This window comes from Pelobates fuscus, chromosome 13 (assembly GCF_036172605.1).
Source record: "Pelobates fuscus isolate aPelFus1 chromosome 13, aPelFus1.pri, whole genome shotgun sequence".
Classification (NCBI taxonomy): domain Eukaryota; kingdom Metazoa; phylum Chordata; class Amphibia; order Anura; family Pelobatidae; genus Pelobates; species Pelobates fuscus.
Genome location: NC_086329.1, coordinates 101,575,797 through 101,864,154, shown reverse-complemented (window position 1 = coordinate 101,864,154; position 288,358 = coordinate 101,575,797). Strand labels below are relative to the sequence as shown.

At 43.2% G+C, this 288,358-nt stretch overlaps 2 protein-coding genes across 2 annotated transcripts; one reads left to right on the top strand and one right to left on the bottom strand.

Annotated features, from left to right (window-relative positions):
* Positions 1-1,652: 1,652 nt before the first annotated feature.
* Positions 1,653-7,068, bottom strand: LOC134583157 (uncharacterized). Its single transcript, XM_063439981.1, has 4 exons — positions 6,759-7,068; positions 6,326-6,635; positions 3,402-3,646; positions 1,653-1,796 (listed from the first exon to the last, which is right to left on the bottom strand). The coding sequence occupies exons 1-4, from the start codon at positions 6,954-6,956 to the stop codon at positions 1,653-1,655; spliced, it is 897 nt and encodes a 298-aa protein (XP_063296051.1). The 5' UTR covers positions 6,957-7,068.
* Positions 7,069-69,430: 62,362 nt separating this feature from the next.
* Positions 69,431-258,024, top strand: KIRREL1 (kirre like nephrin family adhesion molecule 1). Its single transcript, XM_063439460.1, has 15 exons — positions 69,431-69,696; positions 214,166-214,315; positions 222,019-222,168; positions 230,504-230,661; positions 232,194-232,344; positions 234,810-234,915; positions 235,778-235,926; positions 236,726-236,853; positions 239,577-239,703; positions 245,550-245,650; positions 252,844-253,042; positions 253,884-253,991; positions 254,421-254,560; positions 255,285-255,359; positions 256,683-258,024. The coding sequence occupies exons 1-15, from the start codon at positions 69,645-69,647 to the stop codon at positions 257,151-257,153; spliced, it is 2,265 nt and encodes a 754-aa protein (XP_063295530.1). The 5' UTR covers positions 69,431-69,644; the 3' UTR covers positions 257,154-258,024.
* The last annotated feature ends 30,334 nt before the right edge of the window (positions 258,025-288,358 follow it).

The window sequence follows — 288,358 nt, the reverse complement described above, 5'->3', positions numbered from 1 at the left end:
CAATGAGAGCCTGAATCTACTTTTGGCTCCCACTGCCACTCTAAGAGTGCACTTGTGACACGAGCCGCGCTCCTAGTGCCGGGCGGACAGCGTGACCGTTCATTGTGGTCATTGCACGCGGCCCGCTCAGAAGGGAAGAAGAGCTGAGGTCCCCGACCGGCCCCTAGATAAGGTAAGTACCATCACATTTAGAAGGGGAGGGCTTGTAATGGCTGCAGACAAGACATCTGTAGCCTTGCAAGCTATTTTTTAATTCATGCAGATTTTCATTAGGATTGAGGTATATCTACTAAATAGTATTTTTGTGTATTTGGGCTGTAGGGTGTCCCTTTAATACCTTATATATCGGTCTTTTTATGCCTTCCCAGACAGAGTTCATAACTTGGGGACTTGCACTATTAAAATAAAAGCGACCTAAAATAAATGTATATGTAGTTAAGATGACCACCAATACACCTATAGGTTCTCCCTAATCCCCTCCTGATATGTTGTGGGTGGGAGTTTGCCAATTAAACAGTTAAGTAAGGGTGGACAAATTCCTCCCAGTAATTACGGGTTATCTTGGCCACCATATTCTTTTAGTTAATGGCGGTAACTAGTGGTAGTTGGCTGGCCGCCCGCCCGCCCACCACATTGTTGGCCCTCACTACATTGCCATTGCTGTGCTCTTCATCAAACTGATCCACCTGTTACAATGATCTACCTTTAATTTCGCATCATGCGATAGACCTTATTGTCGACAACCGGATAGACCAATTTATTCAATTTCTTATGGGATTCCATGGGGAAATTTAGATCACTTGATGCGATGAAGTGCAGATGGTAATTATTTAACGAATGCAATAAACCAGTACTGCAATAGGAGTACAATAATAAACCAGATTAAATATGATCATATTGGCTGCTTTCTCACATATCTCACCCAACAGAATGAGGCCCAAAGTTACCTACGCTGTAGAAAAAAAAATAGAACTGGCTAGACTTTTGTCAACAGAGAGATAATTCCACAAACCTATGAATATATTGATTCTAAACCAGGTCCTCTAAGTGACAGTATGAAGCAGCTGTTGTAGGCTTTATTTTCCAAGATGTACCGGCAGACTGACAGGAGCATTGAAGAGTTGTGATCACAAAGTGTGCATGGAAAGCTGAAACAGCAAATTCCGTTAAAAAAAAAAAATGCAATTAACCTGTGCAGCTCCTTTAAAGTGTGTTTTCATTAAGCCATCCCCCACACACACAAACGCACAAACAAACACACACACACACACACTTACTTTTGGAGAGAAAGCAAGAAGCCCGTTGCTAGCACAGAACACAGTAGTAGCTACTCCGAAACAAAACGAGGAAAAAAAAGGAATATTTAAACACTGTTGCCAAAGAGAATTAAAGAGGATGAAAGAATGGAGGGTGTATTTGCTCTCTTAAAAATATAGCAGGTGCAGAGACAGGCTTCACACCACATGGAGCAGGGGAGGAATTGGAAGTGCATGCGGAGACGGACTGTGAATTAGGCAGGTTAGCAGAGAAATGTGTCAGATTTCATACTGAGATGATAATCGGAAAAAGTTGAGCTGTTTATAAAAAATAATAAAATAAATCTGATTCTTTAGCAATGCTGCAACATTACACATATAGATTTTAAAGCCCTTTTAATGTAGGAACCTTGATTGTATAATTAGATTGTACGCTCCAGTGGCAAGACTAATCATGACATCTAGTGGCTCCCTTCTTGCAGGTGGAATTAGGGCTGTTTTACTCGAAATGGGAAGAGCCATCACATTTTGCTTTACACGCTAAAGAACGAAAAGACATAGCACACAAAGTCAGAGAAAAGGCAGTGTTTACATTGCCCCCTAGGGACACCTTCAAGTGGCCACTCCTCATATGGCCACTGGAGGTGCTTCCTGGCTCAGGGCTGCACAGTAGGCAGCCCTGCTGTTCAGCGTCCCCACGCTCTGCAGGAACGCGTGGGAACGGCGTTCGTGCACTTTTTTTACAGCAGGAACGCCGTTCCCGCTGTTCCTGCAGGCACTCAGAGGGGGGCAAAAAATGCTGCCCCCCAAATGCCCCCTGTGTTCCCCCTGTCAAGGGGGGAGACCACCTGATGGACCCCCCAGGTGGGCGCCTGTCTCCATATCAAATGCAGCGAGGGAGTTGTGTTCTTTCTGCTCTGCTCCCTCGCGCGCCGTTTGCTGATTCTGGGAGCCGGAATATGACATCATATTCCGGCTCCCAGCATCAGTAGACTGCCCGCGCAGTGAGAGGGAGCAGAGAGAACACAGCTCCCTCACCGCGTCTGATATGGACACAGGCGCCCGCCCCACTGGACCCCAAGGACAGTGAATAAACGGTATACCTAATCTTGTAAAATTTCATACAAGTACTTGAAATATTAGCACAGAAGCTGAAATACAATTTTTGTCAGATAGAGTTGACTCTACCTACAGGTTTTTAGAATGAACTTGATGGAATTTTCGAAAATCCTGTTTCCTAAAAATGTAAACAGAATGTTATACTAATGCCTGTGTGGGTTTTTGGGATACTTTTTAGGTTATGTCCTACAATGTCCTATATAGAACAAATACTAATGTTACAGGGCTTTGAAGGAGGAAGCCTATATTGTATCTCAGTCGCGTGCTCATGAGGATGAAAGTCTTTAGTCCCTCCTGCTCATGACATGTGCACGGTCGCCTTGTCGGCATATGCATAAACCCCACCAATACCCATTTCAAAAAAGAAAAACTGACACCATGTTTTTTTGTCAAAATTGATATCACAGCTTTATTGATTCTTAACATAAAATATAAAGGTCATTGTCAACAGCAGGCCAACGTTGGCCTGCACAATTACCATCCTGCATTTTACAATTTAAACCCCATGACAATGACCCACTCCCACAAAACATAATGCCCAAACATTGTAACATTTAACTTAACATTGAAACATGACCATTGCCACCAAAGGGCACCACAAGTGTAGGGGCATACCGAGACGCCCCTACATACCTCGGTTCGGAGCTACCTACGAGCTTGAACCTACCAAACCAGTCCAAAGGCCTACCTATTAGCCCTGAACTCCAAACTTTTTCCCCATCTCACTTTTTTCTCCCCCCCCAACTTTACTCTCCATCCCCCGCCACAGCTCAGAGCTTGACTCCTCGAGCTCCTGAGCGGCACTCCCCCCTCCTCCCCCCCAGGGAAAATATTGCCCTCTGGAGGCCCTCCTGAAAACCCAACAATAGAAAATCCAAGCCCACTTCAGAGAGATGGACCCCATCGCGCCTATAATAACTTGGATGTCTTCCAACTCCCTGAAACCATCTCTGACCATACCACCATAACCCCCGGCACTAACTCTGTCAGCTTATCCACATCCCTCTTCATACACTCAATCAATACCTTTTGAGGTAACAACCCTACATCATTGCCCCCTGCGTGAAGCACCACTATGTCCGGAACCTGTCCCAACAGAATTTTGTGAAACATTTCAACACAAATTGCATTCCAACCCCAACCCCGGTAACCAAACCACCGAAGCTGAACCACGGAACTTGGAAAGCCCAGCTGTAGACCACAATGTCGAACTGCAGTTCTCCGATGCACCCAGTAAATGTATGAGTGGCCAACCACCCATGCCATCCGACCTGTAAGACATAAAGCAAACATAGGCAACCACGAAACAAACCGCGAAACCAAAATTCCCCATCAACCACCCTTAGGATTTATACCAACTTGTCTGGCCTGACATAAGATCTGAACCTCATCGACTCCCACCTGCCAATCTTCTTCACCCGATCATCTCCCAAGCCCAGTCTTGCCGCTTCAGTAGCTGCGCCAATCCTAAAGGAATGAGTCCCGAATTGGCCCGGGTCCACTCCCAACCTTGCCAACGCCTTCCGAAAAACCCTGAGGAACTGGAACTTCGATAGCGAAGAGCCGTACTTATGCTTAAGATATGAACCCCCGGCCTTCGCCTGTTCCTCCTGGATGGCCGCTGCGCACCTAACCGGACACGTTTTCCCACCCGGGAGCTCCCACAACGTAACCAACGTCCCTTTTCCCAGTACATCCGTTTTGGATCGCCTCAGGTTGATCACTACCCTGTTACTCCACACTTCCACATCCACCGCCTGAAGCCCCCCGGCCCCTTGGCGATTGCTGCTGACCAGCTCTGACGCAAAATGCCCCGAAAAAAGCTAAACTAAAAACCATGGAGAACAGTGTAACTTCGTACCCCGAAAAACACACCTCGGGCTGCACCTGGACAACCCGCTGAAGAAACTCGAACGACACCGGCCTCTTGGAATCCACTGACACCTTACCCCGCCTGAAACCTTTCAATGCCTGCCAAACGAGAAAATGTTTTGTGACATCCTCCCATCCATTAAACAAAAGGCTAACGCTGCTAGCTTACGCCCTACTACCGCTGCCAAGGCCCCTGAGGTGAACAACCTACACAAGAGCCACAACATCGCATCCAACCGGGCCTCCTTTGAGAGCTGACCCCACCGTATGCTGCACCAGCTCATCCAATTCCCCCCACACCTTACTGTACGCCGTCCAGGTAGCAGGTGCCAGGGAGTCCCTGATCAGTCTGCCAAGTATGATGTCCCGAGCCGCCACATCTCATCCGGGCAAGACATCCCTTCCGCCCGCCTGCCAGGTGCCACCTGCCGGAACCTCTCCCACTGCGAACGAGATAACACATCAGCAATAACATTCAACAGTCCAGGCAAGTGGCGTGCCAGAAAAACAATATTAAAATGCATACAGAACAAGACAAAATTCTGAAGAAGCCGCACCACCGGGATAGAGGACGCTGAAAGCCCATTTACTGCATCTACCACCGCCATATTGTCCGAAAAGAATACAACCTTCTTATCCCTCAACTATGGACCCCATAGTGACAGTGCTACGACTAACAGAAACAACTCCAAGAATGCCAAGTTGCGGATCAGCGGGCTGGCCTTCCACACTGCTGGCCAAGTTCCCGCGCACCATTGACCCGAGAAGTAAGCCCCAAAAAACGATACTCCCCGATGCATCCGTAAACAGGTCCAGATCCGGGGAAGACGCCACCAGCTCCCAAAAGAACACCTTCCCATTAAAATCCCGTAAGAATCCCCCCAGACGTCCAGATCTGCCTTCATAGCCGCTGAGTCCCGAATAAGGAGGAGCAGGAACACCACCCCCCCTCCCGTCGCCTTAGCTAGGAACCTGTTAAAGACCCTCCCGACCAGAATCACCCGACAGGCGAAGTTTAGCCGACTTTCTTAGCTCCCCACACCTCTGCCTCTGCCAAAAACGTGTCCTGTGGCAGCCTACACTCCCCTTTGATCGAGTCAATCTCTAAGCTCAAGAAACTCAAGCATGTCGTAGGCCCCACCGTTTTGTACTTCGTCAAGGGGACTCCAAAAACGTGCGCCACCCATTCCAATGTCCTCAGTCCCATGCGGCATTCCTCCGATACGGGAGGCCCGACACATAGGAAATCATCCAGGTAATGAACCACCATCTTAGTGCCCGCTTCCACTTTCACCACCCATTCCAGAAACGTGCTAAATTTTTCGAAGTACGCGCATGATATAGAGCACCCCATGGGCAAACATAAATCCATGTATACTCACCGTCAAAGTGACATCCTAGCAAGTGATGGCACTTCGGGTGAATTGGCAAAAGGCGAAAAGCCGCCTCCACGTCCGCCTTTGCCAACAATGCCCCACGGCCCGCTCATTGCACCAGATTCACCACCTGGTCGAAAGAAGCGTACGACACTGAACAAAGGGCCTTGTCAATGTCGTCGTAGGGGTAGGACAGGTGATGTATCAGGCGGTACTTACCCGGCTCCTTCTTGGGTACCACCCCCAGCGGTGATACCCTCAAGTTAGGTAGAAGGGGCTCCCACTAGCCGTCCGTCCCTGAGGGCCGTGAGCCTGCGCAGCTGCACGAATCCTCTCTGGGGAACTCCCGCCCATAGAACTGTCTTCCCGCTGCCTCCAGCCACACGTCCTGACAGGGGGCACCCTACGCCGCCCCTGGATGGGATCAACCCCGGAGGGGTCCCTGTCGTCTACGTCAGTCACCCTCCGATGGCTGCTACGTGACCGGTGCATCCTTGCGCCCCGTGCGCTCTTTGCTGGAGCCCTGCGCGCAATCCACCTGGAGGGTGCAGACCTACTGCGCTGTCCCTCGCTGGCACTCCCTTCCGATCCTTCCCTGATGATTTGACCTGCCTGTTGTCGTCCCCGGCCCGGTCGTATGGGAGACCCCTGCACTCCCGCACGCTGACTGGGGAGACTCTGGGGTGTTGTGTATCGTTATACCCTTCTGGTCCGCTCCATGCCCGAGCAGTCCCCCGCCTGCCCCCTGCCACCCTGCCGTCACCAACCACGCTAACACGGGGACGCACCACCGGGGTAACCTGTGGCCCAGCAACTGGAGGGGCAATGGCGTCAGAGGTCGACTCATTCGGGCGACGTGCCACAGCTGTCCCCACTTCACCAACAGCACTTCCAGTGTTCCCAGGACCTGCTGCCAAGCCTGCCGTAGCGCTACTCCTTTTTCTGCTGGACCCTGCCTGTAATGGCTGCTTTCTGGAACTCTTGTCACCAGCAGACACTTTTCCTTCATTTCCTGTAATAGAGGACACAAAAACCGAACGTTCAACAGTTTTTCTGCCTCCCTGTTCGGCAGCCGAACGGCTGGCAGTATGGCTACCTCCCCGTTTAACTCCCAAACGTTCGGCAGTTTTCTTACCTCCCCGTTCGGGAAACGAACGGTCGGCAGTATCAGTAGCTCCACGTTTGTCTCCCAAACATTCGGTAGTTTCAGCCCTTTCGCCAGTTCTCCTACCTCCACGTTCACTCCCGGAACGTTAGGCAGTTTCAGATTCGGTTCCCGAACCAGCAGCCTGCAACTCCAGCCTTGCCTGACGACGTGTTCGTGCGGCTGCATTGAGACGCCCCGCAACCTCCTCCACTTGCGGCCTTCCCGTCGGTAGTCTCACCGCCGCCATCGGGACTTCCAGAAGGGCTCCTTGGACGCCGGGAACCCGTAACCGCGCTGGGGCTCAGCCTTGGCGGGGGCCTTGTCCTCCTGACCGGCCTCTGACCCAGGGAGCTTCCTGATCCAGACGGCAAAGCATCTCCAAGGCGATCCCTCAGCCACTCGACACCCCTCTCCTGCACTGCTGCCCGGACTCCTTCCAGACAATCTTCCATCTTGCTGACAACCTGCAGAGGAGACAAAAGAAAAAGCTACACAAATCCTGCCACAACAACAGGTAAGTGCAACTTAGAGTAAAGTGATCCCTAGATCTAAAATGGCCACTACTTATACTCCCCTTATAACTCCACCCCACTCCATTTCCTTAAACCAATCCCTAACCACTGACCCTTAGATGCCTGTCTCCTGGCAATGTCAAGGCCCACTCCCCTTAGCTACGCTGCTCCATGGGCTACAAATGCATCCATGGAATTTGACCTACAAAGGTTGCATATTGTGACAATGAGGGTGTGCAATATTTACGGTATTTTACAGAAGAACTGAATGCTGGACTAACAGAGAAATTTATTTCTCTGTAGCGTGAAAATCAATGCTGTAGAAAGAGAAGTAGGACAATATGGGCTAAATTTAAAATTGTATTGCTTTGAGGAAAAAGATTTAGAGATGGTTTATAGCAACAAACCACATAAACCATTGAATGAAGAGCTGTACACAAAAAAAAAAAAGTTAAGAATAATAATAAATGCTCATTCATCAGCACAATTGGTTGTTCAGGCGCTTCCGTCTCAAATGGATACAGAAATTCTGCCTCTAAATAAAGATGATTTGGCTCATCCCCAGACCCTCCTAGTTTCCTCTCAATCACGAATTTGCTGAGCAGCAATTGAGAGTTTGGTGATGCAGCTTCTGCGCAGAGCATATTATTAAAGCCCTTGAGGTCTGTGATTATAGTACAATCTTAGCTGTGATGAATGTCATCTATTTTCTGATCGCGTTGAATCAAAGAAGGGCTGGCAGGGAGAGAGAGAGGGGGAATGGGACTAGATTAGAAAATAGGTATTTTTTTGTCATGTTCATTATAATGGCCTGTGCAAAAATAATAAGAAAAAAAGTAACAGAGATGCCTTAAAACAACCTATTCTTATACCAGATTTAGCAAGTTGGCGCAGGAATTATTTTTTGATCCCTGTATGATTACATAACTGGTAGATTACAAAATAAAGGGTTAAATGCACACTTTTTTGTTTTACGTAGGATTTAGCCAAAGGAATAGGTGTCCTATGATCACATCTCCAAATGTCAGGAGGTACAAACATTTAAAAGGTTACTCCGAGCATCACAACCACTTCAGTGATTTGGAGTAGTCATGGTGTCGCTGCAAATACAGAGTCAGAAGTGTGACTCCAACTCCAGCAGTGTTATGGGGCATCATCAGCCAGTCCAGAACAAGAGTTTTGAGGCTGGGTAATGTCAGTGTGAAGGAATGCCCCATCACTCACACTATTCCCTTTTTGAACGCTATCATTCCCTTTATATACTCCCTGTTTTAGTAACCAAACGAGGACCACCCCCATAGCTTACTAGAAAGTTAGAACCTTCCGTTAACAAGTGCGAAACCACAAGGGAAACATCTACTGAATGTTCTCCTGGGAAAGCAGGCAGCGGTACCTGGTAATCAATTGCATTGAACTGATTTCAGATAGGCACTCTCGCGAACACCGGAGAAGACAGAACTGCTGCCTGTTCAAGTTCCCGACCACCCATACGAACAGCGTTCGGGAGATACAAACTACCGAATGGGTAGTGACACTTTGAAATCTATAGTCTATTATGTGTGGTTTTCGTATGGAAGTCCGCGAAAGGAGACCGGCCGTAGCCACGATTCCTCTGGAACTATTTTGGGCTTCTACCTCGTGGACAGCCAGTCAAAAGTTTACCTTGATGACAATCCCAAACCACCGAACCGATCTGAGTGATTTTTGGATAAAATGGTCACTCAGATCAGGACTATTCAGGGATGTGACTCTTGGGGATACATTTGGGGTGTTTAAATTTTTTTATACTTTTCTGTACCTGGGAGATAATTGAGTTTGTACAGTTCCTGACTCAATTATTTCTCAGGCACATGGGAGGAGTTTACTGTGTGTATACATTGCTTGCCTGCATTAAACATATCTACTCCAAGCATTCAGTCTCGACTAATGTGTGGGGGGAATGCTATACTGGTTGGAGCTATTTCACTCTGGGAAAGGAAACCCGTGGCAGCAATATACTGGCGGTAGGTCTGCCACACTCAGTTCTCTGTAAATTTCAGTGCACTGACACTGTTTAACTGGTTAAGAGCAATCACCTGACATGCTTAGCCAATAAGCATGAGCATCAGGATTGACATCCAGCTTCTGCAGATGTCGTAAACCTGTCTACAGAGGAGACACGTCCCCGGCATGACCAGGTAAGAGGGCAAACCATTGTAAAATGGTTTGCGCCAATACTGGGGGAAAGCGCCAGGGTCTTCCTACCACCATAACCACTACAGAGTGCTGTAGAGGTTATGATGGTTACAGTAACCTTTAAATGCCTTTATAACATATATTGCAAAGAAGTTGGCCCCCTTCTTCTAATGCTTTATCTGCATATATCACATCTATGTACTGATAAAGTGCCTCCCTGCAGTATGTAGCATTTATATTCTGCAGGAATGTAACAATTCAGTAATCAAGTAAGAATCTAAAATGATTAATACATTTATTTCACCCCTGCATCACATGGGTGCTACCATACATCTCAACCAGCAGCATGACAAAGTGATGTATATCCAGAAAAACATGATTAATTTGGCAATTTTAATGTGTGGTTTCGCACATATAAGGCCTTTTAAGGTCAATATAAATAATAGTAGATTGAAAGCTCTTGAACAGATTCGTACTGAATGGACAGTCCTTCACATGCTTTTGTCTGTGCACACTGTATTGGATGTTATTGCAGGTAACATAGGCTCCCAACACTGGAAAGCATGAATTCAGGGGGGTGTGAGGCGGCCAGTGTCACTGATTACGCCAGAGGGGCGAGTTATCTGTAAAATGGAGGCCTCCTCCCTCTCCATATGGCAGATATGACAAATATGGTAATTATAAAATTCTCACAGTAAGAAAAAAAAATGATATCAATTATTTCTACCTAGCAAGGTATTATATCCCGTCAGCCACGGCGCGTCATCCGCCATGATGATGCTAATATAGACATGGCAATCATAATGTAAATAAATATGTAAAAATGAACACAGGTGTATGAATATCCATAAATGGCTTTCTATACTCTGCCTCCTGCAATGATAAAATACCAGTCTGATGCATTTTAAGACCTTCAAACCTTCTGCCTTCTCTTCCATGATATCCCATTAACAGGAAGCAGCCTATCTCGTGTAATATCTCGCCATTTCTCATTCTGACACTCATGACACTGACATATAGCATAGTGATGTGCACATTAGCCCTTAAAGGACCAGGGCTCTGCAAATTTATTGTTCTCGTCACATCTTGACATGTCACAGATCGTAGAGAGGTATATTCCCCCCTCACGACATTCTTTCTCAGGTGGTGCAGACACATTCTTCCTGCCCCACAGAGCTCACAATCTTGCATTGATGCCACATCGTCAGAGGAAAAGAAAATAGTGGCTAGTTTTTTTGATTGACTTTCAATCTGCAAATAATCTTTACCAAGTCAGATGTATTTGTGTTTCCTTCTTAATGTGTGGCGTGGTCTATGGTGACGCTGACGTGACGATTTAATCCATAACTCCCCCCAACCCCCTTTTTTTTCCTCAATCTTAAATCAGTCTGGCGATTATATAATGAAATGTCTGAAGTCACTCGCAAAGTTGACAAAGGAAAATAAAATGCAAGCGGCTGTAAATCTAAGAATCACCCTCTCTCTCTTTCAGCGTCCAGCATTTAGAGATTTATTCCTCTCCTTAGACCAGCTTCTCTCTACCGGCTGTTCTCACAGAGTAATAAACTGGCTGGATAAATTTACTGGGAGCTGCCATCAGGCATTTAAAAAACTATAGTTCACCTAACTTAAAGGGATACTAAAGCTCCCTGTAGTGGTTATGGTGCTTTGGGTATCTGGGCGCCATCACTTGTTTTTCATTCAAACTGTTTTATTGCAGTTTGACCAAAACCCAGCACCCATAACCTGCCCCTTTCAAGCCATATTGATAATAAGGAAATTTCTACAGGACCCAGTGGGAGTCCATCCAGCTTGGACGCAAAAGAGTGCGACACTAACCAGCCCGCAGGGCACTCAGCCTATCATTGCCATCCAAAATGGTTTGTCAACAAACCAGCACATGGCACCCAAAGCCTTACAGTGTAATAACTGCTATAGGCTGAAGTGGTTATGGTGCTTAGAGTACAGCGATAAACTCAGAAGCAACTCCATTCTGATACATTTATGCTGACCTTTGCTCCTCTACTATTTATTGCTGATCAAACATATAAATTTTTTTCTATTTCTGGCCAACTTTATCGTAATCTCGATATGTGTGTTTTAGGGGTATTAGTGCGAGCAGGGCAGAGATGTAATGGGAAAGTGTCATCACATACATCTTGAATGGATGAGTTGCAAGTCTTCCAGCCATTGCTGACCATTTGAAGAGCACATGCCCTCTGCTATGCACAGAAATGCCGAGCCATAGCCTGGCACAGTCAAAGATGTATATAATGATGTACTTACTTCCTGTACTTTACAGGAAGTTTTATTTTATGCCACTAGAAGGGCAACAAAAAAAAGGACTGGATTGGGACTGCTCTAGAGGAACCAGGACAATATGATAAGATGAAGAAGAGGTTAGTTTATCACATTGTCCATCTTTTCAATATCTCACTATTATTAATACTCTTCATCACTAGTCTACATACAAGACATCACGGGTCCAAGCCAGACCATGTCCGTGATGTGGGCTCTTTACAGTTTGGCGCTGAATGCTCATAAAGATTGTCCCCTTAATTACATTGTGAGCAGATGCGATACCTATGCACTGACCCACAACGATCCTACAACTCCCTCACACAAGCCTTAGAAAGTGGGCAAATATTCATGTACACTAGAATTGTGAACAGCAAAAAAAAAATAAAAAATTCTACTGAATCAGTTTGTCCAAAAAAAAAGTTGTTCAGTTGATCAGAAAGTCGTCCATGTGGCATTCAGTTTGGACAAAGTTCATCCATGCAATAATTTCGAGAAAAATGATTCAGACGAACCAAAGGGGCTGGAAAATGGGCCAATCAGTATACTGGAGAATATATACATAATATAAATGGATGTATTCATTTTGTACACTTTTGGCACATTTCCACACCATTTTGGTTCAGAGAGGAAGTAACCTGTAGATATTGTTCATCCATATTTTGTGATATGTCCATGTAGCAATTCAGAGTTATGGAGTTCGGACAACTCACAGATCAACCAAAATTTGGATGAATCGCACGGTTTGAAATTAATTCACAAGTCTACTGTCATGCCCCTCGGCTCGCGGCCGCACGTGCGACCACACTAAGGAATTACCTGTGCAGCAGCGAGCCAGGAGCCGGACCATTGGGGTGTCCATCCCCTTCACATGCGGAATCCAAAATGGCGCCGACTGCAAAGTCACGTCTATTTGAAGCCCTGCCTCCAAAAATGATGCGACCGTGCGTGTGACGTCACGACGTCAACGCATACGCACGTTCTGGAGTCAGAGGCCTTGCTCTGACCAATCACAGCCCAAGGAGGGTTATTTAAACCCCAAAATACCTTAGTTCATTCCACTGTCGTGGTTTCCATTCCTGGTATCTGAGAGTGCGTTTTCCTGATTTTATTGATATTCCTGTTTTTTTACTTCAGCTATTCCTGACTATTCTAATTTCTGGTCTCCCTGACTTGGCTTTCTTATCGATCTTGTGTATTTTCGGCTCCCTTGACCTCGGCTTTCCCTCAACTATTCCCTATTCAACGTATTAACCCGTCCATTCTAAGGACCGGTTTACGTTCTGTCTGCTTTTCTATTCTATGTAGATGTTACATAGTTCTGCATGTTGGATCATACAGTTGTTGTGACAACTGCACACCAGTGCCGTTGGCCATGGAACTCTCCGTACGTGATCCATTCTCACGATTTTTCTTTCCGCATGGCGACTATGCAAAGACGAGGATTTTCTTGCTTTTTAAATTTCTGGGCATTGAAAATCCACAATCAGGGGCCCAATCAGAAAGCGGATCAATGTTCTCTCTGCTTAAAGACTGTCACCCACGTACTTTTACAAGTTCCAATTGTTAATCTACTTTAACTCAACACGATTTGATCCTTCAACTGGTTATTACACACAATACAAATACCCAATACACAGTAACGGCAAAATATTCTGTATGATAAAAACAAAACACAACATATAGGCATTTTTTCCATAAATTTCTTTTACATTAAATTGTATTTCTGTATAACTTCCCATTAAAGTGAAAATTACACGATGACATCCATCTGCAAGACGCAAAGCCATGCCAGGCCGATGATATGTTACTAGAGAGAACTGCTGCTCCATGCCCGGAACAGGCTCCACGCTGGTTTAACCACGCAGGGGGCAATGTATCACCCTCTATCTCCTGTCACACAGTTCCGCTCTAAATGAGTCTATACACAGACCCCAGGTTATTCTTGCCTCGCTGAATAATATATATATATATATTTTCAACAGTCACGCAAAAGCTCATCATCTTTCTCTGCTCCTGAACATCCTCCAGCGATCCCTGCTCCAGGACTTACAAGACCAGCTCTAGGCAAGCAGTTAATTAGCTCAGAATGGAGGTCATCCCTGCGAGGTTCAGGAGCCTGACGAGGAGGGGCCGGCATGTCTGTGTTTGGTGGAAGACATGCTGCATGCCAGGGGAAAGAATAGAACACCTGTGATGCAGGATTTAGAGTAGAAAAGATCTAAAAGGCTCTGGATACAATTATCGTTCACAGCAGGCCAAGCAGACATTCAAATATCTGGGGCCACCGGGAGAAAACAAACATACCATCAGCCGCTCCAGGTTTCAACAAAACAAATTTATGAGAAATAAAAAATGTATACAAAAGAAATAAAATGACAATCCAAAAAATAAAAATGGGATTCCCATTGAAATTGGTACAGTTTCAGGATAAGCAATGCCGGGGTACGGAATAGATTACGTGGTTTTATTTTCCTCTCGACAAACAAATAGAAATATTTGCCTGTGAATTATTAGGGTCACATCCCAGGATCTCTGATATTTTGTTGGCTTACGCACCATAATTAACAAATATTTATTTTGTGAGGTGTATAGAAAAAAAGGATTTAATAATAAAATGATAAAGCGCTCTACTGGAATAGATTGGCTTCATCTTGTCCCCTCTATCCCCCATCAAACACTGGTATAAGAATAACATAACAAAAATGATTGTTTATAAGTTATTTTCAATATTTTATGCTAATGATTTATGGTGTAAACTTCAGAGAAGCGACTGTTCCCTTTCAAAGGCTTTAAGACATGGATGTAAAATAACATTTATATATTTTGAACACATTTAGTCATACATGAGAGTAATTTGCAATCCCTCCCCTTCTAACTCCGCCCATTCTTTCTGTTGCTGTCCAATCACAGGCTTCCCAATGCAGCTCAATGAGAAGTCTTTGCAAGGCAGGTGCTCTGGGCAGTTGCTGCCTGTTGAGTTTAACTCCACTGAGATAACCAAACCAGGAAGTAATAAGTAATAGGTCTGATTGACAGCCGGGAGTTGTAATAAGGTTAAAATGGGGCAATTTTTTATTGGAAACCCAAATTTTTTTTGTAATATAGAAAAAAAAAAAAAAAGAGTAGTCACTCTTTATATGTAAAGCACTTAGGGATACTAAAGTTATTTAGGTGTTTGGAGTGTCCCTTTAAAAATTTAGAGCCAAAGAAAACGATACACATAGTAAATACCCCATGAATAGTCCAGAATTTACTTGTGTAGTCTTATTTAATGAAGAAGGCTTGTATGGTACATCTCGGACAATCTAGTTATCTGGTTGTGGATTCAAAGGCATTTGATTCAGATGGACCGCCCAAAACTAATTTTTGCACAAATCAAAGGGACACTGTAGGCACTGTATCTGCTTCATTTCATTTCATTAAACTGATTACAGTGTCCAGAGTTCCCAAGTTCCATAATTTCATTTAGCATTAAACAGTTTTTCATATTTGTATGTTTCAATGCTAAATTAGATTCCCCAGCAGCCCCTCCCCTCTGTGCTGCTTCAGCGAATGAGGAAGTACTAGCATGAGCAGCAAAGGGCAGCTATGATTGGCTGAGGGTGTCAGCTGTCTGGTTTTAGCCTATCAGAGCTCCAACTAACGGTATGAAGGCTATGACTTCAAGGAAGTGTGTAATCTCTGCCTTGGGCACACCTCCAGAAGAGGCCGGACTGTGGGTGGCCTTGATCCCTTATTCCATTTTAAACTTCTCTAAAATGGTTTAACATTGTATGGAGAGAAAGTGCCAGGAGATTCCAGACATCATAACCAATTCAAAGAGATGAAATTATTATAGTGAGTACAGTGTCCCTTTAACATCTTCAACATCTGCTTATGTTGGTATTTTCGGTGAAGGGAAGTATGACTTACCCCAATACCGAACAGATTTTTAAAACAGCCAATCGATAGAAAAGGGAGGGGGGGAAACAAATGTTTTTTTTCCCATTAATAAAAAAAATGTCAGTTTAGAACAATAGAGGAAATTACCTCTGTTCTCCTGTGAAATTGCCACATTTGCTATGTGAAAAATATCACATTTTTTCCATTAAAATATTACAGACCTGCTTATTGCCTTCATAGACATCTGCAATAACTCATATCTCACACGATGGCAACGACTTGCCTTGCAAAGCCCTGAAGGCACAGAAGCGCATTAACAAGAATCCAGCTATGGCTGTTTTATTAACCATTTCATGCCGGCAATATGACCCCTCTTTCATTTCTATACTGACTTCACTTCTAAGGATGCTCGGCTGAACCCACAGTGAGCATAGGTTACATGAAATGAACCGGAATGCAGGCCTGCAGGCTCACACAGGGGACCATTGGTGGAGAAAGGGATTTGCTTGGACTACGGAGCTGGGCATGATAAGAGGTAAGATCTAGATCCAGAGTGGATATTAGATCCAGATGGAGAAATTGGTAATTTGTCTGGAAGTGCTGGATCCAATTAGGTAAATGGACTTAGGGTAATCTATCGAAGGGTTTCATGCTGAGGGAAAAAAATAATTTTTGCCCTAAATTTAAGGCTAGTTACTTATCATTGAGTTGTTATTATCTCGAGAGCACCAACATATGGTGCAGTGTTGTACAATGGGATTCTGGGAAAGGCATGCAGCAGGGAAACCGACATTCCAAGGCTCCATCTCAGGGGAGCAGAGGGGGATCAATATATACAAATATATCTATATCGATACCCCAATATATATATATATCGATACCCCAATATATATTATATATATATCGATACCCCAATATATATATATATCGATACCTAAATATATATATATATATATATATATATATCGATACCCCAATATATATTTATATATATATATATATATATATATATATATATATATATATATCGATACCCCAATATATATACTGTCGAATCACAGATATCCATAATAAAACTTAATGCATAGTGTCTGAGTGTATCACAAAGCTCCACCGCAATAAAACTCACAGAAATGTGCAGTGCAGGAGTACATCACAGAGCTCCACCGCAATAAAACTCACAGAAATGTGCAGTGCAGGAGTACATCACAGAGCTCCACCGCAATAAAACTCACAAAAATGTGCAATGCAGGAGTACATCACAGAGCTCCACCGCAATAAAACTCACAGCAATGTGCAGTGTATGAGTACATCACAGAGCTCCACCGCAATAAAACTCACAGAAATGTTCAGTGTGTCTGAGTGTATGACAGAGCTCCACTGCAATAAAACTCACATCTATGTGCAGTGTATGAGTACATCATAGAGCTCCACAGCTATAAAACTCACAGCAATGTGCAGTGTATGAGTACATCACAGAGCTCCACCGCAATAAAACTCACAGAAATGTTCAGTGTGTCTGAGTGTATGACAGAGCTCCATTGCAATAAAACTCACAGCTATGTGCAGTGTATGAATACATCACAGAGCTCCACAGCTATAAAACTCACAGCAATGTGCAGTGTATGAGTACATCACAGAGCTCCACAGCTGTAAAACTCACAGCAATGTACCGTGTGTATGAGTGTATTACAGAGCTCCACAGTGATACAAATCATGCAATGTGCAGTGAGCATGAGTGTATCACAGAGCTCCGTAGCAATAAAACTCGCAATAATGTTCGGTGTTCAAACTATAGTACATGTGTTAATAAACTAGAGTAATTGAAATAAGTCGGCCTTATACTAAATGACTTAAATAGAAAATAAAAATGATTCCTCACATCCACAGCAAAACCACATAAAACCAACCCGTGTCCCATTTTTGCTGCTAGACATGATGCATGAGCTGAAAAATACACCTCTTATTAGTAGCAATGTAATAAAACAAACTGTGTGGTATTTGGAGCTCAAACACGGATATTTAGTATTGGCTATGTAGGAATTCTTCTGCATGAGTTAATAAATATAAAATAAACACCATGCATGCCATTAGTGAGATGATTGAGGTTCCCAGAGCAGCCTTGTTTGCAAATAATGTTTGATAATGTCTGTTTTTCTGTACCAGAAGAACGGGGACAGGGGGGCCATCTATAAGGAGACTGTGAAATGCCATCATGCTGTGTCAGCTGATGGAAGATAGTCAGATACCCACATCTCTCCCCCTTAGGGTAATTAACCAGCTTCTCTGGCTTCCATCTGTTTGTATTTCATCTCATAACAGGAGACCCAGCTGTGATGCAGATTCGTTGGGTTATTGTGACACTTTAAATCACTTCTTGTACATATCAAGGGACGATAAAACACGCCAACCGTTCCAAGGTAGCTAGTCAAGTGCCACTTTCGAGAGTACTATCGCAAACAGAAGGAGACTTGAGATCCTGGTGGACATCCCCACCGGCCCATGATATGACTAATAGAACACTGGTTGAGTTTCGAAAATTCCCTTTCAATGCTGTACACCGAAGCTATATAGATACAAAACACAACCTGATGAAGCAGCCATTTTCTACTTTGCATTTTGTCTAAGTGGACAATATGTCTAGCCAGCCATATAGGTCATTACATGAGTTAAAATAATCTGTGCCATGATGGACTATATAAAAAAGTAGACCTTTGGCATGTTTATGGTAAGTTTAGCCAACACTGATGGGTACTGACCACCAAGTTCCGCCATAGTTCAATCTATAGCTAACACCTAAACACAGACCAGTTGAATCCATAACTAGATCTCATTATAAGTCTGATGGAGAATGATTTACCACATTTGGTTCCATTTTCGAAGACTACACAGTCACAATTTTCCGCTAATGGAATGTGCACTTTTTTCAACTTTGGCTAAGATTTGGCTGAATAATTCCTCTAAAGGATTGCCGGCTTCTTTATTGGGTCTGGATCAGACTCCTGCTCTTCAGCAATCTTGCAAGTTTATAGAAAACACTCAAACTCCATGGCCTACATTAATTCCGACTTTATGTTTGTATCCAATTAAACACTTCCATAATTGTCAGAGATAAATAGGAATAGAATAGACTCAAAATGTTATTGATGTGTCTGTAATGGCCCTTCCTTCCTAACTATAGTAGTAGGAAGAAGTAAAATCCACATCAGATGCCATGTTTCATTTCTTCTCTTTCCTAAACCAGTTCAAGTGAACAAGGGAGAAAATGACGGCTGGTGGTGCTTTTACTGTATGCTGTATATAAAAAATTCTAATCTCTATAAAGAGACACCACAGCATAATAGTATGATATAAAGCAAGCAATAACAAATTGATAGGAAACAAAATTAATGGCTATTCATGAAGCCGTAACCAAAGGCATGCTGGGAAATACGCCAAATGTGAAAATAGCTGGTAGAACAGCTCAGCTGGGGAAAGTTAATATTTTGGCTTTTTTGTCCACCGTTTGTCCAAATTCCACCGTGTCCAGTGAAACTACCACAAAACAGTTTTCTAAGCGCTTTCAAGCAACGTAAAGGATTTCTGGGTTAAAGGGACATTCATACATTTACATTTAAATATTTATGTCACGAGTATTTACTAAAACATGAATTCTCTTTAATTCATCCAGGAAGTGCATGTTTTACAAAAAAATATTCAAAGTGGAAAAATTCTACAACTCGTCTAGGTTTATTTCCAGTTTATTTGCCTTAAATGTGCAATATTGTGATGGATTCCTGCCAAAACATGGTTTATTGAATAACTCTGTTAGACAGGGACTTTATCCATTTGCACGTCAGTAAGCGGTCCATATGGACTCCCGTTATACGCTACCCTGCAGCGCTAGTTAACCCAATTGCGCAGATGCAGCAAGCCAAGTGATTCTCTAAAAACTCTGACGTAACGCACTTTATAAACGATTTAGCCAACTGGGAAGCGACCTGTGGGTAAACAGTGTGAAAGGAAACTAATTATCTCTCTTACTGGAAGAGTAGTAATAAAACAAATAGTAAGAGGGTTTTTTTCAAATCGTATAATTATGCAGTGACTCCGAATGCACCAAATATGCTACATTTATTCATTTTACATCAGTTTTCCCTTAATGTCTGTCAGGACATCTTAAAAACCCAGCATTTTATCCTCTCATAATATTATCCTTTTACAGTTAATGCACTGGATTTTATTACAGCCACAAACAATTACCAGCTCTACACAACGTGGGAGGGACATCAATATACCGAGCAATTATACAATAATGAAATTGCTTCTGTGAGAGATGTTTGTTTTTAATTTTGCTCAGAAACCTGAAGACATACAAATGTTCTGTCTATCGCAATCAGCGGGAGAGATCGGCCGTCCATGTTAAATTGGCCCATTGTTTTGAAAGAAAAAAAAAACTTAAAAAAAAAATCTTAAAGGAAACATGACTAGTTATTATGAACACCCCCATAAAATGTTCTAGTCAGTGAGATGGCCCCATTACTCAAAAACACTGAAGACATGTACTTCCCAACAACAACAAGAATACAATGAGACACACATAAAGCTGATTAGGGTTTGAACAGGGGTGACGAGAAATTCATAATCGGGGTTATTCATTAAAAAAGTAACGCTCTAGTGCAGGGATAGGCAACCTTCGGCTCTCCAGATGTTATGGACTACATCCCCCATAATGCTCTTACACACATAATGCTGGCAAAGCATCACGGGAGGTGTAGTCCAAAACATCTGCAGAGCCGAAGGTTGCCTATGCCTTCTCTAGTGCTTAGGTCTCTGTGTTAAAGCAGCCTAGAGCGCTATTTCATCTGCAGCAGAAGGACCAGGTTTTAGGAGGTGGAGGAACCTTGTGTTTTTTGTCAAACTACTTAAACAATGTGACGTAGACCCGGATTGGGGGGGCAACAGCTGTAACCACTACAAAGAGTAGTGTAGTTTTGTATTGAATGTTAAAAAAAACTCTATAAACTGAACCAAAAACTGGTCCGCTGCTCGAAAAATAGTGTCCGATAAATGTGCTTCAAAAGCCCATTTATTGACCTTATTAAACGACTAACCTGTTATTCATTAAGCAAAGAAATTAAATAAAAACATATTAGTACATGAGAGGTGATAAAACGCCAACCCCATGCCCCCGGTCGCAAGTGGGGGCATGTCCGCTAAACAGTGACAAGCCAGTGGCTTGCTCATTGTAATAAAAGCAAGGGGGGCACTATAGGGTACTATAGTGCTAGGAATACAATTTAGTATTCCTAGCATATATATTTTCAGTTTAACAGCGGTAACAATTGATTTCAACTGATAAAAGGCATATTGGGAGCCAATAAACTGATGATGAACTTTATTGCCACAAATATAATGGAGGCCAAAGTAAACAAACTCTTAAAACACAAGCCAGTCAAATGGCTCGTGGATAAATCGGGATCTAATCACTCACGCAAAATGAAAACTAACCTGTAAATTTAGAGACTTAATTGCAAATTGCTGATTTTATTTTTTTCTTTATTTTGACCTAAATTTGGTATGCTGGTTTTTAATTCACCACAAGACGCCAGATATCGAACCCAAAGCTTCGACGGATGCAGCCATTTTATAGCGTTACTGGTCAAACAGCGATCTATAAATTATGCAATACTGTTAAAAATGTATATACAAACATACAAACACTCACACGTACCCTGCAGCTCAAAAATAACTAGGAAATAGCAGCCGATTATTTGAACGCGAAAAGATTAAAGCACAAACAATTTGTAATCACCAGCTTCTGAGGCTATTTTCTTTATACACTCTGAGGCCAACACATTTTCTGTTTGAAACAAGTTCCAAACAAACAAAATTTTCCTTCCAAATACAGCTAGCTCCAAGCCGCATCTGTACTCTTTGTGGGGTTTTTTTTTCTCGTAGAGATGAATGATCATTTCAGGAGATTTTTTTTTTCTTGTTCCTCCTCAGCCCACTCAGAATAATAATTCTCCTTTCTGTTTGCATTCTGTCTTGGTTCTAAGCACAGCGATGCAATCCGCCTATGAATGCCCGCCTGTAATGAGCTAAAAAAATGTAGATGCTTCACACAAGCTTTCTGTTGGATGCGACAAGACATTAAACCCCTTGAATAAATATCATTATGGTTTCTTTTATTATTCTGATAGGTAAAGATGGATCTTCATAAAACATTGCGCACTGCGGGAATCCCCGAGGAGCCTCGAGTAAAAAAATACAAAATAAAAATGAACCTTCAGAATCTGTCTGAGTAGATCTGGGGGGATAATTTTATCTGAACTCAAGAAAACGGATCTTTAATTTTACCGTGCCACCCAGAGCACGGTGCCCTGGGGAAACCACTTGGTGCGAGAACCAGTTGTTTCTTGAAATCTCTTTTCAGCTTAGTTGAATAACACTCTATCTTGTCTCGAATTCCGTGCTAAATATGCAAAAGCATTTTCGTACCCTATTTTGTCAAATTGGCAGCTTCCCGTGGCAAAATTTATGGTTGTGTACCAAACACACTGAATTAATATAGTGTAACACATCTATTATTTAATATGCTGTCTTTTTTAAAGTCGGCGTTAAAATGTAACAGATTTGTTACTTCAGTAGATTAATCTCGGGTTCTTATGGTTTTAATGGACCAATGAGAAGATTTGTTTAACATGCAACAGCACTGTACGGGTAATAAGCAGGCAGTTGTGATATTTTGAAAGCTAATATTCCATCACAATGTTTCCAAACACAGCCTCTCCGAAATATTTTTGGTTTTTTTTTCACGACGGAAATAGCTCTCTGTGATACAAGCCTTTCGAGAAATTGATGCACACAGCGAGAAGCGATCGTGAGAAAGCATCCGGGATCGAGATGAATGCGAGTTTGCAAATTTATATGAATTTAGCTATGATGGGATCTGAAACTAGAATTCTAAAGTGGTAGTTCAGTTCTGGAATTAACTTACATTACATTGACCAAAAGGATGTGGACATCTGCCCGTTGAATATTCCATTCCAAAACCATGAGCATTGACATAGAGCTGCCTACCACCAAGTGTTATACTACTTCTTGGAACAATGCTGTGGGGAATTACTGCCATTAAAGGAACACTTCTGGCACCATAACAACTTCAGTAGTTGTTATGATGACAGAATTTTCCTGACATGGCCTTACTTTCAGAGGTTAAACCATTAACCACAAGACTGGCTTAACCACAAAGTTTTCAGTCTGGCAAGAGTCAGCTCAGCCCCTTCTACATCTGGCTTGAAATAGGAAGCATTGGACTGGGCTCAGTAACCTCCCATTCATAAATGGCTTAAGAAACTTTCAATGAAGTTGTTATGGTGCTCTTTAAGTGTTCCTTTAAGTTATAAAACCATAGATGATGTCACGCTTTGATGTTGGCCAATATGGCCTACCTATAAATCAGACGTATCAATTCATCCAAAACATGTTTTGTGGTGTTAAGGTTTGACTCTATTTCTGGACTGTCTAGTTGTGTAATATGGCTATCAACAAGTTTGTTCTCACGGAGCTAACTTTGAGCACAGAAGAACTGTCATATATAAAGTATTGCCACAAAGATGGCAAATAATATTTATCAAACCATGGCAAATACTAACACAATTTAATAGATGTGTCCAATTTTTTGGGATTACTCCAAAAAACACCAACATCCTGGTGAATTATACAGAAATATAAAAGAGAATTTTTTTGTAATAGTTTTTTTAAATCTTTTTCCTACAGAAAAGTGAAATGGAAAATTCTGTAAAAACTGGCAGAATTTACTATACAGAAAATGTTTATTTTTTAAGGCACTAAATATATATTTAAATAATAAATGAGGATTTAACTGACACTTTTCGGAACACTTTGAAAAGTATCCTGCACAGAATCTAGATTCTAGAACAATGATGATAACAGTGTCTTGAAACTAGATTGACCAATCGTCTGCCGACGTGAAGTGTGTCTGAAAGGCCCTAGAACGGATTTTGTTCACCCATACGATAGTCTATTGATTTATTTGTCAGTCTTTTTACTTGAGTGTCCTTTTCTCCCCATCTGTTTTTCTCCTGACTACATTTCTTTATATTTAATTACCAACCATGTACACTTCTTGTACTCCTTGTATAAAGCACTCCGTTTTATATCAACATAGCTTGGAGGAAAGACGAGACAGGGGGGATATGATAGAAACATTTAAATACATAAAGGGAATCAACACAGTAAATGAGGAGACTATATTTAAAAGAAGAAAAACTACCACAACAAGAGGACATAGTCTTAAATTAGAGGGGCAAAGGTTTAAAAATAATATCCGGAAGTATTACTTTACTGAGAGAGTAGTGGATGCATGGAATAGCCTTCCAGCTGAAGCAGGGCCGGATTAACATAGGGGCTGATGGAGCTGCAGCTCCAGGCCCAGGCCCATGGAATAGGCCCATTGGTTTAAAAAAAAAAAAAAATTTTTTTTTTTTTTACATTTTTTTTTTTTTTTTTTTTACACACTACTCTTAGGGTTGCCAGGTATTTCTCATGTATTTCTTAGGGTTGCCAGGTATTTCTCAGAAGTATTTCTCAGGTATTTGAGGCTGCCTAGCCGGTGCCGGTATTGCAGTAATACCGGCAATACAAATGTCTGTCTCAGTATAAACATAGTTTATTCTGCAATACCAGCGCCGGCCAGTAGGGGTCGCTGTTTGTGTGGAGAGAGGCAGTGATAAGAAGTTACGGCATCTCCCTCCCTGCCTCTCTCTACTCACTGATCCGCGGGGACCAGTTCTGCACAGAGAGTCCAGACAGCAGCTCCGAGACATGGGGACGCTGAGACATTGGGACACTGGGTAACATGGGGACCCTGAGCATGGACGTCCGCAGGAATTTTTCCCGGGGGGGAGGGGGGACATAATTGTAATGACATCCATGCTTGGCCCCTTTTTGACAGTGTCATGAAAGGGAAGGAGCATAGTCATTTTCACATAAAGCCAGGGTGAATAGCGTTTTCACAACTATGGTGTCAGGAATATATGTTTGTATTCCTTACACTATAGTGTTCCTTTCATCAAATTACAGGAACATTCTGGTCACCATAACAACTTTATCTAAATGAAAATGATGTGATGCAAGGAGGCCCCTGGTCGCTCTTTCTTTGAAGGGGTTAAACCGCTCTCAAATGGTTTACCCCCAAAGGCTTCCTTCACCTCCAGATCTCCAGGTCGCTCAGTGGTATTCAACTTCTGAAACAGAGTGTCAGGAAGTGCAGATTGACGTCAGGCATGGGTGCTGCAGATTGGCTAGAGTGGTCAGCTGACCCTCTAAGCCAATCGCTAGTTCCCGATTCATAAAAATGTTTTACGTTTTTATGAATGGGGAGCTACTGATTGGCTTAGAGTGCTAGCTGACCCATCTAGCCAATCAGCGGCACCCCTACCCAGCGGCCCTCTGTGTTTCCTGACTAAATAAAAGTGAACACATTAACACTGATATTGTTTGTTTTTACCTGGGGAGATGAGAAGATCCAAAGTTTCCCTGCCAGGCCCAGGTACCAATGCCTAATGATGTGGTGTCCAGAATGAAGTGCTCCAATCTCATTTTCTTCTCCTTCATTTGACACAGTCTTCTTTGCCTTCTGAGGCTCCTTCTGCTCCTTTACCTTTCTGCTACTTTCTGCTTATTTTGCGCCCTTCTGCTCTCTTTCTGATCCCTTTCTGCTCCTTGATGGCCCTTCCTGCTTCTTGATGGCCCTTCCTGCTTCTTGCATACCCTTCCTGCTTCTTACTGCCCTTCCTGCTTCTTTCTGCCCCTTCCAGCTTCTTGCAGCCCCTTGCTGATCCTTTCTGTTCCTTCTGATTCTTCCTGCCCCTTCCTGCTCCTTGCTGCCCCTTCCTGCTCCTTGCAGACCCTCCCTGCTCCCTCTTCCTACTCCTTGCTGCCTCTTCCTACTCCTTGCTGCCCCTTCCTGCTCCTTGCTGCCCCTTCCTGCTCCTTGCTGCCCCTTCCTGCTCCTTGCTGTCCCTTCCTGCTCCTTGCTGCCCCTTCCTGCTCCTTGCTGCCTCTTCCTACTCCTTGCTGCCTCTTCCTACTCCTTGCTGACCCCTCTTGCTCCTTGCAGACCCTTCCTACTCCTTGCAGACCGTCCCTACCCCTTCCTGCTGCCCCTTCCTATTCCTTGCTGACCCCTCCTGCCTCTTGCAGACCCTTTCTGCTCCTTGCTGACCCCTCCTGCTCCTTGCTGCTCCTTCTACTTTACCCTCCTGCTCCTTGAAAACCTTTCGACCCCTTCCTGCTTCTTGCTGCCCCTTTCTATTCCTTGCTGGCCCCTCCTGCCCCTTGCAGAACCTTTCTGCTCCTTCTACTTTACCTTCCTCTATGCGGTCTCCCCCACCCCCCATCCCTCACTTACCTGCTCTGTAGGCTGCCTCTGTGCTGCTCCCCTGCGGTTTCAGTCATGATAGAGAGGCAGGGATAAGCTGTAGCTTCCTGCCTTTCTCCATTCACAGCGCCACCTACTGGCCAGCGCTGGTATTGCACTGTATTCTCACACTAAAACGAAAAATAGCAGCACAAGCTGAAAAATCCGGGGGGGCCAAGTACCCCCTTTACCCCCCCATTCGGATGCCCATGACCCTGAGACACTAGGGACACAGTGGCCCCATGTCTCCCAGTGGCCCCTAGTCTGTGTCCCCATGTGTCCCAGCCACTGTCCCCAGTGTCTCAGTGTCCCCATGTCTCCCAGTGTCCCCATGTCTCTAAGTGTCCCCTAGTGTCCTAGTGACATCAGGACACATGGAGACATGAGGACACAGACTCTAAGGGACACTGGGAGACATGGGGATACAAACACTAGGGGACACTGGGCGACATGGGGACACTGAGAGGCATGGAGACACAGGGAGACATGGGGACACTGGGCGACTGAGACATAGGAGACATGGCAGTGTTCCCATGTCTCCCAGCCAGTGTCCCTAGTATCTCAGTATCGCCATGTGTCCCTGGTGTCTCTCTGTGTCTGTAGTGTGCCAGTGTCCCTAGTGTCTCAGTGTTCCCTAGACTCCCAAAGTCCCCTAGTCTCCCAATGTCTCTGTGTCCCCATGTCTCCTAGTGTCTCAGTGTCCCCTAGTATAAAAGAAAAAATCTCAGGCACTCAATGTGATAGATTTAGGCAGGTTTATTGGACACCGCAACGTTTCGACCTGTACCCAGGTCTTTATCAAGTCTCCAATGTCCCCTATGTATCAGTGTCCCCTATGTATCAGTGTCTCAGTGCCCATAGTGTCTCTGTGCCCGTAGTGTCTCTGTGCCCGTAGTGTCTCTGTGCCCGTAGTGTCTCTGTGCCCGTAGTGTCTCAGTGTCCCCTAGTATAAAAGAAAAAAATCTCAGGCACTCACTGTGATAGCTTTAAGCAGGTTTATTGAACACCACAACATTTTGACCTGTACCCAGGTTTTTATCAAGTCTCCAGTGTCCCCTATATATCACAGTATCTCAGTGCCCCATGTCTCCCTGTGTCCCCTCGTGTCTGTCACCCAGTGTCCCCAAGAGTCTCAGATTTCCCAGGTCTCCCAGTGTTCCCTAGTATCTGTGTCCCCATGTCTCCCAGTGTCCCAATGTCTCTCAATGTCCCCTAGTGACATGGGGACACTGGGAGACATGAGGACACAAACACTAAGGGACTGGGAGACATAGGGACACAGACATTCCCCCTTTTTGTGTATGTTCGCCCTTTCGGACGTTCTGGTTATGTGATTTGTGTCAGTAGCCCACCCTTTTACCGCATCCATAGACTTCCTGCTTTACTGGACACTGCTGTTAGGGGGTATGGGTTTACTTGAAAGATGAGAGCATGAGATTAGCAAAGGGTATGTGTTTTCTCATAGTTGCATCCTATGAGTTTCCCTACAGCATCATCTCCATCAGATACATGACGCTTAGGAGGTAGGACTGTTTTAGTGTTTTTGGTCAATAAGATTTTGTAATTAGGCCCATCATAATTATCAGCACCAGGCCCACTGGGCTCTTAATCCGGCCCTGAGCTGAAGTGGTAGAGGTTAACACAGTAAAGGAGTTTAAGCATGCGTGGGATAGGCATAAGGCTATCCTAACTATAAGATAAGGCCAGGGACTAATGAAAGTATTTAGAAAATTGGGCAGACTAGATGGGCTGAATGGTTCTTATCTGCCGTCACAGTCTATGTTTCTATGTTAACACAATTTCACCATTTTTCAGTTTCCCTTATCTATTCGAGCTCACTTCACTTTTTTTTATTTCCATTTAACTTTTCTTTCTCGGTCTATTCCCCCATCTGATTTTGCTTCACTAATGTTATCCCTCTTTAATAACATCAAAGAAGACATTGAAATTACTCAAATATTAGGTGTTTATGCAAGCAAGGTTAGAATTCATTATGTGGTTATTTCTTTTTTTATCAATCCTCTTGTGTTTCCCTTTTTCTCCCAAACTATGCTGCACAGAACGTTACAACAGAAATGTTACAATTGAACTGCAACTCCCAATAATGTGTGTATTGTGTGTATAATTCACACTCATATCTCAGAGTTCCTTCATTGGATCTAGGAAGCCTGTAAAAAAACTATGACAATGTACCAGAATTGGCACTAGGCAATCGCACGGGCAGAATGAAGCTCAAAGGAGTCAGAATAGACCAGAGGGAGCCTTGACAGGGGACTGAGTAGGGCAAGGCTAGAAGGCAAAAAGCGTGAGGGGAGGAGTTAGGGGGTTATACACAGTGGCGCTCCCCCTCCCAGTGTACTGTGCGTGTGGTTCCCTTATGGAGCCGCACGTTGCCTGAGGGCGAAGGAGACGTAGGCCGAGGCGTGAGCAAAAATTACTTGTCAGTCTGGCTGGGCCACGGGCCGCAATGAACGGGCCTCCAGTTTGACATCCTTGCTGTAGAGTGGTGGAAAGATTGGCCATTTTATGTACATTAGTTTTGCTTCAGCATAAAATAGGTGGTTTTCAAATTGAACTGTATGACAAAATTGAAATTCTAAGAATCAGATGTGGTGGCTGTATGTCCATCGTTCATCTGAAATCTTGTCCTCCTTTTTATCGTTATGATTAAAATATCAGACTTGGCACCGACATCCGTTACGTCGTAAAAAAACATCATAACATGAATAAGGAAATTGATTAAAATTATGGCAGACGGGAACCTGGTCATGGGTGTGATGATAAAGAGAACAGGTGAACTTGAACAAGTATTTTAAGATCTGGCCAGGCGTGGAAAAAGTCATCAGAACTTCATGGTGACCACCAAAATACAACCCTGTTTTAACAGACTCAGCAAAACGTGTCAAGGCCGGGGCTGACACAACCAAACAGTCACATGGTTCTTGCTGATGCGTTGGGCATCAATAACCAAAATGGAATTCCACTTGTGAATTGCAATATTTAACATACGTTCGAAATGCCACAAACTGGTCGAGCCCTCATTCAATCTTCTGCATAAACAAGTTCTGACACATTTTCCCGGGAGCCATACAGCCTTCGCTATCGGAGCGTGACTTTGTCTTTTTCACTCTTCCCTCTCGTCGAAACACACTTTCCCTTTGCTTTGTTGAATTGCGCAAGCATTTGAAATTCTCCCACAAATACCCTAGGTGAAACAACAGAAAGGTTTTCCAAGCCATTTACAAAATCAATATAATTTCATGTACTTCTGTTCTTCTCTTGTAAAATAATAAAGTAATCATCAACTCTTTGTGTCCATTTGTCAATGGGAATTAGTGATTTTACTGTATATTTCAATTTCCCGAGGTTTATACACTTGTACAAGCGCACGGAAGACATGCACACTCCTAAATTATTAATTAGGATCCTGAGAGAGGCAGTACAGGAAGAATACAGATGGATCAGATTACAAAGCGTCGGATCAATCAAAATTAAGGGACTTATAATAGGAGCTGATATATCTGTTTTAAATCATTGCTCATAACACTTTGTAAAAAAAAAAAAAAAAATCATGCTCTCTACTGTACGAATTCCACCGCAGTGCAAGGACAATAGGAAAAGGAATCAAAGCAAACCTCAAACCATTATCTTAATGACACCATCCATATATAACCCATTAGCTGTCTGTTAATTCCAAATACACATTTTTTTGTGTCAGTTATAATGATGGGAAACCCATGGGATTAGCTTACTAAAATGAGAATTGTACTTCACACGTCAAAAGAATTGGAACTTGTAGGCAAAAGAAGAACAATATCTGAGTTGGAAGACTTCTTCAAATTTAGCTATTTTTGGCCAACAACAAATTACAATTCCCTTGCCAAGTGTCCACAATTAATGATTTAGCAAGCAATCTTCAATTACCTTGAAACCACACACAGGCGTAATCAATAAATAGTAGAATGCTGGGGATGTAAAGGGAATTCAGAGTGAATTTCAAATTGGTGGCTGAAATAGATCAGACTCAGCTACGTTTTAAATTTTGTGTTTTTGGCCTAAAAATAAATTAAATTTAAATTCGCTTTACATTTCGGACAATTTACGCTTTAGTGAGTAACCTTCTCAATCCTCTATTTCTTTATCTATCTAAAAGACTTGACATGTGCACAGTCGTTATTCGGCATGTGCTAAACCCGTATTAAAATGACACCTGGACACAAATTTCTGTTGGAGTATAAAGTCCACAGCTTTATTAAATTAAATATATAAATTAAACAATTTAACAATTTAGGGTCATTGTCCCAAGTATTAAATTACGTCCGACCTTCTTGCCCAATACCCCCGACAATGACCCTACCAAATAACAATAATAAACATTCCAAATAACATAACATTTTAACACATGGCCTACCAACGAGGCCCCTTAACCATATGTTTAACTGTAGGGGTGTACCCAGACACCCCTACACCCCCAGGTTCGTAGCCACCAACGAGCTTGAACCTACCAACCATTTTCCACTCCGGCATACACCAGCCTAGACCTTGGCCTGCCCACTTCCAATTCTCCCTAAATCCTCTTTTAGCCCACGCCCTATTCCCGCCGCTGTGACCAAACGGGAACAGCCTAAAACAACAAAAAGGGAGGGCGGGAGGGACAAGAAACAAGTAAGTGAGATTTAGGTTAAAGAGGGGGAAATCATAAAATGGCCGGTATTTAAACCCTAACTCTCCTCCCCCCTATGTCAATATTAATTTGAACCCACCCCCTGACCTTAACTTCACCTGCCAACTCTCTGGCCCTGTCAAGGCCCACTCCCCGCCTGCGTTGTTCCATGGGCTTCATGACATGTGCACAGTCGTTATTCCGCATGTGCTAAACCCGTAATAAAATGACACCTGGACACAAATTTCTGTTGGAGTATAAAGTCCACAGCTTTATTAAATTAAATATATAAATTAAACAATTTAACAATTTAGGGTCATTGTCCCAAGTATTAAATTACGTCCGACCTTCTTGCCCAATACCCCCGACAATGACCCTACCAAATAACAATAATAAACATTCCAAATAACATAACATTTTAACACATGGCCTACCAACGAGGCCCCTTAACCATATGTTTAACTGTAGGGGTGTACCCAGACACCCCTACACCCCCAGGTTCGTAGCCACCAACGAGCTTGAACCTACCAACCATTTTCCACTCCGGCATACACCAGCCTAGACCTTGGCCTGCCCACTTCCAATTCTCCCTAAATCCTCTTTTAGCCCACACCCTATTCCGCCACAGCACATGACTTGATCCCCTTAACCCCTTAAGGACACATGACGTGTGTGACATGTCATGATTCCCTTTTATTCCAGAAGTTTGGTCCTTAAGGGGTTAAGGACATGTGCGACCCCCACCACACATAAACAGGGCCTGGGCAATACCGTCTTGGAAACCCAAATTAAGCAAGTCCGAACCCACATCGGATAGATGTACCCCGTCCTTCCTGAAATAACCAGGCAGCATGCCCTCCAACTCCCTGTGACGCACAACCACGCCACCCATCCTTCTCACAAATACCGCCATGGTCTTGTTGACCTTCCCTCTACTTCGTGCTACCGCTGCAGGATCCCTAGCATGTCTCCACACAAAACGAGGCACCATCTCCGACCAGACCACTACAACGTCAGGAACCAGCTCCCGCAACTTGTCTAAGTCCCTTTTCATCCTCCTCAACAATTCCCGCTGGGGGAACAAACCCAGATCGTTCCCCCCACCGTGAATCAATATGACGTCTGGGGGAGATCCCCACCGCAACTTATTAAACAATACCGTACTGATGCTCTGCCAGCTGAAACCCCTGAACCCCATCCATATTAAAACAGTCGTCTCCTTTGGGAAGCCCAGTTGTGCACCATTGCATCTCATCACGGCCCTCTTCTGCGCCCAATACACGAATGTCCAATCAGTACGAATGTCCAATCAGCCATACCAATCGACCTAAAATAGACAGAACAATGAACAGCAGAGCAACATAACAAGAAAAACGCCATCAACCCTCCCCATTATACCAACCTGTCGGGTCTAATGTACGAGCGGAATCGAATAGATTCCCACCTCCCTATCCACTTGATCCACTCGTCGCCCAACCCTAAACGGGCTGCTTCCGTCGCAGCCCCAATTCTGAAAGAATGCGTCCCAAACTGCATGGGGTCCAGGCCCAACTCACCCAGCCCAGCCCTGAAAACCCGAACAAACTGAAAACGGGACAACGCCTTCCCGTCCGCATGGACGAAGAAACAGCCTTCCTTTTCGGGGCGGACTGCCAAGAACTCGGCACCGCAAGCAACAGAGCAAACCTTGGACCCTGGCAACTTAAACAGCGTCACCGCGCATCCCTTACCGAAAACATCCGTCTTTGAACGGCGCAACTTAATCTGCACCTTATCATTACTGACTTCCACGTCTCCCCGTTGAAGTCCACCCACCCCGGCTCTGTTGCTGCTCAAAAGTTCCCCAATCCGAAATGCCCCGAAGAAAGCCCAGACAAATGCGCCAGAAAACAGTACTACTTCATAATCCGAGTAACATAAAGTTGGAAGAGCCCCCACTAAACCTTGCAGCACCGCAAAAGACACCGGCCTCCTCGCATCCACCGATTTCTTACCCTTCCGAAAGCCTCTTATGGCTTGCCTAACCAGGAAATGCTTTGTTAAATCCTCCCATCCGTTAAACTTAAACAAGAAGGCCAGCGCAGACATGTGCCTGTCCACCATGGCCGTAGATGCTTTCCTGGCGAATAATCAACATAGTACCCACAACAACATGTCTAGCCGCTGCTCCGCTGAATGGTCCCCTCCTACCTGTGCCACTGTCTCCTCCCAGTCATACCAAACCTTTACATATGCCGCCCAGGTACCCGGCGCCAGGGAACTCCTTATGAACTCCCCAAGCACGACATCCCGAGCTGCCACATTTCCGCTGGACATACCTGTCCATCCACTCGTGCCTCCGGAGCTGCTTCCCGGAAACGGTCCCACTGTGAACGAGACAGTGCGTCAGCTACCACATTCAAGAAACCCGGAACATGTCTCGCTCTAAACACTATGTTGCTGGCCATACACAAAAATACCAAATGCCTTAACAACCGTATAACCGCCGGCGATGATGCAGACAACCCATTGATAGCCTGGACCACCGCCATGTTATCCGAATAGAAAACCACCTTCTTGTTCGCCATCTGTTCACCCCATAACGCTACCGCCACTACCACCGGAAAAAATTCCAGGAATGCTAGATTCCTTATCAGCGGGCTCGCCCTCCATTCCGCCGGCCACTCCTCAGCGCACCATTGACCCTCTAAGTACGCCCCAAACCCCACGCTCCCGGAAGCGTCAGTGAATAACCCATATCCCTGGAGGATACCCTCGGTTCCCGAAAAATTAGCTTACCGTTAAAGTCCCTTAGGAATCTTTCCCAAACCCCCAGATCTGCTCTCATATCCGCCGTAACCTTGATATAGTGATTCGGCCTCCTCACCCCGCTCGTCGCCTGAGCCAACTGTCTACAAAAAACCCTGCCCATGGGAATCACTCGACATGCGAAATTCAGGCTCCCTACAGTGACTGTAACCCCCGCAAGGTCACCTTTCTCGCCTGCCTCACGAAGTCCACCAGCTGACAAAGCTTAAGTAGCTTATCCGCGGGCAATCTACACTCGCCTTTTACCGAGTCAATCTCCAACCCTAAGAAATTGAGGCAAGAGGTGGGGCCAACCGTCTTGTCCCCCGCCAAGGGAATCCCAAACGAGTGTGCAACCCACTGAAACACCTTCAGTATCTGGCCACATCGCTCGGAGTCCGCCGGCCCCACACACAAGAAGTCGTCGAGGTAATGTACTATCGACCCCCCGGCTAATTCATGCCTCACTACCCATTCCAAAAAGGTGCTAAACTTTTCAAAATAGGAACACGTGATAGAACAGCCCATCGGTAGACATAAGTCCATGAAGAAACTCCCTTCGAAGAAACACCCCAGTAGGTGGTGGCATTCCGGATGGATGGGGAGCAGCCGAAATGCTGCTTCTACATCCACTTTCGCCATCAGTGCGCCGTGTCCCGCTCTCCGAACCAACTCGACCGCATGATCGAATGACGCATAGGATACGGAACACAGTGCTGCATCGATATCATCATTTACCGAAGTCCCGTGTGGGTGCGATAAGTGATGTATCAAGCGAAATTTACCCTCCTCTTTTTTGGGGACCACCCCCAGCGGGGACACCCTCAAATCAGCCAGCGGCGGGGACGGAAACGGCCCCGCCATCCTCCCTAATTGAACTTCTTTTGACAACTTTTCCCGTACTATCCCCGGATGTTCGCGAACCGACTTGAGATTTGCGCACATGGTTCCCGGACCCTTAACCCTAAATGGAATAACAAAACCCTCCGTAAACCCCCGCCATAGGAATGTCGCATCGGCTTGATTACCGTATTGCCTTAACCAGGGAAGCATCGCGCCTACCTTCACCGGCGACGTTCCCAGGTGCAACAGCTGTGGCAGTTGACCCTGTCGTATGTTCGTATGTGTCGTATGTTGACCCTGTCGTATGTTCTTTTTAAAACATCTGTTGACTCCATGATTGCCCCCGCAGCCGGAGCATTCATGCTTGAACCTACACGATGCCCCCCACTTGCATTGACCCTCATTGTAGAGCCAGCAAAACCCCTTTTTCTGTCCGGCCGACACGGTGCCACCTGTGACCGTACCGGCCGTCCCTTGAAAGGGGGCATTTTTTTGCGCCATCATTATTTTCATCCATAAAGGCAGGTCCATCTGATCCCACCTCATGTTGGGATTTGCTGCCAAGCGCTGGCGGAACTGTTCGTCATACCGCCACCAAGCTAAGCCCCCATACGTCCTGTAAGCGTCCCCTATCCCGTCCAAATAACAGAAAAGCTGCGAGCATCGCTCGGGGTGTTTCTCCCCGACTACACTCGCCAAAATACAAAAGGCCCTGAGCCAATTCCCAAAAGTCTTCGGTATCTTACGATACCGACGCTTTTTCTCTTCCTCCTCCTTTTTGGCATCTTTTTTATCCTCCTCTTTCAAATCGAGGAATTCCTCGAGTGGAAGCAAGGAGAAGATTTCCACAAATTCCCTGTTTCCGATCTTTTCCTTTACCTCCGCTTTTAGGTGACACCCCAGCGGCCCTGCGAAGGAGACGTGGACGTTTTGTCGTGCCGCGTCTGCTATCTCACCACCCCCGACTACCCGTTGTCCTGACCCATCCGCCTTGTCAGATGCCGACTCCTTGTCACCTGTATCGTTGCTGCCTGACCTACGTGTCAACGTCACCTCGCCCCTCTGCTCCCTATTTTCCCCGCCCTCTGGCGACCATACCCTGTCGAACCGTGGAGGTGACCCCTCCCTCCCCTCCCATGAATCCAAGAAAGATTTTAAACAACCCAGTAAGGTCCCCGTGTGTGGTGCAATTCGTGACTCACCACCGGCGCCCCCAACCGTGGCCGGCCGCGGGGTTGCCGTCCTTCCGTCCGCCTTCCGAGGCTCCGGAGACTCCTGTTGTCGCCGACTCCGGTCCGCCTGGCCCCTCCTCGGAACCGTAGGTGACACGCTCCTCGACCTGCAGGGAGAGTACAACCTGGGTAGTCTGTCCGCACGACATTCCACCCGCCCAGCGTCCCTGCGTATCCTCGCCCCGTCCTTGCCACTGCTCTGTCTCTCCGCCTGACCCTCCCGGCCGTATAACCTCCTCCGTCTACCTGTCGCACTCCTGTCTGATGAACTGGAAGCACTGCTCCTATACCCTGTCCTCCGCTCCCTGGTACTGGACCGCTGTCTGCTTCGCTGGCTCCTAGACCGGCTCCTGTCCTGGCTTCCCTCCCGCTCTGCCGACCTCCCCTGGATGCTGCTCCTGTCCCTGTCACAGCGCTGGTCGCTAGCCTCGCCTGGCATCCTGTCCCGGTTCCTATCCAGCCGAACCTGGGAGCGACCCTTAAGTGGCCCCCGCCCGTCCCTGTCTGCGCTGCCTTGCTCCTTTCTCCTTGGACCCTGCGCCTCACCCACACTCCGGGACCTATCCTTTGACATCCTGCTTTGTCCCCTTCTGCCATCCTGACCGCTTCCTGAGGGCTGGGGCAATCCCCCCCCCCCGCGCTTCCACTATGCCTGGGGCTGCTGTCGCTTTCCCTGCTGCGTGACCTGGGTCCCATCCCAGTAAGGGTTAAACCCGTTGCTGACCTGCCATCTGCTACACCCCCTGTCACCTGAGGGGGCGCTGGCGCCGAGCTGTCCCTTATTAACCTTCCCCCCTGCCCCTCAGTAGTGCCACCAGGGGCAGACTCACCGGGACGGTGCAACTCCGGTCCGGATTCTCCATGCTGCCCGGCTGCCTCCAGATTTGGGCTGGATCCAGCCGCATTCCGCGGCCTCCCTCCCGCGGACGTGCGGAGGGGCGCACTCCGACCGCAAGGCCTCTGCGCCCGGTTACTTCCCGACCTGCGCACGCCAACCCCCGCGGCCTGTCCATCCGCCTGGGCCGCAGGTCCAGCTCTTTGCGGTCCCGAACTCCGCCGTCTCCTCACCGCCGGTGCGGCCCCTGGGCTCAACCGTTGGGGCGGACGTGCCCTCCTCACCGACCTCCTTCCGATCACTGCGGCGGGGGGAGCAGACGTGCTCGGAACCCCCAACTGGTCCTGCAGCCACGACTTCCTTTTCTCCTCCACCAGTCTTCTAACACCATCCAGGATTTCTTCAGCAGAAGCCATACCTGCAGCAAAGAGAAAAACAAAACCACACAGACTTGCAAGAAACAAGTAAGTGAGATTTAGGTTAAAGAGGGGGAAATCATAAAATGGCCGGTATTTAAACCCTAACTCTCCTCCCCCCTATGTCAATATTAATTTGAACCCACCCCCTGACCTTAACTTCACCTGCCAACTCTCTGGCCCTGTCAAGGCCCACTCCCCGCCTGCGTTGTTCCATGGGCTTCAAAGGTACTGGTGGTGCAATATCAACCAGAGTATGAGTGAAAAGTATTTGCCATCACTAGTCAAGTAGCAATCCTGCAGAGATTAACCATTTTTAATATTCTAATCCAGAAAATAGGAAATTGATGTAGGTCTTAAAAATGTTCTTCTAGATTTGACGTACTAGGGAGCCATCAAGATCCCCTGTGCCAATGTGCTAACACAAGTTGTCATGCCACCACTCTGCCTCATGTCACTTCTGTGGACTGTTGATAATGTATGGTAGTGGTGATAATTGGGATGGAGATCTCCTGACAAGGACAGAACATCGAGGTCTACCTCCAGCTACTATCCTGGACTGCACAGACAAATAAGACCCTTGCATTCACAGACTGGAATAGTTCCTTACAGTTTGGTGCTGTAACAAACTTACCTGTTCTAGGCACCCCCTAAATAAGAATGAGGGGGGGACCTACTGTCCTCCCCCCCTGCCCCCACCCCTGTGCGGCGGGTGGGGGCCCTAAATATCAATGAGGGGGGACCTACTGTCCGGGTGGGGGCCCTTAATAACAATGAGAGGGGCCTACTGTTCTCCCCCCCCCGGTCCCCACCCCTGCGCGGCGGTTGGGGGCCCTAAATAAGAATGGGGGGACCTACTGTCCTCCCCCCGGCCCCCACCCCTGTGGGAGCCCTAAATAACATTGAGGGGGGACCTACTGTCCTCCCCCCTGGCCCCCACCCCTGAGCGGTGGGTGGGGGCCCTAAATTTAGAATAATACTAATACTTAGTATTAGTAAATGTGGCTGAAAGACCAATTTAGGTCTTTCAGCCTTTTGGTAGATAGCTTCCTAATACCGTGGGAATTAGGGAGTTATCTACTAAGCGGCTGCTTATATTATGCTATTTTAAGTGATTTCCCTATCCACATTTGTTTGCAGGGCACTTGTCCTACTCTTACCCCCATTTTACTTCCTTTCACAGCCCTCTAGCCCTTTCCAGGACTTTTTTTAGAGGCATTTTAGTGCCCAAAAGTTCAGGTCCCCATTGACCATTGGGTTCAGGGTCAAGTTCAGGTCAAGTTCGAGCCTGAACTCGAACTTTTTGACGAAGTTCGGCCGAACTTGGCGAACCCGAACATCCAGGTGTCCGCTCAACTCTAATGTCAACGCATCATGGAAGCTGTAGTTTTAAAACATTGGGGGATCTACCTTCCCGGGCCCCCTGTACAAGAGAAACAGCCTCGGGAAGCTAGGTGTGAACCACGTAGAGGATATCAAAGTAAGCTTGTGGTCTAGACCCAAGCCTAAAAAAATACTCTCTCATATATTGTCTGGGGCCATAGCTCCAGCACCCATCAGTGTGACATGTTAGGACCTCTTGAGACTCCAAGAGAATAATTTAGGATAGCTCCTGTTGTGACCTCGCTGTCACCCGTAAAACCCCATCACATACACTATATTTAAAAAAAAAAAAAATGTTTCTCAATTTCAACACATAACTGGGAATACAGCTATCTTAGCAACGCGACAAGAGAACACATAAAAAAAATCCTCTGACAGTGGAACATGGCGTCTATGGTATTTAAGCTAAGAAATATTTTCTCTTTTTTATACAAGTCATTTGCTTTCCTCCAGTAATTTGACATCCCTTTGTGCGTTTTATATTGCGAGGAGAACCCATTAAGTTAAAGGCAGCATAACTCTTTCTGAAGGTGATATGTGCAAAGGGGAAAAAAAATCCTTTCTGGTCCAGCAAACACAAACGGGAGGATGAAAATACTCTGAAATATCCCAGGAGTGGGTTATTGAGGGATGCATAGAAATCCTCGGTATGCTGCTACATCTCGGCTGACCCTTTCAGTATTAAAAAGAGCATAGTAGTCATGCCTAAATTAATTTTTGAATTCACTCAAGGCTTTAAGAAGTCTCAGAATGCTTCCAAAGAGCATGAATACCCAACCTTTGACACTACTCTATTGCTTTCTACAATGTCCATTATACCCGTCCACACAAAAGCTGTCCAACTACAATCATGTTAAAAGCCATGGGCTGGATAGGCATGACTGGGATTCGAGGCAAGAGGCAGCAGAACACTTACTTACACTGTCAATTACTAAACTGAGAATTCTAAGTGCAGTTTCAAATTTAAGGACAGAGTAGCCGATCGGAAAGCATAGTTGACTTAGAGAATGTTATCAGTTCGGCTATTTTGCTCTATCATTCACAAGGTATTCTATTAAACATAACCTGTCAAGCCTATAACACTCACAAAAACACAGGCCTGGGTTAGCTCATTGTGATACAATAGAATAATGCAAGGCTTAAAATGTCAAGTCCTAAGACAATAGCCAGAACTTAAAGGTTATTCGCCAGGGGTGAATGTTATCCTCTAAGGCTAAATTTCCACTCACCAATGGAAAACCATGAATGGAAATTCGGAGCCCTGCAATAATGTATATTTTGGTTAGACTGCACCGAAGACATTTTAAGGGACATCCTGCTTCCCTGTCATAGAGGCTGGCAGCACCCTGGGTGCCCTGGAGGCCAGTCTGCTGCTTAGCACCCCTTCTTTCCTACATGGAGCCTGCAACGGTCGCGCCATGGGTATGTGCCATGAAAACTCTGAAATGAACCATTTCCAGTCTAGATTATATGCCAATTTTCATTTATCCCTCAACAGAAAAGTTTGGTTCACGGATAATTACATTATGCCAACCTCTGTGTCCTACAAAGCCTGAAGAAACACACAGCATGTTTACTATGCTAGAGACTGGTACTTGACATACATTGGTTCAGATAATGACAATTTACCAGAGCATGTTGGGATTCTAATACACAGCTCGTAGGATAAGTACTCCGTTCAAAGATTGACCCTGTTAACAAAGGGACACTGGGTCATCTTATAAATATTTAATATGTTCTGTGTTCAGAGTCGGATTAAGGTTGCCCAGGGCTCTATGCAGGGTGTCAGATTGGGGCCTAGTCCGAGAGCAATGGGCTCTGTTTCAATGAGTGTTTTGTGTGAGTGTTGGCTGAGTGTTGTATGTGTGTGGAGGAGGCTGAGAGCTGTATGTGAGGGCAAGGGTGCCTGTGTGGGTGGCTGAGTGTTCTGTGTGTCTAGTGTCTGTGTATTTGCTCCCTCCTGCTTAGCTCTACCTTGTGGACCAGTGGAGAGCCTTCTTTGGTGGTCCAGTGGAGAAGTGTTTTGGTCTACACTCTTCCCCAATACTGGTCCCAAACTATTTTAACAGTTCCCTAGGGGGCCAGCGCTCGGTAAATGATTGCTGGCTATGGCACTTGGAGTCATTGAGAAGCGCTGGAGGACCATGAGTGATGGAGCTCTTCAACTAATCTGCACCCAATATTGGAGCTAAACAAAACACTCCTTCGGGGAGGTGAGGAGATCTTTTTTATTTCCAGGGCCATAGCTACAGGCCCAGACAGTGCCGTCCAGCTCTATGCGGCTGCTTATGCCACTTTATGGGTAATAAAAAGTCAGTGTTAAAAAGACCCTACAGAGTTAGTCCCCCTTTTTTATTGCATTACACAGAGAATGTATAAAAAGGGTAAAAATTATATTTAAAAAAATAAAAGGTGTTTTCAATAGGAGTGCAGAGCCCACCACATAAACCCCCACGCCACAGGTAGATGCAATACAAGTACTCGGAAGTCATATCTGAGAGAGGGAAAACCTTATAACAGTAGCAATCTTTTTTGCAAATTCCTACAGTTCTAACCACAGACAGAAGTAAGACAGGCCACCAAATCTATGCGGAGCGTTGGACATTTTACAAGTTCCGTACAAACATTTAGCACTATTGGCAAGCAGCAAGCAGCATTCTCGAAGGGTTTTCTCTTTTTAATAATGTTAAAGGTATGCAACGTAACGTTACTGCTTTTGCTTTCTAAGTCTCAGAGTATTTAAAGACGTTACTGAGCCTGAAACACCCGGACAATGTCTGCATCAATTCTGCAAATCCTCTTTGTTAACATGAGAACTACAAAGAGATTTATGTAGCGCCGGATGAGCCAGTAACGCACATCTCGAGATGGTTTGGTGGCTTCAGATAAGATAGTTATGTCCCCTGAGCCGGTTCTTTAACCAGATGCAATTTGTGCGTTCACAGCATCTGCTTACCGAAGGGACGGGAGGGTTGTGACTTCTTAAAACACACACATACACACATTGGCTGTAGGGTTTATTTTTCTTCCATGGCAATCTGGGCAGGATGTCATTCCTAACTAAAATAAGGTCCAATGTGATGGAAAAGACTTTCTGCTCCGGTGAACCATAGTAGAATGATTTTAACTGTAGCCCCAGGAAGTGCTAGCCTGCTTAAATTATAAAGGATGAGAGCTGAGGCTTGAGTTGGAGCAGTGGAAAGCCAATGAATCGGAAAGAAGCCATGGGAGAAGATCATGAACTCCACGAAAAGCAAAAGTAGGAAAAACTGCACTCCATTAACCCCTATCATGCCAGAGGCACCAGACACATTAAGGAGCGAATTCCTTCTTTTTGTGTATTTTTTCCGCTCACTCTCTCTCTTTCTCTACTGAACGCCGCTGATCTACAATGCATGGCAAATTAATAACCTGATTATCTGATTAATTAGATGAGCCACAAAAGTAATCTCTGGAGGCTCGAGACCTTGAGATTATTAATTAAACCGCTGCAGAAGTTAAAAACCATACAATAAAGCCATTTTATGTTTGCTTGTAAAGAAAAAAATGATTTGAAAATAAGAGGGCTGGTTTGGATCTTTGGCACGCTCTTTGTGTCTGCGGCGTTCCCGTACGCCAAACCGCCCTCCGGATACTCCCTCGGGATTCCCTGTGATGTCATAACATTTACTGGGAGCAGCCACCTTTCTTTTCTCGCTGACCTGCTTACAGTCAGTTCTGCGACAACATTGCTCGAACAGTGCTAAACTGCGAGATCACTTTGCGGCCCATTTAAAAGCAATGCTAGCGAATGAAATTGTGTGTATGCCCTCAGAAACCGTATTTAACAGGGTTTTTAATCAGCATATCACATGACCATTTAGGAAAATAAGGCAAATGTAGTAGTTATGGTGCCAGGATTGCAATGGCACCCTCCCAGGGTAAGTAGTCAAATGTTTTTGACTACTTACCATCAAGGAGCTGCTGTTCACTCAACTGAGCTGACTTGTAGAGCCTGCTCACTGGCTGAGAGCATTAGTTGAGCAATCTTAGCCAACCAGCTAACACATAATGTAGTGGTTATGGTGCTTGACATGTTCCTTTAAATGAGCCACTCTAAGCTTAGTTATTTATACTGTAGTCCATGCTACCCCAAAATTATGAAACAAAGAATATTTTTTTCAGCTATTTTTATTTTTTTTGTGGATATCCTTAGGAAAAGGGAAATTGATAAATCAGCACAAAAACCGAACAATGAGATGGAACTTGTACACGGGATGTGGACGGGTGTTTGTAGTTGTACAACAGTCCTATCAGGATTTTAGAAGTTGTAGTTAAACCCACAGAGATAAGCAGGAATGTGGCTGGTAATGGTGGGATTTTAAGTTTAAACAGCAGCTGCAGTGTCTGATAAGTTATCACCTTGTTTAGCCTGGACACAATATTGAAACAGTGTTCCTTTAATTCCCCAGTAAAGGTGGGTTTGTGAGATAAGCGTGTGCGTAAATATCATGCAATACGGTTTGCAGTCTGATCGGGGAATTGAAACGCTGTGCGTTTAACCTTCTCAAAGAGCACGAGCAAAGAAAATATTTCATTCCTACACAGTTGTTGGTTATTCAACAAATTAAGAGGAATATGGAATTTTGACAGAAATAAGCAATTATGAAAAATTCTCCATCTTAGCATTTTTATATATTTTTTTCTATTATAGCCTAAAACAAGCCATTCTTGCCAGTTCTCCACAACTCCTGTTTTACTGAATAGTTACAAGGGTGAATTCCGAACACCCCATTTCTCCATTCAGGAGCTAGGCAAACTGACTTACGTACATACACTTACGTTTTAAATGCTGCTTGTGACATAAATGGGTTACTCTAGCCACCATCACCACTTCTGCTTTTAGAAGTGCTCACAGTGGTAGGAATCTGTATGTGCAGCATTTCTGCGTGAAAACATACAGAGATATTTACACCCTCGGCTTACGTTACTTTGGCTTGAAAAGGGTAATTTTTTTTCCAACTGACTGGCTGAGAGTGTCTGCCAACTGCTCGCAACCGATCAGCAGCGACCCCAGCTCTGCGGCACTCCGCGCTTCCTAAATCTCAAAATTCAGAAGCCGCCAGGAGAACAGTTTAACCCCTTGAGGCAAGAGTGCCTCCTGGCACCAAAACAACTTCATTTAGATTAGTTTTTTTTTTTGGTGCCTGGAGTGTCCCTTTAAAGAGGAAAGCTGAATTTGTGAATTCCCAACTAAATCTTCAGGTTTCAGGATAAAGTAGCTTAAATGTCAACTTTACATTGATTCTGACTGTGCTCAGTTTAGTAAACAGATTAACCCTGCATAACATGAGGCTGGTAATTGGCTGCTGGTTCCCAGCTGTATGCAGGACTCACACCCTGCAGCTTGATATCTCCCCAGGAACACAGAGTAGTATAGGCTAGCAGGAAGCACTTTTCATGCAACATCCAATATATATTAATCTACAACTCTCCACTAAAGAAGGGCCAAGCAGTGCATATTGTTAACCCTTTAATTGCTAGGTAAAATAATAAACCGGCTTTATCAATTAAACCAGGAAGGTTTGACCAAATGGAGAAACTCCCAGATAAGTTCCTGCTCTGCCTGGTAAAATGTGAAATCCCCCTCCAAGTGTAATGAATACACACAGCTGGGATAATTAAACCATGGCAGGCCTAGCTCTCAGCCATGGGAGATCCTTCACTCACCCCTGGAAGCACAGAGTGAGGAGGGGGAAAGGAGCAAGATGGAAGGAGAAGTGAGCGAGAGGGGTAAGGGCAGAGTGGAGGACTGGCTGACAGTAACCGGGTACTGACTGGCAGGGTGTGACCAGGCAGTGAGAGTGAGTATGACCAGGTAGTGAGTGAGTGTGTGACCAGGTACTGCGTGAGTGTGACTGGCAGGGTGTGACCAGGTACTGGGTGAGTGTGACTGGCAGGGTGTGACCAGGTACTGAGTGAGTGTGACTGGCAGGGTGTGACCAGGTACTGAGTGAGTGTGACTGGCAGGGTGTGACCAGGTACTGGGTGAGTGTGACTGGCAGGGTGTGACCAGGTACTGGGTGAGTGTGACTGGCAGGGTGTGACCAGGTACTGGGTGAGTGTGACTGGCAGGGTGTGACCAGGTACTGAGTGAGTGTGACTGGCAGGGTGTGACCAGGTACTGGGTGAGTGTGACTGGCAGGGTGTGCCCAGGTACTGGGTGAGTGTGACTGGCAGGGTGTGACCAGGTACTGAGTGAGTGTGACTGGCAGGGTGTGACCAGGTACTGGGTGAGTGTGACTGGCAGGGTGTGACCAGGTACTGGGTGAGTGTGACTGGCAGGGTGTGACCAGGTACTGGGTGAGTGTGACTGGCAGGGTGTGACCAGGTACTGGGTGAGTGTGACTGGCAGGGTGTGACCAGGTACTGAGTGAGTGTGACTGGCAGGGTGTGACCAGGTACTGGGTGGGTGTGACCAGGTACTGGGTGGGTGTGACCAGGTACTGGGTGGGTGTGACCAGGTACTGGGTGGGTGTGACCAGGTACTGGGTGAGTGTGACCAGGTACTGGGTGAGTGTGACCAGGTACTGGGTGAGTGTGACCAGGTACTGGGTGAGTGTGACCAGGTACTGGGTGAGTGTGACTGGCAGGGTGTGACCAGGTACTGGGTGAGTGTGACCAGGTACTGGGTGAGTGTGACTGGCAGGGTGTGACCAGGTACTGGGTGAGTGTGACTGGCAGGGTGTGGCCAGGTACTGGGTGAGTGTGACTGGCAGGGTGTGACCAGGTACTGGGTGAGTGTGACTGGCAGGGTGTGACCAGGTACTGGGTGAGTGTGACTGGCAGGGTGTGACCAGGTACTGGGTGAGTGTGACTGGCAGGGTGTGACCAGGTACTGAGTGAGTGTGACTGGCAGGGTGTGACCAGGTACTGGGTGAGTGTGACTGGCAGGGTGTGACCAGGTACTGGGTGAGTGTGACTGGCAGGGTGTGCCCAGGTACTGGGTGAGTGTGACTGGCAGGGTGTGACCAGGTACTGAGTGAGTGTGACTGGCAGGGTGTGACCAGGTACTGAGTGAGTGTGACTGGCAGGGTGTGACCAGGTACTGAGTGAGTGTGGCCAGGTACTCGGTGAGTGTGACCAGGTACTCGGTGAGTGTGACCAGGTACTGAGTGAGTGTGACTGGCAGGGTGTGGCCAGGTACTGGGTGAGTGTGACTGGCATGGTGTGACCAGGTACTGGGTGAGTGTGACTGGCAGGGTGTGGCCAGGTACTGGGTGAGTGTGACTGGCAGGGTGTGGCCAGGTACTGGGTGAGTGTGACTGGCAGGGTGTGACCAGGTACTGGGTGAGTGTGACTGGCAGGGTGTGACCAGGTACTGGGTGAGTGTGACTGGCAGGGTGTGCCCAGGTACTGGGTGAGTGTGACTGGCAGGGTGTGACCAGGTACTGAGTGAGTGTGACTGGCAGGGTGTGCCCAGGTACTGGGTGAGTGTGACCAGGTACTGGGTGAGTGTGACCAGGTACTGGGTGAGTGTGACCAGGTACTGGGTGAGTGGGACCAGGTACTGGGTGAGTGTGACCAGGTACTGGGTGAGTGTGACTGGCATGGTGTGACCAGGTACTGGGTGAGTGTGACTGGCAGGGTGTGGCCAGGTACTGGGTGAGTGTGACTGGCAGGGTGTGACCAGGTACTGAGTGAGGTTGACTGGCAGGGTGTGACCAGGTACTGAGTGAGGTTGACTGGCAGGGTGGGACCAGGTACTGGGTGAGTGTGACTGGCAGGGTGTGACCAGGTACTGGGTGAGTGTGACTGGCAGGGTGTGACCAGGTACTGAGTGAGTGTGACTGGGTGAGTTTGACCATGTACTGGGTGAGTGTGACCATGTACTGGGTGAGTGTGACCATGTACTGGGTGAGTGTGACCATGTACTGGGTGAGTGTGACTGGCAGGGTGTGACCAGGTACTGGGTGAGTGTGACTGGCATGGTGTGACCAGGTACTGGGTGAGTGTGACTGGCAGGGTGTGACCAGGTACTGGGTGAGTGTGACTGGCAGGGTGTGACCAGGTACTGGGTGAGTGTGACTGGCAGGGTGTGACCAGGTACTGGGTGAGTGTGACTGGCAGGGTGTGACCAGGTACTGGGTGAGTGTGACTGGCAGGGTGTGACTAGGTACTGGGTGAGTGTGACTAGCAGGGTGTGACCAGGTAGTGAGTGTGTGACTTGCAGGGTGTCACCAGGTACTGAGTGAGTGTGTGTGTTTGTGACTTGCAGGGTGTGACCAGGTACTGGGTGAGTGTGACTGGCAGGGTGTGACCAGGTGCCGAGTGAGTGAGTGTGACTGACAGGGTGTGAGTAGGACAGAAACAGTATGCCCTGCACTCGCGTTTTGCATGAATGCCCCGCCCTTCCACCAAGGAGGCGCTCCATGTAGGGGCTGGACAGCGCTAAATCCACCAATGTAATATCAAAAGAAAAGGAACACAGGCAGCCCTCGAGGATAACGAAGGTAAGATTATTTGTGGGATCACGACCTCACCAAAAAATAAGTGCGACATTTCGGCTCAGCAGAGCCTAATTATGCATAAGGGATACAGTGTTTTAAAGGGTTTGAGTAGGATGCAGGTGAGATGGCGTGACCAGGTGGGGGACACCAAGAAGGAATTAAGGAGCTGGCAAAGTGTGACCCTGGGAGATGTTTGACAGATAGAATTGACCGACCGCGAATTTCCGCAAATGTTCGCGAACCGGGCGAACCGCCATAGACTTCAATAGGCAGGCGAATTTTAAAACCCACAGGGACTCTTTCTGGCCACAATAGTGATGGAAAAGTTGTTTCAAGGGGACTAACACCTGGACTGTGGCATGCCGGAGGGGGATCCATGACAAAACTCCCATGGAAAATTACATAGTTGATGCAGAGTCTGGTTTTAATCCATAAAGGGCATAAATCACCTAACATTCCTAAATTGTTTGGAATAACGTGCTTTAAAACATCAGGTATGATGTTGTATCGATCAGGTAGTGTAAGGGTTACGCCCGCTTCACAGTGGCAGACCAAACTCCCCGTTTAACGCACCGCAAACAACCACAAACAGTCCATTTGCACAACCGCAAACTCCCCATTTGCACAAGGTTGGATACCAAGCTAGCCATGTCCCGTTCCTTGTCCTCACTGATGTCATTGAAGGTCTCTTCCTCCACCCAGCCACGTACAACACCAAGGGTCCCCGAAAGGTGACAACAAGCCCCCTGGGACGCCTGCTGTGTTTGGTCTTCCACCTCCTCAAAGTCACCTTCCTCCTCTGACTCCTCTTCTTCAGACTCCTCTCTCTGCGTTGCCTCTCTCTGCGTTATTATAAGGTGTGTTAAGTAGTACTATTCCTATCAGGGGACGTGTATATGGCATCGATTTTACGAACCGGGAGATGGAAAAAGATGCTTGGTCGGTCCTCCTACTTCAAATTTGTGGCACTGCGCGTGCAATCTAATGTGCCACCAGATAGGAGTGGTGTGTTAAGTAGTACTATTCTTATCAGTTTAATTCCTGTTACGGCCCCCTCAACAGGCCTTTTTTAGTCAAATGTATCGCCCACTGTCAGTCCCTTCGGGATCCATCCCTCATTCATCTTCATAAAGGTGAGGTAATCTAGACTTTTTTGACCTAGGCGACTTCTCTTCTCAGTGACAATACCTCCTGCTGCACTGAAGGTCCTTTCTGACAGGACACTTGAAGCGGGGCAGACCAGAAGTTCTATCGCAAATTGGGATAGCTCAGGCCACAGGTCAAACCTGCACACCCAGTAGTGAAGGGGTTCATCGCTCCTCAGAGTGTCGATATCTGCAGTTAAGGCGAGGTAGTCTGCTACCTATCGGTCGAGTCGTTCTCTGAGGGTGGCCCCAGAAGGGCTTTGGCGATGCGTAGGACTTAAAAAGCTCTGCATGTCCTCCATCAACAACACGTCTGTAAAGCGTCCTGTTCTTGCCGGCGTGGTCGTGGGAGGAAGAGGATTACTTTCACCTCTTCCCCTGTTAGATTCCCGTTGTGCTGTGACTAGTGATGTCGCGAACCTGACATTTTCAGTTCGCGAACGGCGAACGCGAACTTCCGCAAATGTTCGCGAACGGGCGAACCCAGCGAACCGCCATAGATTTCAATAGGCAGGCGAATTTTAAAACCCACAGGGACTCTTTCTGGCCACAATAGTGATGGGCCCCCACCCACCTGTGCGGTGGGTGGGGGCCCTAAACAAGAATAAGGGGGGACACCTAATGTTCTCCCCCCTGGCCCCCACCCCTGAGCAGTGGGTGGGGGCCCTAAATACAAATTGGGGGGGGGGAGGAGACCTAATGTCCGCTCAGGGGTGGGGCCCTAAACAAAAGTAAGGGGGGTAAGTGGGGCAGGACCTACTGTCCTTCCCCATGGCCCCCACCCCGACCCTAAATACCAATAGGGGGGGGGGGACCTATTGTTTTCCACCTATTGTTTTCCTGCCGCTCAGGGGTGAGGGCCATAAAAAAAATGTCGTCCCCAAACCCCTAGTCACCCCCCCCCCCCCAAAAAAAAATTGATCCCCCTACCTACCCCCCTCACCCTAAAAATAATGAGGGGGGGACATTTAACTAAGAACCTGTAACAAAAAAATAATAACTTACCATTCGATGTTTTCTTTCTTCTAAAATCTTCTTTTTCAGCCCCCAAAAAGGCCAAATAAATATCCATAATAACCAACGCAATAAAAAAAAAAAAAAACGAGAGCAAAAGAAAATAATCCATCCTAACCCGGCGAGGGCTCCGCGCAGACTGAGCTCTGCAGGGCGGGGCAAGGCTTATAAAGCCTTGCCCCGCCCTGCAATTAGGCTCAGAGCACTCTCTACATTTCTTTACACAGTCTCTACATTTACCTGTCACAGCACTTTGTTTGGTTGGTTTGAAATCCACCAATCAGAGTGCTCTGTGTCATTTTACACAGCGTGGGAAAGTTCTGTGGAATTTTCCCACGCTGTGTAATTTGACTCTTAACACTCTGATTGGTGGATTAAGTAACCAATCAGAGAGTTATGAGTCAAATTGGTGGATTTCAAAGCAACCAATCAGAGTGCTGTGACAGGTAAATGTAGAGACTTATCTGTCAGTCTCTTCATTTACCTGTCAGAGCACTACGATTGGATGGCTTAAACCCACCAATCAGAGTGCTCTGAGCCTAATTGCAGGGCAGGGCAAGGCTTTATAAGCCTTCCCCCGCCCTGCAGAGCTCAGTCTGCGCTGAGCCCTCCATGGGTGAAGATGGATTCTTTTTTTTTTTTTTTTTTTTTTATTGCGTCGGTTATTATGGTTTTTTATTTGACCTTTTTTGGGGCTGAAAAAAGAAGATTTTAGAAGAAAGAAAACATGTTTTTTTTCTTTTTCTTTCCAGGTTTTTAGGGTGAGGGAGGTACATAGGGGATACTTTTTTTTTTTGGGGGGGGGGGGGGGTGACTAGGGGTTTGGGGACCCCTAGTCACCTCGGGGGGGACATTTTTTTAGGGCCCCCACCCGCCGCTCAGGGGTGGGGGCCGGGGCGGAGGACAATAGGTCCCCCCCACTGGTATTTAGGGCCCCCACCCGCCGCTCAGGGGTGGGGGCCAGGGGGAAGGACATTAGGTCCCCCCACCAATTTGTGTTTAGGGCCCCCACCAACCGCTCAGGGGTGGGGGCCAGGGGGGAGGACATTAGGTCCTCCCCCCCCCCCCCCTTACTTTTGTTTAGGGCCCCCACCCACCGCTCAGCAAACTATTCGGGACATCTCTAGTGACCATCTATAAAAGTGCTGATTTCTATAATATTGGGGTAGAGCCCTGGAGGGGTTTCTTCAGCATCCTTTAGCTCCACAGATTTAGCGGCAGCCATGCACAGGAGAGCCGCGATCGCATTAATGAGAACTCTGATTGGTGTATTAACCGGGACAGATTGGAGGTCTGTCGGGAAGTGAGGGAATGACGCACAAAGGCTGCAGCATGCGAGCTGGTTTGGTTTTGATATAACATATACCTACAAAGAAAACCTGCAGAAACAATACATGCATGTGTCCTATAGGGGTATATCTGCTAAACTGGTAGAAAATAAAAAGCTACGTTTCGAGCCGAGTGTTCCTTTAAACCAGGCTTCCCCAAACTCCGGCCCTCCAGATGTTGCTGAACTTCAACTCCCGTGATTCTCAGCCTATGTATTTCATTCATAGAATCATGGGAGTTGTAGTTTAGCAACATCTGGAGGGCCGGAGTTTGGGGAAGCCTGCTTGAAACCAACTTCACTGTAACATAATGGAGTTATGGTAAAATCCATTTCCTCTAATATAACATTTGAAGAGAAATCCATATTTTTTTTTAAAAAAAAACTGTATTTCTCTATTATTAATAAATAAAGTGTAAAATATGCAGTGCCTGCAATAAGTCAGGCCCAAAATACTTAGGAATTAGGAACTCAGAAATGAAGCTAATTAAATTTCCAGTATAATTTCCATTAATTTTTTTTTCATTTCTGGTAGAGATGTTCATTCACTGAGAATATGGAGCTAGCTGGGCTGAGTTATGAAATAATTGAATTTTTAGTCATTTCAGGGACGATTCTTAATAGAAAAATGAAGTAATGCCTATAGCCGTGAGACCTGGAGAAAGAGATGGAAATGGAGATTTTCTTTATCAAAGACCATTCAGACTGTCCTACTTTTACATATCAGGACCAAATAAGTTGATTTTTGATGGTGTTTATGCAATGAACGCCTATTTGTACAGAACTCAAAATGGAATTGCAAACATTACTACAAAAATTTTGACCGCCTTGGCCATGTAACTTTCACATGGTTGTCACCCCAAGGGTTAATATTGTATCTCTCGAATTACCAGTAGCTATTCCCAGGGGAGAGCGCAATTGCCCCTCGGCTAGGGGTTGAGGGCTGAAGTCTCACAAAACCTTACTTCTGATTTAAAGAAACTGGTAATATGGACTCCAGAGGCAGGGTATGTAGGAGTGAGGCAGTAGGCATCTGCCTGAGATATTTCTTAAAAATCGGCATTTGTGAGCAAAAGAAGGGCCATATAGTTGTACTTGTCCCGCTTCCCCCAGGCCACAGCTTGCCAGCCCTCCCGTGGATGTACCTTCAAACCTTCTAACCTAAGTGATTCTGGCGTCTATCAGTCCCAAAATAGCCTAAGACTTAGTGTTTTAATGTAGCTACACACTAATTCAAATTAAATATGGTTCTAGTGCCAGGAGGCTCACCCACAGAAATCACCTGTTACAAGGTTAAAATCTGTCTTCACGCACCTTTTAAAGTCTTTACTGCTAATAAACATCCACTTGATACAGTTCGCTGTGTATGCCCCTACGTAAATAATAATGGCGAGGAATATGCAGAGGGATTGTAATCACATTGATTTTTTTTTTTTTTTACACATTCGATCGCTGTTTTCAGGTGTAGTATGTCTCTAATATTTAATTACAAAACGTGTTATTGTTTCTTATAGATTTTGTCAACTGTATATTTAATTATATTTTTTATGCCGATCAATATTGGTTATTTTTAAACTTCTATTTTTATTAAACTGTGGCCCAGGAATATCACATACATTTTAACATGTGAACTAAATATTACAGTGGAGATCTCTACCAGTACCGTAATTCTAAATAAAACCCACATGTATAAAAATATATCCTATGGCATACGCTATAAAGCCAGTAACTCTTTCACCCTAACTAAATTATAATGTCAGAAAGGAAGTGTAATAAGATGTTCGGGTAATGGACTTGCACAAGTTTGGCTTGTGTGTTTCCATGGAAATCTTAAAATACCAGCATTTTATAGTAAATATCCTGTTATTGGGACCCTTTTTTTGTCTTTCAGTTCCAGCATGCACCACTCCACACTTTGGGGTAAATGCCTTCCTCCTCCTCCGCACTCCAGATCACACAGACTGCCTGGACACCACAATGAACTCTCAGACCCAGTTTGGGGTGAGTTTGAAATTCCAAATTCTTGTTGATGTGTACTATAATTAAATTTTATTCTAATAATAAAAACACAACAGGCAAATGGATACTGTAACGTACACCGAACACCACATACTACCTACAGAACAAGCCATGCATCTTAAAGGAACACTCCAAACACTATAATTACCACCGCTCGCTGTAGTGGTTGTGGTGCAAGGAGTATCCTACGCCTGTCTCCATGTACTCTGTCAACCTGATGCAAAATAACACACATTGACTGAGAGCACTCTGCTTACACTCACAGCCAGTCAGCATGACCCTGCCTAACTCCCGGGATCTAACTGGATTATCCTGCAGTAGTTGTAGTTGCAGGCTCCCAACAAAACCCAGGTAAGTTGTCAAACCACCCGGAAATGGTTTGACAAATTAAACCAGGATGGTGCCAGAACACTCCTGGCACCATAACCACTTCAGTGCATGTAGTGGTTATGGTGCTTGGACAGATCGTTAAAAAAAACCTATCTCTGGTAAGAGCAGTAACTCACATTTTATGGTCATATATTACTTCACTTGCCAAATTATCCTAGTTTTGGCAGGTCCTAACCCTTTTTATTGGCCTCATGTGACAGATTAAGCCTTTGCCCTCAGTCCTTAATTCATTAAATACTGGGGTACATTAGCCCAATGGAAGGCTAATATCTGGCTAAATCCCAACAGATTTCTATAGTGTGTGTGTGTGATATCTCTATGGGCTGTATTTATCAAGGTTCAACTATAACCGTTTATTGGAAAAGCATGTCATTTCGAGCAATCACCGTAGAAGACAACCTATCTCTCCAGCTGATTGCTTTGATTGTAGCACTTTGCCAATGTTCCATTTTTTCTTGGAAGCTATGGCTGAGTCGTCTTCCTGTTTATAGTCCTGAATTAGGTTTTTATAGCCGAGGTTACAGTGTCAGTCCTGTATATTGTTTCTGGCCACGATATCAGGCCATCTGGTTTTTAGCTGGTTAATTGTAATGAATAAAGCGTATTAGACACAGGAACAAGGCTAGCTGGTAACGCCTCAGATGTAATAATGCATAATAAATATTACATTTCTTTAATATTGCCTTTTTTCAAGATTTCTAACTTAAAATACAATTACAACTTGGTCAGCGTGAGACCTCATATGTATAATATATACATCTCTATTGATTATACCACTGAATTCACAGGATATCATTGAAAAATGCATTGATTCCCTTTGACATTTAATTTGAGACCCTCAAAAATTTGAAAAAGGAAGGGGTTTATGAGTCAAATGGAAGCGTAACGCTGCTTAATTTTTACGTTTTGATATACCGGTATGTAAAAATGTATTAAATGTAACAAAAGTTCAATTTTCGTTTACAATGTCTATTTTTTAATCATACGTAAGTTATCAAATCTTATATTTTTATTCTTATAGGTAAATAACTTATTATTGATTAATCTTTTTCCCACATAATTAATTGAAGTTGGCTTCTCCATCTGTGTTGCCGACTGAATAAGCATCTGCCCACCACCGTAATGTAAACTCTATCCTTATATCAAACATTAATGGCAAGTGTGCTTTTGTATCTGACAGATATTTAGATTGTAGATTGCTGCCTCAGCGTTTCAGATCTTCGTAAGATCCACCAAAACGAAACGGAATGATTTCAATCCTGCATGAATCGCTGTGTTCAGCAGAATCTGTAAGACACCTATTTAGCTTTGATGTTCCATCCCACCCTGTCCAGCCACAGATTTGTGCCTAGGGGCGTAATGTAAATAAACTAGTGTTTAAACCTTAAACGTACTGCTGATTCCAGGAAAACAAGTCATGCGTGTATTATTCCACCAGGGTCTTCACTAAGCAATGACTGGCTGTGGATTGGTTACATTTAGATCAAAACAGCAGGATTGTAAAACGTTCCAATTTGGTCAAATAGGAATCTGCTTCCTTCACTAACCGGTAAAGGGAAACTCTCAATTCCCATGACTTTTAATATTATGTTTACTTAGTCATTGCACTTAACAAATATAGGTTTTTAAGTCCTGAAAATTGTAATTAAATGTAGAAATCCACCCGCTCTATCTACCTCTATCCCAGGTATATGCACCTGGATGCTGTCTTAACCCTGCAATATAAACATTGCAGTTTTTCTGAAACTTTGCTATTTTACATTGCCTGGTTAAGGGGACCCAGACCACTTCAATGAGATGAAGTGGTCTGGGTGCCTATAGTGTCCCTTTAACCCCTTAAGGACCAAACTTCTGGAATAAAAGGGAATCATGACATGTCACACATGGCATGTGTCCTTAAGGGGTTAAACTTACGTCAGTTTTCACCTCACTATAGTGAATATATCCCGAAATGTCCATGCTCCGTCATGTCGTTGAGTGAAAAGGATCAGCGTGCGCAAGCAGAAGTGGACAGTGGGGGATGCCTTGTCTCTAAAAGGGACACTAAAATGTTTCTATGTAAGATATCCTCCTGGGTCCTCAGTCATCTGGTACAAGCAAGCTGGAGGATAGACTTGTTCTGCTAACGCAGGAGCCCGAGGCTCGATTTGGAGAGCTGATTATAGCTCTGTGACCTAAATTACTCGCCTCCAGGTGCAAGTTTGCCTTTTACTAGAAGACAAGGACCAAGTATCTATAAGAGCAGGCCTCTTGGTCTCTAATTACACTATTTGTAGAAATATACTGCCTGAGGCCGGAGCAGTCCAGTTTTAATGTTGACATGAGCTCTCCTCCTGCCTTTGGGGTACTTAGTTCAATGTTTGGATGTGGGCATTAGGTAGGACAATGCATGGGTCACTGTTGACAATTGCTGTGCCAGACCAAAAATGCTCCTGTTTGGTGATGATGTTGCGCATGTTAAATGTGGGTAACAGGGGACAAGTGCCTCTGTCCCTTGTCTTGCTCAGAGTTTGATGCCTGTATATCTGCTTACTAATTAAATACTTACCAATAATTGTAGATTATGCTAGCTTTAGTGTACCTATAATCTTAATTTTATTAATGACAGGAGGCGAGTATTTGCTTAAGTCTCTCTTTACTAGAACTCCACAGCAGCACAGAAAAACAACCAATCAGAAAAAAGTTAGTTATTATAAAACTCCCCTCCCCATGCATCATTTCCTCTTTCAAGCTGCGACAAAACAGAATAAAAGGCAGAAAACATAATGGGGAAGAAACAAAGTCCTAGATACGATGAATACAACGATGTCCACCCTCCGAGAGTAACTGTCGAACCAGATAGCGATGAAGGACTGTAAACTGAAACGAGAGAAAAAACAGAATCGAAAGGGTTGGTTAGCCAATGAAATGTACTTTGAACAAAACATGTAGGTACCCAATGTAGCAACCAAAATCACCTTAATATGTAGATATCCCAACCCCACATATGAAGAACAGACATAAGAACAAATGACAGGTAGCAGAGACAACAAGCAGAGTTCCAACCAGAGTTCAAACCAGCCGTATCCTAAGTGATTCCAATAAAGCAAATGAACTGTGTAATCCTCGTCTGCAGTAGAGAAAAGACTCCAAAAGGACGTCCATTCAGGGTTCTGAAGTTAACTTGTGTGGATGAACTGTGGTCGACTAGACTGGAAATAGAGAATCCCAGAAATATTCAAAGGCATGGGAAGCGTAAACCGGAGTGGAGATTTCCATCCAGATATGTCATCGTCTAAGAGTGACAGATGTACGGATCCAATGGTGATTGGGACCTGGAAACCATGAAGAGTCCTCACGTGCTGTAGTGAGAGTGAAATAATCCGATTACCCGTAGCACGATCCTGTTCCATGCCCGACCTGTCAAAATATGTGTAGGGGTTCCTGGTATAAACGCCACCTACAAGATGGGTTATAATATAGCGAGACCCTTGGGTCCCTGTACCCCTGACTGTCCAGGCACGTAACTCCCAGAGTAGACCCTAGGACAAGGGACCCAGGAATGTGAGTTTGATAATTGAAGTCAAAGTCTCCCTATAGAGGGGTACCTCCCTTCTTATCTTGGAGTCCCACGAACACATAGCGTTCTCCAATGCGCAGGCAAGGCGTAAAGTCCCCTCGCTCATGACAGGCGACTCCAGAGAGCAGATACAGTAAAAAAGAAGGGTCCAGCTTCAGCCTGTCCGAAACATGTGATGTCCTGTTAGAGAATATCGGCAGCCCTGTCTGAGTCTGCCACCATCCTGAGCCGTACCCCAGCAGTAGGATGTGACCCGACTTTGGGGTCTGTGTAGGAGTCGGGGCACACCAGGGACCTCCATAGAGACTCGTAGGTCTCCTTGGCGGTAGTTGAAAAAGTGGGTTAGTGCGAAACCAAAACAAAACGGCTCCCTTGAGGGATATATAGAGTATAGATGGAAGGCCCACCATCTCCGAAACCTGGTCACCAGGTATGTGCTCCGAGGAGATGGGGCAGTACCGCCATCTTATCCCAAGATCGTAATGACCGGGGAACTCAAGACAACTGGGGTTTCCAGTCTTACCATGCAATCCATGCACACGGTTTACCTTCAGACCGGGTAGTAGGCCTTCTCTAGTCTTGTTACCTGAGCAAGACAGAACCCGTCTGCTCCATGAAGGTCTCTGTATCTCCTGTCATCTTGATATGGGAGAAACTGTCCGCGCAGCATGTGCGCAATGGTCTGGATATCCAAACTGAAAGCAATTCCCCGATTTATATGATGCAGAATATACCAAAACCTGTACTCTCGTACTACCCGAGGCTCATCCGTTAGCCCTACCATCTCCAGGAGTGTGTGTAAATAAGTGGGAGTCACCCCCTGTATACCTCTGAGGGTATTTCTCGCGTGTCGTACAGTGGTCCGGGGTCCAGTCGATCCATTACCGGAGATAAAATAGAGGGATCCAGTCTAAGTATGTATACCTTGCATGACCAGGCAGTCCTCCATAAACGGGATCAGTAGCACGGACAACAGATCTAATAGAATGCCGGAGGGGCGCCCCTCTATGCAGTCATCAATGTCTTGTACAGGTACAAGCCTGAGTGATGAACAAAAAGGACGGCACAGTAGCGCGTCGAGCGTATGAGAGAGCCGCGCCCTCTAATAATGTGATAGCGTCCGGTTGATAGCCTTAACGGGCCGCACCCGTGAATAACCACACAGGAGAGTCTACATCCGTGACCGGTTCTCTCTATGGGAAAGTGTCACCCCAAACATGTCCTCTGTATCCAGCTCAGTATCCGACTGAGGTTGAGGGAGGGCTGCGCCCTCTAATAGTAAATCAGTGGCCGGGTCTGTATATGAGAGGGGTTCGCTCTCCGTTCCTGAAAATAAAATATCCTCGGATCGAGGTGATGGAGGGCAGCACCCTCTTGTGATCCAAACTAGGGTCCCTAGAGACTCGGGGTGACCAACTGCAGGGTACACCAATTCTAATATCAGCAAGAGTGAGGGCAACCTACGGAAACAAAGATGGAAAAAACTACCAACTGACAGTCCGGATCCCGTGCGTGCGCGCGGGGTCCAGGATGACCGTTGGTAGCCTGAGGAAAGCTGGAGACGTTCTCCGCAATCCACGAGCGCCTGGGAGGTCGGAGGAGGTCAAGTCAGGCCTCTCGACGACCCGAGCGAAAAGAAAAGGAAGTCACGAAAACAAAAAGACTAAAATAAATGTAGATAAGGGTAAATACGAAAATTCTATCTCAGGTAGAAGGCAAATATCAGGCCGGAAGGCAAAACAAGTAAGCCCCACTGAACAGGGCCTGGAGCCAACCTTAGGCAGGAATAACTTCCGATACCTATATGGATACCCGGAGACAGATATAGAGTTAGTTGGTAGAGACAAGGAAACACTGCGGTTCCCTGTAGTCATCTGAGTACCGGTCCTTGTCTGTGCGAAGTTCTCCTTGGAGACGTGCCGTCGCCGGTCTGGTGTAAACCATGTACGTGTGCCCGGGGTCATCCTAAGAAACCTTGCCCTTCAGACATGAGGTTTAGGGCCTTCACCCTTCCCACCACACTCAGATGGACGTATACTGGTGTCCTCTTGGACAGTATGGCAATGGTGTGTGCCTGGACACCTGCCTATCTCCATGACACTGGTGGATACTGTGCTTTCCTCAGTGATATTCCCAGAAGGGCACAGGCCCAGCAGGCCAAACGAATGGACACAGAACAGTTGGCCAAGCAAATAGGCACAGACATAGCAGGCCGTATAATCGGGCACAGACATAGCAGGCCGTATAATCGGGCACAGACATAGCAGGCCGTATAATCGGGCACAGACATAGCAGGCCGTATAATCAGGCACAGACATAGCAGGCCGTATAATCGGGCACAGACATAGCAGGCCGTATAATCGGGCACAGACATAGCAGGCCGTATAATCGGGCACAGACATAGCAGGCCGTATAATCGGGCACAGACATAGCAGGCCGTATAATCGGGCACAGACATAGCAGGCCGTATAATCGGGCACAGACATAGCAGGCCGTATAATCGGGCACAGACATAGCAGGCCGTATAATCGGGCACAGACATAGCAGGCCGTATAATCGGGCACAGACATAGCAGGCCGTATAATCGGGCACAGACATAGCAGGCCGTATAATCGGGCACAGACATAGCAGGCCGTATAATCGGGCACAGACATACCAATCCTGGTTGTGTATTATCTAGTATTATTAATATGGTATTTATATATAGCGCAATCCAATTCCGCAGCGCTTTACAATGGGTATTGAATGAGTAATGGGGACCTCTGAGTTGGGTAGAGTTCCCAACAAATCGTAGATCCTCAGAGCATCCTGTGACATAGGGTCCCCAGACTCCAGCCCTTTTAGACAGCATAATACTGTGTTAATAACATATAACTGGGACTAGTAGTCCCTAAATGCCCAGCAGGCAATAGCGGTATCCCAATTGTAATAGGTATAAACTGAAAATGTTCCAGTGAAAACTGCGTCCATAGAAACGTGACGTAGTGAGCAATACATAACTGAGAATAGGGTATGCACATGGGCATGCAGACCAGTCAGATTTCTTCATCCATAGTATGCATCATCAGCATGCTGTTAGAAGGTTATATTACCCATGGTATAACATCAGGAATAGGGCAAAAATAAGAGTCAACTCAATGCATTGTCTTATTGAGCTTGGAAGGGACCACAAATCACAGAATTTGATGGAATTGAATCAGTGTCAGCATAGACTGGTCTCCCATACCAGTTTGAGCCATAGCCAGGTCTGCTTAGCTTTGTAGATTTGCCATGTACAGAGCATAGCATGCTAGAGCAGTCTCCTCTCTGACTCCAGAGATGGATTAGGCACTTATCTACTGACTATAAGCGTATTCACCAAATAACACTTGTTACTTGGCAATAAGCATGTATCCCCTATTTGTTTTAAAAACAAAAAACCAACTGGTAGCAGAAAACTAATTCTGCTTATCCCTGAGCTCACTGGCAGACTGGCTCTGCATGCATAATGTTACAGAGCCAGAATGCCAGCGAGGAGAACACTGCGGTCCGACCACCGCGGCTGGAGGGGGGGCTGTGAGTAGGTGCACCCTCCTCTCGCCGGTCGGCTGCACGTGGCTCCAAAGAAGCCGGCCGCGGCAAGGCGGCCACGTGTGTGAGCTGACCCGGCCGCCGGGTACTCGCATCTGACCGCGACCCCGGGCGCCGGCATGCTCACACTGGAGCTCGGGGAGACAGAGAAGGCAGCCAAACGGCTAGTCTCCTGCCTCCCCGGGCAGAGCGCCCATAGCCCGCGGGGGGCTGATAGGAGGGCGCTAGGGAGTGGGGGGGGGGGGTGGGGGGGAAAGGGAAGAGGGGCAAAACCAAAAGGATCCACAGTAAACTCCCCTAAAACCACATGAAGGAAACATCCCCAATAACAGGGGGAGCAATGAGGAAAAAACGGGCAGCAAGCCCAAAGCTACTATAAAACGAACTAAAATATATAAATAATAAATATAAAAATTAAATACAGTATATACATATATAAACAAAAAATATTGACTAAATATAATAAACATTAAATATAAAAAAGGAAAAGAATTATAAAAATATATAAGAAATAACTAAATACAGAAATAAACATTAAATATATAAAAAGAAAATAATATAATCTATAACTAAATACAGTATATACATATATAATATATAAAAATAAATACACAATATGGTAACTGAATAATATAAATATAAATCATAAATAAGTCAAAAATAAATCACAAAGCCACCCACTATAAGCAGGAGGCAGTGGTACTCTGACCTGTACTGTCTGCAGAGCAGCAAAGAAAGAGGAAATGATGCATGGGGAGGGGAGTTTTATAATAACTAACTTTTTTCTGATTGGTTGTTTTTCTGTGCTGCTGTGGAGTTCTAGTAAAGAGAGACTTAAGCAAATACGAAGCCTCCTGTCATGTTATAAAATTGTACAGCACCATTTTTAGTCCTTGTATAGTGCTTTTTCCATGCTATAACACATTGCGCTGTTTCTGTACTGAGCAGGTACGCACCACTTCTTGTAATGAGAAGTGTTTATCATTTTGTTTTTGTCTGGTGCTGACAAATGCATTTGACTGCTGAACCTATTTTGGGGATCTTACCTAATACCATCCATACCTGTGCCGAGAAGGCCCCTGTTTCTTTATTCTCTGGCAGAGGATGTTATGCTTCTGTTCTATGCAACACCATATGTTCTGCAGTTTTACCCATATCTTCATTCTCTGTAAAATAAGGAGCACAATTACAATACAGATTACACTTCTAATACCTTTCAAAATATAACACTCCACACGGAGATACTGGGCAGCCGTCTCGCGGAAATCGTGTTAAAGCTGCCATCATCTATGCGCACACCATCTGCTAGGAACCTGTTATCCTGTTGTTGGCATCCGCTCCTTATACAGAGAGGCACCTGCGTCGTTTAACCCAGTGTTTGCCCCGAATATGTCCACCCTCTAAATTCACGTCCTCCTTCCTAGTTCTCTTTATCTTCTTTCAGTTAAAAAAAAATCTCCTGTATTTTATCTGATTCGGGATTATATTTCCACTATGTCATTCCTTGTCTTCTTCCAATGGAACCAACCAATATTTATTATAGTAGATTCCAAAACTAATGCTGCTCCCACCTATCTATCCTCCCTAATACACAAGTATGTCCCGTCTAGGCCCTTACGATCTGCTGAAGACTTACGTCTATCTTCTGTCCGTACTCCCACCTCTGATGCTCGTCTTCAAGATTTCTCGAGGGCTGCACCGTTCCTGTGGAACTCGCTTCCCTCCTCCGTTAGATGCTCACCCAGTCTCCACTCCTTCAAAAAATTGTTAAAAACCCACTTCTTCATAAAAGCGTATCAATTAAACTGTTAATAGCTCCTGACTGATTCATCTTCTGCAACTGTCACTAATCCTTACCTTTTTGTGTCATTTTACCCCACTCCCTCTAGCATGTAAGATAATTGAGCTCATTGAGCAGGGCCCTCAACCCCTCTGTTTCTGTGTGTCCAACTTGTCTGGTTGCAACTACATATCTATTCGTCCACCCATTGTAAAGCGCTGCGGAATTTAACGGCGCTCTATAAATATTATAATAATAACTACATAGTTACCGGGTGACCCTGTAACAACCTTACCTCTAACTCCAAAGCACACATAAGAGCTGGAGTAGACAACCCTTGACATTCCAGATTCTGTGCACTACATCTCCCATAATGCTCGTAAAGCATCAGGTTAGATCTAGCCCTCAACATCTGGATTGATGAATGTTGCCTACCCCTGCACTAGAGGATCTGGAATGCCAGGTCAAACAGTAGAACTCAGTAACCCGGATTAATCTGGATTCAACCCTTTTCTAATTACCGGCCAGATCCAGATATAACTTGGATTGCCCGGTTCTCAAATTAACAATAATTAGCAGACCATGTTTTCTGAATGTGCTGATTATCAGATCCTGTCATACACAGACATCATAGGTTTTATGCCATTCTTTCCATACTACGTACCTGTCTGATTTTATTGTTCGATTTGTATTAGTATATTTTTCTAATCATTGTACAATGTTATAGACGTGTATGTATTCTACAACACAGGACTATTTCAGATGCCCTGCTTTTCCACTAGTGGTCTGTAGAGGGCAGTGTGGTACAAACATTCCAACTATTTATAGGTCGATAATGTTAACATGTCTGGACTCGAAATTAAGGTAGTCAAACTCCAAACAAGGCCAAAAATATGTACAACAAGTAGCCATTGTCTTGCATCTCCCCCCTCCCACCCCCACCCCCCCCCCCCACCCCCCCAAAAAAAATAATGTAAAGAAAGCCATTTTGTCTATTTATCATTTTTTTTGATTCACGTTGCTTTTAATTCCTGGCTGCACACCTTTAAAAGAATCCTGCACTAGCACAAGCGCACATTTTACATATCATTAACCAGAATGCATTGCTGCTGCGCTGGCATAGACAGAGATTAACAGAAAAAAAAAAGCGCAAATAGAAAAAATTGGCAAAGTTCTACAAATGGTGCAATCACCGTGGAAACCAGGGGAAGCTCCTGCTGATTTGATTGGTTTTCATGTTGATTGCATACCCTTTAGAACTTTCCCATTATACTTATTATTTTATTTTTTTTCACCCCAATCATTTTAAAAGCTTGCTCCATTCCTGCTTGATAAGGGGGATTTACAACAAAGGTAAACAAAAATGTTGTTTATATTTTTTGCACCAGATTTGATTTCTCCTAACTATTTTGTCAGCTCGCCAGAGTAGGGACGATTTTATAAAGTGTCACAGCAATCACCATGGAAACCGCTCATGTTTCATTGATCCCCCATAGTGATTGCTCCAAATCCCACCATGCAGCGAGCTTTCATTAACGGCCACCTGTACAATGCAGAGAAACCTGCTTTATACAGCTATGTGTATCTCGGTACTATCAAAATCATTTGTGTGCTTTGATCCAGTAAGTATTAGCAACAGGATGACCGTTCTCATGCTGTCAAAGTGTTAATTCTACATACACACTGCATTTTGTCGTTTTTTTTTTTTTTTTTTTGTTTGTGGGTTTGTTTTTTGTTCTTTTTCACACCTGGATGAATCCAGCCTGTGGAAAATATTTGTGTTTTGTGTGAGAAGCTTTATTCTGGTGTTTATACCTAATTTTATTTTATTTTATTTTTAAATTATTTTATTTTTGTTCCTGCATCCTGACCCTCTCAGAGCATCTAAGCGTCTGTCAGGGACTCTGCAGACTCTGAAAGGTTGGCTTGTAATTGGCGTCACTTTGAGAAAGCTCTATTTTTTTCTTTTCCTTTACTGTAGGTGCGCCTGAAAGTGGCCAATTACCCAGCTGTGTGGAGACCCTGCTGAGAGGCAGAAAACAGTTACCACTGTAAATGGCTGCAAAAGAAAAAAAGAATAGAACTGTATCGAGGCTGCAGACTGTTACCATATTTAACTAACAGGGAAAATTTGGAATGGTTCGGTAGGGCACCTGCTGATGAGGCTCTTTGGAAGCATTTGTTGATTAGGGGTAAAGGAGGTCAGTACGGTTCAGGTGATTTGAATACAGAATTATCTCCATTCTAAGGGGACTGGCCATAAATCAACATTTTACCACACCTAGTGCCCTGCATATTATTATCTTTTTATAAAGTGCCAACAGAGCCCACAGGTCACTACAACAGGAACATTTCTTTTTAGATAGTGCATGTCTTTAGAGTTGGCCAAAGCGTACAGCCATGCCACGGCTCTTGTAGAGCGACTGCCCCCATGATGCTTCATCAACTTAAAAGCTGGGCGTCTACTTCATGGCCAGACCTGCTTAAAGCTGCTCTGCTTACAGTCTGGAGTATTCCACAATTTACAAAGAACCCTGGTGGTTAGTTCAGTGCTAGGTGTCCAGTGGCCTGGGGGGGGGGGGGGGGGGCAGGGCAGGGCAGGGAAAGGTGAGATTTACTTATCTAAAGCTTTCCGTCACGAGTGTGGCCATCTTGATCTGCTGCATGCTCTTTAGCAACCAGAAGCCGACACGTGCTCTGTAATTTCAGTGGAATTCCAACTCCGTCAATGTGAGTATTTCAAGACTCCGTATTTAATAAATCCTAATTTTTGAGGCAGAAGATGACAGAGCGGCTTTAACTACCTTTTCACAGAAATTTCTTCTGCCACCCTCTAGAGTCTAGAACAGGGGTCCTCAAACTCTGGCCCCCCAGATGTTGCTGAACTACAACTCCCATGATTCTTTGAATTACATAGATAGCCAGAGAATCATGGGAGTTGTAGTTCAGCAACATCTGGGGGGGGGGGGTCGGAGTTTGAGGACCCCTGGTCTAGAGCATGGTTGACCATCCTCCTCCTCTGGCTCTGAATAAAGTGTGTGATTTTTAGAACCATTCTTTGCAAATTCCCGCTAATGGCTACCATAACTTAAAGGAACACTTGAAAGACTGCTCGGATGTGGCGCAAGGACCATCCTGTCTCTATCTGCCTTCACCACATTTATTATAGATGCAGCAATTTGCCAAACATTTACTTTGTGATGTTTTGTGTAGATCACCAAAGCATCATATATGGCATATGATCCCTGGTATTGGCTTTCTTGTTTCTTTAGGCTTGTGACAAAACAGGTCATGTCGCAACCTCCAATGTATCTTGAGAAAAACATTAACAAATCAACTCAGCAACATCAATGCATTTTATGAATGAAACTACTCACAGTTTCTGCAGTAAACACGTATAAAAAACAGTTCTCCACAAATAATAAAGGGACTGGCTTAGACACTCCTGCAGAATATGACCCGTCATAGAAAATTGTGGACACCTAAAAGTTGAGTATCTTCTTGCTCCCTCTTTGCGCTATGTTAGAATCTGTTGCGTAGATTGTTCATATTTCAAAGCATATTATAACTAAATTTTACTTCTGCTGAAAGCTCTAGAGCAACGGTTAGGAAAGTAGGGGATCCCCCACTGTCTTACAAAAAAAATAAAAAATTTTACAAGACAAACAAAACTTTGAAAGTCTCTCTGGACACAGTATCTCCAAAATGCTGAGAACCTTGTTCCTATTGGCAGAGAAATTGCCTTTTTGTGAGGATGGGAAAGAATCAAATTCACGTTCGTACTTGCTCAACCAAAACATAAAAATATTGGGTTTGGCAGCAACTGTCAGTATGTCTAACTGATGGGAATCTGGTCCACTTTACAAATACCTCTTCGAACCTCGAGCTCCATGCAACCACAAACTCAACCCAAGCTTCAACCCTAGGCTAAGTGGGGTTTTTTTTTTTGTTTTTTTGTTTTTTTTTTGTGTATGTGCGTGCGCATGCATAGATGAATCTCTTGAGCTATATACATCTTGTGTGCAGCCCAAGATTTAAGGGAGTCATTTCCGTGGGCAGCAGCTACTATTTGCTGGGTGTGAAGCTCGGGAGACAGAGACACCATGTCCCCATTTTCCCAGCACCTCAACCAGCATGTCAAATTGGGCAGAAGGACCAAATTAATGACTCTGTCTGCAAACTGGAGGCTGCTGCGTGGGAGTATATGTGTTTGTGTCGATTATCATAGCAGCTGGAATTATAGGGAACAATCTCTAGCATTCTAGCAGTTGTGGAACAAAATTAAATGGTGTTCTTCTCCCCATATTCGACTTTAACAATGTATGTGTGAGGATATCTTGTATGTCTCTCTCTCTCTCTCATATACATTTGTGTATTTCCATTGTTTGCACATTTTTCCTTGCTTGAACGAGGCTCCTATCTGCATCGCTGTTTTCTAAATCGGAGGTTGGCCTGATGGCAGCTTCCTGCACTGAGAGATGGTAGATGACTGATCGAGAACTGCTCACACTTTCAAAGTTACCCTGCCTGTCCCCTCTTACTGTCACTCAGTGAGGGGACAAAAGCTCGGAAATGCTGAGAATCCCAGAATGGCTTTTATTCATGCTTCAGAGCGTGGCGGTATTGTGAAGAGAGAATGCCTGAGTGCTTAAAAATGCAAAATTAGTATAAACCTAAGAATGGGCTGATTTGAAAGCAGCTGTTTTTGAAAACTTAAGTATCGCAGAGGGAGTTTGGGCACTAAACTTCATAGAATGGTCAAGGGAACTACACACATTAGACCAGGATAGCTGCATTAAGTAGATTCAACTTTTTCCAGCTCATAGATTTGACGTAAAATTTGTAGTTACATTTGGAGGGGTGGGGGGAGACTTTACAGATGTTTAAATAGATGTCCACATAATAAATAAATTGAAAAAAAACAAACAAACTACCAAAGTGTCTTCTATCAGGTTAATATCGGAGTTGGAACTTTGTTTAGAATTCTCTGTTAATGACGCAACTCGGCTAACCACAGACTGGCTGTATATTCTTAAAACAGATGGGCTATAATTTGAATTTAGATGCAGGGATTAGAGGGCTCAGATAAGAAAATACAAAAATTACAGTATGATGAGGGTTCCAAATCAGGACTGCGTTGATGGTCAATGGGCTTTGTGAAAACTTGACTTAGGACTACAAACTGGATTGGGTTGAGGTTCACAGGGGGTAAATTCACATTTGTGTGGTCATGAAGGGAAATTACATTCTGATGAACTGAACTTTGCAAGAGTGAGAATATTTATTGGGTTACACCAACCATAAAACTCTGATTTTGGTTAGTGTAGCCCTTTCTGAGGTGGTCAAAAGTCTAATAAAATGGAATAAAACGCTAAAACTTACCTCTGTTCTATCCCAGAGTCCAAGTTCTCACCTCAGCTTGATCCTCCTTGCCTGACATCACTACCATTTGTTGGAGGGAGAAACCAGGAGGGCAGAGAATGGACTGAGGTGAGGATAGGGGCGGCACAGATGGCGGTGTTTGCCATCATTGGTGGTCTGGGGGGAAGAAGGGTGGGCATGCTGTCATTGGTGGTGTAGGACAGAAGGGTGGACATGCCGTCATTGGCGGTCTGGTGGTGCAGCACAGAAGGCTGGGCATGCCGTCTTTGGCGGTCTGGTGGTGCAGCACAGAAGGGTGGGCATGCTGTCATTGGCCTTCTGGTGGTGCAGCACAGAAGGGTGGGCATGCTGTCATTGGTGGTGTAGGACAGAAGGGTGGGCATGCCGTAATTGGCGGTCTGGTGGTGCAGCACACAAGGGTGGGCATGCTGTCATTGGCGGTCTGGTGGGACAGCATAGAAGGGTGGGCATGCGGTCATTGGTGGTCTGATGGTGAAGCACAAAAGGGTGGGCATGCCTTCATCGGCGGTCTGGTGGTGCAGCACAGAAGGGTGGGCATGCTGTCGTTGGGGGTCTGGTGGGACAGCACAGAAGGGTGGGCATGCTGTCATTGGTGATGTAGGACAGAAGGGTGGGCATGCCGTCATTGGCGGTCTGGTGGTGCAGCACACAAGGCTGGGCATACCGTCATTGGCGGTCTGGTGGTGCAGCACACAAGGCTGGGCATGCCGTCTTTGGCGGTCTGGTGGTGCAGCACATAAGGCTGGGCATGCCGTCTTTGGCGGTCTGGTGGTGCAGCACAGAAGGGTGGGCACGCTTTCATTGGTGGTCTGGTTTGGTAGCACAGAACAGGGGGCATGCCGTCATTGGCTGTCTGGTGCCTGCATACCTTGTGTGCTGGTGTCAGCCACCAGGTTTGCACAGAATTGACATTAGCCAGCTTCCTAATGATGCGACCTGAGATGGTTACACTGTTAGCAGCTAAGGGGTTATTCTCTGTATGTGCTGAGTTTCATAATGAAATGCTGCACATATAGACTCCAGGCACCATCACGACTTCAAATCAGTAAAGCGGCCATGGTGTTTGAGTAACCCTTAAACCTAGCTACCACAGCACCCTGAAAAAAATAAGTTATAGGGTGATTTGGAGTCACTTAGCTTACATTATAAAGTAGGCAGAAATATCCACTGTTACATTGTGTTTCTTGGTGTTTTTGAAATGTATTAACAGATTTTGTTTAATTTGCTTTGATCAAGGCTAATTTGGCTGTCCCCATTATATTATTATTGGTATTTATATAACGCCAGCTTATTCCGCAGCGCTTTACAATAAAAGAGGAATTTGCCACATTAGACAATAACAAAATATAACAGGAACAATAGGTAGTTGAGGACCTTGCTCAAACGAGCTTACAGTCTAGAGGAGGTGGGGTATCCTAATTGGCAAAAATGACCCATTTTTGTCACGACTTGCTGCTGTTGGCCAGTCAATTCCGACATTCAGCATGATAAAATCACTACTATGGCAGTGTATAAACACCCATGGGTATTGATATATCCTATCTCCCATTATCTAACTGCTCGATGTATGGATTAATGGTACTACACGTGTCAGTCCATGAACATGAAATTACTCAGTAACATAAGATGACCGAAAAACGTGCAGACAAAAATATAGAGTGCTTTTTAACTATTGTAGAATTTTAAATGCAAACACAAGCAATGCTATCCACAGACATAAGCAGGACATTTTTTATATCTTTAACCTTTGGGTGTCATGCTGTACAAAGATATCATAAAGTTGTCAAATAACCTGGTGGAGTTCTCACCCAGCCTGACTCCCAAGAGCTTACAGTCTGTAATTTAGGCAGCATGGATAAGGCCCCCTGTTGTGTAGTGCTTCATCAACATAATGTGTTAACTTGCACACATTGAACCCTGTATTCCCAGGCTTGCACACAAACAAAAACCGTGTAATTATGCCAAACCACTGTCCCCAAGAGCTAGCAGTCTATCTGTAAACCCACGCAGCAACGGGTTGCAGAGCTTAAGATTTCTCTTTTGTTTTAAATCTTTCTTCAGACAAGATATGGAATGTTAAAGGGGGAGGGCTGGCAATGTCACAGCATGACACAGAGTGAGGGATGGGGGAGGGAGGAGGGGGGGACCTGAGTTTTAAAGAAAAAACTCCAAACAGCAGAAAAAATAAAATTCCCAAATTCCTTCTTGGTTTTTTTTTTTCTTGACATCAGCAAATCGTTCTCTAAACTCCCTACTGCCTGCTTCCCCCTTCCTTACTGTCCTTCTTTCACTTAATTAAATCCAACTTTTTTTTTTTTTTTTTTTTTTTAAGGATTTTGTTGTTCTTCTGATGTGGAGGGAGAGAGGGAAAAAAATGTGCTAGTGAAATAGAGTTTAGAAAGTATTCTCCACCTCCCCCTTCTGCCTGTGGAATGGTTCCTTCCCCTTAGCTGGATTCATCATTCTTTCTCATTCCAAGAGTTTTTTTGTGTGCGAGAGAGGGAGAGAGCCAGTGAGAGAACGAGAGGGAGAAAGGGAGAAGGAAACGGGATCTTTTTATATGGGAACAAATTTCACCAATAGCCAAGCGCAGATATCTACTCTTTGTGTTTTTTAATATGGTTTGCACAGGACAGTGACGGAGACTCGGGAACGAAGACTTTATAGAGGAAACCACTCGACCATTTAACTCCGGGGCTTGGAAAGACCAAGCTGTGAGCATGCTTTTTATCCTCCTCTGGATGTACACTCTGCCCAGTACTCTTGCTCAAGGTAAGATACCCGAATTGGTCATTCGCTTTAGCTCGTTCGTGGTGGGGTGTCTTTCTCTCTTTTGTTTTTTTGGTATGGTGATGACCTGTTCTATAGCCAGTGGGGGGGGGGGGGGAGGAGGGGAGAAATAGATGTTAGAAAAAAAAGAGATGGTAGACTAAAAATTCCAGCCAACTTTATGTACAATGTAAGGTTCTCTTGTTTTAAGATGGTTTAGTGGAAAGCAAGGGAAAAAAAGACCTAGGACCTGCACGTAATTGGACTTTTTATTGACTGGTGGACGAAATAGATGCTTGACTAGATAGACGGCTGCAGCAAGAGAATTGGTAGAGTTTGGATGTACTAACGTGAAGTGGATGGATGGACAGACAGACATGGAAGAATGGATGGAGTTTTGAAGGGGATTGATGGATGAACTGGATGGTTCGGACCGGAGAAGGCATGGACGTTTTAGGGTTATTTATGAGTCTGTATAGACAGGCAGAGCGGGTAGGTTAGACAGAGGTGTTTATGGATTATAGTAATGGGATTGACTGATGGATTTGGAATATGAGGATGGTGTGTGAAATGGACATATAGACGGACGGCTAGTGTAGAATGGGGTGGACTTTTAATGAGACAGGGGAATAGAGGAAAGATTGATCAAACTGACTTTTGTTTCTTTTCTGAGCTCAGTGTGACTTGTCTATGTCAGCGATCAGTTGCCTCCGAGGTTTTTGGAGGCAGCCTAGAGGGGCTGCAACTTTTAGCAGATCGACACACGAGGGGCTTTGATGTGGACAGCTATTGTCTTGATCCCATTGACTTGCACGCCTCCTGGGTTTGGACGTTTTCAATGGTACAACGCTGAGCACACTCCTAGACACACATTAATGTCACATCACACAAAGCCAGCTATAACTCAGGCAGGGGCATGCAGCTAACGGCAAGGGTTTAACTCCTTCACTGACCATCTCGAACATTGCAATGTGTTCATATTTATGTTTGAGATAAGAGTAGAATAATAGCCTACAGGTGGGGTTTCTAAGGATGACTAAATGGAGAAGTAGGGATGGGGGGTTTAGGCCATCAATCAGCTCTGAAGCTGCAGCCAATCCCAACTCCTATCACTCTTGGCTAGCGAAAGGGTGGCTGAGCCTGATGGGTGTTGCAGTCTGCTGCAGCTGGAAAAGCTGGGGTTAATTATCTCCGAGCCACATAGTGCATCCATTTATTGGTCCAAGCTGAACTAAATGCCAATAATTCCCTGATCTTTGCATGCTGATGTGTTCAAATCTTACGTAGCCAATAAACAATACCATACTACATAGCATTATAGAAACACGGATTGTGAAAGCTAATTAGCATTGCCCATTCCTATGTAGAGGCTCAGACTGCATTCCTATATTGTTTCCTGCAAAGGTCAGCATTGGGCCTGGTGTAGGGTTTCTTCAGCTCTACCTCCTCTGCTGAAAGGCTGTTCTATGCAATTGTAACTCTTTTTTTAGTAAAAATTAGTAAAAAGATTTTTTGTATTTTTTTTTTTTTTGTTAAAGGGTTTTTTGGCAGTAACCTTATTAAGCGGATCTCTTTATATCACGACATGCTTAGTCATTTTGTCCTTTGGTCCGATTTATATAAACTTAAAATGAAATACTTTGTGAGAATATTTTGGCTGCTGTGGATCCTCCTGGTAAATATGATTCATGTGAATTCTTGTGGTATCATAAGAATTTCAGTGTTCGCTGTTAATTCAGTGCGCGGACCCTGCGGGACCAACCAAAATACTCTCTGCATTGTTCTTGTTCTGCGATTATCTTGCCAGAGTGCGAATGTAAACTTCCTGGCCTTTGAGCGCTTAGTGCATGCCTTTAGCCTCTCCAGTTTCCGGACTTGCCTTTGCCACATGTGGCACAAATGGAGTTAATGCTAAATGAAAGTGAAGGAAGCAAATAACGGGGGAGTAGTTGGTGAAAGAAAAGCGATTTCCTTCCTAAATTTAGCAGGAAGAGGAAGGGAAGTATCGTGGTCGTGTGCGCCCCCTTCCCGCAGATGTGCCTCTGTTCAGTGTAGAAAGCTGCGCTCCATCTATAGACAATCATTGCATCCACTTATCCTCTGTTCTCAGTGACAAATTACCCCCCCCCCCCTTACAAACAGCTGGCTGCAAAGTCAGCATCTCCCAACAGCGGTCCAGACAAGCAGAGTATTAGCCAGGGAACGCGTGTGACAAGAAATATTGTTTTATGCTACGTCTCAGACGTCTCTGTTCTTTAAACCAAAACCCAAGTCTTGCATTGGCAAAAGCTGCCAGTATGTGACTTAAACAGCCCACTGTCGACTGAGGCCAAATTGCATTGTGCTGTACCCCCTATGCCAGGGACAATGGCCAACCGGGCATGATTCTTTAATTTGTTCATGGAGCGTACTGCCATCCAGGGCTGTTGACCCGTATGGTGTCCCCTCAACTGGGATAGCCAATAGGCTGACACAGAGTGTGCGTTATGCACAGCACTACACACACTGTCACACCTTATTGTTTAACCTTTTTATTTAATTTCTTAATTTTAATTTTGAATCTTTTATGAACTGTATGCACAGCGCTTTATTTGTTATGATATTAAAGCGCCAACAAATTGTGCAGCGCTGTACAGTAGGTGGATTTACAAACAAGTAGTTGCAAAAAAGACAATTTGGACGTACCGGAACAGGAGGTGCTGAGGGGCCTGCTTACATTCTAAGGGGAGTGGGGTAAAATCACGTGTATATATTTTTTTGTTTTGTTTTTTAGTTGCTTAGAATTGCCAGTAAACCTGTAATTGAGCGAGGGGGCAGTCTGGTAGCTGGATGCACATTGTGTCTTTTGTCACCAAACTTGAAGATCATTGGAGCTGTTTGTGTTGGAAGCTTATAGGGACAAACTGAATGAATGACAACCACTAGTGAACCTCTAGGGACAAACTGAATGACAACCACTAGTGAGCTTCTAGGGGATCACTGAATGACAACCACTAGTGAGCTTCTAGGGGAAAAACTGAATGACAACCACTAGTGAGCTTCTAAGGAACCACTGAATGACAACCACTAGTGAGCTTCTAGGGACAAACTGAATGACAACCACTAGTGAGCTTCTAGGGGAAAAACTGAATGACAACCACTAGTGAGCTTCTAGGGGATCACTGAATGACAACCACTAGTGAGCTTCTATGGAATCACTGAATGACAACCACTAGTGAGCTTCTAGGGTATCACTGAATGACCACCACTAGTGAGCTTCTAGGGAATCACTGAATGACAACCAATAGTGAGCTTCTATGGGATCACTGAATGACAACCACTAGTGAGCTTCTAGGGAATCACTGAATGACAACCACTAGTGAGCATCTAGGGAATCACTGAATGACAACCACTAGTGAGATTCTGTGGGAATCACTGAATGACAACCACTAGTAAGCTTCTAGGATATCACTGAATGACCACCACTAGTGAACCTCTAGGGTATCACTGAATGACAACCACTAGTGAGCATCTAGGGAATCACTGAATGACAACCACTAGTGAGCTTCTATGGGATCACTGAATGACAACCACTAGTGAGCTTCTAGGGGATCACTGAATGACAACCACTAGTGAGCTTCTAGGGAATCACTGAATGACAACCACTAGTGAGCTTCTATGGGATCACTGAATGACAACCACTAGTGAGCTTCTATGGGATCACTGAATGACAACCACTAGTGAGCTTCTATGGGAATCACTGAATGACCAGCACTAGTGAGCTTCTAGGGGATCACTGAATGACAACCACTAGTGAGCTTTTATGGGAATCACTGAATGACAAGCACTAGTGAGCTTCTAGGGTATCACTGAATGACCAGCACTAGTGAGCTTCCAGGGAATCACTGAATGACAACCACTAGTGAGCTTCTATGGGATCACTGAATGACAACCACTAGTGAGCTTTTATGGGAATCACTGAATGACAAGCACTAGTGAGCTTCTAGGGTATCACTGAATGACCAGCACTAGTGAGCTTCCAGGGAATCACTGAATGACAACCACTAGTGAGCTTCTAGGGGATCACTGAATGACCACCACTAGTGAACCTCTAGGGAATCACTGAATGACAACCACTAGTAAGCTTCTAGGGTATCACTGAATGACAACCACTAGTGAGCATCTAGGGAATCACTGAATGACCAGCACTAGTGAGCATCTAGGGAATCACTGAATGACCAGCACTAGTGAGCATCTAGGGAATCACTGAATGACCACCACTAGTGAGCTTCCAGGGAATCACTGAATGACAAGCACTAGTGAGCTTCTAGGGTATCACTGAATGACCAGCACTAGTGAGCTTCCAGGGAATCACTGAATGACAACCACTAGTGAACCTCTAGGGAATCACTGAATGACAACCACTAGTGAGCTTCTAGGGAATCACTGAATGACAACCACTAGTGAGCATCTAGGGAATCACTGAATGACCACCACTAGTGAGCATCTAGGGAATCACTGAATGACCACCACTAGTGAGCTTCTATGGGATCACTGAATGACAACCACTAGTGAGCATCTAGGGAACCACTGAATGACAACCACTAGTGAGCTTCTATGGGATCACTGAATGACAACCACTAGTGAGCTTCTATGGGATCACTGAATGACAACCACTAGTGAGCTTCTAGGGAACCACTGAATGACAACCACTAGTGAGCATCTAGGGAATCACTGAATGACAACCACCAGTGAGCTTCTAGGGAACCACTGAATGACAACCACCAGTGAGCTTCTAGGGAACCACTGAATGACAACCACTAGTGAGCATCTAGGGAATCACTGAATGACAACCACTAGTGAGCTTCTATGGGATCACTGAATGACAACCACTAGTGAGCATCTAGGGCAGGCATAGGCAACCTTTAGCACTCCAGATGTTTTGGACTACACCTCCCATGATACTTTGCCAGCATTATGGGGGATGTAGTCCACAACATTTGGAGTGCCGAAGGTTGCCTATCTCTGATCTAGGGAATCACTGAATGACCACGACTTTAGGCAACTTACTAGTAACAATTTATGCAACTAAAATGTAATTTGGAACAATAACAATGTATCTTATTTACACAGACTGCTTTCTAATCACAGTTATTGTAGTTTAATGAAAATACATTTAAAAAAGAAGAAAAAAAACTAATTTCTCTGCTCTCTCATAGTAACTCCTCTCCTAACCAGGAAGTGACTCCTCCAGTCAAGTGCACTTACCTCGATAGCACTGCTGAGCTCATCCTATGTATAGCCCTATACAGAACCAGCACATGTTACTGGGAGTTTTCATTCCATTGTCAAACGTTACAGCTGAACTACAACTCCCAAAATCCAGAAAGTCATGATATCAAGTAAACAAGTATAGGGTAATGCTGCCGATTGGGAGGGAGAGGTAGAGCAAGTGAGCTTATGGAACACAATTTATTATATATATATATTAAAAAAAAAAAAACCTAAGGAAGGTAAAAATAAAAGGAACATTCACTCTGAATTACTGTAACATACACAGTACAGCTAATATGTGTGGTTACCTGAAGGACCTCTTTAACCATCCACTCTACCCCATAGAGCTTGCAATCTAGTGTCACAAAAACGAAACTTAAGCATCTGCTAAGCTTTTTAAAGAAATTGTACTTTACTGAAGGGGTTGTGGTTTCATGGAATAGGCTCCCAACAGAGGTGTCTTTTTTTTATTTTTTATTTTTACTATTGCTACAAATAGTTTAACCATTTGAGTGCCAGCGGTGAAATACATATTTTGTTTGGCACTTGAAGATACACTATTAATACTATCCTGTATTGTTAACGCTTTAGCGTACCTATCTCTAGTTACATAGGTGTATCCCCTCCCGTGTGTGTGATTGAAAAATTAATCAAAATGACTTGCTTACTTTTTTCCAGCATCAAGGGTCCCGTGGCGATGCTGGCCTCTCCCACTAGTCATGGCGGAGGCATGGTCTTCTCCATAGTTGGGCCAATCCAATGATCCTTATAGAGGAGCATTGGGGACCTGATACACCTCCAACTGCATCCAAGCTCCCCAGTTAGGGAATCATCGAATCAATCCTTTCCTATGAGTGGTTTCGCATTTCGTGACTAAGTTTTACATTGCAGTTTCTAAAAAATTTTTTTTTGAAAAAGCAATGTTTTACAATGCAGGGATAAATGGAAACGACTACTGCACACAGAGCATTTCATTGAGAGGCCGTGGCCCGGGTGGTCCTTTAAATGGATAAATATGGTTCAATTTTAAATTGCTATAATGGCAATAACTACGAGCCGCTTTTTTAAAATTGTATAATTCTTTAGTTTACAGCCAGACGATTTGGGGCAATAGCTGACAAATAATCAATTTAGCCGCCTCGATTCAATGGATGATTCGCCCTTTTAGATTGATTATCCAGCAAAACAGCAGATTATCAGTCTCATAACGCAGATCATCTGCCATTGAAAACTGATTTTCTGCTAAATAGCAGATTACGCCATCGTCCCTCAAATAATGCTACCGCGTGGATTGTTGATTGTTAACACAGCTGGTTGTCTGTTTATCTGACAGAGGATAATGTTCACTGACCATTGCTCCAAAAAAAAGGAAAGCCTTCTAAATGTTCATCCCACAAGGGCTTATTCATTAAATCGGTGATTTGGGGCACAATTAACAAGGTATTGTAATGTAAATTAGCCAAACTGGAAAAAATTGCTTAATTGGCTAATTCCCCTGTTGATTTTCCAAAGTACTCCATTTAATTAATTGATACTGCTGTTTCAGAGTCCTATGAGTGAGAAAACACACCCTGTTTCCTTCCGAATACTAATCTACGTCTGTTAAATGAAAAACGCGCTGAGACTTACTTTGGGAACGTCTCTGTCAATGTAAGTCCATTTCGCCTGAGTTGAGCTTGTGGCCAAGACTACTTTGATATCACAGAGGATTCCATTCTGACAATGTCTAAGCGATTTTACGCATTAAACTGTAAATATTGGAGAATCAGTTAGGGTATTCTAGATTTTAGACCAAAATATTCCATTTGGGGAAAAAAAAATCTCTAGCTCCTCTATCTTGTTAGCTCAATTAAATTGCCTTACATTTCCCATGATTCTTTGTTTAGAGAATAAACTCTATGAAATGCTTTTTGAATTGTGAATTGGGTGAGCAATATACTTCCTGAACCCTGCTTGTTCTGACGCATTTAGCTCATCTACAATTCACCGATTAGTAATAACCCATAGTAATTAGCAGTATTTGGATGGAGGATAATAAAGCATCCTCGCAGAATTGATAGTCCACATTTAAATATCATTCACGGTTCATATGTAAATGGAGGAAATTATAAATTGCGTCGGTCATTACTGAATGGGTCACGGCTCTCTGAATATAAATATCTATCACGGCAGATTGAACTGGCTGCGTTTAATAAGGAACAATCTACATGTCTTTAAACCCACAGAACTGATTTGCTGGAATAATTTCTTAAAGTGAGAGACTAGAGTTACTGATTTAAGCCTCTGTCTTTAGGAGGGCAGAATATATACCATTCCTTCAGTAGATAGAGAATTATTGTCAGACCTTGCTACCTTGCTTCCATACTTGCTCACATGGGGCAGCCTTTTTGATTGGAGCTGATTAGGATTTTAAATTAGAGAATTCTCTTTCGTGTTAATGACCATTCATTCTTGGCTTAAATTTGAATGGTTTAGAAACCGTTGTTCAGCTTTTACATGCCTAAACTTCTAGATTTATCTAGATATCCATCATGCCTGTAAGGTTACTTGAACACTGGGTTATATCTGTATACTGCCTATATAACTATGGCTCCATTAATACTGCCTGTATCGTTGTGGTTCCATTAATACTGCCTGTATCGCTGTGGTTCCGTTAATACTGCCTGTATCGCTGTGGTTCCGTTAATACTGCCTGTATCGCTGTGGTTCCATTAATACTGCCTATATCGCTGTGGTTCCGTTAATACTGCCTATATCGCTGTGGTTCCGTTAATACTGCCTATATCGATGTGGTTCCGTTAATACTGCCTATATCGCTGTGGTTCCGTTAATACTGCCTGTATCGCTGTGGTTCCGTTAATACTGCCTATATCGCTGTGGTTCTGTTAATACTGCCTATATCGCTGTGGTTCTGTTAATACTGCCTATATCGCTGTGGTTCTGTTAATACTGCCTATATCGCTGTGGTTCTGTTAATACTGCCTATATCGCTGTGGTTCTGTTAATACTGCTTGTATCGTTGTGGTTCCATTAATACTGCCTGTATCGCTGTGGTTCCGTTAATACTGCCTGTATCGCTGTGGTTCCGTTAATACTGCCTGTATCGCTGTGGTTCCATTAATACTGCCTATATCGCTGTGGTTCCATTAATACTGCCTGTATCGCTGTGGTTCTGTTAATACTGCCTATATCGCTGTGGTTCTGTTAATACTGCTTATATCGCTGTGGTTCCGTTAATACTGTTTGTATCATTACGGTTCCATTAATACTCTGTGTCTGTATAGTTCCATGAATTCTGGCCTGTATCACTACGGTTCCATTAATACTCTCTGTGTCTGTATAGTTCCATGAATTCTGGCCTGTATCACTACGCTTCCATTAATACTCTCTGCGTCTGTATAGTTCCATGAATTCTGGCCTGTATCACTACGGTTCCATTAATACTCTCTGCGTCTGTATAGTTCCATGAATTCTGGCCTGTATCGCTGTGGTTCCATTAATACTGCCTATATCGCTGTGGCTCCGTTAATACTGCCTATATCGCTGTGGTTCCATTAATACTGCCTATATCGCTGTGGCTCCGTTAATACTGCCTATATCGCTGTGGTTCCATTAATACTGCCTATATCGCTGTGGCTCCATTAATACTGCCTATATCGCTGTGGTTCCGTTAATACTGCCTATATCGCTGTGGTTCCGTTAATACTGCCTATATCGCTGTGGTTCCGTTAATACTGCCTATATCGCTGTGGTTCCGTTAATACTGCCTATATCGCTGTGGTTCCGTTAATACTGCCTATATCGCTGTGGTTCCGTTAATACTGCCTATATCGCTGTGGTTCCGTTAATACTGCCTGTATCGCTGTGGTTCCGTTAATACTGCCTATATCGCTGTGGTTCTGTTAATACTGCCTATATCGCTGTGGTTCTGTTAATACTGCCTATATCGCTGTGGTTCTGTTAATACTGCATATATCGCTGTGGTTCTGTTAATACTGCTTGTATCGCTGTGGTTCCATTAATACTGCCTGTATCGCTGTGGTTCCATTAATACTGCCTGTATCGCTGTGGTTCCATTAATACTGCCTGTATCGCTGTGGTTCCGTTAATACTGCCTGTATCGCTGTGGTTCCATTAATACTGCCTGTATCGCTGTGGTTCCATTAATACTGCCTGTATCGCTGTGGTTCCGTTAATACTGCTTATATCGCTGTGATTCCGTTAATACTGCCTATATCGCTGTGGTTCTGTTAATACTGCTTATATCGCTGTGGTTCCGTTAATACTGTTTGTATCATTACGGTTCCATTAATACTCTCTGCGTCTGTATAGTTCCATGAATTCTGGCCTGTATCACTACGCTTCCATTAATACTCTCTGCGTCTGTATAGTTCCATGAATTCTGGCCTGTATCACTACGGTTCCATTAATACTCTCTGCGTCTGTATAGTTCCATGAATTCTGGCCTGTCTCACTACGGTTCCATTAATACTCTCTGCGTCTGTATAGTTCCATGAATTCTGGCCTGTATCACTACGGTTCCATTAATACTCTCTGTGTCTGTATAGTTCCATGAATTCTGGCCTGTATCACTACGCTTCCATTAATACTCTCTGCGTCTGTATAGTTCCATGAATTCTGGCCTGTATCACTACGGTTCCATTAATACTCTCTGTGTCTGTATAGTTCCATGAATTCTGGCCTGTATCACTACGGTTCCATTAATACTCTCTGCGTCTGTATAGTTCCATGAATTCTGGCCTGTATCACTACGGTTCCATTAATACTCTCTGCGTCTGTATAGTTCCATGAATTCTGGCCTGTCTCACTACGCTTCCATTAATACTCTCTGTGTCTGTATAGTTCCATGAATTCTGGCCTGTCTCACTACGGTTCCATTAATACTCTCTCCGTCTGTATAGTTCCATGAATTCTGGCCTGTATCACTACGGTTCCATTAATACTCTCTGCGTCTGTATAGTTCCATGAATTCTGGCCTGTATCACTACGGTTCCATTAATACTCTCTGCGTCTGTATAGTTCCATGAATTCTGGCCTGTATCACTACGGTTCCATTAATACTCTGTGTCTGTATAGTTCCATGAATTCTGGCCTGTATCACTACGGTTCCATTAATACTCTCTGCGTCTGTATAGTTCCATGAATTCTGGCCTGTATCACTACGGTTCCATTAATACTCTCTGCGTCTGTATAGTTCCATGAATTCTGGCCTGTATCACTACGGTTCCATTAATACTCTCTGCGTCTGTATAGTTCCATGAATTCTGGCCTGTATCACTACGCTTCCATTAATACTCTCTGCGTCTGTATAGTTCCATGAATTCTGGCCTGTATCACTACGGTTCCATTAATACTCTCTGCGTCTGTATAGTTCCATGAATTCTGGCCTGTATCACTACGGTTCCATTAATACTCTCTGCGTCTGTATAGTTCCATGAATTCTGGCCTGTCTCATGGTTATTTAGAGACTGAATGTTCCCCAAGGATTGTGTGTCAATTTCTGTTTTCTGAACATTGCCACAATCCTGCCCTCACCCCAACTTGCGTGAGTCTCCAACCCAAGAAATCAACTTGGCTATATCTTGTGCAAGTTAAACATGTAAGCTCAGTTCACTTAGCACTGGATTTGCACACTGCAGGCTGGTTGGCACAGCTTTGTCACCCCTGGAATGCTTCGAGCACTGTCCCGGATGCGAACGAGTTACCTAAACGAAGCAAAAAAGAAAAGGCATCAGGAACATGTGGATTTAATTGTAGAGTGAAACAGGCAGGAAAAGCAGATTTTTTTTTTTGATTTTTTTTTTTTGGAAGCAGTGTATATAAGACACTTGTGAAACAGATCCTGGGAGAATTGAATTCCTCAGGGCTGGGGGCAGGGAATCCGCTCGGCATCGAATTCCGAGGTTTTCTACTGCAAGTTCTATTATCTGAGGTTTCCACTCACACTTTGTGATAGGCCCACTCAACTGCCCAGCATACAACAAGAGGGGGAGAGAGCGAGACAGAGAGAGGGAGAGATGGAATTACTTTCTAGGGCTACAGATACAATAATGAACAAAGCGTTGTGCCTCTCCAGACTTATTTGGAGTTCTGTTATCTCAAATTTTCTCTTTGTTGCAGTCTCCTATTTCCCAGATAGTTCTCCCACGTTTTAAGGTTGCCATGATCCAGCCATTGCTACTGAGCATTGTAACCAACACATTACTCTTTTCCTGATAACTAGACAAAGTAGAATTACGTTTTCTAGGCATCATCTCTGGCTTAAAAACAACGGAAGATCTAATAAGGTGTGAAAATGTTTGGTGTTATGTTACCTTGAAATTTTCAAAAAGCAAGTCAAACCCTTAGTAAGCATTATTCATCACAGACCTATTAACCAAGATATACCTGAAAATGATACTAAGCTTCTGAGACATGTATCTCTTAATTGAGCTTTTGTCAAATTCCAAAACCGTCATAAAGATTCTATCTTCACGAAACACTAATTTTAAATAGGGGGGGGGGGGGGGGGAGTGGGGTGACAATGCCGCTTTAATAACAAAAGTTATTATTTACCTCTGGAACTCTTGCAAAGTCTACTTTCATGGTCTCTTGCAAATTGTATGCGATCATGGGTAGCAAAATGTTGGTTATCTCTGTAAACATTTAGCTAGTTTTCTGATGCTTACTCTCCCCATTTCTAAAAAGAATTACGAAAAATCAGTACAGTAAAAGCGTTATTTAGTATATTTGTGATTTTTCACTGTGTGTAGGAAAGCCAATACTGAAATGTTTATTCTGTTGGTTTGATATAATAGAAAAAACTCTGTAGATGATAGGGATCTGGGGGAAGACTGGAAGAAAACCAACATCTACTAACCTCGGCCATGTTTCATTGAGCCACATAGCCCAGTGGCAGGAGGAGGGGTCCAGCTATGAAACTACACAGATAGGTTGTGTGTATAATAACACTATTGTCAACAATGGAAAGGAATTTTAAAGGGACACTGACACGGTATTTGGATTTTACTATAGAGAATATACATAAAGTGAGAATTGTGTGTAAATCAACATTTTTTTTTTTATTATTGGCATTTATAAAGCGCCAACATGTCCCGCAGCGTTGTACAATTTGGAAAACACAATATAAACCGATACAAAAGCTAAATGGACCTGCCCCATGGGCTTCCGATCTAAAAGTTAATTACAAATTTAAGGAGAATTTATCCAGTTCAGCTAATTTGACCTACAATTTGAAATTCACTTTGATTTTACTTTGAATTGGGACAATTCCCACTTGTATAGCAATAAGTAATGTTTGTTTGAGATCTAGTTGTACTGCCCCCTATGTGCCCATTGATATACTGCAGACGATGGACTGTGTTAGTGGGTAAGTATGAGATCTTGTTGTAATGTTACTAGATCCCCTGGGAAACGTTTTTGGTAGTTTTCTTCCCACACAACCCATTATTTTATGACACCAGTCACTTATTAATAATGAGACTCACGTTTAGGTGATTTTATCTGTAAAAAAAAAAAAAAAGATTAACAGAAATAATGAAATAGTCTGTTATCTTGGCTAATGATTAGTCCGTAACATAGCTGCTGATCTGCAGTGTTTACTTTAGTGTCCTGGATAAACACATCATGACACATTGTCTGACATCTGTGTCACATTCTTGTTTAATTAAAGGGACAGGAAATGGTCAAACGGAGTGTTCAGAGAGCAGAGTAAGTCCTGATGGTGGAGAGATACCGTAACTGGCTCCAGACTGGTTTATTGAGATCTTGTGAGCGAAGAACTCTGTTCAAATTGTGATGTAATTCCAGTAAAATACAAGTTTAGCAGGCTAAGATTGCCACAAGGCATATGTATGTATATGTGTTTGTAGTATCAGTTGGTTAATTACACGTAGCTAAGATACTGTCATCACTGTACTGACCAGGTGCAGGAATGTAAGAACTGGAATTACGCGTCCCTCTCCTTTGTATCAGATGAGCCACGTGGTTAGACCGGATGGATGAGTTTAGACTCTATTCATTAAATAGGTTAAGGGTATGTGTGGGTGTAGTTAATTGTGGGAGGAGCTACAGTGCTATATAAGGAATGTACTCTATGTATTCAGTACTCAGACTTTGCTGTATTTTGGTGACGCTAGTCCCTCTGAGTCCCGATCGGTGATCCAATAAAGAATCTCTTCCTTCCTGAAGAAACCTGTGTCCATCTCTCTGTGCTTGGCTTCCGTCAGTTTCTCCGGTATCATTTGGTGCATTGGCCGGGAAGCTCATCGTTCAACGGTAGCTGAGAGGCAGAGGCGTGAGACGGTCTATCTTTGCCCACGTTCTCTACGGCTGCACCCCTGAACTTCTGCGTGGACCTCCCTTCGTCTCGGCGCCACTGGTCTGTTGTCCAGGAGATCATCGGCCTCTACGTGAGAAGTGCTGGGGTGTCCCCGTCGATGAGTGTGAACTCAGGTTCAGGAACGAGGAGGTAAGATAACTGCTGTTTTAGACGGCAGGACCCGCTAGGGGTATACCGATTGTGCGGTAGGCCCAAAGGGGTTTTTGAATCTGTATCTGCCCCCTCTGTCGGAGGGAAGGAGCGAAGGCGCACCGCTCGATCGAACGCTCTTTAGTCAGACCGTTTGATTTGGTTAGTCAGGCGGGGTCCTGGTGTAAATAGCCCTAGCCGGACACCGGTGTCTTGTCTAGACTAGCGTTCTAGGGTGTATATTACGTTCGCTAGGTCGGAGGGACCGGGAGACTAAGCGGCGCCTGTGTAAATTCGGTTCGCTAGTTCTCATCCTATCTGGGCTAAGTGGGAAGGCGTGTAAATTTGGAACCCACTAGACTTTTGATAGTACGACTAAGAGGCGCCTGTGTAAATTCGGATCTCTAGCTCGTTGTATAGTGCGACTAAGAGGCGCCTGTGTAAATTCGGATCTCTAGCTCGCTATGTATATGTGGTGATTGGGCAGTGTGGCTAACCAAAACGGGTGTATATAGTTTTAGGTAGTCCATTCAAGGTACTGGCCAATAGTTTAGTTGGGAATTGTAAATGTGTTAACGATTGTTTTAGTAAAGTGTATATCTTGTTAGATAGCGCGAGCTCAGCCGTCTAGCGAGAGTGTTAATAGTGTGTTGCTGTATTATAGTGCACGGTACCATAACCCTGTATATTTACTGACATTATATAATAAGTACTAATCATTGTCGTCCATTGCATGTTTAACACCATAACCACTAATAATTGTATTGTGACCTTAACTTGTGCTTTGACCTATGCTAACCGTACTGTAACCGCTATTTGTAAAAGACGATGTTACTGGGTGTGTTATAGACGGGTAATTCGTATATAGAGAATTATAGCGTGGGTGACTGTGTAGTTACGCCAAAGGGCATAATATTGATTATATAGTGACTGGTGTAGCAGCTGTGTGTGTACGGGAATTCCCTGAGTGTTTATTGTTATGGTGTACGTTTCACTTGATAACCGTACCACGTGGTGCTGTTGCCAGAGGAAACGGGTGTGACTGTTGAATAGTACGCGTGTATAGTAATCGTTGTCGACGACGTTCCACTGTTAAATATGGGTGCGTCGCAGTCAACGATTCCGGATCCCTTAGGATGTATGGTTAAGAATTTTAAAAAGGGATTCAAAGTTTGTGATTTTGGGGTAAAGATGTCTCCTGTACGTTTGGTCACTTTGTGCACTAGGGAGTGGCCTACTTTGGTTGCGGCATGGCCGCCACGTGGCAGTTTGGATCCAACTCTGGTACAGCGCTTACACGTGGCTGTATCAGGTAGGCCTGAACTTTACGGCCAGTTTCCTTATATTGATTGTTGGAGACAGGCCGTAAATGACTCGCCAAAATGGCTCCGGACATGCCACGAGGAGCAGTGTTGCCTCATGGTAGCTAGGACTTGTTCGTCCACTAGGACTGGTGTTAGGCCCATTTTGGACACGCCCCCTGAGTCCGAGATCCCTTTGCCGCCCCCTTACTTTCCGGTAAGAGGAAGTGACGCAAATGCAGGAAGTCCTGTAACCCTTCCCTCACTACCCCCATCCACTTCCGCTTCCTCCTCCAGTGCAGGATCCACCCCCCCTCGTACTAAATCCCCCCTTCCGGAACCAGATAGACCAACCTCCATTAAAAATGAATATCCTGATTTGGCGCCACTTCAGACTTCCGGTCAAGCTTCATCTAGCTCGGCCCGAAGTGTTCTATTTACCACCTTTTCCCAAAACCAACCTCCCACATCCCCATACCCTATCTCTCCCCGACCGGAACCCATGACTGACGCCCCTCCACGTAGCCCCATACAGACCCGACAGTTGACCGGTGCCCAACAATTGAGACACTATCAGATGCCTCTTCGTCTGAATCCCGGGTCAGCCTATATTAATGCCGCAGGTCAAATGGCACAAGCTGACCCTGTCTTCGTATATGTTCCCTTCACTACAACCGATCTTTTAAACTGGAAGACCCACAATTCCTCGTATACTGAGAAACCACAAGCCATGACTGATCTGTTCACCTCAATAGTACAGACGCATAATCCGACATGGGCTGATTGCCAGCAGTTACTAATGACTTTATTTAACAATGAGGAAAGGACAAGAATAAATCAAGCAGCCATTAAAGCATTAGAGGATAGAGCCTGTGCTTTGAACCAAGCTAACCCAGCAGCATGGGCCGCAACACATTATCCCAACACTGATCCCGATTGGAACGTAAATGGTGCTGATATGGTTCAACTCAGAGCCTATAGAGACGCTATAATTGCTGGCATGAAAGCCGGAGGAAAGAAAGCCATTAACATGTCGAAGACAGTTGAGGTGATCCAGAAAAGCGATGAAGCGCCCAGTGTCTTTTATGACCGATTATTGGAGGCGTACCGCTTGTACACCCCCTTTAATCCGGAAGACGCAGACAATTCCCGAATGGTTAACTCCGCCTTTGTCAGCCAAGCTTACGGAGATATTAAGCGCAAGCTACAAAAGCTAGAAGGGTTTGCAGGTATGTCAATCTCCCAACTAATGGAGGTAGCTAATAAGGTCTATATGAATAGGGAAACAGAAAGCAAGAAAGAGGAGGAGCGCAAGATGCGTAAAAAGGCTGATATGCTAGCGGTAGCGATCGCAGGCGTAGATAAACGGGGCCCAGATAGAGGCAATAATAGATGGAGTAGGGAGCCTTTGAGTAGGGATCAGTGCGCGTATTGCAAGGAAGAAGGGCATTGGAGGAACGAATGTCCGCAAAGAGAGCAGTACGAGAGGGTCCTACCCAGGGCAGGCTACGGAAACTTTAGAGGCAGAGCGAGAGGTAGAGGAGGCCCCGGAGGGAGTAATGGTTATAGAGGGAGTAATGGGAACAGAGGAAGTGTTAGGGAAGATAGGTATATTCCAGCAGCGCAAAGGTCCCGCGATAGAGAAGGTAGGGACTTCGTAGGATTGGCTGACACGGTCATGGAGGACTATTGATACCGACCGGGCTCCATCCCCCTTGGTCGAGCGGAGCCTATGGTCGATGTATCAATAGGGGGGAAAAGGAGTGCGTTCATGATCGACACTGGTGCTGAACATTCAGTGGTGACTAATCTAGTTGCTCCTCCATCTGGAAGGACTATTACTGTGATAGGAGCAACTGGAAGAAGTGCTGAAAAACCGGTTCTTAAAAGTCGACTCTGTACATTGGGAGGCCACGTAGTAAAACACCAATTCCTTTATATGCCTGAATGTCCAGTCCAATTGCTGGGACGTGATATGCTATCCAAATTACAAGCGCAGATTACGTTCCTACCAGATGGAACAACATCTTTAAAGTTTAATGGACCTTCAGGTATTATGACTTTATCCGTACCAAAGGAAGAAGAGTGGCGACTTTATACAGTGTTGACTAGCCAAAACCCTAGGAGTGATGAGACATTATTTCCGTGGATACATCACTCCAGGGTTAAACCAGCAGCAGTCGATTCTTGGCAAGTTACAGCAGATCCAGAGAATCCCTGCAAGATCCGGTTAAAACGTACTACTCAGTCGGAGTAACGAGGAATTATTGTGGATTACAAATTTTATTGTTACAGGTGTGAGTGAGAAGGCCATAATAAAGCCTGTCCGCTTACCATCACATAGTGTATAAGCCAGGAAAGTCTCGAAGGGACACCTGTGAAGACGAGCAGAACTCCATTCCCTGCAGCCCCTCACATCCTGGAAGCTGAGGCGCCATCGCACGGACGAAGACTGAGGATGACGGCGAAAGATGTGCTTTTGATTGTGTTTATTTACATGTGTTTTTATATTCAGGAAGGTAGAGGTACCGACACTCCTAGCTGTGAGGTATGCATTAAGACTACGAGAACAGGTAACCATATTTCCCAAACCCTAATTTGGCATTCACAATACGAGTGTAAAGGAGATGTATCGAGATGTAGATACTTAAATATAGATTATAGTGTGTGCCATTTAGGAGTAGGAGAACCTAAGTGCTTCAGTCCGGAGTATCAACCTCGTACAATTTGGTTGACTCTCAGGAATGGAGATCCTCAGGGGACCCTAATTAATAAAACGGTGTTAGAATCCGTACATTCTTCGGGTGTTCTGCTATTTGATGCGTGTAAAGCGATATCGAGTGGTAGAAAGCCGTGGAATGTATGTGGGGATCTTAGATGGGAGAGGACGTATGGGTCTAACGATAAATATATTTGTCCCAGTAGCAAAAATAAATATGTAAGTCCTAGATGCCCAAATAGAGATTATAACTTTTGCCCATATTGGTCTTGTGTGGGGTGGGCAACTTGGGGACAGACAGTAGACAAAGACATGATAGTGACTAAGTTGCCGACTAGCCCTTATTGTAAGTCTATGGAATGCAACCCAGTCCATATACTCATTAATAACCCCAACAAGTTCTTAGATAAGTATGGAAATTTATTTGGGTTTCAAATATACGGGACGGGTTTAGATCCTGGGACATTATTGTTTATAGGAATAGAGACTGATACGGTATCCTCCCAGACTCATCAAGTATACCATTCCTTTTACGAAGAGATGAGTATAGATAATAAGATCCCCCATAATGCTAAAAACCTGTTCATTGATCTAGCTGAAAGTATTGCCGGTAGTCTTAATGTTACCAACTGCTATGTGTGTGGAGGTACTAACATGGGAGACCAATGGCCTTAGGAAGCAAAGGAGGTAATGTCCGGTTCTGAGGCAGTTCAACAATTAATATCTTCACAAGCCGATTATCAGATGAGTGTTAGAGGTAAATCTGAGTGGAGATTAAAGACCTCCATCATAGGTTATGTTTGCATAGCAAGGAAAGGAATGATGTATAATACTTCTGTAGGAGAATTAACTTGTCTAGGGCAAAAAGCTTATGATGATGATACAAAGAATACAACTTGGTGGTCGGCTTCAAATGTCTCAGAACCATCTAACCCGTTTGCTAGATATGCCAATTTAAAGGATGTGTGGTTTGATCTATCCATCACATCTACTTGGAGAGCCCCAGCAAATTTGTACTGGATCTGTGGTAAGAAAGCCTATTCGGAGCTGCCACAGGACTGGGAAGGGGCATGTGTGTTGGGTATGCTCAAACCATCCTTCTTCTTGTTACCGATTGAAACAGGTGAGACTTTAGGTGTTAAAGTGTATGATGTGAATCATAGGAAGAAAAGGGGACCCATAGAGATAGGCGCCTGGGAAGATGATGAATGGCCTCCCCAGCGTATTATAGATTACTATGGGCCAGCCACGTGGGCTGAGGATGGTACCTTTGGTTATAGAACCCCTATTTATATGCTCAACCGTATTATAAGATTACAGGCGGTGGTTGAGATTATCACAAATGAGACATCACAAGCGCTCAATCTTCTAGCGAAGCATAACACCAGGATGAGGACAGCAGTATACCAAAATAGATTAGCCTTGGATTACCTTTTGGCAGTAGAGGGAGGTGTATGTGGGAAGTTTAACCTAAGTAATTGCTGTCTTCAAATAGATGACGAAGGGCAAGCAATAGCTGAGCTTACTAGCCATATGGTTAAACTAGCGCATGTGCCTACTCAGGTATGGAAAGGGTATAATCCAAGTAGTTGGTTTGGTAGCTGGTATGAGTGGTTTGGAGGGCTTAAGGCAGTGGTAGGTGGAGTCCTACTGATTTTACTGTTGTGTCTACTCCTACCGTGTCTTATACCCTTAGTAGTTAGGTCTGTGCAAAGCCTGATAGGAAGTATAGCAGAGAGGAAGGCTGCTGCACAGATAATGGCGATATATAAGTATAAGGCTCTAGATCAGGGAGAACCAATGCAAGAAGATGAATGTTGAAGATTCACATCATAAGATAAGTCTGGTCTGGTTCATGGTAACCTGAGGTATATGCAAACCAAGGTTAAGTGATGCCTCAAGTAATTGTGAAATATCAGAGGCATCAAAGGGGGGAATGTGATGTAATTCCAGTAAAATACAAGTTTAGCAGGCTAAGATTGCCACAAGGCATATGTATGTATATGTGTTTGTAGTATCAGTTGGTTAATTACACGTAGCTAAGATACTGTCATCACTGTACTGACCAGGTGCAGGAATGTAAGAACTGGAATTACGCGTCCCTCTCCTTTGTATCAGATGAGCCACGTGGTTAGACCGGATGGATGAGTTTAGACTCTATTCATTAAATAGGTTAAGGGTATGTGTGGGTGTAGTTAATTGTGGGAGGAGCTACAGTGCTATATAAGGAATGTACTCTATGTATTCAGTACTCAGACTTTGCTGTATTTTGGTGACGCTAGTCCCTCTGAGTCCCGATCGGTGATCCAATAAAGAATCTCTTCCTTCCTGAAGAAACCTGTGTCCATCTCTCTGTGCTTGGCTTCCGTCAGTTTCTCCGGTATCAAAATAACTATACTTGTGCCATCTTTCATATGTCCCCCACAGTGCGCAATTTTCTTTTCCCACCATTTACCTGTACAGAAAACCTCTAAAACAAAGGGAACTAAACCTTACCTTAAAGCTAACAAAGGAAATACCCAAACTCTGTACTTTACGAGCCTGCGAGGGTGGAACGCGTATGCGTGTTTTTCCCGAGTTACACAGAAGCATGGTAGTTTGTACTATGAATGTATTAGATTTACATCATTGCATAGCACAGAGTGTGTTCCGAACTGTTTGTGCATCAGCGCTATAAATTGATAATTAATACCGGGGTTTTTATGCTTGCTTACGGCACTTGACTACAACGAGTGCTCACCCAGCACAAATGGGCATTCTTATTTCTTTTTTTAGATATAGATATATATTTTTTGGTCATTGCATTTTTTTTTAATCTGTGGAGGGATGGGGTAAGAGATTTGCTTCTCTCTTTCTTATGTGACCTCTGATGCATGGAGCAAACAACAAAGAAATTTATTTTCTGTGCAGAAGCGGCTTCTGAGAATTTTTCGCACACAGGCACTTGAGATGTCCATGTGACTCTAGGCCTGACAGTAAAGTTCCCCCATTTTGGAGGTCATCGATGGCGAATTAAAGGAACAACCATAGTGAGAGACAAATGGGCAGCTTTTAATTTCACTTTGAAACTTCACCTCCATAATCTATTTTGGATCAAACATTACGCTTGGCTTCACAATCTTAAAGGTACAGTTCCCTATTGATCCCAATTTCATCTGTCTACACTCTCTTCTACTGGGGCAGAATATTAAACTAAAACCACTTTTATGTACAGCAGAAAACATTAAAAGTGTTTTAAATCTTCTTAAAGGAACACTGTACCATTAGGAATACAAGATTGAGGGTCTCTCTAAAATAATCGTTTTTTTTGTTTTTGTTTTTAAAGGAGGGAGATGATTTTAAAGTAACACTATAATTTCAGGAATACAAATGTATCAGAATGGACAACCTCGGACAATACAATTCTTTCCCAAAGGAAAGCATTGCGAGGCAATCGCGCAGGCACAGCAAAACGCAGAGCTGCACCAATCCCAATCGGCATCTACTCCTAGAGAAGGATTGAGCTAATGCATCTCTATGGGTGAAGTTCTGCACCACCATGCAGAGCACTTACCCAGGAAGCACCACTAGGCTGTCTTGAGTGGCTGCCACTAGAGGTGTCTCTAGACCGAGATTACATTAAAAAGCCTGCAGGGACTGACTATACTCACCAGAACAACTACATTAAGCTGTATACGGTACATTAAGCTGTAGTTGTTCTGGTGACTATAGTGTTCCTTTAACTTGCATGTTCTCCAGCGCCAAGACTCACTGGGTGCAGCTGCCCGCTCTCCTCCCATGAAGTTATTCGACAGGTGACATCTTTGTCTTCTAATCCAATCAGGATGAAGTGTGAGGACCACATCAGACTCTGTTCTCACAGCGGAAGCACCACATGTGGCTATCAGGAAGACATTGAATGGAAACATTGCAGTATCTACTAAGTGGCAATGTTTTAGATCACGTGGCTAAAATGAGAGGGACACTGCCCCCAGTCCACTATATTGAGATTAAGTAGTTTGGGTGTCTATGATATAATGTTGTTTGTTTTGTTTATAATATATACAGTGTATTTAAGTTTTTGAGCTTTCCTGAAGGCGTTGAATAGTTGTCATCGTTTGGGGGGAAAAAGAGCAACAAACAGGAAGCATTTGTAGGCGAGAGGGTGTGGGCGAGAAACAAAACATTAGAGGGGCATTGGGAATTCAGATGCTGTGAATCAGTTATACTAAACAGCCTCTGAATTGCTTCCAGCTCCTGTCTTTATGTGAGCCGTAGTGTGCTGTAAACCTTCGAGCTCGTCTCTGGTACAGAATCTGTTATATGGATTGTTTAATATTTCAGAGGCTCGGAGGGCTCTGAGCAGAAATGAATGGTGCGGTAGCTACCTCTATCTATACCTTTGGCTGCGTACTGCAATGGAGAATATTGGCCAAAAGCTGGGAAGGTAGCATGGGGAGTTTGGAAATAAAGATGGTATCACCTGTTTAAAGATCACAGTTTAAATCGCTCTGATACATGTCCCTATACTAAGAGAAATTCTAAGAGAGCTGAGATATTCTGAGCAGATGGGAATAAGACCTTCTCAACAATAAAAGTCATTGTAACAAGTCTTTAAACTACTGTTAATGTGTTGAGAAATTAGAACAGGTAAATAAAATCCGGTCTGGTTCTAAATTATTCTTTTAGTTGCTTTAAAAGCTTTGAGTACTTAATGACGTTAATATATATTTCATAATTTCCCTTGCAGGTGTTTGCATTGATTTAAAATATCCTTATTTGGTCAGTTGGCACATAAGGAGATTTGCTTCTGAGATCTCCCCTAGAGTGGTGTTCTATAGAGCACATCACCAGGAGGATATAGAGAGGTAGTGATAGTACTTTATAGATCCCTGGTAAGATCTCACCTAGAGTATTGTGTTCAGTTCTGTAGAGAAAAGAAACCGTAGTGAAAAAATGCAGGTGCAGCCTAGTGTCGCGCTAGAAGATAGTATGGAAAAAAATACTTTAAGCTAAAAAGAGGTGTATCCTTGGAGAAATTAAACGGTGTCTGTAGCGATTATTACTGTAGAGAACTTGTCCTAAACTGGTGGTGTTTTGAATGTCAAATAACACCTGTGTGCTTACGGAGCCAATTAGCATGTTTACAGCAAAGCAAATGTATTATCCCCTGGTACATGCAGCTAGTTGGCAAATACACTGACAGACACTAAACCATAGATTTTTTGAGACCCCTGATCCCAAGAGCTTGCAGCATGTTCCTATGAGCTCCTGATGTAGGCAATAACTGGAAACAGGTCTGACATTGTTGGCAAGCGTTTCTAGTATACAGCAATGTTTCTGTGCTAATATTGAATAAAACTCTATTCACTTCAGCTTGTGAGCTCCTGCACTATCCAAGGTATATTTATTTGAGACACGGACTCCTGGCGAAGGATAAACTCTACTGTATGGCAATATGTGAACTTAATCAAACAAAATCCCATATGTCCAGCCAGCCGCAGATCAACCAAAAGGCTGTTCGATAGAAACCCCACAAGTGGATTTAATAAGCTCGGAAGGATGTGCTATTCCCTAGCTGATTCAGTCATATCCCTTCCTCGCGGTCTGTATGTTTCAATCAATTGCTGCAGAACGGTTTTACCGTTGTGCCGAGCCGGGAAAGGGGGGGTGATGGCAATGAAAGATTCCTTAACCTTTTCACTACCACGCTATTTGCAAACAAACGACCACCTAAATCCATTTGTTTGTTTGTGTGTGTTCCAAAAAGGAACATGTATTTTTATTTTCGTGTTATTACACCTTGATATTAAATTACGTATTGATAAAACATCTTCATCGACCTTTTTAACGCATAGTGGACAAAAATAAAAATCCCGGATAAAATAAAGGAGTTAAATGCCATAACATCTTCATTTGTTTATTTTTTTTCTTTCAACTTAATAAAATGTTGAGAAATATGTATATAAGGATTTGGAGTATATGCATGTACACCTAATACATAAATAAGTGAAGGGCTTAACCCCTTGAGTGCCTTCACTCCAGATCTCAAAGATGGGCATTCTTATAGAAACTTGCATATATACATATTGTGTTTAATTGTGTCTAGGTACAACTTGTTCTGAAAGCACCTCACAGTCTAATCATGTGATTTATCATTAATATGTTTCATGTGTGCAGGCCCTTGTTTTAACTTTTAAAACTGCACCCCCAGGCCGTCACATTGCAAGTGGCCAAGTCAATGTCAGGGGCCTTGCTAAAAATGCAAAGACCCCAGATGACAGTACCGCTTTTAGCCAGTAATTGTGAATAACAAACTGGGTAGCCAAGTTTTTTTTTCTATTATAAGATTTGTCCTGTCTAATAATGTAACTATTTATTAAGTTTCCCTTTTTACCTTAGACATTTCAAATATTTACTTTAAAAAAAAAAAATAAAAAAAAATCAAACTTAGCAAAGTTATATTGTGCCATAATCATGCACTCATATTAAAGGACAACTATAGTGCCAGGAAAACATACTTGTTTTCCTGGCTCTATAGGGTCTTTAGGTGTGTGTCCCCCTCCCCCCCACCTTCAGGGCCCCCCTCCCGCTGGGCTCTAGGGGGTGGAAGGGGCAAAATTTACCTATTTTTTTCCAGCGCTGGGCGGGGGACTCTCCTCCTCCTTCTTGTCGTCGTCGGCTGAATGCGCATGTGCGGCACGAGCCGTGCGCGCATTCAGCCAGTCTCAATGCTTTCCTATGGACGCTGGCGTCTTCTCACTGTGAAAATCACAGTGAGAAGCGCGGAAGCGCCTCTAGCGGCTGTCAATGAAACTGCCACTAGAGCCTGGATTAACCTATTTGTAAACATAGCAGTTTCTCTGAAACTGCTATGTTTATAAAAGAAAGGGTAAATCCTAGCTGGACCTGGCACCCAGACCACTTCATTAAGCTGAAGTGGTCTGGGTGCCTATAGTGGTCCTTTAATTTTGATATTGAGTCAAATAATACGTTCTGCTGGCTTTCTGGGTGACAATGTAACTCACTAACCGTGTTATAGTGTTTGATTTTCAAAGTAAATATCAAACTATGGAACCTGCAGGGGGCTAATCCATTAAATTGGGAGCTGATCGGCTCATTGCAAGGCACCATGTAGTAAATCCCACCATCCCTGGCCGCTTCCTCATCATTAACACTTTTTTATAAATTACAATGAAAATATTCAATGTGATTCTCAACATTTTAGTATATTGGAGCAGTGCTAACATAAATTGTTGGCTGGGTGGATTATTCGTAAATAGTTAATGTTAGATAATCCATAATTTGTTATCAGCAATGAATGACAGTGCTTGTTTCTGATAAGAAACTGTTATCACATTTAGCTTTTGTTTATTCGTCCTTTTTATTTATTTTTTATTTTTTTTTCATTTTCTCATTTCCTGTCTTTTTTCTGTGGATCCTATATCTCGGACAAATTGTCCAAGACAGTTTATGGAGACATTTGTTTGCTTTTGCATCTGATGTACAGAAGCTTTTATGATGTTTAGAATATTATCAGCGTGAAAAAGTCTGTTTGCACAAGTGATCATATCTTCCAGCAGACAGACATTGGTGCAACAGACAAATGCAGACTATATCCAAGGAATACTTACTCTGGCATCCATGTTGTGACTATGTATTATAGGCCTAATCGCTATCCTACACTTGTTTTCTAAATTTCACCCAAGATCACAGTTCGAATGTGTCTTCATCTTTCCTGCCAGTTATGCCAATTGAGATAAAAAATCAATATCAACTTAAAGCCAGGCTATATGTTTCTTGTGATTAATAGTGCAATCCTGGGATCCAAATGCAGAGACAGGGAATGGTATAGCACCCCTTTAAGTGGTTTGTAGCACAAGGTCTGAGAATTGAAGCCCAGGGCACAGAAACACAAGAGATGTTTGGCATAGACTATCTCCAGAACTATGCCTCCCAACCGTCCTGCTTTTGGTAGTCCAATCCCAATTGTGCTTTAGTTCCCTGGAGTCCTGCATTTGGGGACACCAGGGAACAGTCCCTGGGCAGCACAAAGTGAGTGCTCCCGCTTTGAGGAGAGCGCTTGGACCATGCATGGAGTGCTTTAGCTGTACTCGCTGCATGGTCCTCTATGTAGGGTAACCGTATCAGAGCCTGGCGTCATGCACACCCCACACATTTTCCAAGCCTATTAAGTCTGCCTATTTTAGGGCATCACCAGTGAAGCACTTTGTCATTGGTGACACCCCTTTGGAACCCCCATTCCGATTCCTGCCGGCAGCATGTTAGAAGGTATGGATGGTGAGATCTCTTAACTCACACAGTGCTGCCATGTGACACCCATCTGTCACCTGGTGTCTTGGGGACTGAAGGAAATGAGCGTTAAATGAGCACTTGGTGTACGAGCAGCCAGGATGTCTGTCAACCTGGTATGTATGTGCGCCTGGATGGTGTGATCCCTGTGTGGACTGGAATGTCCCTGAAGCTAAGTGCGTATTGGACATGTCCATCAGACAGCCACACCGCCCATCCAACAGCATCCCAAAAACAAACCTGCTCAAGTTGTCAGGTCTGCTTTATCACCTGAAACCATTTATTTATTTTTTCTTCACAAATCTTGGTGCTATAATAACATCTATTTCTTTTTCATTTGATGTGGATGGGGTAACTTGTAGTTTTTATTTCTGCAGGTGACTGAGGGCTAAATCCATCATTCACTGAAACACAGATTGTGACCGCAGATAAAAGCCCATTGGCACATATACTCCGTCCATTAATTACAGAGCAGGACAACGCCATTTCTAAAAACTCGATCTCTGCAAAGCGGGACTTCTTCCCCTTTCCATTTTAACCCAATAACTTTTCACGGTCAGTCTCCCATCAGATCAATGCTATTTCCATCAGCCCTTTGGACAATATCATAATTTTTTACATGTTTCTCTGCCTTCCATAACCTGTCCTCCCCCTGAAATGAAAAAAAAAATGCTCTGTTTTCTTGAATTCTTCCACTTTTCAAATCTCTACCACTTCTGTTGGAAGATAATTCCAAGCATTTACAACTCTCTTAAATAAAATAAATAAATTAACATTTGTTTCAAGTTGTTCTGCTTGATCTATAGATGCTCTTTCCACTGGATTTGCCTTTTATTTACAGTAGTTCCTGCAATTTTTGATTTTGCAGAAGATGTAATGATAATATGGCAGTTTTGGTTGGCTGAGATGATGCAGTGGTCTATACATTCCCCATATTGACTCCTTCTCTCTTTCATCGTTGTATCGTGCTCAGCGCAGAATACACTACCCGTCCGCTATTAGCCTCCCACAGAATAAAACAAACAAACAGCGCACACCTCCGAGTCTGCATTTATCTTATTTTTTCTCGCCGTCGGTAACTTCTCCATGAGGCTCAGGATATAAATCATGTAATTGTAACAGGTGATTACCCCATTGTGCAAATCTCTCGTTAAAGTGCCTCGTACAATAGAGGCTGCCAGCCCGCCGCTGAGCTGTTCTCTGCCGTTTTGAATTTCTTTTTACTGAAGCAGCTAAATGTTTGGAAAGTAAAGTGGGAGGATGTTTGTTTGGCTGCTATTAGAAGCCCTTAGCCGCCTTATAAGGAAGGAACGCGTTACGGGAGCGCGACTGCGGGCAGAACTCGGGGCATGGGTTAAAATCCCGGATGGCGCTGGTGTTAAGGCAGTCCGACAGCACCCTTCAGCTGGATTTCCATTCCTCATTGCGTTTCAGAGTACTGTTAGCCAGCAAACTACTTCTATCATCATCCTTGGATCCTTAGCCATATTGTGGATTATTGAAGGACGGGAGCATGAAAATAAGAGTCTACGTTTTCACCACTAAAACTACACTATCAAAATAGTGGGTCAAACATGTCAAATGTATATGTTCTAATGATGATGCATTTATAATGGTGTAGCGTCATTACGGTATCCGTCCATAACGTCAATTGGCGTAGCTGCAAGCGTAACTCGCAGTCCAGGAATTCCAAAGAATCCAGAAATTAACCTCTGTAGAGAAGTCCCAATGAAACACAGACGCTTGAGATGCTTGATCTGGCAGGAATTCAGTTTTAGTGAATACACCTGTGTGACACCCATCACTGTAAGCCAGCCTGTGCCTGGTTTAAAATACACAGACTGCATTCTTGATACATACATTGATAGACCTCTAGACATGGCTGCATGATAAGGTGATTAAAGAATCCCTTTTAGTAGTCCTCAAAACCTGAGCGTGAAATCACTGACTGCGAATATGTTTATGTTCTGAAAATATCACTGCAAAAACCTCCAATTTTTAATTAAAGGCACATGTTTTGGCAAACTGCCAGCAGAGATGCAGCTATCGTTTGATTTTTGTTCACTAAATTTAGAATTGTGGGAATTGCGAAATGCACGCCAAGACAGATCAATTGGAAAAATGATCAGAAAAAAAACATCCTTGTAATCCCTCGGCCACTCTCCGCAATGTCCAGTTTAGTGTTAAACCCCAGTGGTTGCTGTATGTCCGTCACCACAACATTCTGTACCCAAAAACACTGTCCTTAGTCCGGCACTGCCCTCATGTGAGTCACACAGATTATTTTATTTAACCTCTACTACTCGTTTTATATAATACAATTTTTATTAAAAAAGTTACATTTTATAGGCCTGTATTCTTTAAATTTACCGAGATCGTTCGTTTGAGGCAAAAGGATTAAAAGGGGAGTATAAAATGGGATAAGTGCTAATTTTGCCCGTATTCACACTCTATTCAGTATTTGAAAGTATATGTTTTTAGGCAAAAAAGCCTTCCATTATTTTTTTGACTTGGTTAATGGAGTGGGTTGATTTGTCCAGCATCTGTGTCATTAACATTGTAAAACATAGGGAAACGGCACCTCCGTATTTGTGGGATTTATCCCACTATTCATCCCAAAGATAAATACAAATAAAATAAATGTATTTTGATATAAAAGGGTTAGCTGTGATGGGTTTACAATGTTTCATGAATCGTTAATCACTAAGGTTAATGCTGATTATGTCACTGATCCTAGTGGTTTTGCATTGTGATTTCATTTAGCGTGACTCTGACCTGATGATGTCATTAGCATGGTCACTATTCTCTCTAGAAATGCAATTGTAACCAATATTGCAAATGGTGACTGAGATTACTGTCTGGTTATTTGAGCCAAAAACCACTGACATGGTATATAATTCGCTGTTTGTATTTTATTCCTCCGGCTGCTACAAAATAAAATGGCAGGCTTGAAACTTTGTGTAGCGCCATTTTAGCGCCCTTTTTACTCTGTGCCATTTACATTGGATTCCACAAATGCACATAGAGCCAGAATGGATAGACGTTGGACCCATCTGATCTAATTTTACATATACACAATGTACAATGCCAACACGTAACCTCGTAACAACAATGTATTGTTTGCGCTCTCCAGCACCTACTTGATAATTACAGAAATCCCAATGTAGGATTCTTGTAAAACACTTTATAAGCAAATATTTACCATGAAGGAGTCAGGAATTTGAAGTGATGTCTAAGTGAATTTCAAATGTTAGGTCAGAGTAGACTAACTGAGACCATAGCCAACTTGGTGAATTTTTTCAGTTTGGCTACCGCAATCTAAAATTTGTAACTCGCTTGAAATCACTTTGAACATTTTACGCTTAACCCGGTCTATCCACCCAATTGTGATGAATTAAAAAGCAAACTGTAAAATTTAGGCTTAAAGGGTTACGCCAGACATCAGTGATGTGAAGTGGTCATGGTGCCTGGAGTCTGTGCAGTATTTGTAAACGTACAGAAAAAAAGCAGGTGTAGGCACTCACTATAATGTGAACAGGCAGCAATAAATCTATAAGGATTCCCAAACCTTGCGTAAGATACAGAAATGTGATAAACCGATAAATAGTGATGTCCCGAACAGTTCGCCAAGAACCGTTCGCCGGCGAACATAGCGTGTTCGCGGTTGCGAACACGCGCGATGTTAGGTCCGCCCCCTTTTCGTCATCATTGAGAACTTTTACCCTGTACCACAGTCAGCAGACACATTCCAGCCAATCAGCAGCAGACCCTCCCACCTCCATGACGAATAGGGGGCGGACCGAACACTGCGCGTGTTTGCGACCGCGGACACGCTATGTTCGTCGGCGAACGGTTCCCGGCGAACTGTTCGGGACATCACTACCGATAAACTATCCTGGTTCCTGCACATCCTCAGGTGGAGATTATACCACCAAGGCTTTATACCACCAGAGCAAGTTTATTGCTCTCCAAAGTGTTAGTAGGATACTTTGCTTTTGTGCACCATATATATTTTAACATATTGCACTATTAGACCCTCTCTGCTTAATTTTATACGCTGGAGTCGTACTGGACACATACAATTGTGGATCTACTTTCACCTATTAATCTCAGCTATTAGATGACTGCTTTCCGATGCTTCCCCTTCCCTCCCTATTTTTCCCCAGTGCATAATTAATTAATTGTAAGTAATAATAGTAAGCTAGGATGTTCTTTTATGTATGTAGATTGTTTGTACCTTATATGGCACTGTGAGCCTCACAATACTGATAATTACAGCGAATCTTTCAATAATATGACAGTTTGAGGGAACTATAATCTATAATGTATTTTTACTCTAGAAAGACGTTTTTTGTTTTTTTTTCAGTCTTCGCACTGCCACTATTAAATTTTTTGTATCTAATTATATTATGTTTATTTCAGAAATCTAAACTGATTAGAAGCTATGAACCACATTAGAAAGGACTAGATTTTAGACTGTATTGTTTTTGTATATTATTGTATGTATTAAATGTTTGTGTCAGAAATTCAATTCCGGAAAATGTAGAAAGAATCTGATTGTTCAATGATATGATTTCTGAATGTTATGTCTTTCTTATATCGAAATATAATAATTAGTTATAAAAAAAAATTGTGGATCTACATATATCCCAAGATGGGGTATGTACCATCAAAGCGCTAAACAGCAGAGCTCTCAGTAGCTCATAAAAGTGTGAGTGAGGCACCTTTATACTTAACGGTCTGTAAAACCATTAAGCCATATTACACTATTTTTTTTTGTTGTATTTGTTTTATTTTGAGGTTTTCCTGGTACAGAAATACAAAATCACTTTACTCCAGAGGGAGTTTGTATATGCATTATTTATTACACATTATTGGGTTATTGTTAAGATTGAGCATACCCGTGTGATTTTTTTATTTATTTATTTTTTTCAGTTTTGTTTGGCACGGTTTTTCACCTGTTGTTTTGTCAAAAGACTTGTAAATGTTGCAAATAACGATAACGAGTTATCATTTGTCGAGTAATCCAGTTCTGTAAGAGATGCCCCCATACGAGGAAGAATTGGGGTACAGTTTTTGTCTGGATGCCGTCTTGTAAACAATTCAGTGCCCCGCAGAGAGTCTGTCTGTCCATGGCTTTTGATGCCAAAAAAGTCTCGATGCAGTCTTGTGCACAACGCCTGAGTGTGTCACCTTTGTTCGTTTGATTAACTATTCATTGACCCCTGAATGGCACAATTCCAGCAGCTGTTTCTCCAGACTGTGTTGTAGTACAGTAACTGAGGCCTTTTTACTTTTTTACTGGTATTTCTCATATAATTGTTTTTCCATCATGTCTGTCTTAATAAAATAATATACATTTTTGTGTCCATTTTAACTTGCCAATTAGCATAATTTCTAATCCCTAAATGCAGTGCATGCAGGTAACAATATCCCAGCCAAGATGGTATTTACAGAACCAGTGTATCTATAAGGGCACTGATTAGTTAACTTATGGTTTGTGGCCTGTGCTGATATCCAAGATCTTTGCCGAATCTGTCTTCCACATAGATCTGCTGGGGGGAGCAAAGAGCCACAGAGGGGCTGGGAAGGAGGCAAAATAGACACCGGAGAAGGGGCAGAGGAAACAGAGGCTTGGGGAAGATACACCCAGAGGGGAAGGGGGACACAAAGAGATACAGAGTGGCTGGGAAAGAGGCAAAAGAGAGAGAAGTGCTAGGGAATGGCTAAAAGAGACAGACAGGGACTGGGTGAGACACCAAGAGGGGCTGGGGGGACACAGAAAGACTTAGAAGGGCAGGGGGACAATGAAAAGAGTTGCTGGGGGGGAAGAGACACACAAAGGGATTGGAGGGGGGCAAGACATGGGGATTTAGATACACTAAAAAGAGTGGATAAGAAATACAAAGGGTACAATATTTTTTTTTTTTCTTCTACAATTAGCCTTTGAGATGCTTATAGGGATCCAGGCCTCTGTTTGTGGATATGAATAAATTGTGAGTAAATAGTGATTCTATTTGATATGCTATTCATTGAGCTAGTGTAATCTTGCTGTTTTTGTGTTCTGTACCGTCCCTGCAGGGATATCCTAATGGCACCAGCAACAAAACGCAAAGCAGGGAATGCTGGGAGATGTACCGTAATTTATTCTACTATCAGAATCTTATTAGATTCTATATTTTCATACCAACGTTGTGCATGATTTATATGAAGGAAGTAAATGTTTCTCCAGTTTGAGATATGTGTGTATGTGAACAGATCGTGTGCGTAGGTCATTTGAGTTCAGGGGAGGTATGTGCGTAGTTGCGGAGACATGGGGTCCCTGCTGCCCAAGTAGAGATATGACCGTAATAAAGTCCAGAAGGAGATCTCTCAGAGGACTGGAGCCACGTAATGGTGGTTCATTTTTCAACAGCTGAGAATATGCGGGGTTGTTTTTTTTGTTTTTGTTTGTTTTTTTTAATGTTTGTTGTTGAAAGCGTTAGGGTGACACCATTATGATTACTAATTCCCAGAAGCCCAAGGTTCTAGATTCTGGCCTAGCTTCTAGATTCATGTGACCGTTTATGCTCCTAGTATTTATGGTTAAACTACAGTTGAGGTCACAGAGGACAAACTGTGTGTGGGTAGTAACAGAATTACCATTTTATCACAATCACAGAAAACAGTATTGTGAAACAAAGGTACATTATTTTATTTATAGATTGTTTAGCAGTATTTGTAACTAACTGAGAACCTTTGAAACTAGAGAACATAAAACGAAGTAACGTTGTTTCTAAAGTAAACAAGGCAGGAATACCAACAGAGATAAAACATGGATATTAAATTCACTGATTAAAGGTCTTTTTGCCCGTAGAGGAGGGTCAAAGACACCATCTTAATTACTTCCAGAAAGTTAATGTTGGCTATACCAAGTGTGCATTAAAAATTTACAAATATTTATCACAACCTGACGCATATACGTTTGCGGAGAAGGACAATACAGCTGTTGTTAACATGTTAAATAGACAGTATGTGTTATGCAACTCAATCAGTCTGGCATTGTAACCCCCACCTTTCTGAAAAATTAGTCTTTCACGAAGATAGTTTTATTTCACTAAAATTCCAACCCAGTCAAGAAATATACAGAGACAAAGTATAGGAACTACTTTGTCTCTGTATCTCTCTCTCCGCCTGACTTTCTTAGAGGCAGAGTTACAGAGTCAGTCCTGACAGTTGTCACCAGTGACCGGTGCAAGAAATTGTCTGTGTCTGTGAAGGAACCCATGGTCTTGCGGGATCCCCCATAGACCTTTATGCTAAACTCTTGCACATGCGCGAGAGTACAGCAGTGACATTGGCTTCTGTTGAAGAGGATAAGAATGAGAAAGATGGCGGCACACGCGAGGGACCGGTTCAGGTAAGCATTTACCTGCCACTCGCTTCCACCGGACCCCCAGTGGGGCGGTGCCACTGTCAGAGTTCTTTGCGAATTCGGCAAAGTGCTCAGATGGCGACAGTGCCACTTTAAGCATAACAGTGAACTATTTGCCAACCAGTCATTGAGTTTTTTTGTTTGTTTTTTGTTTCTGTGTCGAATGTTCAAATAAAGATTTGTGAATTTGAATACACATTATTCACAAGATTTATGTTGCATATAGCGAGACAATCTCCAAACTCCTAATGAATGTATTTATTGCGTATACTGCCCTTGCACCCACGTTACTTAATGCATCATATTAGGGTGAAACAACCCAAAATGGCTGCACTCCACAGCATTTTTAAGGCATGATTCCTGCTTCTACAGAACAGAATTGCTGTTTTGAGCATAAAAATTACGTCAGGATATTCTTGCAGGAGATTAAACCAAACTTGATTTTAGAACACACATTCCCTTTAATTTCCCCCATACAGTCCGCTGGTACTCTGTTTATTACCACTTTAATTACAGCTGATGTCAGCAGTTTCCCCAGTGTTTATAATACAGACCCTCTGTACAAATAAAATCAGCTGTAATTAGGCTTTTTGTCCCAAAACAAAGGCTGTTTAACTATTAAGGCATGATCTGAAATGTTTTTTTTTGTTTTTTTAATATCGCCATCCTTCAGGGGCTTCTATTGGCCTCTTTTAATCACCTTTTTGCAAACGCTAATTAATCAGCGTCCAGACTTCAAGATATCACAGACGTTTTTTTTATGGTTTAAAAAAATTAAATAAATAGGATAATTGGTAAAGCGTGCGTGTCGCAGAGTAGAATCTCAGCTTCCGCAGCAGTATCTTTTAAAGGCTAATCTGCCTTGGTCTGCATTAGAAGAAGGGTTAATGAAACAAGTGAAAAGTCTCAGGACCAGAAGAGAGGTCTTTCCCCATTTTTATATTATGTTTTATCAGCGTTAAGGACCAGCTACCTGCTGTTCTGCATTTAACAAACCAATATATCACTTCTTGCTTTGCTTTGTATGTTAGAAATTTTATTTATTTTTTTTTTTTTTTTCCTGCATGTTGAAAATTACAATTCACCGCTGTATCCCCTAGGGATATGGAGACAGTGATAAAATGGTTCAGAAAAGGGAAATGCATAGAGCGACAGATCTGTAAATTGATGAGGCCCCCCCCCCCGTAATTCCAACTGCATGTTGTGCCAAGCCTTAACAGCTTTCATAAATAAATCTGAGTTAGAAATACAGTGCAATAGCTTTGTACCCTATTTAAAAAGGATGATCTATCTATCGACTGACGAGGGCAGCTACGGGGAATGCCTTAAAAAAGCATGGGAACAGTTTTAAAAGTAGAGCGCAATCTGCAGGAACAGTCTACTGGTTTCTATGGCGATTGCTCCACTTTTAAAACTTTGCTACACATTTTCTCTTTACAACCAACTACCTATATATATATATATATATATATATATATATATATATATATATATATATATATGTATATATATATATATATAATTTTTTTTTAATTTTTTTTTTAAACTGTTTTATGATTTAACATTAGGGGCATTGTGTCACGTCCCCTGCGCCTCCATACAGTGTGGCCGCATCCCTGACCGGTGCGATCCCCGACCGGTGCGGCGTTCTAATGAACGCTGGCCTCTGTGCTCCCAAGCAGCTATGTAGCCCCGCCTCTGTCCTCAACAAAGATGGCGCCGACGTGCATGTGACGTCACGCAAACGACGCGCACGCACGTTTTGGGGTCAAAGCCTTTGTACAACAAATCATAGCCTCAGGAGGGTTATTTAAACGCAAAATAGCATTTGGTCAGTGCCCTGTCGTGGTTTCCACTAGTTGGTTAACAGAGAGTGCGTTCCTATACTAGTTCTTTTTGGTATTTGACTTTGGCTTGTATTTTGACTTCCCCGTATTTCTGGTATCCTTGATTTTTGGCTTGTTTCCTTGTTGTGTCTCTTTCTGTGTCCCTGACCTCAGCTAGTATTTTGACCATTCTTTCTTTCCGTTAACTCCGGCCATTCTAAGGCCCGGTATACGTTATCCTTGTTCATTGCGTATTACATAGTTCTGCGTGTTGAGTCATATAGTAATCGTGACACATTGTCCCTCTTACATTTTAATGCCTAAAAGGAATACTTTTAAAAGAGCTCAAATGGCTAGATATCGGCTTACGGGCAGGGCTCTCTCTACCTCTTGTATTTGTCTGTGTATATTGTACGTTTCTCCACTAATTGTACAGCGCTGCGGCATCTGTTGGCGCTTTATAAATAGCAGTAATAAATAAATAATCAGTGTGACGATAACAAACACCTGAGGTGTGAAACGTAGGTAGCCTGCCTGCCAAACACATTGGTTTTTCTCACCATGCAGATGACCTCTTTCTGCCTGATTTTTAAAACGGGGTGCAGGACTTTTTGACGGAAGAAATTAATTAGGTTAATTAATGCTTTTTATTTAATGTCACACGTAATGAGATCCAAGGCAGGCAGGGGGATCTTTCCTTCACCACAAATATTTTAAAAGATTGCTGAATAGTTTCAACAAAAGGCAGTGCCCTTTAAAACCTCACTGACTGGGGGTGTGGCCTGACTGTAGGAGCGAGCGGTCGCACTAACCGAGAGCTCCGGGCTACAAGCGAAGACATCTGGGGGATACAACTAAAGAAAGATCCCCAACTATTCACAGAAACCCTCTGAACGCTCCCAACACTATGGGGCGGAAAACAAAGAAAACGATCATGGCAAAACCCACTCCAGGACTCACAATCGGAGACATGTGGAGACAAGCTCGAGGCCCAAGTGCATCCAATATGGCGGCGCTCCATGGAGGCTGTTCGGATTTCTCCGACGACCCCTCTGAAGACGACTTTCCACTAACTCCCACGGTGGCACAACCCCCGCAACAACACAGACCGGACCCGGACTCTGCTCCGGTAACCACAGCGGTCCTAAAACAATTACTCACCGACCTCCAAACGACCTTACAGAAGGACATAACAGCGGTACGGGGAGATCTGAAAGGCCTGACGACCCGCATGAGCACCCTCGAAAGAGCCTCCTCGACCCAAAACAAAGAGATTGGCGAGCTTCAGCGGGCGGTGAGTGACTTACAAACACAACAACGTTACTACGAACACCGCCTTGCAGAACACGAAGACGCCAGGCGGAGAACCAACCTGAAGATTCGAGGGGTTACGGACACAATACCTGATGTGGAGCTCCCACAGGTAGTTGACCGACTGCTAGCAACCATTATGACAACCTCACACGCTAACGGCATTCGCCCTGACCGCATCTTCAGAATCCCTAAGCCGCCAAATGCACCGGCAATGGCAACCAGGGACTTAATAGTCACTTTCCGCACCTTTCAAGACAAAATGTCAGTCCTCAAAGCTTTAAGGGGTAAACCGCCTCTCCGATTCGAGGACATGACGCTCAGCTTCTTCACTGACCTTTCGCACATGACCCTGGCATGGCGGCGCTCTTTCCGACCGCTTACCGCACTGCTCCGACAGCATAACTTTCAATACCGCTGGCGGCCCTCACACACGCTCACGGTCCGCCAAGGAATGGACTACCACAGAATACAGGACCCTACCGACGCGGCGCAATTATTGCAGGCTCTGGGCCTACCCCCGGACTCCCTCACCCAGATGGGTCAGCACGGTGCTGCCTCGCCAACACATGCCTGGGATCCAACGAGAACTATCCCATTTGTGCCGCAAGGACTAACACCCGACCCCTATGTCGCGGTCACTACTTGAACGGAGACCGGCGAACACACAATCGGCCACATACCGTTAATATTGTTCAGGGGACAGTTTCAAAGCCTGAGGTATCCAGGCTACCCCAGCCCGGTTGGAAACCCCATCAAACTCTCGTTAAGCTATATAATTTTTTTTTTTTTATTGTGTTAAAGTTATTTGTCATGTTTTTTCCCGAATAAGTGCCTCTCCTATCACTGGCATAGCAACTGGGCTCACCGGGCTATTTACAGATTACTATTAATGTTACGTTTACCAGCAGTTTACCACAACCTGTATTGTAAAAATATGATACCCCTGATATGAGCACCAAATCCTAAGTTAGAGGGACATGTGAAACAGATTCATGTAAACTTGTACACCTCAACTGACGTCTCATACAATGTGGACAGTATATTAGTAACTGACTCACTGTGCTCAGGTGAGAGAACCCCATCCCATAAACAGCTGACATGCCTATAACCCGGTGACATGAGCCTCACATAGCGCTCAACAGACATACCCAAGAGATAGCATGGCTTGCATGTCGCTATAACTGTCTTTTTTTTTTTAAGTTAAAAACGGAGCACAGAACTCAATAATATAAATTTGTTCATTAGCCTGAACCTTAGCACTCAGGCAATCCCCTAGGCTCACGTACCTTAACAGTGACACAGCCATCATGGGACCCCACAACTGTTTAATTGAATACGGGGAGAGAGACAAGGGAAGGTGACAACAAACAAACCACCACCACCACCGGACAAGAAACACAGATATTGTTTTTTCATTCTGTTAACCCGTCAAATACCCATATTATTATCGTACACACATACATATCTTCCTGCGCATACCTCCATATGACATAGCACCCCTAACTTAGGGACCTTAGAATCCCACTATGCACGTAACCACCCTCACTCAATCTCTAACCACCATCAGAGAATAGTTGATGCAGTCATCGCTACTATGGTAACATCGATTCCCCCTATTGTTCCTGAAAGCTTGCTGACATACCCTTTCTATCGAGTTACGCCTCGGCGTAGACAAATGCATGTTAATTGTTACTTTTTACTTGTTATAAAATTTTACTTTAGCCTACCACGAGCGTAGCCAAAATGTAAATTTAGTCTACTTACTTAATCGTACTGCTACACACCTAAGCGAATGTTCTCAACTTGTATACTGTTAAAACCTTAAAATGTGCCTGCTCTTTTTGTGCCCCGCACTCTGAATGTAAGAAAAGCTGGAGGATTGCTCTTGGGGCACCTCGGCTCTGCCTGTGATCTATACATGCACAACAAAAATAAAGAATTAAAAAAAAAAAAAAAACCTCACTGACTTATTAATAAAATAAAAATTAAGGTGACTGTTTTCCTTCTGAACCCACGCGTTAAAAAAAAAACACATACTATGTTTTTGCAGCATGCGAGTATGTGTAGTTTGTTTTTGTTGATGTATGTTTCATCCTTCGTGTTCCTGCAGTTTGTCGAGTTTGCACAATACATGCTGACCTCACCCTGTACATGAATGATACGGGGGAGACAAATGTGTGTCGCTCAGCATATTGGCTTCAAGTAGCACTCATTTGCCAACGCCATGCTGACAGTCGGCCATCCTTGCCTAGAGAGGAGGTGTGAGTAACTCCTGTTAACCCTAAATAGCAAATGTCCAAGAATGACCGCATTCAAACATCCATAGTCATGATACAATTATCTCCTCCCCAGCTCCCGTTGGGCTATATTTCCCATACTCCTCTGCTAGCCAGTAGTTCTGACACTCCAGTGCCATACATACACACATTGTTTCAGTCTCTTTCATGAACTCGGACTGTCTCACTGGACTACTAGATTTCCCACAATCCCATACTTGCCCCAGAATACCATGTTGACAGTCGGTTAGTTCTGTCTGAAGTTTGACATCACCAGCAGAACCAGATCAGAACTTGACCAGGGCACCCCGAAAGTTTCTATTGTCATACATTTTCCATAATTCATCTTTTTAGGGGAATTGATGTTAATTGGTTCCAGTCAGCCCTCGTCCAACTTTCTCTACCCCCAGTGTTGTTTCTGCATTGGTATGAGAGTCTATAAAATCTGTTTCTTAATACATATGGAGATTTTATTGTCCGTGGACAGAGCATTGAGCTGGGAGTTTGCAGTGGGAAATCGGTGGCAGCTGTGTATTGAATCCTCGGGGAAATGCTTTGTATTCGTGACTGATGGCTGAGGTCTCGAAATCCTGGCTGTCTGCCCTCCTTTCATCCACGTGATAGAAGAGGCCTATTGAAGTTGACATTTTCAGAACCAGAATTTTGACATCTGATAAGATGAACATTTCGCGTTTAACTCTTTAAGTGATTGAATTTGCTCACTTCTTCATCTGCAAGTCTCTCTACGATATTAACATTTATAGAGCGCCAACATATTCAGCAGTGCTTTATAATTATAGAAAGGGCATATGGAGAATGCCCTGCTCGAAAGAGCTTACAATCTATAAAGTTTTGAGGTAGGCAGATGTTTATCATTAGGTGTGCCCTTTGCTCTAACCTTCAGATATGGGCTAAATAAGAAACCCCTCGATAGGGTTTCTGCAATATCACCAAATCAAGTTATAATATGAAGCAGTTACCTGCCGTTAGTGTAATTCTGAAAATCTGTCCCAAAGATCTCCTTATTCATCCTAGAACCCCCAGATATCACACGTTTACCCATGAACTACAAAATCTGCCCATCTACCCTGAACCCAAGAGTCCCCTACCGCTGCTATAGATCTCTGGAAAACTGCCCACTCATGCTGGAATGCTGAATGTCTACACGTTCCTTTTGTAACGCTGAAAGTCCAACCTTTGCTTGGGAATCTGACAGATTTTCCCTACACCCTGTGAATCCTCCTATTTACATAAGAATATTTACATGTGATTTTTACAAAGTCCTTGAGACTTTTATTCCATTCAAGACTCTTAAAGGGGCACTCCAATTCCCTTAAGTACTTAAGCTTGCTAGTGCTTTTTGTGTAAACTGAATGCCCCCTGTTTCCCAATTAATAAAGGTGTTAATTATCAAGAGAAATACACACTTTCATGAATTGATTAAGGAAAATTTGAATAACCGTTCAAACAGAAGTCAAGAGCTTTCATAGGGAAGTATTAATCAATGCTACCCTGTAAGAAGCATTCTACTCGGCAGTCGTCACGTTTGAATGTCGCACTTGCAGCGATTGCTGTGCATGCGCCAATTTTATCTAGACAAGAAAGGGAGTCTGCTATTCCAAGGCAAAGTGGGGTAGCAGCAAGAGATGGCTGTTAGGGCTAAAGGAACGCTCCAAACATTACACTACGTATCACCCATTCCCACCATGCTTGTTCACCCTAAAAAATCTGCTCACCCCAAACCCTGAGAATCTGCCTGTTAACCCTTAAAACCTGGGAATGTATCTATTCTTACCCAGAATTAATAGAATGCGCTAAATTTACCCAGAAAATACATCCACTTATCCTGAAAATGGCAGTAATGATCTGTCCATTCTCTTGGAGGTTGGAATAAAAATTCCAGTTGGAAGCCTCGCTAACTTGGAGAATTGTCCCACGTCAGCTACTTCGGCCTTAAATTTGAAATTCCCTTGGAATTCCTGCCAATACACACTTAAATAAATAGCCTTGTGCGACTTCTAATTTACTGCAGGCAATGGTTTTGGAGACTCCATTCCCTGTAACTGCCATGCGTCCACCACTCTCCCCTACGACATGCAATCCTTTCTCGAGCATTGCACAGGTTAATGGCTGCCCACGTCATAGGTAAGGGTAGAGGGAGAAGGAAGCAGATCTCACTCTCCATTTTATTAATCCGTGCAGGAGAGAGAATCATTTCAGGAAGATGAGTAAGTACAAATGGGCACAGTATGGCAGCTTTTTGTGCTCCGCAGCCTAGCAGGGAGGCCCATTATTGGTTTTTTTTGTGGTTTTTTTTTTAACCAAAAGTCAACAGATAAATGCATTTATTTTCCGTATTTTATATATCAATAATGCCATCAGTGCTGTGCGACTGTAACAAGCTCGCAGCACGGCATCCTGTCCTCCTCTGTAGACTGCTGTTACTGCCCAATGCACAGAGCAATTGGGGTAATCATTAATCGCCCGATAGTTTTTACTTTAGCTTTTGCTTTTTTTTTTTTTTTTCTGTTTCCACCATTTACTTCAAAATATTGCTACATTTAAATGTCAGTGTGCTGTTTCTAGTAAATTGTTTTTTTTTGTTTTTTTATTGTAAACTAATTTAGTCCTTGACAGATAGAGATTGCACATTTGTACAGGCTCATTTTAGTCTCTCTCACAATCTCTACCGGCATCCAAATCTTATACAGCCGCCAAATTTCCTCCAAGCAGGTAACACTTAAGGGTTCCTTGCCGTCCACAGTCTCACCCCCACTGACATTATGGCTAAGGCAGAGATTACACAGTTCCTTCTGGCCATACCAATTCATACCATTGCTGCTCAGGCTAATACAGACAGGATTGGCTGCTGGGGATTCTCATTTAGCATTCACAAGTTGTTTAACACCCAATAAAATGGTTCCAGGGAACTCCAGACACTATAACCACTTCAATGAGATAAAGAAAGTATCTAGATAATTTATCTAGATAAATATTTTGTTCTAGATTTTGACACTTGCAAAGAGAGGAATCTGGATGCTTACTCGGAGACCCTATAATTTAAATATTAAATCCTTATACAGACACTCGCAGAGTGCGTCAGTGGTGGAACTACCACTGGGTCAGCTGTACCAGGTCCCGCATGCATGCACTTAGGGCCACCCAGTGGTCTTGTGTCCTCAGGGGTCCGGATGTATGCTGTGGTCCTTTAACAACACAACCAAACCCCTTTAATATTAGCAGCCAGCGCTAGGAGCTAGTGAGTGCAGGTCACTTCCTGCATGTGAAGGAAAGTGGGACTTTGGACACAGTGGGAGTTATGTATCTCTTGTATGAGTGACAAATATGGGGCTTGTTTCTGCCGAGAATGTAAAGCTCTCCTGAGTCTTTGGACCATACCTCATCAACCCATCCTTCACCAGTCCCTCACCCCAATGAGTCATCAATCAGAAAACAGCCGAAGCGCGTCTATCTACACTGATGAGAGAGTGCACCATTGAAGTCATGAATGACAATGTAAAAAGTAGAGGAAAAAATGCTGTAGAATCAGAAGAAGAAAATTGATCCTCAGACTTGACAGAAAATAGGTCGTTCGTTAGACGTCTGTCTCGACACCGTCTCAGTGGAAAGCACCGGGCAAAAAAAGGCTTTAGAGAAAGATGCTCACAATCTGCATCAGAAGCTTAAATTGGAGATTGTCAGGGAATTTCATTTTAACTCCTTCACGACAGCGGACAGATTCCGTAAAGTGTAGGATTACCAGATTGAATTATGTAGAAAAGAAATAATTCAGGGCAAAGACACTGCGATAGACTAAGACACCTCAGTTTTCTAATGACAAGCTCATAGCCTCTGTTATCGGGGGATGTCATCAAGAAGAAAAGATCCCAGTGAAAGGCATACCATATTTTGGTGGCCACAACGTTTCCAGTTGGGTTAAGCCAACCACTTCACCCAACTGGAAACCTTGTGGTCACCCAAAAATTGTTTTTTGCATTATTCACTATACCAGTGGATGACCTCACAAGACTATATGGTCAAGACGTAAATTCCTCTGCTGAAGGAACACAGCACATCTATTATTTAAGCTAAGCACAAACAATCTAGAAGTAACCATAACATGCTCTCGTACAGTAGGTAAATGCCAAAGCAAGATGGTGCAAAGATTGTGCCTTGTAACAAAAAAACGAAGACACATGCTCTTATCACATGGTACCTATCCATCGCCAGCTGCGTTGGATGGCTGTAAAATGCTGAATAGATGCTAAAGATGGCTTGTTGACTTCTCAAACCAGCATAACCATAAATAGGGCCCAGAGATGGTGTTTTCAAGATTATGTGGACATCATTTACTTTAAAAAGAGAGGAATCACAATCTGCACTGGGTTATGCAGTAAATTGAGGATTGGATCCCAAATGTAAGGCCAAAATTGCTTAACTGGAATACCTGTCCAACACCGCTATGCTTCCAGTTTCCCTTCTTTTACCCTAAATGGGAAATTCTTATTTTGGAGGAAAACCTTAACAGTATTTGCAGAGCTTGTGTAACCGAAAAAGATAATCTCCCTAAATGTGCAGATTAAACTGATTAAACCAACTACAATTGCACTTACGGAGTGCGCGGTTTATGGCATCCGATACACAGCATCACGAGAGTGTGAATGGCAGTGACAGGCTTAAGCAATGTTGTTTTTTTTTTTTGTGTGTAGCAAAATCATTATCGTAAATGTTTACTTTGAAAGAAGTAGCGGTGTCTCCTTTAAGCTGTCACAGTTTGGATCGTGTGTTGTAAATGATTTAAAAAAAACTAATTCGGACTGAAAGCATTTTAGTTCAACTTAATTATTAAAAGTTGTTGTGTTTTTTTTGTTTTTTTTTAGCATAATGGATGTGATTTATTTTTTTCTGAGCGTGCAGAATTCTCCTGGGTAATTCAGTCTCATTGTTATTCTATAGAACGCCAGTCACACGGCGTCTGTAGATAAGTGGGTGATTAGCAGGTGGGATTTGCAGAATACCGTAGAAGGTAAATCTCAAGGGAGTCAATCACTAAATATATAGTGGGGCTTATTCACTAAACTGTTACAGCTAAATTGCTGGAAGAAAAAATATCCACAAATCTGAATTATAATTTTTTCCCTAAGTAACCATGAAATGAGCTTATTAAAACACAGAAGGTTTTACTATGTTTAAGTAGTACATTGAAAATTGAATTGCAAGATGTTTGACTAACATAAGCAGACTGTGACTGCACCCGAGCTGGGTACATTTTTCCAAATCCGCTATTGTAGCCTGAATTTCTGCCATTACGTTTTCATTTCATTATAATTCCGTGTTTAGTGAATACACCCTCAGGGATCAGCCAAAATTATTTATTTTTATTATCAGCATTTTAATAGATGAGTCAATTACAAAATGTTACAGGGACAATAGGTTAATAAGGACCCTGCTCGAAAGAGCTTACATTTATTGAGTTTCTAAAGATCAGCCAGTAGAAAGGTGTCTGGGTATTATTGAACAGCAGTCAACTGCTGGTTTAAGATAATGGGAGTTGTAATTCAGGCATTGTGAAAGCGCAATCCATAGATCATGATGTTAACACTGAAACATTAAAAACTCTCAAGGTAAATGATTGTTACGGTCTGTCTTGTAAACCCTTCTCTCAACAGTTACTTCTTTTTTAGTGCATAAAGCTTGTACAATTAAGAAAATTGGAAAGGCAATTTAGAGAGTTAATCACTAAAGTTTCAGATAAATTACTAAATGGGGGATCGTTCCCAACTCCGTTTTTTTGGACTTAAATTTTCCAGTGCAGTAGTCGTCTTACCACAACTCACTGTTAAGTCATACCTCCCAAATATCCTGCATCTGGCAAGACAGTCCTAATTTTGGGATTCCACCTGAATTTGTCACAGGATTCCAAAACTAAAGAAAGCACGGACTGAGTGTTACTAGCCAAAGTGGCTACATGTCAGTACACTCATTGATGTTCACAATGTATGGTTGGTGTGCTTCCTGCTAATATTTGGGAGGTATGGGTTGCAGGCTTCCCCAAACTCCGGCCTTCCAGATGTTGCTGAACTAAAACTCCCATGACTTAAATAGGCTGAGAATCATGGGAGTTGTAGATAAGCAACATCTGGAGGGCCGGAGTTTGGGGAACCTTGGGTTAGTGGATAGGCTCCTTAGTGTTTAGAAATGCAATATATAGTCGATCTGACACTATCAAATAATGGATAAGGTTGCTGGGTGGATGGATTCGGTGACAACCCCAGTTTTTGCCCAGGAGGGTTAATTTTAAGGCTACGAAAGCATCCTGGTAGATTTGGTTCTAGAAGAGCTGTGGGGCTGCCATTTGACCACCTGTAGTTGAGTGCCTAGAGAGCCTGTATAAGTAGGCAGAGCACTCTCCCGCTTCCCCCCGAATGCTTCCCTCCCCATTTGCTATTACACCCGTTGAAGCATTTGAAAGCCGCTACTTCAAAAATACTCATTATGGCGAATAAAAGCAGATGTGCTGCTTAGAGACACAATAGCACAATAGCTCACCTCATGCACAGGCAGAGCCGCATCAACTCCCCTTTCATTTGCCAACCGAGATCTATATGAGTGGAAGTGGCTTTCCTGTTTACAAGGTGTATGTGCGGGGGTGAGTACCATCGACCTCTGTACCACCAGCAAGAAGTGTATATATGAAATCACTAATTCCTCGTCAAGTACATCTGTCAGAGACCTGTTTATCCTGTTTATTTATTTTAGTTCTGTTTAAAAACACTCGATATGTTTACACTACACTAACATCGTATTAGGTGGGGTGCTGTTAATTAGAAAACGTGTTTTGTACGGGACCAGGGGGCTCCCAGCCAATGTATAAATGATATACTACATGCACTCTATTATCTATGCAGTGATTTAGCTCCCAACAATCCCAGATCCTGCTGGACAGTCTCAATGTGGGAAACGTTACCCATCGCCAAGTCCCTGAAAAGCACTTTAAAGAGTTAAACCAAACAAAAAAACACTATTTTAAGTCCTTTAAGGGAGTAAACCTCCATTCCGTTGACGAGGCCAAATTCTCCCTACAGCAGGATTCTTCTGTACTGACGTCCCTCCCTGTCAAGGGGGGCAAGCTGAGAGGAGGACATGGATGGCTCATATGGGGGGAGCCATGCCACCATTTGTTTTCTGCGGCCAGCATCACACCAGACACCAAATTTGCACAGAATTGACATTTGCCAGCCTGGAACTCTCTTTCTGGACTTCAGTGCATAAAACTAGAGTTGCACATCTGGTAGCAGAGGGTAAAACTCTTTATGTGCAGAGTTTCAATGGTGAAACATTCATACAGACACTGGCACCATAACCACTTCAAATCAGTGAAGAGTTCACTGTGCTTGTTGTAACCCTCGAATGGCACACTAGCTTGCTGCAGTACGCCATTATGGGGCATTTGTGCTCATGCAAGAGATAAATGGCATTAATCACTAAAAAAGCTGCTTATTCAGCCCTATCCAACGCTGGGAAATATTCTGTGAGATCAGTCCCAGAATCCCTGACCGTTGTAGCCAAAGGCGCAATCATATTGGCTTCAATTTTATTTACTGAATAACATTTTATCTGTAACTTTAATAACAATTCGACAAGCACACCATTTACTATCTCTAAAGTTCTTCAGTTTTGATGGAGGCGGTCATGAAGAAAAATACAAATCTTGACTTGATATATCAGCTCTGATTTTAATACTCTGTGTTATAAATTGGCAATAACCATTTCCCCTTAAAGGGGACAAATCAGGCTGTACTATTCTTAGAACGGATACAGTGCGCTGGAATGGTTAAATCACCAACAGGAGCTGGGTTATGACTGAGACTCGCTTAGTGTACAGAGACGTTTAAATAAAGGTTGGCTGTGCATGCTTGCAGTTGGAATCCATAGCAAAGAGACGTCTATTCTGCCCATCATAGCGATTTAGCTGGTATAATGGAGAGAGTTAAATCATTTCAGTGAAGAATTACACTTTACATCATTAAATGCCATTATCACTCCTCAAAGTGCATTTAGTTATCTCTCCTAGAGGAATCTGCAGCCTGTCTGATTTGATTTACGCAGGCTATAAAATTAATTTAAAGAAGGTGTCAGTAATGAGGTAACCTGCTTGCTGACTGAGATTACCCATAATGCGTCTATGCAGCTGAGAGCAATGGGGGAAAAAAATATGCAATGAGACTCTGGGTTTTGCTGCATGTTGGCACCAAAGGGGTTAAGAGGAAAATCCGTTAAACCGTATTCGTGCAAACTTGGGAGGTAATTCACATAAGCGCTATGGTGACTTACACAATGTAAGGCAAAATACACCAAACCGGAGGGAGGATTTTTACAACTCTGCTATTTCGGTTTAGATTAGATTAACTCAGTCAGCCATCAAATCCCCTGTGAGCTATCTTTACAGATCCTTGTGAAAATAAAAAATAAAATAAAATCAGTTTATTTTCTGAACAGTTTACATAGAAATAGGAAATTCAGTAGAATGACAAGGAGAATGGTGGAGATAAGTGTATTTTTCCCATATAAAACCCTTAAAAGAGTGCTCACTGCCCACACACAAAGATTCAAGGGGAAATTTGCAATTTGCATTGTGTGCCAAGCTGTGCCAGTATTGAATACAAATACAAATGTAATGGATATAGAGGGGGTTTACCTTCTGTACTGATTATATAGAAATAGACAATTCAGTAGAATGGCAAAGAGAATGTAAAATTTAAAATATGCGTTATCTTTGCTTAATATCCTGCAGAGTTGTCATGAACTACAAGCAGAGATCCATAGGATGTTTGGAATTTGCAGTGTGTGCTAAGCTATGGCAGCATTGAATCCAAATTTAAAGGGACACTATAGCATTACGAATTTAAACCTTTTATTTCATCTACTGTTTACTAACCACCTTTTCAGCCCTCACTGCGCTGGTCTTCATATTGCCGCTCCGCCTCTTTGTCTGAGATCATCAAAATTGCTGATCTCATCCAATCCAAAGTTTCCTTGTAGGGAAACATTGGGAGGCTGGTGCGCATGAGCAGCGAAACGCCATGCTGTGCTAGTCAAATACTGCTCTATAAACTGCACTTGCTTGAGAACCGAGTTGGACCTCTGGAAGACAGCCGCTAGAGGCATGTTAACCTTGCAATGGAAAGATTACAATTTCTATAAAACTGCAATATTTTTCATTGCGGGGTTAAAAACCACAGGGCCGCTTTATGTTAAATAAAAGATATATATATATATATATAAAAGCACGATTCAATAGCTAACTGTAATTTAGCTGCTGCTATTGGTTATGAAATGACAATACCACTTTAAGAAGATTTCTACAGATAAGGAAGAACAGGAGAATTACTGACCACTTTACCCTGCAATGCATTTTTATGCTATTGGAAACCTGCCTGTTTTTTCCGATTTTTTGCTGAGCAGGTTTTCTGATCTAATATTTGGCACGTCTCACCCCATATATTTTCCATTTAAAGTGACAGCGTTTTAGTGATCCTCTAATATACTGCACTCACGCCTCCACAAAGACGGCAGCCAAATTATAATGGCACAATAGAAGTGCATGAATTTTATAGATATATATTAGATATAGATTTAGAATGTATGTGTATTTTATTTTTACAGCAGGTGTTTTATTTAGTATATAAAAAAAAAACAAATTTGTTATTTTTCCTGACATTTTTTAAAACCCCTATTGAGCGCACATCATTTAACCCTAGTTGTAGACCAAGAAATAATCTTTCCTGTTGAATAAATCAGGTTGCAATTAATTATATGATCCATTAGCATCAGTCACAAGCACTGAACGATTGGAAGAGCTGTGTGCTATTAGCATTATTAATTTATTCATAAACGTACCAACCGGTTCAGAGGAGCAGTACAGCGTGGCACATGATATGTAAAGTGTACCTGTCCACGATATTTAATGGACTCCATCCTATGATGATCAGCGATGATGTCCTTTTCGTTGGCTCACAGGTGTAAGCTCTGTGGGAATCTAGTAAACTTTGGAATGCTTTTGCCGTATTCCGCTTTGAACACTCCATGCTTAGAAGTTGTGTGCTAGCCCAGCAATTTCTCCTTGATTGGGCCAAGATAAGTCTGATTCCATTTAATGGAAGCCTAGGTAGAGGTTATTAATATTTATATTTAGTCTCCTCACTTTTTGTTGAATGATGACTACTTTTCATGTCGCGTAGCTAACATTCCTGCTGTTATGCTAAATTTTTTAGTTGAGATGAGAATTTGTATTTATTTAAAGCTATGTTTTCAACATTCTACATCTACAAATTAATTTGCTTCTGGTTTGTATTGATTTTAGAAGCTTACAATAGCCCACCGTGTCACACTTTTTGGGGTATTTTTACTCGATGGGAAGTGGAGCCTCGGCGGTATGTCCGTGATTAGTTCTCTATTTGTACCAATGCAATTAAGTACTTTATTGTATTGACTTTTGTAATTGGAGTCTGCTCTGAGCTGGAGACACTTGGGTGGCCATTCTTGTACTTCATTTATATCTCCATTTGGTGGCTCAAGAGCCACTGGTTGAATTGCAGAAATTCATCCATCTACATTTAACAATGGATAAAATAATTAGCATTAAGTTGGGTAATGACATTTCAACCCCCCCCCCCCCCCCCCCCCCCCAAGGCATACTTGTGATAAGTGTGTGTTTCTTTTTCATATTATATCATTGTGGTCCATAACACAAGATCATTAAAACTCAGTCATTATACAACGCATCTAAAATAATGGTGAAAAAAAAAAAAAGGATTTGTCAGAATAAAATTTAAATAATTATTACGCAGCATGTAAATTGTTGACTCTTATCGTTTTTATAAAGGATGGAACCAAAGCTCGGCTAGATATGTTATGGTGGTGCCTTTTGCAGTTCTGAATATTAAAGCAACTTGTTAATTTGAGAACTAGATATTTAATTGAACCTTATGATTGTCCTTTCCCGTCCTTTTAATTCCACCCGGTCTCTCGCTGCGCATGTAACTTCTTTCTCCTTCAATAAAATATTCGGGTTCGAGAGAACTTATGGATTACAGCTAACTCTTGATAAAGATTCCCCTAATTGCTTGGCTTACCTCAGGTTTTATCATCAAAGCAAGGCATTATCCCCTCTCCTGCCCTCCCTCTCTCTTTATTATCTCTTAATTAATCACTCTGGCTTTCACACTTAGTAGATAATTAGTGTCTCCTGGGCACAAGGCTCATTTTCATAACCTCCCGCTCAGAGAGAGAGAGAGCTGGCTCCGGTAAGGTAAAAACGAGGCAAAACGCAATAGACAAGGCTGGAAAACCACACTTTATTACGGTTATCATTGTTATCGAAGAACATAAGGCAGGACCACATGTTACTGAGACCGCTTTCTCGTGGAGAAGGGTTGGGTGCCTTTATAATTTAGGTTAGCTGCTTAACTGCTTCAGCTCTATACTACCTGCAGGTTTGCTACTTGTGCTTGATGTAGCCCTGTACGTTTTATTCCTTTATCTTCTACATATATGCCACTGAAGGAACATCTAGCGTTTGAAAACAGAGAATTAGGGGAATTAATCATTGTGAGGACCACAGTCCATAGCTGCCATAAGGACTGATTGCCCGGGCAGTACAATTAGCATTGTATCAAAAAAAGGTCTAGAATACAACATATTAATTAAGAGGTTCTACAGTGTCTGTGGCCTTATGATGCTTCAACTTGGTGACCGTTAAAGTCCATGAGAGGGCAGTGGCTCTTATCATGGATTTAAATGTTGAAGTTGGTCAATATCCAGGTCCCCAACTACTGTGGAGGTTCAATCTTTATCATGTTACCCCCTAAAAGAAGAAACATGATTTTCTACTTTTATTAGGTAGTTCTATAACACAATTATGAGGATAGACTCGGTGTAAATAGTCAGAGAAATAATCCTACCTAGTATGCTTTTATTTATTTATTTTTAAATTGACTCCAATAGATGTCCATGTTTTACACATTTTTTGGGAAATCAAAATGGCTGCAAAAAAAAGTCAAGAAAGTAGAGTTGTTGTCTTGATGATAATGGAATGGATATTGCTTTGTAACAAGTTTGCATTCCACTGGTTTTTCTGTTTGTTAAACGTTTGTAACTTCCGTGAACGTTTCCAAAAAAATGGCACCCTGGTTTTCAATGGGATCTGGATCCAACGTTGCACATGGTCACATTTCTCAAATTACATACCTCAATTAATATTTTATTCTTGTTACGTAGCCAATCTGATCGCATTGGTGGTTTAGATTTATGTATTATTTTTGCATGAAATAGATTTTGTTTTTTAAAATTTCATTCAGATCTTTTGATCTCCGGGTCATTAAGGAGGCCATGTGGCTTCACGCCATTGTCTCATTTACATGTTAATAGGCTACACGTGATTTCTGTACACTCGGCAGGGTTACGGGCATTGGAGAGGGACCACTTATGCTATAATGGCCTCCAGCAGAGGCCTGAATTTACTGATTGGTTCGGAAAGCTTTTAAATGTGGATAAGTAGGTTTACCCCAGGTCTCCTCTAACTATTGAGCTATTGGATTACGTGCGTGTGCATGATGGAAAATTATAGAAATATTCATGTTTCTATGACAACAGTTTTTTTTTGTTTGTTTTTTCATTGACCTGCAACACAAATTAAAAAGAATAAGCTGTTTTTGGCATTCTTCCATCTCTTTGCTTCCTCCTAGCTCTCGAAATTTGGACCTTCACTGCAAAACTTTCCAAATTCCTCCTCCGAGTCCCTACTACAACTCTGCCTCTCTTTATATGGCTGTCTTTTTTTTTTTTTTCATTCCAGCCATTAATCCTTTCTTCTTTTTTTTTTTTTCTCTCCGTGGTAGATAAGAAATAAAATAACGAAAAATATTTTTGCAGTATTTTTTTTTTTTTCTCCATCGTAGTTTTTTATTATTATTATTTGTTTATTTTTTTTAAGGTCTGGTTTGAAGAGTAATGTCCTGTCATTGTTGCCTTGGAAACAGGGAGATTATATAAACGAAATTGAAATCAAAACAGGAGTGAAAGAGGCGATAAAGACCCCAAGTAGGGGGGCAGAATAGAAGGGCTCACTCAGCAGAAGAACAAAACTAATACTGCAGGGAGAGAAAAAATATAATAACTTTTTTTTTTATATTTAAAATCCCACTTAAAAGACCACTGGATTCGTAAAAAGGGTTGCCATAGTAACGTCCACGGAACGGAGCTAAGCAGAGTGCCTCTGAACGACCAGATATGTGTTCTAAGACAGCGACTCTATAGGGGTATGTGTAGAAAGGCTTAGAACAAAACAATTGTGAGATAATTAACTAGCAAACGCTGTGGGTTTGTAGATTCTGTCATTGCCTATGGAGTATGGTGTGTGTTTTTCCATTATACCCTTTATCCCAATACAATAAAAATCCGAGGGAAACCTATCCAACCTCCTTCAAAGTCGTTCTCTTTTCTAGGTAACGTGTTATTTGACTGTGAAACCGGGTAGAATTCAGACAAATGCCAGGGTACATTATATTTAAAATGGCAAGAGGCTAATTATAATACAATATATATTTTGTTATTTTCCTCGGTAAAGCAGGACTGACGGCAAAATGTTGGTGACTTCCGGCAGGCACAGGATTATTCAATACGATGAACAGAATTCAAACTGAATTTAAAGTGATTTTCAAAATTAAAACCAAAGTATCTGACTGGGCGAATTGTTTCGCTTATGTTGGCCTTACATTTCACTAAAAGTACTACCTAACTACCTACTGTTTACACAGATGTCTTTCTTTTGGCAACTTCGTAGCAAGAAATTACTTGGTTAAGGCTGTTTTGGATGATTTTCTGGTGTAGAAGTCCATTAAACCGTGGTGGGCTTCGTTGCCCCTATATGGCCAGAAATGGATATCGAGGCATCTATTTGTAATATGTGAAAAAAACAAGTCACTTAAAGTAACACTCTAACATATAATAAGTGTTTATTCCACTGTGTTCCTGTATATGTTTAGATTTAGGGGCCCCCTTTAAAAAGAAAAAAACCCAAACCTTTAAAATGGATTACCTGTAACCCAGCGCCAAGACAGACTCTTTATTGCAGCCCAATGCTCCTACTATGAAGTCAACAAGCTTCTCATTGTTGTGTGTCTAAGTGTAAAACAGAGCTTTACAGCAATAATACTCCCAGTAATGTGTATTTACGCTACAATAAGAACTGTGTAAATAAGATACTTTGTTCTTTGTTCTAATTTGCATTTTAGTTCCTTGAATTATTTGTAAGTCACCTAAAATTTCTCAGAACAGCCTTAACCCTGGCCACACCTCTAAAAATTAAAAAGAATCTTCTCTCTCTTTGAAATGTTGGGAGGCATTCTCTAAGGGTGTGTGGCAGCATGCATGCCAAGGGGTGGGACACATTGAGGCATTTTATGCCAGTGAGATAGCTCAGTGGGCTAATGCATCATCAGTAGAATCTGTTCAACCCTTGGGTTGCAGGATCAAATCCCGTCAGGGTTGACTCAGCTCTTCATCCTTCCGAGGTAGATAAAATGAGTGCCATTAAATCGGGTAATAGTAACAACCCCCTGGATTTGCAGTGAAGATAACATCCCCAGGAGGTAATTGAAAACCAGAAATCTATCTGAATGCACCTTTCCTGAATTTTTTATTATTTTAGGTGACTTTTATGACTAAATCAAAATTACATTGACACATTTGTAACTATGTTTAGTTTAAAAAACGATTTAATGTGTTTTTTTTTATTGTTTTTAAGCTCTGCTATACAGCAAGAGGCAACAAAAATATGTATCTCCTAAAAAGGATGTAAATTAGGGTGAAACCACCTCAATGCCATAAAACCCCAAATCATAATTTCCTTTTAAAGGGGTGCAAAACAGTTCACCTGCACATGAAGAGGGCGTTCTTAATTATTTGGTTCTTCTGACGTGAAGCGTATTTTTTTACAAATATTCTAGCCTACAGAATCCAAGATGACGGAAAATAACGGAATTAAAATTGAATGTTATTAAATTTGATATAGGTCCTTGGGCAATTGTTTAACAGCTTTTTTAAAGTGGGCCTCTATACTAAACCAAGTTACACCGGCAATTTAAATTCTGATAGAGGCTTTTCCACACCCCTGACTGTCATGGTCCACTTACCCCAAGCGAATGATGTTTGGGAATTGGGGACCAGAAATCCTATTAAAATGTAAAAATTGTATCCCGTCAGAGTGATCATTTATTAAATATGAACATGCTACGCTGTATCTCTTTATGTCAGATCTTTGCATATCTAATCTCCACAAAAGCCTGAGATCAAAGCAGTCATTTGGGGTGATAATATGCACTCTTGTAGATTTTCGTCAGTAGAAAAAAAAAAAGCAATATAGATCACAAAAAAAAATGTTTCCGCTAAATTCGGGCTTTTCTTAAATGTTAATAGATCCATAGGAAAACATTTACTGGAGGGGTCGTTATACAATAGATTTCAGACTCTTTGGAGAAGTGTGATCCAGAGTAGATTGTGCATTGTTTTATAATATGTGAGGACTAAGATGGACTGCAAGCTCTTTAGAGAACATTGTGGACTCTGTAACCGATTGCAATGTCTCTGGATGGTGCTACCAAGGTGGGAGAGCCTCCAGGAAAGTACAGGATGGGTGAAAATGCAGCGTAGGTAAGTAATTTATTTGTTAGTAGTTTCTTTGCTGCAGGTACATAATATCACTGAGTCTTGTGAGATTCATCATGGGTAATTTCACATAGGAACAAATAAAAATAGTGGAAGAAGCTTGGACAACTGCTCGGCGAGCATATCATTTCCAGAACTTCTCAGATTAATGGACCGCCACTTTCGCCCAAATTTATAGCTCCCGATATCTCAAAGAGCGAGTGTACGTAAACAAACCGCGTACACTTGGACAGCTCATGGGGAATATCCGTGCAGAAATTGGAGCGGTAGAGCCTCAAACATGAACTAATGTTAATTGACAGTGCTGCGTTTAAAGGATCACCCCATACTGGTGTACACCCCTATATATTTATAACGCATTAGAAATCATTTAAATTTAGAAACCCTAACAAATAATAAAGATTTTATACTGGAAGATTGTGTTTGCCTTCAATATATTCTGGGATCCGAAGTATTGTTTGGTCCTGACTGATTCTGAAACAAGACTTGTTTTTTTTTCTGAGAGCCTGAGATTGCACTATGAACCATAAAACTGTAGGCCGCTGGTCTCAAGGCTTGCAGAGCATGCTTGTTTGGACTGCCTTAACCCTATAACTGGTATTTAGTTTCCACTGATTGATTCCTTAAAGGACCACTATAGTGCCAGGAAAACAAACCTGTTTTCTTAACACTATATAATACTTAAGGTACCCCCTTCCCGCTGGGCTGGAGGGGTTAAAACCCCTTTAGCCACCTAACTTTATCCAGGACCGGGCTCCCTCGGTGCTGGTGACCTGTCAGGAAGACAGCCACTAGAGGCTGGTTTAACCCCTTAAGGACCAAACTTCTGGAATAAAAGGGAATCATGACATGTCACACATGTCATGTGTCCTTAAGGGGTTAACCCTCAGTGAAACATAGCAGTTTCTCTGAAACTGCTTTGTTTACATCTGAAGGGTTAAAACTTGGGGGACCTAGCACCCAGACCACTTAATTGAGCTGAAGTAGTCTGGGTGACTATAGTGGTCCTTTAACAGCATGCTGAAAATAAAGTTTAACACAGGGATAAATAGCAGGGATTGTGTGACTCTAGGGACAAGACACAGAACTAGGGACTGGATTTAAAATCCAGGAAACTTGGCATGTGCAGGATCCCGAGAGCAAGCTGGCATTCAACAGTGCAAATTAAATTTTTTGTCTTTTTTTTCCCCCCTTTCTTTAACGTTCCTATCTACACAATCTTTCATGTATGCAAACTACAAAACATCACAGTTCGATGTTTACCTGACATTTTAAAGGTAAATAATGAACCTTTTAAGCAAAAGGAGAGTGCTGTACTAGCAAAATGCTCCCTCTTTCAACCGGCAGTACGGGCTTGAGTGACTGTTTCTATGATGAACGGGAGTCTGCTTAAAAGGCCCGAGGCCCGTATGTCCCAGCGTCTTCTGGGAATCCTCTTGCTCCACAAATGTAAATGATCACTTTTGGCCTGATGTCAGAGGAACTCATAAAAGGGGATATGCAATAAATATTAGTAGATAAACAGCCCTTTTGTAACTATGTAAATGAGCCTCGATGGGAGCATTGTGGTTAGAGCTATACATCTCTCGGTGGGCGCCTTCCCCTTTCCTGCATTCTCCAAGATGATGTGAAACACATGGTGACAGTCAGTAACATTGTAAGAGAGCGGTCCTGGGTTTTACTGCTCAATAGTGACCACACTGGTTCCTGGAACTGTTTGCTGTGCATCCCCCGTCCAAAAACATACACTAAAACTTCGCTCCCCTTCGTTTATCCCCTTAAGGACACATGACATGTGTGACATGTCATGATTCCCTTTTATTCCAGAAGTTTGGTCCTTAAAGGGTTAAACCTGGCTAAGAATCCAAAGCGAATACTTAAGGGATCTGTCACCATTGATACTGAAGATATTTTGTGTTTTTGTTTTCTAGATATTAGAATAAAGATCCATTTTGTCCTTAACAATTATGTATTTTGCTGTCTTGTACATCGTGTTGTAAGTGTTGTATCTTTGTTTATTCTCGTGTAATTTCTTCACCACCCCTTCTTTTACATACTGAGCGTACAGTTCTCTAACGGCATCAGTAAAATTAAAATGTCACCCAAGTCTTCCTTGTGAAAACTCGACCTTTTCCTGAAAGTGAAGAAAGGGGTCACAGTTAAAAAGGGGGTCCAACCAATAAAAAGACCAATCCGAGTCGGAATTGTCCAAACATGGTGAGAATCGGTGGAAGTGAATGAAGTTAATCAGCACTTTCCTCCCTACTTTTGGAAAATACTTAATTTGATCAGATGTTCGATCAGACGTTTGGGTGCTAACCAGAGGTTTCCAGCTATATATGTATTTAAGGAATGGAACAACTCTATATTAATGCTTAATCAATGTTTTGGACAGCAATGCAGTAGATGGTTCTGGAAATGTAGTTATATATAAAACCATATTTATAGTGCAATTTTTCTCACTTTTTCATCTTATTTCTTAAGATCTTGTTTTTTTTATCCCCTCAACAATGTAGCCTAATTAATAAACTACTCATGGCCCTCAATAAAACCGTTTTACAAACTATCTTATCACATGAAATTCAGCTGGTCACATTCTCTAGATTTACCAAAATACTCAGATTATCTCAGCTAAGTAAAATGGCAGCTCCCAGTAAAATTAGCTTACGGATTATTTTATCATGATTTAAACATAATATTGAAAGTGTGCTGAACTAAACAGGATGTGTGTTTAAAATGGAAACTATAACTAAAATGTGTATTTGGTCTTTTGTCCCTTTAAGTCAGGCTTCCCCAAACTCCGGCCCTCCAGATGTTGCTGAACTACAACTCCCATGATTCTATAAATGAAAAAGATAGGCTGAGAATCATGGGAGTTGTAGTTCAGCAACATCTGGAGGGCCGGAGTTTGGGAAAGCCTGACTTAAGTAAACACAAAGACGTAAATCTTTGAATCTCAGTAAAAAATGATTTCAGCTCTGGCAGAATGAATGCAATCTTCTAATGCAAGTTTTTTTTTAAAAAAAAAAAAGAAAAAAATAAGGTGGTTGACAAGGTATTTAAGCCAACCTGCTGCTAAAAGTCTTCTTCCAATCCAAATCGAGTCCCTTTTTATAATTTATACCTCGCACTTCATTCCCACATGCATTTTTCTATTTAAAGGTGCTGTCGGTGATGTTTTTCTGACATTAGAACCATCTGCACACTTAATTCCTTTGGGAATTCCCTCATAAAACAGACTTAAATTCAGCTTGTTGCACTTTTTTCCTACAGAAGATAAAAGATTCCTTTGAATTGCCCACAAAAATGTGAAAACCACTTAGAGAAATTTTGAGAGAAGCTTAAAAAATGAAACTAATGTATCCTCCTTACTTCTGACTTTTTTTTTTTTGTCTCATTTATTTTGATTATTTTAAAGCATTAATATGGTTTTGGTTTCTCTGCTTGGCAGTGAAATATATGTGGGTAAATGAAATGCTAAAAATATAATAAAAGTTGCTACAAAGAGCGAGGTTAAAGGGACACTATAGTCACCAAAGCAACTTTAGCTTAATAAAGCAGTTCTGGTGTATAGATCATGCCCCTGCAGTCGCACTGCTCAGTTCTCCTCCATTGAGGAGTTAAATAACTTTGTTTATGCAGCTGTAGTCACACCTCCCTGCATGTGACTTACACAGCCTTCCTAAACACTTCCTGTAAAGAGTCCTCTAATGTTTACACTTCCTTTACGGCAAATTCTGTTTAACCCCTTAAGGACACATGACGTGTGTGACACGTCATGATTCCCTTTTATTCCAGAAGTTTGGTCCTTAAGGGGTTAAGAATTTCTTATCCCCTGCTCTGTTTATAGCTTGTGAGACCTTCATGAGCCTCCTGCATGTAATTAAAGTTCAATTTACAGAGCAGGAGATAACTTTTAAAGTAAGTTACATCTGATTGAAAGTGAAACCATTTTGTTTTCATGCAGGCTGTGTCCGTCACAGCCAGGGGAGGTGTGGCTAGAGGTGCATAAACAGAAACAAAAATGATTTAACTTCTAAATGGCAGAGAATTGAGCAGTGAAACTTCAGAGACACAATCTGTACACAAAAACTGCTTCATTAAGATAAAGTTGTTTTGGCGCCTATAGTGTCCCTTTAACACCAGATAGTTTCACCACTTCCAAAGAGTTGGCAAATAATGTCAAGGTAGCATTGTGGAGTCTGGGACCACCGATTGAAATAATTTTTTTTTTTTTTTAAGAAAGCAAACCATGAAAGAGTGAATGACTTAAACCAGAAGTTTAAAGGACAACTTCCTAGAACCAGAACCATTACACTAAGTTGTCATAGTTATTGCTTAACCGTCAACTCTGTCACATTTGCCAGGTTCATCCCCATTTTAGGCTGCGTTCCCACTATTTCTGGCTGGTTCTTCAGTGTCAAACTTTTGGGAGACACCAGAGAAAAGTCCACAATAAGTGCGTGAAATGTGTCAGCAGTGTAAAAAATGAACTTGGAGTTTTTATGTCCTTTTGAAATCACTGCAGTAACCCTTAAAGAATGGCAACCCTGAGTGTGGCTGGCCATCTCGCGAGGGTCAGACTGGTTCTCATGCACACCAGGCAGATGCCCCCTTTTTTGGGAAGATCTTCCCTGCTGCATCACCGGTAATGCACATCTCATCACTGTCGTGAACCTAACTGCCCCGCCACCTCCCTGTCCTGCTCGTCCTACCTCCCATTGTTACAATATGTTGTTATGGTACTTGGAACGTCCTTTTAGGTTATCTTAAATTCCATAGATTGCCATGGTATTATGGGTGGATATGAGAAGATCCTGTGAGGAGTAAGGGATCATGGGCAGCCTACAGTTTCACTGCAGGAAGTGAAACGCGTTAACTACCAGTGTTATTTTTTTTTCTACAGGTTCTGTTTCTGTAAATGTATGGACTTAAAGACTGAAGAGAAGTTGGGGAAGAAATAATGTGGGTTATGTGGGTTAAATAATGTAGGCGCAGGACAGTGGCATCTTAACATTGCCTTGGAAACTATGCGGAGGGAGGGAGGGAGCGAGCGAGCAAAAAATAACATTATAAAAAAGGGAGAAATTCCAACATGTTCATTTTCAAGGCTACATTTATTTATTTATTTTATTGAAAATGATTACCATACATTCCTATAGACAATAAAATCATAATCTTCACAATTGTTCCATTAATAATAATTGTATTCAGATTGAGTGATGTATTGTATAAAGCTGTGGGTGGCGGAGACTTTCACATTTAGTGTCACGTCTCTAGAATCGTCGAAAAACAAAATAAAAAGCTTTTTTTTTTTTTTACTGGTATTAACCATTGTCAGTGCTTTTAATTAATGGTGAATGAAGTTGCGATACGTAACAGCAGTATGTTCTCTATTAAACGATATATTGTGATCGAGGCCTATGTTTGCCTCTGCCACCTCTACTGTAAGTCTATTCCTTGCATCAACAGCACTTTCTATAATAAAGTGTTTCCCGATATTGAGTTTAAAATGTAAGAAAAAAAAAAAGCTAGGCTTACCCCTTTGTTTAATACTTATTTGCTGTAGAAAATGCTACCTAGATGTATTATGTACAGCGCCATGGAATTTGCTGGCGCTATATAAATAATAATAAAAAATAATAATAATTATGTTAAGCCCCATGATCTAGCTTTTTTGTGTATGTTTTACCCAGTTATCCCAGATTATCCCAGATTAGACACTAATTATTACAGACTTTCACTCTTTCTCTTCATGTTTAATCGCTGGGTTCAGTCACCTTTTCCCAAAATTTCTCTAATTAGCAGAGAATTGTTTTGAAGTTGCACCAGGCAAGACTTATTGAATAGTTTGCAGTGGGGACTTTTGTCCCTATGATGACGCCTTGAGGAAGATGTCGTAGAGAAGGGCCTCTTTAGCTTCTGCTGCGCTGTACAATAGGTAAACAAGGCAAACGATTCGAACAAAACATGATTGACGTACTGGAACAGTAAGTGAAGAGGGTTCTACCCAAACAGGCTTCCAATCTAAAACTTAATAAATTGCCACAGAGACGACCAGTGAGGCTGAAAGGTTTAAAAGCAACATTGTTTGACCAGATAAGGCATACTGAACACTATGAACTACATAGCACATACATATTTTGTATTGCTTTGCAAACCCTTCAAGAGAATCCAACTACTTCTAGTAATAGGAAAACAAGTGGTACCCAAGAGCTTGCCGTCTAGAGACAGTGGAGAATAGCTGTTGTTTAGTGGAGGGGGTGAGATGCGTAACTAAAGGCGAAGCAAGGTTTCAGGTGTCTAGTCTGTGCCCCCCCACCCCTCCAAACTAGATCAAGTCACCTACAGGGACCTAAAACATAGAGCAGGACCTAGGAGGGGGGGGCGGGGGGGAGGGTGTTCAAGGCAAAACTAAACATTGCAGTGGAAGCTGAACTGTTGTACGATAAAAGGAGACCGTAAGGCAACGGCAGGGTTAATAGAAAGGCTTAATTGCACATAGGGAGAGCAGAAGTCTAATTGTAAACTACATACAAATTGCATTATTTAGAGATTGAAAGTGACAACAGAGGCAAGTACGCCAGATACAAAATATTATATGGTCAAATCACAAATCTCTGGGATGGACCACCACTGGCTGTGGGGGAATTTCTCCCAATGTTATTGGGTGCGTAAGCCAACTTATTTTTCCCAGCAGCATCAGCAGTTGTCGTTTGAGGGTTTTGTTTTTGTTTGTTTTTCTTCAGTTTTTCTCTCTTTGTGCATTTTAGAGACAAAAATGTGACCTCAGCAGACAGAAAACAGAGTGGTTGGTGTGTTGCAGACATGCGTGCTTTGGGTCTGTATGATGAATTGCTGTGCTGGCAATGCAGTGGGCGCTTCTGGCCCTGAGGGTACAGAGCCTGCTGGGCTTGTAAAGGCAGGATGGGTACGTTTGGGGTTAATGGTCTGTGCTTCTCATCCACTCAGCCCAGCAGGAAATTCCTTAAATTCCTGGCTTGTGGGGTCATTGCTGAGCTGAGACTACAGGAAAAATAGAGAGGGGGTAGGGAACATAGTGGGATTATGGATCTGGGAGTCATATTAAAAACTCCAAATGGGACAGGTTTAGCGAATTACGTTTAACGGCCAGATACAAAGTATCTCTAATATATTCTAGATAGTGACTGAGAAACATGTATTTCAAAACGGATGGAACATCTAGTCCATCCACCCTGGATCCTTGTGATGAAGTTTTCATGTTTTATTTTGGTTCTCTGCTCAGGGTAATCATGTCACCAGTGTTCAAGTGTCCTATTGCATTAGTCGGAGCCACCTCTGCTGGGAGGAGAGTGTATGCATCTACACCCCTTTTCTCTAACAAGTTGCTTCCAGATGTTACCCGGAAATCACTCTAAAGGATATCTTAAGGGCATGTTACTTTAGTTCTTAACATTCTTTGTCAGTGGATAATGCCACCCTCATGCACTTTTTAAGTTATTTCATGTATTCCCCCTCCCTTAACTCCTGCAAACTTTATATATTAAAGTGGCATGGTCACTAATCAGATTTCTGTTAACTGAAAGCGGGCGATGGGTGGGTTGGGCTTTTATTTCTCTGAAATCCTCAGTAAATTTTCATTTTTAGCTCGGAAGGCGTGCCTGAATGACCGGATATGGCATTTAAAAGATATTAACCCCTGCGGTGCAGTACAAGTCAAGGTTTATAAAGGAGTACCCACTCGTAAACCATTAGAGGAATGACCGAGCGGGGGCATATGCTCACACGGCATTTCTTGGCAGATGCCGGAACATGCATTAGCACACCTAGAGCATCATGGGATGACGTTTCTCCAAACAAAGAAATCGTTTTTTTGCTTACCTCCACAGTGTGGTATGGTAAATCATGGGGCGATAAAACAAGGAATGTTGAAATTCTGCTATATGTGCTTTCAGTCTTTGAGTCATTTTATATACCACTCCTTTCTCTCCTCACTTTACATATTAAGGCCTTTTAATCGGATATATTTTATTATATTCTCCCTCTACCTTTTTCCCTCCGAGTTATACATTTTAAAGGCTTTCAGGCTGGTACGTTTTATCATATCCTCTCCCTTCTACCCTCCGTGACACACACATACAACCAGACAAGGTACATTGCACAAAAAAACATCCAGTGAGATCAGTTGTCACAGATTAACGGCTAACGCGAAAAAGGGACAATCTTTTTCTCTTGCTATATTTTAGGCTCCCGGCACTGTCCCTCTGAATATAAAATGTTTTTTTTTTTTACTGTTTAACATTTGAATGGGTCATTCAGATGCCTGCAGCCTGATCCATGTGCACAGAAATCAGCAAATATTCGTATTTCAATATTCGCAATGTATATTCTGTATGTCTTTATACTGTGTTCGTTGACTGAGCGTGTCAGACGCCTTTATCAGCCAGTGAATCCCATCCAGCTTTGGACAAAATTGATATTTCTAAAGGGGAACAGAAATATTTGTTAGCAATATCTAAAGAGTGGTAGGATCCTGGGCCCTGGAAGTGTCAAAACGTTTGAAAACAATTTGACTCTTACGATTGGAACTCCTGGCACCATGACCACTGCCGTGTACTGTTGTACAGTACTGCAGAATATTTTGTTGCATTTTATAATTGATAGCAGTAGTTATTGCTATTTATTCCTTGTTGATTAACTCGAATAAAGCTATACTGGACTGTAAATCAGTCAGTCCAAGTTGGAAATACGTTGTGTATAATGAATGCTGCGATACGGGTACAGACTGTTCTCTAATACTAGCAGTAGTTATTATTGTGTTCGAGGAATTTTCAGCAATGTAACCCATTGCTTTTCAGCAATGTAACCCATTGCTTTTCAGCAATGTAACCCATTGCATCCAAGTCCATTATATTCTCACTTTGGATATTTGACCTAAAATTTTAAATTCACATTGCATTCCTAATAATTCACACTTTGTTACTTAGTCTTGTTAAAGAGATACCATGTTCTGCCTGTGTTTCTTAAGTTTCTAAGTGCAAAGGGCTTTGATCTCCTGATTTATTTCCCTTACACATAGTAGTATTGTGTCTGCAATTTGGAAATATATAGCTTCAGGGGGTTTGTGCAAATTCCTTAAAGTGACCCTGTCAATTTATTTTTCCATGTCTTTCCTTTCCTTATGCCTCATTTATCTGATTAAGCTCCATCCCTTGCCCATTTATTTTATTTATATATTTTCTTTTTGTGCCGGATATCAAAACCTGGGCTGGGCTGTTTGCCCTTCTGTGTGATTGACTTTACTGCTGGATTGTGGGATACGTTTGATTGGTCGCTGAAACAGTACCTTGTTTTAAAGGGCCACTACACACCAATAAAGCACTTTAGCCTGCTTAATAAAGCACTTTAGCGTGCCCCAATAAATGTATGCATGAAAAATGCTCGTATGCATTCATTGGGGGTATCTATACTAAACAGCTAAACCATGCCCCTCCCCCATGTTTCTGACTGTGGAGTGGTCCTTTAGGCTCCGAGAAATTGTTATATTTTTTCTGTTTGACTGCTATACATAATGGAAAGTGTTTTGTGAAAACTAAAAAGAGATTCGGACACAGGGAGCTACATAGAAGCGGATTTGATAACGTTATTTTTTTTTTTTTGGTGACCCGTCCACTTTCAGCTTTGCTAAGTTGTGTCTACACATCTGTCCATACGCATCGCTTGCTGTGGGAATCCATTTTGTGGCGATACACTTACTAAGGCGCAAAATGTGTATTGTTTGCAAAGATTCAACACTTTGGAATTTTCAACCTATGAAAAAAAAAAAAAAAGCAAGCCAAATAGTCTGGTAGCAAAAACCTACACCATATGACAACCATGTAGACCAAACACCTTCATTTCACAATGGTCCATCCTACATTATAATCTAAAACTCTACCAAGAAGTGATACAATTGGGGAAGCACAGAAAAATGTATCTATGTTACAGATATTTTCAAAGTCCTTGTAATATTTCTTTCTGATGCCACTTGTGGACACAGTGGGTATTGCAAAGCTACAGTTTAATGTATTATTACAGATCATAGTAACAATGAGTCAGACAGTGCTGTTTGTTTATTTCAAACAGTTTTCAAGCAGTATGACAATTAGCACCTGAAGTCAAGCCCGTGCTTCGGCTCATATAATGCACAAGTAACTATTTGCCCCAGCTACAACAAACTGTATTGGTTGTGGTGCTTATAGCCTCTTTAAATTCTTATACCGGAATAAAACTTGCTCTCCTGAATACTTACGAGAGACATCCTCCAATATATTCGCTTTTTCTCATTCTGCGTCATTTTCCCAGCATTCAAAGAAAGAATTTCATATTGTGATGTATTCGCACAACTAGTACATCAGGGGTTTTCCCAGACCCCAAATTATTTATATACAGATATAATGGCCCACGGCATCGCATTCCTACTGCATTCTCAGTACTGTATCGGTGATCATTCCTATCAGTGTGCTAGGTGAAACACTGCAAAAATGTATGCCCCTAAGGGCTAGAACTGACATACTACCTTTTAATAACTGACATCTTTGACTGGTTCTGTATGTACTTTGTCTACGTCTGGTTTATGTTTCTGTAATCGTTCGAGCAAGTGCGTAAATTTATGAATACATTTTTTTTTTGGTTTTTTTTTTGTTTTTTTAAAGTAAAGTACAGATAGAATTGTCGGTCCATCTTTTCACCTTTTAGATATACCCCAATGTGTTAACTAAGGTGTGATGCCAGTTACATGTTCCTCCGCATCTGGCAGACTTACCAAATTCGAGACGGTGATGGCTACAGACAGTGCTCCCAGGATGATGCGTGTGGGCCATGTCATTCGTCTGCAGGGCGTTAAAAATGCATCACTCCTGTGTACTTTGTTTCCGCATGCCGAATCCCATCCTGCTTCCTCTGACTAATTTTCCGACATCTCCTTTGTCTGTATGTATCCTAAAACCGTAGCAAGCAATATTTTAATTATTTTACACGACCAGAAGGTACGTGAGTGGTCTGTCACTTTAGGTTTTCTAAACAAAAATCAACAGGAAAAAACAGATATACTCTCTTAACCGCGATGCTGTCGATGTTAAGACCCTAATCCATTAACATGTCACTATCTCTAGTACCTTGTGGTCATAAAACTTATTGACCCAAAAGAATAACCCCCATCTTTAGTACACATTAACTTTGGAATAGTGTGAACCCATGATTGTGTCACTGTCCTTGTTCACTTTGGCTGTCGGCTTGGCAAACCCAAACATGGACAAGTCAGTTGCAAGTACATGTTAGCCCATTAACCAACGGGCCCATAAGTTGAAGACGGTGTGATAAATGTCACTAACCACAGGATAATTTTGCCTTGTATTGGACTGTCCCTTAAACATGTACTGGACATTCGTAAATAATGGCTCAAAGATGGACTCACCCGTTAACTTGTGACTGAGCTGTAACATTTATTTATACAATATTTTACCAGGATGGATACATTGAGATTTCCCTCGTTTTCAAGTATGCCCTGGGCCCACAAAACATTGCATTGTTACAATATAAAAAAAAAAAATACAATATACAAACAATATAGGTTATGTTTTGTCCTGATGAAAGCTCCATGTGGGAACTGAAACGTTGACTTTTTAAATGGATTGAATAAAAGTCAAATTTTATTGGAACATCTCTACAAAGTCTTTGGGGTGCGGTCATTTCTGCTATGTCTATATATACACACATATATACACATTTAACATATAACAGGTGATAAATATATTCAGCCATGGCCAGGTGCATTCTGTGCTGAGTTATATTGCCATAGATCCCTTAAAAGATTTTAAATTGAATGAAGATTTGACTGTCTGTAAGGTTATTCCACGATTGCGGTGCTCTGTAGGAAAAGGAGGATCGAGACACTTTAAATTTGTATTGCGGTATGCTAAATATCGTGTTAGTATTAGATCGGAGGTTTTAGGATCCAGTCACCATCTATAGAATACTTTTGTCGTACTATGAACTTACCCAAACTATGTCAATGTTATCATTAGTACATTCTGGTTCGAGGAGACATTGATCCTTAAACATGTCGCTATCGTTGGTACATTGGCTGTAACATGGGATTATACTTTAAATGTGTGTAATTAATAGACTATGGCTCTAGGAGAGAGTGACCCGTAAATATGTCCTTTCATAAGCAGACTGTGTTTCTAGAATGGGCTTACCCTTTACACAAGTCTTGTTCGTTAATACACTTTGGTAATAGGCAAGAATGACCCCTAAACACATCACTGTCCTTACTATGAGATCGGTACTAACAGACCATTCTGTTTGTCAGTATAATTAATACAATTACTCTAAGATGCTATTCAAGCAGTGAGGATAGCTTTCATTAGTACATTAAAACACATCTCGTATAAAGAACTGACCCCATAAACACCTCATTGCTAAGAAAGACATCTTATTAGGTTAATACATGCATTATTATTTTTTTGCATGTGGTTAAGTCAGCTTAATATGCATTTAGTATTTTTTCAATTTCAGTTTCTGTACAACACCGCATCCAATCAAATGTTTCTTCTAAAGAAAGATTGTGGGCACACAGCGCATGTGCAGCTTTCGCTATAGCCTGCCAATCCAATGCTCTTCATTGCATTGCTCTGTAGCTTGCATTGAGAGCCTCGAGGCAGGGAGAATTTTACATTATTCAGCATTTAAAAGGGTTCGAGCACTTGCATACACACACAGCTCATATCAGGGTAATATTATCTTTCGGCACAAACGTGCATTTGTAGCAATACTAGCAAATTAAAATCCAAAAAGCAAAATTGAGGATAAAATTGAGAAATTTTAGAAAAATTCTCCAACTCCTCTGTAGTGTCAGCTTGGTTATTTTAGGCTAAACGTTGCAATTCAGATTATAATTCATAATCTAATAATAATTATAATAATAATTTAATACAATTTGGAACTTTATTGAAGAAAAAAAAATTCTCTCTTTCTCCCACCCTGCAGGTTAAATTGTAGCAACTTACTAAAACCACTAATACTTGTTTATTAGTTACAAATTGTATTCATTTACCCGATCACCCTGTAGTGTGATCTTGAGACTGTAAAATCTGGGCTTGATCTCTCTATGCACACAGTATAAAGTGTATGTAGATAGGTTAAAAGACAAGGCTGATCAGGGGCGGAGCCTAGCAGCTAAGCAGCCCAGACGTGTTCAGCACGAGCTCCCACGTCTGGGTCGAAAAACAGGGTGTTTCACCCCAAAAAACGGCACTTACCAACCGCAGCTTCTACTGCTGACAACCGGGAGAGGCTGCTGCACCAAACGGTACCTCTCCCGTTCTTCTACGTTAGTGGATCAACCAACGAGGCTTGCGGCCTACAGAGGACTGAGTCCGGGAGAGACGGCCGCTCTCCAGGATCTCCAGCAACGAATGGGCACCCTGTGAATCCCCCCCCCCCGGACCGGTGGGGGTCATCCCGGTCCATACCACGCGAACCATACGGAAAGCGGGTACCGAAGAAAGCGGGAAGCTGTTAAACTGTGATCTCCCCCAAAATGGCGGAAACAGTTTCTGCAAGCGACACGAGGCAGACCACAGCAGATGGATGCGCTGCACTCGACCGCATGCTGCTACACATCGACGAGGTCTTCGCCCGGTTCTGGAAGGACTTAGACGAACGCGTAGCAACGGCGGCTGGGGGAGAGAAAAACGGACGGAGGCGAGCAGGGGAAGGGGTAAGTGGGACCATGCCATGCCAGGCACCACAGCCCACCGAGCACCCAGGCCGCACGCAAACAGCCCTTCTGGGCAGAAAGCCAACGAGAAACTCACCCCAAGAGCCACAACGAAAGGCCCCTCAACAGCCGACGCAGCATGACACTCCCAGGCGGATTGCATCCCCAAAGCAGCAGCCAGCGGCACAGAGGAAGGCCCCACCATGGCGGCGAGCAAAGCACCATCCGTCGCACCGGATGCGGGTACAGCTTGGGCCCCACACATCATCCTGGCACAAGCAGAAGACAAAGCAAAGCCGGATCCATAAGAGACATACCTCTACACAGCACAGAAGACTCCCGGTACTCCCAGCGACTACCACCAAAGGGTCTGACCGAGCCCACTTGCCAAGACAGGAGACGGGAGGCCTGGGCTACCCTTCAAATAGACCTGAAAGAAAACGGAAGACCGGTCACCATACAGCCCACGGCAACAGAGCTCCACTAACGGTACACGCAAAGAAAGTGGTACTGCAAATCCAGCAGAGCCAGAGGAAAGCCAGGCCACACAGAGCCCCACGGAACAATGGCAGAATCTACCCAATAGCCCTGCTCTCATACAGGCTAAGGCGATCGGCGGACTCGGATACCACCTACCCGACCGGAATAGGCTGAAACAGGGCTTTACAGCAGGCTAACGGACACTCTGAACTCAGCATGGCAAATTCACACAAGCAATAAGTTTGTTCTCTCTTAGTTTTGGCTGCCTCCAGTCCACGGTGGGAGCGGTCCCAGTGGTTATACCCATGTCGGTTTAACAAGTTTATAAGCTGTTTAACATGTAATGTAATAGCTAGTACACCTAACACATAGATAGGTAAACGATATGTTATCAAATGCCTACTAGCCTACTTACACACAGCATAATTTATCTTAGTATTGAATATTGTCCGGCTACTACTACAATGCATGACATATTGGCACATCGCAGCCTTACTAGCACAGACAATCTGACACATTAAACACTAATTATTCCTTTGACAGTATAACTGTTTAGCAGAACGAGATATATATCTACATAAATACATGTAAAGAAAATGTGCGAATACTAAAAAAAATATGTGCAGAACCCTCCACATGCTGACCAACTGTTAACAAATGCTTATGTATATGCTTGTCAAAGCTGTTGGGGCATGACGAGCCCACTTGTTATGTTTTACTTGCACGCAAAAATAAAGAATTAAAAAAAAAAAAAAAAAAAAAAAAAAGACAAGGCTGATACACAGTAAAATTTCTGAATTTATACAACCGTGGTTTATCCTTCCCCAAGTCCAAAGCAGCCAGCGATTCACTGGTTAAGGCCTTCATGGGTGTTTTAACGCATTGACGAGAAGGCAAAGTGCTAGAAAGTATGTAGACTTGCATTGAACTGCATGTTATCAAGAGCCAGATAACATTGTTCATACATCTCTCTACAGGAGAAAAGACAATTCTGTGATTGAGTACAACAATGTCAAGGATGTGAGACCCACAGCCGCCACCAAAAAGGAAAATCAGTTTTGTTATTTTGTTAAAGGTTTAGGTGACAGTTGTCGCATTATTGAAGTAAAAGCATCGCATTTTATGCAGCTGCAGTTATCACGAGTGCCACATTTAATGGTATGTGTTTATTGTATGGTGTGTGTGCTTAAAGCAAGGAATTCAAGTAATATTGCCCATTTTTACTGCATTGCATTAAGCATTTCTGAACAGGGGTTGATACCCAATTATCACTTAATCACTCCCAATGCTTGTCTCCAAGGTAATACGGCATTCTAAAGCTATACAGCTTTTTTCATTCGAACAATAGAGTGCGTCCACTATAACATGGTGATGGAATAGACCGGCAACAGGTAGAAAGCTAAGCAGCATTCTGCTCAAGGTTTTGCTGCCCTACACAGGACTAAGCAGTTGTCCCAATTTTTGTTTTTGACACTAGGCACTGTCCCCAACAAATCTAATATGAGCCTATCATTAAATTCGCTATACTCAGTGTGTGAGTGGGGGTGTGTCCAGGTGCGGGGCTATTCTGAGAAATTTTAGGCGACTTACTAATAATATATACAACTAAACTTTAACTTATAACAAGAACAATGTATTTTATTTACACAGACTGGTTTCTAAACACATTTATTGTACTTTAAAGGCACATTACTGGGAGTATTATTGCTGTGGAGTTCTGTTATACGCTCAGACACATTACTGGGAGTATTATTGCTGTGGAGTTCTGTTACACACTCAGACACATTACTGGGAGTATTATTGCTGTGGGGCTCTGTTACACACTCAGACACATTACTGGGAGTATTATTGCTGTGGAGCTCTGTTATACACATTACTGGGAGTATTATTGCTGTAGCGCTCTGTTATACACTCAGACACATTACTGGGAGTATTATTGCTGTGGAGCTCTGTTATACACTCAGACACATTACTGGGAGTATTATTGCTGTGGAGCTCTGTTATACCCTCAGACACATTACTGGGAGTATTATTGCTGTGGAGCTCTGTTATACCCTCAGACACATTACTGGGAGTATTATTGCTGTGGAGCTCTGTTATACGCTCAGGCACATTACTGGGAGTATTATTGCTGTGGGGCTCTGTTATACACTCAGACACATTACTGGGAGTATTATTGCTGTGGAGCTCTGTTATACCCTCAGACACATTACTGGGAGTATTATTGCTGTGGGGCTCTGTTATACACACAGACACATTACTGGGAGTATTATTGCTGTGGAGCTCTGTTATACCCTCAGACACATTACTGGGAGTATTATTGCTGTGGGGTTCTGTTATATACACAGACACATTACTGGGAGTATTATTGCTGTGGAGCTCTGTTATACACCCAGATGCACCAACAATATGGAGATCCTAGTAAAAGGACATCCATTAACTGTAAAATAGGTTTAGCTCCTTTAATAATGTGGAAATATTCAAGGTTACCAGTGTGCATTGCTGAAAATTCAAAGTGAATTGAAAATTGATTTAAAGTTTTATGCTGTAATAGCAGAGCTGGAAAAATCTAAATCCAAAGCTGTGTTCCTAACTCTATAGTGTCCCTCTCTCCCCACCCATAATGGTAAGGAAAGGGATAAAACCTTTTTACACTGGCCTTATTCCAGCACCGAGGTCCCTCGCTATGGGTGCGTCTCCACCTCCTCTGACGTCATCACAAGGGAGGACCTAATGTGCATGCACGTCGAGCGCCATGTGCGTAATAGGCCTTCGCCACAGGCAAGCATTGAAGTGATTTCTTATTGGGATTTAGAAGACACTGGATGTTCTCATGCAAAGCGTGAGGACATCCAACATCATTTCACAGAGTTATATACACACATACATACGTAAAGTCACTCTGTAGTTGTCCGCCATGAATTGGTTAACATTATATATTCCCCATCACACGTTCATCTCACCAACGCCATCGAGACCTGCAGCGCGCATTGCCTTTAATGGTTTGTCTTTAATTAAACTCTGTAATAACCCAGTTAGGGTCTATGGCTAATTGAGGGGTCCCTAAAAAGTAAGTAAATAAATAAAAGAAATGCTCTTTAATCATCAGCTATTAAAGAAAAGTAACCAAAAAAAGTAACCTGTAGCCGTGCGCCTTTGTTCTATATCATGGCTTTATTGTCTTTTAATATTTTAATGAGGGCTCGTTTGGTGCACGAAGTAAAGGAACAAGCAGATGGCAGTTTAGATTTCACAGAGCTGCATCAGGCGTAGGTCTGAAATAATGCTGTAGAAGTTGTATGTCTTTGGCCTTCCATGCAAGTACAAATTAGGAACCATGTTCCCAGAATTAGCTCTTTCATTAGGCAGACTAAGTTTTTTTTTTTTTTTTTTTGTTAAACATTAAAATGTGATGACTTGACAATCAAGTTTCAAAACTGAAGCCACAAATTCACATTATCAAAACCTTCTGAGTTGGAGGATATTTTTTTATTTTTATTATTCAACTCAAAGTGTGCCGCCAGGTGTGAGGCCCCTTCACACAGCCTGCCCCGCACAAGCCGCCACTACAGCTGACGGTCTGCATGACAGTGGCCATTTTTAAGTAGCATGTGCGCAGCTCGATTAATGAATTAAGGTAGGTGTGGGGGAGGAACAAGTGGGACATTAGAGATGGAGAATAGGCATCAGTGGAATATGTTAGGGGGAAAGGTAAAGTGGGTAATGGGGTGGAGGTGCAGTTCAGGATTTAATGAAAGACTCACAACTGGGGTTTAGGATGGAGAATCGCAAATGTATGTAATTTGGTTTGTAATTGGTCCTCAATTTTCCCCAAGAACCCAGATTGAGGTCAGTCCATCTTTGAATTCCACTTAGATTTTGAGAATTAAGTACTCCGATTTGTCAAAATAATGGTGACCGCAATATATTGAATGTCTCAATTAATAAATTCATTGGGAAATAGGGAGAATTGACAGGCAAATTCCAAATGTTAGGATAAAATATTTAAAAATGGAAAAATTGTGCATTGTGCATTCTTCTATTTTGAAATAAAATTTCCAGTTCCATTGAGAGCTCTCAACAATTCCCAGTTTAGAATCTCTGGTATACGACTAGCTACATGGAATCTATCCTAAAAAGATGGAATATCTGTTTGGTTTGAGAGATGGTGAGGTGTAGATCTATAGCGATATTGCCAGTTTTAATAATTCAGATTATACCGTTGTACTTTGCAGAGCGGAGTAGTGCATCTCTATTGGCTACCTTCATGTACTGTAAATATTCTACAGTGGGTTGGACCTGTATTACGAGTGCCCCATTCTATGTGGTTCGGATATAGTTTAAATGCATGCACAAAAACAAGTATGATTTTATAATCGGCTCAGGGGGGAAAAAAATCCTAAAATTACTTAGAAAACAAAACAACAAAAAACTTCCAGTTCTCATTCCCACCTGTCTGTTTTTAATTTCCATTGTCTAAAATCCCTCCCGATTCCATACAAAAGAAATTCCTTCCAAAAATGTATTTTAATCCTATCAAATGCTCCACCTACTGCATGGAATATGCACTGCAGCTTCATTCACCTACATATTCATATCTGAATGCTCCATCGCTTTAATCGACCGCTGAACATGTCCGATATTAATCATTTTGGAATCCTCAAAGATTTCACCTCTCATACATATCAAACTATACCCCTAGCACACCGAAGCCAGCTTTGCCCTTTACAAATTGTTGCGGGTATCTCGTCCCGGGGTAATGTTTGCAAACCAATTAATCTGCATCCTAATTTGTTAAGACATGCAGAAAATTCCTGCAGGTGGTGTGTGTCTTGCACATATCCCTTTTATTTATGAACTACACAATAGTCGCTTTCATTCCACCGGTTGAGTGTGGCCAGGTTTACAGCACAGGTCCCCGCAGATCTGATCTGTGTTGGAATTGCGTGTTTGTGCTTGTTTGTTTGTCTTTGAGAAGTCTGTGCTTGGCATTTTATAGGTTGGTACTCCCAGTAAATATTTCTGATGCGTGCCATGGATAGCTTGCTACAGTAGCTGGCTATGAGCATAGTTTGTGTTTTGGCAGAGATTCAGACTCAAGTACTCGTTGACTTCCCTAGAGAAAAAGAAAGCGTTATCTCTGCCACTGAAGATACTGAGAGCCAGCAGATCTGCTGTACCATGAAGTCTTATCAGCTTTTGACCAAAGGGCATTGAACGTATCGAGGAAATAAAAGAGAAATAAAGAGTGTGGTGGTGGGGCAGGTTATTAAACAAGAGATTTTTTTTTTTTTTTTTTTAGAGTCTGGATACACGTATCCACGGAGGACTACAATAAGATGAAGGTGACAATCGGGGGGGGGGGGGGGGAGTGGGAGTGAAAAGATCTGAGCAGATTATAGCTTGAGACCATTCATTTCATAAGTTAAATGGAGAGTAGAGAATTAGGCACTAAAATTTATATATTTAAGTTGAAATTAGGGCAGTCCAGATCGTCAGTATAGCATGGCTTGTTTGAATATCTACAAAGAGTGGTGGCGTTAGGAGGAAAATAGTAAAACAAACGTGCAGTGTTATTCACAAACACTACTGGATTTCTAGCTCCCCAATTCATCCTCAGTAGAGACAGAACTAAAAAGAAGCTTCGAATGATCCTATATTTTCAGAGAAGCCAAGGATACTGGACACTGTGCCAGTTGCTTAAAGGACCACTTCACGCATCATCAACCCTATAGCTCACTGTAGTGGTTATGGTGCTAAGAGTTCCCTGGAACCCTTATTGCTGGTCGCTCTCAGAACTTAGCTCAGGAGAGTTAATGGAAATTCCTGCTTAGGAACTCCAGCATTAGTAGTGGAGGCAAGGGAGGGGGGTGCCCAGGGGAGAGCGGTAAGACATAGGTTTTATTTCTGGGGATCTCTGTGATACACTCATACACACTCTACATTACTGTGAGTTTTATTGCTGTGGAGCTCTGTATAACGCGCACACACTGCACATTACTGTGAGTTTTATTGCTGTGGAGCCCTGTATAACCATACACACTGCACATTACTGTGAGTTTTATTACTGTGGAGCTCTGTATAACTCACACACTGCACATTACTGTGAGTTTTATTACTGTGGAGCTCTGTATAACTCACACACTGCACATTACTGTGAGCTTTATTGCTATGGAGCCCTGTATAACCATACACACTGCACATTACTGTGAGTTTTATTACTGTGGAGCTCTGTATAACTCACACACTGCACATTACTGTGAGCTTTATTGCTGTGGAGCTCTGTATAACTCACACACTGCACATTACTGTGAGCTTTATTGCTATGGAGCCCTGTATAACCATACACACTGCACATTACTGTGAGTTTTCTTACTGTGGAGCTCTGTATAACTCACACACTGCACATTACTGTGAGCTTTATTGCTGTGGAGCTCTGTTATAACTCATACACACTGCACATTACTGTGAGTTTTATTGCTATGGAGCTCTGTATAACTCATACACACTGCACATTACTGTGAGCTTTATTGTGGTGGAGCTCTGTTATAACTCATACACACTGCACATTACTGTGAGCTTTATTGCGGTGGAGCTCTGTTATAACTCATACACACTGCACATTACTGTGAGTTTTATTGCTGTGGAGCTCTGTATAACTCATACACACTGCACATTACTGTGAGTTTTATTGCTGTGGAGCCCTGTATAACCCATACACACTGCACATTACTGTGGGCTTTATTGCTGTGGAGCTCTGTATAACTCATACACACTGCACATTACTGTGGTTTTATTGCTGTTCTTTATTCACACATCGCAAACATTTGAAGGTATTTTATTGTAAGAGAGGGATGTTTTAGAAGCTTAGAAAGGCATGTCAGTAATCTACCCTCGCGATGGGTTGGGAACCTTGCATGCATTTAAAAATGTTATTTTTAAGATTTGCTGTCTATGGGGACACAGGAACTGTTCAATTATCTGACTGTCCTCTTTTTACCATCCTGCCAAGACGACAAAAATGAGTAATCACCATTTTGGCAGAAAACTTGATTTTGAAAATAATAGTCTTCATTTAAAAATTCATAATCTTCTATTTCGACACACAACCTTAAATTGTATTAAAGCGCGGAGGCTCATATTCTCATTTTTATTTCCTTAGCAGCAAAATAACAATGAAAGGGAAAAGACAAAACATGAAATGGGGTTAACAAAATATGCCTAGAAACACATTTACTAATCATAACAGAGCATAACCTATAACAGGCACAACCAAATCCCAGCAATTCTTGGTCATGTGTTGCTCTATTGTGCCTGGTCGGTAAGGCAGAGGGAGGTTTTATTATTTATTTCCCCCTGGCTCTTGGACTTGCTACACTTTTCCCTTGTTTTCTCTTGTTGCATTCCTGAGGTCTGCGATGGATTGGCGCCTCTACCTGAATCTTAAGGCCTCAAAGCACAGGCAAAAACTAAGCATATTGCATGGGCCCTGGAGGAGTTAACTGACTCGGATATCCGTGAGGATGAGGATGTGTCTGGTGGATCTCGTATATATTCGTATGGGGAAGCAGCTGCTGAAGGAGTCTAACACAGCTACCAAACCGACCCACCTTCCTCTATACAAGCCTGTCCCTGATTCCATTAATATGGGTGATGGTCTGGTGGACCTTCATGGTGCTCCCTTGTTCAATCCTGATGACCTATGCCATCCACGTTCCGTGGAGTGGGAGCCTATGGAGCATTTTGTAGTATATTGCATATTGCACATCTGGCTTTGCATATTGGAAAGCAGTTATCTAAGGAAACCTGTAATAAATTGAGAGCAGAGTGTCCTTGAACTATTTTCGCGGTCCAGGTGTGTAAGCGATCAGAGGTGGATCCACAAATTACAAAGGAGGCATTTGTCTGACTTCGTTTCACGAGTTTCCTTACGTCAGAACCGAGGTTCCTTGTCCACTCCTAATTGAAGCAGAAACCTTCTTCCCATCTCATAGGAAACCCTGGACTCTTTGAGGCACCAATGGTTCTCCTGGTAAGCGACCCTACAGCAAGTTCTCGGACTACCTTTTTTTCCCATCCAGGCATCAGGGGCAGAATAGCTTATTTTCCTTATTTGTGGTCTTTGATAACCTCTGATGCGTGTGTTCAGCAGACTGTTCAAGCATAGTGCTTGGAACTAACTTTTGTCCCCCTCCAGCTTTATGCTCTTTGAAGCTTTGTGACTTCGCAACATGATTACAATTTGATTTCCTACGAGATTTCCAAATTGTCGACCAAAGGGGCCATCCAGGAATCCCTTGGATTCCTCAGGATTCGTGAGCAACCTTCTCCTGGTTTCTGAAAAAGGGAGGTGGAGTTCGTCCTTTGATCAATTTAAAACCTTTGAATGTATTCATCCAATTCCACCAGTTCAAGATGTAGGGCCTTCATTGCCTTCAGGATTTCCTTTTACCATCAGGCTGGATGGTTTAATTGGATCTCAAGGATGCTTATTTGACAATTCCAACTGCAAACAAACACAGGGATATCCTTCAGTTCACATGGCACGACAAAAAGTGGAAATGTACTTTTCTGCCTCTCAGTCTGTCTCCAGCCCCTTGGTGTCTTGGTATCATAATATAATCGTGACTTTATCATGTAAATAGTAAAATCTTTGAATTGTACATCATCTGAGAGATCAATTTTCCCCAAAAAATACATCGTCCTCCAAGTGTTTTTGTTTCATGTTCCTCCCCACCCTTTTGTTTTTCCATATATTATTAAGTGGGTTACATTTTCCATAGGCCTAAACCTTTTGGTGTCGCGGGAAGAAGCTGAGCTAGATTGACCACTCTGTGTCTTAGCCAAGCACTGAATGAGACTTGCCCAAACTGTGGCATGATGAGCGCAGGCTCTACCAGGTACGTGACTATGGGGTCTGTATTTTTGCAAGGCTATCATAAATCTTAAATAAATTTAAAAATGAAGATCACGGAACCCTCCTTTGCCGAAGAGTTATCTGGTGTTTGCACTGCTGGATCCCTAGAGGTTGTTTTTTTAAATTTGTTTGTCTTTATTTAACAATTTAAGTGTGAATTGGTTATTAATTAGAATGATAAAATATGACATAATAAGTGGAGTTTTGGCAAGAATAAAATGTGGTTTATCAGGTCCGTTTTCTGCTGATCCGATAATGAGTGAGTGAGTGATGTGTGTGGGTAGCTGTGTGTTGTGGCTAGCTTTCCTTACTCATTACAGTATTTTTTATTAAGTGTTTTTTTAGTTTAGTTTAGTTTTTGCCCCCTACTGCTTACATTTGCACAGGGAATGGGGCTCTCATATCTCTCCCAGGTGCTCCACAGAGGCAATAATTATGGTCCAATTCCCTGGTGCTCTGGTAGAATTTCTTTCCCGCATCCCGTGGTCAAGCAGCAGGTGCAGTTCCGTTTAAATTCCCTATCCAGTCTGGGACTGTGAGGGAGCATTTACAGCGATCTACACCTAGCTAAAGGTGCAGACCAGATGCTCCTTCCAATCAATGGGATTTCTTAATATTCTCTGCTGTGTGGACAGACTGGCTCTGGCTGTGATTTTTCTTGCATTGACATCATTAACAGCTGGCTGACAGAAGCTAGCGTCAATAATTATCAAATGATAGACTGTGATCGAGGCTATCATTAGATATTGCCCTCTTCTTTCTTTATACATTTTGAGAAAAGACTCATGTAGGTTTAACCCACTAAATGTTCCTCCGAGGGGAATATATTACAATCTCATTATTTTTACTTTGAGAAGATATCATTGTCAGGCCCTCCGGCAACTTAACAAAAAGGATCATTATATTTTACTGCAATCTGCATAAGATGGGAAGACGAGACCAATCTTTATGACCCTTGATTGTGCTCTCAGGAAGACACCGGCATTAACGTCACAGATTGCATATCTTCCAATATGTTAAACCATTCAGGGGGGTCAGCCATGCTTTGGGTGATGGCAATGATGATCAATTTGATTTCGCATGATGATCAGACAGATTTTACCCATAGTGTTTTGGGGGGGCCAAGGTTTCCATAGCTGTGCATGGCCGGCTGTGAATGATGAAAACTGTTGTCCAAGAGGTGAAAAAACACACTTAAGACATGCAGGCGTTCAGAATGTATTGCCCAGCGTGTCCTTTGGGGTGTTTCAACACTGCGTGAGTGACGTTTAGTTAATTTCACAAAATAAATTCCATTTCTAGTATGTTACTGCCCTCGCTCCAGACTGACATTGCATTAGGCTAAATACGTCCAATATTTCAATTAGAAGTGACAGCCCCTAGAGGGGACGTTCTGAGTGATAGGTGACAGTTATTGACCACGTGTATTTCTTGATAACAGATGAGCTATTCCCTCGTTCGATGCTCGTACATGTACAGGGATTGTTCTTTTATAAACAACGTCTGTCTCTGAGACTTGTAAAATGGGCCTTTTACTTATATAACAGAGACGGAAGATTCCCTGCTTCCAAATATTTATATATATATATAAATATACACATATAAAATGTTGTTTTTTTTTACTTCGTCCTGCTCCAAAAGCCCACCATTTTGACCCACCAAGCTCTACAGCGTTTTCCATTTTTTTCTCTTTTCCAAAGTACAACTGGACGGAATGTATTCTGGATTCTGTAGTCAAGCCAACAGTAATTAGATGGTGACTAAACTGTGGCTTCCAGAACCCATTGCTGTGCCCAGTGAGCACCGGTTATGGACTACGCTCACAAGTGCCATAGTGAAGTTACGTGAGCATCATTACTTTTCAGTCACTTCCCTATTTTCTGAAAGCTCCCAGCAGAAGCTCCACAGCATGGGGATTTGCAACAAGTTTGAGTGCCCTGATTTCATTTTTTTTTTTAAACTTATTTTGCATATCTTTAATAGAAAAAAAAAATGTTTTCATAAAAATTTAATGTAAACGTAATGTCCAGCCTGGGTGTTCTTTTAAAAAAAAAAAAAAGTGCACAAAATGAAAAAAAAAATCCATTAAATCTATAGAAGCCGCTATAGGCTTGGCAGATCATTTCCCTGCACTGTGATTGGCTGGCGTTAGCGAATCTTTAAGAAAAGTAGTTATCACTTATTGATGCGTGTTGATATCCCGGGAGAATCTACTGAATTTCTCTAGCTGTTTGTCCAAACACATTGAATAAAGTGTTTTTTTGGTCAATCCAACATCTTCAAGCAAAGAGGATTTGGCTTACAAGAGAGAGACTGGCGCACCCATTATTTCCCCCTAGACATACCGTATTGACATAACCCAGTGTATTGTGGACAAGTGAGCGCTAGGGGAGAGTCTCCAGAGAGCGTAGAGCGAGCGCATCATTAGCTGCATTTGCGCCCAGCTCAGGGCGCTGTCTCCATAGTACGCCCTTAGTTGGCCAGCCTGCATGGTTGGCACACAGCCTGATGGGTATTCACATCAGACTGGCTTTCCAATTCTTTTGCCTCAATAGCCCACCCTGTTTAGACTGTTTTAGTGTTTTCTGCCTATAAAATTCTGTAGTTAGGCCCATTGTAATTGTCAGCACCAGGCCCAATGGGCTTCAATCTGGCCCTGCACAAGCCTAAACTGATTTATTTGTGTTTTTGTTAACGCCGATGTGTACACTGACGAAATTGGGTGACGGACGGTAGATAGAGGATTAAGCATCTATGTTACAAACAATTTGCTCCGTTTTCCTGTGCTAATAGGGTTCACAGTGGAGATGGTACCTGCTATGAATAACACGTGCAGACAGCCTGGTCGCTTGCTTTGTAATAATTTTGTTTTCTCAATGCACTCAGAGAACGTCTGTGTTTTTTTTTTTTTTTTTTTTTATAGCCCCCTATTCGTCTCCTTTTTCCGTAGTGTAATTGCTACAACAGCGTGAATTGTCTCCGCTGTGCAGTTTAAGAAATGAAAAATAAAACATCTACGGGAGAAGTATTCTTCCTCTGCTGTCAGATTCATGCAACTTCCCTCTTGCACTTAATTGCTCACAATAAAATTTACATATTCATTTTGCTGGCATTTTAGAGAAGCTGTTTTGTTTTTTTTGTGTGTGTTTTTTTCTTTTTCTTTCAGGCATATTCTCAACCATTGTGAACCACAAAAAAAGCAGGGAAAGTCACTGATATAATAAAGACTGATTTTAAAATGAAATCTTTCTTGTTATTGCCTTTAGCCTTTTCAACTCCAGATGACTTTTTGTCACTCGGTAAAGGTAGGTAAATGTTTTCGGCCTGTAGATGGGGCAGTATCCAAAATCCGTATACGATAGTGCCATAGCCACTTCAAATTCGGATGGGGCAGTAGGGAAAATTCAGCAATAGGATTTATTCTCCCTGTCATCAAAGTTTCTCAACTCTTTTGAACAGGGGATCTAAAACGGATTGCAAGCTCTTTAGAACAGACCAGGAGATGTTTCAGAGCTAGTCTGCTTTTTTTGCTGCAGTCCGGATTGAATTAGCTTTTATTTCAACCAGTGGACAAAAGGCATGTGATCACATCAATATGATGTAGGACTTGTCCATTTAACCATGCACAAAACAGTGCTATTAAGGGCTCAAAATGTCAATTCATCCTCTATTAGACCGGTATAAAAGTTACACACCCCACTGAAGCTCTGCGACTCCATGGCACGGTAAGAATGGGTGGATTTCTACCTGCAGGGCGGAATTTTCACTTGCTAGTGGTTAGTGGAAATTTTGAGCCTTGCTGTACAAGATGTTGTTTGATACCAAAGTCTCTGTAAAATAATTGCCAACGTTATTATCCATTTCAAAAAACTGCTGCCAAGGACTTTATCGAGTGTTTATCATGGTGTAAAGAGTAGATATATATCTTCAATTAATGTGTGTTATCACCATTGGGTAAAGAGTCGGACAGTGTTTTTGCCAATGCTTTCCAAAGCTTGGATTTTTTTTTTTTTGGATATGAGAGATTGTGTGTAGTCAAACTGAGTTGTAGCTATGAGAAGGGAGCTCTGGGGTGACCTGACAGGGGTTTTGCTTCATAATTTAAGCAGAAGGTCTATGGAGCCTATCACTTTCCTGGGGACATGTGTTTAGGGACACGTGTTAAACAGAGCAGATAATGTGTTTGGGTAGAGCAGGGGGGAGGGCAAGGGAAAATGAGGTCTCTAAGAGCAGTACATTGATAAAATTAATTGAGAAAAAAGGATGCGACAGAGGTCACAAAGTGTGGGTTAAACCTAATCACGGCATGGACCAGTGAAATCTTCAGTATGCTGGATTTCTTAAAAAAAAAAATGTAAAATGCTATGCACATAGACCTTAAAAATCAAGTAACCTGCAAAATCATTTGCGGGTATTTTATTGACTAGATTTGTGAAGGCTTATGGGGTTCATAACAAAGGATGTGCTGGGCCTTACAAATTAGACCTGCTCTATGCAACATTCTTGCCCAAGGAGCTTGCATTTTATTGAACTAGAATTCTAGGGATTTTAACATCTTCTCTATTCTAAAGAGCTTACAGTCTAGTGATACTATTTGAGACTCCAGCCGAAGAACCTGCCCTCTAATGGTGCAGGAAACTAAAACTATGATGGCATAATGGAGAACGTTGTGATCATCTGTCCCAAGGAGCTTAGCAGTCTAACAGTTTAGCGCCCCCTGCGCCAGAGAGCTTATAAAGTGGTGGTCACGCTGAACTTCTCTGCAAAAAAACACAAATTATTGCGGTTCTACCTGATTGCTGCCAGAGTGCTAATTTTGTCCCAGGTTATGCTATGCTGGGGAAAGTAAGTTGTTTAGAAGAGTTATGTATGCAGTGTAGCCTTTAGTATTGATGGAGGTGTTTTTTTGCAGATGAGTTTATAATTGCAGGCTGTTTAATGTATGCGTGGGTATGCGTGTGACTTTGCAGCCAATTATAGGAGTACAGGCAGTACCGTCTCCTTCTCATACCTCTAACCTCTGCCTCTTCCAACTAATGGGGCCTCACTCATCAAGGCTGCGAGAGAGGGCAGCAAATCAGCTCGTCCAGGGTCAAGTGAGAAGTGGCTGAGTCGCTTAGAAACCCTCCCGCTCTGGCTTCTATTCTTGTATTACAGATTCTCTCTTTTACCCTTCCCTGTCACCGTCTGTATTCCCCTGATTCAATCTCTATCTGCATCCCCTAATTCTCTATGTGTGTACCCCTAATGCTGTCTGCACCCTCAGTTCCCCCTGTCTGTATGTCTTGAATCAATCTCTGTCTGTGTACGGTGATTCTCTATGTCTGTATCCCCTAATTCTCTATGTGTGTACCCCTAATGCTGTCTGCACCCTCAGTTCCCCCTGTCTGTATGTCTTGAATCAATCTCTGTCTGTGTACGGTGATTCTCTATGTCTGTATCCCCTAATTCTCTATGTGTGTACCCCTAATGCTGTCTGCACCCTCAGTTCCCCCTGTCTGTATGTCTTGAATCAATCTCTGTCTGTGTACGGTGATTCTCTATGTCTGTATCCCCTAATTCTCTATGTGTGTACCCCTAATGCTGTCTGCACCCTCAGTTCCCCCTGTCTGTATGTCTTGAATCAATCTCTGTCTGTGTACGGTGATTCTCTATGTCTGTATCCCTAATGCTATGTGCCTGTACCCTCCATTCTCCCTATCTGTATGTCTTGAACCAATCTGTGCCTGTGTACGGTGATTCTCTTTGTCTCTGTATCCCCTAATGCTGTCTGCCTGGACCCTCCGTTCTCCCTGTCTGTATGTCTTGAATCAATCTCTGTCTGTGTACGGTGATTCTCTATGTCTGTATCCCCTAATTCTCTATATCTGTACCCATAATGCTGTCTATATGCTCAATTCTCCTTGTCTGTATGTCTTGATTCAGTCCGTCAGTGTACAATGATTCTCGATGTCTGTCTGCATTCCCCTGCTAGTCTGTCTGTATCCTGTGATTCTCTATGTCTGTATCCCCGATTCTCTCTATATCTTTCTGAATCCCCCTGCGTAAATCTCTTGTCCTGCCTACATATATTGGGTCAGTGCATTATTCCCCTTATTCTCTGTTAATGTACTCCTTATTTTTCTGTCTGTATCCTCAGTTCTCTGTTTGTTTCCCCTGATTCTGTGTGTATCTCCATTCTTTGTCTGTGCTTCTCTCTCTCATTGCATCTATCACTACTACGTGCGCTCTGTGTTACTATGACTCTCTCTACCAGTCTATATTGCAGAATTTGTTCTCTTTCTCTGTGTTACTGTGATTATTCTTATTCTCTACCATCTCTCTGTTGTTTGTTCATTTTCTTCTATTTTCCTCCAGTTTTTTTTGTTTTACTTTCATCTATTCTCTATTTTCCTTACACATCCTCATCCTTTTCCACCTTATCTCCCATTCATATTTTTTAATCCTCTCATTTTAATCTCCTTTATTTTCTCCCTGTCTCCTCCTTATGTTCTACCCCTAAGCTCCCTTATTCTGTCCCCATTCCATGTCCTGCTCTCCACAAGTTATTGTGTTTGACTGTGATGTGCAGTGGAGACGTCTTCAGAACGCCCCATCCTCGCGTCAACCAGATAATCGAGGTGGAATATTTGATCGTTGGGGAAACGAGGTGCTAAATTTGTTGTGAGATTGGTGTCACGGCCAATAAAAGAGTCACCAAGACTCCTGGGCCGGGCAGCTAAATGAGAAATCATTAGGTTATTCCAGATGGAAAGATATGTCAAGAGACTCGGGGAAAGAGAGGGGAAAGGTGAATGGGGTTCGGAGACACAGAAAGAAATGATTTGACGGACATAATGCAGAGAGATCAAAGTGAAGATATGCCTCGTACGCTAAAGTTCAATCATGTGCATGCCTCATTCGGCTTTACTTGTCCAAAGATGCTTCCCGCTCATATTTTCTATAATCCTTTCATATAATGGACATTTCCCCTGCGCTCATTCGATTAACTCTTTACCAGCTGGATGTCTAGAAACTATGAATTGCTTACCTAGTGATTTAAGCTACAAAACACTCGAGCCCGTCAAGTTCACATGTTCACTTCCTTGATGCTGCTGATGATCCGAATGAAGACAAAAAAAAACACCACAACATTGCCAAAAAAAGGAAATATATTCTTTGTCTCCAAAATGGCAATAGGATGTCTCTCTAGATCATGTAGTTATTATAAATAATGTCTGTATTAACTATTATAGTCCTGAATATCCTGCTTAAAGGACCACTCTAGTGCCAGGAAAACATACTCGTTTTCCTGGCACTAGAGTGCCCTGAGGGTGCCCCCACCCTCAGGGACCCCCTCCCGCCTGGCTCTGGAAAGGGGAAAGGGGTAAAAACTTACCTTTTTCCAGCGGTGGGCGGAGAGCTCTCCTCCTCCGATCCTCCTCTTCTCCTCCCCGTCGGCTGAATGCGCACGCGCGGCAAGAGCTGCGCGTGCATTCAGCCGGTCACATAGGAAAGCATTCATAATGCTTTCCTATAGACGCTTGCGTGCTCTCACTGTGATTTTCACAGTGAGAATCACACAAGCGCCTCTAGCGGCTGTCAATGAGACAGCCACTAGAGGATTAGGGGGAAGGCTTAACCCATTCACAAACATAGCAGTTTCTCTGAAACTGCTATGTTTATGAAAAAATGGGTTAACCCTAGAAGGACTTGGCACCCAGACCACTTCATTAAGCTGAAGTGGTCTGGGTGCCTAGAGTGGTCCTTTAAGGAAAAAGTGTTTGTGCTGTTTTGGGCAGAGGAAAAGTTTGGGGTTTTTTTTTTTTTTTTTTTTGCATCTTTTCAGTCTGAGAGCATAACCTCTCTAGACAGTGAGTTCATATCTTTTATGCTCTTACTCTGAAAAATCCTTTAAGGAGCTCCATGTGAAATCTCCTTTCTTCAAGTCACAATAGGATCCCTTTGTGCTTTTCGCTGTCCTTTCTCAATTATTAACTACATTATTATACTTCCTTTTTCAAATTTTGAAGCGCCTGCTTGTATCTTTGCCAGTTCAGTAATGCTCAAAATCAATTTGAATATTATCTGGCATTTTTCTTCCCAAGTGGACCCATGCACGGTCAGCATTAACAAATGTCTTACTCTGCTTATACCTCTAAACTATAAGGTCTTTGGACAAGAGCCTTAATGGGACACTCTGATCAACATTACCTCTACGGCTCTGTGGCTCCCCCATTATATTATTAAAACCACATAGGAGCAGTTTGACAAAATACAGGGTTCTACCTGGCACCTCCTCTTCAGTTGCATTGGAAATGTGGAATTTAAACTTCCGTATTGTTGGTATTAATCCAACCCAATTTAGACGCTTTCTCGCACATTACCTTGAAACCAGTGGACTTCCACATACCCTTGCCAGCATAACCACTACTCCAAAATTTGGCTGTCATATAACCCCTTTATAATACAAACCATGACTCAACGCTGTTTGAGACAGAATCTACTATTCTGCCACCATTTTGTAATTTAATGAGATGATTTGTCTGTTATAGAACTAACTTTGAATGTAAGCTCACGGGAACAGAATGACAATTACAATACTATACCTAGATTGAGTTGCTGCGGACACAAGGCCCCATTATTCCACTATACATAGAACAATGGCAATGCTCAGGCTACCCCCATCCATCACTTCCTTTTACCACGAAATAGTCCGATTGAGATAACCTATGTTATACAGATGTAGAGTACTCAGTAATGCTAATTCGCAAATCAATGTGAATGACTTCTGGGATTGATTTACTTTGACACGTAGGTTGGATAAGGCTGACTTTGTATGTACACATTAATCCCATTTAACAAAGCTGACATGCACTCAGGCATGTACTGTAAGGCACACCAGTGGGGTCTTGTCCTTTGTCCTTTTGTAATTGGTATTTAGGGGGGCCTAGTGGGCACCCAGTTTATCCTAGGGATGGGTCCAGAGTCAGGAAGTAAGACTTAGTGCAGGAATACAGGAAATGGTTGCAATGCAACTAGAGATTTAAACCAGGTGAGTTAAGGAATCTGAGGATTTATGGGGAATGGCAATACCAAAGCCAACGTAGAACATATCAGGCAAGGAACCAAACACTTATAGAAATGTATCCACTGGTATCCTACTATTGCATTGCAGCAAGACAAAAACGTATTTGTTTCTGCTACTAAGTGGAAATGCCATCCCACTGAGGATGGACAATGTGTAGAGCACTGTTTTGACCTTTCTACAGGCTCCTAGTGCCCTGAACAAAGCGCGAAAGTGTCTAATGGTGCGCTCGTTCTACACTTTTTGGGGACAGTACCCTGGGGTCCCTAAAAGCGAGACAGCATGGAACAAAATCGAGACATTGGGACTGTCGCCCTGAAATTGGGTTGGTTGGGAGGCCTGCAATGTATTTTCTCCTGTCTTGTTTACAAAGTGTGTGTGTACCCACAACAGTGTGTAACCGTTTCAAGCTAGCGAGCACGTCTTGTTTCCAGCGAAAGACTGAGCCCATGGCACAGAGCAGGTTAAACTCATGATGACTAGCGATTGCTTTTGGAATATTGTTAGCGGTGAATGGATAATGCAGGCCTTTGATTACCTTTGCTCCTTATCCGGCAGTCAGAAGCCAATTACCATATACTGGAGCAGGGAAATCATTGTATCCGGGGTCTGTGTTTTATCTGCCTATCAGTCTGACTCGAGAGCTGTGCTGAAGTCATACTGACATTTGCAGAACGGTTGTAAAGGTTCTGAAAGCTTTTTCCGTACTGCAAGAGAGAAAATAGGAGGAAAAGAAATTACACAATGTTTCTTGACATGCACAACACGCAAGCAATGAGCTCGCCCCATGCTGGCTTTCAGTGGCAACATGAGACTGAATCCCACATATGAGCCATCACTCTGTCTATTCATTATCAGAAAACCTGGCCTCAAAAAAACATTTCTCCTGGAAGAAGTTAAACACCCAGTAAAATGTTTGGTACAAAAAAACTATAAAAATAAAAAAGTCAAGTTCTCCTGTCTAGGCCTTTGGAGACACTAACTCCCCAAGATATTAAACAAAATCAAAAGGTGGCTTCATGAACTCGACCTCCGTCCATGTTGCAGGTGAATGTTCCTTTCATGTCAGTGGTTATCCTTAAAAATATATATTTAATGGACAAATTTACTGAGCAAGTATGAAATATCCTATGGGAGTCTTATCAGGGCCGGGCAATTTCTTTAAGTTTCAAGTGGTCGTCACTCACTGACTGCTTCTGTGCGGCGGTTCCATCTCTTACTTTTAATTTCCTCGAGATTCCTATTGGTTCTTGTCGTCCTCTCTTGAGTTGGACCCTCATTTTCCTTCTGTAAAAATGCAGATTTGGAATTGGTACACCTTAATCAAAGCGTCAAATAAAAATAAAAATAAAAAAACACACTTGTTGCCCCTCAACACTGTTTGTGGATATAATAGTGTGTGTGTATGTATAAATTATATAATGTATATGTATTTCACAGAATGAATAAAGTTAGGAGACGGAATTCCTGCATACTGTAATACGGTTTGCCAGGTTTCCCCAGTAGCCATATGTGAAAGAACGTATGGGTCACATTTTTGATTTGAGTATATTTTCCATTCTGTCAATGAACTGAGATTCTGACTAAAGAAAATATATTAAGAACATTTCCTCTGTAAATCAGCAAGGTTTTTAAAAGTAATTGCTACATGAATCTGACCATTTGTTCTTTTCTTTACAATCGCCATTCAACAGCAAGTCCTAAACAGTCCACTTTCATTATAAATGGTATTTGGGGATGTGTTGTCCTCATAATTGATATATACCTCTGGTCTAATCCAAGTGTACAGATATGGGTATGGTACAGACACTCCAAAAACCCTGCAGAGTTTTGTCATTCAAAGGTATATGATCAAATTCTTCTTTATACGGTCTATTTTAGTGTTGAGTGATGGAGGAATTACTTATTTTGTGTTTTTTCCATTAGCAGTTCAGGAGGAAAAACGTGTCACGGGCAAGCACGTTATTACCCTTTATTAACTGCAGAATAAAACATTAATTTTTAATGTTCTAGCAAAATTAATTTCTACTTTATTAACCACGAACAGGAGTTGGTATTTACATTTTCTGTCTCTTCGAGATTGCCTTTTTGATTATTGTACATTCTCAGCTAGATGTAAGTGAGGTGTGGGCTACATAAGCCTTAACTTCCAAGGGATTCAAAAGTTGCAAGAACCTCCAGGCTTCATGGAACTCCAAGTCTATAACTCCAGGCATAAAGCCTCCAGGAACTTGAGATATCAAAGCATTTGAGGTTTGTTTGAACACCTTGTCTCAAGAAATTCCGGGTCTCAAGAATTTCAGATCTTTGGACCTCAAGAACCTCCAAGTTTCAATCCTTTCTAGACTTTACGCACTCAAGGAAGCCCAGGTATTAGGACCTTCTCTCATAGTTTTGTATTATATTTTCAGAAGCATTCTCATATGGTAGCGAAAAGTGGTTTACAGATATAATCTAGATATTGATTTAGAGCAGAGTTTTAGAATTGAATACAGCAGAAAATGGAATGTCCAGCTTCTATGTACCAGCAAAGTCTATTTTTGAGAAGGTCAGGCCATCTTTTGGTGGGCCTGTGTCAGCAGGGGCCCGGTCGGACGCTTGCTTTTCGCCAGCCGACTGGGAGGAAGTGACAGCCGCGCGTCACTTCCTCCCACAGAAACAGGAGCCGCGCGGGAGGAAGAAGCTGTTCCGGAGGGGGCCAGGCTGGGAGAGCTTAACTCCCAGCCACCCCAGCCAGCCCACTGGACCCCAGGGAAGCCACCCTCCAGGAAAAGGTAAGAAACTGGAGGGTGGTTATCAAATTTTGCATGAGTGTGTGTGTGTGTGTGTGGCAGTGTCAGTATATATGTATGTGTGTATGTATGTGTTAGTGTGCAGTATGTCTGTCAGTGTATCTGTATGTCTGTGTGTGTGTCTGTCAGTGTCTGTGTGTGTCTGTCAGTGTCTGTGTGGTTCAGTATGTATGTATGTATGTGTGCATGTCTATCAGTGTATGTGTGTATGTCTGTCAGTGTGTCAGTATGTCTGTGTGAGTCTGTCAGTGTGTCAGTATGTCTGTCTGTGTTTGTGTGTGTGTGTGTGTGTCAGTATGTCTGTATGTGTGTTTCAGTACGTCTGTCTGTCTGCATGTGTGTTTGTGTGCCAGAATGTCTGTATGTCTATGTCTATGTCTGAGTCTGTCAGTGTCCGTGTGGTTCTGTATGTCTGTGTTTGTCAATATGTCTGTCAGTGTATGTGTGTTTCAGTATGTCCATCTGTCTGTGTGTATATGTGCCGGTATGTCTGTCAGTGTATCTGTATGTCTGTGTGTGTGAGTCCATCAGTGTCTGTGTGGTTCAGTATGTCTTTTTGTATGTTTGTTTCAGTATGGCTATCTGTGTCAGTACGTCTGTCAGAATGTGTCTCTGTATCTGTATGTTGTCCATTTGTGTTTGTGTGTGTGTATCTGTATGTGTCAGTGTTTGCATGTGTGTCAGGTTGTGTATCTGTGTGTCTGTATGTGTGTCAGTGTGTGTGTCGGTGTATCTATATGAAGTCAGTGTGTGTACCTTTGTATCTGCATGCATGCCAGTGTTTGTATCTGTGTGTGTCAGTGTATCTATATGTAGTCTGTGTATATCTGTATGTTCTTGTGTGTATCTATATGCGGTCAGTGTGTATCTGCGTGTGTGTGTCAGGTAGTGTATTTGTGCATATCTATATGTAGTCAGGGGGGCCCAAGTAAATGCTTGCCCAGGGTCCAATCAAAATGAAAGACGGCCCTGTGTCTGCTGTAAAGACTGGCACTCCCTCCTAATGCGCCATGTGGGTTGCATGGACCCAGTTAACAGGCTTTAAGTGGAATATTCTGCTTTTAGGAAAGGCTGGTAGGCACATTCTCTCTCACCTGGACTGGGTAAAAGGTTATGCACCTAGTGGGTGTCCAGTGTGCATGAATAAATCTAAAACAGTGTATAATTTAAATTCAGCCTTTTTTATAACACATTGTATGATACTCACAATCTCACCTACATTGCTTCACTAGAAAAAATGGTGCCCCTGCAGATTTAAATGTTTTATAGCCCAAAAAATAAATCATATTCCTTTTTAACCGACCAACATATTGATCTGATGCCTGTCTACAATGCAGCGACGTCTTCCTCCAATGTCACGTAACCATGAGCGACATCCACCATGGCGTGAACATTCCTTGTACAATAAACTACAAACAATCCCGAATATTTCAGATTGTGCCTTTTATTCATCAGCTTTGAAATTTCACCTTAGCGGCTGTGGGTTTAATGAGGGCTGCGGGTTATAACCCTGTTTAGCTGTTAACCACAAAATTATTTCAATGTCCTAACCTTCTGCACTGAGCGTGGAAGGGTGAAATGCGTTTACTGTTGGCCTTTTATAAAAGTCAGATCTCGTATGTGAAAGGTCTCCACTGCCATCATCTTAAAATGTATTTGTTGTCTTACCCTGGGAACTCAGGAAATAGCAGCAGGTCAGGGAGGGTTGAGAGACACTTTTTGCCTGCCAGTCTCTGGCTGCTCATAAATACTAAAATTGGTTTCTGCCTTACTGGCAGTTTTCTACTAGCTTTGCTTTCTTAAACATCAAAACTCGTCTCCAAGAGAAACACTGCACACAGGCTCTTTCCTTTGAAAACGGGATGGACTAAAGAAGACTATCGCTCGGTAAGGAGCAGACACCCCGTGATGATGGAAAAATACACTGTGACTGTGTTATATTTTGAATTTTGTTTTATAAAACAACTTTGTTTGTGCAACTAAACTCCATAGATGGAAATCGAGGTTTCCTTCATAATTATACACACAGAAAAAGAAGTAAATACACAGGAATTTGCATAACTTGTAAATATCAAGAAGATGACTCCCTATTTGTAAAAACGGCGGCGCAAATGGGAAATGTGTAGCCAGGCTGAAAACCCCTTGGAGAGAGTCCTACCGCAACAGCGCACATAATTCTTATTTTGTTATATGCTCCAGATCTTTGTAGACACGCTTGCTACTCAATTATCTACACAAATTCACAGCAAACCAAAATTCCACAGGGGGGCTACTACATGCACACTTCGATTATTTTTATTTTTTTTATATTTATCTGACGACATCGGCGGCTGAGTTCCGGAGAACTGCTCAATGCTTCTGTATCACAAACGATCACATTATGCAATCACACGTGTTTTAGGAAATAAGACACAAGTGTCATAATAATTTTCTTTGTCTCTTAATCAACATCCTTTGAGTAGTTTGCCGCGTGATGTCACGCGTTCTACGAAGTGGACCACTGCGTCATAGTCTACACATAACCCTAGAACACAATAAGCATCTGATTTTATTGCAAGCGCATTCAGGATTTAGTTTTTTTTTTTTCATTCAGACGCTGTTAATTTTTCAACAGCTTCAAATTCCGTAGCATAAAACCAACAATGAAAAAAAAGGAAAATAAAGTTACGCGAATGAATTAAGCATCCAAGTGACAGCTGTTCACAAGCATTCTACGTTGCAAATTCCTAAATATTTAATGACACCATATTGTGCTCAAATTAAGTCATTTAATTATTTAATCCTCCAGTTTTTGTCATCCTTATTTTATACTTTTCGGGAATTAACATTTAATGCCTTATTTTTTTTTTTTTCTGCCCAACACATGCACACTCTCACACACACAAAGAAGGAGAGAAGAAAATGTATTGATTTTTGAGCAACCTGCAGTCAGAGTGATAGAACGAATCTGACCTCCATTCCTAATCGCTTCGAAAAGTCAGTCTGCGTTTACTCCAATCTTTTAACTGGGATTAATTATAACGATTAAATGTTCCAATTAGTCTTTCTAGGTAGAAGGGATTGACAATGGCACCTAAAATCTATACGGAATGATGGCAATGCAGGCATAGCTGTGATGGAAAACAGGTAGAAAAAAAACCGCAGTTTCATTTTGCACGATTTGTAAATCTTCAGTCTTTTAACAAAGAAAACAAAAATAATAGATAATCTTTTTCTCAAAGAACATAAGTGCTTCTTTTGTTTTCTGACACCAAAGAGGGGGAGGCGAAGAGGCGACCCTCCTTAAAATAGACTCTGTAATGTAAGTTAAAGCTCGCTGCCAGCCCCCAACAGGACCGCCGGGCTTGTAATGAGCCCGGCGGTCCTTGTCTGTATTATGGCAATGTAAGTTGCCATAATACAGACACTGACTCGAGTATAAGACGAGTGGGGGGTTTTCAGCACAAAAAATGTGCCGAAAAACTCGTCTTACACTCGAGTATATACGGTAATTTAGACTGACTCATCATAAACAGGATAATAACATACTCAAAGACTTACCGTGAAGTCAACTTACCCATATTTAATCAATCCTCGGGATGGGAGGGAGGGAGGGATAATACTCACCTCTGTGTCGTTAATAAAATCATGACTTTACGTCATGTTAATAGTAAAATCTGTGAATTTTATTAAGACACGGAGGCTCGATGGGTCTCGTAATGAAGAGATATGAAGTTCATGCGTCCGTGTGCGCGTTCGAATTCAGGAAATGGCGGTTGGAAGGTAAAATTGAGAAAAGATGGCGCGAAAGCGTCGGACAGGGAACCTGAACTCCCTGCAGTCGTCCCTGAGCCCTAATAATAAACACTGGGCCCAGGGAGGTCAGAAAGAAAAATAAGCAAGCTCAGAGGAAATTGTTTAACTATATATAACAATCACATTAACGAATAAACATAAAATTCATAATAGTACTACAGTAATAACCAAGTAAAATATTACAATATGAAACTGAACAATATAATACTGTTAGAAATATGTACTAATAATTAAGAATAATACGTAGAAGATGATCCCACAGTTAAGAAACCGTGGGACCTGGTGTTACTTAACTGAGGGAGCAGCAAAGAAAGAGGAAACAGTTTATTGGACGCTGCCCTTTATGCTAAAGAGTGGAATCTGATTGGCTGTTCCTATCGTTAGTAAGATATACCTCTCATGCTATTTATTGTTATCATACCGTTTGAATGTTATATTTTTTGTATTTGCTGCTGAGGGAAATAAAGAAAGAGTGCAGCATAATAGGAGCCTCCGTGTCTTAATAAAATCACCGTTTAGTAGATATACCTAAAATTACATTAAATTATGTATTTTTCACTTGGGGTATATCTAAAAACAAGTTGCAAAACCTGCTGCTCTCTTGTCTGTTGCCTTTGCAATCCCTTCCCTTCTAACCCCGCCCAGACTTTCTATATATGTCCAATAACGGACTGTCCAACGCAGCTCAATGAGAAGTCTTTGCAAGGCAGGTGCTCTAAGCAATTGCTGCCGCTTGAGTTTAGCTCCACTGAGCTAACTAAGCTATGAAGTAACAGGACCTGTTGTTGGTTTGAAAGCCAAAGGGGTTAATTTATAAAAGTGTCAATTTCTATTGAAATCTCAGAGGGCACACTCTTCACACATAAAGCTATAAACTCAGAGATAATTAGGTCCCTTCTACTGTTTTGGTGGATGCCTCAGTTGTCCAAGTCAACTTGCTAATGACATCACTGGGTTGCTGACTCTAACTTGGCTTGACAATGAGGTTGTGACGGACCGCCTGGCACCCCAACCGGGTACCTCCGTCAATCGCTGCTTCCTAGTATTTGCGAGCACCATAAGCACTGTACTGGAACACCATAACCACCGTAGACCCCACAAACTACCGCAGCTTGGTTGGGGTCTTGCCGTCCTCCACCCACCCTGGAACCAAGACCAGGATTAAGCTTCTAGTGGGTAGACCTCTCCTAGTCCAGAGAGCGTAGCAGGAACAGCTCTCATAAGAGCTAGTGATTATACTCAGAGGAATATTGTGATATAGCAATCCCCAGAGTGAATGTAGTTCTCCAATCCCCCAAACATGGGCTAAGACTTAATGACTGGGTAAACGAATCTAAATTTAATGGGAGCCACACTTGACCTTTTAGAACAATCCCCATGCAAAGGGTACGCCCACGTGGACCTTGTTGGGGACTCCAACACAAATACACAGACCAATAAGAACATTGATTAAATGCCCGACACTCCCATAACAAACATACAATCCATCCTCCCTGCTTGAGAGGTAATTGGATCAGTAACTGTACTAATTCTAATCCAATTATCTCCCACCACAGAAAAAACATACTTTTTAAAAACACCCCAAAAGTACCTTAAAAATACATAAAACCCCACAAATGTTACATCCCCTGATAGCCCTGATCTGGGTGACCAACACATCCAAAAATCAAGCAGATTAGTTCAGAGGTTCAGAAATTTTATGGCAGTCATAATTTTCACCGACCACAGTCATGGTCCCATAGCCGAAAATAGTTCCATAGAATCGTGGCGAAGTGCCGCTGGAGGACCGACCGGGAACCGCAAAGTTTTCATACTGAAAATAGTTCCAAAGCATTTGCGGCTAAGTCCCCCTGAAGTCGTTACGCGGTTTTGGTCCATGCGAACAAGATTGCCACCACCTCGTGGTCGGCCATAGGAATTGCGGCCACCCAGACGAACAAGAGGTGCAAATTGCACCAATGCATCAATTAAGCTTAACAAGCTCCAGGGTGGTCTCCGATTCATGCGGCTGTTCGGTAAACGAACCATATAGTCCCAATTGCATGAATAGAGCCTGTTTAAAGTATTTTAGCCAGGTCTATTGCAGGGTCCATAGTCACAGGGTAGGAGGCTGGCAAACAGGCGCCTCCAAAAACTCGTGGCAAACTCACAGGAAAAGGGGAGTATGTACAGAGGTATTTCCATGGCTCTGCCAAAATTGCAGTTGATGTCAGTGGGTTTGTGGGGCTTTTACCTACATTAGTCTGTGCTGAATGGCTGTTGACATAATTGCATTCTCAAAACTAGGGTATCCCAGGGCACTAGAAAATAAGAGATATCAACGACTGTACATCGAAATTTTTGGGGTGCCTTACAAGTTATTATTTCTTTACAATTATTTTCCAAGTGAAAAAGATTACTGTGATACCCCCATTTGTACATGAGCAGGTGATGGAACAAGCCTTGAATTGGTCACCATATATCTATTATTAAACCCTAAAAAGTTTACGTTAATAACAGATGAGAATTTTGAGTACCGGTACTTACAGTACAGGTTGGGTTCTCGTCTAATTAAGTATGGTCATGAAAAGGTGTTTTTCTTATGATAAGAGCTTTCCATCTTCAGAGATCTCTTCATTAGAGGAAAAGACAGGGAGTCATTTGTACTTTAACCGTATCTGCTGGTGATTAATTTCGTCCGCAAGTAAAAGCATATTGCCTCCATTTTCTACTCCGGAACCATTAGTCAAATCCATTGTATAAATTGTCTTCCATTAATTTCAGAGCAGTTGGTTGCACTCAGTGGAACTATTTTACAGGTACTCACAAAAAAAACTATACTTCTGTCCAAGACATATATTCATGATTATTTATAGAACCTTATTGTCACAATCAAAAAAGGCTGCAAAACACTCCAGGGTCTATTAGTTAGACTTTATTTTATCATCTCCTTTTATTGTTAGAAATCCCCATAAACTTTAATCTACATTATAAATAACATTTATAATAGGTATTGAATTTATGAAGCGGACACATTTCCTTATGCTGTACTGTGTATATAAAAAAAAAAATACCAGAAATTGCTGTAAAATACAGTAAATTACGAGGCGGTAATGGTCTTTCTCAAGAACTTTTACTTCCGCTACTAAAAAATTATATATTTTTTTATTTCTTATTATTTCATTAGCCGCTATCTATAAGATGGACAATTCCTGGATATTTGACCCTTATTTGTTATACAGAATAAGTATAGACCAGACACACAATCAGGCCCCCCAATACATATCCAAACCACCTGCACACATACAAAACTCAGTCAAAACACAACACTCTCAGAAACAGAGCCTAGGACTCTTGAGGGGGGGCTCATTTTGGCACCCTGCCTACTGCCGGGCCACCTTAACCCGCTCTGTTTGTAAACGCTTACTTTATCAAGTTTTTATAATTCAATTTTCTATTGTTTTATGAAAGTAAATATCTTCTCACAAAGTATAGTACATTTTTGGGCATTTCTGTACGTCCATTTTATCATCTCTGGTTCTGTACTTAAATATACAATAAAGACGAGACCACGTTGTACCCTCCTGAGAGAATTGAATTTGAAATCAGCACGGTGAATAAATGTGCTTTGTTTTTTAGTAGCAAATAAGGACTTTCTTAGGCAGCCTCTGTCCATTAAAGTTTAAATTGCTATCCATAGCCTCTAGAGAACATTAAAAGAAAACCAATAGAAAAAGGAGGAGAGAAAAGAAAATAGTAAAAAAAAAAAGCATGGTATCCGGAAGAAATGCTGGTTCTAACGCTCAGAAATACATAACACACGATGATTTAAATTATTCCAAGTCTCCACGTTGGATCTGTACATTGCCTAAAATAAAAACTATTTTCAACTCCCATATGTTCCTAACAGAATTCTAAAACTTTGAAAAGAGTGATAAAAACAGTATAGAAACAGGAACCAAGTTGGTAAAGGTGGTATTTGACAAGTTTGCGTAGTTGATCGATAGAGAAGTATTGTGATACATATTCAACTTCTACCTGAAGTGGGTGATGGGAGAAATCAAACATCTCCAGAACTTTTTATTTTCTTACATAAACATCACAGATAAGAATGAGACATCATGGTTAGAAACCTTGTTAGAAGACAGGGGAGTGGAATGTACTATCCAATCGAGTTTTGCTGTTCCCGGTCATGTTGCATCTGATTTCGACACACATCGTGTTCCCGAGCCCATCAAGCAAGGGGGAACTTGTTGGACACCCCCTCACTGACCCACAAGCGTTTTTTTTTTTTTTTAAGACTGTAACTTTATCAGGATGTTCCAATTCCGCTAGATCTTATGGGTCTGGTGGTTACCTTGTGTGGTCCAGCTCCTCAATAGCGGAGTAATTTATGTTGCACGGATAGCTTTCATCTTACTTGCAAACTGAGGTGGTGCGGCTACGGATTTAGGTCTTATTTTAAATCGGCTTAATACCAGGTTTTATCGCTGCTCGTACAAATGGCCTATTCAGAGGCGTAGTATGCATTTTCTTTTGAGATGTTTTGTTCTTAAATAATTAAATTGGCCATAGTGTCAAATAAGTTCTTGAGATTTAGACCCGGTCAAACAGAAGGTGAAGTGGAGGGATTGTGCATTATTCTTTGTCTTATTCTTTCATTGTACAGATGGCTTTTGGGGTAAACCCAGTCCTTGAACCTTTATTTGGGATTGCAACAAAGCCTATAAACAAATGGATTCATGACTAATCCGCATATTGTCTGGTTCTCTTAGGACATTGATGAACCTTTTAGCGATGGTTTAAGGCCTGTACCAAGCAACCTGGCCATAGTAAAAACAAAATAGCGGACTTAGCATCCCTCCAGGAAACATCAGATTTTTGTACTTTTAGCAGAGAGGTGGTACTCTAAGCTCAGGTATACAGTGTATGTAAAAAAAAAAAATTGTAGCAGTGACAGGCGTACTCAGCACTTTACAGGTTACAGTAGAGGGAGGTACAGTAAGTGCAGTAGGTATACAGTGTGTGTATATTTTATTTATGTAGCACTAACAGGTGTACTTAGTACCAGGGGTCAAGTCCTGGGGAAAAAAGTGTGGGAACTCACCCAAGATTCCGCCTCCTTCCCCCCCCCCCGCCTTAAAAAAAATTGCACTCCTATGCATATAGTGCAGTGCAGGGTGTGTATAATGAATGTAGTGTGTTTGTAGTGAATGCAGAGCATGGATAATGAATGTAGTGTGTTTGTAGTGAGTGCAGTGTGTATAATGAATGTAGTGTGTTTGTAGTGAGTGCAGTGTGTATAATAAATTTAGTGTGTTTGTAGTGAGTGCAGAGTGTGTATAATGAATGTAGTGTGTTTGTTGTGAGTGCAGTGTGTGTATAATTAATGTAGTGTGTTTGTAGTAAGTGTAGAGTGTGTATAATGAATGTAGTGTGTTTGTAGTGAGTGCGGATTGTGTATAATAAATGTAGTGTGTTTGTGGTGAGAGCAGAGTATGTATAATGAAGTGTTTGTAGTGAGTGCAGTGTGTATAATAAATGTAGTGTGTTTGTAGTGAGTGCAGAATGTGTATAATGAATGTAGTGTGTGTGTAGTGAGTGCAGTGTGTATAATGAATATAGTGTGTAGTGAATGTAGTGTGTTTGTAGTGAGTGCAAAGTGTGTATAGTGAATGTAGTGTGTTTGTAGTGAGTGCAGAGTGTGTATAATGAATGTAGTGTGTTTGTAGTGAGTGCAGAGTGTGTATAATGAATGTAGTGTGTTTGTAGTGAGTGCAGATTGTGTATAATGAATGTAGTGTGTTTGTAGTGAGTGCAGATTGTGTATAATGAATGCAGTGTATGTAGTGTGTTTGTAGTGAATGCAGTGTATGTAGTGTGTTTGTAGTGAATGCAGAGTGTGTATAATGAATGCAGAGTGTGTATAGTGAATGTAGTGTGTTTGTAGTGAGTGCAGAGTGTGTATAATGAATGCAGTGTATGTAGTGTGTGTGTAGTGAATGCAGAGTGTGTATAATGAATGCAGAGTGTGTATAGTGAATGTAGTGTGTGTAGTGAGTGCAGTGTGTACAGTGAATTTAGTGTGTTTGTAATGAGTGCAGAGTGTGTATAATGAATGTAGTGTGTTTGTAGTAAGTGCAGATTGTGTATAATGAATGCAGTGTGTGTGCTGGATTATGTGTGTGTGTGTGTGTGTGTGTGTGGGTGCTGGATGATTGTGTGTGTGTGTGTGCTGGATGATGTGTGTGTGTGCTGGATGATGTGTGTGTGTGCTGGATGATGTGTGTGTGTGCTGGATGATGTGTGTGTGTGCTGGATGATGTGTGTGTGTGCTGGATGATGTGTGTGTGTGCTGGATGATGTGTGTGTGTGCTGGATTATGTGTGTGTGTGTGCTGGATTATGTGTGTGTGTGTGCTGGATTATGTGTGTGTGTGCGCTGGATGATGTGTGTGTGTGTGTGTGTGTGTGCTGGATGATGTGTGTGTGTGTGCTGGATGATGTGTGTGTGTGCTGGATTATGTGTGTGTGTGTTGGATGATGTGTGTGTGTGTGTTGGATGATGTGTGTGTGTGTACTGGATTATGTGTGTGTGTACTGGATTATGTGTGTGTGTACTGGATTATGTGTGTGTGTGTGCTGGATTATGTGTGTGTGTGTGTGCTGGATTATGTGTGTGTGTGTACTGGATTATGTGTGTGTGTGTGTGCTGGATTATGTGTGTGTGCTGGATTATGTGTGTGTGTGTGTGCTGGATTATGTGTGTGTGTGCTGGATTATGTATGTGTGTGCTGGATTATGTGTGTGTGTACTGGATTATGTGTGTGTGTGTGCTGGATGATGTGTGTGTGTACTGGATTATGTGTGTGTGTGTGTGCTGGATTATGTGTGTGTGTGCTGGATTATGTGTGTGTGTACTGGATTATGTGTGTGTGTGTACTGGATTATGTGTGTGTGTGTGCTGGATTATGTGTGTGTGTGTTGGATTATGTGTGTGTGTACTGGATTATGTGTGTGTGTACTGGATTATGTGTGTGTGTGTGTGTACTGGATTATGTGTGTGTGTGTGTACTGGATTGTGTATGTGTGTGTGCTGGATTATGTGTGTGTGCGCTGGATTATGTGTGTGTGTGTGTACTGGATTATGTGTGTGTGTGTGTGTGTGTGTACTGGATTATGTGTGTGTGTACTGGATTGTGTATGTGTGTGTGCTGGATTATGTGTGTGTGCTGGATTATGTGTGTGTGTGCTGGATTATGTGTGTGCTGGATTATGTGTGTGTGTGTACTGGATTATGTGTGTGTGCTGGATTATGTGTGTGTGTGTGTGCTGGATTATGTGTGTGTGTGTACTGGATTATGTGTGTGTGCTGGATTATGTGTGTGTGTGTGTGCTGGATTATGTGTGTGTGTGTGCTGGATTATGTGTGTGCTGGATTATGTGTGTGTGTGTGTGTGCTGGATTATGTGTGTGTGTGTGTGTGCTGGATTATGTGTGTGTGTGCTGGATGATGGGGGGATGCATTTGCTTTTTAACTTTTATGTGTTTTTTTTTTTTTTTACTTTACTCCCCCCTCCCTGCTTCTTACCTTGTCAGGGAGGGGGGAGATCGCCTGGTGGTCCGGTGGAGGGTAGCAGCCGCTGCACACAGGAACCCATCACACGCGGCGTTCTTCTCCAGCTCTCTCAGCTTCAACTCTCGCGAGACTCGCCTGTGCGGAGCGTTGCCATGGTAACCCGTGGCAACGCTCTTACAGCTGCGGGTCTCGCGAGATTTGAAGCTGAGAGAGCTGGAGAAGAACGCCGCGTGTGATGGGTTCCTGTGTGCAGTTAGCAGGGCAGGTCCTGCAGGACTGGGAACGGCGTTCCTGCTTTGGAAAAAGTGCAGGAACGCCGTTCCCATGCGTTCCTGCAGGACTCGAGCCCTGCTTAGTACGTTACAGGTTACATTACAGTAGAGGGAGGTACAGTAAGTGCAGTAGGTATACAGTGTATGTATATTTTATTTATATAGCGCTAACAGGTGTACTCAGCACTTTACAGGTTATATTACAGTAGAGGGAGGTACAGTAAGTGCAGTAGGTATACAGTGTATGTATATTTTATTTACATAGCGCTAACAGGTGTACTCAGCACTTTACAGGTTACATTAGAGTAGAGGGAGGTACAGTAAGTGCAGTAGGTATACAGTGTATGTATATTATATTTATATAGCGCTAACAGGTGTACTCAGCACTTCACCGGTTACATTACAGTAGAGGGAGGTACAGTAAGAGCAGTAGGTATACAGTGTGTGTATATTTTATTTATGTAGCACTAACAGGTGTACTCAGCACTTTACAGGTTATATTACAGTAGAGGGAGGTACAGTAAGTGCAGTAGGTATACAGTGTATGTATATTGTATTTATATAGCGCTAACAGGTGTACTCAGCACTTTACAGGTTACATTAGAGTAGAGGGAGGTACAGTAAGTGCAGTAGGTATACAGTGTATGTATATATTATTAATATAGCGCTAACAGGTGTACTCAGCACTTTACAGGTTACATTAGAGTAGAGGGAGGTACAGTAAGTGCAGTAGGTATACAGTGTATGTATATTTTATTTATATAGCGCTAACAAGTATACTTAGCACTTTACAGGTTACATTACAGTAGAGGGAGGTACAGTAAGTGCAGTAGGTATACAGTGTATGTATATTTTATTTATATAGCGCTAACAAGTATACTTAGCACTTTACAGGTTACATTACAGTAGAGGGAGGTACAGTAAGTGCAGTAGGTATACAGTGTATGTATATTTTATTTATATAGAGCTAACAGGTGTACTCAACACTTTACAGGTTACATTACAGTAGAGAGAGGTACAGTAAGTGCAGTAGGTATACAGTGTATGTATATTATATTTATATAGCGCTAACAGGTGTACTCAGCGCTTTACCGGTTACATTACAGTAGAGGGAGGTACAGTAAGTGCAGTAGGTATACAGTGTATGTATATTATATTTATATAGCGCTAACAGGTGTACTCAGCACTTTACAGGTTACATTACAGTAGAGGGAGGTACAGTAAGTGCAGTAGGTATACAGTGTATGTATATTATATTTATATAGCGCTAACAGGTGTACTCAGCGCTTTACCGGTTACATTACAGTAGAGGGAGGTACAGTAAGTGCAGTAGGTATACAGTGTATGTATATTTTATTTATATAGCGCTAACAGGTGTACTCAGCCCTTTACAGGTTACATTACAGTAGAGGGAGGTACAGTAAGTGCAGTAGGTATACAGTGTATGTATATTTTATTTATATAGTGCGAACAGGTGTACTCAGCATTTTACAGGTTACATTACAGGAGAGGGAGGTACAGTAAGTGCAGTAGGTATACAGTGTATGTATATTATATTTATATAGCACTAACAGGTGTACTCAGCACATTACAGGTTACATTACAGGAGAGGGAGGTACAGTAAGTGCAGTAGGTATACAGTGTATATATATATTATTTATATAGCGCTAACAGGTGTACTTAGTACGTTACAGGTTACTGTTTGTCTTCTGAGACCAGGAGGGCAGCTGAGGATGATGGGCAAATAAGATGGAGAATGATATCACATCATCAATGTTTTGGAATCGGTGAGAAGCAGAAATGACAGCAGCCATTCTGGTTCTGAAAAATATCTTTGGAAATGCAATGTCTAACTCTAAACAGAATACCTGGTTTATTTGTGACTTGCATGAATGGCGCTCAAACTCATGCAGCAACAGAACCAAAGTCAAAACAACAGTAGAAGTTATTGACACGTAGTGACATGCTGATGGAATTACTAGAGGTCTAAATGAGTATCAGACGATGCCAACAGCGTGGGCTGAAATAAATGAACCATTGTCCAGGGAACCTTGGCGTTTGATACTTTGTTTCCCCATACAGATTTAAAAGCAAAGCACTACACAGTAAACTGTTGTGAGTAATCGGGGTGCTGACTGCCTCGTAAAACCTGTGAGAACACCACTCTATAAAACCGAGATTGCCATCCCATATGGAACGCCTGCTTTTTATTCAGAAATTCTGATCATTGTCTTTGCCAGTAGCTCTGGAATGTAAACCATGGTTAACTGTTTTATTAACTGGCATATTTTTGTTGTAACCTATCGGCAATCGGCGGGGAAAAGATGCTAAAATCCCCTAATACCTTCCAGTGAAACAATGCTTCCCTTTTCAGCTGATGCACGCATTTCCAGGCATGTTTCTTGGCCATAGCTTATGGTGTAAGGAGGTCCCCTGTCTCCCAGCACACCGTGTATTATAAACACAGCTATAAGGTTATGATGTAAGGAGGTCTCCTGTCTCCTCGCACACAGTGTATTATAACTGCAGCTATAGGGTTATGGTGTAAGGACAGGGGCGGGCTGGGCCGGGGGGCAGGGAGGCAATTGCCCCCCAGGCCGCCCAAAATTATTTTAGGACCGGCCGCGGCGGGCCGGCCCTTTAAATGCTGCAGCCGCCGAGCGCTCTGTAAAGAGCGCTCAGACGGCTGCAGCTACTTTTCCCTCCCTCCCCTCCCCTGTAGGTGGCCGAGCTGCACTCCGGTCCGCGGTCCCGGCCGGAGTGATGGGAAGGTGCACACTGAGTGTGCACCTTCCTGTCAGTCCGGCCGGGTACAGGAAACAGAAACTCCTGTTCCGCGCGGAACAGGAGTTTCTGTTTCCTGTACCCGGCCGGACTGACAGGAAGGTGCACACTGAGCACCTTCCTATCACTCCGGCCGGGACCGCGGACCGGAGTGCAGCTCGGCCACCTACAGGGGAGGGGGTAAGAAGGGGGGGAGAGAGAGAGAGTAAAAAAAGGGGGGGGGGGAGAGAGTAAAAAAAGGGGGGGGGAGAGAGAGTAAAAAAAAGGGGGGGGGAGAGAGAGTAAAAAAAAGGGGGGGGGGAGAGAGAGTAAAAAAAAGGGGGGGGGAGAGAGAGAGTAAAAAAAAGGGGGGGGAGAGAGAGAGTAAAAAAGGGGGGGGAGAGAGAGAGTAAAAAAGGGGGGGGGAGAGAGAGTAAAAAAGGGGGGGGAGAGAGAGAGTAAAAAGAGGGGAGGGGGGAGAGTAAAAAGAGGGGAGGGGGGAGAGTAAAAAGAGGGGAGGTGGGGAGAGTAAAAAGAGGGGGGTGGGGAGAGTAAAAAGAGGGGAGGGGGGAGAGTAAAAAGAGGGGAGGGGGGAGAGTAAAAAGAGGGGAGGGGGGAGAGTAAAAAGAGGGGAGGGGGGGAGTAAAAAGAGGGGAGGGGGGGAGTAAAAAGAGGGGAGGGGGAGAGTAAAAAGAGGGGAGGGGGAAAGTAAAAAGAGGGGAGGGGGAAAGTAAAAAGAGGGGGGGAGAGTAAAAAGAGGGGAGGGGGGAGAGTAAGAAGAGGGGGGGGGAGAGTAAGAAGAGGGGGGGGAGAGTAAGAAGAGGGGAGGGGGGACAGTAAGAAGAGGGGAGGGGGGGAGAGTAAGAAGAGGGGAGGGGGGGAGAGTAAGAAGAGGGGAGGGGGAGAGTAAGAAGAGGGGAGGGGGAGAGTAAGAAGAGGGGAGGGGGAGAGTAAGAAGAGGGGAGGGGGGAGAGTAAAAAGAGGGGAGGGGGGAGAGTAAAAAGAGGGGAGGGGGGAGAGTAAAAAGAGGGGAGGGGGGAGAGTAAAAAGAGGGGAGGGGGAGAGTAAAAAGAGGGGAGGGGGAGAGTAAAAAGAGGGGAGGGGGAGAGTAAAAAGAGGGGGGAGAGTAAGAAGAGGGGGGGGAGAGTAAGAAGAGGGGAGGGGGGACAGTAAGAAGAGGGGAGGGGGGGAGAGTAAGAAGAGGGGAGGGGGGAGAGTAAGAAGAGGGGAGGGGGGAGAGTAAGAAGAGGGGAGGGGGGAGAGTAAGAAGAGGGGAGGGGGGAGAGTAAGAAGAGGGGAGGGGGAGAGTAAGAAGAGGGGAGGGGGAGTAAGAAGAGGGGAGGGGGGAGTAAGAGGGGAGGGGGGAGTAAGAAGAGGGGAGGGGGGAGTAAGAGGGGAGGGGGGAGTAAGAAGAGGGAAGAGAGGGAGTAAGAAGAGGGGGGAGTAAGAAGAAGGGGGAAGTAAGAAGGAGGGGGAAGTAAGAAGGAGGGGAGATAAGAAAAAGAGGGGGGTAAGAAGAAGAAGGGGGGAGTAAGAACAAGAGTGGGGAGTAATTAGAAGAAGGGGGTAAGAAGAAGAGGGGGGAGTAAGAAGAAGAGGGGGGAGTAAGAAGAAGAAGGGGGTAAGAAGAAGAGGGTAAGAAGAAGGGGGGTAAGAAGAAGAATGGGGTAAGAAGAAGAAGGAAGGGGTAAGAAGAAGAAGAGGGGGTAAGAAGAAGTAGGAGGGTTAAGAAGAAGAAGGGGGGTAAGAAGAAGGGGGGAGTAATAAGAAGAACAAGGGGGGGAGTAAGAAGAACACAGGGAGGAGGGGGTAAGAAGAACACAGGGGGGGTGAGAACACACAGAGGGAGGAGTGAGAAGAACACAGGGAGGGTGGAGGGGGGATGAGAAGAGCACAGGGAGGGTGGGTGAGTGTGAGAAGAGACCGCTAGGGGAGGGTGGGGGAGAGGAGAGACCACTAAGGGTCAGGGGAGAGCTCTAAGGGACAGAAGGGACAGCTCTATAGGACAGGGGGCAAGACAGGGAGCTCTTTAACACTACGCGCACACACACACACACACACAATGCATCCCTATACATACACAGAAACACACAATGCACCCCTATACATACACAGAAACACACAATGCATCCCTATACATACACAGAAACAGAACATGCTTCCCTTACACACAGAGAAACACACAATACATCCATTACACACACACACAATGCAACCCTTACACACAAAGACAATGCATCATTTGCACACATACACATACACATACAATGCAAACCCTTACACACACATGCAAACACACACACTGATTTTCTTACATACACACAGAAACACAATGCATCTCTTACACTCAATGCACACACATACAGACACACACCTTGCATCCCTTATGCATACAAACACAGATTCACACACAACCAGAAACACATAATACATCCCTTATACACACAAACACACTGCATCACCTGCACAAACTGGTATCCCTATACACTACATACCATAAGCACACATATGAGATAACACATAAGACATCCCCTACACACTCCACTCCCTGTGAGCGAGCTCATGGGTGGGTGGAACAAATAAGTGGACTTATGAGTGGGCCTTATGGGCATACTCACCGTCAGGCACTGGGGCCCAGACCTTGAGCTGTGTAAGAGGCCCCCAAAAAATGGAGCTGCTTCCAATTCTCCCAGAACGTTGAATTTTGTGACCACAGTTGCAAACAGCCTCCAGAGGTCCTGTTCTACACCAGACCAGTGGAGCCAAACTGCAGCCCATCATCATCCTCATCTAATTGTAAGTAGGCAATCTAGTATATTATTAGTGACACTAATCTATAATTTACCTCACATTAAAGGGACACTATAGCTTAATGAAGTGGTTCTGGTGTCTATAGCTGGTCCCTGCAGGCTTTTTAATGTAAACACACACTGTGTGCAGCACTGGCGTTAGTTCATATGGCAGATCATATGGGTGGGGCATTGTGATGTCACATGGGGGGGGGGGCAAATTTATATTTTGTCTAGGGCGGCAAAAATCCTTGCACCTCTGATCCTGGGCAGGTGCACCAGTCTACTGGTGACCCACAGGAGGGGAGTGCACTGATTGCACTGCACTCTCCTCCTGCCCAGACCCGTCTTGACCGCAGTGCAAGTGCCCTCTGCCCCTAATTTACAGTGGCTCACACTCACAACAAGCAGTGCCTAGAGCCCTTTGCAGAGACGGAAACAAAGAGGTTCTGCGGCAGCTGGCCGTCCTGCAAGCATTACATTAAACAGCTGTTCCCCATGCAGCCACAGATGGCGTTGTGCTGGGAGACTGTGATTACTCTTCACTTCCTCCCAGCCTACAGAGCAGCGCATGGGGGAGAGAGGAGGAGGCATGATTTAATCTTGAATAAATCCTCTAAGCCAACCTTTATAAATTTGGGGGGATCAGCTCTGTTTCCACAGTTTATTGGTGTTTGCTCTCATCTCTGTATTAATATTGAGGGATGTCTAAGTAGTAACATCAGTGTGTGTCAGCAGGGCCAGCCGTTAGGGTGGGCAAGCTGAGCGGTCACGCAGGGTGCCATGACAACAGAGGCGCCCGGCGGCCAACACAGCTCACAAGTTGGGTACACCAGCATATTTAATTTAAACGATTCGCTGGTGGTCCACTGGTGCGCACCAGCAGTAGGTGCAGTCAGATCATATCCTCTCCCTCGTGGTTCCGGCGCTCAGTTAGTGAGTCAGAGCACAGGCTCAGAGATTCTCAGCCTGTGCTCTGACAACATTGAAAGTCAGAGCCGTGAAGGAGCGGGTATGGCAAAGAGCTACTGATTAGCATAACATCAATATCCGTTATAAAACCAGGAAAAGGTGGGCATGGATGGTGAACTGATTTGGTGGCGCAATGGGCCACTTGACTGGTTTTGCCCCCCAGGCCTAAGGCGGCCAGCCCTCCCCTGTGTAAGGAGGTCCCCTGTCTCCCCATACACGGTGTATTATAACTACAGCTATAAGGTTATGGTGTAAGGAGGTCCCCTGTCTCCCCATACACGGTGTATTATAACTACAGCTATAAGGTTATGGTGTAAGTGTGATGTAATTCCAGTAAAATACAAGTTTAGCAGGCTAAGATTGCCACAAGGCATATGTATGTATATGTGTTTGTAGTATCAGTTAGTTAATTACACGTAGCTAAGATACTGTCATCACTGTACTGACCAGGTGCAGGAATGTAAGAACTGGAATTACGCGTCCCTCTCCTTTGTATCAGATGAGCCACGTGGTTAGACCGGATGGATGAGTTTAGACTCTATTTATTAAATAGGTTAAGGGTATGTGTGGGTGTAGTTAATTGTGGGAGGAGCTACAGTGCTATATAAGGAATGTACTCTATGTATTCAGTACTCAGACTTTGCTGTATTTTGGTGACGCTAGTCCCTCTGAGTCCCGATCGGTGATCCAATAAAGAATCTCTTCCTTCCTGAAGAAACCTGTGTCCATCTCTCTGTGCTTGGCTTCCGTCAGTTTCTCCGGTATCATTAGGAGGTCCCCTGTCTCCCCGCACACAATGTATTATAACTGCAGCTATAAGGTTATGGTGTAAGGAGGTCCCCTGTCTCCCCGCACACAGTGTATTATAACTGCAGCTATAAGATTATGGGGTGAGGAGGTCCTCTGTCTCCCCGCACACAGTGTATTATAACTGCAGCTATAAGATTATGGGGTAAGGAGGTCCTCTGTCTCCCCGCACACAGTGTATTATAACTGCAGCTATAAGGTTATGGTGTAAGGTGGTCCCCTGTCTCCCCACACACAGTGTATTATAACTGCAGCTATAAGGTTATGGTGTAAGGAGGTCCCCTGTCTCTCCGCACACAGTGTATTATAACTGTAGCTATAAGGTTATGGTGTAAGGTGGTCCCCTGTCTCCCCACACACAGTGTATTATAACTGCAGCTATAAGGTTATGGTGTAAGGAGGTCCCCTGTCTCTCCGCACACAGTGTATTATAACTGTAGCTATAAGGTTATGGTGTAAGGAGGTCCTCTGTCTCCCTGCACACAGTGTATTATAACTGCAGCTATAAGGTTATGGCGTAAGGAGGTCCCCTGTCTCCCCGCACACAGTGTATTATAACTGCAGCTATAAGGTTATGGCGTAAGGAGGTCCCCTGTCTCCCCGCACACAGTGTATTATAACTGCAGCTATAAGGTTATGGTGTAAGGAGATCTCCTGTCTTCCCGAAATCCGTGGTAGTGATTACTGCCATTCTGTTGCCATTAGTGTCTTTGATATTGCTCCCTCATTGCTCAGCACAGGTCAGATTGCTCTCTAAGCAATTGATAAAGGAGTTATGTGTAATCAGGTCCTTGCTGTCTGAGCATAATGGGATTTTCAGTGCAGCATCATCTTGCCCAACCACGGATTAGTCTCTCGGCTCTTGCCCCGATGCGCAGGGTGCCCATTTTGCCAGGAAAAGCTGCAGTGCATCTGTGCCATCTCCTAACAGCCTCGTCCATCATCCGTTTTTGCTGCCGGAGGCTACTCAATGCCCTGATGCATTTCCTTTGCTGAGTGTACGTGTGCCCAGAAGCAGCCCTTGTTTCATAACGCTTCCCTCGCCATCTTCAAGACACACACACAAAAAAAAACACCACAGAGATTCATTTCTCAGGACAGCAAATCATCGGCATAACAGCACACACATTTACACACGCACACAAAGGAGCTTACGGTGCCAATTTTCCCCCCAATAAAACTGAAACAGCTGGAAATTAATCTTACACTGCTTTTTATTTGAATAATTCCAACCCTCTCATACCTTGGCCCTGCCAAGGAGAGGAATACAGCTCAGGGCTAATCCCTGCAGAGAAATATCTTCCATTTTCAGAAGCCTTTTTTTGCCTTTTTCCTTCAGCCTAAGTGCTTAAATCGGTATTAATCCCCTCTCCGTGCCCCTCCCTTATTCTTCCCGTACCATAATTCTCTCTGCTCTCTATTTATTTTTGTTGCTGTAAAATCTCACAGCTCATTGCTACATAAGTAATAGTTAGTGTGTTACTACAAGAAAAAAAACCAAAACTTTCTGAATTTTGGGGATGTCTCCTTTATGACGCACCGGAAAAATCTATGGAATAAGCACCAGTCATATGTATGGCTATATGCAAATTTACCAAAACCTTTAGAAGTTCTGAAGAATGTACCCAAAGAAAGTGGTGGGTAACAGGATACGTTTTAGTCCAGAGGCCAAATAACCCAGGAACGGGGCATGTAAACACAGATTTGGTAAATATTAAATGCATTGTACAGCTCAGTTCTCTCTCGGGAGCCCAGTAGATGCTGGGAAGCCTTCTGTAGCAGACACAAGTACTAGGCAAATTGAGCACAGATAGTCAAGTCAGAGGAGAAATACTGCCTGAAGGACGGACTGCCTCTTGTGACCACCGTACATAGTTCAAATTCTTAAGGGTGCGCTTGTACTGTCTAACTTCCCATGACCCTTCAGGACAATTCTGACCAGAAGGCATCTTCATTAAGGACTCCCTACGTCAAGCACAATGTTAATTTCACACAAAAAAATTTTATTGTAAATGGGGCTATTCCATAAAGTGTGGATTGATAGCTTGGTGGAAAACAAAAAAATGAAGTTAACATCTGCAACATCTCTTTGCATCTTCGGTAGGGAGAGATGACCGGCTTCATCACTGTTATTTTACAAAAGAAACCGTTAAAATGAAATAAATAATTGAAGAGATGGGGTTCCCCGGGACCCCAGTAATTTCTGATACGGGCCTAATGAGAGGATTTTTACTTATTCCTTTACCCCATGGAAATCAGGATAATTGTACGGGAGACAAAAGATGGTCAGTTTGTACTGCAAAAAAAGCACTTTTTAAATATTTTTAAATGATAGAAGGCTACGTTGTGGTCGTTATCAGTTGTAGCAGATGTTACTAGCTTTAACAGCAGACAATAAAAGGAACCTATAGTCCCAAAAATAACAATAATTTGTTTTTTTTCAGCACTTTTACTGTGACAATTGTCCACCCCTAACGTTCCTCTTTTCCAGCACTGAGACTCCTCCACTGCATTCACCTCCTCTGCCTGCTGAGACTTCTGCGCATGCGCAGCAAAACACTGCACCCCAAGTTTGATTCTGTTCTCTGAGGAAGACCGTCACTAGAGGTGTATTTAACCCATTTTATTATTGGCATTTATTTAGAGCCAATACATTGCAATGTTTTACCTTTAAGGGTTCACAAAGTGCAATGTAAAAATAATACAATTCATTATTTTATTTCCCTTTTTCCAGTGCAGAGGCTCCCTCGGTGTTGCTTACCTCTCTGCCTTCCACGACATCACAAAGTAGGCACAGCCTCCTCCATTGTTAGTCTAATCTAATTCTCCTCGTAAAGGAGCATTGGGGTCCTGATCCACAAGCAGAACGCTCCTTTAAGCTTCCCCATAGGAAAGCATTGAATCTGTGTTTTCCTATTGGGGTTCTGCACCATGTGACCGAGTTTAACTTGTTACTTGTTCAGTGCAGTGGAACCGCCACTAGTGTCTTCTGTAAAGGCAGGTGATTGACAGGTGGACTACAGGACGACTGCACCCAGACCAATTTATTGAGATCAAGTGGTCTGGGTGACGACAGTGTCCCTTTAAAGGCAGGGGTGAACCTTAAAATTCTGTTGGTGTTTTGTGGCTCTTAATATCTACCGCATTTTACTAATTATGTTATTAATAACCTCAGCCTATTGACTGATATTTGCCGACAACATAGAAAACTGAAACTGAATTGAGCGTTTATAGAAATACATATGTCAAGGCTGTAATCAATGACTGGAGCCCCCGAACTGGCAGGCAACCTTCGGCACTCCAGGTGTTGTGGACCCCTTGCTATCTTCGGCACTCCAGGTGTTGTGGACCCCTTGCTATCTTCGGCACTCCAGGTGTTGTGGACCCCTTGCTATCTTCGGCACTCCAGGTGTTGTGGACCCCTTGCTATCTTCGGCACTCCAGGTGTTGTGGACCCCTTGCTATCTTCGGCACTCCAGGTGTTGTGGACCCCTTGCTATCTTCGGCACTCCAGGTGTTGTGGACCCCTTGCTATCTTCGGCACTCCAGGTGTTGTGGACCCCTTGCTATCTTCGGCACTCCAGGTGTTGTGGACCCCGTGCTATCTTCGGCACTCCAGGTGTTGTGGACCCCTTGCTATCTTCGGCACTCCAGGTGTTGTGGACCCCTTGCTATCTTCGGCACTCCAGGTGTTGTGGACCCCTTGCTAGCACCAGCATTTGGAATATCCTGTTTTATTTTCAATCCTTGCTCCGTCTCTGTAATCTGATCAACAGATGCTGTCATATTTCCAACCCCTTGGGATACAAGGATTGTCTCGGCTCACTCTTTCCAGACAGCTACGGAACAGTTAAACTTTTTTTTTCTTATTACATTTATGACACATTCTCAGTTTTGCTAAGACAGCATTCACTATCTCCGGTAGAAATAAAGATTCAGTGCGTGTAGGACTCTTTCCCAATTCCACAGTCTTTCTCCAATAATTGCTGACCCCCCCCCACCCCCTCCCTTTCCTGTCACTCTCATCCCTTCTAATGAATCCTGACCCTCCGGCAATGCAGTTTGTGTTTTCACAAAGAGACAGGTTTTTTCTGAGATGTACCTTCCGACATTTGCATAAGCTTGTCAGATACATTTTACTCCCAGTCATGGGTTTTTTTTTCCTGAAAGGCTGAAGTCTAGATCTATATATTTGCACTTTGCAGTTATAAACGGTAGCCCGCTTACGATGGAATTTAATAATTGTCTGGGTCTTACCACACTTTTTAGAGCATGCCTCACCAAATACATGCCTTTATTATCTCTGAGTAATAATGCATTACTCCTGATTGCAAAATGGCAGATGTACAGAACAATTGTGCAGCAATTTATACAATCCCTGAAAAAGGTAGGTACAATTTGATGAGGTTTACATTACTTTTGTAGGGCTACTTTGTTTTTTCATCCCATACAAAGTGTTACCGCTATTGATAAGTTATTTATAAAGACTCACTTTGCAGATCTTTTTGTACAATTGTAAGCTCTTTGATACAAACAGTGTGATCAGAATGGAAGTGAAAACATGTCCCAGGGGCCTCCATCTAGGACATTACCTGTACCCATTTTCCTGTATTTATATATGCCGAACGTCCTTTTAAAGTACAAATAATGATCTATATCTTATCTATATATTGTGCTAAAAAAGAACTGAAGTCAACCTACTATGGTACACTAGGAGAAGGGGGGTAACCCCAAGTAGAATGGGTCTACTTCAAGCTTTTTAGACCTATATATTGTGCTAGCCAAATTGCTAACAAGTACAAATATATGGGGGGGGGGGGAGTTTTCAAAATGTTCTATTCTAAAAAGTGGTCTACAAAGATACAAGGGACTGGTTTCCATGGTGATTGCTTCACGTTAGAGAACTTTGTAGAACAGAAGACTGATAAATCTATCCCATAATTTGTAATTCCTATCCTTTTTTTTGTTTTTTCTCTGCCTTTAAAACTATCACTACAGACTGTTTTTTTTTTTTTTTTTATAGTTTTGTTAATTCACTTACAGGCTGAACTCACAACTGCTCTCTGAGATGGCACGGGCAAAGCATTTCATGTAAATGAATATGTCCCATGAGCCTCTGTTATAATGAAATTGAATCATTTTGCCTGATTTGCTTGTTTACACGAGTCTGCCAGCCCTGAATACAATTTAAATTGAACGGGCAATCAACTTGTGAACCTAAATCAAGAAGAACACAACACTTCAAAACAAGTGAAACATTCACACTGATACATAATGGGTAATCTCCTATGTCCTTTCGTTTTAACCAAAGTAACAAATAATATAACACCCACCCTAACCCAATATTCCTCTTGAAATAAATAACACAGACACCATGTTGGGAGGTAAAGCCATCGAGGGCTGCATTTTTGAATACATCACCATGGGATTATGGCAGGAAAAAACATTCAAACAGAACGGCCGTAAAATATAAATAACAAACTAAATTTAGCTAGGGTGGCGGCACTGAGGGCTAAACTCCTCAGCCCACAAGAGGATGCGGCTCAACCCAATCCTGCACCAGAGCACCTGTTGCCTCTGCCCAAGCAGCAATGGAGTATCTTTGGTACGGCCAACTTGAACGCAGACTGCAGGCGTGCCATTGCTCAAGAGGGGGAAAATCCCAGCCTCCTTGCCGCCGTCACTCCTGCCCTCTCTCTCTGCGCCACACCCTAAAGCCATACCCTCTTGCAGGAACCTCCAACTCAGGAGGGCCAAGGAACCTTCTGGCCGTATGAACCAAAGGTATCCAAGGGGAGAGACTAAAATTAACAGCCAGGGACTCAAAAGGCGAGTTCGAATAAACAGGCCACGCCGCCAGCACATCGCTATGTTAATCCGCCCAGAGCGGGAACGAACTCAGCGCCATGCCCATGATAACAAGTACACAGAGAAACAAAGTGGAGGGAGGGAGAACTTCAGGAGACAGCAGGAACCGAAGAGGAGTGACAGGAAACAGAGTAGCCTCTTAAAAAGGTAAGGGGAGGCCCCTCCCATCACACTGCAACATTTTCATGACTAAACCAGGAGAAGATCCCCATAATTACCATTCAGGCCCACTAGGGGGTCCTACACTCCCATATACACTCTCCCGGAGGAGCATGGGAGAATCCTGTGTGGGTCTATGAAAAAGCTTGTGTAATGCCAGAGTTTTTTTTTATCAAAATATGTAAAATTAAAAAAAATCCACAAAAAAATAAACATTATTAGAAAATGCAATCCTCTACATACTCTATGACATCACAGGGTCGAACGTTCTTAGGAAAATGGTATATACTCTAATATCACAGTGATATACAGAGCTTCACTATGGCTGTGTGTAGCACTGGACATGATGTTGCATATTGACTGCATATGAACTGCTAGTTTTAAAGCCCGTCTTTGATTTCCATCAACCTATAGAGTCTATTTTGTAACAAAGTAATTGAAAAGGACACCGAGACAATTCCCTCGATGGGATGCAGGAGGAACGCCTGGTGGAGAATGGTTGTAGTTTTTACATTAGAGGAAACCCACTGGGGGGGAACGGTTACACATAAAGCTATTTTCCAAATCGGTTCTGTTCACAGCGGTTACAATTTGTTGTTACAAAATCAGCCTAATCATTTGTCAGAGCTGATCTTGTACTGACTGCTCCTCCGAGCCGAGAAGAGCTGGTCCTTTCTTACTGTAATGAGATGGAAACAAAGTATTGCAGGTCACGATGATCCCAAAAGATCCACTAATATTATCCATTTGAAGGTCTTTTCAGGTAAACTTTCAAGCAATATGCAGTGAGGTTTAGTAATATTGCAGAGATATAAATGACTCCAACACAACACTGCAATGGACTTGATGGCAAAAATGTTCAGTTTTGGTACTCCCAGAGGTATGTTCACAAAACGTGTTGCATCGTGATGACCTGACACATTTATAAATTGGGTATACGCGTAATATCACGCCAATTTCGATCAAAAGCTTGTACGCTGTCCGGCAGTGAGTTCCACGCCAGAACATAAAAGCTCACCTAGAGAAAGATTCTTAAAATGTACACTTTAAGCACCAAAACAACTTTAGCTTAACAAATCCGTTTTGGTGCATAGAACATGCCCCTGCAGTCTCACTGCTCAATTCTCTGCCATTTAGAAGTTTCAGCACTTTGTGTATGTTTGACTGACACAGCCTTCCTACACACTCTTGAAAAAGAACTCAACGTTTTGGCTAGATTAAACACATATTACTTTAAAAATGAAGCCATGGGTCACCGCCAGGGGAGGTGTGTCTAGGGCTACAAAAACAATCGGCAGAGTATTAAATAGTGACACTATAGGGGTATGAGTTCTAAACCAAAACTGCTTTATTAAGCCAAAGTTGTTTTTGTTGTTAACATGTCCCTTTAATTATAAATCTTCCTTACCCAATTTTACATATTGTTTGAGGCCTACTTGCAGTCCAAAGCAGGTGCTGTGCTATCTTATTTTCCCCAAGGAGAGAGTGCCTCGTAAAATGAAGTTTCCCATAATTCATCAGGGCACGATAGCCTTTAATTAATAGCCTTTGATTGTTCTCCAATTACTGAAGACTGATAGCACGTCTTAATAAACACCTATTAGACCTGCACTAATTTATTGAAGTATACAAAAGAGTGTTGAACAGCTCGCATGTAACCTTCTGCATTATTCTGATCGCTCTTTTCAAACCTGTTTTCATGGGTATCGTAGATCATTCCCAAACACCAGAACTACGTCAAAGATTTATACTTCAGCGAGCTTTCAGCAACAGTGGTTTATTGCTGTTATTGTCCATACAATAAAATCTATCTGGGGTAGATTGTGTTTATGGATAGGGTGTATCAGTACTGTCCTTAGTCTTGTCCTTGAAGTCAGCAATGTTACAGACTTAATGGTGATAATGACTAAGGATCCTATGACTATGGACTATGGGAAAATGTTGACTTTAAAAGTACTACTACAGTAATGCTATAAGAGCTCAGCATCCAAACGTGAACATAGTCTCTGTAACTCTATTTTTAATAGTGTGCATCATTAAAATACGGGGTGCATCACAGTTCTCCATATTCGGCTCCCTTAGAGCATTCGGGAACAGTGGTGTACTACCTGCATCTTGTGGACTAGTAATGCTGGAGAATGGCTGAGTATGAGGACTGTTAAGGTGTACGACATCTGGAAGATAGGTACTGCCTAACCAGGTTAACAATATTTTAAAATGGACATCTTATAACTGCAGCTCCATTTTGTTGTCACTCAACTGTTTCTCACCATGGGTTGGGGTCCCTTCGATGTAGAGCAGGAGATCCATCTGCAGAGGGTTCTCCTGTTCTCGACTGTTACTCAGTTGTCTACATGGTGGCCTATACTAGCGCTATATGAAAAACAGATTAACAGGAGCGGAGGAATCAAAACTTGACTTCTTGCCCACTCGGCCATTTCTCTTAGGTGGTTCTCTGATGTTACCACTTGTGTTGAGACACTGTTGGCATTGCACGTCCTGGACAGATTGAGTTATCTGTCATATCAAGGTTTGATATCACTACCAGGGTTTGAAGTAAAGCTGTATTTAATATCCCAGATTAATTCAAGCTGTATCATATTCCACTGCGGGCTTAGGAATCGTATAGAGCCACAGGGTTTTTTTGTGCCTTTTTATACAGCTAGTTATTGAACAGGCCAAGAGCTGCGTCCATGTGCGTCTTGCCAATCGGTGTTAGAGAAGGGAATAGCTGCAGCTTGCAGAGCTCAACGAATGGTTGGCTAGTGAGACACAATCTATCTTCCCACGCACTTTGCTCATCTGACACGGTGACTGAACCAGCCTGCCGCGTTCTTTTACAGGAATCTGTCTATGTAGCATCCTTTAAAATACACCTATGACTACGAACCACAGCACCAGCTGTAACTGCTGTTCTCAGCTTCCAGTCAGTCTCATGGAAACTTGTTACAAGAAGATAATCTGTGGTTTTTATATGGTTCATATCGAAACAGCAGCAATAAATGTAAGGTGCCCAGGTTATTCTGATTTATATAGTTCCAACCTATTTCATGGCGCTATACAACAGAAATATAAAACACAACAAAAACACGGTGAATGAGGGAAACAGAGAGAAGAGAGAGCTTATTAGATTAAGAGGAATGTCTGAATTATTCACGGAACGCCGTTTTAAAACAAAAACCTTACAATTCTTCTCTTTTGGTCGAAAGTTTGCATTTCACTTCAATGTCAACATTCCATAATTTCACGTTTAGCAAATAAATACAATTTGCATTTGTTTATTCAAATTAAACCTCTCACCAGAAAAAAGCAAAAAAATATCCTTTTGAAGTATTAGTGCAATCTATATGTATAATTACGGACAATCTCAGATTTGCTTCAGATATTCTTCTAGAGGTTAATGAAAGGACATCACTAACAACCAACTATGTAACTTATTCCAGGAGCATTTAGGACAAACACCTCTCTTCAATCCAGTCCCTGAATCTTACGCCTGTTAAAACAACGCAGAAAACTTCAAGGTTCAAAATGTTGGGAAATAGTGTTAATACAAAAAAAAAAATTAAAAACACATCATATAAGTAGGCCTGCCCAGAAAGTGCGCTTGGCCACCCACTAAAGGACCGTGTCAGTCGGACGTCAAGCACGCCAGGCTGACAACCTTCCAGCCAGTTCTTTACCTACAGGACCATGCTGGGACCTGTTTGGTCCTAAGCATGCTGGACAACATGAGCGCGTCTAATGATGTAGTTCATGGTGTTCCCAGATGCGGGACACCAAGGAAAAAATTTGGGATGGCAGGACTGAACTCCAAATTAGGGACAGTTGGGAGGCATGCTTTTAATGTAGTTAAGATGCCTGTTTTATGCTGGTGATAAGATAATTATATTCATCTTATTTATTTTTTTCCAATTTATGGTTTAATGTAAGTGTAACCCAAGTTACTTGTAATTTGCCGCTTGATGTGCAAGGATCAATTTTTTTTAATACTTTTTTTCCCCAGCAGCTGTAAATATGTTCCGAAACACAAAAAAAAAAAAACCATAGCCATTATGTAAACCTGAGAGCTTTTTGTTGTTGTTTGCACGTAGAATAAGGCAGCACTTTGTGACCTGTATTCTGTGACCTTCACTCACAGTCCATGCTGGGTGTCCAAGGCATGCGGAGAACATTAAAGGACAGTTATGTCCTCTGTAGACTTTGCCAGTAACCGGTGTCTAATCACAGCCCATGTGTTGGGAATGACCTTGTCAGAGACCGCTATACACAAAACAATCCCCGTCTATTGTTGGCTGTCTCTGACAGGGCCTGGGATCATTTGATGTGTCGTTTAAACTCTTCGTCTAACTGCTTCCTTTGGAGATGGAACATGGTCTGCTTCAAAGAGAAATGAGAGAGTTGCTACGTTGCTGGTGACAAGAGGTTTGGGTTGCAGGTTGAAAAGAATATATATACGTCGGAGTTCTATAAAATGAAGGCTGAGCCTTGGGTTTTAGAGTACCTTTCTTAATTAGTTTTTTTTTTTTTTTTTTTTTTAAAGTATTTAAGTTTGACACTACCTCAAAGGCTTTGTACCAATTTATCCTGGAAGAATTTAGTAAAATTACAGTTTATCAATTGCTTATTGTCTTTGAATAAGGACCCTTTGTAGTCTGAAACACATACGGCTCTTTTTGGTTTGTTGTATATGTATTGTTAGAACTATGGATTAAACTACACACATTTATTCTACTTTTTTCTCTTGGCTTATTTCTGTTTTGTAATTTTGAAGAGTGTTAACAGCCCGAGAGAATAGGAATCCGTAAGATCCGATTTTACTTCTAAAGTGGCTGGTCCTAGCATAAGATATGAGTTAAAGCAGAATTATCACACTTGGTGGTTTGGTTTTTCAATTCACTTTTGTTTTATTATTTACGTTGTCTGACTGTCTGTCTTGGCACAGCCACTGAATGCCATGTCCATTAGCAGCACACGCCAGTGCCGCAAAGTATGCAAAGTATACTTCAATGATTTGAAGTGGTCATGGTGGCAGGAGTATGATATTGCTCATTGTGTGAGGGGGCAGGTTGAACCCCCAGTAGATATGACATATGGGGACCCTGTGATTGGACCGTGCGTGACCCCTGGGACTTGGAAGTCCGCACCGGGAGCTTTTATAGCAAACAGAGGGGAGGACCTTCTCCATATTGTCCTATAAAGCTATTTACACAGAAGGTCTTCCCCCCCAGCAGCGGGTTAAAGTAACCCTTTAATCTTGCCGCCTTGGATTGCCATAAAAATCACTGGGTTTTCAGTTTGAGAACGCATCATGCAGATACCTTAAATATTATTTTTTCCTGTTTGTTTGCCTGCGTTGTGTTTACATCCAGTTTAACGGGACCCGAGCTTGCAAGTGCAGAACACGGTAATTTGTTAGCACAACTCATTCTAACATGACCCACTAGGCCAGGCAAGCCCTAGACTTGCCGAACCTGCCAGTTTTATGTTTTTTATATTAGCCATGGACCTCGTTACTCTATGAATTCAGGAGGGAGACCGGACCAAGAGCACACCAATGGCGCAATATAAAAAAATCAATTTATTAATATCACAATTAAAACTGCTTACTCAATAAGATGTGGGCTTGTAATATACAAAATCCCACACAAAGCGCTTCGGTTAAAAGTCAGAGGCTCAAGTTGCTTCCTTATCTCGGATCCTGGCTTTGCCCCCTCGTGACGTAACTGGTTTGACCCACGTGACCTGGGCTTCCTCAGATACCTGGGGTGGGTGAAATGTGTCTTGTTGCGTAAGCAGTTTTGTATATATACTTGTTTTGTATGTATCTTTTCAAATGATTCCATGAAAATATTTGTTCTGGTGAGGTATACCAATCGACCATATATAGAGAATAATCATTTAGCGCAACACCATTTCTTGGTTTTGGATGTTATAAGTCACTTATTTGGGTGATTGCTGCTGGTTTTAGCAATTCTATGATTGTATGTGCTACACTGTATATCAGAATCTTTAGCAATGTCCACGTTTTTGGGTTACATCTGCAATACCCTTATTCCTTATTTCCCTACAATATTCTCACATCTTACTGTCTTAATTTGCTCCATTGTATGAGCTATTGCTGAGGAGTTTTTAATTCTCTGATCCCTCTCGTGTAGAATCCCAAAGGACTGTATTATACAATCATGGAAATGTTGGTTAATTAGCCAACTTTTACTATACATAATTTATAAAATGATTATTCTAAATATATTCCTTTTTTTTAATTTATTTTTTATAGACCTACGGAGGGGAAATTATCAATGTATCAAAAAATTGGGGGCAAAATACTAAAATTGGGACAATCACCATGGAAATCACACTCCACTGGTGACACCTCCCCTTTTTGCAACTCGTTTTACAGCACGCCACTTTGATAAATCTCATCTATAGTTTGAAGGATTAGAATATTCGGTACCTGAACTGCTTTTTAAAACATTATCTGCTTCACGTACACGCAGACACATCAAAGACAATGGAATGCTGTCAAACAGAGTCTAATTACTAAGAACGCAGGCAGCAGGTAGTTTGCAGAGCTGATAACATAGGGTTAATACAGAGAGAAGCTATGAATACAAGCTGAACACACGTCTTCCTTTACAACAGAACTAAAGTAACCTTGCCTGACTCCCTCTCTTGTTATAATAAATGTGCTCTCTGATGCCTGAGAAAGATAAAAAAGGCACATTTTCTGGTGTAATTGGGACAACTTTACACCAGCCCAGCGGCACATTTTATTAGGGACGAAATGTCAGGTTCCACAGACTGTTTCCAGCACAAGTTATGTGTTGCCCTTGCTGGGTAGCTGATGTTATTATAATTGCAATATTTTCTCTTATTCCCGTGTCTATGTGCAGCATTGCTTTCCTGATGAAAAGAATTCTCCTTTCATTTAACCCCTTATCTGGGGCAGCCAACGCATTTCGCATGCTTTGGAGTTTAGCCGGCCCGAGGATGAATTATTTCACCAGGGAATGAGAAAATGTTTTTTTTATTTTGTTCACACACACCGTGTTCCTTTTTCGCATCATAAAAAAATTATTTGAAGTAAAACATACAATAAAAATATTTTACTCTACATGCCAGTATATTAAGATTAAAAAGTCACTGCTTCCACATTTAATCTTGTTTCTTTTGGTTAAATCAAGTATTTTTGTACTCTCTGCTTACTGTGTTTATCTCTGTGGAATTAATAATGATATTTTTAAGAATATACGCGTCCTTCCATTCCGTGCAGATGAATTGACAAACAGGTGCACTTTATTCATTGAGACTCGTAGGCCACGTTTTTGACTCTTCAAGTTTGTTCCCCTAGTTTTTTTTCCGATAGGGTCATAAATGGTAATCCATGCAGTGAATGTTTTGGGGGGATGATGGGAATTGCAATTCCTACATTTGGGACTGACTCCAGCAGTCTACTGGCCCTCTAGTAAACTGAGCCCAGTTGTTGACTGAGATGTATGGCGGTTACTAGCTTCACTCTCGTTACAGTAGATAGTTTGAACAGATACCCCTCTAATGAAACAATAAATTCACTGTACACAAACTAAACGTGATTAATAAATGCCCTCTGCTCAGGCATATCCCAAAATGCGGGATATGGGGGATCTGGTCACCCTGCCACTAGGTGAAGTTTTTTTGAAGAGCTGTAGTGGGTGGATAACGAGACAATCCCAGGCATATATTTGGCCTTCCTTACATACATAAGCCAAAGTTTGCCTCATTTTCATTTTGGCTACCCCAATCTTTTTCAGGGTTTGTAAAGGTGCCAAAAGTCCAGTTTTTGTCGGGATAGTCCTGGATTTGGGTTCCTGCCCGTACAGATATAAGTCCCATGGACATGTCCTTTACTCAGATTTCAGGATGCAGGAAGCGACAAGGCGTTCGGATTGTTCACGGAGCACTATAGCAGTGCTCCATGCATGGTCTGCTTTGAGGGACAGTGACAGGCAGCCTGGCCACCCACTTCATCGGTATTCCTGACATTTTCATGGGGAATATGCTCCCTTACCTGCTCATCTCCATCCCGGATGGTGGTAGGCAGTTAATGTAGACAGGTATGAGCCGCTTGGAAGTTGTCGCAAAACTATCAAATTTCCACCAAAGGTCCAGATTTGTTTGAAATAAATCTTTATTGATACAACATGATGATATAAAACGTTTTCCTACGCAGAGGAATATTAAATATGAATTCAAGATGATCCAATAACAATATGCATATAAAACCTATTAGCCCCTAAACTTGGAGCTGTCCTGGTCTTTTCGCTCAAGTAGGTCAAGATGTTATCCCGGGAGGCGTCCATCCCTCCCCGTCCCCATCTATGAACCGGCCCAGGTCTCCCTTGCCCAAGAGGTGCGTGCCTCCCCGGTGGTGCAACCAGTCACCGACCGAGCAGCTCCCGGCAAAGGGAATTGAGTCAGGTGTGGGGGCGGTGAGAGTGGTAAGAAGTAGTATATTAAGGACAGGTGAAGAACTGAGGAAGAGAAGGGGAGCGAGAGAGGAGGAGGAGGGGAAAAAAAGGGGGCGTTTAGGAAGGTTTTTTTTGGGTTTTGGTCTATTTTCCATTCACTATTCCGGCGAACTCCAGCCAGTAGAAGCACCTTTGGACATATCTCTCTTTCCTTGACCGTGGTGGCTTAAAGGTCCAGATTTGGTTGCTGCGTTGACTGGAGTAAAGTAGTGGTTAAGCTCTTGATGATGTAGGTATTTTTTACTGGCTCCAATGTAAATTTTAACCATCTTCTAGGTGCTCACCCTTATCTCAATGGCAGCCTTTTCCCCCCTTGGCCTAGTAATTCCTATCAATATAATGGAATAAAGCCCTCCAAGATTGTGAGCTATGTCAGTTCTAGTGACACAGTGAAACAATTCGATCTCATCTCTTATTTCAGGCGAATGAGTATCAATATGAAGGCATGATGGGGGTAATCTTTAATAGGCACTCGGCTTTAAAAATTGAATGTAGCAAATGCTGCCTCTTACAATTTTTTCTCTCCCAGTTTTCTGCTTGGCAAAGTCTGCCGTTTGACGTAAATCAGGCTAACGATCTACTTGGAGTGGGGGCAAGGTTTGATTAACAAGCTTGATGCGGCTTGCTGTAAATGGTACGGAATCAAAGCAAACTGTTAGGTGCGTTGATATACAAAGAACTGGATGTGAACGCCGATCTAAAATAAACCCTGTTTTATTCACTGCAAAAAGGGATTAAAAAGAAAAATAAAAGCGAGACGGGTGATACAAGCTCTGTATACGCCAAGGCTACAGCCAACAAACAAAACACGCAGCACAAAACCGCTAATGAGCAGAGAACTTTACATTTGCTACAATAATAATATTTATGTATTATTTATTGTACGGCGCAGCTGCATATGTTGGAGCATTTCAAAACCCGTCATCATACGATTTTTCACTGTCGATGTTTGGTGAACTACTCGAGTATCACCTACAGGGTCATTCAATAAATTGGAAATTGTTAGAAATTGGGTTCAAAGTGAATTTCACATTTTAGGCCAACGTCCGTGCCATACCAGTTGCATTTTAAATGCAATGTAATAAAACGTTTTTAACGTGGACACATTATGTAAGTGTGTTTAATAAATAGAATTTCTATAAATAAATATCCAATGTGTTATTTATTGGATGTCCTCTTTCCAAACAGAGTAGTAGTTATTTGGCATAGCCTCCCAGCAGAGAGGTGACTGGTTTAAAATAAGAAAATCTTGGAATTCAAACATTATATTTTTTAACCCATGTCCTGCCAAGAGCCTTATTTATTTCTTTAATTGGCACTGTTTTGGCGGTTGTTAGGAACTTCTCCTCTCAGCAATTCCTGATGCAGTTGGCCCAGCTATGTTACGCGTGAAAAATGTAGAATATCTCCAGAATTTTCGCAATTTACCTGGGTTTCTTTTTTTTTTTCATCTTTGCTCAAAATATTTAAAAATACCCTATAGTGACCCTGACAATTTCATCTCCATGTGGGTGTCATGTCCTCCATTTAAACCCCTCAACTGAAAACAGTAGAGACTCTTACGTGAAATATTGGAGTAAAACTCCACTGTTTCAATCCGATGGTCTAAGAGAGAACATCTGACTGGTGGAGCATTTTAGATTGGCTGAGATCCTCGATCTCGATGATCTTTGCTAAGGAGGCGGAGCAACGCGCCGATGACCAGCACTGCAAGATAACCCTGGCAGAGGGGCCCGGCCACGTGACTTGGACACTACAGCACTATGGTGACTAGAGCACTATAGCATTAGAAAGACATAGTTGTATTCCTAGCGCTATAGTGTTCCTTTAAGCTTTAATGAAACCCTCCTTATGAATATTGCTGTCCAATGACCCCCTCTCAAAATATAATTTGTAAATGTTTCTATACCATATGAAATTTGAGATGGGGGTATAGGGTTGCCAGTGACACTGTGAATCACCATCAACCTCTCCGAAATTAAGTTCTTGCATTTTCTATACCACCTCGAGTTGCAACATTATGTATCAACTACTGCTAGCAGGGGAGATCTTCACTTTGCTTTTTATTGATTTTTTTTTTTTTTACTATAAAACTCTGCACCAGGCATCCTCTGGCCCCCAATTCCCCTCTGCCAATAACTCCAGCGCTCGTGCGTCAGAGATCCGAAACCTTACATTTCTGCACAAACGAAGAAAAATGGCCATTTTTTTTTTCCTGGTGTTTTTTTTTTTATATATATAAATAGAAGCAGATGACTTCAGAAATTTTTTTTTTAAAAAAAGGAGAAATTAAGCTTACGTTTTCAAGCAAGGGAGAAAAGGAGAAAGGGAGAGAGGGAGGGAGGATAAAAAAAAAAGTATAGTACAGAGAGATTTAGTTCCATCTGAAAGCTGTCGGCATGAATAAAAGGCTTTTCTTTGAACCTTGAGTTTAATAGCGAGAGGAGAGAGAGAGATTGGAACGGGAAGCCCTAGGGTTTAATCAGAGCTTCATTTGATAAATACAGAGAGACAGGCCCTACACTGTGTGAGTGTTGAAGCCTTTCTCCCAACTCTCTTATTTTCTCTTATTCCAACGCTATCCCATAGTCTCTTAAGCCTTTCCTTGCTCGTGTTCACATCCCTTTTAACACTTCTCTCTCTCTCGTACCTGCATTTTTTATTTATGAGCAAGTTTTTGTGTCTATTTCTTCTAAGTTGCTCACACCAACCACCTCGTCTTGCTCGATGTCTCCCGGAGCCCATATGTCTGTACACAGTCAAGGGGGGAGGGATGAGAAGTGTTTACGCTTATTCAGTAAATAGTAAATAAATAGATGGGTGATATTATAAATACCATTTTGAGGGTTGGTGGGTTCATTGGAGAGCTGATCAGTAGAGGTAAGTAAATTTTACATGTGGCGAATTTACATTAAGATCTAATGGGTGATGGCTGATAATGGCACATTTGTGCATTTTAAAGTACATCTGTTATAGAAATTATGAGACGACCAGGATTGGCCAAACGAACTCAGCTATTTCCTAATGTGGAGAGGGCTTTCAGTAGAAGATGTCATATGCTGACCAAATATCCCATAAATCTCTACTGGATTGTGGTTGATGGGATGTAGGCACCAATGAGATAAAAAAAATACTGAGAAGGACAGGATAGGCTGTAAGGTTTCAGCCTTTTCCTGGTGCAGAGAGGATAAAAGCAGATGCAGGCGGTCTCATCACAAAAACAGGTTATTTTGAGTTTTTTGTGGTTCCTTTGCATCTTATAATGCAATTAAATATTGGTTAATTCCATTCTATTTAATGTAGTTGTTTCTATTTTGCCGTTTGTATTACAACATCTATCTTCTACTTTTATTGTTTTAAAAAACAAAATAGAATCTAAAAAATTTAATTTATTTTCAAGTCTTTTTTTTCCCCTAGGAATATTTAGGCCAGACTCCGTATGTAAAGCCATTTCCATGAAAATTACGGAATATCGAAGTGCAGCTTTGCACCTCTGTTCAGCGTTATGGGGCTGCAAAATGGCATAATATATGGCGTGTTATTAAACATCTATGGATGCTGTGAAGGGATTGTATTGATGCATCTCAGGAGTATCAAACACCAACTGCATTAAAATTGTATAAACCTAAAATCTAATTAAAACCCTTCCCGGATAAAAAAAATAAATAAAAAGAAAGAAAAGGTCAATAGACGGGATTTTATTGTATCGATTTAGCTGTAAAATTGATTTTGCTGTGTTTAAGATATAGGAGAAGATTTATCAGATTGTGATGAGGTGTAAGACTCCTGAGATTGCTGATTGCTGAGCTGGATATAAAGGTCATAGTGGATGAGGTATGTGGTTAAAGAGATTTAAATAAAATTAGGCATCTCTCTCTAGAACTAATAAAAAATTTAAAAAAAAGCGTACCCTCTTACTTGGCCCAACGGTGGGTGACCAAACCTGCTGAGATGTGACATCATAATAGCGAACTACGTCACCTACAGTCCCAGGAGGTAACAGAAGTCCCGTTTAAAGGTAGTTGGAATATTATTTCAAAACTAGGTCATATGTCCTTAATACTGGGTGCCCTAACGCAGCAATAGTGATGAAAAGTCGCGAAACGCGTTGGAAAGTGATGTCATAGCTGGGTGACCTAAGTGGGAACTCATCATATCTCCTAAAAAATTAGTAGCTGCAATGAGATTTACGAATTAATAATCACAGGGCATGCAGGCAGTTAATTATCACCTATTTTGTAAAGTTTACTGTACATGCATAAAATGGACATGTACAGTAAAATACACCGAAACCTAAACATTATTTGAAAATGAGCACTTCGATACCATACCTCTCAAGCAGCAAGCTTGTAGAATTATTACCTGAAACCCGGGCCCTGTTTTAGAATAGTCACTGGCACCAAGTTAAGTCAGTCTCCAAATGTACCCATTTTCTCTAAGTTGTGCCTGCACTCTGTTAAGTGTTTTCAGGAGGACAAGCCTTATTACATCTAGAACTTTTAAATAATTCACTATCTGCAGATATAATGAGGTCAACACACAGTATACCTCTTAGACTAAGAAGATATGGTTGAATCATCTTCATTTAGGAAAAACGTAAGAACAAGGAAAAACTTTTAGATGTATTAACTGCAGCAGGTGGCTTGCATATAAATGCTGCCGCCTGCAGGTTGCTCCTCTGTGTCACTGTATACTTATTCACTAAACACTTGGTCCTTCATTACAATCCCATTCGTGTTTCTAAAAGATAATGGATTGTGAACTTTGGCTGATATCGCGTGTTCGTTCCCATCAATATCGCATTCCACAGATATCTTAAACTTTTTCTGCTGGTAAGACCACCAAAGGTAGTAATCGTTATCAACTTAAAACCGGGGTTTCGCGTTTGTCATCGGCGTTATTAATCATACAACCTTGAGATAAATGTGGCAACACTGCAAGTTTAACAACTAATAAAATGGTGCTTTTGCGTAATGCAACACATGTTTTCACCCCAATTCCTCCAAACTTTACAGGAGACTGAAGGGATTTTGAGGGCTTTATTAACATGTTCCCTTCTCGCCATGCTGTGCAGGTGAGGCAAAATGTGACATCACAGCTCCCCCAGTCTCCCTGCTCCCTCACACAAGACCCCCCAGGACAGTGAGTGCACAGTCATCCTTTGGCAGCAGTCTGAAATCATAGCAAATAGTAACACATATGTACCTGTCATGGAGGAAAGATTGCTGGCTGAATGTGATAGGAGTTGTTGTTAATCAACACCTTAGGGATAGGAGTTGGCTTCCTCCAAGTAGACTGATGTAGCAGAAACCTAGCAGAACCCGCAGCCCTCCTGGAATTGGCCGCTTGCGTGGAGCTTGAGGTTGCAGCTCTAGATTTGGGTAATCTGGTTTACTGTACCATTGCTATCTAACAGGAACAATGCAAATCAATTTAATTTGTTTTCGTTCAGTGGAAAGCCCAGGCCCCAGTTATTCTGAGCCAGATAATGAATGCACAGTTGCCAACAGTTATTATTAATGGCCTGTCAGTGGAGGGAGTCAAAGGTGACTTCCATCAAAATCTAACATTTGACGGGCGATGAGACAATTGGCCCACCGGAGTTCTTCCTATCACGTACCCGCTGTAAAAACTCAAACACTATTTTGTTCACTTCACATTTCTTTAACCCTTTCAGAAGGCTGAGCAATCTTACCGTTCCTTGTCTGTTAATCTTTCCGTTCTTTGTCTGTCAATCTTACCGTTCTTTGAATTTCTGTATATTATTTACTACTTCCATGTCTGCTGGTAAGCAATTCCATAAACCCACTACCTTTTCAACGTTATCTTTGCTCATATTTTGTTTTCACCAGTCCGATATCGTAGTAAGCAAAAAACACAAACAGAATCGGGATACGGCTGTATAATCTATAGAGAGAACATACAAAAGCAAAATAGTGTAATACAGTATATATAATAAATCTTGCGCTGTTAATAAATGCACTCACAAGATGGTGTAGAAAAGAGCGCTCATAAGGTGCCTCCCCTGGTGATATGGGGGGCTAGTAATCCCCTTGCCAATGCGAAGTAGCCAATGGTACACGGGACTCCAAGTAGGTAATAATCAAAATCCAATTGTTTTATTTTTAAAAGGTGAAACACACCATCAAAATAAAAATTAAGAATGCGGCAATAGGTCCAACGCGTTTCGTTCAAATAAGAACTTCTTCAGGGACCGCAACACAACAATCTCTCTATAGATTATATAGCCGTATGCCGATTCTGTTTGTGATTTTTGTATTCTGTAAAGGTCGTTTGTTGTGGATAACGATCTTGGGAGGTTGCATATTAATTGAAGTTAAGTAATTTGCACTACTTTTCACGAATGTTGTGGTGTTTATATTTGTTTTCTTTTAGATATCGTAGTAAGAGCTTCACACTTTGTTCTTCTGTGTCTTTGTGTAACAGTTTACCAGGAGTTGGAGCCCAGTTGCAGGAGATGGCACAGGGAGGAGGCAAAAACCAAAAGCGCAGTACAAATTAAGGGGGAAATCCAAAGGCAGGGTCAGACGAGAGGCCACTGGAGGAAGACTTTGAGCTGCAATGTAAACATTCTAGTTTCTATGGAGCACTAAGTGCAAAAGGGATACTGCCTTTAGGCTGCTTCAATTAGCTGAAGTGGTCTGGGTGTCCCTTTAAAAGGGCTCAAAATGTCTCGTTAGTGAAGCCTAGTAGTGTAGGAAGTTTAAGCCCTGATAAAACCAGTTCCCCTTGCTGACTGAGTACTTTTAAATAAAACTATAGTGCTGGAAATACAAACATATTGAGATGAAGTGGCCTTGGTACATTTATACCTTTTAAAGGAACACTATAGTCGCCTAAATTACTTTAGCTAAATAAAGCAGTTTTAGTGTATAGATCATTCCCCTGCAATTTCACTGCTCAATTCACTGTCATTTAGGAGTTAAATCACTTTGTTTCTGTTTATGCAGCCCTAGCCACACCTCCCCTGGCTATGATTGACAGAGCCTGCATGGAAAAAAAACTGGTTTCACTTTCAAACAGATGTAATTTACCTTAAATAATTGTATCTCAATCTCTAAATTGAACTTTAATCACATACAGGAGGCTCTTGCAGGGTCTAGCAAGCTATAAACATAGCAGGGAATAAGAAAATCTTAATTAAACAGAACTTGCAATAAAGAAAGCCTAAATAGGGCTCTCTTTACAGGAAGTGTTTATGGAAGGCTGTGCAAGTCACATGCAGGGAGGTGTGACTAGGGTTCATAAACAAAGGGATTTAACTCCTAAATGGCAGAGGATTGAGCAGTGAGGCTGCAGGGGCATGTTCTATACACCAAAACTGCTTCATTAAGCTAAAGTTGTTCAGGTGACTATAGTGTCCCTTTAACTGAACTTGTAATGAGAAGCGAGTGACAGGAGGAATGATACGTTGCTCTGCAAGTGCAGTGACGGAAGGCGCCGAGATATGATGTCATACAAAGGCGCCATATGACCTCTGATGACCCATCGACCACTAGATCTTCCCCCCACCCCCCACCAGGAGTTTGCTGAGAAATGGATGCTACAATGTATCTCATGAGGAGCTGGCATATGACAGCATACCCAGGTGATGTCATAACTCATAAATGATGCCTGATAAATCAGAGAAGGATGGATCTGTGACTGTCCCATTAGAAGCTAAGATCTCAGCCTAACTTAAGCCCTAAGAAAAGGGTACAAAACCATGGGGGACAGGGGGCTTGAGAACTGGAGACCATTGCGTCTGTAGATTCCATATTGCTACCCCAGTGCATGCAGGTACTGTTAGATGGTAAATAGGAATGATACTGTCAGGAAAATGGGTTGAGTATTACAGACCGTGTCGAGAGAGAGCCTCGGGCTGGAAAACGATCACTACAATGCAGGTTAAATGGCAAATGAAACAGTGCTTAATTTTTGGCCTCAATTTCAGCCCTGTCTGAGAGACAGCAAAAGGCATTTCTGTCCAAACATCTTGGCTGATTTTATTTTCTTTAAGCCTTTGGAGAAATTGTGAGTCTTATTTTTTTTTTTTAAGCCTCCAGATGCAGTGAAAAGACAGCTCTTTGCAGATAAAGCCAATGGATTTTATTAAACAAAGGGGGGGGGGGGGGTTCTCTGTCCCTTTCTACTGTCCCTCATCCACTGTGTGTGTCTGGGCACCCTCTAGTCTTTTCTCCTTTCATTGTCTCGTTGCTTGGAGCCAACTGCCTCTTACTCTTCATTTCTCATTATCTGATCATGCTGTCTGTCTCTTGCTATTCTGTGTCTGTCTCTTTTCTCTTCTCCTCCTCCGTCTCTCTTCCTCTTAGTGTCTCATTGCTGTCTAATAAATGCCACCTTTTCCTTTCTCCCTGTCTCTTCTTCCTTTTTACTCTCATTGTCTGATATATGCCATGTCTCTCTCTCTCTCTCATTAAATGAGTCACTTTCTGACGCATGGTATCGCCTCCTTCTCTGTCTCTTCTTCCTGTTTACGGTCTCATTGTCTGATACAGGTTATCTCTTTCTTACTCTCTCTGTCTCTTCTTCCTGTTTACGGTCTCATTGTCTGATACAGGTTATCTCTTTCTTACTCTCTCTGTCTCTTCTTCCTGTTTACGGTCTCATTGTCTGATACATGCTATCTCTTCCTTACTCTCTCTGTCTCTTCTTCCTGTTTATGGTCTCATTGTCTGATACATGCTATCTCTTCCTCACTCTCTCTGTCTCTTCTTCCTGTTTACGGTCTCATTGTCTGATACATGCTATCTCTTCCTCACTCTCTCTGTCTCTTCTTCCTGTTTACAGTTTCATTGTCTGATACAGGTTATCTCTTCCTCACTCTCTCTGTCTCTTCTTCCTGTTTACGGTCTCATTGTCTGATACATGTTTTCTCTTCCTCACTCTCTCTGTCTCTTCTTCCTGTTTACGTTTTCATTGTCTGATACAGGTTATCTCTTCCTTACTTTCTCTGTCTCTTCCTGTTACGGTCTCATTGTCTGATACATGCTATCTCTTTCTTACTCTCTCTGTCTCTTCTTCCTGTTTACGGTCTCATTGTCTGATACAGGTTATCTCTTTCTTACTTTCTCTGTCTCTTCCTCCTGTTTACGGTCTCATTGTTTGATACATGCTATCTCTTCCTTACTCTCTCTGTCTCTTCTTCCTGTTTACGGTCTCATTGTCTGATACATGTTATCTCTTCCTCACTCTCTCTGTCTCTTCTTCCTGTTTACGGTCTCATTGTCTGATACATGTTATCTCTTTCTTACTCTCTCTTTCTCTTCTTCCTGTTTACGGTCTCATTGTCTGATACATGCTATCTCTTCCTTACTTTCTCTGTCTCTTCCTCCTGTTTACGGTCTCATTGTTTGATACATGCTATCTCTTCCTTACTCTCTCTGTCTCTTCTTCCTGTTTACGGTCTCATTGTCTGATACAGGTTATCTCTTTCTTACTCTCTCTTTCTCTTCTTCCTGTTTACGGTCTCATTGTCTGATACATGCTATCTCTTCCTTACTCTCTCTGTCTCTTCTTCCTGTTTACGGTCTCTTTGTCTGATACATGTTATCTCTTCCTCACTCTCTCTGTCTCTTCTTCCTGTTTACGGTCTCATTGTCTGATACAGGTTATCTCTTTCTTACTCTCTCTGTCTCTTCTTCCTGTTTACGGTCTCATTGTCTGATACATGCTATCTCTTCCTTACTTTCTCTGTCTCTTCCTGTTTACGGTCTCATTGTCTGATACATGCTATCTCTTTCTTACTTTCTCTGTCTCTTCTTCCTGTTTACGGTCTCATTGTCTGATACATGCTATCTCTTTCTTACTTTCTCTGTCTCTTCTTCCTGTTTACGGTCTCATTGTCTGATACATGCTATCTCTTTCTTACTTTCTCTGTCTCTTCCTCCTGTTTACGGTCTCATTGTCTGATACAGGTTATCTCTTTCTTACTCTCTCTGTCTCTTCTTCCTGTTTACGGTCTCATTGTCTGATACATGCTATCTCTTCCTTACTTTCTCTGTCTCTTCCTGTTTACGGTCTCATTGTTTGATACATGCTATCTCTTCCTTACTCTCTCTGTCTCTTCTTCCTGTTTACGTTCTCATTGTCTGATACAGGTTATCTCTTTCTTACTCTCTCTTTCTCTTCTTCCTGTTTACGGTCTCATTGTCTGATACATGCTATCTCTTCCTTACTCTCTCTGTCTCTTCTTCCTGTTTACGGTCTCTTTGTCTGATACATGTTATCTCTTCCTCACTCTCTCTGTCTCTTCTTCCTGTTTACGGTCTCATTGTCTGATACAGGTTATCTCTTTCTTACTCTCTGTCTCTTCTTCCTGTTTACGGTCTCATTGTCTGATACATGCTATCTCTTCCTTACTTTCTCTGTCTCTTCCTGTTTACGGTCTCATTGTCTGATACATGCTATCTCTTTCTTACTCTCTCTGTCTCTTCTTCCTGTTTACGGTCTCATTGTCTGATACAGGTTATCTCTTTCTTACTCTCTCTTTCTCTTCTTCCTGTTTACGGTCTCTTTGTCTGATACATGTTATCTCTTCCTCACTCTCTCTGTCTCTTCTTCCTGTTTACGGTCTCATTGTCTGATACATGTTATCTCTTCCTTACTCTCTCTGTCTCTTCTTCCTGTTTACAGTCTCATTGTCTGATACATGTTATCTCTTCCTTACTCTCTGTGTCTCTTCTTCCTGTTTACGGTCTCATTGTCTGATACATGCTATCTCTTCCTTACTTTCTCTGTCTCTTCTTCCTGTTTACGGTCTCATTGTCTGATACATGTTATCTCTTCCTTACTCTCTGTGTCTCTTCTTCCTGTTTACGGTCTCATTGTCTGATACATGTTATCTCTTCCTCACTCTCTCTGTCTCTTCTTCCTGTTTACGGTCTCATTGTCTGATACATGCTATCTCTTCCTTACTCTCTCTGTCTCTTCTTCCTGTTTACGGTCTCATTGTCTGATACAGGTTATCTCTTTCTTACTCTCTCTGTCTCTTCTTCCTGTTTACGTTTTCATTGTCTGATACATGCTATCTCTTTCTTACTCTCTCTGTCTCTTCTTCCTGTTTACGGTCTCATTGTCTGATACATGTTATCTCTTCCTTACTCTCTCTGTCTCTTCTTCCTGTTTGTGGTCTCATTGTCTGATACGTTATCTCTTTCTCACTCTCTCTGTCTCTTCTTCCTGTTTACGGTCTCATTGTCTGATACATGCTATCTCTTCCTTACTTTCTCTGTCTCTTCTTCCTGTTTACGGTCTCATTGTCTGATACATGGTATCTCTTCCTTACTCTCTCTGTCTCTTGTTCCCGTCTAGTGTCTCATCGTGTGACATACAATGTCTCTTGCACTATTTGCCTGTCTCTCCTTCTCTTGCTCTCTTTCCAAACCTCCCGGTAAATGTAATTATACTGGGGTTTATCATTTAATCTCTCTACCATGTCACCTGCGTGTTTTAATTAGGAAGATCTGTGGTCGTTTTTGGTCTTAATCTCTCCCTAGCCCTTTATCCACTACATGCATGCCTACTCTATATTCAAAAATCGCTCAGATTTAGCTATACGAGCCAAAGTCGTGCACACATTAAGCAAGACATGGGGATTTTAGGGATGTTTTCTAGCAATACATCTACTTTTTTGGTAAAATATAATATATTTCATTGTTATATACACTCATATTTGTTGATTTATGGAATTCTTGTACTGAAAAAAAAACCAACAACATATTAACTATAAAAAAAGTATAATTAATATGTTAAAAAAATAAATATAGAGCCTGATAGCTGTTTTTGTAAATCATTGTTTTATTAAACTCCTACATGGGCCTAGTTATTATATAATGAACAGAGCGAATGTTTGACCACTCCGTTAGAAGTACATTCTAAGCATTAAAACAACTTTTGCTTAAAGGGACAAAAGACATCAAAACCACTTTAGCTCAATGAAGCAGTTTCGGTGTATAGCAGTCTCAATTCTTTGCTAGGCAGCCCTATCCACGCCTCCCTGCCTGTGACTAAGGCTCTTTGTACTTGCTGGAAAAAAAGTTAAACTATATTAGCGTCCCTTATTGGACAATGTGTTTAACTTAGAATTTCTTATCTCTCTCTCTAATTGCCTACTACAGCTTGCAGCAGCCTCCTGTATGTGAGTAAAGAACAATTAACATAGCACAAGATATGGACTCCTAAAGTAAACACACTGTGCTGTAAGATGTGTTTGAAAGTGATACCATTCTTTCATGCCAGCCAGGGGAGGTATGGCTCGGACTGCATGAACAGAAACAAAAGTGATTTAACAGCTAAATGGCAGAGAATTGAGCAGTGAAACTTCAGAGGCATGATCTATATACCAAAACTGCTTCATTAAGTTAAAAAATGTTGGTGACTATAGAGTCCCTTTAAATATTGTCCTGTAGTGTGTGAATGTATGTTCCTAATATGTTCCTAACAGGAAAGGCATTAAAACTTATCTTAATCAAAATAACAGTCCATCCAACCACTATTTCATCACGTAGATAAGACCCATGAATGAAAATTGTGACACAGAGATCACAGCTCTTGAAAAGTAATTTTTATTGGAGGAATACTCAGTGCGACGTGACTCTAAAATGTACTGACACTCATCTCCTGGGTATTAAGTAGATGGAAATCTCCATGTATTACATCATGGACATTTCTTAAGTGTCTCAATGAGTCAAAACCAGGTAGCGGTCTTTCCCAAGTCACCATAAGAAGACACCTTTCATGAGATCCAGTGACTGCAATCACCTCTAACTATTCATAGACTGGTTTAGAAGGAACTCATAGCGATCATAGCTATCCCAAGCCTGAATGTCTTCTAACCTATTCCAGGCAGTTGTGTAATTATTATAAATCAATTAAATCTTCTTCCTTAGCAATTTTTATTTTGATTCCCTCGGTTACATTTTATTTTTAGTGTATTCCTTTTTTTCAAGGTGTATCTACAACTGTAATGATCAAGGGATGCTTCACAAACCATGAAGCCACATGGGGATGAAGTATGGACTTTTGTAGAGCACTTCTCTATGATACATTTGCCTTCACCAACTCCTGTTTTGCTCAGTCTGCTCCTCCTCTTATTACTCTTGTTTTCGCTTAGTTAGGGACTGCTAGACAGATCCATGTGTCTTCCGACAGTGGGTACCCCTCTGGGACAATGCTAACACAGAACAAGTGAGAAGTTTTCAGTTGGATGTGACACCTTGGAAGTTAGCTACGAATTCTCTTGGCAATTCAACACCAGAGTTTAGAACATTTTATTCATCTTCCGCTTATCTCCCAGTTGAGATCCCTGTCTTATTGTGTGCTCTTTTTTGAACAGACAAGAAAAAAAGAATGTGGATGATTTAAATAAGGGCATGGGAGAGCGGGAGGCGGAAAAAAAAGTTATTCCCACAATAACGACTCAAAGAAAGAGCGATCTGAGTTTGGGTGGGAGAGAGAGGAATTGTATTGTATGAAAGGATTTTAAATAAGTGCTCTGGATAAAATTACTTCTTCATCTTTGAAATATCATAAAATAGGGCATTTATTAGGATTTTGCTTTAGATTGTTAGATGAATGTTCACACAAAGACGTGTACAATTCCTTATTTGTTATATTTATTTTTCCAGTTATTTTTAAATACCGTGTTAACCAAAGTATAATGTGTGTAACTTGTAGTAGATTTGAAGGCGCTGTTTGGTGGGTTGTTCAATATCTGATTAGACTGTGTAACCCATTAAAAAGATGCTCAACTCTGATCTACCATACACTTTCTCAAGTTGATCCCTCACCAGCATCTGCAGTGGTCTTTCATGGCCAACAAACAGGTCTTCCCATGCAGAGAGTGCTTGGAATGAATATGGAGCAGAATTGCCCTGAAACGGATTTATGAAGCCATTATAATTCACCGTGTCTGCTCCCATGGTTGAACTTTGGGGGGGGGGGGATAAGGGAAGGGGTATTCATTTACCTAAACCTCTCCTCTTCTGGTCCGTTTCCAGCTCCTGGAGACTTCATCTGCCGGGAGTCTACATCATCAAGGTACTCTTGTGCATGTATGAGAATGCAATTCATAGGTCTCTGGAGGAAACAATGGAATCCTCCATCGATGATCATGCGCATTAAGATATTGTAGGATTTAAATTACAGAAAGGTTGGTCATCCACTTAACAGATACGTACCTACAATTCTTTATTTACAAGGAGACTGGAAACCATTATAGCAAAACAATTTCAATATGTTATATATATATATATAATGGTATTCTGATCTGACACTACCTCAAAAAGTATAATCGCATGTCAACACATTTAAATAGTGCAGTTTTTCCTCAATTGTACTCTGTTAACTTTAGACTAAATTAATTCCTTTCTCGTTTACTCTTGAGAGGGCAAAAAAAGAACGTAGACCGGCATGTGCAAGGAATTTAAGATTTCATGGAGCATTTAACAGTTTACATGGTAGGAAAAACGTTCTTAAAGGAACACTAAAGTGTCAGGAATTCAAGCATATCCCTGACATAGTTCTAGCAGCAATATATAGGTGGGTGGTCCCCCAGTCAGAATGGGTTTATTCCAGCAGTGAGCAGGTCACGTTGCAGCTGGCCTCGCTTCATTGGTTGAGATCATCAGACTTGATGATCTCAGCCAATCCAATGCTTTCCCATAAGTAAGCATTGGAAGGCTATTGCTGATGCGCGGCATAATGCTGCTCCAATCAGCAACTCCTCATAGAGAACGGGAACATTCTGCGCCTACAGGCACAGCATGGAGACGCTGACAGTCCGCACTGACCGAGGAAGCACCTCTAGGGACTGTCTGAGTGACTGCCACTAGAGGTGGTCCTAGGCAGTAATGTAAACACTGCCTTTTCTAGGAAAAGGCAGTGTTTCCATTAAAAAGCCTGCAGAGACCTACTATATACACCAGAACAAGTACAATAAGCTGTAGTTGTACAGGTGACTATAGTGTCCCTTCTAATTGTCAAATTATTCATTGACAGAAAATTTTTATATTCTAAAAAAAAAAAATTTTTTTTGTCACTTTGTATGTCCGTTTCCTTCTGGAGAACTATGATAAACACGATTTAATTGGGATAACTTAACATGTTTTTGTGAGTTCAGTCACATTGCCCTTTGCCCACTGTAGATGATAAGCTTGCAAACCCAAAGGGTCAGAGCATCTTAAAAGATTTTTTTTTTACAAATATCTTATTCCGAAGACATTCTTTCTTCTTCTTGTACACAAAGTCCAGCATGGAGAGGGTTAAGAGCGTACCGTATTTTTTTACTGTGGAAACATTTAATTGTGTAATATAGTCAAAAACAATAGTTCTTGTTAAATATTTTACTTTAAAAGCAACAAGAGTTTGATATGTGGAATTATGTTACCCATAAAAGGACAGACATTGTAATAATAAAAAAATGTATTTAAAAAATTGTAGACTTGTAAAAGAGTGTCACAAAAGCGGTTATTATTGTGCAGTTTGTAACGGATGGCGTCATTACACCATAACACCCGCATGATTCCTTAGAACACATTTAGTAAAGTGACGTCGTTCCTAAACCCCACAAACGCTGGAGATGCTGCAGGTAGAAACTCCTATCACTTTGGTTTTCTTGGCTGAGAGTGACGGCTGTAACATTCCCTGCGTTTTGAATGTAGATACCCCGCCAACCCTTGTCGTTTCAAGCACACGAATTATAGTTTAAATTTTAAATGCACTGATTCAACTTCAAATCTTTTAACACAAAAATAATGTGAACTCTGTCAGCTTTTTGTTACAACTAAAATGAGTTGTTGTTTTTTTTTTTTTCATTTTTTGAAATGGCAACGGTGGCTGACTCATTCACCATCAATTAGAGATAAGTAGTGTCGTGTATACTAAAACATATCTCTGGTGGTGCTTTCCTTTATAAGAAGGCCCTGGCAATCTTTGCAGTCGAGGAATGACTAATTCAAACATTATCATCATTCTCATAACAATTGTTAAGCGATTCAGAGCCAGCTCTATTTTATAGCTTCTTCAGCAATACAGGGTGTATCCACTAAACTGCGATCTGACCATGAAATGGCTACAATTTACAATACCACTTTTTGAACTAAAATTTTATGATTCTCTTGTTAGACTTAAACAACTCTAGGTTTAAGGGTTTATTCGCTAAATTGTGGGAAACTGAAATTCAGTTTGCATAATCTAAGCCAAAGAACTGTGCCTTTAGGTGAGTTAAAGAGAGATGCCGCAGCTCTGTGACAGGCTCTGCGGTCTTTCACACAGCTCGGCTAGATAGCACGAAGGGGAGAAAGAAGTGTGTTTCTCCCCCTGATGTTTAGATCTGACAGTATACAGCAATGTTCGTGCTGTACACTGTGCAGGCCGCGGTGATACTCTCATGACGTCATCACTGGTGATTACAGATTTATGGATTCTGAAAAAACTCAAGGAATGCCGAAAATGTAAATAAAATATATCAAAATTGGGGGGGGGGGGGGGGGTGGGGAGAGGAAAAGAGGTCCAAAATCACAAATTCCTCACTTCCACATTTTTAACAACTCTGGGAAAGTTGTGGAAACATGTTTCCACAAGTTTTTATGCCCAAGGAAGACTTCTAAAAGGTGATGCACAACTGTAGTTTTATAAATATCTGCTTTTGGATTGTTAACAACTATGAAACATACAAAACGAAACCGGAACATTAAATATGCATATATCAAGTTTCTATGTTTTGTTTTCCTTATGCTTTAACAAGTGCCTTATTGCGTTAGTTCGTAATATTGCAAAACGAAAAATAAAAACGTCTCTGCACAGCTATAACCGTCAAATTAAGCATGCACCAGAACAGAACCTATTATGGCTTTGCTTGGCATAATAGAGAACACAATGTATACTTTGTATCAGTTGTCAATGCTTGTATACATTAAAGGACCACTATAGTGCCAGGAAAACATACTCGTTTTCCTGGCACTATAGTGCCCTGAGGGTGCCCCCACCCTCAGGGACCCCCTCCCACCGGGCTGGATGGAGAGTAAAGGGTTAAAACTTTCCTTTATTCCAGGGCCAGGCGGGGAGCTTTCCGCCTCCGATCCTCCCTTTCGGCTGAATGCGCATGCGCGGCAAGAGCTGCGCACGCATTCAGCCGGTCGCATAGGAAAGCATTTACACTGTGATTTTCACAGTGAGAATCACGCAAGCGCCTCTAGCGGCTGTCAGTGAGACGGCCACTAGAGGATTTGGAGGTTGGATTAACCGTATTATAAACATAGCAGTTTCTCTTAAACTGCTATGTTTATAAAAAAAAAAAAGGGTTAACCCTAGAGGGACCTGGCACCCAGACCACTTCATTAAGCTAAATTCGGTTGCCATATCCAGGCTTGTTTTTACACACAAAATATATTACTCTGACCACCATCTGGCAATTTCTAAAAAAACATAACTGATTTTCTCCCCCTGCCCGATTTATTATCTAGTACTTTTGTTCTTGTAATCGACCAATACCAGAGTAGTGCCAAACCCGCAGCGTTAAGTGGGTTGCTCTGCAGCGACGCTCAGCCAAGTACTCAGAGGGTTTTTTTTTTTCCTGTCTTCTTTTTTTTAGTGATTTTCTACAATTAATTGGATTGCCTGAGATTGGTAAGAGACTAAGTAAAGACTGCACTTAAAGCATGCTTTTAGTAAATTAAACTTTTCAGGCTCTCTGCAGAAAAATAAAGTATACATCCGTAGCCCGGCTCTCGTAGCTTCCGTGCAAAGAAAACTTTCAATCTGGTATGGCAGTCTGGGCTAACGCAGCTTTTTCAAATGAACGGTGAACTATTATTTGACTTCTGTTTCTTTTATGCACATACAGCCACATATTCAGTGAATATATGAATCCGCAGAAATGAGCAGATTCTCAGGCTGAACGGGCAGATTTCTAGGGTCTTGTAGGTAAATGTACAGATTGGACTAAGCATATTCTCTGGGTCTCTTGATGGATTATTAGATTCTCAGGGAGAAAGGGCAGAGGTTTAGGGTAAATGTGAAGATTTTCAGGATGAATCTGCAGATTCCCAGGCTCTAATAGTAAATGGGCAGATTCTGAGTAAACGGCAGATCCTCTGGGGGGAATGGGCAGATCCTCTGGGGGGAATGGGCAGATCCTCTGGGGGGGATGGGCAGATCCTCTGAGGGTATTGGCAAATTATCAAGGCATGGGTAGATTTTCTGAGTGAATAGGCAGATTCTATAGGAGAATGGGCTGCTTCCCTGGATCAATGGGCAGATTCTCAAGGCAGGGGCAGGATCTCTGAGTGAATACGCAGATTCTCAGAGGAAATTGATTGATTTTCTGGGAGTGGACAGATTCCTGGGATGAATGGGCAAGTTGGCAGTGCAGGATCATCCCCAGTGCATTGGGGAGCTCGAAGACATATTATAGAATTGGGACCTGCTTTTAAAGGCCTGGTGTCTTGTAGCCTCAGGGTCAACTCATTTATAGTTTTCTCTTGTGTACTTAGAGCACATGACCCTGTGTATGAGTCTCCGTGCATTATGGGGATTAAGGTCCAGCAGGGTTGGAGTGACAGACTCTCACTGCCACACCATAAACACTGAATAATGAAGACTAAAGGTGGTGGTATTACAACACTAGGAGATTTTTCTTTACAATGTATCCAACATGCAGATGTTTTCCTCACTATATACCTACTGAAAAGCTAAATAATGTCAGCTGCTGCAGAACCCCTTGAACATCGATACCTGCCTGCCACAGTTCTTTTCCATGAATGAAGCAGTCAGACAGGGTGATTGACAGCTCCTGTTGCCAGGCAGGCACTGCAGAGATGAATTGCGCTAGTGAAATATAAATGACCCCCAATTAAAATTCAAATGCAGACCCCCAAGGCTATCTTCCCACCTGCTAGCTTTCCTAGCTCTGCCTTCAGGCACATCAACTGCTTGTGTTCTATGGCTTTGCAGATTACTGTCTGTGTGTTCTTAGGAAGCATCATTATTTGTCCTGCATTGTACACATTAGTATTACATTACTCATACATTCGTTATTCTGCATTGGTCTGCACTACTGCGCATGTTGGGGTGCTGAAAACTATTTTAACCCTTGCTGCAAAGCATTCAATGCAGCCCACCACCAATGCTTATTAAAAATAAGTCACTGAGTAAACTAAAGCTGCAGTCTGCCCTTTAAATATTATTGATTGTCGCCCTGAAGATTGTGTTTTTATAAGCACATTAAATATCCACCCAGAAGACAATTAGTCTTGGGAAGAAATTAACTACCTTTTACTGAGACGTATAACGGTGATTTTGATTGCTATGAAGGTCTGTTATATTCTCATAAACAAAATATTCTGAGCTCCTAAACAAGAGATATTAGAATGGAAAAAAGAGCCAAAACGATATGGGCCGTAAATAGGGACTGTTCAACCTAAACCAGGACACTTGGGAGGTATGGTCCCTGCTAGCTCTCTGTATTGTTTTGCCTCTAATTGGGGCAAGGTGCACTAGTTAAAACCAAGAAAAGATTGGAGTAAATCTGGCAGATATTAGCCAGTTATTAGTGAGTAAATAGGTATATTTGGAAGGAGAGAGGAGATTCCTTCTGTAAATACAAAATGTATTCCCTTTCCCAGTAATCTTGCAGATCCGTAAGGGGAGGTTGAGTGCACCTCACATTTCTGTGGTGCGTTTGCTCCTTTGCCGAGAGGAAATCTCAGGAGAGCCATTGCAGTGCATTGCCGGATCAATACACGGTTAGCCCCTGGGCTGAGTAGCTGCCTAGCTGATTTTAACCTCAGAGACTGAATCAAACCATTGCTTGCTGGAAACATGACTGTTATTGATCGCCCTGAATGTTTCGAACAGAGGAGGGGGCGGGAGGAATGACTGCGTTTAGACCCACGGTTAACGCCAATTACTCCCTGTGGGCTGCATGCTAGTCAGGAGACAGTGTGATGTCTCGGCCTGTCTTTAAAACAGGCAGCAAGGTTGCCGAATGCAGGAGATTCAGATCTCTTTATTTGCCTTTTCCCCCATAATCATTTACTTCTGTAGGTAACGTGACTGTACCTTTGATGTCCGTGGGCAGAATGGGGCTGATAAATTAGTTCACCGGGCTAATATATGCCATTTTGACTGCAAGTAAAAGAAAAATATATATTCCCATCAACCAACAGCAGCCACGTGGACAAACAGTGGATTATTTACCATATAAAGGGCTGTGATGAGCTGCCACAGAATTGGATAAAAAATCTCTACTTTTCTCCTCCACCATCCAACTCCCTTCTTTTTAACTGTATATAATAGCATGTATCAATCAACAATTCGTAAAAAACAAAGGCGCTAGAAAATTCTAACTCAAATTCTAACTCAACTATGGTATCACTATAATGTGATACTATAGTGTTAATAATACAAATTTGTAATCTTTCAGCGTCATCCGATGGTGGGGGGGGGGGGGGGGACCATAAATTTCCCATGGTGGCACGCGGGTATTCTAGGTTACTACTAAATTGTAATGACTTGAAACCAAGGTTCCACCTTCATATCTGTGATCTACATCGGTTTCCTTCCGTACTTGGGTGATCAACGCAATAAGGAAGACTCCCTAAACAATTTGTTAATGAATTACTAACTTTTTCTTCCCACGCAATAAACAAACCTTCAAAGATCTCTGTTTTAATGTGTTTGTTTTCCTTAAAGTCACATTTCACCTTAAGTGCCATGAACGGCAATATTGGCTGTCCAGGGTATTTAGTAACAGAAATATAGATTATGTGTTTTCCACCTGACTTGTTGTTTTTAACATTAAGTGCCAGATAGTAGACTGTTTATAATTGATTTTAACATACGCAGTCAGTTAGTTTTGGTTTTGTTATCGGTTATACGAGTGAATGAACAAACCAGGACACTTTCAGGATATAACTTTGAAACTCTGAGTCGAAGGGACATTAAAAAAACTACCATCTCTGTACCTTATGAATGTCTTAAGAGGCAAGTTGGGTTGACTACACTCCAAATATGATAATTCTCTGTTCATAATATTAAAATAACTCCTCTTATGAACAGCATTCCAAGGGTTTGGGGTCAAACTTGGCCTCAAAACTTGGTTGAGACTGAAGATGCAATTCAATGTATTGAAATATAATTTTATTCTCATAGCTTAGGCCAGAACTGAACACAAAGTCATTCACTCAATGAATCAATTTACCATTTAATTAAATTTCCACTTATTTTGTGGTATTTGAATATGTATCATCAAATGAATGAAAGGTGCAGAATATAAAAAATAATAATTCAATCCATTGTTGCAGTAGTACCATGGACTATATGCCTGATCACCTACCTTTTCTTTACAGTTGCCCAGCCACGTTTCATCCAAGAGCCAACAGACCAGACGGTGGTTGCCGGACAGAAGGTGGTCCTCTCCTGTGTAGTGTTTAACTATTCTGGCATTGTACAATGGACCAAAGATGGTTTAGCTCTCGCCTTGGGACAGAACCGAAAAAGTAAGTCTTGACATTTTTACTATTGATATTCTGTGAGAGGTAACAAAAAATTGGAGAAGGATGTGGACTTCAAGAGATTTCCATAATTAAAATGTTAAAATATTCAGTAAGGGTCCTATATTGGAATTTAATGAATGGCCCAAGGTAGTAGATTCCCTGTACTACAACATTGCAAGAAGACTGTATTGTCACACAGATAATGTATTTAAATGAACAACTATAACATTAGGCATACAAACATATTCCTAACTTTGTAGTGTTATACCACCTATTTTGATATCCAGCCTCTTAGGGGAAGAAGTAAAATAAAATTGTTTTACTTACCTTATTTACTCCATTCAGCTGCCCCACCACCTCAGCTGAGATCATCAACCCTGATAATCTCAACCAATACATTGCTTCCCCATAGGAAGGCATTGGAAGGCTAGTGCGCATGTGCAGCAATCACCCTGCTGTGCCAACTGGCATCTCTTCTGGGAGGTGCATCGACTCAGTGCATCTCTATTGGAGCATTCAGTATATCCATGCAGAGTGTGGGGGCACTAAGCATCGATCTTGCAATCTTTGCAGCACCGAACCCAGGAAGTTCCTCTAGTGGCGGTTGAATGTCAGAAACTAGAGGTAGCATTAGGTAGTAATGTAAACACAGCCTTTTCTCAGAAAAAGCAATGTTTACACTGCTGAGGTATTAGGGCTAATTGCCCCAGAATTGCTACAATAAGTTGTAGTGGGTCTGGTGCCCACAGTGTCCCTCTAAAGATTATGGGTACCTTGGGTTTCATAACTTCTACTAACATTCACATATCGAAAAAGTCCAGACACCAGAAAAAAAACTAACTTTTGGTTTTCGTGTTTTTGGGTGTATGGACATCTCTTTTGAAACTATGTTTGATAAGTAACTTGGTCTGGATATCACCAAGTAATATTCTTCCTTCCTCTTTAGGTTTTCATTGCTTTAGACCTGATCCCCCACTCGTGTAGGGTATAAAAGCAGGGCTACAAGAAATCAGTATAGCTGAAAAGAGTTATCAGTATAGCTCGCTACACCCGTACGTACAATGTGTCTTCTGCTAAAGATAAAGAAATGAATCAGATGACTATGGCGGGAATCCTAAAAGATGTTTTTAACTTTTTTTTTTGTTTTGATCCCTCTTAATAAGAACAATAAACCACTACAATTGAGAATAATGCATTCCTGATAAAGTTGCCAACTTAGCACATTTTAAACCACTGACCGATTCCCCCTCTCCCCACTCCCCACTTGTATTTATTTTCAAAGCTGCAGGCACAATGTATAGATCATGTATAATGCATTCCCACTGTAAACACTGCTTAATGATTCTCAACCCTTCTTCCTCCGAGTTATTGTGTAAATCACTTTTACAGTCAACTACACACAATACGTGTTTTAACATAAAGTAACACTGGTAGAAAGTATCTCCTGACAGATGATATTAACTACTGAAATTTAAAGTCCTAAAGTGTGTCCAGGGGCATTGGTCTGCTGTCTGCCATGTCGCTGCAGAATCCACAGGCTGCTAGTTTTTGGGCTCCTTTGGTCCACGTTATAGATTCGCTCTTTATACCCAGAGGAACCGGCCATATATCCAATACATCAGGACAGGCTCTTTTAGTCATCCCCATCCATCAACTGGGGCTTCTACACCCGCCGCCTGCTCATGCTACAGAAACCGCAGGCACCAATTTATCCCCCATCCTTGCACACAGCTCAGGATTCTGCTGACTAGTCAGGAATGCTCCAAATACTTCATTTTGCTGGCGTCCTGTCGACACCGTGATAGATGCCAAGGTTTTCCTGTCTGCAGCTTGGGAGGCTCTGAATGGGGAGAGCTGATAACTATTGTGGCGATGACCAGTTCCCAGAATCCAGGATTCTGGTGGCATGCTGTAGGTTGTATTTGCCAGATAAGGGTAGGTTAGCTTTTGAAGTCCGGGATTTGCAAACTGCAACACACATCCTCCTCAGGAAGCAACAGTTGCAAATTTAAAAAAAAAACAGAAATCGACAGGTATCCTAGCTGTCAGAGGTGTAACTAGAAATCATGGGGCCCTGGTGCAAAAGTTGCCCTTCCCCCTCCTCATCCCATATGTCCCCCCCAGCCACCCCCATACCTCTAACCTCCCCCTTCCATATGTTCCCTCCCCACACATGCAGACAAACAGATACACATGCAGACACGCACATAGACACAGACACACACACACATACATACAGACACACACACATACATACAGACACACGCACATACATACAGACACAGACACACACAAATACAGACACATAGACAGACATACACACACATGCATACAGACAAATATTCATACAGACACACGTACACAAACACACACACACACATAAATACACATATACAAAATGTTTTGACTTCCCTGGGGTCCAGTGGTGGTTCAGTCTGATGGGAGTCAGAGCTCCTCGGGCTCTATGTGATTGCTGGGAGGAGTGACTGGGGCTGTCATTTCCTGTTAGCGGCTGACATCATCACAGGCGTCCCAGTCACGCTGTTAAAGTGCCCCAGCGCTGGCCGGGCACCCTGGATATTCATTGCCATCGGGTGACCCTAACAGCATGGGCTACCCGATGGGCCCCTTAATGTGCGGCGCTGGCGGTTCTGGGCCACAACACATGGCGGCAGGCACCCAATCGTAGGGGTCCGCAGAACGGCCGGGCCCCCTGGATTGGCGACCTGGTCGCAGCTGCTACCACGTTAGTTTCGCCAGTGCTAGCTGTAGAACCTGCTACGTAGTGAATTGATGATGCTATTTTATGTATCACCCCAAACACAGATAATTCTTAGCCCCAGTCCAAACTTTGTATGACTGTGTAATTAATTAGTGCCTGGATATATATAATTGGACTATCAATTAATTGTCTTACACGCTTTGCTCAGAATAATAGATTGGCCTTTATATTATCTGTTCAGAAAACCACTTGGAATATTGTGGAGGAAATTAAAAAAAATATAAAGATTTGCAGCAGGCTTTGTTAATGGCAGAATATAGAAAACCTTTGTGACTGAGTGTTTTATTTAAAATTCACAAATGCTACCAGTTTAACAAATAAATCCTAAGGTTATTCATTGAACCAACAATTGTGGAAAGCTGACAAGAGAGTTGCCTATTTTAGACAAAAATAGTCCAATTTAAAAATTCTCAAACTCTGCATGGCTATATTATAGCAAATTTGCAGTTCCCCGGCCCATTCTGCACTTGCCAGTTTAGTGCATAAACCCATAAATCTTATTACATAGTAACAAGGGTGCAGAAATCAGAGTAAGAATAATCTATTGAAATATAGCACTTTTGCCTTCCAAGAGTGCTCAAATCTCTTTAGAGCATATTCTTGGGTTTCAACCAGATCTCCTGTTGATTAATAGATGTTACAAAGTACAGAATTGTGACCAATCAATCAATCAATACAATTTGTTAGCCAATATTTACGTCCTTTATTCCATTAACCATTCTAAGTGCGGAGTACTACGGCTGGGAGGATCGAGGGTTTCTTGTCTCCAGTATTGATAAGACCGTAAGAAAGTCCCACGGACTGAAAAAAAAAATCCCAAGATTGACACAATTTTTCCAAACCCTCTCTTACTCCTCGACTTCGATAAATCCACAAGTGTGAAGCTCTCTCACTTCATAGAGCAGATAATGTTGGAGGGATTTGGTCGTGTCGGCTTTCTCTCCATCAGGAGAATCTTGGCCTCTTTTTGAGTAGAATCAAACGTCCAGGGGTGGATGGAAAATATCTCCAGCATTCCATGAGTCCAAAGTCATAACACGAGCATGGAAATAACTAATTAAACTTGGGCGCTCACACTCTAACCTCCACTTGTTATCATCCTGTTGCTCAAACACTTTTGTTGACATTCCACTTGGCTGTGGAGGAGAAGATACAAACTGCTTGATGGCTACATTCTCACACCCTCCTTACAAGTCCAGAATATACGTCAGAGAAGAATTCCCAAAACCGAGGTGTGAGAGGTGGAACGCTTTGCCTTCCCTTCTTTTATTGTAATCATTCTGAATTACATTTTACTACCATCACATCTGTACAAGAAAAATAACCAGTTTTTTTTTAAATTTTGTGGAAATCTAGGCTTTTAATTCTGTGGGCCTAACTATTTAAGCAATATACAATCAGGCAGGGACTTCCTCTTTTGTGACGAAGATATGTTCCTTATCAGTGTGGGAATGATTAGGGTTTTTTGTTTTTTGATTATTTCATTAATTAATGTTCCTCAGAGTGATACATACCTGGAAAAATGGATTTACATACCTTTAACTTGATTGTCACTAACATTAACAACTTGTGATCACTTGACAAGGGTTAAAATGCCGAAAAATCTCCACCTCAACTCAATTTGTAAAATCAAAGATAGGTATAAGGCTATAGTTGCCCTAATTCCTTTTCCTGAATTTAAGCACCTCTTCTACCTTCCACACTAGATTTTAATTTTTTGACATTTTATTTTAAAAGATGTTACCTACAACAAAAATGTCATGTCCATCTTTAGCAATTCATCGTGGCTTGGAGCCACCTTGATTAGTTGATGGCTCTCCTTGAGTCTTTACGAGATGGGGAATGTTTGACTTTGAACCCTGTTTACTTCCATTTCTAACGATTTCTTATGCAGAGAGCCATTGGTACTGAACAGGTTAAGCATGACAAAGTCACGGTAGCATTTCGTCTCGCTATGATTTTAATTCCTGGTAAACTAACTATAGGTCAGAGCCAGGAACCCCATTCTACAAGGTCACCGCTCATTACACTGACTGATATAAACTGGAATGTCCAATGTATCTCATACTGTCATATGAAGAAGAACCTTCCTCATCACTATCAAATTCCTTAAAGCTCCTATACCTGCGCAATAGTGATAAAACATTTGTTCTGGAAACACCTGTGCTAGGATACATGCAGGTGTGCTTAATATTGGCTGTGACAATGTGTATATTTATTTCACTATTGTTTCCCTGGCTTATTGTTGCAGTGCTCGTTTCTGGTTGTTTTTTTTATATTTTAGTGCAACAGCATCACCTAAAGTGGGATCCCAGCATTGCAAGTAACAAGGATCATTTAATGATTACTGGGTGCCTAGGTCCCCACGTCCAAGGATCTTTAACATAATGCTTTCTTATCCCATATATTGAGTAAATATGGGTGTGGATCTCTAGAATAAAATCTAGGAATACACACTGCTGTATTTAGTTCTGTCCTGGAGCTGAGCGCCTCCATCTTAGCTCCCTGTCAATCGTTGTTATCATGCACCTGGCATTTTGCATAGAGAGTGGAAGAGAAACTGCAAAAATGTTTCTTCTTCAATGCAATTTGTGCCCTGGCTGTGCCAGGATTGAACTGAATTGTGATATCAATTTCTAAATCTTTAATATACTTTAAAGAGAATACACAGCCAAGAAACTGGGTACAGGTAGTACAATGTAAGTGTGACGAAACTACATATTTGGGGTGGTCATTTTTGGATTGCATTCGGGGGGACCTTAGTACCGAACCCCTGTTCCCTCCTGGCTTATTTATTTCGATGGGGAACAGAGTTTCACAAGCGCCCTGCTATATGGCTGCCATTCGGATACTGGCTCGCCACGTGCTAGAGACAGCGGCGGCCATCTTGTCCCCAGAAAACGGACAGCAGGACTTGGTTGTCGAGTGTCTGGTACTCTAAGCTTGACACTCGACCGCTAAATTCTCCAGGGCCTCTTTTGGGTATGTGATTGCTGTGATTGTTTTCTCCTCTCTGCTCGCTAGGAATTTCGGTAAAACAGTCGACTCGGCGCTCCAGGCGAACAGGGCTATAATTACAAAGTCCCTAGCCGATTCGGGAGTGTCTAGAACAACGGGTATTCGGGATACCAGCGTTCTTAACAGAAAGTAGTTATAACAATTTAATAATTTATTGACTTATAACAAATATGGTCTGAAAGGAGGAGCTATACAATGTTTTGTTTAAAATATGCCATCTACCTTTCTGACTGTATGTTTACATGGAGAGTATAGGTGTATGATTGTAATGTATGTTTACAGGGAGATTATAGGTGTATGATTGTAATGTATGTTTACAGGGAGAGTATAGGTGTATGATTGTAATGTATGTTTACAGGGAGAGTATAGGGGTATGATTGTAATGTATGTTTACATGGAGAGTATAGGGGTATGATTGTAATGTGTGTTTACAGGGAGAGTATAGGGGTATGATTGTAATGTGTGTTTACAGGGAGAGTATAGGGGTATGATTGTAATGTGTGTTTACAGGGAGATTATAGGTGTATGATTGTAATGTATGTTTACATGGAGAGTATAGGTGTATGACTTAATGTGTGTTTACATGGAGAGTATAGGTGTATGATTGTAATGTATGTTTACATGGAGAGTATAGGGGTATGATTGTAATGTGTGTTTACATAGAGAGTATAGGTGTATGATTGTAATGTATGTTTACAGGGAGAGTATAGGTGTATGATTGTAATGTATGTTTACATGGAGAGTATAGGTGTATGATTGTAATGTGTGTTTACAGGGAGAGTATAGGTGTATGATTGTAATGTATGTTTACATGGAGAGTATAGGTGTATGACTTAATGTGTGTTTACATGGAGAGTATAGGTGTATGATTGTAATGTATGTTTACATGGAGAGTATAGGGGTATGATTGTAATGTATGTTTACATGTGATACCGGAGAAACTGACGGAAGCCAAGGACAGAGAGATGGACACAGGTTTCTTCAGGAAGGAAGAGATTCTTTATTCGATTCACCGAACGGGACTCAGAGGGACTAGTGTCACCAAAATACAACAAGATCTGAGCCCCGGACAATAGTGTAGGCTCCTTATATAGGCATGTAACTCCTCCCATAATAAGCTCCACCCACACATACTCGTACCCAATCAATTGAACAAGAACTAACTTCCTGTTTGACCACATGGCTTGCCCAGCACAATGGAGGAGGGGAATACTGCATCCGGTATTCTCGCACATGCTCCGTACACTACTGATTGTATCTTTGCCACGTGCAACCAACCGACCGATACACCAGTATATGCACGTACACATTCCACGTGGTAATCTCTGCCTATTAAATTTATTTTTACAGAGATTCCACCACACATGGAGAGTATAGGTGTATGACTTAATGTATGTTTACATGGAGAGTATAGGTGTATGACTTAATGTGTGTTTACATGGAGAGTATAGGTGTATGATTGTAATGGATGTTTACATGGAGAGTATATGGGTATGACTGTAATGTATGTTTACATGGAGAGTATAGGTGTATGACTGTAATGTATGTTTACATGGAGAGTATAGGGTTATGACTGTAATGGATGTTTACATGGAGAGTATAGGGATATGACTGTTATGTATGTTTACTGGGAGAGTATAGGGGTATGACTGTAATGTGTGTTTACTGGGAGAGTATACGGGTATGACTGTAATGTATGTTTACAGGGAGAGTATAGGGGTATGACTGTAATGTATGTTTACATGGAGAGTATAGGGGTATGACTGTAATGTATGTTTACAGGGAGATGATTGGGGTATTATAATCATGGGTGTTTACGGGTGGGGAATGCTTAGGAATATAATACAAAATATGTTTACAGGTATATGATATGTAATTTAAAAATTTCTTTATGATTGTTCCTTAGTTTGGCCGCGCTACCAGATCATCGGAAATGCAGATTCTGGGCACTACAACCTCGAGATTACCAACGCCAGCATCATAGATGACGCTAACTTCGAGTGCCAGGCAACAGAAGTCGCTCTGCGATCTGACCGAGCCAAAGTAACAGTCTTAAGTAAGAGTATTTCTATTATTATTATGTTAGTGTGTTATATAGTGCTGGATTAACTGGTTAGTGTGTTTATATAGTGCTGGATTGACTGGTTAGTGTGTTATATAGTGCTGGATTGAGGTGTTAGTATGTTATATAGTGCTGGATTGAGGGGTTAGTGTGTTGTATAGTGCTAGATTGAGGGGTTAGTATGTTATATAGTGCTAGATTGAGGGGTTAGTATGTTATATAGTGCTGGATTGACTGGTTAGTGTGTTATATAGTGCTGGATTGAGGGGTTAGTATGTTATATAGTGCTGGATTGAGGGGTTAGTATGTTATATAGTGCTAGATTGAGGGGTTAGTATGTTATATAGTGCTGGATTGACTGGTTAGTGTGTTATATAGTGCTGGATTGAGGGGTTAGTATGTTATATAGTGCTGGATTGACTGGTTAGTGTGTTATATAGTGCTGGATTGAGAGGTTAGTGTGTTATATAGTGCTGGATTGAGGGGTTAGTATGTTATATAGTGCTGGATTGACTGGTTAGTGTGTTATATAGTGCTGGATTGAGAGGTTAGTGTGTTATATAGTGCTGGATTGACTAGTTAGTATGTTATATAGTGCTGGTTGAGGGGTTAGTATGTTATATAGTGCTGGATTGACTGGTTAGTGTGTTATATAGTGTGCTGTGTAGTGACTGACAGACTCTATAATTAAGCCGACTCACTATAATGGCTCGGTTTTAAACTTGCCACTTTGTGCTGTATGTGCTCTATTGATTGTGTCTATAAACAGTGATACAAATAGAAACAGAAAGTTTCCAGACTTTTACACAAATATTCTAATGTGTGTTCTAGATGTGCACTTTCATAAAGGTTTAAGGGTAAAAGGTTTGACACTTTTAGTTTGGGGACAGCTCATGTTACCTGTGCAGCCGACGGATGACTAGACAAACATGCTGAGTGACGGGCACTGCCATCTTCCCCACATGCCCCTATGTCAAACTTGCCATCTTATTTTTCTTAATGATGCCCTGGAGCCACATGAAACCTGAATCGAATCATATGTAACTCTCCGAGCTTAACTGGAGTAGTCCCAGAAGATTGGAAGGTAGCGAATGTTGTGCCCATTCACAAGAAAGGTAATAGGGAGGAGTCGGGCAACTATAGGCCAGTAAGCCTTACTTCAGTAGTGGGGAAAGTGATGGAAACCATGTTAAAGGATAGGATTGTTGAACATCTAAAAACACATGGATTTTAAGATCAGAGACAACATGGGTTTGCTTCAGGGAGATCATGCCAAACTAATCTTATTGATTTTTTTGATTGGGTAACTAAAATTATAGATCAGGGTGGTGCAGTAGACATTGCTTACCTAGATTTCAGTAAGGTTTTTGACACTGTTATGTAACATTGTTAAATATCTTAATATCTTCAGCAAAAAGACATACCCTACCATCAAGACCTTCTGCAATATCACTAATAAAAATATTAAAGAGAATGGGTCCAAGTACAGATCCCTGAGGTACCCCACTGGTTACAAGCCCATGCTTCGAATATACTCCATTGACTACAACCCTCTGTTGCCTGTCACTCAGCCACTGCCTAACCCATTCAACAATATTGGAATCCAAACTTAAATATTGCAGTTTATTGATAAGCCTTCTATGTCAATAGAAGGCTTATCAATAAACTGCAAGGCTTATCAATAAACTGCACTATTTAAGTTTGGATTCCAATATTGTTGAATGGGTAAGGCAGTGGCTGAGTGACAGGCAACAGCAGGGCCGGACTGGGAAAAAAATTAGGCCCGGGCATTTTTCAATCAGAGCGGCCCCCTAAGAAGGGGGCGGGGCCAGAGAGGGTGTGTTTTGTCATCACTAATGACAAGCACACCCCCTCTCAAAGTGAGCAAGTTGGTTCAATGCGCAGAGCCGCGCTGAAGAGCTCTGGCATTAGAAAAAGGCTTGCGCTGTGTTTGCTTTTAAATTGTCTCTGGTGTCTCCACAAGTGGGATACCAGAGGACAATTGGGCCAGGAAAGTGTTTGGTGCATGTGTTTGGAGCCTGCTTGTGAAATTGCGTGTGTGTAGAGTGTGGTGTGGTATTGTGTAAATAGGTCAATTTCATTTGTGTTTGTGGTGTAATATGTGTGGCTAGGGGCTGTAGATAGTGTGTGTATAGGGGGCATAGTGTTATAGGGGATGTAGCGAGTGTGTGCATACAGGCTGTAGTGTGTGTGTGTGTGTGTGTGTGTGTGTATAGGTGACGTAGTGTGTGTAGGGGTTGTAGAGAGGGTGTGTAGGAGATCTAGTGTGTAAAGGACCCAGAGTGTGTATAGGAGAGTGTGTGTGTGTATATATAGAGGATTAAGAGTGCATATAGGGTAAGGGATCTAGCGTGTATCTGGAGCGTAATGTGTGTGGTGGTGCAGTGTGAGGGGTGCTGTAGTGTGTGTGTGTGTGTATATATATATATATATATATATATATATATATATTTGGACGTATTGTATGTGTGAGGGGCGCAGTGTGTGTGTATTTAAGAGGGGTGCTGTGTGTGAGGGTGTTTTTATCTGCCGTCACATTCTAGGTTTCTAATTTTCTTTGTCTGTTAACTCACTGAGGGTTATTTTATATATGTGTATGTGTGTGAGCGAGGGTGCGGTCTGTCTGAGGGTGCTGTCTGTCTGAGGGTGCTGTCTGTGAGTGAGGGTGCTGTCTGTGAGTGAGGGTGCTGTCTGTCTGAGGGTGCTGTCTGTCTGAGGGTGCTGTCTGTGAGTGAGGGTGCTGTCTGTGAGTGAGGGTGCTGTCTGTGAGTGAGGGTGCTGTCTGTGAGTGAGGGTCCTGTCTGTGAGTGAGGGTCCTGTGTGTGTCTGAAGGTGATGTGTGTGTCTGAAGGTGATGTGTGCTGAGTGTCTGAGGGTGCTGTGTGTCTGGGTGCGCTGTGTGTCTGGGTGCGCTGTGTGTCTGGGTGCGCTGTGTGTCTGGGTGCGCTGTGTGTCTGGGTGCGCTGTGTGTCTGCGTGCGCTGTGTGTCTGCGTGCGCTGTGAGTGTTTGGGTGCTGTGTGTGTCTGGGGGTGCTGTGTGTGTCTGGGGGTGCTGTATGTGTCTGGGGGTGCTGTATGTGTCTGGGGGTGCTGTATGTGTCTGGGGGGCTGTGTGTGTCTGGGGGTGCTGTATGTGTTTGGGTGCTGTGTGTGTTTGGGTGCTGTGTGTGTTTGGGGGTGCTGTGTGTGTTTGGGTGCTGTGTGTGTTTGGGGGCTGTGTGTGTCTGGGGGGGCTGTGTGTGTCTGGGGGGGGCTGTGTGTGTCTGGGGGGGCTGTGTGTGTCTGGGGGTGCTGTGTGTGTCTGGGGGTGCTGTATGTGTCTGGGGGTGCTGTATGGGTCTGGGGGTGCTGTATGTGTCTGGGGGGGCTGTGTGTGTCTGGGGGTGCTGTATGTGTTTGGGTGCTGTGTGTGTTTGGGTGCTGTGTGTGTTTGGGGGTGCTGTGTGTGTTTGGGTGCTGTGTGTGTTTGGGGGCTGTGTGTGTCTGGGGGGGCTGTGTGTGTCTGGGGGGGCTGTGTGTGTCTGGGGGGGGCTGTGTGTGTCTGGGGGGGCTGTGTGTGTCTGGGGGGGCTGTGTGTGTCTGGGGGTGCTGTGTATGTCTGGGTGCTGTGTGTGTCTGGGGGTGCTGTGTGTGTTTGGGTGCTGTGTGTGTCTGGGGGGGGCTGTGTGTGTCTGGGGGGGGCTGTGTGTGTCTGGGGGGGCTGTGTGTGTCTGGGGGGGCTGTGTGTGTCTGGGTGTGCTGTGTGTGTTTGGGTGCTGTGTGTGTCTGGGGGGGGCTGTGTGTGTCTGGGGGTGCTGTATGTGTTTGGGTGCTGTGTGTGTCTGGGGGGGGCTGTGTGTGTCTGGGGGGGGGCTGTGTGTGTCTGGGGGGGGGCTGTGTGTGTCTGGGGGGGGGCTGTGTGTGTCTGGGGGGGGCTGTGTGTGTCTGTGAGGGGGCTGTTGGTGTGATTTTTTTTAATTTAAATATTTTAATTTAAATATATTAATAATTATTTATTTTTTTTATTTAAATATATTATTAATAATTTAAAAAAAAAAAAGTTATATCCCCCCCCTCCCTTCTTACCTTTAGCATGGGAGGGGGGAGCCGTTCTGCCTGGGGCGGATCCTTTCTGCAGCTTCCTTCCCTGGTGGTCCAGTGGTGAGAGTGAACTCTAACCTGCCGGCTAGAGTTCACTCTCGCGAGATCTGAGCGTTGCCGCGGTTACCGCGGCAACGCTCAGACCTCGCGAGAGGACCCGGCGGAGCTGCTGGATTGAGCTCCGCTGGTCCTCTCTGCTGCCTCCCTCACACCCCACAGCCGGCGGCCGCCTGTCAGTGTCTCTGGGCCGGTGAGGGAGATCTTTGATCTCCCCACCGGCCCATGGAGGCTCAGAGCAGGGCCGGCGCTCGGGTAACGCGCTGGCCCTGCTGGGGCTGGCAGGGGAGATCCTGTGATCTCCCCTGCCGGCCTCGGCCCCACGGCCATCGCGGCCCACCGGGCATTTGCCCGGTGTGCCCGATGGCCAGTCCGGGCCTGGGCAACAGAGGGTTGTAGTCAATGGAGTATATTCGAAGCATGGGCTTGTCACCAGTGGGGTACCTCAGGGATCTGTACTTGGACCCATTCTCTTTAATATTTTTTATTAGTGATATTGCAGAAGGTCTTGATGGTAAGGTATGTCTTTTTGCTGATGATACTAAGATATGTAACAGGGTTGATGTTCCAGGAGGGATAAGCCAAATGGCAAATGATTTAGGTAAACTAGAAAAATGGTCAGAGTTGTGGCAACTGACATTCAATGTGGATAAGTGCAAGATCATGCATCTTGGACGTAAAAACCCAAGGGCAGAGTACAGAATATTTGATAGAGTCCTAACCTCAACATCTGAGGAAAGGGATTTAGGGGTGATTATTTCTGATGACTTAAAGGTAGGCAGACAATGTAATAGAGCAGCAGGAAATGCTAGCAGAATGCTTGGTTGTATAGGGAGAGGTATTAGCAGTAAAAAGAGGGAAGTGCTCATGCCATTGTACAGAACACTGGCGAGACCTCACTTGGAATATTGTACGCAGTACTGGAGACCATATCTCCAGACGGATATTGATACTTTAGAGAGAGTTCAGAGAAGGGCTACTAAACTGGTTCATGGATTGCAGGATAAAACTTACCAGGAAAGGTTAAAGGATCTTAACATGTATAGCTTGGAGGAAAGACGAGACAGGGGGGATATGATAGCTCCCTCGGCAAAGGCGACTCTCCTCCTTCGGACGTCATCGGCTGAATGCGCATGCGTGGCAAGAGCCGGGCGTGTATTCAGTCAGTCCATAGGAAAGCATTTTCAATGCTTTCCTATGGACGCTGGCGTCTTCTCACTGTGAAAATCACAGTGAGAAGCGCGGAAGCGCCTCTAGCAGCTGTCAGTGAGACAGCCACTAGAAGCTGGATTAACCCATAGGTAAACATAGCAGTTTCTCTGAAACTGCTGTGTTTACAGCAGGTAGGGTTAATCCTAGATGGACCTGGCACCCAGACCACTTCATTAAGCTGAAGTGGTCTGGGTGCCTATAGTGGGCCTTTAAATTAGCGGGGCAAAGGTTTAAAAATATCAGGACGTATTACTTTACTGAGAGAGTAGTGGACTTCCAGCTGAAGTGGTAGAGGTTAGCACGGTGAAGGAGTTTAAGCAATGGGATAGGCGTGGGATAGGCATAAGGCTGTCCTAGCAATAAGATAAGGCCAGGGACTAATGAAGGTATCTAGAAAATTGTGCAGACTAGATGGGCCTAATGGTTCTTATCTGCCGTCACATTCTATGTTACTCTGTGTTACTATGTAAGCTATTAGAATGTGACATTACCTCCAACAGCACCCAGTTACCTTTAAATGTAATTGTTCTTGTAATATGCTTTAACCAATATAATACACATTAACCTACACAGAACTTCAAGCTTACCTGTGTATAAATATCTTGGAATTAATAATATAATGACCAGATATAAGAAGCAATATTGCATTTTGTGCCCTCCCCCCCCCCCCCCCCCCCCCCCCCCGACAGTTAGAGGAGAGGGTTAAACGCAGTTCCTGAATGAGCTCCTTTTACCCGCTCCCCCTTCCCCCCTTGATCTTGGCTCCTCTGAATCTTCTCACACCCCAAACAGTGCAGAGTTTATTTAGTGGGTGCAGCCCACCCGCCAAACCTTTTTAAGCGGGCGAGAGCTGCAGTAAGCTGGAATTTTTCCTGCGATTGACGGTGGTAGGAAGAAAGACTTGCTGCAGCTTGTCATTGTACAATCAGAAACCAGCGAGGCAGGCCGGCTCCCAAGCAGAGGGAAAGCAACATGCTCGCCCTCCTTGGTAACAATCAAAGGATAGAGAGCCATTGTCAGCGAGCAGAACAATCAAGCCATTGTATAGGCCTTCTCTTGTGTGAAAATCTTTTTATTTTCCCTTCTCTGCCTTTATGTTTGTGAGCACCTATCCCAGTTGACATCATTCCCAGCTGTTAAGTGTATAATTGAAGAGGCCTTGTCGGCCCATTGACTCTAACCTGGGAGGGAAGTTTGCCAAGTTGCCCGCAAGTCTTGATTTGATTCGTCTTCCATTCGTGGAAGAATAATGAGAATCATAGGGGTCTGTATTTCAATAGCACCCGACCGGGTAAGGGAACCCACAGATCAGGGTAACAAACTAACCAGGAAATTTTCTACTGAATTTCAATCACTCTGTACTCAAGGTAGAGCTAAATTAAGACTTCGTTGGTTCCAAATAGATAAATCCTCTAAACCTTTTACATTTTATTTATACGAAGAAGGGTTTAATAAATGGTTTTCCTTTTGTTCCCTTAGTGACAAAATAACCATTTATTACTCTGCTACTCCGGCCCCAGGTCTCTGGCTGTTTTCAAGCTATTAGCAACGCATGTTTGCCGACCACCAGAATTAGTGGGCAAAGGTTTATGGGAATTATTTTGTGAAGACAGGGGTCCAGCACATGCCTGATCTAGGGGGTATTTATTCAACCTTTGTTGTCCATTGAGTCTTGCACCAGTTGTGAATGGAGATTCAAAAATTCAACAAATAAGTATCCAGTCGGAAAGAGGCCATGAATACGCTGAGATATTAATATGACCTAGGCGCTAAGTTGAGAAGCGGATTTAAACATTTTTTGGGGGTAAATTAATGTTTTATTGGAATCCAGCAGCAATAATAGTAACATTAAAAAATGGACACGCAGGTCCTCAGAAATAAGGAGATTTCCATTTTATAAAGTCACACAGCCTCCGGGTTGTTAAGAAATTTATCAGAATGAGCTCGGACATGCAAGTCCGAAAAAAGACTTTGAAAACAGTGTTCACAAAACATAGAACAAAAATATAGCCTTAAAACTGATTAGTTAAACCGTGTGTTAAAGTGCATTTTACAGAAATCATAAGATAAAATCAAACTGCCTTGCCTCGTTCACCTCTGATTTATAAATCAACAGATAATTAGCTTACATTTGTATCACTCCACATCCTCCCCAAGGGCCCTTGTTAGGAATATGCTCTGATTATGGAAGCATTCAGTCTCCTTTAGGGAAACGCAATAAGAGAAAGTGGTCAAGGCGAATTAATGGAGCCACAGCTCCGAGACGTTGTGTAGATCATGTTTACGTACGGCCCGGGATCCCGTCCCTAAGCCTACACTTCTCCCAGATCGTCCTCCTGTCCCTTCCCCTGAGCTCATGTCAGATGTCAACGGTCTCTGAAAGTCAGCTTGGTAAAAAACTGTCCTCTAAAGCGTCCATATATCTACATAGACCTAAGAACGCCCCTGAGCCCAAAATAAGTCAGTTCCTCCAATTGTCCTATATCCTCCATTTTGTTAAACCACACGGTCATGGATGGTGGTGTCTCTCTTCTCCAGAAAAGGGGTATAACTTGAACAGGTTTGTTTCTATTTCCTCCAGTAACTGGGAATCTTTCCCCAACAGAAATTGGTGATGGTTTCTCCGTGGAACATACCATGATATACATGTGGACTATTGACTGCTGAACAGAGCCAAGGTTCTCACTTTAGCACGAGGCACGGCACTCAAAAGTAAATTAAATAAAAATGTATCTAAAGACAGTGGGTCCTGCGAGCCTCATCACCTTCATCCAGTGGTGGGAATCTGAGGCCCCTATTACGTTTCGAGAACATTTCACTATTGACGTAAAGATTTCTCATACATCCCGTCTGGGAAAACCTGCTACAACAAGATGTGCACATTTTTAGAATGACTGTTGTGAAATAGTTGCTTGATGATATTTTGTTTGATACAGTATTGTCTCCTTCATATTCGCAGTACCTCCTGAAGATCCTGTTATAGACGGTGGAGCAGAAATTCTGCTACGGGCCGGGACACCAACTAACCTGACATGCCGGGCTATGGGTGCCAAACCAGCAGCATCAGTCGTTTGGTTTCGAGATGGGAATCAGCTGGATGGAGCTGTCTCTAGCATAGTGAGTAGCCAAAGGCCAAAGACATTCCTCTGACTTACTCACTCCATCTTCCCTTGAAAAGTCTTTGTTCCTCCAATAAAATCCTCCCCTTGCCGTTCCTTTAAACCCTGCGGCAACCTTTGTTTGCCCTGGAGAGCACAGAGATTTTGATCTCTTTCGGCAGTTCTGACATAAAAGGCCTCTCTGGAAGTTGCTTTTTTCAGTACATCCATAGAGCGATATCTAAGATGGTCAGGTCTCTTTTGTTGAACCTTGTAATAATATCCTTTTGTGACATATAACCTTGTCTTTGTAATGTACCTGAACCACAGAAAGATGTAAGAAAGATACGGACGATGGGCATTGTAGAAACTGAAATTATTGCTGCAGACATGTGTTGCTCATAATGTTATAATTATTAAAGTTTATTGTTCAAACTTGAATTGAGAGTAGCATGAAAATTGATGGAAAAAAGTATTTGATCCCCTGCTGATTTTGAACGTTTGCCCACTGACAAAGAAATAAGTTTATCATTTTAATGGTAGGTGTATTTTAACAGTGAGAGACAGAATAACCCAAAAAATCCAGAAAAACGCATGTCAATAAAGTTACAAATTGATTTGCATGTCAATGAGTGAAATAAGTATTTGACCCTTTCGACTTAGTACTTGGTGGCAAAACCCTTGTTGGCAATCACAGAGGTCAGACGTTTCTTGTAGTTGGCCACCAGGTTTGCACACATCTCAGGAGGGATTTTGTCCCATTCCTCTTTGCAGATCCTCTCTAACTTATTAAGGTTTTGAGGCTGACATTTGGCAACTCGAACCTTCAGCTCCCTCCACAGATTTTATATGGGATTAAGGTCTGGAGACTGGCTAGGCCACTCCAGGACATTAATTAGCTTCCTCTTAAGCCACTCCTTTGTTGCCTTGGCTGTGTGTTTTGGGTCATTGTCATGCTGGAATACCCATCCAGGACCCATTTTCAATGCCCTGGCTGAGTGAAGGAGGTTCTCACCCAAGATTTAATGGTACATGGCCCCGTCCATCGTCCCTATGATGTGGTGCAGTTGTCCTGTCTGCTTAGCAGAAAAACACCCCCAAAGCAAAATGTTTCCACCTCCATGTTTGACGGTGGGGATGGTGTTCTTGGGGTCATAGGCAGCATTCCTCCTCCTCCTCCAAACACGGCCAGTTGAGTTGATGCCAAAGAGCTAGTTTTTCAGGACTTTATTTTGGTTATTCTGTCTCTCACTGTTAAAATACACCTACCAATAAAATTATAGACTGATCATTTCTTTGTCAGTGGGCAAACGTTCAAAATCAGCAGGGGATCAAATACTTTTTTCCCTCACTGTATCTCTTGTTGGGTGGAACTTCGCTCTGACATCATAACTGCTTTTAGAAGAAAAATACAGTGTTTGATGGAAACATTTATCTCCTCAAATAATTCCTCCCTCCCCCTTGAGTGAGCCAGTGCTGGTTATTCTCTTGCAATTGCTAGTGAGCTGGCATTAAGTGACAGTACTTATGATCCCTGTTTTTCGGTTCCAGGAGCAGTTGACAGGCGACAAGAGAGAAACGACCGTAAGTTTTCTGCTGATTGTCCCAACGGATCAGGACACAGGCCGAGTGTTTACCTGCAGGACATCCAATGAAGCCATTCCATCAGGGAAAGAGACATCTGTCCGATTAAACGTCCACCGTAAGTTCCCTCTCTCAAGCACACACAGAGCAGTGTATTATCTAAGCATCAGAAGCCTTTTTGCCCTTACAAATGAACCGATCGGTTTTGCTCCTCTTTTTACAACTTTCAGTAGAAAGTACAGATAAACTTCATATCTTGTAAGCCAGTGGAGTCTCCGGGATATGCACAATGCTTTTGTTAAAACCACAGGGAGGACCAGGACTGGCTGAGAGACATCAGCCACTTCCTGGTCCCTGCACTACCTTGGAATTTGCAGCATGGGAATATGTTTTCTAACATACAGAATTGCCCCTGAATTTGAATATTTAAAAGAAGACTCTGAGAATTCAGTTTTATTTTATTTTAAAGATATATAAAACAGAATTTGACAATCAAAGCCTGCAAGGGGTTAGAAAAACTATATAAATAAACACACATTTTACATTAACCTTCACACTGCCAATCATTGTGGGGGGGGGATACGAGACATCCCATGGAGACACTTGCTTCAATCTATTGATTTATTTATTACACATACATAAAACTCCTAACTACATTTCTAAGTAATTTGTGAGCTAGCCATTCCCTGTTGGAGGTATGTTGGGCATTCTTGATTACATTCTTAATCTTCTCTAAAAATTCCGTTTCCTGACTAACCCCAATGGTCTGGCATCAAGGCACTAGCAGCAAAACTCTACCGTGAGAAAGTAGTTTGGCTACAGAAATATTGGCGTCCACACCTAACGTCTATAAATGTAATCATGCGTCTCGCCTCTATATCTTTATTTTCATAATAAGGAGGATGCAGGATCCAATTAAAATACCACCGTAAATTGAAAAGAATTTCCCCATTAAGAGGCCTGTACGATAAAATCAATTTGTTAGTCAATCCCAGGCGAATTAAATCACCTAATCGTTTGCTCTTATCAGCCTTTTATTTGATTAGCGCATCCAGTTATAATATTACATTGATTTACCAACCTCTGCTATTTGGAATTGCACCTAAACGGGGGAAAAAAAACACACACAAAACTGCTGACTATCCATTCGTTGGGCAGGCAATAAGTCTCTGACGGAACAAGATGTTCTGAATTACTGTAGGAGTCTCTCCCTCCAATCTGACTGATTTTCCCTGGCTGTCTCATTGATCCTCTCCCCATTCCACTCTCTTTCTGCATCAGTGGTTATCAGGCAGTGCTAAATGGCATACTCGTTTTTTTATTTTTATTTTTTGCAGGGAGCTGGTGCAAACTGATTTTCTATGTCGGTTAATAGTTTATTACAGTGTTACTATTTAATGTTCCGAAGCTGGCTGCTTCTAACTCAGAGTCTACGCCAATCTAACGCTCTCTGCTCCTCCGTTACAGATCTGTCTCTCCTTCATACTAAAGCTCTCTCTTGTCTTTTTTCGCTATCTCTCCTTGTCTTTTCAATCTTGCTATTTTCCTCGTTTTCTCTCTTTATCACTACCCCTCTCCCCGCTCCCCACTCTCATTTTCTCTATATACAGTACAATGCAATAACGCTTTATTGGCATGACTTGAAGATACAAGTATTGCCAATGCTGTTATGCCTATGCTTATCACTCTCTGCCTCTCATTCATTCTCCCTCGCCCCCTCTCTCTCTCTCGTTCAGAAACTGCAGTCCTTATATTTGCCAGTTGAACAAGTCTCCATTTGCATAGACAGCATGACTGTGTGACTTAAAAAACAATTTACTTAATAGCATTTATCTAACCTGGGCTTATTTTAGATTCAGTGGATCTGACGCCAAGCGAATTTAGATGAGGAGAGAAGACAATACATCTCTTTGATAGTGATTTAAGATATTCCCAGCTATTCATCTCTTGTGCATAGGGAATCCAAGCACTCAGTTGCTGATATAAGCCAATATTGTGGCTGCCTTGGTCCACACAACCTGTATTTTTGGGGGGTTGTGAATATGCAAATTACCTGCCCCAGAACTAACCATTACCCCTCCAAAGTCAACAGACTTCAATAAGCAGAGGAGCGGTTTTATAGGCATTTGGATTTTTGCAATATTAAAATTCAGCCATGTAAGTCCACATTAAGATTCATAATGAACAAGAAAATTAGAGTTTTTTTGTTCTTAACTTCCCCAGATGTATTTCAAGAAAATTGGGAAATACAAACCAGACTGATTTAGATTTGGACTTAGACAGTGATGTAACCATATGTTTGGAATACCGTAACAATGTAGCATATTCCTTATGTGATGTACAGCGGAACAGAGACTACTAGAGTACCGTTTTTGGCACGGTATAACTGGCATATTTAAAAATAAAAAATCTAAAAACACAGAAAATCCCAGTAATCTATTGACGTGTGTAGCCTCGTCACGCCAGTTTGACAAAGGAGATGGCTATTTAGAAAACTGTATTTTGTAGTTCTATCTTTTGTTCAATGCTCCCGTAATCTGATCGTCCCCCATGAAATTCCATTGTGGCTTCTTCTTTCCACAGATCCCCCAACTGTCACCCTCTCCATCCATCCCCAAACAGTGCAGGAGAGTGAGAGGGTTCGATTTACATGCACTGCTTCAGCCAACCCGGCAATCAAAGGCTACAGGTCAGTGCTTTGAGATGTTCTAAAGATGTCCTCAATTTGTCATAATTCAACTAAAAACGTCAGAACATCAGAACGCTTCACTTTTCTTTTCTGTAATCTCCCCCACCCCCCAACCCTCTGACCTCACCCCCTGCAGTTCTCACTCCAGAACACGACTGGCAGTTTGAGTACATTATGAGCGTGTTAATTTCTGCTGCACAGTTACTAAATAGAGTTTAATGCCAATATAAATATTTAATCTCTCAGTCCTAGACTCACCTACGTTTGTGGGCAATGGGGATCTAGACTTTTACATAGCAAGCGGACACCAGCAGGATTGCATGCATTAGCAAGGCAGGCCCAGGCTGTCTCTTAAACACCTTATCTGAGGAATTTAATGCCTTTTTATTTTACGACCCTGTTTATTGCCAACTGCTTCTCTTTTACAACTCTGCATATTTAAACTGAATGGGGATATTAATGTTTAATTTATTGCTCGTTGTGTATGTGTTGTGCATGCGGTAAGTGGAGGTTCACTCGGCATTATGGGAGGGGGTAAAGAACCTCTGATTAGCTGGTCTCCTGTGAGAGTTGTGTGCGCTAATCCTTTGTCTTACGTAGCTTGCCGCACTATCTTTATCACGTTCACAGCAAACTCTGAATGCTACACATAAAGAGAGAGACTCACACTCAACTTCCCTGTCTTCCAATGAGTAAGAGTGACTCAGATTCATTGCCTTAAAGGAACACTTTAGCGTCAGGAATACAAAAATGTATGACTCCTTGAGACTTTCAGAGTGTAACTGTAGTGCAGTGGATAAGTTTGTGCCCAGCCCAACCCATTCTTAAATGACCTGGTACATCTTTCTCTCTCCCTCCTTAGGTGGGCTAAAGGGGGTGTGATCATTGAATCTGCAAAGGAAAGCACATTTGAGACACAAGTGGACTATTCGTTTTTCACAGAACCCGTCTCGTGTGAAGTGCATAACGAAGTGGGCAGTACCAACGTCAGCACGCTGGTGGACGTACAATGTAGGAAATCATGCAAAAATGGGAGACATATATGAATGTATTGAGAGTGTAACAAGTTTGAGATGGATTATCAGAAAAAGAGCGAAAAATATCATGACCTTTCACGGGCAAATAGAGAATCTGAGTAGAGATACCCGATGGGGTGAAATGAACAGATATAATTATATATGAAACATGTTTGAGTGCGAGTAACACGTAGTTTAGAAAGGAAAAGGAGACCTCAAACAGAGTGATACATTATGAGGACAATGAAGAGACAGATATGGTTGAGTTAGGTCATCACAGAGGGTTATATTATGGATGGGGGTAAGAAAAGAGAGGAACATGATGGAAAAATTGGGAAGAGAGACAGACACAACCAGGGGAAATAAGAAATGAGATCTATATGATCAGACCATCTTTGCCTGTTTAGTAAGAAGAGCTATGTTATCTAAGAGAATGTTCTCTTCTCCTTGAGGCTATCTTACAATTTTCCTATTTCTCATTGAAAGGAAAAAAAAACTCTTAAAAGCAGAAATTAGACTTTTTGAATGATAAAAAAAAATTTACAATTCTGCTACATTAAGGAACACATTCCTTATTCTTTTGAAGGCAGCGTGGGAATCCATTTCTCCAGCGATAAGCTTTTGATTTGTAATATGGTCTCGGTTTGGTAATATAGACAGGCATGAATAAATGATGACCAATACCCCTGACAGGGAGCGGGATTTCTATTTTAAGAACTGGTGGTTGCCTGAGTGAGTTAATCACTTCATGTGGCTGCCTAGGGACCAAACTAATGAGAATTCTTTGCCCACAGTTGCCCCTCGTCTTCTAGTCGATCCTAAACCTGTCACCACTGACATGGGTTCCGATGTGATGCTGACTTGTACCTGGGCTGGAAATCCTCCGCTGACCCTTACATGGACCAAAAAAGGCTCAAACATGGTAAGTGGGATTCTGATGGAAAATACGTACCTTTTTTAAATGTTTCCTGAAACACAACGTTATGTAATAAGTATATGGGCTAGTCCTAAGTAAAAATATAGCTTTGTATGTTAGTTCCATTTTGAACTGGGTGTACTGTGTGGATTGTTAGGGATCCTAGTGACAGTCTTTGGACCTGTTGGTTGGCTGCAGGATCCCTCTAGCCCTGGGATAAATCAAAAGAGCTAGGCCTGAGAGCCGCAAGTGCCTTTGCAAAGGCAATAGCAATCAGTGTAAATAGGGCTGCAGATTAATACTCAGAGGGGTCGATACCTGCCTGGAAGGAAAGCTGCAGAGGAATAGGCAGAGGGGACGATACCTGCCTGGAAGGAAAGCTGCAGAGGAATAGGCAGAGGGGACGATACCTGCCTGGAAGGAGAGCTGCAGAGGAATAGGCAGAGGGGACGATACCTGCCTGGAAGGAGAGCTGCAGAGGAATAGGCAGAGGGGACGATACCTGCCTGGAAGGAAAGCTGCAGAGGAATAGGCAGAGGGGACGATACCTGCCTGGAAGGAAAGCTGCAGAGGAATAGGCAGAGGGGACGATACCTGCCTGGAAGGAAAGCTGCAGAGGAATAGGCAGAGGGGATGATACCTGCCTGGAAGGAAAGCTGCAGAGGAATAGGCAGAGGGGACGATACCTGCCTGGAAGGAAAGCTGCAGAGGAATAGGCAGAGGGGACGATACCTGCCTGGAAGGAAAGCTGCAGAGGAATAGGCAGAGGGGACGATACCTGCCTGGAAGGAAAGCTGCAGAGGAATAGGCAGAGGGGACGATACCTGCCTGGAAGGAAAGCTGCAGAGGAATAGGCAGAGGGGACGATACCTGCCTGGAAGGAAAGCTGCAGAGGAATAGGCAGAGGGGACGATACCTGCCTGGAAGGAGAGCTGCAGAGGAATAGGCAGAGGGGACGATACCTGCCTGGAAGGAAAGCTGCAGAGGAATAGGCAGAGGGGACGATACCTGCCTGGAAGGAAAGCTGCAGAGGAATAGGCAGAGGGGACGATACCTGCCTGGAAGGAAAGCTGCAGAGGAATAGGCAGAGGGGATGATACCTGCCTGGAAGGAAAGCTGCAGAGGAATAGGCAGAGGGGACGATACCTGCCTGGAAGGAAAGCTGCAGAGGAATAGGCAGAGGGGACGATACCTGCCTGGAAGGAAAGCTGCAGAGGAATAGGCAGAGGGGACGATACCTGCCTGGAAGGAAAGCTGCAGAGGAATAGGCAGAGGGGACGATACCTGCCTGGAAGGAAAGCTGCAGAGGAATAGGCAGAGGGGACGATACCTGCCTGGAAGGAAAGCTGCAGAGGAATAGGCAGAGGGGACGATACCTGCCTGGAAGGAAAGCTGCAGAGGAATAGGCAGAGGGGATGATACCTGCCTGGAAGAAAGCTGCGGTTACTGGGGCAGAAGCGTTTTATGTTTCCCGGTTCCAGATGGGAAACAAGCTTGGCGGAGGTACCCAGCTGGGGTACAGGGAGCTCCGTCACAGCATGTTTCTTTAAAGCACTCCTGTGGACATTGCAGTCTGTGTTTCTTTAAGGTGCCTCTCAACAAATACTTCAGGTTTTGCATTATATTGTGTTACAATGTAGTTACAGGGCTTATTTGTCCTTTGATTGGTCCAAGTAATTAACGAGCAAGCAATGTCATCAAGTTAGAGAGGTTTTGTGGTGCTCATTGTGAACACGCACCAATTTTCCAAAATTATTTTAGGTAATTGTTAAAAACTATTTCAGTACCTGTTAAGTCTTTTTAGGGTTTGAATTCGCCAAGTGTCCAATGGCTACAATGGTGTCAATAACTCTTCTTCATAAGATTTTAATGTTGTGTAGGACCTTTTTTCACCAAACTGTGGCAAAGTGTTGCCACAAAGTATCAGAACTGTGGAACTGTGATTCTTGTGACATTGTTAACATCTCATCGGCAACCATTATCGTGTTGATAATTATATAGCCATAGATTAGAATGTACCCCAAAATGTGTGTGTTCTGTAAAGATTAACGTATACTTCTTCAAAGAGAATGGCTGAACAAATTAAACAGCTACACTTTACTTTAAAATAGATTTTTGAATTAATTAACGGGCTGTTAGACACTCTAACATAATTAATTTTGATATTAATCAAATGACTAACCGTAACTGTAAAATAGCTGTCTGTATTGATTTACAGACTACTCTACACTTTAAAATAGAAATCTGTATTCTTAGGTGATATTCTACACTCTAAGATAGATGTTTGTGTTAAGTAAACCATGATTTTAAAAAACTCACAACTTGTTTAGATTAAAATTTGGAAAATTGTAAAAAAATAACATTTGGGGAAATTGTAAAAATTTTAATCTGGCAAAATTTTAAACATTTTTAGCATCCTCTTAGAGTCCAGGATTAGGAAGATATTTTTATCTCCCAAATATGAATATACAGGAGGAATTGAAAATAAGTTAAAAATTTAAATTGCGTACATTTTGATTTTTACAATTACATTTTTAGGAATTATTGAACAGCAGTCTACAAACAAAATTGTTTCGTTTTTTTTTTACTTTCTTTCTCCTCTCATTATGTGTTGGGTAAATAAACATCTCAGATTTTTTTTACGGTTATCCCTATCATTCACCATTCTTCTCGTAAACAAACTTCATATCAAACCTGTTTCTTAACTTGCCATTTTGGCGTATCTTCAGGTGTTGAGCAACAGTAACCAGCTTACGATCAAGTCCGTGAGCCAAGACGATGCTGGGCAGTATGTGTGCAAGGCCATCGTCCCTCGCATAGGAGTTGGGGAGACTGAGGTGACACTGTATGTCAACGGTAAGTGCTTTTCCGATTCCTATAAACTGCAAGTATTGGTTTAGGAAAGCAGTCTCTGTGGACTATTCCAAGTATTACCAGAATCTGTTTCATTCACCTAATATAAAACATGCAACATATAAACCATTTTTCCCTGAAAATAAGCCCTAGATTTTTTTTGGGGGGGGGGGATGCTCGTACTATAAGCCCTACCCCAAAAGTAAGCCCTAGTGCTTCGGGGCAGAAATTAATATAAGACCGGTTTTATTTTCGGGGGGAAGTGGTAGACTATGTATGCTTCCCCGAAGTTTTCCAACCATAGATTTGCGGGATTCCATGCCCTAGTGAACTAGTCTATGTTTGTGGGAATTACCCCGAAAGTAGACCTGCTTTCTTGCACGTGCTTGCTACCGTTTTTCTCCGACAATTAAGACATCCTCCGAAGATAAGACCTAGTGCATTTTTCAGGGCACAAATTAATATAAGACCCGTCTTATTTTTTGGGGAAAACGGTAAACTTTGTATGCTTTTTGCAGTATAATAATTCTGCGTACTGTGAGCTAGCACTTTTCATATACTCCTTCGTCAACATGTTAAAGATCCTGGGAATGCATGATGGATCACTAGCCTAGCCTGTCGCATAGCTTATCTCAATCAAACCCCAAAACTACCCCTGTGTAGATTGTGTACCCTAATATTTCTGCTGAAAGAATAGGACTCGTTGTTTAGTAATAAGTTTGTGTAATTGACAGTTGTTAGCTTCTATAATTTTCTTGTAACATTATTCTGGTCAAATTGGCTAGCATCAAAAAGACAAATAACCATTAACCTATTGTGAAACTATGTCCATGAATGAATTTATTGTATCCAAAATAAGCCAGTCTTATCAGCAGAGTCAGCAATCCGTTAAATTGTTAGGAATCAAAGCTAATTTCAGTTTTCACCAACCAATGTCATCGGTAAGTACGCGGCCTTTAAATCTTTTCTGAAAGTGACCTTTGTAAATTTGTGATGAGACATAACTATGGTACGAAAGAAAATATATCATTATAATATCCCATTCTGTTAAACTGGCACGGGCAAATTATACACGGCGATAAAAATCAGCAGATTGTATGATAACACACAGAATAGATAGAGATAAAACAAATAGTGCATATTGTGCATAATGAGAGGGGGAATTTAGTGGGATTGCATCAATTTCTGTGGATGAGATAATGGGTCTTCTCTCTATCAAAGAGAGCAGAACGTCTGCTCACTGAGCTGTTAAACACAGCCAGCTCTGTCTGATGTTATCGCTAATAAAGGGAGCCGCGCTGTCTGATGTTAACACTATACGGACACTAATAAAGGGAGCCGCGCTGTCTGATGTTAACACTATACGGACACTAATAAAGGGAGCTGCGCTGTCTGATGTTAACACTATACGGACACTAATAAAGGGAGCTGCGCTGTCTGATGTTAACACTATACGGACACTAATAAAGGGAGCTGCGCTGTCTGATGTTAACACTATACGGACACTAATAAAGGGAGCCGCGCTGTCTGATGTTAACACTATACGGACACTAATAAAGGGAGCTGCGCTGTCTGATGTTAACACTATACGGACACTAATAAAGGGAGCTGCGCTGCCTGATGTTAATACTATACGGACACTAATAAAGGGAGCCGGGCTGCCTGATTTAATACTATACGGACACTAATAAAGGGAGCCGGGCTGTCTGATGTTAACACTATACGGACACTAATAAAGGGAGCCGCGCTGTCTGATGTTAACACTATACGGACACTAATAAAGGGAGCCGGGCTGTCTGATGTTAACACTATACGGACACTAATAAAGGGAGCTGCGCTGTCTGATGTTAACACTATACGGACACTAATAAAGGGAGCTGCGCTGTCTGATGTTAACACTATACAGACACTAATAAAGGGAGCCGCGCTGTCTGATGTTAACACTATACGGACACTAATAAAGGGAGCCACGCTGTCTGATGTTAACACTATACGGACACTAATAAAGGGAGCCACGCTGTCTGATGTTAACACTATACGGACACTAATAAAGGGAGCCACGCTGTCTGATGTTAACACTATACGGACACTAATAAAGGGAGCCACGCTGTCTGATGTTAACACTATACGGACACTAATAAAGGGAGCCACGCTGTCTGATGTTAACACTATACGGACACTAATAAAGGGAGCCACGCTGTCTGATGTTAACACTATACGGACACTAATAAAGGGAGCCACGCTGTCTGATGTTAACACTATATGGACACTAATAAAGGGACCTGCGCTGTCTGATGTTAACACTATACGGACACTAATAAAGGGAGCCACGCTGTCTGATGTTAACACTATATGGACACTAATAAAGGGACCTGCGCTGTCTGATGTTAACACTATACGGACACTAATAAAGGGAGCCGCGCTGTCTGATGTTAACACTATACGGACACTAATAAAGGGAGCCGCGCTGTCTGATGTTAACACTATACGGACACTAATAAATGGAGCCACGCTGTCTGATGTTAACACTATACGGACACTAATAAAGGGACCTGCGCTGTCTGATGTTAACACTATACGGACACTAATAAAGGGAGCCACGCTGTCTGATGTTAACACTATACGGACACTAATAAAGGGAGCCACGCTGTCTGATGTTAACACTATACGGACACTAATAAAGGGAGCTGCGCTGTCTGATGTTAACACTATACGGACACTAATAAAGGGAGCCGCGCTGTCTGATGTTAACACTATACGGACACTAATAAAGGGAGCCACGCTGTCTGATGTTAACACTATACGGACACTAATAAAGGGAGCCACGCTGTCTGATGTTAACACTATACGGACACTAATAAAGGGAGCTGCGCTGTCTGATGTTAACACTATACGGACACTAATAAAGGGAGCCGCGCTGTCTGATGTTAACACTATACAGACACTAATAAAGGGAGCCGCGCTGTCTGATGTTAACACTATACGGACACTAATAAAGGGAGCTGCGCTGTCTGATGTTAACACTATACAGACACTAATAAAGGGAGCCGCGCTGTCTGATGTTAACACTATACGGACACTAATAAAGGGAGCCGCGCTGTCTGATGTTAACACTATACGGACATTAATAAATGGAGCCACGCTGTCTGATGTTAACACTATACGGACACTAATAAAGGGAGCTGCGCTGTCTGATGTTAACACTATACGGACATTAATAAAGGGAGCTGCGCTGTCTGATGTTAACACTATACGGACACTAATAAAGGGAGCCGGGCTGTCTGATGTTAACACTATACGGACACTAATAAAGGGAGCCGGGCTGTCTGATGTTAACACTATACGGACACTAATAAAGGGAGCTGCGCTGTCTGATGTTAACACTATATGGACACTAATAAAGGGAGCCGCGCTGTCTGATGTTAACACTATACGGACACTAATAAAGGGAGCCACGCTGTCTGATGTTAACACTATACGGACACTAATAAAGGGAGCCGCGCTGTCTGATGTTAACACTATACGGACACTAATTAAGGGAGCCGCGCTGTCTGATGTTAACACTATACGGACATTAATAAAGGGAGCTGCGCTGTCTGATGTTAACACTATACGGACACTAATAAAGGGAGCCACGCTGTCTGATGTTAACACTATACGGACACTAATAAAGGGAGCCGCGCTGTCTGATGTTAACACTATACGGACACTAATAAAGGGAGCCTCGCTGTCTGATGTTAACACTATACGGACACTAATAAAGGGAGCCGCGCTGTCTGATGTTAACACTATACGGACACTAATTAAGGGAGCCGCGCTGTCTGATGTTAACACTATATGGACACTAATAAAGGGAGCCACGCTGTCTGATGTTAACACTATACGGACACTAATAAAGGGAGCCACGCTGTCTGATGTTAACACTATGCGGACACTAGTAAAGGGAGCCACGCTGTCTGATGTTAACACTATACGGACACTAATAAAGGGAGCCACGCTGTCTGATGTTAACACTATACTTACACTAATTAAGGGAGCCGCGCTGTCTGATGTTAACACTATACGGACACTAATAAAGGGAGCCGCGCTGTCTGATGTTAACACTATACGGACACTAATAAAGGGAGCTGCGCTGTCTGATGTTAACACTATATGGACACTAATAAAGGGAGCCGCGCTGTCTGATGTTAACACTATACGGACACTAATAAAGGGAGCCACGCTGTCTGATGTTAACACTATACGGACACTAATAAAGGGAGCTGCGCTGTCTGATGTTAACACTATACGGACACTAATAAAGGGAGCCACGCTGTCTGATGTTAACACTATGCGGACACTAGTAAAGGGAGCCGCGCTGTCTGATGTTAACACTATACGGACACTAATAAAGGGAGCCACGCTGTCTGATGTTAACACTATACGGACACTAATAAAGGGAGCTGCGCTGTCTGATGTTAACACTATACGGACACTAATAAAGGGAGCTGCGCTGTCTGATGTTAACACTATACGGACATTAATAAAGGGAGCCGTGCTGTCTGATGTTAACACTATACGGACACTAATAAAGGGAGCTGCGCTGTCTGATGTTAACACTATACGGACACTAATAAAGGGAGCTGCGCTGTCTGATGTTAACACTATATGGACACTAATAAAGGTTATTGTAATACAAAGGTGTACATTGTAAGGATGTCACAGACTTGGTTTTGCATATGACACTCCTCTCTTCGAGGAAGACCCCACGTAGTAATGCCCCCCAAATAAGTTTTAGATCAGGGCTGTCCAACCTGCGGCCCCCCAGATGTTGCTGAACTACAACTCCCATGATTCTTTCAATGAAACAGCCAAGAAATCATGGGAGTTGTAGTTCAGCAACATCTGGGGGACCGCAGGTTGGACAGCTCTGTTTTAGATCAAAGAATGTTTCTATGCCCATTGCATGCTGTTTGCATGAGCTTGTTCCAGCTGTTAGTTATAGTGGTCAGTATTTGATTGGTAATGAATAATACCCCCCCTAGACATATCCTTATTTTGTTTGCCTTATAAACTTTGTTCTATTTAATGAACAGCAGACATTTTCTGAACTTACTCCTTTGTATCATCTGTCATTGAGTGTCTCCAAGATCTTGGGGCATGGTATGGTCTGGATAGATATACAGGTGACTTGTTTTGCGACCTAACTGTTTTACGATGGCTCGCACTTACTACCAGCTCTCATGGGGTGGTAAGTGCGAGCGGTTGCGGGAATTAAGAGGGATTCCCTGAAATTTCCCCGAACATAGACAAGCACACCAGAGCAGGGAATCCCTTAACTCCTCACTTACCAACCAATTAATTCTATGACCGGGTCGTAGGAACAGAACCTGGTCGGTAATTAAGGAGTACCTATATAAGGCCATGGCAGGGAATTCTGACGATCGCCAAGGACAGATATTCCAACAATGGGGAAATGGCTGGGCAGATACTGAGGGCTACTGGGCCAGCTCTGGGGATCGAATTATAAATTAATAGATTTCTTGGGGTGTTGTACTTGTTCCAATCTCAGAATTTCAGTAATTGAGTACAACCGTATGATCTTGATGGAAATGTATAGATTCATGCGGGTTTAATTCACTAAAGCGTGAACTATCTGGGAATTCAGAGCAAGACCAAAGTGAATGTCAAATTGTATGCAAAGTAGCCAATCTGAAAACACTGTTGAATTTTTTTGGCCTAAAAGATCATAGTTACTCATTTGAAAAGATAAACATAGAAAACCTTGTATGTTGCTCCAGTCACTGTGAATAGGAGTACAGCAAATGATTAACTGTTTTCTTAATTGCTGTTTTTTTTCGTCCTTGAAGGCCCGCCGAAGATCGCCAGCGAGGAGGTGCAATACGCAGTACGTGGCGATATTGGCAAGGTGGAATGTTTCATTGGCAGCACCCCACCGCCCGACCGCATTGTGAGTACACACTAAACCAGGGTGCATTCTGATCCAGGTCCCCCCGTAAAACAAGCATTTCATACTTGATATGTTTTGACCAAGACGACTGGAAAAATGTCCATTTTGGCAATGTTAGCTTAAATTAGCTGAAATGTTTTACTTTTCAAATTGCAAATCGGCGAAAGTCAAACTGATATAACATTAAATGAAACCTGTTTAGTGCAGTGTTGATGAAGTCATTGATTATGTATTTAAACCCCCTGTAATGCATGTGAGGGATGAGATCTGTGCATTATACTTTGTAATGAACGGTTCAACTGCCCACAGTAGGTGCAGGAAAACAAATCTCTGGGCTTCGATGGCACCTGTTATATGCAAATGACAATTTCTTAATTCAGCTCTTACCCAAATAGTAGCTGCTACCTTGGATGGTACCTTCCACTTGGGCAGCGCTAACATTAAAGGAACAATAACAGACTAACCCTGGCACTATCATTAGTGCACTAACACTAGTACTAACACTAATGCACAAACACATTAGTACACTAACATTGATCTTAGCCCCAACACTAACACACTAACCCTAGTACTAACACTAATCTTAGCACCAACAGTAACACACTAACCCTAGTACTAACCTTAATCTTAGCACCAACACTAACACACTAACCCTAATACTAACCCTAATCTTAGCACCAATACCAACACACGAGTATTAGTACTAACACTAATGCACAAACACATTAATACACTAACACTAACATTAACCGGAAAACTAACACACAACACTAGTACTAACACTAATGCACAAACACATTAATACACTAACATTGATCTTAGCCCCAACACTAGCACTAAAGCACTAACACTAACCTTAGCCCCTAACACACTAGCCCTAACACTAATGCACAAACACGAATACACTTCCTAATAGAACACTAACATACTAATCCTGGCACTAACACACTAACCTAACTCTAGCACTAACGTTAACTTTAGCCCTGACACATATCTTATTTGTATTTTTTATTTTTTTTTAACAGTGAAATATGTACTAAGGAAAAATAGTGCTATCGTTTGATATTGTGCTTTATTGTAATGTCTTGAGGACCCGTCACAGACACTATTTTCCCATAATACCCGGTTAGCAAAATACAGGCTGTGTGTGAGGAAAATAAACCTAGTGACACTGACATGTTCATAACGTGGCCATTGGAGACCTTACGTGGCTCGGTAGTGACGTGTTCCACCAGCCGCCCCGATTATCTCGATTTTTCATCACAGTGCAATGAGAAATGGTAATATCGCTCTTAATTTGGCCAAGCTGGAAGATCGGGAGCTGGTGGCTGATGCGAGGTTATTGTTCAAGATGCAGGTGGTTATTTTGGGGGGCCAAATCCTGGTAGAAGAGAGTAACCTTACTCACCCCTTGTGTGTGTGTGTGTGTGTGTATATATATATACACCTCCTAATTTGCTTTTATTTTTATTGTTAATTAAAGAGCAGAGTTTGGCAGCTTCCACCGCTGCCTCCGCACTATCTCTCTAGGGACAGGCTCCATCTAAGTAGCATCCATCGCGGCTGAAATCATTTTATCATGCCTTGCAAAATGAAGTGTTTAGCAATTGAAGTGACTGGGGAGAATTCATTGCTGGTCTGCAGTAATGTGGCTCATTCTGTTTAACTACTTGAAATCTGGAGCACACAGCAACGTAGCTACAAGTCCTAATGGCTAGCAACAAAACCCCAGGCTCTGTGATATATGTTATAAATGGCACAATAATTACCTTCTCGTTGTGCGATTTTGCAGAACATCTGGCACTGAAATTTGTACTTAACCTTTTCAGTAGCAGAACGGTAATTCACACCCTGTGGGGGCTGAAGGGTTACTTAAAGGCACACAATATCCCAAAAGATCATTTTCGTTAGCATTTAAAAGAAAAGAAGGCCGTCAGTCTGCTCTGTGCTGTAGGCACAGCATATTGGTAGCTCTGAGCAAAACGACCAAAACGATGCAGCTGCCATATTGTTTTTGAACAAGATGCCAATTGGATATATTGTTATGAGCCAAATGATGGAGCAGACATTTTGGGGGCTCGTTTATCAGAACTCAGCTGAATAATATTATCATTGTATATAATTGGAAGATTGTGTATTTATAGCAGACATTGTCAGGGAAATATTATCCATGATGTATAATTAAACAATATATCAAAGCAAGCATTTTGGGTTTTTTGCAGCAATGATATAGTGTATAACCTAATAATTAAATATTACATTAAATAAAGCCGCCACTTTTCTTTTGCAACAAACCTCACTTGAGTGTTAACTTGTTGTATTCAGTAGAGGCTGAACACCCCAAAACACTATATATTCTTCATATAACAAACTTCAGTTGGTTATCCCAGGCCAATTTATTAATGTACAGCCAAATAATCCTGCAGCCAGTCTGATTTTATAGCAGATGTCAACTGAGCAATGTTATTTATTGATTAAAATACCCCAGGAGTGCTGGTACTTGTGATCCATAGTTGCTGTCACAGGATCCTTTTAATGGCAGTCCTGGGTTTAAATCTCAATTGCCTATAGACACAGGATTCTCAGGCGTCCGCACCTCAGTCCAAAAAGGATTGACAGGACGTGCATGCCTCCCTCCAAAAAAAAGAAATAAAAATGCATTCAAAATGGGAAGTATACGAAAATATATTTAGAAAAGAGATAAGAGACTTTCGTGCTTGGATTTAGTGTCCCTTAAAAGTGGGGGTCCAGTGGGGCGGAGCCTGAACGCTGAAGCGAGCGGTCGCAAAACTCAGAGCTCCGACATACAGCTAAGACAATCCGCGTATTAGCCACCTTACCTTCAGCCATCGGGACCTGGGGAACCCCCACACTGAACTTAACTGACATGGGGAGGAAGAATAAAAAACAAAGACCCGACAAACCAAGCCCGGGGATGACGATCGGCGACATGTGGCGCCAGGCGCAGGGAATGACTGGGCCTAAAATGGCCGCCCCCTCGGACTGTGAATCCGACTACTCGGATGATTACTCTGGCGGAATGGAGGAGCAGACCCCGAAAGGGGCAACAAGACTGCAGCGTGACCCAGACAGACCTGACAGCGCACCGGTGACCAAAGCGGTGCTGCAGGAACTTCTGGCCGACCTCCAGAAACATATCTCAGCTGATGTGGCAGCGGTCCGCAGCGATATACAGGGCCTCACGGGCCGCATGGGAACTCTGGAGGGCACGACCACCCAGAACACCCAGCATATAACAACACTCCAACGGGAGATGGCTGACCTACGTATGCAAAACTTAATGCATGAACGCCGCTTTGCAGCGCTGGAGGATACCAGGCGCCACAACAATTTAAAGGTGCGTGGGGTGGCTGAGACCATTTTGGATGCAGAGCTACCGCACTTCACAAGGCGGCTGTGGGAGACCTTACTACCATCGAAACAAGCTAGGGCAATGCAGCTGGAAGGTCTGTTCCGCATCCCAAGATCCAATAAGGCTCCAACTGCGGAACCAAGGGACCTGGTGGTCCAGTTCAGAAGTGGAGCAGACAAAACCGCCGTGCTTAATGCCCTGAGGGGGAAAACCCCATATCAGTTTGAAACAATGACACTCACCTTTTACGCTGACCTCTCGGGGCATACATTAGCCTGGCGCAGATCCCTCAGACCACTTACTGCACTCCTCCAACAACACAACGTGAGGTACCGCTGGCGCCCCTCCCATACGCTACAGGTCTTCCATAATGATACAACTCACCAAGTTCAAGAACTCCAGGAGGCCACGGCCTTGCTGCACGTATTGGGACTGCCTATGGACTCCCTCGACCAACACAAACCGGAGAACGGACGCACCTACAACTGGGACCCAAACCGGATCACCCCCTTCGTTCCGCAAAAACGCACGGAACAGTACGCAGCAGCAACAACTTGAACTGTGACTGAAGCTCCCAACACCATATCCAGGGAAAACCCCATGAACTGGATGTCACACTGACCCACTGGACTTGTGTCCACACTTCCTTTGTTTCTCCCCTTCCTTTTTACCTTTATACTTTTGTTAAACCTTACTTGACAACTATTACTCACCCATGTACACTGGTGGGGCTCCCAATGCACGTAACCGTTACATTCTCAACACCTCTTAGGCGGCAAGACCGGTTGACATACACAGGTTACAGGCACACATGACCGCGGGACCACCCAACAATGTGGGACAGTACCCGATTCTGAAGCGGCATGGGCCCTTGCAGAGTAGCACACTTAACTCAGACATCACACGAATGTCTTGTATACCTTCTTTATGTACAATACGGGCTTAGTATTGACCCAAGCTTTTATTAATGTTACTAATTTTATTCTTTTATTTTATTTTATTTATTCATTTATTTTTTCTCCCCTTTCTTGTCGTGTTACTCATTAGACAGACACAGCTGGCACCAAGACACTGTACTCGCCTGTAACATAAAACGAGAAGCTCTCACGCAACCTCTTTTTTGTTTATTTATTTATTTATTTTTTATTTTGGTTCATATCTCACACAACTACTAATGTGATACCTCTCAGGGAACAAAGCTCACATCTCCCTCTGTTCTAAGCTTAGACCACGATATAGTCGTTACCCACACACACAGATCTACGCTAGGATATTGCTTAAGACAAAACTGATACGAATGTTGCTAAACCTATTGTTATACGTTTAAAAATATATATGTGCATGTTTCTCTTTTACCAATGCCTCAATGCCTACAAATTGTGTAAACTGCTTTCCTGGTCGCAAGCTGTTGGGGCTTGGCGAGTGGATGTGTATTTATCTGCACTTCAAAAATAAAGAATTAAAAAAAAAAAGTGGGGGTCCATAAGCAGCTGCCTGCTCTGTGTATTGGCAATTCTGTCCCCAGGAGTAAACAAAGATCGTATATGTCACAGACGTTGCCTTCCTACCCAGGCCGGGATAACAAATATCGGTGTTACAACCAAAAACGTCAGCAAGGGAACTGCAGCCCATCACAGCTTGGAAGCAAGACTTTCCGATCTGCAAGGCAAGATTTAATACAGGAGTCCGCAAATTAGCAACCTGATTAGTAAAATAAGGGGACGGAATATTGAGAACTCATTATGATTAATGTGTTTATTGCCCTCTCTTATCGGGACTTACAGGAGATTGGCGGAAAAGGCCAAGTATATTTTATAAATGAATTGACCGGTAAACAACACCGATCAGAAAATTATATTTGTTGGCGCTCCGTGATCTGAACCCCAAGTGTATTATTACTTAAATCCAGTTCTGGTTTTTTTTCTGCTTTGAAAAATTTCTTCTGATCTAAACCCACATCCACTTTTTTACCTCGCACTGAGTTGCTAGATGTTTCTGTTTTGATGTTCCCATCAGCAATGGCTGTACAATGAATTTATAGTGTACAAGGCCCTTTTCGTCTCTTTGCCTGTGCGTCTCAAGTGGTGCCTGGAATACGTTCGGCATTCTCTGCGGGGTGTAGAACAAAGTTCCATACTGCGATCACTCGCTCATTCCTCATTTCATTTGAACACGCCAAATAATGTTGCAACCATGCTGTTTTTGTAGCAGGCATCAACCAAGTCTTGTTGTGATAAATGGAAGATAACAAATCCATTCAAATGACATTTTCCTTTTCATAGCAGTCATTTTCTGTTCAGCCATGTTGCTTTTACAGGAGACCTCACCTTGCTATAGTTCTGATATCTGATGACATTTTGGCAAACTAAATAATGCTGCTGACACTCAATGTTGCTGAAAACACAAAAGCTATATTTAGCGATATTTAAATTAAAATAATAAGACATTCCATTTGCTTTTATTGAAGGCCTCACTTCATAATTATTAAGTATATTAACAGTGTATTGCAACAAAGTACTGTTACTTCAACTGAGAAGCAAGTAACCTGATATAATTTTGTATTTTTATTTTTTAGCTATAACATATATTTCAAGTGTCCATGTTATAGAGGGACAGTCCCTATTTTGGACCCAAATCCCTCTGTCCCTCTTTTCTCTCCTAATGTCTCTCTATTCGTTGGTGTGTCTGGGTGTATAACAGAGCTCCACAGCAATAATACTCCCAGTAATGTGTCTGGGTGTATAACAGAGCTCCACAGCAATAATGCTCCCATTAATGTGTCTGAGTGTATAACAGAGCTCCACAGCAATAATACTCCCAGTAATGTGTCTGGGTGTATAACAGAGCTCCACAGCAATAATGCTCCCATTAATGTGTCTGAGTGTATAACAGAGCTCCACAGCAATAATACTCCCATTAATGTGTCTGAGTATATAACAGAGCTCCATAGTAATAATACTCCCAGTAATGTGTCTGAGGGTATAACAGAGCTCCACAGCAATAATACTTCTAGTAATGTGTCTGAGTATATAACAGAGCTCCACAGTAATAATGCTCCCAGTAATGTGTCTGAGTGTATAACAGAGCTCCACAGCAATAATACTCCCAGTAATGTGTCTGAGTGTATAACAGAGCTCCACAGTAATAATACTCCCAGTAATGTGTCCGAGTGTATAACAGAGCCCCACAGTAATAATACTCCCAGTAATGTGTCTGGGTGTAAAACAGAGCTCCACAGCAATAATACTCCCAGTAATGTGTCTGAGCGTATAACAGAGCTCCACAGCAATATTACTCCCAGTAATGTGTCTGAGTGTATAACAGAGCTCCCCAGCAATATTACTCCCAGTAATATGTCTGAGTGTATAACAGAGCTCCACAGTAATAATACTCCCAGTAATGTGTCTGGGTGTAAAACAGAGCTCCACAGCAATATTACTCCCAGTAATGTGTCTGAGTGTATAACAGAGCTCCCCAGCAATATTACTCCCAGTAATATGTCTGAGTGTATAACAGAGCTCCACAGCAATAATACTCCCAGTAATGTGTCTGAGTGTATAACAGAGCTCCACAGCAATAATACTCCCAGTAATATGTCTGAGTGTATAACAAAAAGGTACTACATTGAGGGTGTAGATGCACGCAATCAATATGGTCTGACCATAACCTTCTACATGATGTTGGACCAAACTGTTGGATGGAGATACAATAAATACAGACCAGGATAGCTGGAGGATTAAGGTTGGACAGCCTTGTTGTAGGTGGATTCGTGGGTGTCTCTAACCTTTGTCCTATTCTCTCACTTAACTCCGAACTTTAGGCTTGGTCCTGGAAAGAAAACTTTTTGGAGACGGGCACCCTTGAAAAATATACTGTGGAGCGAACCAACACTGGCATCGGCGTCCTCTCCACCCTTACCATCAACAAAGTGATGGATGCCGATTTTCAATCCCACTATAACTGTACGGCGTGGAACAGTTTTGGGTCTGGCACTGCCATTATCCAGCTCGTGGAAAAAGGTAATTTGTAATGCATTGCTGAGTCTTACGTCAAAGCTACACAATGACTCAATATTTCATGTATTTTTATATATACAGTATATATATATATATATATATATATATATATATATTGACATAGACTGTGTCTCTAGCCATCAGCCGCCAACCATTGATGTAAGCTTTTACACTCTACCGATACATAAACCGTATCTGCAAACTCGTGGGAAAAGTTCTTCTTCATTTTTTAGCAGACTGCGACTGAAAAGACGTGAATGCTCAGTTCACAACTTCAAAACGAAATCAATTTTATTTTTGTCAATATAGCTTATCAAACATCGTATTAACAAGGGGACGTCAAGAATTCCTGAGAAGTTGATAAAGATTTGGTTGCCTTTTTGTGCAGTTTTATTTATCTGTAAGATAAGTCATCATTACAACGTGGATTCTTTCCCACTCACTCAGATATATGTATATTTGCGTGTTATATAATGTGATAAAGTGTTAGTAATTGACTTATTGTGAAAGGTGAGTGAGTGAGCGAAGCGATCACTCAATACACCGCTTCAGTAGTTAATTATGGTGTTAACCCTGCGTGTATAAGACTTGTGACTGTCTAATGGTCCTAAAGGTGTATCGGTGTACACCAGCATTGTCTATCCTTAACACTTTAGTTGGACTTAATTTCTCCAAATTCTTGACCTGCCACAGTTCACTGTATTTTTTTGTAACTATATAACAAGGTGTAATTCTCAGCTCCGGTTAGTTACTGGGTTCAGAACGATTATGGCAAATGACTGTTGTGTATGTAACATGTGACTTGACACACTGGTTTATTTGATCCTTCCTTTAACTTTGGCAGAAGTGGTCGCCGTGGGAATCATCGCAGGGGCGACCATCGGTGCAGGGATTTTGGTTATCATCTTCTTCGCCTTCTTCATCTTCTTCCTTTACAGACGTCGAAAAGGCAGTGAGTACTGAATCAAGGGCTGGTGTAGGTAGGCCTCTTGGTTTCCCTGTGGAATCAACAAAGAGGTCATACGATGGTTTTAGAAGAAGACATTGTCATCATTGATTGGGCCACAATCTGTATATTTTAGAATTACAGTCTGTGCTGGGGAATACACCAATCAGAGGCTTCTCATTGTTATACCTGTTTCACGATTATTACATGAAGTAGATTTTATACATCCATACATTTTTTAAGATTATATACTGGTTTAAGTGAATTTATATTTTGACATGCTATTTTCTGCCATCTTATGTATAAGATGATAGTATTTTAAAGTTGGTAGTTTCTGTTTGACTCTTTACCAACGAATTACCGTTGTCAGGGTTTGCAATGTTTAGTAATGTACAATGAGTTTGACAATGAGATCTAACGTAATTTCCCATCCAGGCCGCAAGGATGTCACGTTGAGGAAGCTTGACATAAAAGTGGAAACGGTGAACAGAGAACCCCTGACTTTACACTCGGACAGGGAAGAAGATACGTCCAGTGTTTCCACTGCAACTCGGGTCATGAAAGCCCTCTATTCGGTAAGAAAGGGAGCAGGAAGGGCTGTGTGACTTTATAGAATGGGGGCATTTCTGAAGTAGTGCCCTGTTATGAGGGAAGCCTGGTTTGTCTCTCTTGCTTTTATTGCTTGTTTATAAATCTTCTTTGAAGAACTGTTTAATGGACTCTTTACCAATCCACTAAAATATCAATGACTGTCTTTAAGGGAAGTTAAAATTATTTTTGAAAAGGATACACAACTCAAAATATTTAGTTAGCTTCATATCCATTTTCTCCTCCCCAGATGGCATCCGACTTCTGAAATTTCACATTTAGGAAGAGTGGAGAGCCGCCGGCCGGGTGGAGGGGGCCCTGATTGGCTGACAGCGGTCATCTGACCCTCTCAGCCAATCAGTGACTCCCCATTCACAAAACTGGCTTGGAAAGCAACATACCCTTTTCCAAGCCAGTTTTGTAAATGTGGAGTCACTGATGAAGTTGTTATGGTGCCTTGTGCTGCATAAACTGTCCCTGTAAGTAAATTGACAGTATCAGTATGATTGGTTGTGTTTTAGTGGGGGGTTTTAACCAACAACAGCAGCATGGAGACAAGGAGCCAACTGGGGCCATTGTCTTTAGAAATTCCCACAATTGGTTGGTTTGCTGGCTTAGATCCCCGTTAACGCGTTTTGCATGAAAGTGAGAAGAAAGAAAGTGATGGATTTTCTGTCGATTTCACCCTCTGTATTCTCTCTTCACTTACAGTCATTTAAAGACGATGTGGACCTGAAACAAGACATGCGTTGTGACACCATTGACAGGGAGGAATTTGAGTTGAAGGTGCGGCACCCATCTATTCCCAAACAATGAGATTTAAAAAAAACATTCCAGAGGTGGAGGTTGTAAGGTTTTCTGTAACCTGTGAGCCTTGATGCTGCCAGATCAGTGCAGCACTGATAGGAGCTGCGAGACTTTAATGGGTTCACCTTAAGTCAGTGGCGTGAAAGTAAAATGTAACGCTTGTTTGTATTTGCATGAAAACATCGTCTTGCATGACAGATCCGAACGCGATAAAATCTGTGTAAAGTGTGATATTTAACTTGAAATTGACTAGCTTATATAACACCTCTTTCTGCTTCTCTCTCTGTGATTTATATAGAGTGAGGCAAATTTTACTATACAGTTGCATTCATTTTTTTGGCTTAATTCAAATATTTGCATTGTGACTGGCGAGATTTGTAAAACACGAGACGTCTTGACCATTTGTAATCTGCTTGATTGAAAATGATTCTTCAGATTCCAGGAGGTATTTCTTAGGAAAACTAATGTTAGCTGCTTGTGGGTCGGAGCTGTGACAAAATGTTAGAATGATAAGGACACACAAATTCTGTGTTTTGGGACAATGAAAACTTTTCACTCACGCAGGACGGAAGCATCATGGAGGTTATATCTCGGGATGGATTTATATAACACTGTTGCTTAAATCTACTTTGATGGAGCTATTATATGCATTTTTATGCATGTGAGAACATTTGCCTCCTTTCATCTACAGCAGCCTACTGTTTGTGGTGGACTGGACTATAATTCTAACCAGAGGGTGTAATCTTTAATTTTGCCTTTTTGGGAATCTATCTGCTTGCTGGACTTTTTCTTGAAAAAACTTGGAATGGCCTGCAAAGTATTACTTTACATTTCTCGACTGGATATATATTTATTTTCATTATATTTTATTTTTTACGATTGAGAAATGGCGATACGCAATGGGGTCATTAAAAACACTCCACATAAACTGTGTGTGTTATATCAAGAACTCTAACCATCTGTAGCATGATCAAGTTTGGCAAACATGTTTGTCCGCTGATTGTCAGGAATACAAACAACTTGTGTTGCAGAGCACAAAAACCTGTATCTGTCTGTGGATTTTTTTTTTTTACTATTTAATCAAATTGTATCAATAAATGTGTGCAACTGTATAGTGATTTATGCTTCACCCTGTATGTATACACAAGTGTTGTGCGAAAATAATGGATGAAAGGTAAGATGCAATGCATGACTTGTATTAACCTACATTCTGCCAATTCTTCTGCTCTTTCCTAATACTGACATCGTTTTGTGAATTTCCTAGGCTTTACTGAAACTGACCACTCTGCTTTTATTTCTTAGGATCCAACCAACGGGTATTACAATGTCCGCGCCCATGATGACAGACCGAATTCCCGAACAGTGCTTTACCAGGATTACCGTACTCCTGGTCCAGCGCGTTTTGATGCTCGTCCTTCCTCTCGTCTCTCGCATTCAAGTGGTTATGCCCAACTGAACACGTATAGCCGGGCTCCTGCTTCAGACTACAGTACAGACCCAGCTCCTACAGTGACATCTGCCACAACAGATACTACCAGTCAGCTGTCATATGATAACTACGAAAAGTTTGGGACACATGGGTTCCCTCCAAACTCTGGGTACCCTACTTTCCGACTTGGTTATACACAGCCGACCACTACCGGCATGGATAGGGGACCATATGACACATATGACCCAGTAGGGAAGTACACAGGTGCCACTCGCTTCTCATACACTTCCCAGCATTCTGATTATGGGCAGAGGTTCCAGCAGAGAATGCAGACGCACGTGTGAGGACGGACTAAAAGACTGGTTGGCAAAAATGGGGAAGGACAGAAGGGGAGGGTAATCCTTGCTAGGAGAATCCTCTCTGGAATGACATCACAAGATGAGAGGGGACTCCGAGAGGAGCTGTGACCTCTCAGCGTGTCTCCTGATACTCAGGGACCCTTACGTCTTGACCTCAGACGTCATCCAAGACACCAGTCGAAGACATCCAATCACGCTGAGCCTCAAGGCTATATATGAAAATATTCCAAACAGAAGGCTGGCCTTTTAGCACCTAATCATTCCTTGAATACCACTGAGTTTGCTATCGGGAGTCATATGGCAAATGGTATAACTATGAGCCAACTCGGTACTGGTGACAGTTTTTTGTCCACCAACACTTATTAATGAATCCCAGCAGCTGCTCTTTTTTGGGTGGGGCACATGCATACTTTCCATTTTCCTGCTTTTTTTTTTTATTATTATATTTCAATAATTTCTCCTAGTTTGTCACGATCGTTGCCATCGTTGAAAATTGTCACTTGTGTCCATGTCAAAGAAAAAGGGTATTGGTTGGTTGTAATACATTCCAGCTGCTGGGGCGAGGGAGGTTTATTGTAAAGGAACGTGCATGCCATTTTATAGTCTTTACCTCTCTGGTTCTACAAGAAGGCTTATGTTGTCGGCAAAATGTTTTGCCTGTGCTAGCCACGTCTGAGAGAATGCAGAGAATGGAACATTCAGACAATCAGAAAAACAATCTTTGTAAACGTATTTATATACTTCTTTATACGGCCCTTTTAACGACCACACACACACACATTTTTTGAATAGCATTGATGAATGATCCCCCTAATTACTGCCCCCAAGGAGACAGAGGTCACGGTATATATCTTTTTTTAAAAGGGCTCCACATTATGTGTCTATATAACCTAGAAAAGGCTCACTGATCACACCACCAGTCGAGCTACTACAGAAGGAGCGAGAGAACATTAAGAGAAACTATATTGAGGCGGCCTTACGGATCAATCATTCGTTAGATTACACTTTCATCCTTGTTGCATATTTTGCACATTAATAGAATGATTAAGTTTCAATCTCATGTTGGGAACTGGGGAATCATACACAGGGCTTTTTTTCATAGGGGAGGAGAAGGCCTCAGCAGTGCGGCCTCCAGATATCCAGTATTGTTGATGAAGAGATCAATATTCTGCATGGTCAACACATCATCCCTACAAAAGGTTACCTTCTGGAGCGTGAAGGGTTACGGGCTTTTTAAGAGGTTAAAGAACATTTGTGTTAAGCAGTCTGTTGACACAGATGGATTCTTGCACTTCCTTCAACTTAAACGAACAAAATGGAGACATAACTAGTTATGAAAAACAGTAAGTTTTATAGCTTTACTTGTTGAATAACAAAAAGGTACTTCGTCCTTTGCGGATAAGCTGGTTTTTGGTTGTTAATTTTAGGTAAAATTACAGCTTCCTTTGGCAGTCTTGTGCTGTTTTTACCTACAATGATTAGTGTAACTGGTACCATAACTGGTCGTTGCAGAAAGCTACAGCAAACCGCTCAAAAAAAAATAACAAAAAGGCTGCTGCACTCTCAAATATATACACTCCGTAACAATAATCATTTCCTGTAGTGGGGAGTGCCTTGTGCACATTCACTATTAAAAGCACTATTATATGTATACTTTTTCAGAACTAGCAATATTTTGTCCTGATGGGATCATGTTCTTCAGATGACACTGTACACAGAACTTTGCTACGAAGTGCAACAAATAAGCGTATGAGGGTGGGAATTTTTAGAAGTGGCAAAAGTGGCAAACTTGTCACAATGTACAGAGGCTCCCACTTTTCTAAGAGCAGACAAAACTTGGTTGTCAGCTCTATTATGGGGTTCACTATGCATAAAACAAAACTAAAATAGCAAAGTGTGTTAATGTGGGAGGCCCCCTTATTGCAGTGGAGTGTCCACCTGTTTTTTGATTGATCCATGAGACCATCATATTGTCTTAATGCACGGAGTACTAGACTTTTGCATGAATGTGTTTCAGCAGGTAGGAACTAATAAAATACCTTTTAATCTACATCCAAACGAATCCTCTTCTGGGATTTACCTGTGGAGTCTTATTGGGTAAGTCTAAGACGGATCAATTCATTCGGGCTTAGATTAAAAAGGAATTTGATTTGTTTCAACCAGCTGATATACATTAATGCAGAAGTCTGTTGAGAACAAAGATATCAACCAAGCTTGATCATACCAGCCCCAAGAATCCTTCGTACCAGGCCTTGTTCAAATAAATGCAGATAAAATGTCTCTCCCCGCCGAAAAAAGGTTGATCTCTCAATTAAGATTTTCGTGTGTTTTTCATAGTGATCGAAGACCGTACACATCCTTTTGTTAAAAAAAAATAAAATAATAATTCATATAATTATGGTTTGGCTATGGTTAGATACACCATCTAATGGTAGTTAACAAAAACTCACGTTACTGTATTCCATGTAAAACTGCAAGTTACAAACCTATACTTTGGTTTTCTTTCGTACCAAAAAAATGACTCATTGTTTCTGAATGTCTGGTTATATCTTATATTACATTATTGGTTCCCAAGTTTAAGTTTTATCCTATTGGTCTGCAACATCAAGTTGTTAAAATTTAGCTAGATTTTTCGGACTGACTGACTTGCTTGCAGAGCCAGAGGACTGACCTCGAGATCGGTTTTGAAAGACATCAGTGAACAACCAATTAAATATTTTTTTTTGTGCACTGACCAGGCAGGACAGGCAGTGAGGTAACAGTTTAGGAAACTAAGTGAGCAAGAAGTAATTTCTATGCTTTAAGAGTAATTGTGTAAATCACAGTGTGATATCAATATACGTATCGTTTCAATACAAAAGCCAGCCACAGCTCCACACACTTAGGTTGTGCACCCAAGAAAACTTACTAGGGAGCTTGTCCTTTTAGTAATTGTTGTGACATATTCACGTAGTGTTAAATAAGACCAAATGATGGTTAAGTGAGGGGGGCACACGTATTGAAACTGCATTTCCCTAAATAGGAATTAGTAATTCCTTTTATTCCCCAAACCACTGATTTCTATTCTCCTTTTTCTTTTCATGCTGCAGATAATCGTTGATCTCATGTGAATCATTTTAAACCGCAAAGGCATTACACAAATGTGACTCTTGTGTCTGTTATGGGCAAGTTCATGCATGCCACCAACTTGGTTTTAAACCTATCGCGATGAGAAACCTGCCATGTTTCCTGTTCCATTATAGTCCATTATTTAACTTACTGTGCCTTAAAGGGACCCTCTGTGCACCGTAACAACTTTGTCAGAATTAACTTGATGTGGTGCAAGGAGGGCCCGGAGTGCCGGCCTACCTCAATGGGTTACACCATTAATTAACAGTTTAACCACAAAATCTCAAACCCAGCGCCCAACAGCTCTTTTAAGCTACTTCTGTTGCAGTTCGGGGCTTTAATTCGGAAGCCACGGACACTCTCAGCCTATCAGCAGCTCCCCATTTTCAAAATGCAGCAAGTAAAATGTGTACGTTTTTCTCTGTTTTGTGAATGGGGAGCTACTCCTCCTACCAGCGGCTCGCAGTCAGAGGCTTACTGATTTAAACCTCGTAGATGGCAAAGCTGACAGGTGTCGTATTCGAGACTCTGGAGTTAAACTGTGTTGTAATGGTTTAACCCATTGAGGTAAGCCGGTGTTCTGGAACCTCCTCACCATAACAACTTCAATGAAGTTGTTATGGTGCCCAGAATGTTCCTTTAACATTTAACTGGTATTTAAGAAGTAGTATTTTGCAGAAACATTTGTATAGAACACTTTTTGTTATTACAAGATCTCCACCCTACGGTATTCCACCGTTGCCCTGGGCTACTTAGTGCCATAAAAGATGGAATTTTAAAGGCACAATGCCAAGCAGTGACGTTTTTTAATACTTAACTGATTATACTATTTAGTAGAGGAATGATTTCTACTAAAGCTGCCGCAGTAACATGTAATTACCCCCAATGCACAGTTTTGCATTTTATTGTTTTTTTATAGATTGAAAATTAATTTTCTTTAATATTCTTGAACATATTATTTTTACCAAAGTACCTGATTTACAGGAAAAATATAAAAAAAAAGAAATATGTCCAAATACATGCTGTTTTTTTAAGTTATTTAATCAATAAGTTAATTTAGTTAATGAAAGAGGACGGTTTATCGATGATATATTTACAGGCTTGTTAAAGGTATCATTTAAAGATTTTCTGTGCTTTCTTACAAATCAGTGTCTCTTAGCCAGCGCCAGGCCTCGCCTATATTGGGCAAAATGAGGACGATTTGTCAAAATGTTCTCTTCTAAAAACTGGTGCAAAAAATGTAAAAGCAGAGTGGCCATCAATGGACTGTGCTTTCTGGTTCCCATGGTGATTACCCCACTTTTCGCACTCTAAACCACTTTTAAGAGCAGAGCACATTGAGACTCCACCACCAAGTCAGTCTTGTCTTAATGATGCTTATAAAGGGACAGTCTTTGAAGCCTGTTTTTTTTTTTTGTAAAATGTTTTTACATTGTAAAGAGCTGTTGAGTATGTCTTATAATATGAATAGGGAAGGTACACATTTACATGCTGCTTAAACGTTTTTGAGGGGAGATATTTTTAATGTTTTTTTCATATAAAACTAATATTTTGGCCATATAGTATTGCACATATTCATGTTAATCTAAAAACATAATACACTTGTAACATTCCTTGTTTTTTTTTTTTTGTTTTTTTTTTTAAGTATTATAAGGAGATTTTCACAGTAATTTAGTTATCCACCAAATGGGTTTGTTTTTCATCAATCACCTTTGAGATTCAACTTCATTTCTTCTGGGTCCCACTTAGCGGAATTTCTTGTTGAAACTCGCCCTGTGGGTATTCTGCCTAACCCCCGAATATTGCATTGCACAATGCAGGGGCCCACGCAACCCATTACAGCAATTAGATTTGGTCCAATTGGTGTTTCCCTAAAAAAAAAATATCATATCTTCACCTAAAAACACCGTCTTTTCTTATGCCTGTAATCTGACAAGCCCTAAAATGATGGAAAAGCAGAAACACTGCTTGTTATACTATCAACGCTCTACTGTATGATAACACAGAACCCCGATACACAATGTATAGATTTTTTTAAGGTAAGAAAGGGCTTTTTATGTCCCTGTACAGAATTTGAGTAACTTAAGAAACATACTTTGGAGTATGGATGAGGGTAGAAAATCGCATCAGTTCTTTTTATATATATATATATATATATATAATGTATGATTTGAACCAAATTTTTTTCCTTTCCCGGAACGTCTGTTCCCTTTTTTTTGCAAACAGATGTTTGTACGCAATCATTTTTGTACAGTATGTGTGTAAATATACATATCTATTTTTTGATATATATTGTAAGCCGCGAATCTCATACACGCGCATCATTAGCAGTATTATGATCTATTTTTTTCATGAGCACAATTTTCTTTTTGACGTTTCTTGCGGTTTGATGCCAAGAAGAATTTTTTTTATTTTTTTTTGCCTAGATTTCGATTATCGCTCAGTGAGTCAAAAGGATTTAAAATTGAGACTTCTTGTTCCTCACTTTTTTTATGTTTGCCAAAGCCATTTTGCTTCCTGGAAATTTGAGGAGAGTGACTTTTTCTTCTATTTCATGTCTGTTTTAGAAAAGGAATATTGCTAGTAGATTAACAAACAAAATCTGTCGATAAAGAATGCAGAACTGTGGCTGTTCTTAGACTATAAAACATATGTCTCGTTAAAGTCCCGGGGCTGCTGGTATAGTCCCAATTTGGGTTACTTGCTCCAACATCCCATGTTTTTTATCGTTCTTCTGGGGATGCCAGGAAATGTACTCAAGGCCATTTAAAGACTCTCAAGGTTGTTCCAAGGTCATTGACAGTTGCATTACCCGCTTGCCCTGTCTTTGACCCGGTCATCTTCCAAAATGTCATACTTTCCCAGTAGAGGGAGGTATGGAAATTGTAGTGTAAGAACAGCTGTAGTAGAAATGGTTGTCCATTCTTTTTCTCAGATGACAAACGTTGAAATGCATCACTCAGTCCTTAGAAAAAAAAGTATCGTTTTTTTTTTGTCACGTGTTTCTCTAACCACTATCGTTATTGTGTGGAGCCAGTTTAAATCTGGGAGGGACCTTCTTTCAATCATCATACTTGGCTGTCAAGTTTAAGGAATTGGGTTTTGTAGAAACATGTGACTTTGTGAAACCTTCCTGCTTAAAAACCTAGAGGGACTAAAGGAATCTAGAACAGTTTGTAGGCCATATTGGTAAATAGTCATTAATCAGCCTTAAATGGGTTTCTGCTTGGCATTTATCACAGGCGTTATTTGAAGTTATTGACTAACGCTTTGCCAAAAATCAAGATGTAGAAGAGTCTGATGTCCAAAGAGAATTGTGATCCTGGTATAAAAAAAAATGTGATGTGTTAAAAATACAAGAAACTGAAAATTAAATTGTCTTGCACTCATTGATTTTTTTTACCCTCCAAACATGGCGGTCTATGGGTTTGGAGAAATGGGGACGTATCCTAGAATATCCATATGTAAGAGAACCCACGCTAAAATATTTATTGATTTTGAATTTGCTACTTGAGTTTTTATAGAATTAAAACGTTTTTTGAAGGAGTTGGTGTAAGCCTTAAAGGGCAGAGAACAATCACGAGATTCCAAGCTAAATGCTGTGCAGATGTTGTAATGAACCCATTTTCTCACATTCTGATGTTTTGAAAGATGTACAATAAGAGGTGTGGAGCCCCATAAACATCTCTTACCAACATGTATAAAACATGGAATTATTACCCTGCAGTATTCCCATGATCAGACAGTTTAAGGTGGGCTTTATGTGTTTTATAGGTCAATGATTGACCACAGGGCCTTAGAACAAGTCAAGGATCCATTCTCCAATTTTGAAACTTTGATGCTTTGAAAATGTAGAAAATTGTGATAACTTGGGACAGCAGATAAACTAATTTGCTGCTTCTACTGGAGGGTTACTCCGGGTATGTACTACCATTTCTATATCACTGTTTTCCCAATGAGGCCATTCAATGTATCTACTGCCCTTTCTGTTTCACTTGTTAGCACGTGTGCTTTTCAAGATACTACCTCACTAAAATAAAGATGCTACAATAAATATCCCTTTAAGACCCAGAAATGATATGAATTTTCTGTAATTCCTTATCCCCATTATGACAGAATCATATCTCTGCATTTAACCATTAGAACTATCCCTGCAATTAATTTCCCAGGCCTCTGCAGAATTTCTACACTGCATTATAGATCCCCCTTAATGTCCCTACACAACTGAATTGGTTACAGATAATTAAATCACCCAGAGACAAGCTCATGAGTCTTGTTTGCATATATTAGGCCAAGAAAATAGTCGAACAGGCAAATAAAGGAATGATGGATCTAAGTGCCTGGGATTATGGATCACAAAACAACAAATGCACTTGTGGTATATCAAATCTTTCCACCCAGCTTTTAGACAATGGAGAAGAGATAATTCACAATCAAGAAATAATCTACATAAATGCAGATATGGGTAGACCAAAAAACAAGTAATCTTTACCAACTACCAAACTCTAATTTTACCATCCTTCAGTAACCTGGATTTCTTTGAAGCCAAGTGTGCGTTTAATTTTGTATTGCATGCCATATACCAGAGACCTGACCTTAAATTGGTGGTAGAGTTTGTACATGGCTTTTCACATCCTAAGAGGACTGTACAACAGAGAAGGATTAAGATCCCACAGGGCCTTGGGCAAGTTACCGACGGGACACCCTTCATTCTTAACGTAGGTATCTAGAATGAGGCCAATGAACTTCATGGTTCCAGTGTCCATGTCTAACCTCTGTGCCCTTATGGTTAGTCCTGTTTTGCTTTAAAACCGTAACTGTGGTAGTATTGGTGGGGCAGTGCTATACTTGGAGAGGCATAAAAAAAAAACTAACGTGGCTTGGGAACAGTGGATAAATTAAGAACGAGGTCACAGAGTCCCTGTGGGATTTAGTGCATTGCTTTCTTTCCTAAAGAATTGGGAACAGATGTATTTTTGCATTAATGTTCAGATGAATGGGATATATGTATAATTTGAGCATAGGCTGTTTATTTGAATCCTTTTGGCAATTAGTAATCCTGATCCAAATCTAATTCTCATTGTATGTCATGGAAAATGCATTTTGAGTCCCCCTTTGGCGCTGTGTGACGTTGAGAGTTGTAGAAAACATAATTACACCGGCACTTAATAGAATCTTCCTATAGCTTATTACATCCTGCGTAATGTGTATTTAGTGTTGAATTCTAATTACACAGCCATCGAAAGGACTCCGGGGAAATCTCCTGCCTGCAATAGGTATTAAATGGTCAGCATTTCTCTAAATGACCATTAAGCTGGTCTGAATTGTCAGCATAAAACTGGGGTTTTATCTTCCTTCTACTGGATCTTCCTCGTAAACTTAACCCGTTGAGAACCAAAATGGCAACAAATCATTAGAATTAACAAAGCCAACTGCTGGGTACGGGTTACCAGAAACAAACAGAAGGTGTTGTAGATACATGGAATATCCTTCCTGTAACGGTGTAGATAACATCCTAGTGAAAAAGTTTTAGAATGTTTGATTGACCCACTTATTCAAAGTCCAGGGAATGTCATGCAAGTCATCGTGTGCTTTATACATTCTGCTTGCATCCTCAAATCAAATCCATGGGTGGAAGGAACAACTAACATATAATAGAGGCCTTTGAAATCGATATGTCTGATCTTAGACACAATCCAAATTAGGGCAGAGATTCTACAAGTATAGATAGCGTTAGGCCTAGGAGTCATAGGTCATCTTGCTAACTTGTTCACACAGATATGTTTCACTGTATGCCCAAAGGGATACCGAGTCTTGTGCTTTTTTTTAGCGGTCCAGAAACTATTTTGATGCATATATTGGGGTGTTGTGTTCAGACTCTGTATTAACTTTTGAACAAACAAATGTCTTGGGTCTAACTTTCCAATAAACCAATGAGCTTCATGATTCTCGCTCACATTACACAATAATGACAAACTCCATATGTTGGCTGTTAACTAGATCTCTGATCTCAAATGTGGAAATGGGTATGAACCAATGGAACTATCCATCCTTTGCGGTACAGAGGGTCGCGTGAGAAAGTCTAGATAGGAATTTGTAGTATCCAACCCTTTTCCTCAAATGTAACGTCCGCAAAAAGCATCCTTTTAGAATGGTACCGGAACAACGGACATACATAATGTTACTTAGAACCCCCATAATAGTGGGAATGGTGTTTAGTGTGATCTCGTAGCATTTACCACCACAAAAAGGGTGTCTATGGTACTATGCTGCAAAATGTTTGTCTTGCACCAGAAAATTGCACATTTTCCATGATATCAAACTGGCTTGGAGTCTGTGTTAGAACCAGTGAACACATAAGCCCTATAAGCTTTGTTAACACATGCCTGAAGAAGACAATTACTGATTGACGCATCAATGGGTATATTAAACTCAACAAAACGTATTATTTTTTATTTTAACATTCACCCTTGTAGAATAATAGAAATTTTGTGTTTCACCATTCCTTGTATAATGCTCACTTATTTTTGTTAATTTGTTTTATTTTCTCTACTTTTATTTTGAAATATTATGTACTATATTTTCTAGTCTTAAACACGATATATGATATATATTTAATTTTTTATATATATAAATATAAATGTTACAAAAAAAAAAAGTGGTGGTCTGGTGGTGTCTTTTTATCCATAATGAGTTTATTGGAAATGGATTGTATTTTTTTATTGAATTTTATTTTTTTAAGATTTGGTTAAAAACTGTTTTCTGAAGTTTACACTGGAAGGATTGAAGAGGAATGTCGGCGGTTGAACTCGCTGCCATCATGGATTTTGAGAGCGCAGGAACTGAGAATTCATTATTCAGGTTTCATCTTTGTATGTTAGACTAATGGGGAAAGCAACGTCTTACCATGCAGAGACAGACCGATGATAAAAGAAGGTTACTGCTGGGGTAAAAAAGCAGAATTATTGTTGAATCAGGAATACCTAAAGGAGAGAATGTGAGAGAAGCAGAAAGTCTGGGCAAGACTTGGGACAAGGCAGATAAAGGACACAAAGTATTCGAATTAGTAGTATTTATACAGCACCAACATATTCCACAGTGCTTTACAATATTATAAAGGGAGAAATTTGACAATAAAGACATTTACAAAGTAGATTGATGAGGACCCTGCTGGCTTACACATTATAAAAGCAAAGAGGAATAGGTAAGTAACTGGGACACTGAAGGAGATACGGTTGGGAGGGTGGAGAGGGGGCGGGGTAAAATAAAGGTGAAAGGGTAAGGAAGATCGGTTTGAATAAATAAGGGATTTAAATGGGGAGAACAGGACAGGATAAGGAGACATAGCAAAATGAATGAGAGAATAAATAGGATGGGGATGGAGGATGGGGGGGCGTGGCAAGATGGGGAGAGAGGATAATGGAGATAGGGCCAGATGGGAAGAGAGGGTGGGGAGGCAGGGCAAGATGGAAAGATAGGATAATGGAGGCAGGGTGACTTGGGGTATAGAGGATAGGGGAGGCAGAGCGAGATGGGGGAGAGAGGATAAGGGAGGCAGAGCGAGATGGGGGAGAGAGTAGGGGAGGCAGAGCGAGATGGGGAGAGAGGATAAGGAAGGTAGGGCGAGATGGGGAGAGAGGATAAGGGAGGCAGAGCGAGATGGGGAGAGAGGATAGGGGAGGCAGAGCGAGATGGGGAGAGAGGATAGGGGAGGCAGAGCGAGATGGGGAGAGAGGATAGGGGAGGCAGAGCGAGATGGGGAGAGAGGATAGGGGAGGCAGAGCGAGATGGGGGAGAGAGTAGGGGAGGCAGAGCGAGATGGGGAGAGAGGATAGGGGAGGCAGAGCGAGATGGGGGAGAGAGTAGGGGAGGCAGAGCGAGATGGGGAGAGAGGATAGGGGAGGCAGAGCGAGATGGGGGAGAGAGTAGGGGAGGCAGAGCGAGATGGGAAGAGAGGATAAGGAAGGTAGGGCGAGATGGGGAGAGAGGATAAGGGAGGCAGAGCGAGATGGGGGAGAGAGGATAGGGGAGGCAGAGCGTGATGGGGAGAGGATAGGGGAGGCAGAGCGAGATGGGGAGAGAGGATAGGGGAGGCAGAGCGAGATGGGGAGAGAGGATAGGGGAGGCAGAGCGTGATGGGGAGAGGATAGGGGAGGCAGAGCGAGATGGGGAGAGAGGATAGGGGAGGCAGAGCGAGATGGGGAGAGAGGATAGGGGAGGCAGAGCGAGATGGGGAGAGAGGATAGGGGAGGCAGAGCGAGATGGGGAGAGAGGATAGGGGAGGCAGAGCGAGTTGGGGGAGAGAGTAGGGGAGGCAGAGCGAGATGGGGAGAGAGGATAAGGGAGGCAGAGCGAGATGGGGGAGAGAGGATAAGGGAGGCAGAGAGTGATGGGGAGAGAGGATAGGGGAGGCAGAGCGAGATGGGGAGAGAGTATAGGGGAGGCAGAGCGTGATGGGGAGAGAGGATAAGGGAGGCAGAGCGAGATGGGGGAGAGAGGATAAGGGAGGCAGAGCGAGATGGGGAGAGAGGATAGGAGAGGCAGAGCGAGATGGGGGAGAGAGGATAAGGGAGGCAGAGCGAGATGGGGGAGAAATTAGGGGAGGCAGAGCGAGATGGGGAGAGAGGATAGGGGAGGCAGAGCGAGATGAGGAGAGAGGATAGGAGAGGCAGAGCGAGATGGGGAGAGAGGATAAGGGAGGCAGAGCGAGATGGGGGAGAGAGGATAAGGGAGGCAGAGCGAGATGGGGAGAGAGGATAAGGGAGGCAGAGCGAGATGGGGAGAGAGGATAAGGGAGGCAGAGCGAGATGGGGGAGAGAGGATAAGGGAGGCAGAGCGAGATGGGGAGAGAGGATAAGGGAGGCAGAGCGAGATGGGGGAGAGAGGATAAGGGAGGCAGAGTGAGATGGGGGAGAGAGGATAAGGGAGGCAGAGCGAGATGGGGAGAGAGGATAAGGGAGGCAGAGCGAGATGGGGAGAGAGGATAAGGGAGGCAGAGCGAGATGGGGAGAGAGGATAAGGGAGGCAGAGCGAGATGGGGGAGAGAGGATAAGGGAGGCAGAGTGAGATGGGGAGAGAGGATAAGGGAGGCAGAGCGAGATGGGGAGAGAGGATAAGGGAGGCAGAGCGAGATGGGGGAGAGAGGATAGGGGAGGCAGAGCGAGATGGGGGAGAGAGGATAAGGGAGGCAGAGCGAGATGGGGAGAGAGGATAGGGGAGGCAGAGCGAGATGGGGGAGAGAGTAGGGGAGGCAGAGCGAGATGGGGGAGAGAGTAGGGGAGGCAGAGCGAGATGGGGAGAGAGGATAGGGGAGGCAGAGCGAGATGGGGAGAGAGGATAGGGGAGGCAGAGCGAGATGGGGGAGAGAGTAGGGGAGGCAGAGCGAGATGGGGAGAGAGGATAGGGGAGGCAGAGCGAGATGGGGAGAGAGTAGGGGAGGCAGAGCGAGATGGGGAGAGAGTAGGGGAGGCAGAGCGAGATGGGGAGAGAGGATAGGGGAGGCAGAGCGAGATGGGGGAGAGAGTAGGGGAGGCAGAGCGAGATGGGGAGAGAGGATAGGGGAGGCAGAGCGAGATGGGGGAGAGAGTAGGGGAGGCAGAGCGAGATGGGAAGAGAGGATAAGGAAGGTAGGGCGAGATGGGGAGAGAGGATAAGGGAGGCAGAGCGAGATGGGGGAGAGAGGATAGGGGAGGCAGAGCGTGATGGGGAGAGGATAGGGGAGGCAGAGCGAGATGGGGAGAGAGGATAGGGGAGGCAGAGCGAGATGGGGAGAGAGGATAGGGGAGGCAGAGCGTGATGGGGAGAGAGGATAGGGGAGGCAGAGCGAGATGGGGAGAGAGGATAGGGGAGGCAGAGCGAGTTGGGGAGAGAGTAGGGGAGGCAGAGCGAGATGGGGAGAGAGGATAAGGAAGATGGGGAGAGAGGATAAGGGAGGCAGAGCGAGATGGGGGAGAGAGGATAAGGGAGGCAGAGCGTGATGGGGAGAGAGGATAGGGGAGGCAGAGCGAGATGGGGAGAGAGGATAGGAGAGGCAGAGCGAGATGGGGGAGAGAGGATAAGGGAGGCAGAGCGAGATGGGGGAGAAATTAGGGGAGGCAGAGCGAGATGGGGAGAGAGGATAGGGGAGGCAGAGCGAGATGAGGAGAGAGGATAGGAGAGGCAGAGCGAGATGGGGAGAGAGGATAAGGGAGGCAGAGCGAGATGGGGGAGAGAGGATAAGGGAGGCAGAGCGAGATGGGGAGAGAGGATAAGGGAGGCAGAGCGAGATGGGGAGAGAGGATAAGGGAGGCAGAGCGAGATGGGGGAGAGAGGATAAGGGAGGCAGAGCGAGATGGGGAGAGAGGATAAGGGAGGCAGAGCGAGATGGGGAGAGAGGATAAGGGAGGCAGAGTGAGATGGGGAGAGAGGATAAGGGAGGCAGAGCGAGATGGGGAGAGAGGATAAGGGAGGCAGAGCGAGATGGGGAGAGAGGATAAGGGAGGCAGAGCGAGATGGGGAGAGAGGATTAGGGAGGCAGAGCGAGATGGGGAGAGAGGATAAGGGAGGCAGAGTGAGATGGGGAGAGAGGATAAGGGAGGCAGAGCGAGATGGGGAGAGAGGATAAGGGAGGCAGAGCGAGATGGGGGAGAGAGGATAGGGGAGGCAGAGCGAGATGGGGGAGAGAGGATAAGGGAGGCAGAGCGAGATGGGGAGAGAGGATAAGGGAGGCAGAGTGAGATGGGGGAGAGAGGATAGGGGAGGCAGAGCGTGATGGGGAGAGATGATAGGGGAGGCAGAGTGTGATGGGGAGAGAGGATAAGGGAGGCAGAGCGTGATGGGGAGAGATGATAGGGGAGGCAGAGTGTGATGGGGAGAGAGGATAGGGGAGGCAGAGTGTGATGGGGAGAGAGGATAGGGGAGGCAGAGCGAGATGGGGTAGAGAGAATAGGGGAGGCAGAGCGAGAGGTGGGGAGAGATTAGGGGAGGCAGGGCAGGCTGGGGAGAGAGGATAAGAGAGGCAGGGCAGGCCTCTCAGTTCAGCCTAAATTTCACTACACCTAATGTTAATCTGTCAAGCTTAATTGATGACAGACACAAATAGAAGATTTATTGGAACATTAACGGCATAATTGCTTCATCATCAAATAAAACAACCTAACGCGTTTGACAAATCACTGAAAACACTATTCTACTAATTAATCAACACAAACAAAATTAGCAAAGTTTTTTTGCATGAGATTAATAAACACCACAAAAACCCTCGCCTGAGTTAATGACGTGCGGAAACAAAGTAAGTGACCTTATACTAAAATTCCTGTTTGATTAATGAACAACGTTAAGCCCAGGTTTTAAGTCAACAATGACGATTTGAATATTGCGTGCCGTTCCCAACAGAAGAAGGTTGTCACAGATTTTGATGGTGAAATGCTCACACAATTACAAGCAAAAGTCAGAAAATGTAAGGGATAGAATACAGGCGTTGTGTTCACAGCTGAAATGTTCTGAATTATAGGGTTGAGTTTAACTAGTCAATCAGGCCCTGGGGAGAGAGCGCAGCTAAGCGGACAAGGGCACATGTAGGAGTGTGGGGATAGATACAGGGGAGGGACTTGGGTAGTGTGCATGGGAGGGGTTAGGCTTAATGTAAGTTAGTGTAGGGGAGGTCTTACCTCAGTGCCACTTGGGTTACGGGCCAGCAAACAGATTTTGTCCTCCAGCTCCTGTTTGCCTGGGCCTGCAGATTGACACAGCTTGAGGTGATGGATATTGAAGCGATCCTGTCATCCCTCAGGGCTGCTGCTGCGCTGGATGGTGGCCGGCAACTGAGGGAGCAATTTCAGCACATTACTGGAGGTATGGCTGCCGGTGTGGGCACCCCCCGTGGCCTACCCTCCCCTGGAGCACCCCCTGCGGTCTCCCCATCGGCTTCCCATGCGGTCCCTGTCCCTGGGGGCCGCACCAGCACTGGCAGGCGTTCCCGTCCGCCTGCCAGACTGTCTCCTGACTCCGCTCCTCGGGCCCGGTTGAGGAGCAGGAGCCCGGGCCCGAGGCCTCGCCAAAACCGCGTGTCTGGGGCTCCAGACACGCGGCCTAATACCGGAGGCCAGAATCTGCGGCCGCGCGGGTGGCACGGCCTTCAGCCACGAGGCCTGCCACCTCCGCGCGGCCTGCGCCATCATCAGCGGCCCGGCCGGCTACTACCAGGCCGGGGATGCGGCCTGCAACGGCCACGCGGCCTACTACTGCGGCTGCCGCGCGGCCTACTCTTCCTACCCCATCCTCACCAGCCGCCGTTGGAGGATCGCGGGCCGGGGGTTAGTGTAGGGGAGGTCTTACCTCAGTGCCACTTGGGTTACGGGCCAGCAAACAGATTTTGTCCTCCAGCTCCTGTTTGCCTGGGCCTGCAGATTGACACAGCTTGAGGTGATGGATATTGAAGCGATCCTGTCGTCCCTCAGGGCTGCTGCTGCGCTGGATGGTGGCCGGCAACTGAGGGAGCAATTTCAGCACATTACTGGAGGTATGGCTGCCGGTGTAGGCACCCCCCGTGGCCTACCCTCCCCTGGAGCACCCCCTGCGGTCTCCCCATCAGCTTCCAATGCGGTCCCTGTCCCTGGGGGCCGCACCAGCACTGGCAGGCGTTCCCGTCCGCCTGCCAGACTGTCTCCTGACTCCGCTCCTCGGGCCCGGTTGAGGAGCAGGAGCCCGGGCCCGAGGCCTCGCCAAAACCGCGTGTCTGGGGCTCCAGACACGCGGCCTAATACCGGAGGCCAGAATCTGCGGCCTACTGCGGCCGCGCGGGTGGCACGGCCTTCAGCCACGAGGCCTGCCACCTCCGCGCGGCCTGCGCCATCATCAGCGGCCCGGCCGGCTACTACCAGGCCGGGGATGCGGCCTGCAACAGCCACGCGGCCTACTACTGCGGCTGCCGCGCGGCCTACTCTTCCTACCCCATCCTCACCAGCCGCCGTTGGAGGATCGCGGGCCGGGGGTTAGTGTAGGGGAGGTCTTACCTCAGTGCCACTTGGGTTACGGGACAGCAAACAGATTTTGTCCTCCAGCTCCTGTTTGCCTGGGCCTGCAGATTGACACAGCTTGAGGTGATGGATATTGAAGCGATCCTGTCGTCCCTCAGGGCTGCTGCTGCGCTGGATGGTGGCCGGCAACTGAGGGAGCAATTTCAGCACATTACTGGAGGTATGGCTGCCGGTGTGGGCACCCCCCGTGGCCTACCCTCCCCTGGAGCACCCCCTGCGGTCTCCCCATCGGCTTCCAATGCGGTGCCTGTCCCTGGGGGCCGCACCAGCACTGGCAGGCGTTCCCGTCCGCCTGCCAGACTGTCTCCTGACTCCGCTCCTCGGGCCCGGTTGAGGAGCAGGAGCCCGGGCCCGAGGCCTCGCCAAAACCGCGTGTCTGGGGCTCCAGACACGCGGCCTAATACCGGAGGCCAGAATCTGCGGCCTACTGCGGCCGCGCGGGTGGCACGGCCTTCAGCCACGAGGCCTGCCACCTCCGCGCGGCCTGCGCCATCATCAGCGGCCCGGCCGGCTACTACCAGGCCGGGGATGCGGCCTGCAACGGCCACGCGGCCTACTACTGCGGCTGCCGCGCGGCCTACTCTTCCTACCCCATCCTCACCAGCCGCCGTTGGAGGATCGCGGGCCGGGGGCGGTGGGCGGCGGATCCAGTCATCCAGGCGGCGGGCGGCCACCCGGCAGCGTTCCAGGTCCCCCCGCGGCCGGCGGGGGGGTAGGGCGGTGAGTGGGCCCTCGCGGGCCGCGCGGGGTACCGCGGTACCGCCGTTGGGGGTCCCCTTGCCCATCAGGAGCCTCCTCTGACAGTGAGGAAGGCTCCCAGGGCTATGTCTCTTCTGTCCCCCCTCTTTCCCCTGTTTCTTCCGTTTCTTCTTCCAGGGGGCCCAGCTTAGCCTTGGCTGGGCCCCCTGGTCCCCCCTCTTCCTTCCCAGTGCCCTCTGTCCCTACCCCCACCCTGGCTGGTGGGCCGGCCCCTGCTATTTCTGCTCCCCCCCCCATCCTCTGTTTTTCCCCATGTGGCTTCCTCCACTCTATTGTCCTCCCCCCCCTCTGCCTTGTCTGGGCCCCCTCCCCCCCCCTGCAGGTCACTTACCTCGGCCATCTCCTCAGGGGCATGGGCTCACGTCTGCTCTGCTGTTTTCTTCACAGGATACTGCTGCAGTTCATGGATCCGTCCAGCAGGTGGCGCCTGGAACACTGCTGATGTCTTCTGCTGCTGCTGGAAATGCTGAATCTTTGCCTTCTGTGAGCGCAGCGCCGGGCTTAGATCGCCAGTCTCCGACCGGTAAGTACTTTGTTCCCTCTGCCTCTGGCGCTGCGAGTCCCGGGTTGGGGGGGTTCCTCTCGGGTCTTAGGGTTTTTTTGGATCAGTGGGAGGGGGGAATGGCGGTTGGTGGGGGTGCTTTGGTGGACAGTCAACTCCGGTCGGCTTGGTCCCCGGCCCTGCTCCCTTCTGCTGCTCAGGCTTCTCCCCCTCCTGGGCCTCTCCTCGGTACGGGGGGCGGTGCGGTGCCCCTGGTTGCTCTGGCACCCGCGGTTGATGCTGGTCTCGATGGGGGGGTCCCGGACGTGGCGCGGGGTGCGGCTTACATGTGCTGGTCTGCCCTCTGGGCTTGCACTTGAAGCAAGAAACGAAAGAGAAACTTTGGAAAGGGGAATTTGTGGAGATTTTTTTCTCTCCTGCCGCTGGAGGAAGCTCCTCCCGTGGCGGACAAGGACAGTAAGGAGTCGGAAAAGGATAGGGAGAAGTACCGTTTCCGCAAGATTCCCAAGACCTTTGGGAACTGGATTCGGGCATTCTCTATTTTAGCCAGCGTGGTGGGGGAAAAGTTTCCCCACAACTGCTCCGCGCTGTTCTGTTATCAGGACACGATCTGGAACGCTTGTCGCACCTATGGGGGGCTGGGTTGGTGGAGATACGACGAACAGTTTCGTCAGCGGCTGGCAGTGCGCCCCTCGCTGTCATGGGATCAGATGGATATCGGCCTCTGGCTTTCAATCATGACTCGGCCAGCCCCTCAGCAAGGCGCCTTTTCGTCCTTTCTTGGGGGGGGCGGTGGGGGCACGCCTTCCTCCTCATCGGCCGCAGGTCCCAGGTCTGGCTGGTGTTGGAGGTTTAACGACAGTCACTGTAAATGGGGGTCTTCCTGCCGGTTTAAGCACGAGTGCTGCGGCGGAGCCCATTCCGCCTCTCGCTGTTTCAAGCGGGGGAAAGCGAGTGAGAAAGTGGACATGGGGGCTAAGGGCGACGACTCCGGTCCTCGTAAACGCGATGCGCCCATGGCTCGACCTTTATAGGAATCGGGCCGCGGCGCGAATCCTGGTGGAGGGTTTTGAGCAAGGGCTTTGGATCCCGTTCTCTGAGCGACCTCCGCTGCTCTCAGTACGCAACCTCAAATCGGTGCAGGCTTTCCCTCAGGTGGTACGGGAGAAATTGGCTAAGGAGGTCTCATTGGGGCGGATGGCCGGTCCTCCGATGGCTAATCTGCGGGTTTCTCCTTTGGGTGTGGTGCCTAAGAAGGATCCCGGGAAATATCGTTTGATTCACCATTTGTCGTACCCTCGAGGGGGTTCGGTGAACGACAACATTTCCGCGGAGCTTTGTAGGGTCTCGTATGCTTCTTTCGATGCAGCGGTTCGCATGGTTAGGGCGGCGGGCCCGGGGGCGTTGCTGGCTAAGGCAGATGTGGAATCCGCTTTCCGGCTGCTCCCGGTGCATCCGGAGTGCCATCATCTTTTGGGGTGCAACTTTGAGGGTCAATATTTTGTGGACATGTGCCTCCCCATGGGTTGCTCGCTGTCCTGTTTCTATTTTGAGTGCTTTAGCACTTTTCTGGACTGGGTGGTGCGGAGGGAAGCTGGGGTCTCCTCCCTCCTGCACTACCTCGACTATTTCCTGTGTGTGGGACCAGCAGGATCACACGTCTGTGCCCTCCTGCTGCGAGTTCTCGGGGAAGTGTTTCAGCGCTTCGGAGTCCCGTTGGCTCATGACAAGACGGTGGGTCCGGTCACGTGTCTGAGCTTCCTGGGCATCGAGATTGATTCGATGGCCGGGGAATGACGGCTGCCGCAGGATAAGGTGTTGGACCTGCGACTAGCGGAGTCCCAGGCTTTGGGGCGGCGCAAGATACAGCTGCGCTGCCTGCAGTCTCTGCTGGGGAAGTTCAATTTTGCCTGCCGAATCCTGCCTATGGGGCGCATCTTTAATCGGCGCCTGGCGGCGGCAACGTCAGGGGTAGTTCACCCGAGGCATTTTATCCGGCTTACCCGGCCCCTGCGGGCTGACTTAGCCGTTTGGTATTCCTTTTTGGCGTCCTATAATGGGAAGTCCTACTGGCAGGCCCCGGAGGTCTCTAACGCGGACCTCCATTTGTACACCGATGCGGCAGGCTCGGTGGGCTTTGGGGCCATTCTTGGCGCCAAATGGTGCGCTGACTCTTGGCCGGAGGCCTGGCAGGGAACGGGGCTCCTTCGAAACTTGGCGTTTCTGGAGCTCTTTCCTATTGTGGTGGCTCTGGAAGTGTGGGGTTCCCTGCTGGTGGACAGACGGGTGGTCTTCCATTGTGATAATTTAGGAGTGGTGCAGGCGATCAACCAGCTGTCTGCTGCCTCTCCCCCCGTGGTTCGCTTGCTGCGACGCCTAGTTCTGCGCTGTCTAGAGCTGAATGTATGTCGTAGGGCGGTGCATATCCCGGGTGTTCGTAATGTGATGGCCGATGCTCTCTCTCGTTCACAGTGGGACGTGTTTCGGGCAGTGGCTCCGCAGGCCGAATTGGTGGGTGTCCCGTGTCCAACGGAGATGTGGTCCTTGGGTCTGGCCGACTGATGGAGCTGGTCCGTGGGTCGGTGGCTGCGGCCACGTGGGACCGCTATAACAAGGTCTGGAGGGAATGGGACGGGTGGGAGAGGTCCCAGGGGGGTTTCGGGGACTCCTCCGTTCGCCATCAGGGTCTGGTTCTTCTCTTTCGGGATTGGGAGGCTGCAGGGTTGTCTCCCTCGGCCGTTTCGGCGCGCTTAGCGGGACTCAGCTTCCTGTTTAAGTTGCGGGGTTGGGACGACGTTACCAAAGCGTTCCTCATACGCCAGGCGCTTAAAGGTTTGCGGCGGGGGCGGGTGCCTGCGCCAGACTCGAGGCGCCCGGTCTCGGGCACACTCCTAACTACCTTGTGTGAGGCGTTGCACAAGGTGTGCCATTCGGATTTTGAGGTTCGGCTATTTCGCCTGGCATTTTCCTTGGCATTTTTCGGGGCTATGCGGATTGGGGAGCTGGTGTGCCCCAGCCGACGGCAAGTGGGGGGGGTGCTGTTCGGGGACGTTTCATGTAACACTGACCGAATCTCGTTCAAGATTCGCCACTCTAAGACTGATGTCTTGGGGAGGGGTAAGGGGGTCCGGTTGGGGTCCGTGCCGGGTTCCGGCATCTGTCCTGTTTGGTCCTTTGAGGAATATTGTGCTCTGCGCCCTTCCCCCGCGTTGCCGCTCCTGGTGCACGGGGATGGTAGTTTCCTTTCCCATTTCCAGTTTGTTAGGGTTTTTCGTTTGGGGCTGGAGGCTGTGGGTTTGGATAGCAGGGAGTTTGGGGGCCATTCGTTCCGTATTGGGGCGGCTACCGAGGCCTCTAGGCTTGGCATGCCGGCGCAGGTAGTTCAAAGGATTGGTAGGTGGGACTCGAGACGTTATGTTTCCTATGTTCGCCCGGCCGGTTTATTGACATGATTTCTCTCCGCAGTTTCGTTTCCCCCCAGGATCTGGATCATCAGGCACTCCTATGTTTACTGGGCGGGGCAGCGTGCGGCGATACGGCCTGGAGACGAAAGGTTGGGTTTCACGCCTTCCGAAGCAGAGGTACGATGGCTTGGGGCAAGGGGTATGAGGTGGTCCCGGCTCCTACCCGAGTTAGCGCAGTTGTCCCTTCTCCTGGGGGTTCCGAGTGTCCTGGTGATCCACCTAGGGGGGAATGATCTGGGCGTGGTGCCCATTTGGGACTTGATCTCGTCGGTGAAGCGGGACATAGCCCGCATTATGAATTTGTTCCCCGGGGTGCGCTTGGTGTGGTCCGAAATCATTGCCCGCAACTACTGGCGGGGCGCCAGGAGCCAGAGTGTGATGGAGCGTTGCAGACGCAAGCTCAACAGGCGGGTTTCTCAGTTTGTTTTGGGGGTTCAGGGGATCCCCGTCCGCCATAGGGTTTTTGAGCGGGAGGCGGCTCATTTTTTTCGGGGGGACGGGGTGCACCTAACGGAGGTCGGGCTCGACCTTTTCAATCTTGCCCTTCAGGAAGCTGTGGAACAGGCCATGGGAGGTTTTGGTGGGGTTCCCCGCTGATTTAGGGGTAAAGCAGCGGGTCTGGTGGCGGGGGTATGTCCTTGCCAATCAAGTTTGAAGGGTTATGTCTAAGGATGGACTAAGTTTTTATGTTTTTTCAGGTCTCAACCTCCCCTGCTTAAAAGGTTAAACATTAGGTTGCCTGAGGTATCGTGCCCATCGAGCGTGGATAAGGTCGGCTGATGGCGGGCATTGGAAGGATTTTTATGACGAGGGGGGAGGTGAGAGGAAGTGGTGATTAGGAACCACTGGATGGTTATTGGCAAGGACGGTTGGGTCGCTGCATAGCAAGTTGTTGTTATTATGTATATATGTTAATTTATGATTATTTATTTATTTCTAACAGAAAGAAGAGTTTAATAAATAAAGTTATGGATGTGTTATGCAGTATTTTATTTATGTTTTAATAAATGCTGTGGCCTGTTCATCCATACTAAGTTGTCTGTCGTTACTGGGGGGTTTTATGGGGGTTATCTATGTTATGTGGTATCGTAATTCCCCACTACGTACATACAAGGCCGAAGATGAAATCACCCATTTTCACTCTCTAAACAACAAATTGTGGCGAAGACAAACTTGGCTAAATTAGGAATCATACTGCATATCCAAATAATTCTGGTTTACAATTTGCAGATTCTGGTTTACATTTTCCAGATTCTGGTTTTGTGTATTTTACAACCACCCTACTCTTTGCAATAATGGGAATAATTCCTAAAATGGCATTTCGTGATCTGTCACCCTCCTACCTTGCCCCCAAAAAATAAATTAACTCCGGGATGCCAAAGGAATCCTGGCACGTCCAAATGTAATCAGTGAGTCAACAAACACCAGCAGCCAACATAACCTATTCGACAGCATTTCATGTAATACAACAGCAATTTATCGCCACCTTGTGGCTATTGCGGCACACAATATCTTTCTAGATTCTAACAAATAATGTTTAAAAAAATACAAGAAACACACACTTCTGAAATTGCTATGCTTTTTTTTTACTTTGGGCAAATTAAACTAAACTCTGAGCTAACCCTAAATCCCCACCAGTCGGTAGTTATATTTCCTGAATTCTGTCATGGCTGGCTAATGTCACTGTATATGTTTTTGGACAGTATACCTGTGTAGCTGGTGTGGTACTGTCGAGTGGGTACTAAGACTCGCAACCCCGGGTACCACAAGCTCAGATCAATCACGTGGCTCTTTCTTAGAGTATACCGCCAGAGAAGAGATTGAGAGATTATGAAGGCAATAATGATGTAAATTATGTTGGGATTAACCTAAATCTTGGAGAGTGTTCTCCAAATCTAGGATTTCATTCTATGTTTCAAGGGACATAAACAGCTTTGGTGGCCCTATATTAGGGGTTAAACAATGAAGGTGCTGGATGCCCCCATGGTGGGGACACTCCGGGTCCTAATACGACTTTAATGCAATTGACAGGTATTGGCCTCATTAATAAGCTGTATTTTTTTTTATTTTATTTTTGCATGCTCACATGTTTACATTGTTTGCATAAATTAAATAAATGTTTTACAGAATGCTGCACCATAAGCCGGCCTTCACAGCCACGCCCCCTCATTCCAGAAATACTTCCTTATGAAATGTATGTACACAGCTCAGCTATTGACAGTACTGAGTGATCTGAACTACAAAACAACCTGCCTTAGAAGGAGAAGACTCCCTGGGAGACATATAGTAAAGATATCACTACCTGTTAGTAATTTATCTGACTGTCTGCAGCCAGGCTGTGAGTTAAAGGAAAACTCCGGTCACCATAACAACTTCATCTAAATTAAGTTGTTATGGTGCCAAGAGGCCCTCGGGCACTTTCCTACCTTAAGGGGTTAAACCCATTTATACCTTTTGAATAAATAGAGGGCTACTGAGCTGGTTTGGCTGACTCAATTTCAGAAGCTGGATGCCAGTTGAGGAATTGGATTTTCGGTGTTGGTTGCAGTCTATGGGGTTAAACCATTCGAGAACAGTTTAATGCCTTAAATTAAGAAAGTCTTTCAACATAAGGGACATGTCTAAAGAGGCGGGCTTATGGTGCTGCATTCTACAAAACATTTATACACTATAAAGATTTGAGCATGCAAAAAAATCCAGCATATTAATGAGGCCAAAATCTATCAAATACATTAAAGTTGTAATGGTGCCCAGAGTGTCCCTTTAATCTATCACTAGACCTCAATGAATTGCAACAGTACTTGCCAGGTATCCTACTATACTTCATTTGTGAGCAGGAGGATGGCAGTTTTGGTGCAAAATAAATCAAATTAATTATTTTTAAAAATGGATAAATAAAAAGATATGCACCATTGAGTTTCCTGTGAATGCAACAGAACCCCTGGATTTGCAGTTTCCTGCAGTAGGAAGCACCTAGTTTAATAGGGGATTGAAATCCGCCAATCCTAGCCATCCTATTAGATTCAATGGAGTGCCGAACTACGTATCCCATATTACACTGCTCAGCAGAGAGTTATCAGATATGGCAACCTTCGGCTCTCCAAATGTTGTGGACTACATCTCCCTTGACGCTTTGCCAGCATTACGGCTCTAACAGCATTATGGGAGTTAAAGCCTAAAACGTATGGAGTGCCGAAGGTTGTCTACCTCTGCTATAGTAGATGAAGCAGGGCTGGATTTGCTACATAAAGCCGTATCTTTGTACTATTTCATCTCCACTGGATTCTCTAAAGATAATGATAGGTGTAGTGCACAGACTGGGTGCAAATAAGGTTTCTCTACAAACATAATATTTTGACCTCTGTAAGATGATGTTGGGTAGAAACCGTGTGAGATGCACCCTGAATGACTGTAGAAAGCGGTGCTTAATAAACAATGTAACTCAAAGAGACAATGAAAGGGAGTGGATGATAAAACAAGTTGACTAGGGTCACTCTCCGAAGATTTGTTCATGGAGAGGCACTGCTAAAGTCGCCATCTTTGGGGGGCAACTCACAGCTGTGAATTCCTAGCAAAATTATTTACTGAAGGGAGAATTGCCAGGAATTCAAAGATAATTTTTAATGTGAGGCCAAAATAGCCAGACTTATCACATAACCTGAGGTTTTATTTTCTAAATCAGCTCTTTTTATCTAAATTTTGAATTTGCTTTAAATTCCTGGCAAATCTCGCTTTAGAGAATAACCCTGTATATCGCCAAAAAAAAATGTAAAAACTACCAGGTATCACTAAATATGTAAATCTGGAAATGTTCCTAATTTAATCCTGACTCACACAAACTGAATAAAATTGAAATTTGAATGGCTGACTATAGCGGAGTTGTACAATTCTCCAAATTAGTTATTTTACTCTACATGATGCCATTCAGATTTTATTTGGCTATAATTACCAGATTTTACTAATTTCATGATGTAAAGTCATGATTTTATTAAGTACACGGAGGCGAGTATTGTGCTTAATCTCTTTCTTTATTCCTCAGCAGCAAAAAAAGGATACTGTAAAGTTCTAAGAAAAATTCAAACATGCACCCTCAAAGGGTTAATAACATAACATAGCATGACATCCAATAAGAATGCTCCTTACACCATAAGTTCCCATGTGACCCTAAGCCACTCCTCTTTCTTGAAGATGCCAACTAACATCTCAATCCAACAAACACATGGTCAAACGTGAAGAAGAAACAGCAACTTCGTAGGTGGATGACACCAGTATTCCATGGAAGACGTGATCCTCTGTTGGAACTCGAAAGGAATGAATGCAAACCCATGCCAAATCCAGTTAGGAAGCTAAAAGGAACAGAGAAACAACTGGTAAAATGTGTTTCCGGATATTAAAATACATCTATGATGCATTATTAAACATAATAACATATCCAATATGAACAGAATAGTATCATAATAGAGCCATCAATTAGGTAAATATACAGCGACATCATAACAGACCATATAATAAGCGAAAAGAGAAAACCCATCTAAGGGAGGGCGCAACTTACCTGTATCGTGTGGGATAATATTCGCCTTCGTGTCCTTAATAAAATCATGACTTTACGTCATGAAATTAGTAAAATCTAGTAATTTTATTAAAGGACACTGAGGCTCATATTATGCTAGTTCAAAGCTGTGAAACTACCATGTCAGAAAAATGAGAAACTGGACGAAAATAAAATTCTCGAAAAGTAGATTCACGGGACCTGTCAGCAGCCCGGAGAAGGTCTTCTAGTCTACATCCCTGGGAGAAAGCTTTAGACGCCATGGCTCCCCTAACAGAGTGTGCCCAAAACTCTGAAGTGTCGATGCCAACCAACTTAACGAGAGTGTAACTGCAGAGACAGGGTGATATGGGCGTTGGAGTGCTAGAAACAAGTCTGGATGTGTTCGATCACGAAGGGAGGAAGTCCTAGATTTGTATTCCTTGGGACAGGTCACTGGGCATGAGTTAACGTTCGGAGGAAAATCTGGGTAGAAGACAGAGGAGATTGTCGTTTTGGTACATCTTGAGATATCGAACGAAACACCGCCAGGAGTAAACAAACGTGCAGAAAGGTCCAATGTACAAACATCTGATACACGTTTACAGGAGATCAGGCAAAACAGCATCACCAACTTTGCCGTGAGTTGTTTGAGTGAAAGGTCTTCATTCCTTGGCCAGTTTTCGAAGAGTCGGAGGACAAGGGCCACATCCCATAACGAAGAGTATTTAGGTTGAGATGGGAGTGCAAATCTGATGCCGTGAGGAAGACGTCACACCAAGAGATGTTTTCCTGCCAGGTAGCCGTCCAAGCCATTGTGGCCCACATGAATAGCTGATCTGTATAAATTTATTGTACGATAGGCTAGGCCATGGTCAAACAGTGAAGTGAGGAACCTCAACATATTACTCACAGGCAGGGCTGACACAGCTCAAGGTCTGGGCCCCCCGGCGCCTGCACCCGAGTCCCCCCCCCCCCCCCCCCCGAGTCCGCCCACAGGGATGCAGTGTCTGCAGGGCCGGTGCAAGGATTTTTGCCGCCCTAGGCAAAAGTAAACTTTGCCGTCCCCCATGTGACATCACAGTGCCCCACCCATATGATCTGCCATGTTAACTAACACAGTGCTGCAGTGCCGCCGTGTTTACAATAAACACCAGAACCACTACATTAAGCTGCAGTGGTTCTGGGGACTATAGTGTCCCTTTAATGTGAGGTAAATTAGAGATTAGTGCCACGAATAATATACTAGATTGCCTACTTACAACCAGATGAGGATGATGATGGGCTGCCGTCTGGCTCCACTGGTCTGGTGTAGAACAGGCTCTCTGGAGGCGGTTTGTAACTGTGGTCACAAAAATCAATGTTCTGGGAGAACGGGAAGCAGCTCCAATTTTTGAGGGCCCTTTACACAGCTCAAGGTCTGGGTCCCAGGGTCCACCTTCATGTTCCACCAATGAGTTTGTTCACAGGGGTGTGTGTGTGTGTGGGGGGGGGGTCCTGATGTGTGTAAGGAATGCATTGTGTGAATCTGTGGTTGTATGTGTAAGGGCTGCAAGGTGAGTTTGTGTATGTATGGGATGCAGTGTGTGTGTCTGTAAGGGATGCACTGAGTGTGTGGAAGGGGTGCATTGTGTGTTGTTGTGTGTAAGGGATGCATTGCTTGTGTATGTGTGTCTGTGTGTAATGCATTGTGTGTTTTTCTGTGTGCAAGGGGTGCATTGTGTGTGTGTGTGTGTGTGATGGATGTCAATCTCTCCCCCTACTCCCGTCAATTTCCTTCTTCTCCCCTCCTCTCCAATTTCCTTCTTCTCCCAGTCCCTCTCATTGCCTTCTCCCCCCTCCAATTTTCTTCTTCTCCCCCTCCCCCTCATTTCCTTCCTTCTCCCCCTCTCCAATTTCCTTCCTCCCTCCTCCCATTTCCTTCCTCCCCCTCCAATTTCCTTCCTCTCCCCCCTCAAATTTCCTTCCTCCCTCCCCCCTCAAATTTACTTCCTCTCCCCCTCCCTCAAATTTCCTTCCTCTCCCCCCTCCCTCAAATTTCCTCCCTTCCTCTCCCCCTCCCTCAAATTTCCTCCCTTCCTCTCCCCCTCCCTCAAATTTCCTTCCTCCCCCTCTCAAATGTCCTCCCTTCCTCTCCCCCTCCCTCAAATTTCCTCCCTTCCTCTCCCCCCTCCCTCAAATTTCCTCCCTTCCTCTCCCCCCTCAAATTCCTACCTCTCCCTCCCCTCCCTCAAATTTCCTTCCTCTCCCCCCCTTCAAATTTCCTCCCTTCCTCTCCCCCCAAATTTCCTTCCTCCCCCCCCTTCAAATTTCCTACCTTCCTCTCCCCCCCAAATTTCCTTCCTTCCCCCCTTCAAATTTCCTCCCTTCCACTCCCCCCCTCAAATGTCCTCCCTTCCTCTCCCCCTCCCTCAAATTTCCTCCCTTCCTCTCCCCCCTCCCTCAAATTTCCTCCCTTCCTCTCCCCCCTCCCTCAAATTTCCTCCCTTCCTCTCCCCCCTCAAATTCCTACCTCTCCCTCCCCTCCCTCAAATTTCCTTCCTCTCCCCCCTTCAAATTTCCTCCCTTCCTCTCCCCCCCAAATTTCCTACCTTCCTCTCCCCCCTCCCAAATTTCCTTCCTCTCCCCCTTCAAATTTCCTCCCTTCCTCTCCCCCCCCAAATTTCCTCCCTTTCTCTCCCCCCCCAAAATTTCCTCCCTCCCTCTCCCCCCCACTCCCTCAAATTTCCTCCCTTCCCTCCCTCTCCCCCCCACTCATTCAAATTTCCTCCCTCCCTCTCCCCCACTCATTAAAATGTCCTCCCTCCCTCTCCCTCTCCCCCCCACCCCCACCCCCACTCACTCAAATTTCCTCCCTCTCCCCCCCACCACCACCCCCACCCCCACTCACTCAAATTTCCTCCCTCTCCCCCCCCCACCCCCACTCACTCAAATTTCCTCCCTCCCTCTCCCCCACCCCCACTCACTCAAATTTCCTCCCTGACACCCGGCGGGCACGTGAGGGAGCACTCTCCCTGACTGAGTGCTTCCTCTTCAGCTCCCTCGCGCCGCGTACTGATGCCGGAGCCGGAAGATGACGTCATCTTCCGGCTCCGGCATCAGTACGGTGCGCGAGGGAGCTGAAGATGAAGCACTCAGAGGAGAGTGCTCCCTCGCGCGCCTGCCGGGTGTCAGCAGGGCCAGCCTCTGGGGGGCCCTGAGGTGACCGGCTGCTGGGCCCCCCAGGAGAAGAGGCTGGCCCAGTGGGTACATACCGGGGTCGCAGGGCCCCCTGCGACCCCGGTATGTACCCACTGAATGTGGGGCCCGGACGACCTGAGCAGTCCGGGCCCCCCAGGACCGCCGGGCCCATGACAACCATTGCGGTTGTCATGCCCCGATGGCGGCCATGCTCACAGGTGCCGATATGGGATGCACGTGTTGTTCCAAGCACCAACTATTCCATGAATTCCAGGCATGCAGGTAGGACTTTCGTATGCCTGGAGCCCAAGCTCCTGGCAGGAGGTCAAGAGTTGACTGTAACCTGCCCCGTAACCTGAGGTGCCCTTGTAATAGAAGGGAGTGTGAGTTCCCGTTGGGATCCAGCAAGAGGTCTGGTGAAGTAGGGAGAAACCTCGGATAGTCTATGGACATTTCCATGAGTGTAGGGAACCATGGTTGAGCTGGCCAGAATAGAGATATGAGGATCAAGTAGGCAACGTCTGAGATGTAGTAGTGTCCAAGCTATCAAGCAGAAGGGAGGAAAAGCGTAATGATGTGTGTTCGGCCACAGCTGAAGGAAAGCATCCGACACCAGGGCCTCTGAGTCTGGTCTCCAACTGAAGAACTTCGGTAGTTGGGAGTTCAACCATGAAGCAAAAAGGTCGATATTCAAAGGGCCCCAGAGTGACTGCAGGTAGAGGAAAATGTCGCGATTCAGCTGCCAATCACTGGCATCCCGTAGGTATCTGGAGTTCCAATCTGCTACTATGTTGGACATCCCGGGAATGTATTCCGCTTGAATCGAGATATTGCGATCCAGGCAGAATTGCCAGAATTCCTTTGCCATTTCTGCCAAAACCGTGGACCTAGTGCCTCCGAGATGGTTTATGTAGCGAACTGCCGAAACGTTGTCCATACGCAAAAGTATGGTGCAGTTAGTCGACACCCCTAATAGACTCCGAAGTGCAAACGAGCCTGGCAGGAGTTCGAGGCAATTGATGTGCAACCCTTGTTCGTTTAGGGACCATTTCCCTCCGGTGGAAATAGGACCGCAGTGCGTGCCCCAACCAAGCATGCTTGCTTCCGATTCCACATGCCTCCATGTGCTGCAGCCACCAATTAAGTTCTTCTTTGGCTGAGCAGTCGAGAGGAACAGAGTCTGAATAAGAGTGCCCCAAACGAAGGTGTTTTGCTTTTTTAAGCGTTGAAGGGCTCTGTAATGAAGTGGACCTGGAAAAATTGCCTGGATTGAGGCTGAGAGAAGGCCGATGATCCTGGCTAGTTGCCTCAGTGTAAGAACAGAATGTGCCAGTGTTCAACGGATTTCCTTCTTTATAGCTTTGACTGGTGGCAGTAGGAGAGCCCCCCCACGGAATTGATGGTGAAACTGAGGAATTCCATGGACTAGGACGGTTCGAGGATCGACTTTTCCCAGTTGATAAGGAAGCAAAGAATGCCTAGTAATGTCAGTGTCCAAGCTAGGTGTTTGCTGATTATGTGAGGGTCTGCTGGGTGGATATAAGGGCATGGGTAATAGAGTGGGACAACGTGTCCGACATGGCCCCCATGTCACTGACTTAGCCATAGTAGCATCCAGGAGGGAATGAAGCTCTTCTGAGCTTATTTGCTCCTGCGAGGCTTCGACTACATTAGTCAGATTACGGGGTTTAGATACCACCTGGAGTGTAAGGTGCCTACTGGCACTAGAGGAAGAACCATTAGTGGCAGTGTCCAAGTCTTTTTGTGATTGCATTATTAAAGGGGGTAACAATGGCAGAACAAAACACAAAGGGGGACAATGTAAGACTCCTAGAGATCCTAGAACAGTGCAAATTCAGTAGCACAGACAAAGCAGGGGATACCCACACTGATCACCAATATAAACACAGATGACAGTATGATTAAGGCAAGCTCACCGAGAGTTCCCTCAGAAATGTCCCCTGGGGAGCATTAGTTACTGGCACCTGCCCCCAAACTTGTGCGAAATGCCCGGAAAACAAAACCACAGCAAAATCGCCAACCCCAAAATAGCTGCCGCAATGTGCCCTCGCGCCGTGCGCATGGGCGGGCAGCCCCGGCCGCCCCTGGAGCAGCAGACCAGTGGGACCAATAGAGAATCTCAGAGTCGGGTTGTCAGACACCAGGACGGAGAGAGCCTCAGGTAGTGAGGCTGCAAACTGCCCCAGAAAGTCAAGTTATAAACAACCCTATCAGTGAGGAGGGGCAGGGAGAGGAAGAATGAGGGCGGAACACAAGAGCCAACAGAGCTCACTAAAAAAAAAAAAAGACAACATGAAGCACAGAAGCAGTGACTTGGGTAAACAGAACATAAATCATGTATGAAAACACAAAATTACACTGAAATTACTGGTAATGACAGAAAAACAAATTGTACTTAGCTGAGGAGGGAGCAGCAAAGAAAGAGGAGGCTTAGTGTCACATGGAGCATTCTTACTGGATGTCATGTGATTAACCCTTTGAGGGTGCATGTTAGAATTTCTCTAAGAATATTACAGTATCCTTTCTTTGCTGCTGAGGAATAGAGAGATAAAGCACAATATGAGCCTCCGCTTCCTTTAATAAAATTCAGAGTTTAGTGGATAAACCGCTCA

Coding starts and splice junctions, on each gene's coding strand:
- KIRREL1 (XM_063439460.1), top strand. CDS start 69,645: ATGCTTTTTATCCTCCTCTGGATGTACACTCTGCCCAGTACTCTTGCT. Junction 236,854..239,576: donor CCAAAAAAGGCTCAAACATG/GTAAGTGGGATT, acceptor GCGTATCTTCAG/GTGTTGAGCAACAGTAACCA. Junction 253,992..254,420: donor TTACAGACGTCGAAAAGGCA/GTGAGTACTGAA, acceptor TTTCCCATCCAG/GCCGCAAGGATGTCACGTTG.
- LOC134583157 (XM_063439981.1), bottom strand. CDS start 6,956: ATGCAGCCGCACGAACACGTCGTCAGGCAAGGCTGGAGTTGCAGGCTG. Junction 6,636..6,758: donor TTCGTTTCCCGAACGGGGAG/GTAAGAAAACTG, acceptor CCTCTATTACAG/GAAATGAAGGAAAAGTGTCT. Junction 1,797..3,401: donor TAGGGTTGTTACCTCAAAAG/GTATTGATTGAG, acceptor TTCGTTCTTTAG/CGTGTAAAGCAAAATGTGAT.